The sequence below is a fragment of the Perca fluviatilis genome, chromosome 21 (genome assembly GCF_010015445.1).
Source record: "Perca fluviatilis chromosome 21, GENO_Pfluv_1.0, whole genome shotgun sequence".
Classification (NCBI taxonomy): domain Eukaryota; kingdom Metazoa; phylum Chordata; class Actinopteri; order Perciformes; family Percidae; genus Perca; species Perca fluviatilis.
Window position 1 is genome coordinate 4,652,884 of NC_053132.1, and position 288,358 is coordinate 4,941,241.

The 288,358-nt window shown below is 41.6% G+C and overlaps 9 protein-coding genes and 1 long non-coding RNA gene across 16 annotated transcripts; 6 read left to right on the forward strand and 4 right to left on the reverse strand.

The window, feature by feature from the left end:
- Positions 1 to 3,433: 3,433 nt before the first annotated feature.
- LOC120551185 (BTB/POZ domain-containing protein 17) lies at positions 3,434 to 17,634 on the forward strand. 3 transcript variants are annotated; one of them, XM_039788406.1, is made up of 4 exons: positions 3,434 to 3,472; positions 9,629 to 9,827; positions 12,493 to 12,784; positions 14,795 to 16,256. In XM_039788406.1, the coding sequence occupies exons 2-4, from the start codon at positions 9,638 to 9,640 to the stop codon at positions 15,867 to 15,869; spliced, it is 1,557 nt and encodes a 518-aa protein (XP_039644340.1). In that variant the 5' UTR covers positions 3,434 to 3,472; positions 9,629 to 9,637; the 3' UTR covers positions 15,870 to 16,256. The 3 variants fall into 3 exon arrangements, with proteins under 3 accessions (XP_039644340.1, XP_039644339.1, XP_039644338.1); XM_039788405.1 differs by lacking the exon at positions 3,434 to 3,472 and adding an exon at positions 16,736 to 17,634 and having other exon boundaries at positions 9,602 to 9,827; positions 14,795 to 15,870; XM_039788404.1 differs by lacking the exon at positions 3,434 to 3,472 and having other exon boundaries at positions 9,603 to 9,827.
- Positions 17,635 to 21,353: 3,719 nt separating this feature from the next.
- On the forward strand, positions 21,354 to 56,695 carry map2k6 (mitogen-activated protein kinase kinase 6). The gene is made up of 12 exons (XM_039788409.1): positions 21,354 to 21,741; positions 35,551 to 35,614; positions 37,572 to 37,620; positions 39,621 to 39,734; positions 40,581 to 40,700; positions 41,965 to 42,081; positions 42,842 to 42,893; positions 45,322 to 45,449; positions 47,951 to 48,028; positions 49,787 to 49,926; positions 52,029 to 52,074; positions 56,425 to 56,695. The coding sequence occupies exons 1-12, from the start codon at positions 21,651 to 21,653 to the stop codon at positions 56,500 to 56,502; spliced, it is 1,077 nt and encodes a 358-aa protein (XP_039644343.1). The 5' UTR covers positions 21,354 to 21,650; the 3' UTR covers positions 56,503 to 56,695.
- Positions 56,696 to 90,576: 33,881 nt separating this feature from the next.
- On the forward strand, positions 90,577 to 202,528 carry LOC120551570. The gene is made up of 2 exons (XR_005637894.1): positions 90,577 to 90,848; positions 201,717 to 202,528. It is a non-coding gene; the product is annotated as an uncharacterized LOC120551570 (long non-coding RNA).
- On the reverse strand, positions 138,497 to 142,775 carry kcnj2a (potassium inwardly rectifying channel subfamily J member 2a). Its single transcript, XM_039789055.1, has 2 exons — positions 142,591 to 142,775; positions 138,497 to 140,613 (listed from the first exon to the last, which is right to left on the reverse strand). Exon 2 carries the CDS (start codon positions 140,368 to 140,370, stop codon positions 139,087 to 139,089), a length of 1,284 nt encoding a protein of 427 aa, XP_039644989.1. The 5' UTR covers positions 140,371 to 140,613; positions 142,591 to 142,775; the 3' UTR covers positions 138,497 to 139,086.
- Positions 145,664 to 155,956, reverse strand: kcnj16 (potassium inwardly rectifying channel subfamily J member 16). Of its 2 annotated transcripts, none has more exons than XM_039789057.1 (2): positions 155,893 to 155,956; positions 145,664 to 149,738 (listed from the first exon to the last, which is right to left on the reverse strand). In XM_039789057.1, the coding sequence occupies exon 2, from the start codon at positions 149,726 to 149,728 to the stop codon at positions 148,502 to 148,504; it is 1,227 nt and encodes a 408-aa protein (XP_039644991.1). In that variant the 5' UTR covers positions 149,729 to 149,738; positions 155,893 to 155,956; the 3' UTR covers positions 145,664 to 148,501. The 2 variants fall into 2 exon arrangements, with proteins under 2 accessions (XP_039644991.1, XP_039644990.1); XM_039789056.1 differs by lacking the exon at positions 155,893 to 155,956 and adding an exon at positions 155,273 to 155,393.
- A 33,674-nt stretch (positions 202,529 to 236,202) lies between the features above and the next one.
- LOC120551365 (endonuclease domain-containing 1 protein-like) lies at positions 236,203 to 238,621 on the forward strand. Its single transcript, XM_039788772.1, has 2 exons — positions 236,203 to 236,691; positions 237,635 to 238,621. Exons 1-2 carry the CDS (start codon positions 236,410 to 236,412, stop codon positions 238,253 to 238,255), a joined length of 903 nt encoding a protein of 300 aa, XP_039644706.1. The 5' UTR covers positions 236,203 to 236,409; the 3' UTR covers positions 238,256 to 238,621.
- Positions 238,622 to 240,168: 1,547 nt separating this feature from the next.
- Positions 240,169 to 241,443, reverse strand: LOC120551366 (DELTA-actitoxin-Afr1a-like). The gene is made up of 3 exons (XM_039788773.1): positions 241,349 to 241,443; positions 241,090 to 241,210; positions 240,169 to 240,735 (listed from the first exon to the last, which is right to left on the reverse strand). The coding sequence occupies exons 2-3, from the start codon at positions 241,191 to 241,193 to the stop codon at positions 240,282 to 240,284; spliced, it is 558 nt and encodes a 185-aa protein (XP_039644707.1). The 5' UTR covers positions 241,194 to 241,210; positions 241,349 to 241,443; the 3' UTR covers positions 240,169 to 240,281.
- A 726-nt stretch (positions 241,444 to 242,169) lies between these two features.
- LOC120551367 (bryoporin-like) lies at positions 242,170 to 244,337 on the reverse strand. Of its 2 annotated transcripts, none has more exons than XM_039788774.1 (3): positions 244,236 to 244,337; positions 243,686 to 243,810; positions 242,170 to 242,742 (listed from the first exon to the last, which is right to left on the reverse strand). In XM_039788774.1, exons 2-3 carry the CDS (start codon positions 243,787 to 243,789, stop codon positions 242,313 to 242,315), a joined length of 534 nt encoding a protein of 177 aa, XP_039644708.1. In that variant the 5' UTR covers positions 243,790 to 243,810; positions 244,236 to 244,337; the 3' UTR covers positions 242,170 to 242,312. The 2 variants fall into 2 exon arrangements, with proteins under 2 accessions (XP_039644708.1, XP_039644709.1); XM_039788775.1 differs by having other exon boundaries at positions 243,686 to 243,830; positions 244,236 to 244,313.
- Positions 244,338 to 264,065: 19,728 nt separating this feature from the next.
- On the forward strand, positions 264,066 to 267,084 carry LOC120550670. Its single transcript, XM_039787321.1, has 2 exons — positions 264,066 to 264,368; positions 265,806 to 267,084. The coding sequence occupies exons 1-2, from the start codon at positions 264,182 to 264,184 to the stop codon at positions 266,438 to 266,440; spliced, it is 822 nt and encodes a 273-aa protein (XP_039643255.1). The 5' UTR covers positions 264,066 to 264,181; the 3' UTR covers positions 266,441 to 267,084.
- A 4,715-nt stretch (positions 267,085 to 271,799) lies between these two features.
- plaub (plasminogen activator, urokinase b) lies at positions 271,800 to 286,938 on the forward strand. Of its 3 annotated transcripts, none has more exons than XM_039787318.1 (11): positions 271,800 to 272,043; positions 279,308 to 279,410; positions 279,925 to 280,029; positions 280,111 to 280,264; positions 281,411 to 281,508; positions 281,601 to 281,648; positions 283,530 to 283,728; positions 284,746 to 284,897; positions 285,375 to 285,515; positions 286,358 to 286,506; positions 286,606 to 286,938. In XM_039787318.1, exons 1-11 carry the CDS (start codon positions 271,900 to 271,902, stop codon positions 286,798 to 286,800), a joined length of 1,488 nt encoding a protein of 495 aa, XP_039643252.1. In that variant the 5' UTR covers positions 271,800 to 271,899; the 3' UTR covers positions 286,801 to 286,938. The 3 variants fall into 3 exon arrangements, with proteins under 3 accessions (XP_039643252.1, XP_039643254.1, XP_039643253.1); XM_039787319.1 differs by lacking the exon at positions 271,800 to 272,043 and adding an exon at positions 279,120 to 279,225; XM_039787320.1 differs by lacking the exons at positions 279,308 to 279,410; positions 279,925 to 280,029; positions 280,111 to 280,264; ... (5 more) ...; positions 286,358 to 286,506; positions 286,606 to 286,938 and adding an exon at positions 273,910 to 275,292.
- Positions 286,939 to 288,358: the final 1,420 nt, after the last annotated feature.

Below are 288,358 nucleotides of genomic sequence, written 5' to 3' on the forward strand. Positions count from 1 at the left end.
GTGAAAAAGCACTTGGCAGGACTGTTGGATCAGTTGCAACTTGCTCTTGTGATCATTCAATCTTCTGGTTATCTTTGTTGACTGATATCACAGTTCTGCGTCATTTGTTCAAATCATACCAAAGCAATGACTCCATCTGCTGAATTACTCGCTCAATTAGGATCTGCATTTGACTTTTTTAAGTAAAACAAACAAGCACAAATGGCTACGCAATTACATCTGCTCTGCTGCTGCTGTGTGAAAGATAAAATCCTCCTTTAGCATTCAGTCTCATCAGATAAAAACACAATCAGCACACACTGAGGTTTCAGCTCATCGTACGTAGATAAAGGATGTGGGATGGTCCACAGGGGAGAATGTGCTGGATTTAATCACTCACATTTTAGATTTAGGTTCCTCCTAACTCTTATGACTGTGTAACCTGGGGCGGCATTTCCGTCATGACTTAGGGCTCCTGCACACTGCCTGCGTGGCATGAGCGTGGCGTTTCTGTTGCGTGTCAGTTGCGTGGCGGCTGCGTGGCGTTTTCTATGTCTTTGCACACCAGAAACGTGTCTGACGCGGCGCTGCTGCTGCTGCTAGCCTTGTCTGTACACGTGTATGTTTCCCATTGATTTACTGCACTCAAGCAGTAGTATACTTCATGTTAAACGTAAATATATACTGATTTGCATACAGCAAAGACAACGTTGGCAGTATTGAAATAGGCTACAGAATATTTCGTTCTGTATTGACAGGTGCAATATTTAAAAATCGATAATTATTATTATTTATTGTTTTAAACTACATTTATATCTGCATTTACATCAAAACCTAGAGACTTTCAAACATCAACCGGTCATTTGTGAAATGTATTTGTGTCAAAATTACATTTTACACTACACTATTCTATTTTGCCTGGAAATGCTTCCAACATGTGAAAAATAAGCGTGGGTTCTATTTCTAGCATGCACGCGTTTTCGACTCAGCTCGAGCCTTCCCTGAGACGTGCGTGGCACGCAGGCAGTCACGCTTACCTGTTAAGATGGGAGCCCAAATAAAAACGGACACGCCACGCAGCTGACACGCTCACGCCACGCAGCCAGTGTTCAGGAGGCCTTAGGTGGGAACCGAAGGGTCGCTGGTTCAAGTCCCCATATTTTTATTTTTATTTTTTATTTAACCTTTATTTATTCAGGGGAGGTTCACTGAGAGGCAGCCTCTCTTTTGCAGGAACGCCCTGATCACATTCACACAGTTCCACATTCATACCTGGAAGCTGCCCAGTAGGACCACAGTCTGATCTGCTGGCCACTGAGCAGCTCCACTGGAGCGGTTGGGGTTAAGGGCCTTGCTCAAGGGCACCTCAGTGGTGGTAATGAGGGAGGGACAAGCGCTGTTCTTTCACTTTCCCCACCCAGATTTTATCCTGTCGGTCTGGGGATTGAACCGACAACCTCCCGGTCACAAGCTCGCTTCTCGTGGGCACTTCCGAGGTGCCCTTGAGCAAGGAAATGCCCCCCCTCCTCCAAACTGCATATTGTGTGAAATGACTGATTAAACAGTATACCTTTATGAGGACAAGAAATAAAATATCTTAACTAACTTTCTTGTTGAAGCAAAATGATGAAGATCTTGTTCATGTAAAAAAAAAAAAAAAAAAAGCTAAAGAATGTCCCTGTGGGATAACCTGTCTCAATTATTATTGTTTTAATATAAATTACTACATAAAAATCACATAAAATATGCCACAACTTGGCAAACATTTCTTTGGAAATCTGTCATGGTGAAGCTTTTATTGGCTGACAGCCAAAGTCTGACTCTTTGCTCTTTGACTGCTTTATGTGTGTTTTTATGTTGTGGTTTTTTTCTTGTTCACTCATTTCAACTGGTGAACTTGATTATAATTTACAATAAATAAGCCTTTTTGTGCCTCATCCCTGAATGTCTCGTTGTTGCTGCTCTGAAGTCCCTTGGCCGACTACTCTGATGTAACTTTCCATGCGGATTTATTTAGTTTTTCCTCTTAGGCCCTGTTTTCTCCTCTTTTCTCTACCCTGACAACACTTATGACTATTTTAGTAGTATTCCTCTGCTTCCAATCGCAAATTCAAAGTCCCACCAACACCAACTCCTATATGAACATATGCTCATGTATAAAAATAGAACACCTCATTTTAATCCAACCAAACATGACTTTTCTCTTACATAATCAATGTGTTATTCTTTTTTTTTTTTTTCTATTTCCTTTTATCCTTTGTTTTCTTTTTAATTAAAATTTTTTCACATGCTGTAGTTTGTAGTCTTGTGTCGTCACCATTTCATGTTGTTAGTTTTGTTACTTAACCCTCAAGTTGTCCTCGTTTTTTGTTTATGTCAGAAATATGGGACGTCGAAATTAGTGGCAAAAAGGTACATAAAAGAAGTGACAATAATGTCAAAAAAAGGGACAAAACGTTGAGAAAAGTGTCAAAGATTTTGCAAAAAGTGACAAAAACGACAATAAAAAAAACATAAAAAAACATTAGAAGAAAACGTCAAAAATGTGGGAAAAGTGACAAAACGTCAGAAAAGCTATAAAAATGATGGAAAAAACATTGAAAAATTTAACAAAAACGTTAAGATTGGGACAACCAAAGTGTTTTTTTTCATGGTCGACGGGAAGACAACACAAGGGTTAATGATAAGTTTATTTGATATAGCACGTTTTTACAGACAAAGTCACAAAGTGCTTCACATGATAAACATATTTTTTTTTTAAATACAGTAAGACCCAAACACAAAATGAGCAAGCAAAAAAGAAATAAAATGCCAATGGATATTAAAGTTAACAAATTAAAAACCATGAGACAAGAGTGAGTTACTTTGCCCTTAAAATATTAAAAAAGGGCAATAAACATTTATTTTAAAGACAGAAAAAACTACGATAAGGTATGGTATATGTTTGGATGTGTAGTGAGGTCAATGTGAATGATGTCTTGGCTCCTGACTGCTGCTGAGATGCAGCCAGGCTGCCCTTTAGTGGACATGACGTGTAAATACAACTAGTGTTATCTCAGACAGCTCCGAGACAGCTGCTTTCAGTATTCTGCTAAAATGCATCAAACTGCTTGTTGAATTTAAAACAAATGAAAGGAAATCAATTCTAATATTCTCTTAATCACAAAATCACTCAAATACATTGAATTGAACATAAAACCACTAAAAAAAGAATGACAGCTACAGTGTGTGTCTCTGGCGATACGTCGCAGCCATTCGCGGTGTGTTTGCTGTGCCAGTTGATATCGTGATGACGATAAAAAGAAACATTATATTGTGCAGCCCTAACATAGAGACAAAAGACCACTGTTATATGTGCCTTTGCTGTGGGCATCCTGTTCTCTCTCTTTTACTCTCTCTCTCTTTCTCTCTCTCTGTCCCTCGTTCCAGTGTAATCAGTGCTCAGGTAGAGTGGGGGAGGTGATAAGATGCAGAGACACACGGCAGCAGACTGGTGAGTAGTTTCTTCCCTCACTTTTTCTCCTCAAGCTGATTTGTTTTCCTAACCTCCTTGTATGCTTAGGTGCTGGAGTTTTTTATTTTAGCTTATTGTCTTAGTTGGGGCTGGAGGTAGTCTTGCATTGCCAGACCTTCCTACACAGCGCTGTGGAGGAGGGTCTGGCTAGTCCACACAGGATGCAATATTGTTTTTCCCATTATGGCCACGCCAAGACCTGCTCTTCAATAGCATTCACACACTACTATTGGCCAGGCATCCATGCTTACATGTACAGGTCCTATCCCCTGACCAATCCCCCAACTTTAACCACTCAAGATCAAATGCCTAACCTCAACCAATCGAGCTGCTTCATAGGGTGGGTCTTGGCATGGCCATAGTGGGATTCGTAATTTAGCTTCTGGGATAGGAGAAAAACATGCTCTGGTTTATTGGCATTTCTTTTAACCAATCACAATCGTCTTGGACGGCGCTAAGCGCCAGAGGGAGCAACGGTGCCTCTGCAAAACAGCCTCGGGAAGGAACTGGTTTTGGTGGAACTTGTGTATGTTCAAAAGTTGTTGTAGTCGTGCAAAGAAAGAGGAAGGTGGCGAACATCCGGCCGAAAAGAGGGACATCCAGCGGAATTTCCGGCAGCAACGTACCGATCCCAGAAGTGGAACGTCGTGGATATAGACTAGGCTCGAGGTTACCGGTAGTTTGGTTATTTGTCTCTTTTGTTTGTTTTAGGATTATTTGATCCGTTTTAGGTAGTTTAGGGGGAGACGCGGGGAGACGCGGGGAGACGCGGGGAGCGACGGCCCTTTGGGAGGCTGGTCCAGTGTCTTCCCGTCTTCTGTCTTCTTGGACGGGATCTCCAGTCCCTTTTTGTTTCTCCTTGGTTGCTACTTTTGGGAATATCTTTGAATATTTTAAAGTGCTCATATTATACTCATTTTCAGGTTCATATTTGTATTTAGAGGTTGTACCAGAATAGGTTTACATGGTTTAATTTTCTAAAAACACCATATGTTTGTTGTACTGCACATTGCTGCAGCTCCTCTTTTCACCCTGTGTGTTGAGCTCTCTGTTTTAGCTACAGAGTGAGACATCTCACTTATGTTCCATTTTTGTTGGGAGTCGCGCATGTGCAGTAGCTAGGTAAGGACTACTAGCCAGTCAGAAGCAGAGTATGAGGGCGTGCCCTGACAGTACCTAGGTAAGGACTACTAGCCAGTCAGAAGCAGAGTATGAGGGCGTGCCCTGACAGTACCTAGGTAAGGACTACTAGCCAGTCAGAAGCAGAGTATGAGGGAGTGCCCTGACAGTACCTAGGTAAGGACTACTAGCCAGTCAGAAGCAGAGTATGAGGGCGTGCCCTGACAGTACCTAGGTAAGGACTACTAGCCAGTCAGAAGCAGAGTATGAGGGCATGCCCTGACAGTACCTAGGTAAGGACTACTAGCCAGTCAGAAGCAGAGTATGAGGGCGTGCCCTGACAGTACCTAGGTAAGGACTACTAGCCAGTCAGAAGCAGAGTATGAGGGCGTACCATGCTAGCAGCTAGGCGAGCATTATAACGTGTGTTACAAAGTGACCACGTCTGTCTCTGAAGTAAAGGCTGGACTACAATAGAGCTGTTTGGAGCAGTTGGTGAACAGTGTTTTCTGTTGGAGATGGTAAGTCCCTTTGGAGTGGACTTTGGGCTTTTTCACTTTGTAAACCTATAACGTGCACAAAAAAGATATACAACACAATAAAGGAAAGGGAAAAAGCCAAAAAGCATAATATGAGCAATAAAGTTTGTTGGTTATTTAACCTTGTTCCTGGCATCCTTTTAATATGTTGCATCCTCCAACTCCTTTTGGGCCTTGGTTTGATTCTTTAAATGGAGGCCGTAACATGCACATTGAAGGCTGCTGTATGACTGACTGAGTGGTTGGCTAACATCCAGACAGAGGTCCTTTCTATCCAGAGTCAGGCTGGTACAGACAAACTCATCCTGTGGGATCGCCATCGACTCTTGACACGCATATGATCCATGCGCACAGGCTGAGGTCAACACCCCTGACATCACATCACAAATTTATAACCCGCACAGCTATCTGCCGTACGGTCATTCTCGCTGACTTTTTTTTCTTGAACGTAGCTTGAGTTTAGGAGTTTTTGGTTTGTAATTACACATACGTTCAAAAAAGTGATGAGGATTTTTTTTTTTCATTAGGAGAGGGATATTGATCATATTTCTCCCCCCCAATGAAGCGTGCTGTAGCCTACAGCTGGGATTAAATTGCCTGTGTTGCGTGTCACGCACATTGTCTTAATAGGGTGAACCCACTGGCACACATAACTGCATGTGGAGTCTGTAACGACGGCCTAAATTCATTATCTAGTGTCAGTACTGTAATGAACAAGTCCTCCAAACCACACACCGATATACTGTAGGTCCTTTATACCCTCTAATCCGACCCACAGGAGCGTTTTCCCTCCTCATATTTAAACCAGAGAACGTAACGGCCGTTAATTTAGGAAGCTGGCCAAGTTTAATGTGGACAAGAGCCTGATGACCCTTTTCTATAGGTCCTATTGTTGAATCAGTTGTCACCTTCTCCTTAATCTACTGGCATGGGTCCGTTACTGTAAAACAAAAGAACTCAATTCCAGGTGAATTAAGGCGAGCAGCAGCATCCCTGGTTCTAAGCAGAAAGGCCTGGAGGAACTTTATCAGAAGCAGATGCTAAGAAGGGTTGGCTCTATCCTGTCACATAGTTCTCATCCCTTACAGGCTGAATTTCAGATGTCGCCATCTGGATCACGCTTTAAACTCCCCAAATTAATACACAATGCTTTACAGGTCATATTCCGTGAGGACATTTCTTTGGACTTTAAGATTATATCTTGGAAATATACCTCAAAGTTGGCTCAAAGGGGACAAACTGATGATAAATGCAATGCTGGTGGCCAGTAAAAAGACTATTACCAGAAAATGGCTACTACCAGAGTGTCCAACAATCACTTCATGGAGAGATATTGTAACAGAAATCTACAGAATGGAGCGGATTACAGCTCATGTTAACCGAAAAATGGAAACATTTCTTGAACACTGGCAGAGGTGGTACAACTATGTCTCAGATGAATGGCCTGACTGTATTTCTTCATTATATTGAAAGTGATGTCTCCCTGTTTTTATTTATAGTTTATTATGGTGTTATTTTGTTGGCTCATTTGTATATCTGTTTGTTTATCTCTTAACCTCTACATTTGAATAAGTAAAAGAATAAGTATGTGGTTTGTCATAGAATCTGAAAAATTTAAAAAAGGTGTACGCAAGATTCTGAACACTAATAAAATACACAAAAAAAACCTCCCCAAATTCAGAACCAACAGATATAAACACTCTTTTGTGCCTGCAGCCATTCTATTTCATTCTACTTAATTCTATAAAGAACCATAGATAACTTATTGAAATACTATTTATTGTTTTTAACTATGCCTGCAAGGTAGGCAATCTCTGTATTGTGTGTGTGATTTGTACTATACTATCTGCTACACAACAAATGGCCCCATTGGGGGACAAAGTAACTTGAACTTGAAGCAGTGGCAGTTTGGTTAGGTTTAGGCACCAAAACTACACTCTATGAAAAACATCTGTAAAGTAACAGAAAAAAAAAAGTTCTGGCAGCTCATTTCCTGAACTTTGTCCCATAATTAGTAGCTACAGTAAAAATACAGAACATGTTCGGTTATTGAAAATTCTCTCACACAAAGCTGCTCAGCTAGTAAAGCTCTGACTTTAACTCTGAGGACAAAAGACATCCGGTGAGTCCAAGCAATGTTTTGACTACTCAAAAAGGGATATTACAAAATGTCATTGTAGACATGCATTTACTATTTCATTCATATATTACGCTTTTGTGAACCCAAGACTTTAATAAGCTCATTTCAAGCACCAAAACAATTGAGTGTAGGTATGTTTTCACAAGAGATTTGAGAAATATTTCCACTTTAGGACCAATTTAATCTCTTTAAACGTTCTTGCTCTGGAACAAGCGGAGTTAGTTCTGAACATTTCTGATATGAAACACACAGGGATCAGTTAAATGAAAGTACCCTAAAAAAGGAGGATTCAAGAGGATATCTAAATATGCCCTCAGAGGGTTAAATCTGTTCTTTAATTATCAATGCTTGTTTCGATGATTTTTTTTGAATGCTTTTGACACGGACACTTTTTTGGCACTTGGGCGCTAATCTGGTTAATAACGATGATGGAGTTGTGAATAGCTACGTTCATAACTACACTGAACAAAATTATAAACGCAACACTTTTGTTTCTGCCCCCATTTTTCATGTGTTACGAATGAAACTGGAGTAAACCCAAATGCAGACAGAGACAGAGCCAGAGTGATAGTTTAACACGTTTATTACAATACTTAATTGTCCAGGTTTTCAGAAAGGGGAAGCAAGTCCAGGTTTCTAGAGGGGTACAGGTCCAGGGGTTCCGAGCAGGAGTGTCCGTACTTTCCGGGTGTGCGTGTTCAGTCTGTAGTGAGGTCCAAGAACGGTGGGTGGCAGGAGTGAAGTGGCAGCCGGAGTCAGGTTCCAAAGAACTGTAAAACAAGAGAAAACAGATCAGGACAGGCAAAAAAACAAACAAACACAAAGAGCAATAGCTAGCAGGTTGAGTCAGCAGCGAGCCTAACATGGTCGTCTTGACTATGATCTGACAAAGAGTGGCAGGTTGACCGGGTATTTGAAGCAGAGGTGATTATGGTAAATGAGCTGCAGCTGGAACCCTGACTCCAGCACACCAGACTTCACTCCTGCAATTACAAACAGACAGAGGGGAGGGGGGAGAGGAGAGACAGAAAACTACCTGGCTGTAGCAGGCCTAACATCATGAGCTGAAAAATCTAAGACTTTTGTACACAAAAGGCCTATTTCTCTCAAATATTGTTCACAAATGTGTCTAAATCTGTTAGTGAGCACTTCTCCTTTTCAGAGATAGTCCCTCCACCTCACAGTTGTGGCATATCAAGATGCTGATTAGACAGCAGGATTATTGCACAGGTGTGACTTAGGCTGGCCACAATAAAAGGGCCGCTCTAAAAATGCTCCCTCCGAAACGTTTTCAGTAGCTTATTTGGGGTTCCCCATTTCACACGGCCTACATATGATCATTGTACCTGCTGAAATGGTGTTTTAATGATAGGAAGGTGATGTGTGGATAAAGGGATAAAGAAACTTTGTCAGCTTACTTTTTGCTTTGCTCACGTGACAATTAACCCTCCTGTTGTCCTCGGGTCTAATTTGACCCATTTTCAAAAAGTTTCTAAATCAGAAATTTAGGTTTTCTTTCAACCAAATTGTCAAAAAAATTATAACTTGGATCATTCCCTTCAACGCTCTTCTCAAGTAAAATAAATGATCAGTTCACTACTTTCATTGAATTTGTTTATTTCAATTTTATAGCATTTTAAAAATTGAATTCAAAAGCGTGGGGGAAAAAAAAAAAAAAAATGTCAAAAAGCGCAGAAGACATGGACAAAAACTTTGGAAATAGTGACAAACAAATTGGAAAAAAAGTGGCAAAACTGCGAGAAAAGCTTCAAAAACATTGAAAAAAGTGACAAACGACAAAAAAAGTGATAAAAACAACGGAAATAAAGTGACAAAAACATCCGGAAAAGCGACAAAAGAGTCCAAGACAACCAAAACGTTGTAAAAAAAGTTTGTATTTAAAATTTTGACCCAGAAAAACCGAGTTTCCTGGTCGACGGGAAGACAACACAAGGGTTACTACGTCTACTAGAGGGCGCCGCCACTACAAACCTAAAGATGAGTAGTAATCGCTGCTTGAACAAACGACCTATGGGAGCGTTTTTCTGAAACGTGATGAAGACGGATTAGTTCTCAATCTGCAGATCAAAAAACTCTTTTTAATCAAACCTTTGAACAGCCCAGCTGTGTCTCATCTCCCCCTCCCCTGACTCCCCCGGTCCACAGCAGCCTCCCCATCAAATCAATGCTATGCAGCAATTGTTAATACCCAAGGATAGGAAAGTCAGAATCAAAGTGGTAGTCATGGAAACAACCCAGGCCCGTTTCCACCCACCAATCGATCGTGTGTGTGTGTGTGTGTGTGTGTGTGTGTGTATGTGTGCGTGCGTGCGTGAGGTGGGCCGGATGTGGCGAGGAGAACCCCTGTCCCACATTCAGACACAGACCCCCATCGTCCTCCACAGCAGAGTCGACAGAAATCCAGACAGGACAGACCGAAGGAAGGAGAAAAGAAAGATGGTGAAACAAGTTGTCCGGATCCACGTTGGGATGCTGTTTTTGGCTCTGGGTCTGCACTTGGGGGCAGCTGCTGCAGGTGAGTAAGTGTTCAGCGCTGCTGCAGCTGCACGCTCACTCACAATAACTCCAACATGATTTAACAGGATGGGGTTGTGTTTGGTAATTTGTAGTCTGATCTAGTTATGCTTCTTTTAATGTGCTGCAACGCAAAGAATTTAGTGTGTGTGTGTGTGTGTGTGTGTGTGTGTGTGTGTGTGTGTGTGTGTGTGTGTGTGTGTGTGTGTGTGTGTGTGTGTGTGTAGAATAGTAATTATCGATGGATTCCTCTGTTTCAGTGTTGCATTTGAATTTTGAAGGGTTGATTCACCCAAACCACAGATACTATGAATTCATTGGAACAACTTTCTACTTAAGATGTAAAATAAGGGACTGTATGAAAATTATTAGGGAAGAATAGGGTACTCAGGCTGTTCTTGGGAGAGCAGCAGAACAGTGAAGGGAGTTTTTTGCCACTGTAGATTTATATTTTAATTAATCTTACCCTTGAATATATACAGTATATTCGTTACATCATACATCATGCTGGGCTTTGTCATATGCAGAGGACCCGGTCTCCTAAAAAATTTCAAAACATAAAAAGGCTGGGCTGCTGTATCTGGGTTTTATTATGCCCATTATATCAAGAGCCAACTGAACCAATTTCCAAATATATGAAATATATTATTTGCTGGTGAGGGCAACCATACCATTCATTCCTCCTCCCCACCCAAACAATTTCCACACAGCCCCTAATAATGTACTTATTGGTGGGACCTGTAACTTCAGGTTATGGACATCTCCATCTCCTATTTCGACGGGTAAAAGCTGACAGATCGTTCGTAACTATTTACTACATCAAACCTTATATTACAACTAAATTCTCAAAATATTTCAACTTTATTCTCGTTATTTTTTGGGTGAACTGGCCTTTTAATACCTTCCTTCATCTTAGCTTTAGACCCTAGTGAAATAATTTTGTCTTCACCCAGACAAAGAGGTCTCTGACTGACTTGCTATGACTGAATACCTCCTGCTACGTGATTTAAAGGGAACATCACGGCCAACAGCTGAGTTCGTGTCGTGTTCCGTTTTTATCAGCGGGAAAGGAAGTGCCAAATATTTATTAAGAATCAGAAAGAGGAACCACACTTTGCTAATCAAGGCTCAGATCCTGGCAGTTACAGTAACACAGAGTAGTGTGCAGTGGAGAGGAGGTGGAGGAGGGGTGGTGTGCTAAAACCGCCTCAGCTGATACAAAGCTTTAATTAAACATGACCCACAATCCCTCAGCGGGTGCAGCTGAACTGATCAATGGCATGAAATTGGGTGATACTGCCCTACTGTCTGACCCAATAAATAAATCACATGCCATGAAACCTTTTTAATCTTTGCTTTTGTTTGCTTTTTTACATTTTTGGAGTCTTTCTTTAATCATGTTCAGAAAACACAAACTTTTTTATTTTATGTGAACATAGATCAGACCTGTGTGTTTATTTAGAAAGAAATTCACACCAATCTACATCTACAGTAAAGGTGCAGTAGGTAAGACTTATAAAACTAACTTTCTGTCATATTTGCTGAAACTGACCCTATGTTCCAGAAGCATTAAAAATAATTCTGGCTCCTCTGGCACCACCTACAGCCTGTAGTGCGATTTGCAAAAATCCACCGCTCCCTGTTCAGATGCACCAATCAGGGCCAGGGGGGTGTCTAACTGTTTGTCAATCACTGCTCATGCACACGCATTCATTCTCCCTTGTGGGGGTCAGGGGCTTAGAAGACCGTTTTGGGCTTCAGCAGAAAGGGGGGAGGGACTGAGAAGTTGTCGATGTTCAAATTTTTTGGCTAAGTCCTGGATCTTCACAATCCTACCTACAGCACTTTTAACATTTTTGAACATTTTTTTTTTAAAAAGACACTAATAAACAATGACTTTTAAGACTTTTAACCCTTGTGTTGTCTTCCCATTGACCATGCACTTGTTATGGTTTTTTAAGCATAAAGTAAAAAATGATCACCGAATTCTGTGTTACACCTTCTTTGCCAACGTCATTCCAACTTACTACCACTAGTTATACACTTATTTTGGAATTCATGGTCAATAAACCTAATTTTTGAGTTTAAAACCCTCAGAAATGAATTATTTTGACTAATAGTTAAGATCCGAGGAACGTATATTGATGGATAATCACAGACTGTTTCGTGTATGGAACCATACATGTTATTTTTGGGCAATTTGGTTTAAAGAAACCCATATTTTTGATATAGAAACTTTTGAAAACGAGTGAAATTTGATCCGAGGAAAACACAAAGATTAAGATGATTTGTTTTCTAATAATAGGTGAATAAAATATACTAAAAACAAATAAATAAAGATCCAATGTTGTACAGAGATGTACCGATACCAGTATCGGAAAAGCCTCAGATACCGCCTAAAATGCTGGTATCGGTATGGGCGAGTACTTGAGTTTATGCACCGATCCGATACCACGTAATTTAGCCTGAAGAAAATCTACTTTGAAGTATGTTTCACAAAAAGTTTAACCCGAGCCAGGCCGAACAACAAAGATAGAAATCATATCACATCCATACAGGGATAGTTGTATACAGCTGTTAAAACATAATCAAATATATGACACGCTGGTATCGGACCATCTCTAGTTATAACTCAACATATTCCTCCTTCTTTTCCGCTCCACCAGCCATGCTGAAAGGTGACAAGGCCCAGGATGGAAGTGGCGGCGGCGACACCATCAGCCACTCCCTGACCCTGGTGCAGCGCCTGGAGGCCTTGTTGGCTCAGGGGAACGGCAGTGACGTGTCGCTCAGGGTGGAGACGCCCAGCGCGGACGAGGTGAAGGTGATCCAGTCTCACTCGCTGGTGCTCTCCCTGCAGAGCCCCGTGTTTGAGGAGATCCTGGTGAGCCGCAACGGCAGCACGCTGGTCCTGAAAGAGAGCTCCGACTGCGCTGCCGTGTTTGACAAGTTCATTAGGTGAGAACACATTTTCATCTCGACATTAGGGGACTCTGTGAGAGTTAGATTGAGTTATCATGCCCTCTGGAGGGAAGGACTCTGCAACTGCAGCCCTGCATCTGAGACAAACAATCAATGAGTCCCAACATTAAAACAAATTGGCCGATCAGTGAACTGCTGGGTTGCACAATAGCAGCTGCTGCGGTGGTACAGCAGTAAGACATCGAGAAGCCTGGGATGCAACAGCAATCAATAACAAAATCAATTATTTATTTTAAATGCTAATGACATTGATCAAACCCTGAATTACAGTAGACCTGCCTTCTGCCACACCGATTAAATCTCCTCGATCATATTGTAAACTGGACCTTTTCACAGAAAGGCAAATTAAAAGTAGGCCTAATGACGGAAATCAGTCTGGGAGTAACACAGTTATTGAAAGCTGCACTAATCAGTATTTGCATATTAATGAATGAAATGGCTGTGTGTTTTGAAAAAGAACGTGTCAAACAGAGAATTATCACCTGACTCTGAAGCTGTACGAAATTTTTTCTGCCTCCTTTAGCACTGAGACAGTGGAGAAGTACTACACTACCCACAATCCTAAGCGTAACAGCGACGTCCTTAATTGGCAGAGTTCGCCGTTACCATGGAAATGTTTACCGCACCCATGAAACTAACAACGGCTAGCGAGCTGCTACCACTGAAGTCTATGCTCGTTTATGCACTCAGTTTTGTACTATTGGCTTTTTTTTGCCGTGTTTAAAGTTTTCTTTTGAGCCAAATCAAATGTTTTATGGTCACGAGTCATCTCGTAGCTGGTTGGCTTGGTTCCAGGTGTACAACTCTTTTTATCAACATTTTCTGAAAACTCAATGAAGATATTGAAATGGGAAAAAAAAATCACTTCCGGAACCAGAGCCGTTAAAAACGTGGGAGGCCACTGTTGAGCTCTATAGTGTGTTATTTTGCCCCCAAGTGTCCAAAATAAGTTGTTGTGGCTTTAGAAAATAGTAAGTATTGATTAGGACTGGGTAACTTTTTAGGCACCGACCGAATTGCCTCCTTAGTATCGAGTATCGAGAAAAATGCTTCATCATTCAATAACAAATTTGAATACCTTCGCAAATCTCATCAGAGTCAGTGAGCCAATGCAGCATGCTTCTACCAAGATCTAATAATGTCTGCGATTGGCTGTCTAACGTTACACCTTGTAGAGACACGCAGGTAAAACTCTACGTTACGCACAGAGACGGTAGCCTCGTGAGACCGTCCTGATCTCGCAAGCTCCAGTTTTCCACTCGCAGATCAGTCTGGCATCTTGAGATAGAGAAAATTTGGAGCCGTTCGCCAAATGCCCGACCAATCGGCGTTGGTTTTGAGGCGGGTTTAGGTGTGACACAACGAGAAGCGACTGTTCAGTCTGAACGACATGGCAGCTTCCACAGATGAGATGAGTGTAGCTATCGCGCAAGTTTTATCCGAATTAGAAAGTATCCCTTCATTGAAAGAAGAGCAAAAGGAGGAACATATTTTTTTGCTCTTCTCCCAACTGGTTTCGGCAAGAGTTTGATCTGATTGGTTGATTTGGCCCATCTGTCACCAACTACAGGTGGTGATAGACAGATGGTTTATCCAATCAGCTAACCAGGATTTTCACCCCTTCCCAAAAGTTCTCTAACGGAAAGTTCACAGATGGATATGCCGAGCAAATGCGAAGCGATCCATCTGGCGGAGTCAGGTTACAGTAGAAGTAGAAGCTGAAAAATAAATGAAAAGATTTTTGCCGTTATGTGTAATGTTGCAATTTATTTTTGTTAAAATGGATTTTATAAAATTGGTATTGATATCGAAGTTTTGAAAATGATTCCCTGCCCTAATCTTGATAGGGGGGTTTAAAAAAATTTGTGACAGCGGTTTTAGGCTCAATGGTCACAATCTGCACGCATCATGTCAAATAGGCTCAAAAAGTAAATGTTGTCTTTCAAATGCTCCGACACTCAACCTCTCCTTCCTCTCTCTGAGCAGGTATCTGTACTGTGGAGAGCTCTCTCTGCGTTTGGACCAGGCGATACCTTTACACAAGCTGGCCACTAAGTACCAAGTGATGGGTCTCCAGCAGGGCATCACCCAGTACATGAGCCAGAACGTGGCACGGGAGTCCTCCTCGGGACACGTGGCGGGCTGGTACGAGTACGCGCTGCAGGCCGGCGACGTGACTCTGAGGGACAGCTGTCTTCAGTTCATGGCCTGGAACCTGTCGTCGGTGCTGCGGAGCGGAGAGTGGGTGACCATCAGCAGCCAGCTGCTCATGTCCCTGCTGCAGCGCTCGGACCTGGTCCTGCAGAGTGAGATGGAGCTCTTTGCGGCGCTGGAGGCCTGGATTATTCAGAATGAGCCGGACGGTTTGACAGCGGAGAACGCACTGAGAGCCGTGCGTTACGCCATGATGCCGCCGCGGGAGCTCTTCCGCCTGCAGACCCAGTCATCGGTCCTGGCTCGCTATCAGGAGTCGGTGCGTGATCTGCTGTACATGTCCTACCAGTTTCACTCTGCGTCGCCACTGGCCATGGCCAAATACTTTGACGTGAACTGCAGCCTCTTCATGCCCAGGAACTACCTGTCGTCGGTGTGGGGGTCTGCCTGGATCATCAGCAACCCCTCGCGAGACGACCGCAGCACCAGCTTCCAGACCCAGCTGGGGCCCAGTGGCCATGACTCCAGCAAGCGGGTGACTTGGAACGCCATGTTCTCGCCACGCTGGTTACCCCTCAGCATGAGGCCGATGTACACGGAGACGGGCGCCATGCAGCCGACACGCGTTGATGGAGGGAGCCCTCGCATCATCATCACGCCGGCCACATCCAGCGCCGATTTCGCCGGGGTGAACTTCCAGAAGACGGTGCTTGTGATGGCTCAGCAGCATGGGAAAGTGGTGGTGAAACACGTCTACAACTTCCACCAGAGCACGGAAGAAAACGGCGATTTCTTGGCCGAAGCCGACCTGTACCGCCGGACGTCGGAATACCTCATCGATAGCTCGCTCTTCCTCCATATTGTGGTGAAGCCGCTGTACCAAACCCTTCTAACCAGCAAGAACTAAGCCTCCACCCTCCTCACTCAACACAATCCAACCTTGTGAAGCGACATAGATATATGTATATGTAGATAACGCATTTGCCGCTGCTATTTACTGGAGCGCTACGTCGACCTGACCCAAGCTAGCATCAGCTTAATTCAGTATCAGGACAGTTGCTTAAGCTAACTTTATGTTAGCTTTAAAGAAGGATTAACGTTACCTCTTGTGATATTAAATTGAAGACGTTCGTAACGGTAAAATATTACAAAACAAATTTTTTTCATAATGTTATTCCATAGCACAAAAGTTGCACTAAAGTTAAGTTTTTATGAGTCTCCATGGGCAGAAAAGGTCAGATGTCTGTTCCAAGATGGCGGAAGCAGAGATGCATAGCCAGACAAGCCAGATGCGGCATCTACGTATGTATATATATATATATATATATATATATATATATATATATATATATATATATATATATATATATATATATATATATTCACTGTATATACATCTATGGTGAAGTGACATCTCACTCATATCACATCATGGGGATCAGAATCCTCCTCATGTGTGATGTTTGGATCATTTGTCTCGCCTCATATAACGGCTGTTTTCATTGGGCAACTAACACACCAAAGCTTGACTCATGACTATCTCAGAGCATTTTGTAAATCATGATGTAACATGAGTGTAAAGTCGTGATGAAACGTGTGTGTATATTTTTCTTACGGTCAACATATTCCACGAAAAGACCAAAACAACTAGCTACTACTACCACTAACTAGTCTTGTGTTTGTATCACAGCCTGATATACCGTATATCTTCTTCCTCTGTGCCATAGAGCTCCATTGTTGTTAAAAAACACACCAAAGAGCCACACTTTTGCACTGTATGGTGTATGATGTACACATGTCCCCCAGATGAACACACACACTGTAGTTTATTTTGACTCAATCTCACACACACCGTCCTGCTGCCACAAATACTCACTAGAGCACCAAATGTGGATTAATCCGCCGCTGAAAATAGTCCCCAAAAAATGCGCTATTTACTCCTGTTTGAGTGATGTTTGCTAAAAACTACAGTGACCAGCTGTTTCAAGAAATTACTGAGCATTTTAAAAAAAAAACATTTTTTAAACATTTAAAATTTTTATTTTATTTGTGAACCTTTTTTTTTCTTTTTCTTTTTTTAAGATTTCAGTAGGAACCAATGTTCTTGGGGCTGAGAGCCATAGACGGGCAGTCGGAAAAAACAGCCGAACACATTGTAGGTTTCAGTCTTTTCAGGGGATTTGTTTGACAATAAGAAAACATATAGAATATCGCCAGCCTTATCCTTTATGCTTGAGGTGCTGTTCCTGCTACATTTTCTCTGTATTGTTTTTAAATGTTGGTGCTATTTTACATAATTTACACTTAAAGGTCACAGTTTTAATTCCTCACCCAGTAAGCACTGATTTTGGGATTTGTAGTTCAAACTACATCTAGATGTTGAGGTTTAAACTGTTAACATATAACAGCTGTTTCAACTGCCTACATGTCAACAAGTTGTTCGGACTTGCCGACACAAGTTGTTGAGATGTTCATGATTCCTTAAATCGAAACAGGTGTGATGTTTTGAATATGCAGAAAGTTTTGAACAATACAAGAGAATAATGATTTCCTTCACATAACGAATGACATTTTTCTCCATAAATTGTTGCATACAAATTCGCGAGAATGCAGGAAGTGTTTGATGCTCCAAATGTTCTGGGGGAGGATCCCCAGGCCCCTGGTTATAATGTGCCCCCAATGTTGAAGCAAAACCTACGCCTTTGGCTTAGATCACACATTTCTGACTTGCAAATTGCAAAATCAGAGCTTCCTGGGAACCAAATGTTCATCCTGTTGAACTTCAGGTGCTCCAACAGGCACATCTTTTTTCTTTTTTTTTTTTACTTGAGTCATAATGTATTTACAAAACCACTCTTCTAAGCCTTCACACCATATTACTGTAGATGTCAGATTACCCTGTTATTAGTTCATTACTTAGATTCACTGTTGCATTAATCAATGTTACCTGATAATAAAGATTTTTACTAAAGTTTGAAAAGTAAACTGAAGTTGTCCTGATTGTGCTGTGATTTAATCTTTTCATCACCTCACGTGTCAACAGATGCAAAACCAGTTCATTTTACTTCTATCAAGTCGATTTCATTTATACAGCCCAAAATTACAAACATGCAATATATGTTGACACAAAGAAAAAAAAATCACAATATGTTCAGTTTAGAAGGCAAGGCAAGGTAAGACAAGACAAGACAAGACAAGACAAGACAAGACAAGGCAAGGCAAGGCAAGGCAAGACAAGACAAGACAAGGCAAGGCAAGGTAAGTCAGGCAAGACAAGACAAGACAAGGCAAGGCAAGGCAAGGTAAGACAAGACAAGACAAGACAAGACAAGAGCAAGGAGACAAGGCAGGAGGCAGAGAGTAAGACAAGACAAGGCAAGGCAAGGGCAAGGCAAGGCAAAACAGGCAAGAGGCAAGAGTAAGACAAAGACAAAACAAGAGGCAAGGTAAGACAAGACAAAAACAAGGCCAACAAGGACAAGGACAAGACAAGACAAGACAGGGCAAAGACAAGACAGAAAGGGCAGAGACAGGGCAAGGACAAGACAAGACAAGACAAGACAAGACAAGACAAGACAAGACAGAGACAAGAAAGAGGCAAGGCAAGACAAGACAAGGCAAGGCAAAGGGCAAGGCAGTACAGAAAGCAAGAGACAAGACAAGGACAAGGACAAGGACAAGAGACAAGAGACAGGACAGACAAGGCAAGGCAAAGACAAGACAAGGCAAGGCGAGACAAGAGCAGAGACAAGACAAGAGGCAAGACAAGACAGAGACAAAGGGCAAGGACAGAGACAAGGACAGGACAAGGCAAGAGACAAGAGACAGGCAGAGGCAAGGACAAAGACAAGAAAGAGACAAGACAGAGACAAGACAAAGACAAGACAGAGACAGGGCCAGAGACGAGGACAAAGACAAGTGAGACAAGGACAAGGACAAGACAAGACAGAGACAAGACAAGAGACAAAGACAGGAAGGAGAGACAGAGACAAGACAAGGTAAGAGGGAAGACAAGACAAGACAAGGACAGAGACAAGGGCAGAGACAGAGCAGAGACAGAGACAGAGACAAGACAAAGAGACAAGAAAGGCAAGGCAAAGAGGCAAGGCAGACAAGAAAAAGGGCAAGAGGCAAGGCAAGACAAGACAAGGCGAAGGCAGGAAGAGAAGACAAGAGACAAGAGACAGAAGACAAGAGGCAAAGACAGAAACAAGACAAGACAAGACAAGACAAGACAAGACAAGACAAGGCAAGACAAGACAAGACAAGACAAGACAAGACAAGACAAGACAAGGCAAGGCAAGGCAAGGCAAGGCAAGATACGACAAGGCAAGACACGTCAAGGCAAGGCAAGGCAAGGCAAGGCAAGGCAAGGCAAGGCAAGGCAAGGCAAGGCAAGGCAGCTTCATTTGTATAGCACATTTCAGCAACAGGGCAATTCAAAGTGCTTAACATAAAACATTAAAGAGCAGTTAAAAACAATAAAAAAATATATAAAAACGAGAATAAAAGTTAGTGCAATTCCAACACTGATGCCATCTATAAAAAAGGGTCTGCAGCAACTGTATTTCATGCAGAAGCCGAGCCAGTTCAGAGTAGAAAGAGACATGATGGTCCTTTTCTGTCGCTCTTTTGTTGAGTGTATTTGACCTTTCTGCTCCATTGTCTGGCATTTGTCTTTGTTAGTGACAGACTAAAATAAATTACACAGGATAGTTAACATGGGCCAGCAAGATTGCTGGACGTCAGTTAAATTCTCTGACCACAATCCAGGGTGGTGAGGAAAGGACAAGCAATTTGCGGTGACGGGCTACATCCCCTGGATGAGGCGTATAGGTACTGCCATCAGGCAGAAGATACAGGGTGCCATCCTTACAAACCAACCGGGCTCGCAAATCTTTTATTCCTACCAGCTACAGAGTGAGACCTCTCAACTTCTGTAACATCTTTGTTGTCAGTCGCTAGGTAAGGCTTACATGAGCTAGCTAGCTGTAAACTTGTTCTAAACGAGGGCGGACTTCCAACTTTGCGTGGAATACCTGTAGAACAGGGACATGGAAGTAGTTCTATACAATTTATTTTGTAGATTAGGGTGAATTTGTGTGTGTTGTAGCAGTGTTTTGCCATTGAGAATCAGCTAGCATGCTAGCGCTAGCATGCTAACGGTTAGTCCCCTAGCCCCTTCGTTTCGGCTAGTGACGTAGAAAGCCGTGCAGATTTTGACCAGCTCACCCAGAGACTGAAGGCAGGACACATTCAGAAACCGGATCTCACTCAAAACAGCATGGAGGTTTTTTTTTTCCAAGTTTGTATGCGTATGGAAGCACCAGAGACACAAAATAACACCCCGAATCCTAGAAAAAGGGATATCTTTTTCATAATATGGGCACTTTAACCCTTGATATATTCTTGAGGTGATTGACTTTGTTAATTTTCTTAATGTAGGCATATCAAAATAAATAAAAGGCATTGTTAAGATTAAACTACCAAACAGTAGCTAAATAAGATTATGCAAATCCAAATGAAATGTGTAAGAATTATGAGTTTGGCTATGTGATTCTGCTCCCTCTCTTCAGAAAACACAAACTTTTGATTTATTTATGTGAACATATATCAGACCTGTGTGTTTATGTAGAAATATGAACACTTGACCCAAGACTTGCCCACAACTTTCCAAGTCTTTGAAACAATCTATCGGCATCACACCAATGATCTACTTTTACATCATCATCATTTAAAAAAGAACACTTAGAAAAAGTCACTCATCAACGATGACTTTTAAGATCAAGATTAAGATTAAGATTAGTTTTTTTTTTTTAACAATGTGTAAATACAATAGACTAAAATAAATTAATAAGATAAAACTTTATTGTCTGTTCACACAGAACATTTTCTTGCATCGGTCTGCTCCAACAATCAACAGATAACATTAAAAAAACACAAACAGAAAAAAAAACATCTGACACACCTTTCCGTCCCAAACACACACACACCACACACCCACACACACACACACACACACACACACACACACACACACACACACACACACACACACACACACACACACACACACAAACATGTAATTATTAAAGTAATTAAAACGAGCCACACCTTTACCAGCAACAATATATAAGTGCTGCTTACACGTGAGTACGTCACTAACAATATTCACAATTTTTGAGATAATTACTTTAACTTTTGACATTCAAAGTAAATGTAGCCGATGCTATTTTTACTGAAGCGTATTATACGAGTAAATGTCACATATCGACACTTGCACAACACACACTGTATTTAAAGCGCCAGTAGTTCAACAAACCCAGCTCGGATATGGAACTAAATCAGCTGCCTAAACGCTGCACACTGCATTTCCCAGGATCCCTTGCGTCCCAAGCAGGAAGAACGTTCTCTCGCAGGGGCTCACACTGATCCAAGTTAGGAGCTTTCAGCTGCCAGCCTTGGCCCATCATGTAAGTGCTGCGGAGAATTCTTTGCAGTGCATTTGCAAAAACAATTGCCTCTTTTCCAGTCGTCTGCGGCGGCTGTGCAATTGCGCCGTCGCTCTTTGCACGGACGCGCACGCTTCGGACGCAAAAAGGCTCCAAGTGCATGAAGATCGAGGCTTGTATTTTTTTGCATCTTGGTTGCAAAAAGGCAAAGCCGCCGAAGCTCCAGTGCGAGGGCGATGGAGGGAGGGAGTGAGAAAGAAGGCAAAGTCTTTTGTGCTTCCCCTCCCCCTCATCAAAGCAAAGGGGAAATGTCTCAGCCAAAGGGAGGTAAGAATATGAAAGCGATCTGTGCAACAAAAAAAACAAAAAAACAAGCGATATGCAATCACGGCTGCACGGTTTGCAACATGCACCCGCTGCGGCTCGGCCACGGCCGGTGCATGTGAAAGTTACATGGTTTTTTAAGAAGGGGTCAGTTGTATTTCCTGTTTTTAAGATCTTCCCCTTTACACAGTTCCTGGTAGTAGGACGATGCTGTGTGTGCACTCACTCATATCATCGGCGCTACGTTCGTAACTAGCGTTAACGGGCACAGGGCGCCTTTAAATAGTCACGAGATACAGCCACGGAGGACACTGCAACTCTTTAGAATAATACAAAATAATAAAACTCTTGCACGAGTTGATGCACGGCTCGTGCACGTTGCTCAAGGTAAATAGTATCGCGTGCAGGGGTTTTGGTGCAGGAGGGCAACGTGACGTGACAGCCGCCCTGCAGCTGTCAGCGGGTCAAGTTGGAGTGTTCCTTGGGTGGGGGGGTGGGGTGGGGGCTGTTGATTTGTTTCTGTTTCTGGGACAGAAAACTGGATATCTAATAATAGAATGTGTTGTGAGCAGTGGCGGAGGAAGTATTCAGAGCCTTTACTTAAGTAAAAGTAGTTGTGCTGATACCACACTGTGAAAATACTCCTGCGTAGAAAATGCTACTTAAGTAGGCCTAATAGTATGCAAGTAGCCTGTCATAGATGCACTTAAAGTATTACAAGTAAAAAATACTCAATGCAGTGAAATCCTCATTTTAGAAAGAGTCTAATGGGCGTATCCTTTCAGCTGTACTTGCAGGCCCAATATATTGTGGGGTATTAATTTAGAATAATAAAAACATCAGATTTTACCAGCTACATGTGTTTTTTGTGCAAACATCTTAAAGTGTAAAGTAACTAGAGCTGGGCAATATATTGATATTATATCGATATCGTAATATGAGACTAGATATCGTCTTAGATTTTGAATATCGTAATATAGTGATATGACATAAGTGTTGTGTTTTCCTGGGTTTAAAGGCTGTATTACAGTAAAGTGATGTCATTTTTGGAACTTACCAGACTGTTATAACTGTTCTATTATTCGGCTTTACCCACTTAGTCATTATATCCACATAACTGATGATTATTTATCAAAAATCTCATTGTGTAAATATTTTGTGAAAGCACCGATCGTCAACACTACAATATCGTTGCGGTATCGATATCGAGGCATTTGGTCAAAAAATATTGTGATATTTGATTTTCTCCATATCGCCCAGCCCTAAAAGTAACTAGTAACTAAAGCTGTAACAGATGAATGTAGTGGAGTAAAAAGTACAATATTTCTCTCTGGAATGTAGCGGAGTAGAAGTAGAAAGTGGCCTGAAAATATAATACTACAAGTACCTTAAATGCGTACTTAAGTACAGTACTTAGAGTAAATGTACTTAGTCACATTCCACTGCTGGTTGTGAGCATTGAAGTGGCGGTGAGTTTAAGAACGCGAGGGCTTCTTTCGGCCGTTAAAACACCAAGTCGCCAAGCTGGAAAGTCCCATTCTGTCCGCTGCATGCGTCTGTCCATGCAGGCTACCGGACATGTGTCAGACCCCTGGGTGGCTGCGTGTCCACGGATGTTCAGCTCCCCCTCCTCAGCATGCAAACGAAAGCAACGCATGTCACACTTTGACCCCCAACTCTATCACTGTTCTGCAACTAGCGCCAGCAGCCGAGAGCTTTTTTTAAAAGCCGTGAGTGCAGCTTGCTCGCTTGCAGAGAAAAAACAAACAGCTGCAGTGAAAGCAGCTCAGGCGTTTTCCTCCCCTTGTGTTTTCCAAGAAGTCCAAAGTGAGGCTGGTTCATTGCACAACATGCAGAACGCACACACACACACACACACACACACACACACACACACACACACACACACACACACACACACACACACACACACACACACACACACACACACACACACATACAGGGCTGCAACTGCTGATTAGGTTCATTGTCGATTAATGTGTTGATTATTTTCTCGATCGATCGATTAGTTGTTTGGTCTGTAAAAAAATTGTTAGAAAATGGTCGTAAACGTCGATCGGTGTTAAAATGTGTTGTTTGGTCGACAACTCAAAGATATTCAGTGCGCTGTCACAGAGGAGAGAAGGAACTGGAAAATATTCACATTTAGGAAGCCGGAATCAGGGAACTTTTTTTTTTTTTTTATTAAAAAAATTACTCAAACAGATGAATAGATTGTCAAAATAGTTGATTAATTTAACAGTTGACAAGTAATCGATTAATCTTTGCAGCTCTATACACACACACACACACCGAGATAAACAGAGAGAGAGAGAGCCCCCGATGGTCAGAGCCTCCCAGTGTTTATGTGGAACAGTCAATTGTCCGCCCAGCTACACAGAGGAGCTGTCTTGTTGCAGCCAGTTCATGATGATGAATAACGCACAGCCATTTTTTTGTGTCTCTAGATGAATGAGTCGGTTCGGGACTTTCCTGAGAGCAGACGTAGGTTTCTGTTGCCATTCATTGATGTTTCACGCTGCAGAAAACGACACGCGCCAGGGCCGCACGATATGAGGAAGTATCGCCGTGAGGATATTACTTGCGTTAAATGGAGAGATATCACAGTGTACTCGGATCTGCGTTTCTTCTACTTTCAGGTATTCGGCTTAAATACAACAAACTGCTTGTTGAATTTACAACGAATCCAAAGGAAATCATTTCCGACATTATTTCGTTGAACAAATTGAACATTGAATTGAATATAAAAGACATGATTTGAAAGAATGACAGCTTTGTCTGATATTTTCTTTCAGCTAACGTCAAAAATCTCGGCGTGTCTTTCGCAATGTGTTTTTTGCGCCAGTTGATATCGCGATGACCCTAAAACTAAAAACGATATAATGTGCAGCCTTTACACACGCACAGATCTTGAGGCGAAAGGAATAATCAATTAGTTGATTAATCGATTGGTCCATCGTTCACTACATTACGTTGTTGACTGGACTTTTGTAGTACGACAAAAAAAGGACAAAATGGCGACAAAAGTCACCTCGAGGCCAGATAAATAGTAACCCTGTCAAAGCATGAATCCTTAGTAATTTTAATAGAAGTAGTTATTGAGGGCGCCTGGGTAGCTCAGCTGGTACAGCGCGCGCCCACATAAAGAGGCTCAGTCCTCGAAGCAGCGGGCGCGGGTTTGACTCCAAACTGCGGCCCTTTGCTGCATGTCATTCCCCCCCTAAAATGCCCCCAAAATAATAATCTTTAAAAAATAAATAATTATTGAGTAGAGGTGTTGAAATAAATCAAATAATCGATGCATGGAATCGTGGACATGGACGATGCTGCATCGATAATCTGCCGGGTCATAATCGATTATTTCCGTTTACAGTTTAATGTCGGCCTAACAACATTTCTGTTTACATATTCGGTTATGTTTTGCACATTCAGGAGGTGCCATGTGCTCAGTGCTGTAGTTTTATGTTTTAGTATTAGAGCACTGCAGAATGTTTGTTTGGTTTTTGAAGCTTGAAAAGCTATGAATTAAATATCCTACATGGCTTTAATAGAAACATGGATTTGACCCATCGTGATGCATCGAGATATCGAATTGAATCGCTGACCTGATAATCGTAATCGAATCGGGGGATCAGTGAAGATTCACACCTCTGTTATTGTGAGCTGCAGAAAAATCATTTTGGTACATCTATTTTTTAATAATCAACATTTTTAATTTGTTTATTCTTCAAGTTCCAGCTCGTCTTTTGTGAGCGTTGCTGCTGTTGTGCTGCTTTTTAGCTCATCATAATAAGGACATTACAAAAGGAAATGGAAACATGTTTAAATGATGTCTGAACACAAGCAGCTGGACAATAACTTTGCATGAATAAAATGGCCTAGAATTGGCAACAAACTTGGAACTATCTGAGCACACCGACTGTTCAGACACAGACTGTGCAACATTAAAGCGTTGTATAACTTACAACCTCTCAAGGAAATGAGTACAAATCTGCAACGCTAAAAATAAGCATCATGTCCTTGTGTTTTATGGAAATCGTGTCGGAGTGAGTCCCTTCACCCTGCTGCTGGTTTCCTTCCATTCTCATTTCATGTGGCTCAGATGCATGTGAAGTCTTGCGTCTCTTTCTCAAGCGCTGCCCTGTGTGGCCCGGACACTTTTATTTAAAGCCCTAACCATTGTGCGCTGTGAGTGCTGGTGTGTGCTCGGCTGGCCGATGTGACAGAATGACAGTGTCCCCCCCCCCCTCTGTCGGCCGGCCGCCTCTCCCCTGCACAAATGTCCCGTTTGTCATGCAAATGTGAGGCTGCGTTTTCAGCTGCACGGATACTAAATTTGCTGTTTCGACGGGCCAATTGTTGGTCCAATTCCAGGCCTACAGGGGCTTTTTTTTGCTGCAATAACAGTAGAATTGTTCAGAGCATGGGGGGGGGGGCTTGACAGAGTAAGCATGCATGTATTCAGACTGCAGCAACTTCTCTGATTGCAAAAAGCTATAGCAACAATATTTAGGACATTTTACAACAAATCCTGTTTCTTTTTTAGCTGTGTGTCAGGCGTGCCTGCAGAGGTATATGATGCAATAGTGAGATGTTGCTGTGTTTTATTTTTTTTTTTGTGGTGCAGCTAAGATAAATGTGTGCAGAAAGTGAGAGACCCATAAATCCAGGCCTCCGTTCAACCCGGAGTAACCCTCATGGTCGTAATGGCGGCAGGTTTCCAGATTTCCCTGCTGACATGAGATGAGGGAGGGAGCCGTGTTGCACCTTAGCACAGCTTTGCACTGCAAGATAGCGGATGCAAATAATATCATTAGTTGCAAGTTGAATGCTCCGTTAAATTGCACGATGCATGCTAGGGCTGCAACTAACAATCATTTTCAGTGTTGATTAATCTGTCGTTTTGTTTTCTGGATTAATCGATAAGTTGTTTGGTCTATAAAATGTCAGAAAATGGTGAAAAATGTCGATCGGTGTTTTTGTCCACTCAAAGATATTCAGTTGACTGTCACAGAGGAGAGAAGAAACTAGAAATTATTCACATTTAAGCGATTTGGCGATTCATTTAATAGCTGATGAATGTTTGCAGCTCTAATGCATGTGCACTCCAACTTCAACCTGCAACTCTTCTGTTTAAATCACAGTTCTGAATTGTCTGAGGTAAAAATATAAAGATCAAAGCTGAAATTCCTCTTCCGCTGGACGGGGAAATGTATTTGCGCTACACTGAAGTTGCATGCGTTGTGTCTTCCCAATGGAGATTCAGTTATTGGCAAACATTTCACATGCGGATGGTGCTTAAGCAAAGTGGCCGCACCGCCGGCAGCAGCTGTCTCTGGGCGGAATTGTTTAAAACCGTTGTAATTGTAACTAACCGAGCAACATGAGGACTGCTCTCCATGCTGCCGTTACAGTCGGCAGCTTTTACACCTGTGTGTTGAATAAAACAAGTCAACCACGGCTCCAATTAGCACCTCAGCTGCGATTGGACAGGAAAAGAACTCCAGTAACTTGGCTCGTGTGTCTTTATACATGTGTGAGAAAGAAAAGAGTCCGTGGAATATTTTAAATGTGCTATATGGGCGATATGGAGAAAATTAAATATCACAATATTTTGGACCAAATACCTCTATCTATCACAGGCACCGTTGGAGGTGCGACAGGCCAAAAGCCCAGCAGAAAGAACACCTTGCTGTAATGAATGGTCGATACCGCAACGATATTGTAGTGTTGACTATTGGTGCTTTCACAAAATACACAATGAGATTTTTGATAAATAATCATCTGTAATGTGGATATAATGACTAAGTGGGTAAAGGCAAATAATAGAAGAGCTACAACAGTCTGGTAAGTTCAAAAAATGACATCACTTTACTGTAATGCAGCCTTTAAAACCAGGAAAAGACACTTTACATATTACGATATCCACAATCTAAGACGATATCTAGTCTCATATCACGATATCGATATAGTATCGATATATTTCCCAGCTCTAGGGCTGCAACTAAAAATGATTTGCATAACCGAAATCCCGTGATACATTTTTGTAAGGCTGCAAAGATCGATTAGGTGGCAACTGTTAAATTAATCGGCAATCATTTTGATAATCGATTAATCGGCTTGAGCCATTTTTAAATGTGAACATGTAGTTTCTTCTCTCCTCTGTGACCGTAAACTGAATATCTTTGGGTTGAGGACAAATCAAGAAGTTTGAGGACGTTTATCTTGTCGTGGGAAAACCCTGGGTGCAGCTTTCTTGCTCCGAGGCGACCTGAAGCCGATCCCTCGCCGCTCTCCGTTCAGCGCGAGTATCATTCACTTCGAGCCAGGTACACAGGAAGTGTAGCGTGAGCCGGTGACGACATGATTCCCAAAGGGACATGTCAACAGCTGTAACCTAAAGGAGCTGCCATCTTTGGAAGTGTACAGTGTCTCACAAACTGCCAGAGCGGGTCGGAGGGGGCCAGGCAGCCGAGAGGCTCAGACTGGAGTTATTTTCAAATCTCTGCCCCCCCCCCACACACTTCCCTCCCTTCTGTCCTGTGTTGCTCTCCGTTGCTGCGTTGTTGTCTTTTCCGGTCCTTCCTTGTGTCGCTGCTGCATTGAGCTGTCTTCCTCCGGCTCTGTGGAATCCCATTGAGGAACTCTTGGGATTGTTGGAATTCCAGCCTGAGTGCATGTGTGGGTTAGCAGCTGGCGCCGTGTAACACCCGTGATCCAGGGCTCATTATCACGCAGGCCGGCCATCATCCGCCCTCAGCGCACGCCACACACACACACACACACACACACACACACACACACACACACACACACACACACACACACACACAGTGTTTCTGCGTGCTTGTCTCTGTTTCTGCCCACTCTGACCTGCCCTGCAAACCCTCCTGTCAGCATTATATTTGTTCCTTTTCAGAAAGTGTGAGCGGCGCGCAGGCACCCATCTCCTGTGGCCTCGCTCTGGCATTTCACTGCATGCTCGAGCTCACGTGCTGCGAATCACTGGCACGGACGTTTTTAATGCTTTTAATGAGCCCACACCGACTACCGCGGTGTGCGAGTTTGATGCCGAGCGCCGCAAGAATTAAGGGAGGAATTGTGTATTTTGAGTTATGCAACATAATCTGGAGACGGCCTGAAATGGGATATTTTTAGTTTGCTCACTATCGGCGCGTTTCCATGCACAGCAGTAACCGGGGGTATGGTTTCACCGCGGTTAAGTGAATAACCAGGTTAAGCCAGGCCTCGCAGTATACATGAGTAGGGAAGAGTGGGAAGAATGACGGGAGTAACTCTACCTCCGGTACAGTAGGTGGCGCTCTGCCAATGTTCAACCGGTCGGACCAAGGCTTTTTCTTCCCGTTGACCTTTTGTCAAAAAATCGGAAAGCGGCAGGGTGCGATTTCCCCCTTTTCTGGTCTTACATATCCCTGCCTCTGCTGAATTATTTTTATCCGTAGTGGGGACAAAATGTATCCCCGCCCCCACCCTCCCCCTCAAAGAGATCTTCACCAATACACCATATATATATTATATACCTAAAGTAGAAGTATTTTAAACTAAGTAAAGCGCTGTAACGTGAACAGTCTATAGTGTCATAGAACGATAAAATCTGAGCAGCAGTTGCTGGTTGGATTTACCCGCTACAGAGCTCCGGGACGCTGTGCTACAGACACCGCCAGACGGTCCTTTCAGGGGCCGTGGTGGTGGAGTTAAGCCAGACAAATCGGTGTCATGCAGCGATGACAGTTAAGTTTAGGCACCAAAACGAGTAGTTAAGTATAGGAAAAAGATCGTGGTTTGGATTAAAACAGTCCCGAGGAACAAACGCTGGGGGAAAACATTTTGTTTTCGCTGCGTGTGTTTTGGCTTGGCTAGCGGAGTGGCTCTGTATCCATGGTATTGAAAGGGGGGATTTTATTCTTTTTGTTATGCATGATCAAACCCACACAATTTTTTCACAAATTACACCCTGGAAAGTGGGGAGAACATGGACGAATGGGTCTTCTTCATTGTACTTGCCATGGCGAAGTCCTCAGAGGGTTTAAAGGTTTAAAGCTTGCGTTGCTTCCAACTGCTCTCTTCTATTTCTAGGGGTGTAAGAAAAAATCAATACACTTGAGTATCGCAATATTTTATTTAGCAATACTGTATACATTTTCAAAAATGCAATATTGATTAAAAAAACAACAACGATATACTATAATTAGTATATTATATTATACAACTATATTCATGTAAGACAGTAGTTCAGATGGCTATGCTGAGACGCACCACTAGTGTCCTTGCCTAACAGTACCTAACAGTGCCTGACATTTTGCTAGAAGCTATGGCTGAACTCTGGCCTACTTTAGCATATAAACATTAGCTCACTAAGAACCTGGGAACCACAATCCCAAACTGGCAGTTTGATTTTCTGTGTACTGAATTGTTTACCTAAAGTAAACTTCTTTGACTTTTATGCACATCATGTCTTTTTTTTTTTAATATTAGTTTTTCTAAAATTATACTTATACTTACTGATAAAAATCCCAATATATCGCCTTACGCACAGTATCGAAATATATTGCAATATATTGAATCGTGACCCATGTATCGTGATACGTATCATATCGCCAGATTCTTGCCAATACACAGCCCTATCTATTTCAGGGGGTGTTGAACGTCAAAAAGTAACGTTACCTGAAAGCAGCGGGTAGTTTCTTCTTAGCAACTCCCATCACCTATCACTTATCTCAACCATCTTTGCACATGCGTAGAACAAATCGGGTTTCCGGTACTGACCGGGCAGCGACATTACGAACCGCTGTATGAGGATACGTTGAATACTTTTACTTCACTGCTTTTCAATGGGTAATATTGTACTGTGTATACCAGCAGTAGACTTGTAGTTAAAATATACTGAAACAATTGACGATTATTCTAGTTATCGATGAATCTTGCCGAAAATTGTGAAAAATGGGACCAACACTAATTTCCAAATATAAATAATTTACTATGACAAATGATTAGGCAAACCAGCAAACATTTCCATTAGAGAAGCTGCAAACCAGGTTTTCATTGGGGGCATTTTATTTTACTTAAATGACTAAACTGAAATAGCAGCTGATGAATTTTCTGTCGACGCACTTATCGATTGACTTACTGTTTCAGCTTTAATTGCTTCTTTTACTTCAAGTCAAGAATCTGAATACTCTTTCCATCATTGTGTGATACAAAGCAGAGGAACACATGCTTCTTCCTGCCAGCCACATCGATTACATAATCCGCCGCCCCTCCGACCCCTGCCACCGCCTCTCTCTTTCCTACACCTCTGTTCGCTCTTCTCTTTCTGCCGTTTCTCCTCAGTCAGTAGCAGCAGGTTTACCAGCTCTGAATCCAGCGTTGCTGTCATTTCAGACAAGTACGATTCGGCATAGAGAACCGGTTCTGGGTTATTTACCATATTGGTAGTGAAGATCACCCCACCTGTTGTTTGCTAGCGGACGGAGAATTTCCCCCCCCACCCCTTTCCCCCAGGCAAAATGTCGAATCCCACTATAGCCACGCCAAGACCCGCCCTACGAAGCAGCTCGATTGGTTGGGGTTAGGCATTTGACCTCGAGTGGTTAAGGTTAGGGTTAGGGGATTGGTCAGGGGATAGGATAGATATTTCAGAGTATGAATCGATATGACCCGGAATTGAAAGGACGAATCGGGAGTCGATTCAAAAATTGTTAAAATCACAATGTTGCCCAACCCTAGAGACAAGTCACTGCACATTTGCTGCATGTCACTTTGATTTGCGTGCGTGTCTGCTGGCTCGCCTGCACCACACCACCGCAACATGCAGCCGTATGACTTACTGCACTTCAAGTACCAATCTGTGCCTGCAGCACCACATTATCCACGTTGTGTCTCGCCTGTGTGTACATTAATGTTGACTAAAATGCATTGTGCATGTTAATATGCATCCTGAGGTTTGGAGAATAAATCTGTCTTCTTCCTCAGAGGAGCATGCTGCCTCTTGTCTCATGATCGGAGCGCCTGTAAGGCACAAGAGTTTCCAGTGAGTGAAGAGAAAGAAAAGGGATTCTGTCACTTCATTGTAATCACACAGTGGAGCTTAAACTGTGTTCTGACAATGTTTGAGGTCAATCATCTGACAAAGTCCCACGCCTGGTTGATGCAATGCAAAGTATTTATTGATCCGTTGTCTTTGTGTGGAACCTGTCATCGCTTCGGCCAAAGAGGCTGGCTTTGTTAGTGAACAGGTTATGTCATAAATCAGATTCAAGTGGAATTTGGAGGAATGTTCGACCATGAGCCAAGAGGAAGGGATTAGTTTTGGGTGTGGATCTGGATCCATTAGTGCAGAGCTGAGAAAGTGTCAAAGAAAAAGCCTAATTGGTGCTTTTAAATGTATCATTTGTGCACACCGATTAACAGAACATATAAAAGCAATGTTGAAATTTCAAGATATGTTTAACGTATTAGAAAGTATGTCCAACGGGGATCGACCAATTATCGGCCAGGCCGATTGTCGGGGCTGATATTTGGCAGTTTGCAGATTATTTGTATCATTGTTTTATTTTACCGATAACCGACAAAGTTCATTATTAAAAAGTGCGCTACTTTGGCTCCCCTACAGCTCTGTAAGCAGTCTGCAACACCTGCGAACACACTGTTGGCATGTTTAGACTTCAGGAAGCTATTTTTTGTTTTCATGTATTCATTTTTTTTTTTTTACTGTGTATTATGTTGAGAGTTTCAGTTTTATTACACTTACACAAAGCATTTCATGAAAGCACCAATAGTCAACACTACAATATCGTGGCGGTATCGATATTGAGGTATTTGGTCAAAAATATCGTGATATTTGATTTTCTCCATATTGCCCAGCCCTAGTATCGTAATAAAATGTGTGATATACGCCCCTTATATTTACATGTTGCAGGAGTGTCAACAGGAATCAGTTAATTGATGTCCTAGATGACACATACCCTTCAGGTATTGAAATAACACACTGAGAGGATTGTGCAGGTGCTCTCTCTCTCTCTCTCTCTCTCTCTCTCTCTCTCTCTCTCTCTCTCTCTCTCTCTCTCTCTCTCTCTCTGAGTTTGTTCTGGTTTGTGTGTGTGTTAGCCAAGAGTTGGTTTCCAGTTACTATTGTTGTCTGTGTAAATGCATGTAGGAGGGGCTCAAACTGGCATTTTAGCGCAACAAAGCTGCTTTGGAAAGTTGAGAGCAGGAGGCAGACAGCAAGAGGCCACCGGTGCAAGGCCGCATAGCACGGCAGCGTCACACCCTGCACTGTTTGAACAAGCTAGGACACACTGGACACACCGTGTGTGTGTGTCTGTGTATGATATGCCTTCAGGACAGTTGTTTGACTGACACTTCGGTCCACAGCTACGTGTGTTTGTATTTTCTCACGCACAGGAAGGCAACGTGAAACATTCCAGGTATTCTTCTTCTTCTTCTTCTTCTGGAGCTGTTCCACGTCTTCTTTTTTTTTTTCTTAACCAACCTTTTAATGACATGTTATGATCATCAGTGGGCAGCGCACGGTGCACAGGTCTTAAATGTTACCTGCTTTGGTGCGTCACGCTTGCCCCTCCTCTTCCTGGTGTCACAACACATCTGAATGTTTACCGCAGCGCGCTCTCTGACTGGCTCGTAGCAGTCCAACCCAGTCTGAGGAGGTTTAAACCAGATGCTCTCTGGAGACGAGGCAAACACACACACACACACACACACACACACACAGAGCCACACCCTGTGACGCCCCGTTACCAAGGCGCCCTGCCATTAATCCGTCAGTGCAGCCCCTCCAGATGGAGCGAGCACACCTGAGCTGCCAGACATCCTCTTCTTCTTCTTCTTCTTCGTCTTCTTCTTCTTCTTCTTCTTCTTTTTGCTCTCAGCGCACGTTACATTCAGTTAGGATCTGGAGTCACTTGCTGCATCCAACCGTAAGTGTCAACGACGAGACAGAGCTTTCGGTTGCTGCCTGCAGTTGCTATATCAACAGGAAATGTAGAAATCCGAGCCTGGATGTGATGCATCAGGAGCAATTCTGAGCGTTGGTCTTTGTTAGAGCGACGGCTGCAGGAAGTTTGAGTCATTTTGCATCAGTGGGAGTTCTGAAGTGCCGGATGGCTGCTTTATAAGCTCTGGACAGAAGCAGCGAATCAGCATGAATCTGCATACACGTCGTCAGTTTATTCAGCACAGATTTGCCGTATAGGAAAATTGGCATTGACTCTAAATGTTTTCAGGGTTTGATAGAAGTTTCTAAAGCTGCAAAGATATTTTAGTTATTGATTGATGGGTTTGAGTCATTTTTCATGAAAGAAAGAAAAATAAATTTCTCTGATGTCCGCTTCTTAAAAGTGAATATATTTCTAGTTTCTTCTCTCCTCTGTGACAGTAAACTGAAAATCTTTGAGTTGGGGAAAAAACAAGACTTTTAAGGACGTCATCTTGGGCTTTTTGGGATACACTCATCCACGTTTTTCACCATTATTTCTGACATTTTAGAGCCCAAACAACTAAGCGATTCATTGAGAAAATAATCTACAGATTAATTCACAATGAAAATAAGCGTTAGTTGCAGCTCTGGAAGTTTCCCTTTTTCTTGCATCTCAAGATGGATTTGATTGAGTCATCTCAGATGTAGCAGCCTGTCTGGAAACGGATTGGAAGTTGACATGATGAGATTTCAGCTTTTGCTGGAGGTAAACGAGAGTAAAAGGTTGCCAGGACCAACTCCGATCAACTGATCTCTCGTACCGAAGCTATGTTAAGAAGTTAAGTATGCTTTCATCTCGTGGTATGCTCGGCCGCCAGTGAGACGGACCCTCCTCTCTGGAGTCTCATCAGGCTGCTCGCTTCTGCTTTTACCTCCCTCAGACTCAACTCTCAGGGACGTTTGTGTCGATGACTTACATCAGGGGATTCAACTAGAGCCCAGGCAATTCATCCATGGACAGAAAATCCATTTGCAAGAATTTGGATCAAACTTTTCGTACCGTAGTTCCAGCTAAGGCCTGTAACGGTTATTACATCATTTTCTAATCGCAATATTTAATCGCTAATAGTAATCGCTGTTTCTTAGCTCATGCCAACATGAGCAAAGGTGCCAAGGGGCGTCACGGTTTTGATGGTTTTGTCAATTGTATGTTCATTTAAGAGTTTTTTTTTTTTTGAAGAAATAAGTCGCACATCCAAAAGTTTAAATTCAATGCAGGTGTGTTGGAAGTAGGGCTGTACAATATAAATGTGTGTATATATATATATATATATATATATAGCTTGACTAAAAGTCTTTAGTCAAGCAAAAATAATTAATTGCTTCGAATTTTTTAAACATGAACGTTTCCTGTTTATATCATCCAAGTGAAAGACTTTGTGTTTCGGACAATTGGTTTAAAGATGTCCCCTCGCCTCTCGTGCTCAGCATTTTTTTTTTACTACTGTTTTTTCATATTTTTGAATTGATGAATCATTGACAAAAAAAAACTACGGATTCATTGATAATGAATAGAATCGTTAGTTGCAGTTCTAACTGCTTTGGTGATACTAAACTCAACTTATTTGCTGAAAATCTGTTTGTTTGTTTTTTACACAGGTGCAAATTAGCGCACCACGACCAATCAGTTCATCACATTCATACAAATCCGATATTGATTTGCAGCAGTGCTCACAACCAGAAATTTTAAAAGGACATTTCTTTGAAACAAATATTAAAATCTCCTGGCTCTTATCAGTAACAGTATTCTGCGATGTGTGTTTTTTGTGTTTCAGGTAAGAGGAAGCCGGTGCTCAAGCTCCCCAGGGAGGCTTTTGATCAGCCTCCCCCCGCCGCAGTGTAAGACTCTTTACTACATCATGCTTACTATCTATCTATCTATCTATCTATCTATCTATCTATCTATCTATCTATCTATCTATCTCTATCTAAGCTCTGGTTTATTGGCATTTCTTTAAACCAATCACAATCGTCTTGGGCGGTGCTAAGCTCCGCATGGAGCCTCTGCTAAATAGCCTCGAGAAGGAACTTGTTTTGGTGGAACATGTGTACGTCTAAAAGTAGTTTTAGTCGTGCAACAGAAAACTCAGATTGGAAAGATAGTCTAGCTAGCTGTCTGGATTTACCCTGCAGGTAATGGATGTTACGAACTCCAAAAACTTTGTTTAGATGCTTTAAGCAATTATTTAATAAATGAGAAACTTTCACACAATCCCCCAGACATTAAGTCAGACTCAGTGGTGAGAGAAACCGAAGCAGAGGGACAGACACAGAGCTGTAGCTGAGCCAAAGTAGAACACTTTCACAAATATGTGCTCATTCATGTGGAATTACTTCCACCAACTTATCAAAGTATTCTCGTAAGTGCAGAATCTGCCATTCAGAATCATTCAGAATACATAGGAGCGAGTCACTCAAATGACGACGAGAAATTCTTACACAATATAGCTTTAAAAAATAAAATAAAAACGGACAAAACCCCCTTCAACCATGTTCTGAGTGTTGGCGTTGCATAGTTTGTCCACCAGAGGGCGCTCTACAACATCCCTGTTGACAACACTCGTGTTTAACCCTTTAAGTTACATATCTTAAGTTTGTATTTTTATACATTTTATTTATCAGAACTTTAATATATTTTGATGTTCCTCTGTTCTGTTCTGACAATAAAACAAACAAGTTTATTTTTAAACTACATTATCATATTATTTTAGTGAGGACTCATAAATAACTACAAATAACTAATGTAAAGGAAATCTGTTTATGTTTTGTTACGCGTTTCTGGATTATTTTAAAAAATATACATCGGCCGATATATCGGAATATCGGATTTTTAAATCGCCAAATATTTGTATCGATATCGGCCTTAAAAATCCTTAATCGGTCAGGCTCTAGCACATGCCCTTTGTAGACCTGGTAGACTGAATGCTGGATGTGTTAAATGAAAATCCAAAAAAACAGCAGTGTACAGGAGAAGGAAGTGAAGTGATGCTCATATCATTTTCTCATAACAAGTACATCAGCTCGTCCTGGGTATTGTTACTCAATTATTCATCTCTTAATATCACACCCCTGGCATTTGACACAGTCAGTTTCAACCCAATACGATAAGAAGTATTTGTACTTGTTGTTTCTCCTCCGTGAACATACTAAGAAGCTCAGAACCCAAAATGATTCTGAGCTGCAGAAAATCTAAATGTTCAGGAGGTTTTTAAAGTGAATCGTCTTCATTGAGAAACCTGCTGCAGCGGAGGCGTTTTGGTTCCAGGCCAACTTCAAACGAGATGTAAGACTCAGGCTTTTAGCCGTGTAAATCTGTGCTTTTATTGCATTCACTTTTTAATTTTATTTGTTACAATTTAATTTGATCTATTCTTTCAATTGAATCAAACTTTTGTTTCATTGCCATTTTATTCATGTATGTTTTATTCTATTTTATTTATCAAAAATAATATTCTTTATCTTTTTACATACCGTTTTTTAATGTTTTATTATTTTATCCGTTTGTGACTCCATTCACTCATACTGAGCAAATGCTAACTGCAGAAGAAAAATACATCTTTAACCAAAGTGAAATATAAAAATTCACGCTCAACTCGGTTTGTTGAAAAGTGCAAAGGAATATAATTCAAGTTTTTATTTCTTTATTTTTGTGGGTCCTCAGACTGGCAGAGAACAGAGATATGGACATTTTCATTTTAAAACAGATCTTTAACATAATCCTGAGACTTTTCTGACTCCTCAGAAGTCAAAAATGAACCTGCTAATAAGTAATAAAATGTCTGTCTGTGTGTTCCAGACCTCCCAGAGATTTGGATTCCAAAGCTTGTGTAACAATCGGAGAGAAGGTAATTCTATTTCTTTGGCTCATTTCTTAGGATTTTACTTTCATATTTGCACCGTTCCCTGATCCCATTCAGGTTTATATTTGTTCTCTTACCTTTGACTCTTGCATAACTCCTTACTGTTTACTTTTTCCCTTCTCCCAGTGTATTTTTGGTTGAGTAAGGTCCACAGAGGTTGGCTCACTCGGTAAAGGCTCTGTTGGCTGTAAAGAACGCCCCGGTGAACATTACAGCCACATTGAACACTTCTGATTGTGGGGAGACTGGAATGCCTTTTATTGCCCGACAGGCAGTAAAAATATTTATTTTAAACTCATCAAATAAGTGGAATTTTCCATTGGCAGAGTTGCCTGCTTTTTCTGTGTTTGAGTTGGCCAGAAGTCAAAGTGAATGATTTTGTGTTTGCTTGAATAATGTAAAAGAAATGAAGTTTTGCATTTTGGTGCAGAGTGGAGGAGACTGTTAGTGATCCAGACTTCAAGGCTCTATGTTGTGCAGGTAGCTGTACATGTTCTTTAAAACAGAGATGGGAGATTAATAGGGGTGTCACGATTTTAAATCGAAAATTGATCAAAATGAGCTTTCGATTTCAACTGTCGAAATCAAAAGCAGGATCGACAATTCCCCCAGTATTTTTTTCTCTCTCCACCCTCGCCTGCTTGCGCACGTCCAAAGAAAACGTTAGCTTACCGGCTGGTAGTGTGCAGCTAAAGACACACATTACTAGGGCTGTGCTCGATTGAAGAAATTCTTAGTCGACTAACACTCATTCAATTGTATCGACTAATCGATTAGTTGATTTAATCGACAGATCTGTAAATCTGAGTTTCTCCGCAGAGTCATGCAAAAGCACCACTTTAATTCTTGTGTTTACCAGAGATTTGCTCGTACGTTTCTTGGAAATAAGTCATTCAGCATGAAAAAAGCATAAAACATGACTAATTAACTAAAGAAATCTAAGTTGACTAAGACCAAAATGACCGATTAGTCGACTAATCGACTAAGAGGGAGCAGCCCTACACATTACCATTAGCTTACCGGCTGGTAGCATGCAGCTAAAGACAAAGGGTAACATTAGCTTAATGGCTGGTAGCATGGGGCTAAAGACACAGGGTAATGTTAGCTTAATGGTTGGTAGCATGCAGCTAAAGACACAGTGTAATGTCAACTTTCCGGCTGGTAGCATGCAGCTAAAGACACAGGGTAACGTTAGCTTACTGGCTGGTAGCATGCAGCTAAAGACATAGGGTAACGTTAGCTTACCGGTAGCCCGCAGCTGCACTTTTTCAAACACTATGACCACTGCCAGAGTCGGAGATGAAGGAGAAACAACAGAAAATCCACCGCGTGGCATTAGTTGTCTTCCCCCGTGAGTGAGTTATGGAAACTAACAACAAAGGTAAAGCATGTGGGCTCTGACGGAACTCCATGGTGCCTTCTTTTGCACCTCGTAAAACTTATGGGGCATTCACTTGCATCTCTTGAACTCTGAGAAACTCAAAATGTTGTTGTAAAGAACCCTTCTGCCATCTAGTGGCTCTTATTGTGGCATTGCCCTCACTGTTGTAAAAAAAAATGTTGAAATCGAAAGTCAAATAGAATTGTGGATTTGGAGAATTGTGACACCCATAGAGATTAGTGTTTTAATCCTCTCTTTCTTTTTTAAGTCTCTGTCATCTAGAGCTGCAAAGATGAATCGATGAGTTGTCAAATATTCTACAACTGTTTTTAGTTTGAAACATAAGTAAACAAAAAGTAAAGATTCTCTGATTCCAGCTTCTTAAATGTGTATATTTTCTAGTTTCTTCACTCCTCTGTGACAGTACATTTTCTGACATTTTATAGACCAAAAAATTTATCAATTTATCGATACATCCAGAAGATAATCCACAGATTAATCGACAATGAAAATAATTGTTCGTTGCAGCCCTATCGTTACTCCATTCTATTTTTGACAAGCGTTTGTATCCACCTCTCATGATCTGGCCGTGTTCTCTTCTCAGAACTTCGAGGTGAAGGCAGATGACCTGGAGCAGATCTGCGAGCTCGGTCGCGGAGCGTACGGCGTTGTGGACAAGATGAGGCATGTGCCCAGTGGCCTGATCATGGCTGTGAAGGTGAGTGACCGAAGGACGGCCGACTAAAGGTGTTAGTTATATGACCAAGTATCTTTAAAGGCCGTATTCATATTAACTTTCATCTAGTCTATATCCACGACGTTCCACTTCCAGAATTGCTCCGTTCCCGCTCTTTTCGGACAATTGTCCGTTATCTTCCGCTTTCTATGTGTTGGCGTTCTAACCTCCGGTGGATTTGTGAGGACTATGGTTAACTGCTCCTCAGATCTCTGCAGGGTAAATCCAGACAGCTAGCTAGACTATCTGTCCAATCTGAGTTTTCTGTTGCAAGACTAAAACCACTTTTTAAACGTACACATGTTCCACCAAAACAAGTTCCTTCCCGAGGCTTTTTTGCAGAGGCACCGTAGCTCCAATCGGTGTTTAGCACCGCCCAAGACAACTGTGATTGGTTTAAATAAATGCCAGTAAACCAGGGCACCTCAGAATGCTCTATGGACTAGCCAGACCTTCTTTTCCAGCGCTGTGGAGGAAGGTCTGGCAAATCATCCTTGATCTGTTCAAGTGACGTATGCACGAAGAAACTGCACATATTCTGTTTTTCTGCAAATAAGCAATCAAGAAGAAAAACATGAATACGCCAACATGAATGAAAGAATAAAGAAATGTATTTCAGACATCAACATGAAATAAACAAAGCAAAAACAAAAAAGGATTATTCATTAGTTCGCAAATAAGCATATTACATAGCATAACACACACTTCTTAAGTGCACACATATATATATATATGTACACTTATGCACATGAAATACTTGAATGAGGATTGCGTGTCATCTCCTTCTCTGTTGTTTTGACCGTTAAACTTCCTGCCGTCCTCCCTCAGCGGATCCGCGCCACCGTGAACACTCAGGAGCAGAAGAGGCTGCTCATGGACCTGGACATCTCCATGAGGACGGTGGACTGTTTCTACACCGTCACCTTCTATGGAGCCCTGTTCAGAGAGGTGACACGTACAGATGCAGCACACTAGCACCAAATGCTTGCTCTTGGGGGGAATTGTTGGGTCTCTGTAAATTATAGTGTGGTCTAGATCTACTCTATCTGTAAAGTGTCCTGAGATAACTCCTGTTATGATTTGACACTATAAATAAAATGGAATCAGTAGCAGCTAGTCTAATTAGAGCCTTAACCAACAAACCACAGTACCTTTTTAGCATTGCTGCACTGTCAAGTACCAAAAGTTATAGTGCGTTCCATTTGTCCTCGGAGGTCGAAATTTCCAAATCGGAAACAAGCTGAACTCGGATTTCCGAGTTGGGAAGTTGTACAAACTCGCAGTACCCCGAGCTCAAAATCCAACATGGCTGCGTTCTGTATCAACAGTTGTGAAAGCTGTAGTAACTTACAGTTTTTCTTCTTTCTAGTTCTTCTATCTGTGGATATGTTTTTATGCTGTTTGTATGCACACAAAAAAACATTTTAATGCGTTGTCATTAACTGGTATTGCGTACAATGGCTAACCTGGCTAGAGCTAACCCCACAATGAAAAATAGGACTTGTAAATTGAACAGATTCAACTCGGGTGTGACATCTTTCCCAGCTCTGGCTTCAGCGGTAAATGGAAAGCACTATTAGCTTTGAACGTCTCCTCTGATTCATAATGTTGGTAACGTTTTGGGGCAGAACGTTTCTGATTTAAATCGTTATTTAATGAATTTTAGAACATGTATTTCAACGAGAAGTTTTTATGTTTGTCAACAGAAAAAAATTAGTTTTGTAGGAAGAAATGTTCATATTTCTCAAAGTAACAGTATTGTTTTGGTAATGTACTGAAACTCTGTTTTGTATCTGCGTAAGTATTAAACAGTGTCGACGCTACTGACGAATACTGGATTTTAGTTGCAGATATTGATACGGAGTTTTAAAGATAATCATAAAAATCTGATAGCAATACATCAACCAATGCTATATATATAACATAATATAAATGTTTCAATGGGTCTATGGTCCAAATCTCCATTGTTGACTCCCAGCAACATGAGAACCACCAGAGAGTATTAATGCCAAATCAATAGTAAGAAACACCTGTGAAGATTTCCGGATGCCGACAACTTCCTGCAGCAGCGAGCGTATGTCTGGCATTTCCTCGCCGTGACAATAAACACCGGAAAATCTGTCGCTTACCGTGCATCTGGAATGCGACCTGGTGCTTTGTTGCCAGTTTTTTGTCTGGATCTCTTTCCAACATTTGACTTGTGTGTTGCCAGGGTGACGTTTGGATCTGCATGGAGCTGATGGACACATCGCTCGACAAGTTCTACAAGCAGGTGATCGAGAAAGGCATGACCATCCCCGAGGACATCCTGGGAAAGATCGCTGTCTCGGTGGGTTCACTTAATACACTTTGAACACAATGGAAGGATGGATGAATGATAGATAGATAGATAGATAGATAGATAGATAGATAGATAGATAGATAGATAGATAGATAGATAGATGGATAGATAGATGGATAGATAGATAGGTAGATAGATGGTAGATGTATAGATGATGGATGGATGAATGGTAGGTAGATGATGGATGGAAGATGGATGGATGGATGGATAGATGGATGGATGGATGCTAGATAGATTATGGATGGATGCTAGATAGATAGATGATGGTAGATTGATGGATGAGTGGATGGTAGATGGATGGTAGGTAGGTAGGTAGGTAGATAGATAGATAGATAGATAGATAGATAGATAGATAGATAGATAGATAGATAGATAGATGGTAGCTTAAATGATGGTAGATAGAGGATGGATGGATGGTAGATAGAGGATGGATGGATGGTAGATAGAGGATGGATGGATGGTAGATAGATGATGGATGGTAGATGGATAGATGATGGATGGATGAATGGTAGATAGATGATGGATGGATGATAGATAGATAGATAGATAGATGGTAGCTAAAATTATGGTAGATAGATGGTAGATGGATGGATGGATGCTAGATAGATAGATGATGGATGGATGGTAGATTGATGGATGAGTGGATGGTTGGTAGATAGATGGATGGATGGATGGATGGATGGATGGTAGGTAGATAGATATTTGTTATGTAACTCTCATTTGCTTATTAACGGCTTTGTTATTACAGATAGTAAAAGCTTTGGAGCATCTGCACAGCAATCTGCAAGTCATACACAGAGGTAAGAGCCCGAGTGGAAACCCATTAAACCTCTCAGAGACAGTGTCAATATCCATTTCTGTGTGATGCATCCTCACTGCGCTGAGCTGCTTTCTTTGTTTTCTTTCTTTCTCTTTACTCCACCCAGCTCTCATTTTTAAAGGGCTGTCGCTGTGTTTGGCATGTTTTAGCCCATTAGCTAAAAGTCTTGTATGCTGCTGTGTTACATAAATTGAATGTCTTTTTTTTTTCAGACCTTCCAGGCAGCCACTGGTTTCCATTCATTTCCGTACGATATCAAAATCTATCAGCAGACTCTTGAAACGAGCATGAGTCATTTAATCCATTACAGTGAACATCCAGTCTGCTTTTACTTTTGTCAAGGTTACATTATCATTTTTGACGTTGAGCACTACAGACTTCAAATTCATCTCCATTAAAAGCTGCATTTATCAATTTATTCGTAAGGACAAACGTTTAAATGCCTCACTGGGATTAACTCACGGATAAGTATCTATCAGCTCACTCTTTTAGTTTTCGGGCCCGCAGCTTTAGCCTGCATTCCCACTGGAGATGGTCTGATACCATTTTTTCCTTCCTGATACCGATTCCGATACCTGAAGATGCGTATCGGCCAATACCAGTGTGTCATATATCTTATGTTTTAACAGCTGTATACTGCTATCCCTCTATGGATGGGATATGAGTTCTATCTTTGCTGTTCTGCCTGGCTCGGGTTAAAGTTTTTGTGAAACATGAACAAACCCAAACAATGAACGCCATAGAACTTTCTTTTATTATCCAGTTTGACAGTCAGTCATAACGGAAAAAAGAACATAAACTACTTTGAGGAAGATTTTTTCTTCGTGGACTAAATTACGTGGTATCGGAGCGGTGCATAGACTCCGGTACTTTCCGATACCGATACCAACATTTTGTGTGTGGCAGAATCGGAGGTATCTTTTCCGATACTGGTATCGGTATCGGAACATCTCTAATTTACACTGCCTGCGTCTGCTAGAGTCCCGGACAGTACACAGGAAACATCACTGCCTCTATCGCTGCCACAAGAAAGTTTTAAAACACTATTCGTCCTGTCGCAAACATCTGCAAAGATCTACAGATGATCTATAAACAATCTGACGTAAAACGGTAAATGTGAAATATAAAGTCTACTTGTGCCATGTTGGGGGTGTTAAAGAACACAACAGGACGACACACAAATGGGCCATTTCATCGACACTCCCACCGCCGCAATGCCCTGCGGAAAATCATCGGATCGCTGGTTCCTGGTCTCATTGCGCCCTTAACGTTTCGGTTCCCTGTTAGTGCTTTCATCAGTGTCATATCCAGCAGGGAGCTGTATACTACATGATCAGTTTAAATTTTGTTCTGCTGCCTCCAAGCGGCCACAAAAAAAAGCTCTTAAAGGTCCCATAATCAAAGAAGTCAGATTTCCATGTCTTTTTTTTATCATAAAGCAGGTCGAGATGCTATATAAATATTGCAAAAGTATCAAAACGCTCAATTTACAGAGAAATGCACACAGCCCGTATTCAAACAAGTCTTTAGGACTTCAGTACTATACTATATGGTAGAAAGTGCAGCTACAGTGTTGTTACAGTCATTCCCCGGCTGCAATGACTGTGCAGAGACCTGGAAATGCTGACCAATCAGAACAAACCAGGCTTTTTCAGTAGGGGGGCTTAAAGAGACAGGCACTAAAACGGAGCGTTTCAGACAGAGGGTGAATACAGGTAACAGACCGTATGAGTATGTGTTTTGAACATTAACACATGTAAATATGTTCTAGTAGAAACCCCAAATACAAGTATGAACCTGAAAATGAGCATGATATGGGACCTTCATATTTTAGTCACTGTAACCGTGCGTCCAGATCTCAACAGTTATAGTATTATATAGTATAATTATCAGAAGTGCTAGAAATGATGGATACAACCAACAAGATAAAATTTGTAATTGCTTTTCCTTTAAACTAATATGCATAATCCTGCAGCGATCAGGTAATAGATTTTATTCATACTGTATTTAATTGAAATGCAAGCAAGAGCCTGCCTTTTGATTTCCGTACCGAAGAGAAATAAATGTCCAACTGGAACGATCCAAAAATCTGTACAGCATTATTTGAACATGGTCAGCAAAGATAAGGTACACATTATTTGTAGCCAAGTAGCTTTGACTTGAAAGCACACTGTAACAGTTGTAGTTCTACTGATATGCTCCTTTAAGGGTTAATGCTTCCTGTGTCAACCCTCTGTGGCCCCGGTGGCAACCACTGTGTGGCTCAGGTTGCATCACAGCTTCATGTAATCGTTCAGAAAGCGACAGAAATAAAGTCACACAGTCAGTGTTGAGCAGCGACCGCAGCGTGTCAGAGTGTTATTTAAAAAAAAAACATAAAAGCGTCGTCTTTGTCTCTCTGGTTGCAGATGTGAAGCCCTCCAACGTGCTGATCAACACCCAGGGCCAGGTGAAGATGTGCGACTTTGGTATCAGCGGCTACCTGGTCGACTCGGTGGCTAAAACCATGGACGCTGGCTGCAAACCCTACATGGCGGTAAGCAGGACGAGACCAAACGGACACATTCAGGGTCCTATTTTAACCATCTAAGCACACGGCGTGAAGTGCAGGTGCGTTTAGGGCGTGTCCAAATCCACTTTTGCTAGTTTGACGGCGGAAAAAAGGATCCGTGCGCCGGGCGCACAGTTCTAAAGGGTTGTAATTAGTGTCTTCATTAATCAGAGGTGTGTTTTGGGCGTAACATGCAATCAACCAATCAGAGATCATCTCCCATTCCCTTTAAAAGCCAGGCGCGTTTGGACCTCGGAGCATTGCTGTTATGATGGCGGATTTGCACCTTCATATTTTTATTCGTAATTTTCTGCATGTGTGTGTGCTGCTGTGCGTCCCTGTGTGTGTAACAAGCATAGTGTGCGCACGCTGTGCACGAGCCTAGGAGCATTTTACTAATTTGCTGTTAAAATAACAATGAAATGCTGCGCTATTGACTTTAGACCAGGTTTTTGTTAGTCAATGGTGCGATCACTTCCGCTGCCTCAAGGTAGCAATATGCACAGAATGCACCTGAACACACCTCCCTGTAAGACCAGCACGCCCATGGGCGCACAGATGGGCGCAGGTCCATTTGCTATTTAAACGGACGGACGGGAAACTGATAGGGCCCTCAGTGTGCTGTCATTGAACTGTTACAACCGACAAATCTGCTTCATATTAATATTATAATAATATTCCACTATCATTCCGAATATAGTCTCGTTAGTCATGCCATCTACTATGGAGCAGTAGCTCCTACACACTTCAAAAGATCCAAACTATCCCTCTGTAGCAGAGCTCTCCAACGACCCCTAGGGGGTCCTCGCAGTTACTGCAGGGGGGGCCGCCAAATTTTCAAAACTTAAAATGTCTTCACATGAATCCAACATATTACTAGAAAATATAAATCAGCCTATTTGTGAAATACCATTGATGATATGCCTACTAGCCTATAGGTAAGAACATCTCTATGGTATCCATCCACAGATCCAGTTCATCCTAAAGATTCACTCTGCCAAATGTATGTTTTAAAGGTCCCATGGCATGAAAATTTCACTTTATGAGGTTTTTTAACATTAATATGCGTTCCCCCAGCCTGCCTATGGTCCCCCAGTGGCTAGAAATGGTGATAGGTGTAAACCGAGCCCTGGGTATCCTGCTCTGCCTTTGAGAAAATGAAAGCTCAGATGGGCCGATCAGGAATCTTCTCCTTATGAGGTCATAAGGAGCAAGGTTACCTCCCCTTTCTCTGCTTTGCCCTCCCAGAGAATTTGGCCCCCCCATGAGAGAGAGAGAGAGACATCATGGCTTTCAAACGAGCAAAGTGGCAGTTGGTCAAGGCCACACCCCCACCCTCTCCTCCTCAATAGCTAGAGACACAGAAATGGCACATCCTAAGGAAAGCTCATTGTGGGACTGGCTCTAGTGGCTGTAATTCTGCACCAAGGCTGAATTTCGGGAAAGAGACTTCAGATACAGTATTAGGGGACCACTAAGGTCTATATAAAAGCATCCAAAGAGCACCATGTCATGGGACCTTTAACATTAAAACATGATTTATAAAATGATGCCTGCAACATCTCTCTCAGTTGAGGCGTCCTTGGCTTAAAAAACATTGAACACCCCTGACTTAGCATAAAAAGGTATGTATAAAGGCTTTAGGCCGCCCACACAATATTGTAGGCCCAGTTCATTATGCGACTCAATTCTGTACAATATGTGTAGTAGGTCTCTAGTGGTCTCTCTTTCAGGTTAGGGGTCCTTAAGGGCCTAAAAAAAACATTGAAATCCCTAAAGCAAGGGAAGACATGTAGTCTTCAGGGGGAAAAATGAGAGTGCTCGTTGTGAGTCAGAGATCCAGTTTGCATATCAAAACTTTGGTCAGATTTGACCATGAGGACAAACTGTCTGCATGAAAAGCCTTATTTATATCTGCGGCCCAACAGACTGTGTGTGTGTGTGTGTGTGTGTGTGTGTGTGTGTGTGTGTGTGTGTGTGTGTGTGTGTGTGTGTGTGTGTGTGTGTGTGTGTGTGTGTGTGTGTGTGTGTGTGTGTGTGTGTGTGTGTGTGTGTGTGTGTGTGTGTGTGTGTGTGTGTGTGTGTGTGTGTGTGTGTGTGTGTGTGTGTGTGTGTGTGTGTGTGTGTGTGTGTGTGTGTGGGAGTTCTTGTTTAACTGTATTTGTGGGGTCCAAAAACCGGGAATACAGTATACTTGTGGGGTCCAGACAGCTTTGTGGGGCCAAAATGCTGGACCCCACAAGGTTAAAGGGCTGTTTGAGGGTTAAGACTTGGTTTTAGGATTAGGGATAGAATTAGGTTATGGTTAGGGTGAGGGTAAGAGTTAAGGTTAGGCATTTAGTTGTGATGGTTAAGGTTAGGGTAAGGGGCTAGGGAATGCATTATGTCACAAAGGTGTGTGTCTGTGTGTGTCTGTGTGTGTCTGTGTGTGTGTCTGTGACGTTTAAGATGACATCCTGACATCTTTCTTGGTTGTTTTCCCGCAGCCGGAGAGGATCAACCCCGAGACGAACCAGAAAGGCTACAGCGTCAAATCTGACATCTGGAGTTTAGGAATCACGATGGTAAATCGTCTTTTCATTTCTTTTTTTTAATTCTTTATTTCAGTGTGAAACCCCTTAATCTCTCTAACATGTGTAGTTGTCCCGAATTTGTTCACCTCAGTTTTCTTTAAAGTCTTTAAGTGAGTATGTGCAGGGTTATAATTGATCCATAATTTAAAAACAGAAATCTGGTTCTGTGAGGCCTGGCTCGAGACGAACGAGAGTGTCTAGACGTTTCATTATGAGTTGTTAAATATTCATAGCTTTCTCATTTGCACATTTCCAACTCAGACCAGAGAATATTTTGGCGTCAAGGATTCAGCTGCAATATGTGACAATTTCCCATCAAGTGTTCCAGCACAAGTCTAATTTAAATGGCAATAGGAGCGCTAAGTGTTTGGTGAGAGAAGTGAAAAAGGGAAGAAAAAAAAAAAAGAAACTATTTCATTATGAATTCTGCAGGATGAGAGTTGATATCTTAACTCCAAGATGTCATCAGAACTGGATGAGCAATCAGTGTGTTTTTGGGTGATTTTAGAGCATCTGGTGCTTCTTGAGAACTTAAGAGCCACCTGTGTGCTGTATACGGAAAGAACTACTACAAAGTGAAGCAGATGATGAGTTTTTGTCTGAAGTAGGGCTGGGTATCGCCTAGGGCTGCACGATACGAGGAAAATATGGGATATGCCAAAATGTTAAGTCAAGTCAACTTTATTTGTCAATTCTGCAATACGTACCAGACATGCAGAGCCGTTGAAAATATGTTTCTCTCCGACCCACAGTGCAATAAGGACACGTGCAACAAGTATAATATCAATAATCTCACCTGTAGGCGCCGATTTATGTTTTCCTCCGTGGGTGCTCACGGGCGCACGCCCTTTTAAAAAAGTAGTCAAAAAATGTTTGCATTTCAGAACCTTAGGAAATGTACAGCGGCCGACACGAACACACGCGATAGTTAAATTAATAATATTAACTCGTTAATAAAGCCGTAAAGTAGGCTTTTAACTCAGGACAGCGCCACTTCTCACAAATACAGACAGGATTGGAGATGAGAAGTTTAACTGACACGTAACCGCGATCAGCTTCGTGGGAAATTAACAATCAATGCCACCTGTCTAGTAGCCACTCGTATCGTTAGGTTTTGCTCTTTTAATAACAAATCTGTCCATATTAGACTCACTCTGATTACCTAATGCACATGCACGCACTGTATAGTGGGGGGGGGGGGTCACGCTGTGATTGGTTGATAGGATATGGAGCAGGGGACTGACAGCGACATCACCAATCGCACTATGACAGACGCTCCACTTAGCACCAACTGCAATGTTACATTTTAAATGAATGGAGCCAACTGGCAGTCTGGCACACATGGGTGCTCAGTATTTCCCGTGGGTGCTCGAGCTCGGTATTGGACAGGGAGCCAGTGCAGTTGTTTGAGGGGTGGAGTAATGTTTTCATTGGCTGGGGTTCTGGTGATAATACGGGCAGGGGTAAACCAGAGAGGAGAGAGTTACAGTAATCAATACGGGAAGTGACAAGAGCGGTGTAGACAAAGGCACAAAAAAGCTATACAACCACACAACTATACAACTATACCATGGTGAAAAAGGCATATATTAATTTGCGATATTTTTCGATTTTGTTAATCGATATCAGATCACTCAAACAAAGATGGATTTTGTTAATCAGAGAACCGATTGAGAATCTAGCTGGAGATTGGATGCTAATGTTGCGGTGCGGTTCGTGTTCTCAGTGTTTGTGCGGCCTCTCTTTCAGATCGAGCTGGCCATCCTGCGCTTCCCGTACGACTCGTGGGGCACGCCCTTCCAGCAGCTGAAGCAGGTGGTGGAAGAACCTTCTCCCCAGCTCCCTGCCGACCACTTCTCCCCCGACTTTGTGGACTTCAGCTCTCTGTGGTGCGTCCTTTTCTGTTGTTCAGTGCCATTTTCTTTTTTTTCTTTTTTATCAGCCAGAAAAACATCCAGGTTCCAACATTTTTGATTGTGTTCTTCTCTTTTTTTTTTTTTTTAAACCACTCAAGGCCACAAAACAATCTGATAGAAATGTGTGTTGATAACAGCTGAGTGGGCTTCAGTTAATTTCTCCTTTTATCACTTCATTATGACGCTTGTTGTTGTTGTTGTTATTGTGAGGCCAAGGGCCTGTTCTGACAGGATGGTAAGGGTTCTCACCAGCAACACTGTGACATCTTATGTAAGGGATAACTTGTAAATGACGACCAAAAAACGCTTGTCTTTTACTGTAAACATTTACTTTTCAATATGATGCAGTTTTACACAGAAGAAAGAGAACAACTTAAGCTTGACGGACATGTTTTGCATCTAGCGTCTCGGGTTCATCTCCGTACAGGCCAAGGGGTTAAGCGAGCATCCGGAAAGCGTAGCATCCCATTGACTGCTATTCACTTTGACAGCGAATAACTTCTGAAGCGTTTAAAGACTCTATTTGTCCGTTGTTTATTTCTAAAGAAACACGACAATGTATAAAAGGCTCCATTACCTTGTACCTCACGTTATGGCTCCGTAGCAGACGCTTTTATAAAAATAGGCTAACGATTGGGTCATAACCACGAGACTTACTGTCACACAGTAGAGGAATTACCGTATAGTACAGGAGAAGCTCACAGGCAGTTTCAACTTACATTAGCTGTTTAAGTTTAATGACTAATGTTAACTAGCATGTTAGTGATCAGTAATTAGCCTGTGCCTATGTTATCTCCTTACATATACCTACGCTCTCTCCGTCTCTGTAAGATTGGGAATGATTGAGATTTCTCTCGGCACAGCTACCAGAAGACTTCACACTTTCAGACAGGTTGCTCACGTCACATCTACGTCTTCAAGCTCAGTTGGAGGCTGCTCAATAACGCTCAGCCAGCACCGGGAAAGAGACTTCACTGGTCTCACTCGAAGTATATGGCGTCGCTGTGTCCGTTATTTAACTGTCTATGGTACAAGCTTGCAAAAGTACACAACAGACAACTTCTGTGTAGGCTACTTCAAAATAAAAGCACTTCCTGTGACGGTTGGCAGTAAAACTAAATTACTGTTAAACAATTAAGTTTGTGTACCTTTTCACATATCGGCTGTAAATCAAGTACTGTGAATAATGTAAATAGTGAGTTTTAATCACACTATAATTTAGACTGTTTTAAACTAAACAACATGAATTTCTTATTCACGTGCTTTAAAGGAATACGCCACCATTTGTTGAAATAGTTCTTATCACGGTCTCCCCTGGCTGTAGATAGGTGGGTCAATGCATTTTTTGTCTCAGTGCAAGTAATTAGGTTGTTTTTTTTTTGTCTTTTGTTGGCTCACTTTTACTCACAAAATGCTAACCGGCAACATAGGATTCCATTCACTACGCTAAGCTAACTAGCGGCGGCGCTGCCGGTCTAAAACGATGCATGTACAAAAAATGCGTTGGCCCACCTATCTACCGCTAGGGGAGACCGTGATGAGCCCTATTTCAACAAACAGTGGCGTATCCCTTTAAACAAACATTACACAACAGTTGTGTACGGGATGTTGTATGTACACTCAAATTAGCTGGTCATTGGGGGTATCTTAAAGTGGACTATATAATGAATGAAATTAACCGCGGAGACTTCGAACACCGCTACAAAATGGCGAACACACTATATAGTGCAGCATTTCAGTGTTAGGGAACAGTTTCCAACACAGCTGAAGTCTTTTTGTCCTGTCGGCACGCTTAAAGGCACCCCGAAATGTGTGAGTGTGTGCAGAGAGAAAGGATGTGAGGAATGCCTCACATCCTTTCTCTCTCCACACATTCTGTTGTCGAGGAAATGATGAAAAAAAAATGAAAGTGTAAAAAAAAAAAAAAAAGGAACTCCATACTGCTGTGGGATTCAGACTTGGAATAAAAAGCGGAGCTCTGAGACTGAAGGCTGGAGAAGGAGCCGAGTGCATGTTCTGAGGCGTCGGTGATGAATGTTGTGAATTCATGCTGATGATGCTTTCTGCTTCCGCAGCTTAAAGAAAGTCTCCAAAGATCGGCCGACTTACACAGAACTCATGGTGAGTGTTCAAAAATATGTTATGTTGTCATCATTCTGCTGCTTCCAGCGGTGGAAGAACCGCTTTAGTTACACACTAGTTACACACTAGAGCTTTACTTAAAGCTCTAGTGTGTAACTTTTTGATATTAATGAGTTGCTACAAAGCTAATTAAGACTATCAGCTCCACACAACTCTCTCTGGATTTCTCAGTATGGCTATGTTCAGAAATCTTAACGTGTAAAGTAACTAGTAACTAAAGCTGTAACAGATGAATGTAGTGGAGTAAAAAGTACAATATTTCTCTCTGAGATGTAGCAGAGTAGAAGTAGAAACTGGCATGAAAAGAAAAGACTCAAGTACTTAAAATTTGTACTTAAGTACAGTACTTGAGTAATGTACTTAGTTACATTCCACCCCTGGCTGTTTCAACAGATCAGATGTGTAACCTGCATGCATGTTGTAATACTGTTAACCAGCCACTGGAGGGTGCACTAACACCATTATTTCCATGTGGCTGAAAGTCCTCTCCTTTAGATAAGCTGCTGTACATGCGTCATTACATTAATCAGTTGTCATTTTACATAACACTGTGCAACTAATCGAATATTAACCCTTTTGTTGTCTTCCATTCGACCATGTACTTGTCGTCCTGAAAACCAACACTTTTTCTGACATTTTCATCTCTTTTATCAACACTTTTGTCTCTTTTTTTTCAACGTTTTTGTCTCTTTTTTTTATGTTTAAACGCTTCTTTTCACCACCATGTACAAACACCACTAACACCAACTTATTACCAGGGTTACACTCATTTTTGGAATTCATGGTCACATTTATAGGAAATTATACCTAATACCGAAATTATTAATTATTTAGCCTCCTATTAAATAAAGGATAATTACAGAAGGGTATGTGTCAACGTTCAGTCTGGTTTTAAAATTAAAATTTTTTTCAAATGTAAAATTTCTTTTTATAAAACACCCAAAATTCATTGAAGGTAGAGATCCTATCTTTTGTTGTACTTGCGAAGCGCATTGAGTGGAATCATCCGTGCTATTTTGGGGTAATTTAAATTAGGTAGTTAAAAAGAAACCCATATTTCTGATACAGACATTTAATAAAAAAAAAAAACTTGACCCGAAGACAACACAAGGGTTAATCGCGATCTCGATTTCAGCTTCTAACGATCACAAAAACAGTGTAATCCAGAAAGACGCAATTATTTTGCACGTGACGTTTTGCGAGTAAACTCTTCTTTTGTCTCGTGTTCTGACCGGGAATTTAAAGGGTTCAACGGGAAAAGCGTTGAGGGAAATTTCGCTCGATGGTGTTTTAAGCGCCCAACATCCCCATCCAGGCAGCGCTGCGACCGTTGACTTCAAGGCACCTAACCCTAAGCTTAACCATAACCATAACCATAACCATTGCCTAATCCTAGAGACGTTGGGGGCTTAAAACACCAATAAACGGAAATGTCACAGTTCAAGGGGTCTTCACTGTCTATTTGTTTCACTGTTATATTTTTAAAGTGCAACACCTTTCCAAAAGTCCACGACTCATCGTGTAAAATAATCGGGATTTCCATAATCAAGCAGCCCTAATATTACACAGATCTGATTTTTTTTTTAAGGACTTCTCAGGGTCCCCCTCCCCAGTGTATTGCAAGACATTATTATTTTTTATTGTTTAATGTATTTTTAAGACGTTTTTTTAAAACTACAGTTAAGTTGGGGCGGCTCGGTTTGAAACTTAGACATCGTTAGCGTTAGTCATATTTTCAAATCTCCAGTTAGCTTTTAGAACTGACTTAATGTAACGTAATGCACTAAGGAGTCTGTCTTAAAGCTTTTTTTAAATCCTCAATTTTGCGATTCTACCTCTGTTGCTGTTATCCCAGAAACTACTGGGCTCTACATTAAAGCTGCAGTAGGTAGGATTTTGAAGAGCCAGGACTTTGCCAACAAATTTGAACATCAACAACTTCTCAGTCCCTCCCCCCTTTCTGCTGCAGCCCAAACCGTCTCCTAAGCCCCTCCCACACAACGGAGTCTGACAGAACTGCCGGCATGTCAGACAACATGTTCAATAACTAAACACCAACACAACGTTAACTCACCAACAGTAAAACGATGCTAACTAGCAGGCTAGCGTTAGCCATTTCAGCATCATATCAGACCGACCACTGTGCTAACGTTACTATCATCATCACCAACGTAGCTTTGTGGACTTTTGACTACTAATAACCAAGTGAAAGATAAATCAATCATGGTAATTATGTTACCTGTTGAGAAGAAATGTGGCTACGTCTGCATCATTCTTCAGATCTTTAAAATCCTGGAGCTCACGCCACCTCTGAAAAGCCACTCCAATATTCACCGGAGTTTTGGAAAACCTTTCTGCAGCTCGTGCGCGGGGAGGGGGGAGGGGAGAACCCTATTATATGCGTGTGCGTGCCTGAGCAGTGATTGACAGGCAGATAGACCCCCCCCTGTGGCCCTGATTGGAGAAAATCAACCGGGAGCGGTGGAATTTTGCCAACAGGCTGTAGGTGGTGCCAGAGGAGCTGGATTTTTTTTATATTACATAATTCATTTAGTTCTACTGGAACATAGGGTCAGTTTCAGCAAATATGACAGAAAGTTAGTTTTATAAGACTTACCTACTGCACCTTTAAAGGTCCCATGCCATGAAAATTTCCCTTTTATGAGGTTTTTTTAACATTAATATGAGTTCCCCCAGCCTGCCTATGGTCCCCCAGTGGCTAGAAATGGTGATAGGTGTAAACCGAGCCCTGGGTATCCTGCTCTGCCTTTGAGAAAATGAAAGCTCAGATGAGCCGTTTTGGAATCTGCTTGTTATGATGTCATAACAAGCAAGGTTACCTCCCCTTTCTCTGCTTTGCCCACCCAGAGAATTTGGCCCACCCATGAGAGAGAGAGAGAGACATCATGTCTTTCAAACGAGAAAAGTGGCAGTTGGTCAAGGCCACACCCCCACCCTCCACCTTGCCCCCCCCCTCTCTCCTCCTCAATAGCTACAGACACAGAAATGGCACATCCTAAGGAAAGCTTATTGTAGGACTGGCTCTAGTGGCTGTAATTCTGCACCAAGGCTGAATTTCGGGAAAGAGACTTCAGATACAGTATTAGGGGACCACTAAGGTCTATATAAAAGAGACTTCAGATACAGTATTAGGGGACCACTAAGGTCTATATAAAAGAGACTTCAGATACAGTATTAGAGGACCACTAAGGTCTATATAAAAGAGACTTCAGATACAGTATTAGGGGACCACTAAGGTCTATATAAAAGAGACTTCAGATACAGTATTAGGGGACCACTAAGGTCTATATAAAAGAGACTTCAGATACAGTATTAGGGGACCACTAAGGTCTATATAAAAGAGACTTCAGATACAGTGTTAGGGGACCACTAAGGTCTATATAAAAGAGACTTCAGATACAGTATTAGAGGACCACTAAGGTCTATATAAAAGAGACTTCAGATACAGTATTAGAGGACCACTAAGGCCTATATAAAAGAGACTTCAGATACAGTATTAGGGGACCACTAAGGTCTATATAAAAGATACTTCAGATACAGTATTAGGGGACCACTAAGGCCTATATAAAAGAGACTTCAGATACAGTATTAGGGGACCACTAAGGTCTATATAAAAGAGACTTCAGATACAGTATTAGGGGACCACTAAGGCCTATATAAAAGACTTCAGATACAGTATTAGGGGACCACTAAGGCCTATATAAAAGAGACTTCAGATACAGTATTAGAGGACCACTAAGGTCTATATAAAAGAGACTTCAGATACAGTATTAGGGGACCACTAAGGTCTATATAAAAGAGACTTCAGATACAGTATTAGGGGACCACTAAGGCCTACATAAAAGAGACTTCAGATACAGTATTAGGGGACCACTAAGGCCTATATAAAAGAGACTTCAGATACAGTATTAGGGGACCACTAAGGTCTATATAAAAGAGACTTCAGATACAGTATTAGGGGACCACTAAGGTCTATATAAAAGAGACTTCAGATACAGTATTAGGGGACCACTAAGGTCTATATAAAAGAGACTTCAGATACAGTATTAGGGGACCACTAAGGTCTATATAAAAGCATCCAAAGAGCACCATCTCATGGGCCCTTTAATAGCGAATGCTATTAAAGGGCGTGGCTTGCCTAGAAGTTGCGTGGGTTCCATAATAACACGTCTGGGACTGGCCCCAGCCGGGCCCTCGTCGGGGGAAAAAAAGACACACGCCACCGGGCTAAACAACATTTCTGGGGGAAACCCTGCTTCTAATGGACTAAATAAATGTCATTTTTTTTTTTTTTTTATTCCTCCTCAGCAACATCCCTTCTTCACCTCCCATGAGGCCAAAGAAACCGACGTGGCCAGCTTTGTGAAAGTCATCTTGGGGGACTGAGTCGCCGCACATGCACAGGAGGAAGGGAAGATCTGTTATAAAGAAAAAAGAAAATGCAACAAACAAAAAGCCTCCAGCCCCCAGTTACCTGCAGGACCCCACCCACCCTCACCCCACCCTCACCCCACCCTCCAGAAACAGACGGACGGAGCCCAGAGGAGAAGCTGATCAAGCAGAACCAGGAGTTTGTCAACCCCCCAACCCCTGCCTGGCCTCTGTGTCCTCTGTACATTACCTGGCATGGGAGGGATGTTGGGGAGGGACGGGTGTGCCTCACACATAATCTGGAATTATTTAAGATGTCCGTATGCAACAACCACACAAAAGTCCCTCTTTGGTAAGATGTGTCCCACCGCCTGCCACGCCAAACATTAGACAGCGAGTTCTACCGCGCCGAGTCCAGCCTGTCGTCACGGTCAAACTCCCCTTTCCTTTTTTTGTGTGCTGAATAACAGAAGTGAAAAGAGGTGCGGATTATAAAAAAAAAAAGAAAAAAAAAAAGAATGATATAATGCTATCTATGTATAATCTAAATGTGTGTATACTCAAAGCAAGTGTTGCATCGGTTTATTAATTGACTGCATGTACAGAATATATCGCTGGGTGAAAACAGGCTCCGATGAGGAGCAGTTGTTGGCTGTGTGTGTGTGTGTGTGTGTGTGTGTGTGTGTGTGTGTGTGTGTGTGTGTGTGTGTGTGTGTGTGTGTGTGTGTGTGTGTGTGTGTGTGTGTGTGTGTGTGTGTGTGTGTGTGAACCTTGCTGAGGTTTCTTCAACACTTTTATTTTGTGTGTTTGTGTGTGAGAGAGAGAGAGCTTGTGTGTGTGTGTGTGGGGCTGCCCGATTTTGGATAAAATTGTGATTTTTTTAATTTTTTTTTGTGGAGATGATTTTCTCTCGCGATTCCTGTGGTAATGAAATGTTTCCTCTGCAGTCTCATCATGCCTGCGAGAGTAGTCACGCTTCTGTTATTTTTAAATTCTATTATTTTTATTATGTTTTTTTGTGTCCACGCGGCAGAATTATCGGGTAGTTTTCGTTGCCGTGGTACCTTCATATTGTACTTATTGTACATATTGTAGCGTTTGGATGCAGTAGGCGGTTTGTCCAAACACAGCGTGCACAGCACATGCATTTGCTCGTTGCGTTAACATCGGAAAAAGAATGTGAGGCTATTTTTTTTTTTCCAATGTTCAAAAAAGTTTAGTCAGAACTTTGGTTGGATTTATTTCCTTGATTCTGACCCATTTCATCATCGACGGCGTTAATCCCCCCGACAAACAAGTGTTCAAAGCACAATTTTGGACCAAAATTGTTTCTTTTCAATGGACTCACAACGGCGCCTGCTTCCCAGAGGTTTGTGGCGTACAGGCGGGGGTTTCTTCCAGTCGTTTTTGTAGCTTTGGTACCTTCATGTTGTGTTCTGTCGTGGTTCAGATGGCTAACTTCGGTTTGATACATTTATTATTCTCGATTCTAACGATGACAAAGGTCACACCGGCTTTTTTAAAGAGTGACATTTCTGTCTGGAATTTTCAGTCCAATCTCAGCAATCGGTAGATTTGCCTTTGGGTTACATAACGGTAGTCCCACACGCTGCGGAGCGGAGGAGGGTCTGGCTAGTCCACACGGCATTCTGGGATGGGAGAAAAACGTGCTTTGGTTCATTGGCATTTCTTTAAACCAATCACAATCGTCTTGGGCGGCACTAAGCTCCGCATGGAGTCGCTGTAAAAAAATAGTCATGTGAGAGAAAACTCAGAGTGGACAGATAGTCTAGCTAGCTGTCTGGATTTACCCTGCAGAGATCTGAGGAGCAGTTAACCATAGTCCTCAGAAATCCACTGGAGTTTAAAATTACAACACAAAGAAAGAGGAAGGAAACTGACATCGGCGAAAAGATCTGGTGGAATTTCCTGCGGCACCGGAGCAATCCCGGAAGTGGAACGTTGAGGATATAGGCTACATAACGGTAACCCAGTGAGCCGCAAATAGTAACTATGTCGCCACCTATTTTGCAAGGATGCGCAAATGAATTGTGCTGTGCCACTCTTCCGGCGAGTGTTTTAAAGCTGTTCCAAGCGGCCACACTTCAAGGCAAGACGAAAACCCTATCGCCATAGACGGGGAAGAGACGTGATGAATTGTACTTACTAGGGCTTATGGGGCACGCCTTCAGACAGGGTCTCCTAGAAGGCTTTCACAGTGTTACTCTCGGTGGTAAGTATTTCTGATGATTGGAAAGAGAAGGTTGAATCAATTGAAATTGCCGGGGAGTCTCCCAATCACGATGTCCCAAAAAAAAAGTGAGGGGAACAGTCCACCACGTGTTCATTAGGGCTGCAACTTAACGATTATTTTCATCGTTTATTATTTTCTCTCGAGTAATCAGTTAGTCGTTTGGTCTATAAAATGTCAGAAAAGGTGGATCAGTTTTCCCCAGAGTTTACTGTCACAGAGGAGAGAAGAAACTAGAAAATATTCCCATTTAAAGCAACACTGTGTATTTTTTCCCGCTTCGGTCCCCCTACAGGCTGGAAGCGGAATTGTCCATTACATTACATAGTGCAAGTTTGCCAGATCGGGTCGCCTCGGATCTGTAGTTCGAATGAACTGTACAATGTAATGTAATGGACAATTCCACTTCCAACCTGTAGGGGGACCGAAGAGGGAAAAGGTACATAGTGTTGCTTTAACAAGCTACAATCAGATACGTTTTTCATAAAAAAAAAGACTTAAACCGATTAATCGACTATCAAAATAGTTGCCGATGAATTTAATATTTGACAACTACTAGATTTTATCGATTCATCTATGCAGCTCTAGTGTTCATCGTCAGATGTGACGCTGTCACTCCTGGATGCCCTGCTCATGCAAACACACGGGGTGTAGCCAGATTACACAGGTACTACGAGGCCAAATTGGGATCGAAATCGGATGAATCATGCAGCCCTACATGACACACACATTTTGAAGTGAGGTGTGTGTGTGTGTGTGTGTGTGTGTGTGTGTGTGTGTGTGTGTGTGTGTGTGTGTGTGTGTGTGTGTGTGTGTGTGTGTGTGTGTGTGTGTGTGTGTGTGTGTGTGTGTGTGTGTGTGTGTGTGTGTGTGTGTGTGTGTGTGTGTTGACATTGTGGTCAGTTGTGGGAGAGGATTGACCCTCTTCTCCCTGTTGTCTGTACTGAGCCAATCTCAACCCTCTCCACTCCATGTTCAACATGAAAAGAACTGGACATTATTGCTATTATTATTATTAATATTCTATGAATTATTGTTGTGTCTTATGTAGATCCAGTTTTTATCCCACCCCCCACCCTCCCTCCCCAGACATATTTACTGCAGTTTCTCTTATTTATTACAACTGCTGTTTCCCTCTGAAAACTTGAGCGATCCATCAGAGACTTCGTGTGTGTGTGTGTGTGTGTGTGTGTGTGTGTGTGTGTTTTTTGGTTCTTCTTGGCTCAAACACGTAAATGCTTTTAAACTGTAACTCGCAAGCCTTCTATGTGCCTCTGTATAGAAAACGACTACGAAAAGTAATTGTAACAAGGATGCTGCAGTGATCTCTGCCTCTCCCATCATATCAGCGTCCTCTCGCTTCACACTCACGTGATCAGAATTCCACTTCCTGTTTGCTTTCATCACTTTGGGTTTCTCTGTGGACATTGACAGTATTTTTTTTTTCCTCAACTCATTTGTACTCATCTCTGTTGTTGCCTTTGGCTCTTGGCTTTTTTCTTTTTCCGCATGTTGGTTTCTGATGGCAGGAAGCTTCGGGCTGAATCCGTAGAGCTCAGCTGACGACTTTAGCTGTTATGTACTACTCTTATGACGAAATGGGAAACTTGAAAATGCTGTTAAGTGGCAGGACGGCAGGGTATTGTCACAGTTGGAAAAATTGGCATCCTCTTCTTGCCTATAAATGTTTTGTTTCTGGGTTATCACTTGACGTTTTGATGCATTTGTGTCCGTCTTCAGTCCATTTCCGCTGAGCATTGTTCGACTGTGTCGAAGGGGTTTCATTGTTGCTTTGAGGCTCAATCTGTCATTTGAAAAATACTTGTAACATTGCAGGACACTACCACAGATTTTGAACATGAAAAATACATGTATGAATATATTAGATTTGTATTTAAGTCATGTGGTCGTTTACAGAAACAACGGCCTATTCTAAAAAAAAAAAAAAAAAACTTCAGGTACCTTCAAAACAGTCCAACAGTGTGTAAAATAACAGAGATTATTATTGTTTTTTTAATTATTGTTTTGTGGGGGCATTGGACCATTTTCCACCCTCTGCATATTTTTTACCTTATAAAATAGTTTGGGCATAAATTCCCTTTCTCTTTTAGCTCTGTTTTGGTCTCCACCAGCTCCTTAGGGGAATATCTGATTCTTCAGTTGCTTAATGCTCGGCTATGTTCACCAGCTAGTCTCTAACTTTGTTTCTCTGCCGTTCAGTGCTGAGCAGGTAGCGTACAGTTGGTTTTTGAAAATTTTTTAGAACTAAAAATAGCTGCCTGCTGCGGGAACTTTGTTAACCCTCTGAGGACAAAAGAGTCCAAGCGATGTTTGACAACAATCCTACTCAAAAGCGATATTACAACATTTCATTTTAGAGATTTATTTACTATTTCATTCATATATTACGCTACCTTTGTGAACCCAAGACTTTTGTAAACTCATTTCAAGCACTAAAACAATTGAGTGTAGGTATGTTTTCACAAGAGATTTGAGAAATTTCATAAATCGAACATCAGCTTTTCAGCTTTAGGGCCAAATTATCTCTTTAAACAGTGCTCTGGAACAAATGTGGGCCTCACTGTACAGAAAGCTGAGTTTGTTCATTTTCATTTTTATATGAAACACATGGGGATCTTAAAATGTGAATTTTAAAAGGAATGTAAAAATGTCCTTAGACCTCAGAGGGTTAACATAATAGTGCAGCTTTCAGTAATGTTTTCTCACGCTGTTAATGGGTTTACTTTATAAATATATAAACAGCAGGAAAACAGACCGGGAATTTCACCTTCCTCCACAGCACTGCGGAGGAAGGTCTGGCTAGTCCACACAGCATTCTGGGATAGGAGAAAAACGTGCTCTGGTTTATTGGCATTTCTTTAAACCAATCACAATCGTCTTGGGCGGGGCTATGTGGCGGACGGAGCCACGGTGCCTCTGCAAAATAGCCTCGGGAAGGAACTTGTTTTGGTGGAACGTGTGTACGTTCAAAAGTAGTTTTAGTCGCGCAACAGAAAACTCAGATAGGACAGATAGTCTAGCTAGCTGTCTGGATTTACCCTGCAGAGATCTGAGGAGCAGTTAACCATAGTCCTCACAAATCCACCGGAGGTTAGAACGCCAACACAAAGGAAGAGGAAGGTGACGGACATCTGGCTGAATTTCCGACAGCACCTGAACAATCCTTGAAATGTAACGTCGTCGATATAGACTACTGTAGTCGTAAAACACAAAAGGATTACAGATCGGGCCTTTAAAAAACTACACCATGTTGTACTGTCTGAGGTTCAGTATCATCATTAGCTATTTTATTTCTTGACATAATATTCTGTTTTGGTCACCATTCAAAACAATCCTTTTTGTCCTTTGTCCAGCTGCTTTAAACACGTGGAGCAGGGAGTTTCCTGTTTAAAGCAGACTAACTTTCCTTTCACCCTTCACACCATAATCTGCTCCCGGCGGGGCTTTTAGCTCACTGCCCACCAGGTAATTCCTGAAAGTGTCACCAACAAAACAAATGGCTCGTAAAGCTTGCCTTTGCTTTACTAAAGTGTCACCCTCCTCCATTAGTTCCTCTCTTCATGGTTTCCAACCTTTTCACGGCAGCCGTCTCTGCTGAAAGCAGCGTTTTCACCCCTACGTGCATCTCATTTTGCCACTTTCCCTTGTAATGAAGCTGAGTCAGAGGGTAGGTGGCAATCTGTCAGAGAAACTTCACTGCCAGCCACCATAATGAGAACCTTAAGGGCTTCCTCATTAGTAAGTTCTTGTGCCAAAGATGGAAATATACCCTTGAGAAACTAATTGCTCTTAGTGCTTTATTGCATGATGAAATTAGACAAATTCAAGTCACACTTCATTCAGCTGAGTTAAATGTTGTTTAGGTGCAGCGAGGCCCCTCACAGGTTCGTCGTGTCTGTCCTGCATGCTGTTGTACCTTCTCTGGACCGTGTTAAAGCTTTAGTGCGTCATTTTTTTTATATTAATGAGCCTCCGTTTGATTCAAGCCATCGCCAAATGAGTTGCTACAAAGCTAATTAAGACAATCGGCTCAACACAACTCTCTCTGGATTTCTCAGTATGGCTACGTCCAGAAGATTGTGAATCGAGTGAACATAATGACCTCTTCTGAAGAGTCCATATGTTTTTTAATCCTCCGTGTCCTCCTTGGCTACTAGCAACTGCATGGAGGAGGGGGAGGGGGGTGGTGCGCGATCACGGAAGGCTTGTATCATGTGGCTGCAACGACAGTTTTGTTGTCATTACTTAGAATACCTCATCGAGGTGACAAAAACTACGCACTATAGCTTTAATCACCTGAGGATCTCATTATGAGCGCTCTACCAGAGTCCTCTTTGTTCGTGAGATAATCTGCATCATTTTTTTAGTTAGTTATCAAGAATGACCAAAGGGAGAGAGAGCAGAAACGCAAGCTTGAGATGATCCTCCGCTGAAAGACGCTCCTATAGGTCGTTTGTCCGAGCAGCAATTACGACTCATCTGTAGGTTTATAGTGGCGGCGCCCTCTAGTGGCCGTAGTAGTTATGACAGGAGCAGAGCAGGAAGTAAGGTGACACAGTATAAGAGGCAGGTTGGGGTGTCGGATGGGTCAAACAAACACAGGACATTCACCCAGGAGACCGTGGGGTTTGTGTCTCGTTTAAAAAATGTAAGTAAACGGCGAGTTTTTTTGACACGTTCCGCGTCCATGCCATGCTTAACTGGAAGTAAGTAACGTCTGACTTGAACCCAGACCGTGATTTCTTTTCAAAACATAACCAAGGAGGTTTTGTGCGTGAACATAACCAAACTGCTACCGTTTCACAACGTTAACGGGTTTAAAACGGCGACCGTTGCGTTTTAAAAGCGCGACCGACGGTCTCTGGTTTAGATAGGAGGACGGAAAACACTTCTGTGGGTCGTATTAGAGGGTAGAAATAAACTATAAAAAATATATTCTTTTGAGGGGGGACAGTTTGTGTCACCCTCTGTCATTATAATGTAACCCTGCTACATTCATCATCACCTAGCATGATTAGCATGGTAGAGTATTGTGGATCTTGGAATCTAGGCGTGCTTTTTTTTTTTCTCCCTTTTTTTTTTGACATCTCTGGTAAACACTTCCTTTTACCCCCCCCCCCCCCCCCCCCTTAGAAAACACGCTTTTGTTTTTGTCCTTCGGTTCCTCTGCTGTGATGTTTTGCGCTGTACTGAGGATCACATAGTCACATAGTCACATAGTACGTGTGAACTATGAACATTGAACATTAAAGGTTGCGGTCTAGGTGGACATTGTGTCGGTTCTAAAGTGTTTGGGTTTTTTTGTGAGAGAGATTGGAATTAAAAGGTTCTGATGTTGATTCTTTTAATGAAATTGCAATATTGAAATTTTTCAAATAGTAGCTGTGTTTTCCAGGTTATTGTTTTTTTTTAAGTGTCGGCCAACCATTTACTAGCTGGTCTTCTTCACTGTCTTTGCTGGCACGTTGCGTGGCTTTTAGGCACGTTCTCAACGCTAACTAGGGTTGGGTGTCATTTGGATTTTTACGATTCCGATGCCGGACCGGTACTTTTAAAACGATTCCGATTCCTGAACCGATTCATGTAAGTGTAATATGTTTACTAGCGATCCCGTCTGTTTTGGTGAGCCCAGAGGGAAAATATGACATTTTAAAAGTAGCCTTCATTTACGGTAGCTAGCTAAGAAGGAGAAAGTGTGATATTTTTTACGTCAGTTTCGGAGCGACGGAGGGAATATATTTCAGTCGACACATTAAGTGGAACCGAAATGAGGAAACGAAATTTGCGTTCTAATCCGGTCCGATTCCTACCGGTTGCGTGGGTTTCGGTACCCAACCCTACCGCTAACTGTTGATCAGTAGGATAGAAACGTTCCTCTGCGCATGCGTACTCTTGCACGTGCAGAACATACAAACAAAATGGGGACCTGCTTGTAAAATCGTTGCTCTGTAGCGCCACTAGTGGACAACAACTCCACTGGGTGACTTTAACGTGAAGCTGGGATGAATACGCGCCGGGTAGCGCCGCCCAGGACACTTGTGATTGGTTTAAAAAAATACAAACAACCCAGAGTGTTTTTTCCCCCTATCCCAGAATAGATAAGTGGCATGGCCAGACCATACTACAGCACTGCGCTGTGGAGAGGTCTGGCAAATGCGAGACTGATGTTTAATTAACATCTGATAATTTGGATTTTTTTCCTGTTAGTACAAAATGATAAAGTACATTATAATTAATATATAATTATTATATAATGTATTTTACATTAGTATGAGGTATGGACAATTTACAGAGCTCTAGTTTGTTTGTTTTTTTTAGTTTTTTCTGGCTTTACCAACTAACAGGCCACATTCTGGCTATTATTCGAGAATTTACAGTAACCACCTATTATTGTATGAAATGAATGTATGGTTGTCTAAAGGTATATACTTTTAAAGGGGGTGGGGTGTTTACTTTTGTTAAATAATTTCCGAAAGTAATTCACGGAGCTGTTTTTGTTAGATCGTCACTCAAATATTTAAGGCTCAGTATCCCAAAAGCTGCACTCAGAACCTTCTGGCTCCACACTGGCTGTTCATTTCTTCTGCTCAGTAAAAACTGCTCCGACACTTCTGGTCATAGTTGACTTCTATTAGATTTTTAGTGTAATGTAATTAGAAAAGATTTGAGTCCAATCAGCCTTCACATGGCATTTTCGTGTGTGTGTGTGTGTGTGTGTGTGTGTGTGTGTGTGTGTGTGTGTGTGTGTGTGTGTGTGTGTGTGTGTGTGTGTGTGTGTGTGTGTGTGTGTGTGTGTGTGTGTGTGTGTGTGTGTGTGTGTGTGTGTGTGTGTGTGTGTGTGTGTGTGTGTGTGTGTGTGTGTGTGTGTGTGTGTGTCCCATGATCAGTGTGCTGGCCAGCACTGCCCTTTTCCTGCTGTTCCTCTCAGGGGAAATAATGAAGCAAGTCACAGATAAAAGTCTTTCAGCTTTCTCAAAACCTGCATCAAGAAACTTTTTTGTTTTTTGTTGTCACAGCTTCTCTACCATGTCAGGCTTTGTGTGCGCATTCATATATATCTGCTTGCATATGGGAAATCCCGTCTGCGAGTGGCTCGTGTTCACCTGCTGAGTAAACCTCTGCCACCGGGGGGTTGACGGGGGCAGGACGTCCGAGTGGAAACTGTCTTTCTCGGGCGATTATTGTCACATCCCATCATGAATCCCCCCCCCCCTCTTAACCTCTGAGTTAATTTAAGTGCCCAACAACAGGCATGTATTTCAGGATGATGCGTTGGGAATATCCAGTAGGCGAGCGGCTTTTCCTGGAACAAGAGGCCGCTTTTTTTCAAGTGTTTGAAGGTCTGATAGAGATTGAAAGCTTGGATAGAATCGGAGGAAATTTTGCTCACCTTCTTCCTCATCCTCAAAATGTGTCAGCGGATGCATCAACAAAAAAAAAATCATGTGTGTGTGTGTGTGTGTGTGTGTGTGTGTGTGTGTGTGTGTGTGTGTGTGTGTGTGTGTGTGTGCTTGTTTAACTATATTTGTGGGGTCCAAAAACCGGGAGTCCAGTATATTTGTGGGGTCCCAACAGCTTTGTGGGGCTAAAATGCTGGACCCCACAAGTTTAAAGGGCTGTTTGAGGGTTACGACTTGGTTGTAGGATTAGGGATAGAATTGACCATTCGCAAAAGCCACGCCCCCTAGTTATTGTTACTACGCCCGTCAAACAATTGAGAACCAGACACATAGCCATGGCTGGGTTGAGCTCCATACCTATTGGTATAAGTGATTGGTTTTGGAGTAATGCAGCAGACGTATCCTCCAGGGCACGACAGAAAGGGCTGCAATATGCAGTGGAGGGATATGTTCAATGACCGTCAACCTCTTGCTAAATTATCTGTGTCAATAGCAACATGTGCTTGACAGGCTAACAGCTATCAGGCTGCCTGAATTTCCTACGGAATAATAAAGTATCTAATGTTCTAACTTTACTACTTTCGATAATAATGCTATATAGAACTATAATATATAACTGAAGTCCAGTTTTACAGATTGTAACTGTTATGTACTTAGCTACTTAAACTACTTACTGATAATTGATATAAGTTAGCTCACTAGCTTTACTTACCTTGGAGCAGACATATGTAGCTATGCTTATTAATCTTCGAGGCATTTAGCTGTGTGAGGTCTCCCACACTGCTTAATCCATTGTCGGCATCGTTCCGCTTGGGTCTTGGGCTTTGGAAAGGCGAAAAAAACGACCCCTCCCTCTAGACTTTTGGGGTACCTGGTGTCAGACTTGCAGGTGCCATAGGTGCATCGTTTCACCATCTTGCTGAAATCGCAATGTTTGACGGGGCTCCTTCTCCTTAGTTACAGTTGCTGAGCTAGGATTGGATGAGGACCGTTCGAGGGCGGGGTTTTGTGAACGGTCAATTAGGTTATGGTTAGGGTGAGGGTAAGGGTTAAGGTTAAGGTTAGGCATTTAGTTGTGATGGTTAAGGTTAAGGTAAGTGGCTAGGGAATGCATTATGTCAATGACAGGTCCCTACAAAGATAGTGCCACAAACGTGTGTGTGTGTGTGTGTGTGTGTGTGTGTGTGTGTGTGTGTGTGTGTGTGTGTGTGTGTGTGTGTGTGTGTGTGTGTGTGTGTGTGTGTGTGTGTGTGTGTGTGTGTGTGTGTGTGTGTGTGTGTGTGTGTGTGTGTGTGTGTGTGTGTGTGTGTGTGTGTGTGTGTGTGTGTGTGTGTGTGTGTGTGTGTGTGTGTGTGTGTGTGTGAGTGAACCGTGCTGAGGTTTTCGTGAACGCTTTGTTTTACTCATCTATTGCACAACACTTTGAGGGTTCTCCAGGTCGAGTACTACGCCATGACTTGTGACCCGTGGAGCTTTCTGTCTCTCTGTTGCAGGTGGTAAACTGCTGGTACACGTAGCTGTATGTGACTTCTGATGTTGCGGTGTTGTGTTCTTTTATCCGGGGTGAGGGTTTTTCAGATCAAGACGTATCCAGAGATGCTACTGTATGTGGAAGAGGGTCTTTCGTTGCTGTTGGGGTGGGTTTCGGGGGAGGGTTACCGTGGCTACTGCTCTTTGCCCCAATGGAAAGTGAAGTTCTCAGTATATGTACACATCTCTAAAAGCCTCTGACTGATGACTGTTCATTTAGAGCTCAATGAATTTCTATACATATTTTAGATTGCTCAAACTGATTGTGTGCAATTGTAATGATGGAAATTCAATAAAAAAAAGAGGTATTTTTACACAATAAGGTCCGTGTCTGCTCTGTTGTTTCAGCTTGTCTTTTATTTTGGGAGGCCGACGGGTAAAAAGACTAATGGTTTGACTTAAAGGTCCAGTGTGTAACGTGTTTAGTTGTTCATTATCTAAATCTGTGTTGCCCGTTCACAAACTTGTCCTTTTTCATGAATATTTACCTCCACCATCAATTCCAAGTATTCCTATTGGCTTGAAATTTTACATTTGCGTTCTCATGACCTGGGGTAGACGCTCCATATTCATGCGCCATCTTGAAATACGTTAGCCGGTAAGGGACATACAGGACATACTGCTCCACCTTTTGCGTTTTCGCTGTCACATAATAGGCTCACAGGTGCTGCTAATGATGCTAACGGGTATCGTAGCTTCCCCGGCCCCGGTGAGTTTGAAGAAGGAAACCTGGAGGACCACACGTATTCAAAATCCAAATTTCAGGAACAGGAGTCTTCTTCTTCTTCGACAAGAAAAAAGAGATTGAAAAGAGCAAGAGACCGGCGTCATCAGAAAAAAAGCATGAAGGCTACCATAGCGGAGTTGATTGCGATATATGATCTCAACGCTAGATGGGAGAAAAACTCACACATTGGACCTTTTAAAACCGAGATCTTCAACAGGGGGTCTGGGGCCCCTAGGGCGTCCTCAGAGTTACTGCAGGGGTGCAACCAAATTATTGTTAATATAAGTTTTTTCAGTACAGAAAAGACGCAGGTGCGTCTGAGGGGGATAAGTTAATCAAAAGTTGCAAAGACGTAAGTAAGTAAGTAAAGTTTATTTGTATAGCACCTTTCACAGATAAAAATCACAAAGTGCTTCACAATAAAATGCAATACAACACAAGAAGTCACAATACAAGCAAATTGAAATACAAATAGAAAACATAAACAACCACTGCCGCATAGTGCCTAAAATTTACTTTACTAGTAGGTGACTTTTCGATACTAAGACCATGATCTGGCCAAATGAATGAAGGGAGTTCCTTTGCAACTTTGGAAAGTTTTTTTTCAAAAATTAAAATGTCTTAACAAGAATCAAACAAATTATTAGCAAATATAAATCAGTCAATTTATGAAAAAAAGACATCGATAATAGGCTTACTAGCCCATAGGTAAGGTAGTCACTAAGATCCACAGATAGTTATTCCAAAGGATTCACTGTGCTAAATGTATGTTTAACATTAAAACATGATTTATAAAATCATGCCAACAATTATTTGAATAGCTTAGTATTCTATGCGCCAAGAAGGTATGTATGAAGTCCACCCTACACCTTGTTGTAGGCTCAATTTAATAGGCAACTTAATTTTATACACTATGTAGTAGGGGGTCTAAATATGACAGCTCTCTGAACTAGAACTAGAACAGAAGTCACCAAGATGTCTGCATTTAACCAAATCGTTGTCTGTGTTCTTTCTTTTTCTTTGTCTCTGTCCTGTCTTTTTATTGCCCTCGTTGCCTGGCTGGGACGGATGTTTTTGGGTAGTAAAATCTCCTTTGGAAGCCCGGAGAAAAGTCACGTAGCGGCAGCAGCTCTGTGTGGCGGTGTGCTTCAGGGCTGGGAACTAGACCCGTTGAACTTCCGTACAGTATGAGGATATTGCGTGCAGAAAAAAAAAAACGAAAATAAAAACGCAGCATCTCCCGCACACCCTGACAAACAAAAAAGCAAGATGAGAGAGAGATGAAAAGCCAAACAAAGCCGAGAAAGCCTAAACAACATGCCGGGAGGTGATTGGACCCCCAGGGCAAAGCAAACTACCTGTTACTCCTCGGTTTTCTCACACACCACCTGCTCTGACATACAGTGTGTTTTGACGCACATCCCTCCTCCCCTGAAGTCACTTCTTAGGCTCAGACTTTTAAGTCTGGAGAGGGATATTTTTGTCTCCGTGCTGCGCTCACACAACGCCTTCCTTCCTTTTACGACCATCTCTCATTCTTCGGGGGAGCAAAGTTCATCCTACAGTTAGGAAAGCCCCCATCCTGCATTCTTAAAAAGTAAAATAAAACACATTTATGTTTATTGTTTTACTAGGACTGGAGGATTGTCAGTCAGCCTACTTCACACTAGGCATGGGACCATTTACCAGTTTCAAGGTATACCGCAGTTTGAAGAAGTCACGGTCTTAACGGGACAGAAAGTGCAGTTTAGAAATCCCTCTTCCTACCAGTGTGCAGTTTTTTACCCAGACATGGGGTGGCAGGTTAGCTCAGTTGGTAGAGCAGGCGCACATATATAGAGGTGTAGGCCCCTATGCTTGGACGCAGAAGGTCCAGGATTCGAGTCCGACTTGTGACGATTTCCTACATGTCTTCCCCCTCTCTCACCCCTGTCATATCTAGCTGTCCTATCCATTGAAGGCTGAAATCCCCCCAAAAGATTTTTTGGGGGGAGTCTTAAAAAGTGGCCGGGCTGGCTCAGCGGGTAGAGTAGGCGCACATACACTGAGAGGTTTACACTTCGACGTCTCCCCTTTCTCACCTAGCTGTCCTGTCAAATTAAAGGCGGAAAAGCCCAAAAAGTAATCTTAAAAAAAAAAATATATATATATATATAAGATCCAAAGCACTTTTCTAGAAAATGTTTTTTAAAACCCTTTATTTAAATATCTATTACTAAATAGTTGGGCGGCAGGGTGTAGCCGCCCAACTCAAGACACAGTGTCCCCTTTAGTAGACACCATGATTTGAATACCTTGCAATAGTAGAAGAGTGCCTTGGACCTTTTTTTTCTTCTCTTTTGATACAACATTTGTTCATGGTTTACTAAGACTTCAGCCTACTTCACACACCCTCTGAACCCGGACCCTCCTCTCGCTCTCAAAGCTACGGTCAGAGTCTGGGGGATGCCAAGCTTTTTTCCAAATGCCCAACACTATCCGGTGTCACTGGAATGCTGTTCTGCTTATTTTTAACAACACTAGGCTACAACTGCATGGCTGCTTTTTTCATGGTCCAACTTATCTGTTTACTCCTTGATCCTCCGACGTCATTTGAGCTTCCTCTCTCACTCCACAGCGCTCTGTGGCAGACCTTTATCTTACTGGGAGCAGGGGTAGGCTTTGTTTACCGTCTCACTCGGTGCTTTTACATGCACAGCAGTAACCGGGTGAATAACAGGGTTATGCCAGTTCTCCCTGTACACGTTAGCAGGGAAGAATAACGGCCGTAACTCCACCTCCGGTACAGTAGGTGACGCTCTGCTACGTATAACGTATATTTTCTCCCGGTTGACCTATGTCGAAATGACACCGACCACCACTAAATAAGTAAAATGTAACAACTTCCTTCTCGTCACAGCGTAGGAAAGCACAGTGCTCTCGACAGATGGCTGACAACTTGTTTGGCTCCTTATATCTATCCAGTTTCCAACCCGGTCTAACCTCGCCAGGTCGTGAAATAGTCACGTTATTTAGATTTTTTGATACGTTTACAGGTCACGATTTTGACGTTTATTTCGTGTACACATCAAGAATTTTGAACGTGTACAGGTCACGATTTTCGAAACCTGCTCTGGGGGACGCAACAACGGGGAAATGAGGCGCCACACGCCAGCCACAACAACGGGACGGGCTGCCGCTCGCGGGACGCGATCCCCAGGGGCACACAACAACGGGGAAATGAAACGCCACAACAACGGGACGGTTGTGGTTAGGAAGAGAATAACGAGGAAAGGAACTGCAACACGCGGGACGCAATCCTGGTCTGTTGTTTGAACCATCCACCCCTCCCCACACCCCCCCCCCCACCGCGCCCTGACCAACCTCCCTGCCCGGACTTTCGCCTTATCAATACTACTCGCTACCGTCATCGTTCTGTGATCACGAAATATGCTTCCCATTGAAATACAATTCTTTAAAATTCTTAATCACCACACGAAAAAAACGACATTTACGTGTCCTGTCCACGACTCGATAGATTCAATAACGTGACCATATCACGAACTGCCATGAGACCGGGCTGCCAGTTTCAGGTGTTATTAGTAAGCTAACTGCGTTAGCGTTAGCTAACTGACATTAGCCAGTGGCCGCGGCGGGGGCTGTTCGTTCCCTCCACCTTTTTCCACTTTTTTTTAATTTTTAACTCCACCTCAGCGGGGAGTAAAACAGACAGACCGCAGACTCTTTAGGCTATGTTCACACTTGGCGTCTTTTTATAAGCTGCCAGCATCTATTTTACATTATAATCCCATCGTGTAAACCGTGTTTTCAAAAAAGTCCTGAGTGCTCTTTTAAACACCACCACCAACTTCTTTTTAGCAGCAAAAGTTCAACTTTTTTGAAAAAAATACGCCCTACGTCAAGAGCTTTTTGGACAGCCAACCAATGACAAGCGTAGTTGCCACACCTGTCATTTTCATAAGAAAAAAAAATGGAGTCGGAGCACAGCGAGTTCTATGATATGACCGGCTGCTCTCTGTACAGGGGAGTCGCTTTGTTTTATGTAACATTAGTAGCACCACTCTCTCTCTCTGTTCTTTCTTTAGCTCGCTCCACTGCTTAGTTTTATCTAACGTTAGCACTGCTCCACATATCTCTCTAGCTAGCATACTGTAGCAGTAGCTGTTATAGCAACAAAAGACCCTCTCGGCTGCTTTTTGGAATATATAATTTTTTACTACAAAAGCGCCCTAGTCAACTTTTTCTCGTCAAAAAAAGACGCCAAGTGTGAACATGGCCTTGCTGCCAATGGACCGCTGATTCAGGCAACGCTGTTTTGTTCGATGGTGTCATAGCAACGACTACGACTCACAGGGCTGACGGATTATGTCCAGTTCAAAAACCACTTCAGCTGGGTGGGGAGGGGCAGATGCTTAACCCTAACCCGATCATACCCCGGTTAAGGTGTATACATGCAGGAATCCCCCGGTTACTGAAGGAGTTCTCTACCTCGGTTAACCGGGTTATGAGAACTCCGATTTGAACCGGGGTAAGGTGTTTACATGTCGTTTGAGAAATCGGGTATTGCCTCAAAGGTGCTCTAAGCGATGTCACCGTTTTTTAGGCTACATCATTTTTTGTCACAGACAGCAAACATCTCACTATCTGCTATCTGCCTGTCCCCTGAACACACTGTAAAAAAAACACGGTCCCTGTAGACAGCCCAGGCTCCACAAACGGCAACAATAACAAACTGTGCCAACCTGCACCACCAAACATAACAAACAGTGTTCCAGCGTTCCAGCCAATAACCAACGAGAAGGATTTGGGGATGGGGGTTGGGGGGGGGTTAGTGCACGGAAGCACAGAAGGGAGGGGACGGGATGAGGAGGGGGGAGGGGCGAGCTAGCCTCCGTTTTGTTTGAAAATACTTCGAACATCAATAAGAAGTGCCGTCACCCAACATCGCTCAGAGCACCTTTAACCCAAATGTAATTGTTTTTTTAAACTGCATGTAAACGCACTGTGTTACAACACTTTGAGTTGCATATCATCGCTGTTGAGCAGAAACCTTGTGCGTCCGTATTTTGTCATTTTCATTTTTTTTCTCCATAAACCAACGCCGTTGGTCACCCTTTACGTCTGGCTGACGAGGCGATTTCATAGGACTTTGTCGAAGGTAAATAGCTCAATGTAATGTTTCAAATTAGCTTTTTTCATTTTCCTAAAAAGCAACGGTTTTGGACACACAAGGTTTTCGCCCGACAGTGATGATATTAAAGGCCAAATCAGTCATTTTTCTGATCATATAAATTGCAGGAATATTTACAGACACTCCCTAATCCAAGGCATAGATGTAAAACCTTATCTTGTGTTTCTAAAACTATTTCTACGACAGGTCATCTTATTCACAGCTGATCAGAGTGCAAACATACATGCAAACATTTGGACAGAGTTTGCATACAGGTGCTGTGTTATCAATCCAATGCGAGTGAGTGGGCCTTTAGTAACTCATAATAACTCACAAACCGGGTACGTCATAATGATTTTATTCACAGCTGATAATTGTGCAATACTGTGAATTATTTCCAGGTTGAAAAAAAAAGGTAGTTACCCTTTAAGACTGAATTTAGTTCTTAATGAAAACACATTTCTAATCTAACAAATCATGTAAAAAGTCAAAATCCTGAAGTGGACATTTTAAATCACAGGTAAAGCAAAAAGCATATTTTCAGATACCTATTTAGGTATTGATTTATTTTTGTATTTATTAAATTAATTTATTTTATTATTTATTAATATTATTTTTGTTCCTTTTTAATACTCAGAAAACGTATTGGTTCTGATGTAAAATCTGTTTGTTTTTAGTAAATTTACTAAATATTTAAGGACCATACCCGATTTTAGCAAGTTTTAGCTCACCTACATCATATCCATATATATTTTACTTTTTTGCTGACCATTTTCAACTGCATGGTCTACAGTTTTTGAGTTTTAAATGTGTTTTTCTGACTTTCCAGGCAACCGCTATCTTCCACTCATTTCAGCGCAACATAAATATCAATTAGCAGACTTTAAAAAAATAAAAAAATAAACAGGTTTTGCTTTCATACCTTTTGTAAAATTGATAAAAAAAAATTAACCTCACGCTCAGCGTTTGATGTTTGGATTACCGATTGTGCCTTTATAAACAAACAGCAGCCCCACCTGTTATTTCAATAAACATTTACTGCGGGATGTGTTGCTTTCCTGCTAATGTGACTTCCTTTTTAAGCCCCCCCCCCCCCCAAGGTAAAAAACCTCTTGACTCCATCCCGACACACTTTATATTTTTTTTCCAGGGAGCCTCTTTGGCTGTTCACATTCATACACAGTATTCATGTTGCAGGTTTTGTGCCACCATATCTCCATCTTTTCCCAGCGGGAGATACCTCGCTGCACGGCTGCCATGTTGCCGCTCCGTGCCCTGGTTTGAATTTCCGAATATAAGCGACTGGCTTCCCCATACTGACAGCTGATGATCTCATGGAAACTCTTCTGAGCAGTGCACTTAAAAACTGGAGAATGATTTATAATGAAATGCAGCCCCAGAGTTTTGTTTCAGGGGGTTGGGTGGGGGGTGGGGGAGGGGGGTGATGTGAGATTTGGGTTCGGCGTTGGACTCGGGGCATGAGCGGGGAGTTTTTTTTTTCGTGTTCATTAAACCTTTGACATTTATGTTTAACCAAAAGCAGCCATTACATCCTGTCATGTCCAGCAACAGACTATCTTTCATGTTGTTATACTTATATAAAAAAGAGCGCCTGCAGACATGTGGGGCCTTTAATGCGTGTCTTACCTCCGGAGCCCCACAGCTTCTAAATCTCATTCAACAGATCCTAACTTGACCCGCTCTTTCTTCTCTGAGAGTGCAGCAGAAGAAAAGACTCTGGAGCACTACAGCAAGCCATTCAGGTCCCAAACTGGATGCCCTGACGGACAAGTGGATATTTTCAACCCCCGTGCATCACCAGGGACATGCTTTAGCTTTTAACCCTCGTGTTGTCCTCCCACCCACTATGCAACCTTTTATTATTCTCGGTCCAAATAAAAAAAAAAACTTTTTCTGTCGCTTTTTGCGACGTTTTTGTCCCTTTTTTCGTCGTTTTTGTTACTTTTTTCCACTTTTTTTTTTTTTCATTTTCCCGATGTTTTTGCCACTTTTCTTCTGCGCTTTTTTTTGACATTTTTGTTGTTTTTTTTGTCTGCACTTTTTGGACGTTTTTGATGTTTTTTTCCCCCCAAAGTTTTATAAGCTTTTTCTGTAATTTTTGTCACTTTTTTCAACGTTCTTTCATCAATTTTTTTCCAATGCTATAACATTTTATAAAATACCCAAATTCAAAGAAAGTAGTGAACTGATCTTTTTTTTTTTACTTGTAAAGAGCGTCGTATGGAACCATCCACGTTATTATTTATTTTGGGACATTTTAGTTTATAGAAACCCAAATTTCTGATAAAAAAACTTTTTAGAAAATAGGTCAAATTTGACATGTTGTGATCATTTTGGCTGTGTTTATGCATAAGGCATACATTTTGGCAAGGGTGTGAGTTTTTTACCGGATTTTGGAAGTTCAACCTCAGCACCTATATTCAGTTTTTATTACACTGTATTCAAAATACAGACATTCAGACCCTGAGGAGGTCCTCAGAGTTACTGCAGGGGGGCCACCGAATTCTTGTTCATTTTTGTTAAGGTATCCAAGAAAATTTAAATATGTTAATATGAAGCCAACATATTATTTGCAATATTGTTAGCCAATTTAAATCAGCTTCATAATTTGTGAACCCCCCCCACTGATGATAGGCTTGCTGGCCCATAGGTAAGGTAGTTCAGATCCACAGATACAGTTAATCCTAAGGATTCGGATCAAGTCCAGACCAAACTTCCCGACCTCAAATGTTGTGGGCGGGGGCTAAGTTCGGCTGGCATCCAGGCTAATGAATCATGCCTTCTATGAGGCTTTCAGTCCACAGCCCTGGCTTCAAAATTGTAGTTTTGACTATTTTTCACCATATTCAGCCATTTTCTCTTGTTTACCCTTTGGGGTAGAGCTGCAAAGTTCTTTTCTGGATTGGTTGCTTTGAGTTGTGGACAAAACAAGACATTTGAGGACGTCATCTTGGGCTACATTTTACACCATTTACAGTATAGACCAAACAAGCTAATCCATTAATTGAGAAAATGATTGACAGGTTAATCGACAGTGAAAATAATCGTTAGTCGCAGCCCCACTATGGGGTAAATACATGATATTTTCCTGGTTTCCAACTCGGGTCATTGCTGTTGTATTATGGAGCACTGCAGTGTTGCAGTGCAATGCATCAAAATCATCATCATGCTCATCATTGACATATCCAAGTTTGTGATAAAAACATTCCCCCCTGAGTAGAGATGGTCCCATACCATTTTTTGCTTCCCCGATACCAATTCCGATACCTGAACTTGCGTATCGGCTGAAAGAAACACTGGCATTATGTAGAAAAAAAAAAAAACTCGGGTTATGGTCGGGTTAAGGTCACTATTCGGTTTTCTGAAACATTCGGAATAACCCGTTTACATGCATGAGCAGAGAGAGTTACTCCTGTATACATGGTATTTGTAATCAATTGGCGATATCCCGATGTAAACGGCGACGCACGGTTAGCGTCTGGACGTATGGACAAACCCTGCTTCGCGTAACTTTTCGGTCCCCTTCTTATAAATCTCACTATCTCGGTACTTTCTGGCGTCAACAAAAGACATTATATTCATGGTTTTCACCACACTGATGAAGAAATTGGTTTCCTGCTCGCTCCAAAAGTGTGGTGCTGTGCTGCGTCTCGCCATGTTTACCTCTACTTCCTGTTTACTTCCGGTATACTGCGTGCAGGTTTTCTGGCGCATACAAGAAGTTCCTCTACTCAAAAGACCAAGACTCCTTGAGAATAGAACATGCACAGAACACAAATCAATGTTCCTTTTGATGCCGATATGCCGATACTAGTGTTCAGTCTTAGTCTTAGTCTTGTGCCAAACATTTTTGTTAGTCAAGTTTTAGTCGACTAAAAGTCTCGTCATTTTAGTCAAGTTTTAGTCAAAACATTTTAGTCTTTTTTAAAATAAATTATTAAATAAAAATAAATAAATGCTATAAAGTTATATAAATATTGAGCCTCTTCCTTATTTCACCAGTAAACGACAAAAACAACCACTGCATGGGGAAAGGATATTTTACAATAAAATAAATGCAGCACGAAACTGGCGAGGCGTATTTCAAGTGAACGCAACATGTGTTGTTTTTCAGACAACGGCAGCTGCAGACTGTCGTACGTCTCGTGTTGGAAATAGAGACAAACCTTTACACCGTTTAGCTGTCAGCATTTTAACTGTGTTAAATCCAACTGCTAGCTAACGGTAGGCTAACGTTACCTGCTGCCAAGTGTAGTGTTAACTAGCTAACGGTAGGCTAACGTTACCTGCTGCCAAGTGTAGTGTTAACTAGCTAACGGTAGGCTAACGTTACCTGCTGCCAAGTGTAGTGTTAACTAGCTAACGGTAGGCTAACGTTACCTGCTGCCAAGTGTAGTGTTAACTAGCGCCCCGTGCAGCGATGTTTCGGTTGACTCTAAAGTCCGTTTAGGAGCATCAGAGAGAAGCGCAGGCTATTCGGTCCGGTAGATAACGGTCGTAGCACCGGGTCTCAGTAACAGCTGAATATTCTATCTCATGATGAAAAAGTAGAGACGATTTTATCTTAGTTTTTATTTTATGCAAAACATTTTAGTCTCGTCTTTTTTCGTCAACAATAATGCATGTTAATTTAGTCTTAGTCAGCGTTTTTGGACATTGGCGCAGTCTCGTCATCGTCTCGTCTTAGTCATGGAAAAAAAGGTCGTTGACGAACATATTTAGTCTCGTCTCGTCTGACGAAATTAACACTAGCCGATACGCGTTTACATGACCAAAATTTCGGGTTAGAAAAGGGGTAACCCAGGGATCATTTTCGGGTTTTTGCCGGTGTTTACATGGCCGTGCGCGACTGGGTTATTGCTAATATTCCGGTTTTGAACGGGTTATTGGCTGCTTGTAAACGTAGTGACTGTTTGGTGGTTGGTCGTCATGATCCGGGCTGATGTTGGTCAGAGGTCACCAGAGCAACTTTTCTTAAACGGATGAATAAGGGTTAAGAGAAGGAAAAACAAAGTGTTACATAAAACGAAAAGTCCTCGTGAAACTCTCTGATCCCTCTGTCCTCCTTCATCTCCTCAGGCGGCTAATACATCAGCGCTGCCAAAAAGCTCCGTACAACAATAAAAGGCTTTGTGAGGAGAAGAGCAGATTCATTCCCCAGGCTGTCAGGAAGCCCCCTCCCCCCCCCGCCACGAAGAGCTCTGGACTCTTAACCCCCCAGCCCCATCAGGATCAGCAGCGGCCACTTTATAAAAAGAAGACATTCAGGAACTCTTCCTTTTTTGATATTTCAAAATCTTTATCTTTAGTTTTGTGTACTGTTTGGTTTTGCCTTACATTTGCACTATTTAGAATGTATTACTGTATTGTACATATTACTTGTCTTTTTTAATTTTAAAATTGATATATTACTGATCTTTTCTATCTTTAGCTCAGATAGCTGAAGAGGGCGGGGCTTGGCAGCAGGAGGGTGGGCGGGTGGGCTGAAGAGGGGAAGGGGGGGGCCGCTGGTGCACCTGCGTTTCGAGTCCCTCCTTGGGAAAAGGGATGAAAACAGGATCTTAAACTCAAACAACATCCTGCAAATACCCCCCTCCCCACACACACACACACACACACACACACACACACACCCTTACCCCTCCCCCCCCTATCCCAGAAGTATTTATGCAGTTTGTTCCTGCTCCTCTCTGTAGAAAGTGGGAAAGAGATGAATCAATCATCAATCAGAGCGAGGCCTGTGTGAGGATGGGACCGGGGAGAGTGTGTGTGTGTGTGGGGGGGGGGGGGGAGGGAGGACTTCCTTCTCACCGACCTCTCCTCATCAACATGCAAGTCATCTCCCGCTGACACACACACACACACACACACACAGATTTCCCATTCATTCATCTTTTTTTATTCATATCAAGCACTCTGGGAACGATATCAGATCCTGTGTTGATGAATGAAAAATGTGATAACAGTAACATGACTTATTCCTTTCTTAATTAAAATAAACGTGACTAAGATTTATGTAGCAATATCGCTGTCTTTTGGGAAGTTTGAAGGAGAGGGAATTCCCAGAATATTGTGTTGGAATTGCGTAGCTGACTTCCTGGTTCGGTTATTCCTTCCTTTATGAATTATTTTTGTCCACACGGTGTAAGTGTTCTGAGCACAAGAAGTGGAAATTAAAGAAAAACTGCTGATGAACGTTTTGTAGCTCATTCAAAAACAATGCTTACGTGCAGGAAGGCATGTCTTACTCTGTGTTAACTTTTCCTACACATAATGACCATAATGCAACGCAAGACAACATCTTAGAAACAAACAAATACAATACTAATAAAATAAGACTAATGAACATAAATTACAAATGAAATACAACATAAAACCAAAGAAGACGCAGCAGAATTTCACTGATAAATAAAGTATGTTACGCTTCCTTTTTTTTACATACATTTAAAATAAGAGAAGTGACTTTAGGCCATAGAAACCCTTTGATAATTATTAGTGATTGCAATCACAGATTCTATGAAGGTAATCTCCCTCATTAGGGATTGTATGAAATAGGGCTGCAACTAACAATTATTTTCATTGTCGATTATTTTCTCGATTAATGGATTAGTTGTTTGGTCTATAAAATGTCGATAATTCTTCCCAAAGCCCAAGACGACGTCCTCAAATGTCTTATTTAGTCCACAACTCAAAGATATACAGTTCACTGTCACAGAGGAGAGAAGAAAGACTTCAGATATACAGTAGTAGGGGACCACTAAGGTCTATATAAAAGAGACTTCAGATACAGTATTAGAGGACCACTAAGGTCTATATAAAAGAGACTTCAGATACAGTATTAGGGGACCACTAAGGTCTATATAAAAGAGACTTCAGATACAGTATTAGGGGACCACTAAGGTCTATATAAAAGAGACTTCAGATACAGTATTAGGGGACCACTAAGGTCTATATAAAAGAGACTTCAGATACAGTATTAGGGGACCACTAAGGTCTATATAAAAGAGACTTCAGATACAGTATTAGAGGACCACTAAGGTCTATATAAAAGAGACTTCAGATACAGTATTAGGAGACCACTAAGGTCTATATAAAAGAGACTTCAGATACAGTATTAGGGGACCACTAAGGTCTATATAAAAGAGACTTCAGATACAGTATTAGAGGACCACTAAGGCCTATATAAAAGAGACTTCAGATACAGTATTAGAGGACCACTAAGGTCTATATAAAAGAGACTTCAGATACAGTATTAGAGGACCACTAAGGTCTATATAAAAGAGACTTCAGATACAGTATTAGGAGACCACTAAGGTCTATATAAAAGAGACTTCAGATACAGTATTAGGGGACCACTAAGGTCTATATAAAAGAGACTTCAGATACAGTATTAGAGGACCACTAAGGCCTATATAAAAGAGACTTCAGATACAGTATTAGAGGACCACTAAGGTCTATATAAAAGAGACTTCAGATACAGTATTAGAGGACCACTAAGGTCTATATAAAAGAGACTTCAGATACAGTATTAGAGGACCACTAAGGTCTATATAAAAGAGACTTCAGATACAGTATTAGAGGACCACTAAGGTCTATATAAAAGAGACTTCAGATACAGTATTAGAGGACCACTAAGGTCTATATAAAAGAGACTTCAGATACAGTATTAGAGGACCACTAAGGCCTATATAAAAGAGACTTCAGATACAGTATTAGAGGACCACTAAGGTCTATATAAAAGAGACTTCAGATACAGTATTAGAGGACCACTAAGGTCTATATAAAAGAGACTTCAGATACAGTATTAGGAGACCACTAAGGTCTATATAAAAGAGACTTCAGATACAGTATTAGGGGACCACTAAGGTCTATATAAAAGAGACTTCAGATACAGTATTAGAGGACCACTAAAGTCTATATAAAAGAGACTTCAGATACAGTATTAGAGGACCACTAAGGCCTATATAAAAGAGACTTCAGATACAGTATTAGGGGACCACTAAGCTCTATATAAAAGAGACTTCAGATACAGTATTAGGGGACCACTAAGGTCTATATAAAAGCATCCAAAGAGCACCATGTCATGGGACCTTTAAAGGTGCTCTAAGCGATGTTGGGTGATGTCACTCCTTGTTGACGTTCAGAGTATTGTCAAACAAAACAGCTTGCTCCTCCCTCCTCCTCATCCCGTCCCCTCCCCCTCCCTTCCGCTCACATACCCCCTCCAGCTCTTTCTTGTCAGTTATTGGCTGGAACACTGTTTGTTATGTTTGGTGGTACAGGTTGGTGCAGTTTGTTTTTGTTGCCGTTTGTGGAGCCTGGGCTGTCTACAGAGACCGTTTTTTTTACAGTGTGTTCAGGGGACAGACAGCTAGCAGATAGGGAGGAGATGTTTTTTACAGTGTGTTCAGGGGACAGACAGCTAGCAGATAGTGAGGAGTTTGCTGTATGTGACAAAAACATTTGTAGCTTAAAAAACGCGTGACATCGTTTAGAGCACCTTTAAATAGTTAACAACTAATCGATTAATTGACTTTGCAGCTGTAGTGCGAAAGTAATCGGGGTGTGGGGAGGGAATCAAGACTTAAAATATGCTTTGGACCAACTGGATCAAATGAAAAAAAAAAAAAAAAGGCAAATAAAATCAGAACCCAGTTGGAAAATGCATAACTTTCTTGTCCCTGGAGAGAAACAGCTTGCGTAAAATAGCATTGCTTCACTCGACTAGTCTGACCACACACACACACACACACACACAAACACACACACACACACAGTGAACGCCGTGCCTGCTGACCACAGAGGAAGTGACTGCCAAAGAGGAAGTGAACACGTCCCGTTTGTGTGCACGGCCAAGAGGGAAGACGAAGTGTTAAAGTTATTAGCCGAGTGGGAGCGGTGCATTTAAGAGGGCATCCTGTGCACAACAAATGCTTCCTGCTCCTGCCACCCAACGCCACAAAACAACCACAGAGGGGGGGAAACTGAGAAACCTCCTGACATGTGAACCTGCCCGCCACTAAACACAGGTGGAAACTATACGGTGCCCTCAGGAAAGTACAGTTTCTCCCCCCAGAAGGCTGCCTCTCTATCTATACAGCGGGCTCCTATAGGCGTCCTCCAACTCCGCAATGGAAAATTCATGTTTTTCATTTTGGCAGGCACATTCCTGCACACACACACGATGGGGCCCCTGCTGACGTGCAGCGTGGATAGCTCCCCTAACTCACGAGAACATCAGATTACAGCACATTATGAAATTATTGAATCAAATCTGTGTGCAGCAGCATTGACAAAGCCTGTTCCTGGCTCGTCGCCACGCCGTACCTGAGCCTCCACATCCAAGCTCGACAGTGATCTGACGAGGCTCATCAAAATCGGATTAATCAGTGTTTGGTTGTTTTCATCCCTCCCGTGATCAGGACAAGTACTGCTCTGTGAACGCAGCCGTGTGTCCTAAAAACAGTTACGTTCCCATACAATGAAACTGCATTCTCACTTACGAAGTCAAGCGTATGTCAAATGCATTATGCCAAAAATACCAGGATGTCTGACCGCATCCGGTCCGATTTTGCAGTATACAAGCCACCCTGCCTTTCTGGTTATTCTGACCAACAATCCTTTGTGCAGCAAGAGGGTCAACGTTTAAGAAGTTGTTATGAAGAAGTATTATGTCCCAATTGTATACATACTACTTGCAGCAGTACGTACTTTGTAAGGGCAGCTGCAGAACATACTAAAAGTAAAAAGAAAAGTATGTGATTTGGAAAATAAGTATCTTTGTATGTTATTTAAGCAGGCTGTTCTCATGAACCATTCGTACATATAGCCACGAAAAGTTGTGCACTGTAATTTGCATGTATTTCACGTATTGATTGCTGCATTCACTACGTTGACTGCTGCTGTGTAAGAGTGCTGTGGTCCACGTATGAAGGAGGTCGGGTGGATGGGTGGGTCCTCTAACACAGGGCTTTCAACCAGGAGATGGGGTTTTGTGTCCCGGAAGAAGTTAAAGTGCTCATATTATGCTTTTTGGCTTTTTCCCTTTACTTTATTGTGTTATATATCTTTTTTGTGCATGTTATAGGTTTACAAAGTGAAAAAGCCCAAAGTCCCCCCCAAAGGGACTTACCATCTCCAACAGAAAACACTGTTCACCAACTGCTCCAAACAGCTCTATTGTAGTCCAGCCTTTACTTCAGAGACAAACATGGTCACTTTGTAACACACGTTATAATGCTCGCCTAGCTGCTAGCGGGGCGCGCCCTCATACTCTGCTTCTGACTGGCTAGTAGTCCTTACCTAGGTACTGTCAGGGCACGCCCTCATACTCTGCTTCTGACTGGCTAGTAGTCCTTACCTAGCTACTGTCAGGGCACGCCCTCATACTCTGCTTCTGACTGGCTAGTAGTCCTTACCTAGGTACTACGCATGTGCGACTCCCAACAAAGATGGAACAGAAGTGAGATCTCTCACTCTGTAGCTAAAACAGAGAGCTCAACACACTGCAGCAATGTGCAGTAGCCTACAACAAAAATATTAAATATATAAAAATATATTTTAAAAATTAAACCATGTGTCAAACTCAAAGCCTGCGGGCCAAATCCAGATCGTTGCAGATTTAGATCCGGCCCTTATATCAATTTGGGTTCACAATAAATTTTGGCCCGCCTAGTTGTGCGCCAAAGCAAAATCACAGGAAAGTGTTTTTTAAACTGCAATTACCTGACATTCAAAACAGAATTTGGCAGATTTACAGAATCTGAGACTCAGAAATTCCCCCAGAAGCAGAGAGTTTTCATATTCAGGCTGAGAAACATGTTGTTGTTAAAGGTCCCATGACATGGTCCTGTTTGGATGCTTTTATATAGACCTTAGTGGTCCCCTAATACTGTATCTGAAGTGTCTTTTATATAGACCTTAGTGGTCCCCTAATACTGTATCTGAAGTCTCTTTTATATAGACCTTAGTGGTCCCCTAATACTGTATCTGAAGTCTCTTTTATATAGACCTTAGTGGTCCCCTAATACTGTATCTGAAGTCTCTTTTATATAGACCTTAGTGGTCCCCTAATACTGTATCTGAAGTCTCTTTTATATAGGCCTTAGTGGTCCCCTAATACTGTATCTGAAGTCTTTTATATAGACCTTAGTGGTCCCCTAATACTGTATCTGAAGTCTCTTTTATATAGACCTAAGTGGTCCCCTAATACTGTATCTGAAGTGTCTTTTATATAGACCTTAGTGGTCCCCTAATACTGTATCTGAAGTCTCTTTTATATAGACCTTAGTGGTCCTCTAATACTGTATCTGAAGTCTCTTTTATATAGACCTTAGTGGTCCCCTAATACTGTATCTGAAGTCTCTTTCCCGAAATTCAGCCTTGGTGCAGAATTACAGCCACTAGAGCCAGTCCCACAATGAGCTTTCCTTAGGATGTGCCATTTCTGTGTATGTGAGGAGGAGAGGGTGGGGGTGTGGCCTTGACCAACTGCCACTTTTCTCGTTTGAAAGCCATGATGTGTCTCTCTCATGGGTGGGTTAAATTCTCTGGCTGGGCAAAGCAGAGAAAGAAGATTCCTGATCGGCCCATCTGAGCTTTCATTTTCTCAAAGGCAGAGCAGGATACCCAGGGCTCGGTTTACACCTATCACCATTTCTAGCCACTGGGGGACCATAGGCAGGCTGGGAGAACGCATATTAATGTTAAAAAACCTCATAAAGTAAAATTTTCATGCCATGGGACCTTTAAAGCAACATTATGTAACTATTAGCGCGAGCTGTAGTTCCAATGAGACAACCTGTAGGGGGACCGAAGCGGGGAAAGTTACATAGAGTTTCTTTAAAAAAAAGGTATCATTGTTTTGCTTGATTTGCTAATTTGAAAATGACAAAATTACTTTTGACTTCATGTCAACAAAAATGCGACAAAAAGCAAACAAAAATGTTGGAAAAAGCAACAAATTTACAAAAAGGTGAGAAATGTCTGAGAAATCCACAAAACAGTCGGAACAAAAAAAAAATGAGTAAAAAAGCTACCAAAATGTTTTAAAAAAGTGACATGCAGTAACAAAAGCAATAAAGTCTCCATGTCTGGCCCTTGGTGTGATTCAATCCTAGTGAAAATGAGTTTGACACCCCTGATGTAAACCTATTCTGGTACAACCTCTAAATACAATTATGAATCTGAAAATGAGCATAATATGAGCATTTAAACATAAGACTTTCACCCAGGAAACACATGTTTGTGTCCCGGGAACACTACTTAAGGGGACCAGTGTTTAAACCCAAACCATGATCTTTTTTTTCTAATTTGAACTAGTTGTTTTGATTTCTAAACTTAACTGCCGCCACCGCATGACACTTTTTGTCAGCTAAAGTTATCTGCAACAGCCCCTGAAAGGACTGTAACCTCACGGTGCTCTGTACCCGGCTCACGGTGACATTTTCTCGGCTAAATACAACCAGAGACGGTTTAGAACCGAGACGCCCCAACTCAGAGTAGTTTCCTGTATCTGTGTCACGTGGGTTCCGTGACGACCACGCCTCTTTAGGAGAGCGGCAGGTCCCGAGTGTATTTATTCCAACTGGAGAAGTGAACATGAACACAGATTATGAGCGATTCTTTCGCCCTGTGACCCATTGGACCCATTTTTTACAAGCCACATATCTCCAGAACATTCTGACACTAACATGGCATTTTTCAGACTGACACATCAGGAGAAAATGAACTTTGTTTGAGACAGAAACAGGTCTCACACAAAGTTCATTTTCTCCTGACATGTTTCTGTCTCAGGACCGAACTCTCGCGAGATCTGGCAACACAGAGAAGCTAACGTTAGCTAACGTTTGTGAACTCCATAACAAAACTAATCTCTGTGATGCTAAATATGTCTTTTCAGCTGTGTAAATATCTAACGTTAGCAAAAGAACATATTAAAGTGATGGTTTGGACAACAACAGCAGAGAGCAGAAGCCAGCAGGCAAGTGTTATTTACATAAACTTCTGGTGTACTTACAAACTTTCCAATCCATCGTTTTATGAGAGCATAACCTATATGTACTAGTGTAGACGTTTGGTATCATTTCGGGCATTATTAGTGGGGTCATTTACGAGATACAAATGTGGGTCCATTAGCCCCTGCGCTAAGCTATTCAGCTGTTGACACTACTCTACGCTAACGCTCCCAATGTTAGACCCAGGTGAGAAAAGCTTCTGGGGGGCTGTTATCATGGTGTAAAGGACCCTAGGGTGAAATTATTCCGAACCATCACTTTAATAAATTACTTGAATATAACTTATCCATCCATCCACACGGCGTTCACTACACGTTCAAGCGAGGCCACGCCCTTTTAGGAGACAGGAAGTGTGTACTGTTTCATACCATTGCCGCTGCTTGAAATGCGCTATTTAGTATGGAGGATCTTTGATATAACTGTAAAGACCGCTACATGTAACTGTCATGTGACGGGTCGTCATGTGACGGGTCGTCAAGTGACCGTTTGGTGGTCGCCGTAGTTTCGTAGGATATCATACAAATTGTTGTGCATAAGTTTTCATACGATATCATCCCAGTGAACGAGTCACTTCATGAAAATGTGTTTAAGTTACGCACGTACGTAAGTAAAGTTTTTTTTTTTTAAGGTTAGTTTTTGGGCATTTTAGGCCTTTATTTGGATAGGACAGCTTAGACTTCAAGGGGAGAGAGAAGGGGAATGACATGGCGTCGAGGAGTAAACCCCTCTATATATGGGCGCCCGCTCTACCAGGTGAGCTAACCAGGCGCCCGGGAACGTAATTTTTAGAAGACAGCTGCACCTCTCGGGGGCTGTGAATTGAATCGGTTTGGCCCGATGGTCCAGTTTGTGGCTAAGGAGCTGGTTTCATCAAGGTTTTAAGGATTAAACTTGAAGAATGAAATGCAAAAAAGTTCTGTGCTACTCAACAACTCACACCGTAACAATAAGACCAATTGAAAGGCAAGGCAAGTTTATACAGCAACTTTCAACCACAGAGACAATTAATAGGACTTTTAAAGTGCCCATATTATGAAAAAAAACACTTTTTCTGGGATTTGGGGTGTTATTTTGTGTCTCTGGTGCTTCCATACGCAAACAAACTTTGAAAAAAAAAACATCCAGTGAGATCCGGTTTCTGAATGTGTCCTGCCTTCAGGCTCCGGGTGAGCTGTTCAAAATCTATCGGCTTTCTACGTCACTAGCCAAAACGAGGGGGATAGGGGGCTAACCGTTAGCATGCTACTCACATGTTATTTACTAATAAATTGTCTTGTTTGTTTTTCTTTCATTTTGTTTTTCCCTGTTTTATATAGCAAATGTAATTATTGTATATATTTTGTCTTAGAGCTAACCAAGCATGGGTTACCACTACTTGTATGCTGTATCGTATTAGCTCAGTATAGCATATGTATGTTGTGTCTCTGTTTTAACATTTACTAATGAATTGTCCTGTTTTTCTTTTCTTTTGTCCTGTTTTACATAGAAAATGTTACTAGTGTATATCTTTTGTCCTTTTTATTGTAATTCCTACCTGCCAAACGGACTACAGATGGAAATTAGCCTTTGGGCTACAATCTGGCACTTTTACGTGTACTGCTGTACATGTTCATTAAATGTGCATTGTCCTGAAATAATAAATAAATAAAATAAAAAAGCTCGTTCTCAATAGCAAAACACTGCTACAACACACACAAATTCACCCTAATCTACAAAATAAATTGTATAGAACTACTTCCATGTCCCTGTTCTGCAGGTATTCCACGCAAAGTTGGAAGTGCGCCCTCGTTTAGAAGAAGTCTCCCGGCTAATCCTGCCTTGTACAGGCCGAAGTTGGAGAAATAGCTAGCTGATGTAATCCTTACCTAGCTACTGAGCATGTGCGACTGACAACAAAGATGTAACAGAAGTTGAGATGCCTCTAGCTAAAACAGAGACCTGAACAGGGTGAAAAGAGGAGCTGCAGCAATGGGCAGTACAAAAATATGGTGTTTTTTGAAAATTAAACCATATAAACCTATTCTAATACAATCTCAAATTACAATTATGAACCTGAAAATTAGCTTAATATGGCCACTTTAATTAAAATAATATAAAATGGGATGAAGATAAAACATTTACAAGTAGCCACAAACCACATTGAAATATTGGAAATGGATTGAAATGGAAACAGAAGCTAATCTAATCTGGATATTCTGCTGTTTTTTTGACAAACAACAGAGAAAAAAAGATTATAAGGGGAATTCAGAACCACGCAGATTGCAGAAAAAAAATCAACTTCGTTTTCACTCTTATCCCAAAGACAGTAATACAACATCCAACCCAACCTCACAAGAAAGCAGCAGCTGCAAAACACTACCTGTTTCTGTGGAACAAGGAAATGAATTAAGATTAATTAAAAATAATTGGATTACTGGAGAGCATCAGTAAACAAGAACAGACAGACAAGATTAAATTATTAAAATGTATTAATGTCACTCCTCTCTCTCGCTCTTTCTCTCTCTCTCTCGCTCTCTCTCTCGCTCTCTCTCTCTCTCTCTCTCGCTCTCTCATTATCAATCAATTCTTCTGGTGTAAAAAAATGTGGTTTAATCTTGTACATACTGGCCCAGGTCTGAGATACCACAGCTATTTGATTCCTAAACTTGTCCTCTAAGCTCCTGTGGGTCTGCTCAGACGTGTTCAGGCCGGTCTGTCCGGTCCAGAGTGGCCATAGGTGACCCTGTTGTGCCTACGTGATGTGCCTTGTTGCCAAAGCACCCCCCACCACCCCCCTGCAAAAGACCACATCCCTCGGATCCACCCCTCTGGCTTTTGTTTGGGCAATTGGCACTGACAGGTTCAGCTGTTATTAACCATCGCGTGGCAATCTTACCTCTGGCGCAACCCACCTCACATATAGAGAGTAGGGCACGCAAACACACACACACACACACACACACACACACACACACACACACACACACACACACACACACACACACACACACAACACATACCAGGTTCACCCTCTGTTACCCCCCCCCTCTCTCTCCCTCTCTGTTGATCAGTTGTTCATGCATGGCAAATAGCATTCAGTGTGTAGCAGGATGCTGCAGCTGTCTGAAAGTGCAGTGGGGGCAACGCATAAACTCCCTTAACTTTCCTTGTACTGGTTTCCAATGACTAAAGAATGTGTGTTTCAATTTGTGATACAATAGGCCAATTAAAGCAGTGCAGATTATTCAGAATTTCTTTTAAAGATTTTTTTGAGGGCATTTCAGCCTTTAATGGAAAGAACAGACAGATATGAAAGGGGAGAGAGAGAGAGGGGGATGACATGCAGGAAATCTTCTCAGGTCGGACTCGAACTGTGGACCTTCTGTGTTGAGGTACACACCTCCATATACGTGCGCCTGCTCTACCGACTGAGCTAACCCGGCCACTACATGGATGAATTTAATGTCAAATTCAAATCTTATTTCAGTACTATAAGCTCTGTTATCATTGTTGTTAGCAGGGAGTGACTCAGATGAAGAATAAGAATAGGCCTACATATAGCCTACCAATTTTATGAGGCAGTTTTTATATATTATAGCCTATTAACAATGTTTTATTACAGGCTATTTTCTATCTCATAGCTGTAAGAGAACACTTAGTCTCCACTTGACAAGCAGATTGATTGATGAGTTGATTGAGAGAAAATGAATCAGCAACTATGTATGTCACCTTTCACTGCGGACAGTTTGTATTTTACAGGCTATATTTCTTCATATTTCATAGCTTGAATACTAAACTAATCGATTAATAGAGAAAAAAAATTACATTAGGTGTAATCTCCAAAAACATGAAGTGAAACCGGGAGGCTAATTCATGCAGATATCTTAAATTGGCTTTTAATTTCACATGGTGACATCTTGCTGTAGCCTAGCCTAGCCTACTCCCGCGGGATATTTGAACTGCTCGTGCCCCGCCCACCTGTGTGAGACGCCAGCGTCATGCTGCTGCAGTTGTTGCTGGCATTTAATAAACAAGCTAATAAACTCGTTATCAGTTTGACGACTTTATGTGGGTATTAATGGAGTTTGGAGCCCCTTGCCGCCGCCAGTCAACGACTCTGCCCGTTTGCCGCTACTCTTCACCGGCCATTGGTCGCAACACCTGTCGGCCTAGGATGGGGACGTTTACCTGATGGAGCTGCGGATGCTAGCTAGTAGCTACGACTTTTCACTCTCACTTCAACCAAGTAAGGATTTGCTGCTTATCCTGATATAACTGTGCTGAAGTATGTGAGGTATGTGTGTGAGGCTGACTAATGTTCTGAGTGTCTGCAGGTGTGTTTAACACCTATACTGGCTCATTAATGCTGCTGCTGCTGTTTAGTCTAAGTTTGGTGTTTGCAATATGAACTGATTGTATTGCTGTGGCTGAGCTGGTGTAATGTGTGTCTGCTGTTTGACACATTTTATTAGGATTTATGCTTATATTACAATGCTTTTGCAATCCTAGTGCTGAAATTTAAAATGCTCATATTTTGTATATTGTTGGCTGAAATGGTTTTGGTTTTCTGTTGATTCACCTCCAACTTTCATCAGTGAATGTTGCTTATTGGCTGTATGGATGTCAAAATGACCGCTGTCTTGCAGAGATCATTATTATTAGTTTTTTGTAATATTGACTTCATGGTGGAACTCACCATGTTTTTGTGTGAACACAGGATAAGTTCTCATATTCCATCTTAAAAAAAGTAGGGTTTATATTACAGATTGGTTTACTTTTCTTTATGCTGAACTTCTGATTTAGATGAAAACTCACATCCATGTATGCCTACTCATTTATTTTTATATATATTAAAATCCCAATAATGCAGGTTTATAGTTATACCTGGCATGTTTTTACCTGCTGCGTATCAGATCAGTTTCTGGGTTTTAATTTGTGGTCTTCTGATTGTAGTTTTTGTGGGAAAATCTCTGCTGTGCTTTGCTTATCATATCTTTTTTTGCAGTACGTGATGGCAAAAAATAAATAAATAAATAAATAAATATATATATATATATATATATATATTATTATTTATTTTTTTTGCCATCATGCACATATTTTTTTGTTATAAAGCTGACAAAAATTTGTGTACTTTTTTGACTGATGTTGCACTGCTCATTAGCAAACTCTAATGTGATACTGCTGCAAACTACTGCTGCTCAAGTAGCATTTCTTATCAGATATCAAAACACTGCATAGTGGTTTATAATATTTAAAAGGATTTTACAACTCTCACTAGTTCTCACTGCGGCATTCATTTGATCATTTTATCCTCACAATGGTTGGCAGGTAAACTGTAAAAATATGACGTATAAAGTTGCACATACAGGTTTGCCAATGTAGTGTCTTACCAGATGATGTATAGGGGTTTTCCTGTCTCAGAATGGGCCTTTGTGGGGGGGGGGACTATGCACGACCCAGCACTAAGCATGATCATTTTGCGTACCGTAAATGCAATGAATCTATGCATTTTCCTGTTATTTCTGACTAGGGCTGCACAATTAATCGCAATTTCATCAAAATTGCAATATGGACTAGTGCAATATCCAAATTGTAGGTGGGGGTTAAAGGCTAAATATGCATCAAAACATTCAGAATTAAGTATTGTGGTGCTGCAGAGACATCCTAGCCTACAAATCCTATCCTACAGAAAAAAATCTTTCTTTGGTACAGATCCTTGCAAAAATCACACTATAATCATTTAAATTTTTTTGATTTTAATATTTTTCAATGAAAATGAGAATAATGATACAAAAACGATCATTTCCTCCAATATTGTGAATCATATCGCAATATCAGTCAAAATAATCGCAATTAGATAATTTCCTCATATCGTGCAGCCCTATTTCTGACAATTTGATAAACAAAAATGTATATTATGCTTGAGTAAATAAAACCCCCAATTAACAAAACTGCTTAAAATCAATATTAATCATTAATATTTAAATACATCGCCAGGAGAATCTGGTACAGCCTCATATTCAAGTCTATGTTCTGCTTATTCAGCATTGTTTGGTAAATTGCTCTTAAACACATTTTAGGGAGGATTTTAATAGAATTTTTATTCTCAATACTTGTCATTTAGTCCTGGTGTTTTTACTTTGGGGCTGGCTAAAACCACTTTGGGGGGGTTACCAAAAATTCCTCTATGCAGGAAAAGCCCCGATATTGCATTGCGTTGCAGCAAAAGTTTAAACTCTTTGTTGGTGTTATTTTGGCCGAGTTCTCTGCGTTGGCTCCCCAGTGGTTTAAACTTTAACTTTTAACAACCAACCTGCTTTTGTTTATGGTGTTTTGTGGTGCATTCTAATGTTTGGTCCCAAAATATATGGTTAATTTTTCAGTTTGTGTAGGCTACGTTTTGAGGCAAAACTAGTGTGAGCTGTAGCTGTATGTCGGCTCCAAAAGTCGTATCCCAGACGGTTTGATTAATATTGTGATCCTAACATTTACCATCATTTTTCTGACACCCCCAATAATTGTAGCGTGAAAATTTGATAGCGGCACCAGGGTTTTCCTACCACTATAAGGCTTAGGCGTAGCACCCAAGACGTTCTGGGCACCACCTGGGCTGAATGAATGTAAAATCAATGCGAGCATCAAAACTATCTAAATGACTTTTCTCACATCTAATGATTCTTGTTTGTCCCCAGTGGACTTCTTTAGCAAGTTTAGTCTTTAAGCTTTTTCAGTGTTTATTTTTTATTATCTGTTCTAGCTTTTCCAAAAGCTTTAGACACAGAACATTTTCTTAAATGAAGGATCCCTGAACTCCCCCCGCCAGAAACGTGCACCTAAGTCTTTCACAAACCTAGAGGTAAACACCGGGCACATCCCTAGCTGCGAGTGACGAAGTCGAAGCGTAGCTGCTCCATATCATCTCTGCACATACTCTCGTTCCACACGAGTTTCCTGTCTGTACTGCATTAGAATATAACAGAAATGTTAATGCTCCTTTTAATCCGGGATTGCGCTGGTCTCCACCGGTGTTGACCTTCACGCAGGCGATTTACAGAGCAAGTGTGACCAACCCGATACTGGCTGACTCGCAAAGAAGCCGTCCAGAATCCTCAGCTCTCCGAGGTGTTAAAGGCTCAGGGCTGCTGTCGGAGGAACTGAGGATTAACTTCTCTGCAGAACTATTCATCACAATGCTGCCGTGGCCTTGTGATAAACAAGACAGTCCACCCGGTAACAACAAGGTATCTCGGTGCTTAAAGCAGCACAGACTGGGAGGGGGTCACACCGAATGACCTGCTGGAAGCTCCATGGTGTTATTGCATGTAGAGGGTGAACGGCCTCAATAAATCTCCTCAGGCTTTAAAAAATGTAAACAGCATGTGGAGCGACAGACTTAAAGACTTTTTGCGTGCACACTTCCCATACACGGGTGGATATGCGTGCAGTTTAGTGTCCCAAATTCCACTATGGCCACACCAAGACCCGCCCTACGAAGCAGCTCAATTGGTTGAGGTTAGCCATTTGACCTCAAGCGGTTAAGTTTAGGATAGCCGATTGGTCAGGGGATGGGACCTGTACACATGGGGTTACGTTATGGGGAATTTGGCACACTAAACTGCACGTATACCACACGGGTTATCCTACATAGGCTGCTGCTCGATATAGAAGCATGACGGCATGGGTCAACCGACCCAAACGCCAGTGGGTTACCAGCCTGTGTTTATGCTGTGAGTTTGGTTTTGCACAATTTTTTTTTTACGATCAATTCTAATGAAATATCACATTAGACTTGAAAAAAGGAAAATCCTCGTTGAAAATACTCTTGATGTACAGTAGGTCCACGGGCACCGAAATGTTAGTTTCTTCAATACATTTTGATGCTTAGCGAGAGAAGGGAGCTGCGGGATCTTCCTTTCTTCAAGGGTTGCACAATTTGAAATCAACTGTCATAATAATTAAAGATATATTGTATTAAACACAGTATTCAGAAATTCAAAGATATATGTAAATAATTAAAGCTATAGTGCGTAGTTTCTTCCGCCCCCATGAGGAATTCTAAGTAATAACAACAAAACTGTTGGCGCGTCCACATGACGCAAGCCTTCCGTGATGATTATTGTGATATTATTTTTATTTATTTATTTTTTTTTTTTGCAATCTGTACAACTAACATCAGCAGATACCGAGGTGATTGCCGATATATATCGTGCATCCCTAGCCAAAAAAAGGCATCTTTTTTAAATTTAAAAAAAATAAATAATTGAGAGGTGAGGGGACTTCTGAGGAGAGCTCAAACTGAAATCTTAACTTAACTTCTGCTGTTTTAGAGCAGGAATGTTTTGAGCGAATTAGGAGTGGGGAAATGGAGCAGATATGTTGGAAGCCTCACTCAATTTCTCCCCTTGTGGTTCCATTGTATCGTATGTCTGTCTTTCTTTCTTTCTTTCTTTCTTTCTTTCCACTCGCTCTTCCTTTGTGTAATTGAAGACCACACAACAAAATTGGCTGTGGCTCGGGGTAAAATTAAAACCTCAAAGGGGGAGTTGCTGACTGGATAAAAAGAGACTGGAGATCCAGTATTTTCCCCCCCTTCTGCTACTTTGACTCGTCACGTTTTTTCCATCCAAAAGCCCGGGCCGATCATGTTCCTTGATTGCAGTTTGTTTCCCCTTGTTAAAGAGAAAATAGAAGCGCAGGGGTTAAATTTAGATTTCGGGACTATTTGCCTGGAAACCGTACCCTTGTGCATCTGCTGGGGGTCAGTGCATGTGTCCCTTCGTCTTTATTTGTGTCCCTGCAAATAGCAGCGACCAGGGATGGGTTCACCTTGATTGATGGATTTAATCCGCCGATAAGACCGGCGGTTTAACCACGATCTCATTGTCTGGTGTTAAATTAAATGCTTCAAAATATATATATTAGAGCATGGGTTTTCAACATTTCTTTTTAAAATATGATTATATTTATTATGATTATTAGGGCTGCACAATTAATCACAATTTTATCGAAGTCACAATATGGACTAGTGCAATATCCAAATAGCAATATTTTTTAAAGGCAAAATGTGTCACACCATTGTTTTTTTTGTTTTTTTTTAAGATTATTTAAAAAAAATATGTAATACATATATTTATTTTCATGACTATTTACATTGTAGATTCTCACTGAAGAATGAACACATGTGGAATTATTTACTTAACAAAAAAGTGTGAAATAACTGAAAACATTAGTCACATATCTAAATTTATTTTAGATTCCTCAAAGTAGCCACCCTTTGCTCTGATTACTGTTTTGCACACTCTTGGCATTCGCTTGATGAGCTTCAAGAGGTAGGCTAGTCACCTGAAATGGTTTTCCAACAGTCTTGAAGGAGTTCCCAGAGATGCTTAGCACTTGTTGGCCCGTTTGCCGTCACCCTGCGGTCCAGCTCACCCCAAACCATCTTGATTGGGTTCAGGTCCGGTGACTGTGGAGGCCAGGTCATCTGGCGCAGCACTCCATCACTCTCCTTCTTGGTCAAATAGCCCTTACACAGCCTGGAGGTGTGTTTGGGGTCATTGTCCTGTTGAAAAATAAATGATGGTCCAACTAAATGCAAACCGGATGGGATGGCATGTCACTGCAGGATGCTGTGGTAGCCATGTTGGTTCAGTATGCCTTCAGTTTTGAATAAATCCCCAACAGTGTCACCAGCAAAGCACCCCCACACCATCAGACCTCCTCCTCCATGCTTCACGGTGGGAACCAGGCATGTAGAATCCATCCGTTCACCTTTTCTGCGTCGCACAAAGACACGGCGGTTGGAACCAAAGATCTCAAATTTGGACTCATCAGACCAAAGCACAGATTTCCACTGGTCTAATGTCCATTCATTGTGTTTCTGGGCCCAAACAAATCTCTTCTGCTTGTTGCCTCTCCTTAGCAGTGGTTTCCTAGCAGCTACTTGACCATGAAGGCCTGATTCGCGCAGTCTCCTCTTAACAGTAGAGATGTGTCTGCTGCTAGAACTCTGTGTGGCATTCATCTGGTCTCTAATCTGAGCTGCTGTTAGCTTGCGATTTCTGAGGCTGGTGACTTGGATGAACTTATCCTCAGCAGCAGAGGTGACTCTTGGTCTTCCTTTCCTGGGGCGGTCCTCATGTGAGCCATTTAGCTTTGATTTATCTGCACTTTGGGAAAACCAAATTTTTGCCCATTGACTGACCTTAACTTCATTTGTTAAAAAAACCCCCTCTTTTTCTTTTCCTTTTTTTTTACAAAAAAAAAAAAAACTTTAATAACATTCAAAAACCCCTCCAACAAAACAACCCAACACAAAAAAAAAAAAAAAATATAATAAACCAAAAAAAACACAAAAAAAAAAATTTTTTTTTGATAATAGTTTTTTTTTTTTTTTTAAACCATTTCAGGTGACTACCTCATGAAGCTCATTGAGAGAACACCAAGGGTTTGCAGCGCTATCAAAAAAGCAATGGTGGCTACTTTGAAGAATCTAAAATATAAGACATGTTTTCAGTTATTTCACACTTTTTTGTTAAGTACATAATTCCATATGTGTTCATTCATAGTTTTGATGCCTTCAGTGAGAATCTACAATGTAAATAGTCATGAAAATAAAGAAACGCATTGAATGAGAAGGTGTGTCCAAACTTTTGGCCTGTACTGTAGAATATTTTATGGGACGACGTAGCGCTGGGCAATATATCTGTTATATCGATATCGTGATATGAGACTAGATATCTTCTTAAGTTTTGGATATCGTAATATCATAATATGACATAAGTGTCTTTTCCTGGTTTTAAAGGCTGCATTACAGTAAAGTGATGTCATTTTCTGAACTTACCAGACTGTTCTAGCTGTTCTATTATTTGTCTTTTCCCCACTTAGTCATTATATCCACATTACTGATGATTATTTATCAATCTCATTGTGTAAATATTTTGTGAAAGCACAAATAGTCAACACTACAATATCGTTGCGGTATCGATATCGAGGTATTTGGTCAAAAATATCGTGATATTTGATTTTCTCCATATCGCCCAGCCCTAGGACAACGTGCAGTCTGAGTTGATGAATTTTCAGTCTGATGGAAGATTTTTTTTATTATTCAAAGGCATTTTATTAATTGTAAAAAGAAAAGGATATGATTTTGCTTTATTTTAGCAGATAAAATAAGCCCTGAGCGGCCGTAAGATCAGATACTCGGGGTCCGCTCGGGACATCTGTAGTCGCTGCCTTCCACGGTGGGGGACTCCCATGATCCTCCTGTGACTCGGCATCTTTTGTTTTGTGCCTGGATACAGCACGCGGGTTAAGCTTGTGGTCATAATCACTTCTGGGTGATTGACATGACATCTACACATTTACTGACAGATCTGACCTTCCCCTAATAATCACCAATGAGTGAGGTGCAAAGAATACGACCCCTGCTGATTCACCGGGAGTGTGTACGTTATTACAGACGTGGAAAATATTTCGTTATTCCCATCAGAGATTTCTAATGGGCACCAGTCCTTTTAATAGGTGAGGTGGGAAACACGAAACGGAGTAACCCGACCCGGGGCATCTGGGGCACGCGTTGTTGACTCGTAGCTCAAGACGGAGCCGGTTAAAAGAAACTAATTTTGGAGTCTACCCTTTGAGTGGATGGTGGAACACAATATTTACCTGTCATGAAACGGGGACAGCTGCCGCCTCCACAAGCTGTACACAAAGCAGTGGTCTGAAGTTAACGGCGAGATGCGTCTGGTTTCTTGGAAGTTGCAGAGAAATGCCACTTCTGCTGTCGCAATCTTGGTTAATTCCTTCAAACCGAGATTGCGTAAGAAAGGAGTTTCAAAAGAGTTTACCATAACTTCTCTGTTGAAAAATGACGACAGAGGAAGTCCATTTATGTGTCCTGAAGAGTGCACTGCAGCCCACCAGAAGCGTTCTTTAATCGAACATTTAAAAGATTTTAGATCAGGGCTAAAATTGTATGTCATGCACAACGAACTAACTAATATAAAAAATATTAATGCCAATTAAAAATGAAAGTACATACATTTCAAGGGCATACTATGTCTCAATATGCACGGAAAAGTCCATACATCCATTTACAACACATGAAACTACTGTAAACAAGTCTGCAACATCTTCTAATCAAATTAGTTTAATATAGCCTAATTACAATGTTGGATTTTCCAAACTCTTAAACATTAATGTAAGAGCAAAAACCGCATGAGCCACTTTATTTTGGTCCGTTAAAGTCAGTTTTAGTTATTTTATTGATAGAATTACTTATATCAACAAAACATAGAATTTCTTTATCAATTCAGTTTTTCCAACCTTTATCAGTTACAGTCATTCAGTCACAGATTGTCGCAGACTCCTGGTCTCATCTGACCTTACATAAAAAATGATTGCAATAAGTTCCACGCAGTGAGGTAAACAGATTTTGAATTTAGGAAATAGACAGCCTTGCTATCAAATCTGTACTCTAAACTAGCAGATACCCTGTTGCAATGATTCAGACTTGTTGGGAGAGGAAAAGTTAAATATTGTATGCACATTCTAGCTTTTAATATACCGGTTAATAACGATTAAGCGGATGCTAAAGGTCCCATATTCTGCTCATTTTTAGGTTCATTCATTTTTCTCACATTATCTGTGTCTGAATACCTGTATGCACCCTCTGTTTGAATGCCCTGTTTTAGCGCCTGTCTCTTTAAGCCCCCCTCCCGGTAAAGCCCTCTCAGAGTCTCTGCACCGCCATTGCAGCCGGGGAATGCCTGTAGTGGCACTTTCTACCTGTAGGCTATATACCATAGTTGTGACATCACAACGTACTGAAGTCCAGACAGTTAAGGTCACGTTTTCTAAATACGGACTGTGCATTTCTCTGTGGCTTGAGTGTTTTGATACCTTCACAGTATTTATATAGCACCTTGACCTGCTTTATAATCAAGAAAGACATAGAAATCACTTTTTTTTTTTTTTACAATGAGGGGCCGTTAAGGTATCACATAAGTTTCGTTTTTTTCCTAGTCAATGTTAGACAAAAGCTAAAAAAAATGCCCTGAGTTTAACCATCTTGGTGCACTTTAAAGCTGTTTTCTTCTTTTTTTTTTAAAATAATATTCGAATATTTAATGCTCATATGCAGCCGGTTATAAATATGTACTACACTACTCAGGCATATCAGTTGTCAATGCCACTATAAGCATGTGGTTTTTGTTACATCTTTTGTCCACTAGAGGGACTTGTAACACCAGCCTGGCCTTGAAGGGGACCTACGTCACGGCTCAATGCATTTCTGGCACGCCACTCTCTGTTTACATTATATTCCACCACACACACAGCGACAAACGCACATCAACAGAGAACTCTGTAATGAAACCTTATCTAACAAGTGAAGCGGCTCTGTTGTAAAGGCTAACGGTGCTCGGTTAGCACAATGACATCATGTTAGAAAGCACTGCTGAAACCATTTGTCATAAACTATGTAACAATAGTGTTAGCCAATACTTTTTTTTTTTTTTTTTGTGATTTAAAAGCAACCTGTTTCTTGCAGATTGTCACGTTACTGAGAATCCAGCTGTTAGAAAGTAATATATGAAGTTGAAGCTAACTCTGACAGCTGTAGGACAGCTAACATTAACTTTAGCTTTCTCCATGAAGCTCCCAGCTAAGCTCCGATAACTCGCGACGCAGCTAGGAAACCAGAACGAGCTAACTATTGATAACATAAGCATTTTGGCTCGGTGGATGTTGATTTTAAAGTCATGTTAAAACTATTTCCCATCCTTCTTCCGATTTCCAGCCGCAGCCTGCCACTCCCCCTACTAACATTACTCGGTATGTAACGTTGGCTCACAACGCCTTGTGTTTCTCACTCCTGTAACTTATTGTTCATCAGACGTGCCATGAGAAGAGAGAGATTAGCAAACATTAGCCAACCTATTCACAATCGAATAGTGTATATATATATATATATATATATATATATATATATATATATATATATATATATATATATATATATATATATATATATATATATATATTTTTTTTTTTTAACTGTTCGAATTATATTCGACTTTCGGAATTTGATCCAACAGCCCTAGTGCACTTTGAGCCTTGAGATTCAGTCCTAAAATGTTCTGCAACTTGCATAATCCTATCCTATCCGTCAAACAGACACTGTAGATAAACCTCATTGTATTCAGAGTGTCCTATGGAGACCTTGCATCAGCCGAGACCTTGTGATGAAGGCTGACCCTTTCCCTGTGAACACACAGGTCGGCAGCTCTGCAGGGCCGCGCTGCGATAAACTGCGGCAGAGCTGACGTAGGCCGGTGTCCGGCCTGAGCCGAGCGGCCCGTTGCCTGTAAACAGCTCCTCCACTGAGTCACACCGACTCCCACAGCAGCTGGTTCCCCCTATTGTTCGCCGCTCCCGGAGAGAGCGTCACAGGCCCCACAGCGACACCTCTCAAGGGTGTCCCCAGAGCGACCCAGAGCACCTCTTTCACACAATTCATCTCACTCTGTCACGAAAATGCACCCTGAGTGTGAAGGGAGTGCAAAGACGGCAGTTTCACGAAGCTGAGGGACTCGAAGACAGATTTCTTTGACCTGAAAGATGGAGGGAAAGTTCACTTAAATGCTTAGTTTGTTCACCAACGGTGATCGTGACTGCACATGTACTGTGAGCCATAATTTTTATAGCTAAATCTGATTCTGAGTAGGTTTTCTCTTCCACAGGCTTTTAGTGGGATACTCACACACACTTCTGATTGCAGCCACATTGTGGGTGTCTGTCTGTGTGTGTCTACTGCAAGACCTGAGAACACTAGTGTGGCTGTGGGTGAAAGGCTGTGAGCTAATCCCTGAACTCTCTCTGCCCCGTTTGACCTCCGCAGTCTGCGTGTTGCCTCGGTTTTTACTGTGTGTTTTTCTTTAGTCGCCGACGGATGCTTCTTACAGGAAACCTGCTGAATCCGGCCCTTCCTTCTATCTTTTTTTTTTTCCTGAAGTTCGGAAGCCCTTCTGTATATTTAGATCACAGCTGTCCACCATGGAAATATTCAAGGCCCCGAACGGCTCATGGAAGGTGACCGCGACCAAGCTAAAACATAACCTCACGCAGGGCCAAATAGGGCTGGGCGGTGATTGATTGAAACGTTGATTGGATTTATTTACGCATATAGAAGACAAAAAAAAAAAAGAATCCAAGTTTTGCGTTTGAACACATGAGTGTTTGGACTGTTTATGCTAGTTAAACAGCAGCATTATTTTAAATACGGATAGATAACAACAATAAAACTGTATTTATGCCACAGTTTTAGGGCTGCTCCCTCTTAGTCGATTAGTCGACTAATCGGTTGTTTTGGTCTTAGTCAATTTATGCTTTTTTCATGCTGAATGACTTATTTCCAAGAAACGTACGAGCACATCTCTGGTAAACAAAAATAATTAAAGTGGTGCTTTTGCATGAGTCTTTGCGGAGAAACTCAGATTTACAGATCTGTCGATTAAATCAACTAATCGATTAGTCGATACAATTGAATGAGTGTTAGTCGACTGAGAATTTCTTCAATCAAGCACAGTTTCAACGGTGCTTTACAAATAAAAGATGAATAAGACCGAGAATGAACAAATGCAGGGCGACAGTGGTTAACAGTGGTTAAAACGATACATTAAAATGGTCCACAGTTTAGGGGCTGTGACGCAAATGCTCGGTTTTCTTATGAGAGATAAGAAATAAAAAGCGAAACCAAAAGAGTGATCACTTATCTTAACCGTTTCAATAGCTGACAGATACTTTTAAGCATCCAGTGGCCCTTATCACTTCCAGAGCCTCCCGTCCTGGGATTTCCCACAGTTCTATGTGCCTCCACGCTACCCTGACCTCCGTAACGTGCACGTTCCCCGCAACCAGCTGTCATGTTCCTCGTGTGAAACAGCTGTGTGAGGGGAAAAAAGGGTGTGACGGACGGGAGACAATAGCTGTTGGGGAGGGCCGACGTCCGTTTTTAGACTCCACTGACCTGTTTCCAGTGTCATCCAAAGATTCCAGAGACGCTGCTGCAGGAAGGGCAGAACAACTGCGCCGCAACTTAAAACTCCATCAAAGAGCCTCTGAAAATAAAGTTTTCATCCTCTCGTTACAGAGGTGTTTTTATGTAAAGGTTAGCGAGGCTGGATGCCCCCTGTCTTCCTGTAATTGTCCCAGTCGTGCTCCAGTTTCCATGACTGAGCAGAAATACAGCAACACTGGGAGTGTGATTTACAACCGGGGCACCCAAGTGAACTAAGGCGTATGGCGATAGAAGCCAAGAACATGCTGTAGGAATTGAAGAAACATATTACAGTGCTAATAACTAAAAGCAGATTGTGTTTACATTCGGCCCCATGCAGGAAAACTGCTGGGCTGTGTGCCGATTATTTTTGATGGACTGGTCACCGTTAAAAGTCCAGCTCATCTGAAATGCTCTGGCTCTAAAACTTTTGACATTATTACAAAAGAAACAGCTGTTTGTTTCTAAAAAGAAAAAAAAGATTCTAAACATTCAAAGATTCTACTTTATATTGGCTCCAATGTTAGTTTAAAAGCCACCAAGAAATGTATTGCTATATTAATTTTGCAACCCTGCTGCCTGACAAGAATGTCCAGATCTGCAAATCCCCAGAATATCGCCCAGTGAAAAGTCAACAAGAAACTTATTTTTTTTATTTATTTTGGGGCATTCTAGCCTTTAATAGACAGGAGAGCTGTAGACAGGAAAGGGGGGGGAGGGGCAAGACATGCAGCAAATGGCCACAGGTCGCAATTGAACCCTGAGCCACTGCGTCGAGGACTGAGCCTCTGCATATGGGCGCCCGTTCAACCAGGTGAGCTACCCAGGTGCCAAAGAAACTTTTATTTATTTAAAAAAAAAATAAAAATGAATTCTCACCTTCTACAAAATCTTTGCATGCCATATTAAAGTATAATTATGGAAAGGTGTTACACTATAATAATCTATGGTTAAGGTATGCTGAGGCTTAGCCAACCAAAACAGATAGATAGATAGAACTATTTTGTGTGTGTGTCTACCGCGGTCTAAAGACCTGTGGAGATTAGGCAAATGATGGCGCTTACCCACTGCTAGTACCAGCTCGGCTCGGCTCAACGCCAAAACATATGCTGACTAAACTCAACATCCTCTGATCTCAACCATTAGTCAAAACAATTCATCATTTCTGTTTGTGTTTTTTTTTTAAACTCAAAAGTGAGGCATAATGTCATATAAATTCGGTTTATTGACCATGAATTTAAAAATGTGTTGAGAAAAGTGACAAAAACCTTTTCAAATTTTGACCCGGAAGGACGACCATTTCCTGGTGTACAGGAAGACAACACAAGGGTTAAAAATGGCAGGTTTGTTCAGGACACCCCCCTCCCACCCCCCGTCTGTCTCTAGCAATGATTAGTGCCGATTCTCTCGGACCAATCGGTAGTCTGCAGGTTATCGCGTCACCTTTTGGTATCGTCCCAGCTCGCTTGGAACCTTGTCGGAGGTGTTACTAAAAAAAAAAAAAAAAGTACCTGTTGGCTAGTACCAGGTACTTTTTGGGGGTTTTGGAATTTATAGAGTGTGGTCTAGACCTACTCTATCTGTAAAGTGTCTCGAGATAACTCTGTTATGATTTGATACTATAAATAAAATTGAATTGAATGGAAAACCAAAAAAAGGTGAGCAGAGGCGGGTCGAGCAGGTACCGTGTAATGGAAAAACGCCATCAGTCTGCTGACGTATGAAGCAACATGACACGATGAGGGCTGCTGGTGAAACACTCTGCAGCCCGCAGTGAAGTGTGCCGCTCCGGTTCATCTGAAAAAAAACCCCACAACAAAATAGCTTTTGTCTCTGTAACCGCTAAAAAACCATCAGCAAATACGTATGTTTTATTATGTCAGGCTCTCGCTCTCTCTCGCTCTCTCTCTCGCTCTCTCTCGCTCTCTAGCTCACCCGCTAAGCAAACCTCACAAACAAGGTTCCTGTTCAGACAGTACTACACCCCAATCAGGGGAAATAAAGCCCCCAGAATTTAATTTAGACACTGGTCCCCGTGGTCGAAACGCAATGAGTTCCTCAGTAGGGCTGGGCAATACGGAGAAAATCAGATGTCACGATGTTCCAAATACCTCGATATCGATATTGCAGCAATATTCTAGGGTTGACAATTGGTGCTTTCACAAAATATCTCCACGCTTAGATTTAAGATAAATAATCAGTAATGTGGACATAATGTCGAAGTGGGGAAAAGGCAAATAATAGAACAGCTAGAACAGTTTGGTAAGTTCAGAAAAGTACATCACTTTACTGTAATGTAGCCTTTATTTTAGTTATTTGAGTCCCATACCGTTTTTTATCTGGTTTCCATGGGCAGGTTTGACCAGCAGCTTTGTGAGGAAGAAACGGTACGTATTTGTCATAAAGATCAAAAAGAGTAAATTGAGAAACATCTGGGGGCAAGGCCGACAAAGCTCTTTGACGAAGTTCAGGAGAACGATCACAGAAAACAAATCGGATCACGGAGGCCGAAACGGGTGAAGCACCACAAGGTCAAAGGTCAGCTGTCCCGCGCAAGTTCAAAATTACTTAAGTCTTTGTTTGACAACACCACCGGGAGTCCCTGTTTCTGCTGTTTGGATGGCACCCAACTCTTGTCTCCATCTCGCACCTGATCGTAGGAAAACCACTGAAGCATTCGACAGCCTGAGCTGGTTTACATCCAATCCACTTTAATGTAACAGAATAGCAGCCTCGCCGCCAACTAAAGCATGTGCTTTCTGTAGAAAGGTAAGCAGGGATGTCTACAAAGTAATGCTGAATTACTGAAAATAGAATTAACGCTATCAGAGCTCTATGCTGTTAATTATTCTGCCTTTATTGGGACCAAGATGAGGACCGTGAAGAGAACGAATGGAATTAAGTGCTTAGTTTAAGCTTGAGGCAGTGTCACCGTGTCACCGAGTAACTATCACATGTCCGATAAGTGGAAGCCACAAAAGAAGTTGTCAGATAGGATTTCCCATTTAAAAAAAGGAAAGGGGTGGACCTTTTATGTTAAAAGCTTGACCTGCTGCTGATCACATGTAGACATGCTTCAGGAGGTTTGTGGGACAGAGCTAGCCAACAACAACAACTCAAACTCTGACACCGCACACGGTGTATGTATGTATGTTTCTCTAAGGCTAAGAAGAGAACATTAGTATTACTGTTAATTTGAGATTGTGATTTCATTATTCAAAAAGACAGCTGAGACAAAAGCAGACCTATTATGCATTATTGTTTTCCAGTGATATTCTGTTCTAACACACAGATGTTATATAAAATACTTTAGGATGGTCAACAAAATATTATAGAAACGAGCAAAGGAAACTGTAAAAAAACTCTCTAAAAACAGAGTTATTCTGCTATTGAGTGCATTTTAGTTTGCCATCTAGTCTTTTGGACGAACTCTGACAATCGCTCCAGACAACTGCGGACTTGTGTTGGTCAAATGGGCCCACAAGCGGTTCCGGTAAAGCATAGGCACAATGTTGAGGCAATTCCCTTCAAACATTTCTATTTTATTTATTCTACGATATTTCATTGTACTTTGTAATTTGAGTAAAAGATGAGAATAGTTCACTTGCGCCACTGACTCTTATGAACCTGTCAGTCAAAGCACTCCCTCTGCTTCTGAGTGACTCGGCAACATTTAAAATGACCCCCCAGCTACAGAACTCCTGCCAAACAGAGTGATTGTTTTTGGCTGTGGCGCACCAGGACTGACTCCTCGCGGGGTAATTCCTCATTCACTTCCTAACAGCTTTGTGTCAGTCTGTAGAGCACATGGCGAGCTGTAACGCTGACCCCATTAGCTCCGCTCTGCTGTCAGACTAAAAGAGGTAATTTGTACAAATGGTGTTGTCAAAGGTCCACAACTTAAGCCGAGTCTACGTGGTTTCGAATCCCAGTTTACCTGCTGGTCTTGGGTATGACTGGAAAAGTACAACCAAAGTACAACCGGTCCATGTCGAACTGAATCAAAGTTCTGACTGGCCAGTGGAGGCCTGCTCGTTAATTTCCATAAACATGGTAAAATAGCTGCCTGACCCCAAAGGAACAATGACAGATCTCTCCAAAAATACCAAGGGAAAGAATTTCCATTAAAATATCTCGACGCATATCACAGAGAAGAGAAACCACTTTCAGTGAAAGCTGTCGGGGATCGAACTTCCAGCCAACAGACTAAATGGTTGGCACAAGTTTTACGAGGTTAGGTGCATGAGATAGAGGAATTGTTAGTTCCCAGGCAGCAGCAAACTACCAGTAATTCTACATATTCATCCTCAATTCAGAGTGGCATATTGGATACAAAATTCTAATTCTACAGTTATGATGTGGTTAGCTACCCTGGTGACATGGTTTTATTAGCCGACAGCGGCAAAGGCCCTTTTGAAACTGAAGGAATTATTACGGCAAATAAAACTCACCAAAATTGGCGGTCACATCAAGCATGGTGAAAATGTACGTATTTTAAGGGTTTCGGGAATAGGCGCACAATAATGGCTCGCTGGCGCCCCCTACAGAACTTAACAAATTGATCCCCTGCGGTACGTTTAACGTAGACTAACGAAACGTGGTACACATATGTAGCATGTCAAGATGTACAAAAAAGCTCATTGGAGCCATACCCTTAACGCAACAGGAAGTCTGCCATTTTGAATTGAAAGTTCCAAATTAGTGCGATTTTGGTCATTTCCACGTCGTAATTTAACGTACTCCTCCTCGAGATTTTATGCAATTGACTTCAAATTTGGTCCGTGCCATCTTAAGACCTTAAAGATGAAAAGTTGTTAAAATAATTGTTATAATAAAATAAACAATTATAAAAGTTATAGAGGACCAACTTCCTGTAGGGGGCCATCAAAACAGGAAGTGGGTGTAGTGGGTGAGTGTACATTGACCAATTGGCTCGAAACTTTTCAGGATTCATAAGAGTCCAACCCTGAGGATATCTACAGGCCGATATTGACTCAAAGTTATAGTGCCCCCTAGTGGCAACAGGAAGTAGGCCTAAAAGTCAAGGTGCTATACTTTAACGATCTTCTCCTAGAAATTTCATCCGATGGACTTCAAACTTTGTGTGTGCCATCTCAACACCTTAAAGATGAAAAGCTATTAAAAGCAAAACTTTTTGTGAAATGGTGTGGGCGTGGCAGCCATTTTGAGCATTTATTGACAAGTTGTTGTAACTTTATGGTACATTGTCATATCCGCCCGAAATGTCTCACGATTGACAAGGGTCCAGGCCTAAGGACATCTATAGGCCAAAATGGTGACGATTTGCAGTGTCTGAGTGCCGCGCAAATGCATGGTCGCAAGGAGTGGCGTCCGCCAGTAACCCCGACATGCAATGAGGTGCGAGGGCCCGTCCATTACTGCTTGCAGCTTTAATTTACATTTGACATTTCTAACCAGAAACCTCCTGTATTCTTTTTGTTGAATAGTTGTTTCACGAAGCTGAGAGACTCAGACAGATTTCTTTGACCTGAAAGATGGAGGGAAAGTTCACTTAAATGCTTAGTTTGTTTACCAACGGTGATTGTGACTGCACATGTACTGTGAGCCATACTGAGTGGATTTCCTCTATAGGTTCCACAGGCTTTTAGTGTGATACTCACACACACTTTTGATTGCAGCCGTGTGTGTGTGTGTGTGTGTGTGTGTGTGTGTGTGTGTGTGTGTGTGTGTGTGTGTGTGTGTGTGTGTGTGTGTGTGTGTGTGTTTGAGTGACTTGGGAGGGGACTCGGCTGAAGAAACAAACAGCTCTATTGATGATAGAATAAGAGGAGCTTCTCTTTCCTCTCCTCCTTATCTCAGGATGCATCTCAGGCCTCTCCTAATACCTGCCATCCTGATTAGATGTGGAAAAGGAGCCTCTGCCATCCTTCCTACTCTAATTGCATCACCTTGATTGATCATCTTGAGATTGAATCAGATACTTTGAATAGAGTGATGTTCAGACTTCAACAGTCAGTGGAATTTTAGGAACACTGAGGCAGAAAACTGTGGTTTAAAGTGCAGGTGTGCTCATCTGTTAGCAAGTCCCCCCTCCCCCAGAATTTATGATTTGTGATCCTACTGCTGAACGCAAGCAGAGAATACAAATACTTTGTGTGCTGCTGATGCTAATAGATGTCGAGCTGAGCCTGACAAGCGTGAGGTTTTCTAAACGGTTATCGATACATCTTGATGCATTAACATATTTGATTTTTTTGGGGGTAGTGGGATGGCCCAGGTGGGGTGCTGGAAAATTCACCTTATTTTCAAATCCTAAAGTTAACCGGTATGATATAACAGTGCATCAATCTTAAAAAAAAAAAAAAAAGAAAGTACAGGAAAATAGAGATAATGTTAAAATCTACTCAACTCAAGAATGCCTAAGATGTGTTTACCTGACTCCACACACACCTCTGGTTGCTATGGAGAGGCGAGAGCTGCAGAACGACGAGTCTGTGACTAAGGACTCAGGGGGCAGCGGCAACAGCAGGGGCATCAGGCCAGGTGACAGCGGCAAACACACACATTTACACACACACTGCACCATTAGCATCCATAAAAAGCCAGGGCTTGTCAGCATTAATCACCCATGGCCTGTTATTGTGAACTCTTTAGCGGAGGTGTACAAGGACATCGGACAGCAGGTTTGTCCCCATCATCTTGTGTGCACAGCCCATCGGCATCAAACGGGCAGCAAGGTTTCTCAAATTCATCTTGTCCTCGGCCAGGAAATTGTCACAGGGTGTGAAAACTTTTTCTAGCTTTCCCTGCCCCAAACACTTGAGGGCAATTTTATTTAACAACAGGTGGTGGGACACTTATTTTAAAATGTAGAGCAGCAGTTTATTCCTTTTTACGCTGTAAAGGTGCCACATAATCACACAGCACTTACATCTTGAAATGGGTGCGATTAGCCTCAATTATTCCCAAAATACTTTGATTATACAAAAGTGATGACCTTTGCAGCATTTCATTTTCACCTGCTTCAGGCCGGTTTAAGCTTGGGGTATGCTTCAAATTAATGTGTTGGTACCACATGTTGTCTGAATGCATATTTACCTTTTTTATATTGTCACTTTACCTTTTTATATACTTTACCATTTTACATCTGTTTACCTCTCTCTCTCTCTCTCTCTCTCTCTCTCTCTCTCTCTCTCTCTCTCTCTATATATATATATATATATATATATATATATATATATATATATATATATATATATATATATATATATTAGAGCCCAATCAATGTGGTACTTTTAAGACGCTACTGATTTTAGAGGGGAAAAGTGAAAAAAAGCTGGAATGAAAGTATACCTGTTCTATGTGGATTGGGCACCGACATGACAGTGAAGGCAGCTATCTTAAACAAATAACTTTATTTAGGAAGATGTAATAATATTATACATTACGTACAATGTATTACATTGTCAATAAATTCTAGATATGAACACTGACAATAAATAAGCATCAGTACTGTATGTTCGGTATCACTCAATTGCTGACCATTTAACTAAATATAATATAATAATATAATACAAGTTTTCTGTCTTATATGTTCTGTACACTGTAAGAAATGATTCTGTGGTCATGTAGATTTGAATTAATGTATTAGGTAAAATATATTCAATATTGTTTTTTTGATTTTGAGGCAAATATTTAATTAAATTTCAAATAAAAATGTTTGGAATAAAATCCACCCATTGTAGTTAAATTAAACATAAGCATTATATTTTTATAATCCCAAATAGAGAGAATATTGAGTTAATTCAAATTAATGTAATCAGGCAAATTTTAATTGAAAAGCACTTCCTGTCAACCTAGCTAGCTAGCAGCTATAATGTTACCCAGCATGCCGTTCGGCTGTGTAAATTTGTAAATGTAAAATTTAGGGCTGTGAAAATAACGCAGATTAATCCATTCCATATTGACGTTTGACCCGTTCTAGCCACTATTCGACTGTAAAATGAAGGAGGGAGACGAGAATGTGCTGCCTGGATCATTGATTGGAACATTTAGCTACTTGTTACTTCTTCCTGCCAACCCTGGCTACCGAAATCTGGTGCCACTGATATGTCTGCTCTTCTCTCTGATGCTCTGAAACGGACGATACAGGCAACACAAACACCGCGCACGCGTGACGCTAGTTAACACTATACTCGACAGCAGCTAATGTTAGCCTACCGCTAGCTAGTAGCTGGATTAAACACTGTTAAAATGCTGACAGCTAACGCTAAACGGTGTAAAGTTTGACTGTGTTTTTACTGTAGAGGATTCAACACCGGTATGTAACAATCTGCTAGCCTGACAAGCCAGCTGCCACTAGGGTGCGTCTAGATTTCTAGGCTAACAATCTGCAGCTCGCCGTCGGAAAAACAACACAGACGGTGCGTTCAATGAAACTGGTAAACTACAGCCTCGTGGTGCATTTGAAGTTATTGTAAATGTCCTTTTCCCATCTGGTGGTTGTTTTTGTCGTTCAACAGCAATTTACTAGTGAAATAAGTTATTGTTATTGTTATAGATTATTATCAAATCATTTAATTTTGACCATATGGCCTTAGCAATAAACAAGCCCTCCTTTAATGTCACCGACTGTTGTTTACTACCCTTCTTTAAAAAGTATCGGTTCAGGCACCGTTAATTATGTATGCGATTAATTTCGATTAATTAATCACAGAGTATGTAATTAATTCGATTACATTTTTTAATCGATTCACAGCCCTAGTAAAATTATTAGTGTTGGTCACAAATAGTTGTGGGCTATGGTGTTTTATCCTGTTAAAGATAGTTAGTTAGTTGTGGGTTATTTAATTATTATTTAATAATTAAGTTAACAGGGCTCCCGTTCTGAAGTCACTCGCAGATTAATTCGGCCGTAGTGTTCTCTGCGGCAATGAACTGGTATTACGGTATATGAAAAATTCATATCCTATGGGAAATTAACACCCGTATACCGCCCAGCACTACTACAATGGGTCGAAAGCACAAAAGTGAATTGTTAATAAAATAGACTAGTTATTCCTAGGAAAGAATATTTAGACTTAATTCATTGCATTGATTGAATTCAAATCGATGTGCAGATTAATGTAGATGATTATTACTCAATTATATATCATGGATATGTAAAATTAAAAAAAATTGTATTAGTACTATTTACACATTAGGGGGTTTGTTTTTCAAATCAACTCAATATTTTTGTTTAGGTTATAATTAATTCTGTACTGTTTTCTATTTGAATCTACTCATTAAATGGATAACTATTAAGGGTCTCATTTAATATATACTCAATACCAAACCATGTGAAATTTAATTAATAATATTGCTTGTAATCTGTTGCCTCATTTTTATTTTATTTATTTTTATTACTCATATTATTTGATTATGGTGTATTTTTTCTTACAGTGTAGATGGACATCAAGGCTAAATCTACACTACTATGTTTTGGTTTAAAGGTCCCATGACATGGTGCTCTTTGTATGCTTTTATATAGGCCTTAGTGGTCCTCTAATACTGTATCTGAAGTCTCTTTTATATAGACCTTAGTGGTCCTCTAATACTGTATCTGAAGTCTCTTTTATATAGACCTTAGTGGTCCCCTAATACTGTATCTGAAGTCTCTTTTATATAGGCCTTAGTGGTCCCCTAATACTGTATCTGAAGTCTCTTTTATATAGACCTTAGTGGTCCTCTAATACTGTATCTGAAGTCTCTTTTATATAGGCCTTAGTGGTCCCCTAATACTGTATCTGAAGTCTCTTTTATATAGGCCTTAGTGGTCCTCTAATACTGTATCTGAAGTCTCTTTTATATAGGCCTTAGTGGTCCCCTAATACTGTATCTGAAGTCTCTTTTATATAGACCTTAGTGGTCCTCTAATACTGTATCTGAAGTCTCTTTTATATAGGCCTTAGTGGTCCCCTAATACTGTATCTGAAGTCTCTTTTATATAGACCTTAGTGGTCCCCTAATACTGTATCTGGAGTCTCTTTCCCGAAATTCAGCCTTGGTGCAGAATTACAGCCACTAGAGCCAGTCCCACAATGAGCTTTCCTTAGGATGTGCCATTTCTGTGTCTGTAGCTATTGAGGAGGAGAGGGGGGTGGGCAAGGTGGAGGGTGGGAGTGTGGCCTTGATCAACTGCCACTTTGCTCGTTTGAAAGCCATGATGTCTCTCTCTCTCTCTCATGGGTGGGCCAAATTCTCTGGGCGGGCAAAGCAGAGAAAGGGGAGGTAACCTTGCTCCTTATGACCTCATAAGGAGAAGATTCCAGATCGGCCCGTCTGAGCTTTCATTTTCTCAAAGGCAGAGCAGGATACCCAGGGCTCGGTTTACACCTATCACCATTTCTAGCCACTGGGGGACCATAGGCAGGCTGGGGGGACTCATATTAATGTTAAAAAACCTCCAAGTGAAATCTTCATGCCATGGGACTATAAAAAAAAAGAAAAAAAAGGCTGGTCATTGATTTAATTATCAAATACAAATAAATGCACATTGTGGATGTCACCCCATATGGCTTCCTGTTTCATAAAGGATCCTAACTAAGTATTCACCAAATGCTGAGTGCTAATTACTGCGGTGATTGAGAAGCCGTGTATTAAAATCGCCCATAAGGCTTTTAAGGAGTCTTCTCTGTAACCGGGAACTCCGTAAATGAAGGCCTTTTGTTGGTTGCCCTGGTGTTGTCATGACTAAATTAAGCCTCTAACTGAAGAGAGCATCTGATCCTTCAGCCCAACACAAGTGGCTATTGGCTATTAATAAGACTGTTGGAAAGTACTGCGCCTCAGAGCCCCACAGAGAGCCCTCCAAACTACCTGGTATAAATGAGCAGGCAGTTGTTTGGTTTAGAAAGAGGTCATATAAAAGCAAAGGGGCATTCATCTTTGATGGAAGGATTACTTTAACAACTAAACTATTTTTGGCCAATATTTTGCATTTCTGCATAAAACAATTTAATGATTTTTCTATTACCAAAACGATTATTTGTTTTGACCGATTAGTCAATTAATTGGCTAATTGGTTCAGCTCTAATTCCTAAAAAAAGTCATTTAAAAATCCCAAAACAACTCATGCTGGATTTGACCTTTTTAAATTCAATGATAGGCAAAGTAAAGAGACATCACCACCAAAATTTGGTGTTAAATGTAGAAAAGAAAATCAAAGAAAACCCGGAAAGTCATATAATAGCCGTCTCATTAATGTATTATATGTGATGTGTTGTAGGGACTCATGCATGAAACTGAATGTGTGTTGCGTACAAAGCATCTCTATTCAGACTTCAGGAACAAGTATGTGACTATCTGATATCACATGGGCAAATGCCGATATATCGTGCATCCCTAGCTGCAACATTGAAGAAATGAATGCATCAATTATTAAAATCCAAGAATTTATATATCTTCTGCATAACTATCTCTTTTGGTAATCAATTATGGTAGTGTTTTTCAAATAAAACTATACAATTTTATATACTAATATTGCATTTTAATATACAGTATGTCAGCGACTGCCTCACTTTAATTACCCCCCGCTGCAATGTGCAATTCGGGGTGGTGCTCAATGTGTGCAGAGTCAAATATTTGCCTTCGCTCACGTTGAGCAATGCTCTTCTTGTTTCCTTCCGGTTCACCTGAGATTCACGTATCAGCAAGGTAAATGAAAATCACACGATAAAGAAGACCTACATCGACAAAGATAATATGGAAGTAAGTGAGACTGTCACTGTGCATAATTTACTCTGTAATATTCATCTTAGACCAGTGCAGTGTAATGTTATTACCATCATATACAGTTATCTTATCGATTTGACTTTTGGTTTTCTGTGTTGCTTGCTTGCCCTTGTTTCTATAGACTGCATATAAAGAGCTCACTGTATTAATTCTAGTTGTGAATGTGTAACTGTATCGTTAATGCTGAAGGCCATTTCCTACCGGTTTGTTGGTTTTTTTTATTTGAGCAGGATGTCCCTCTTCTCTCTGACCAATCAGTGGTCTGCAGTGTTTTAACTCCACCTTCTAGTGTCTGCTCAGCTCAGTTGAAACCTCGACAGAGGTGGTACCAAAAAACGGTACCAGGTCACTATCTGCAACTTTTGCTAAAGGAAAGTCTAGTTGAGCTATACAGTGGAAAACTGCATTAGGTCACAAACCAGACAGGTATTTTTGTAGATTCTACAAACCGATTCTTCTGTTCCCTTTAATGTACTCTCATATGCTACTTGTTTCTTCTTTATATGGCTCTGTCAGGGCAGTGTGTGGACCTAGAGCTGACGTGGTTGGTTGTTAGCGTCCTCCCACTCCAGGCTTTGTGCCCATAGCAACAACTGTGCACAGTGGGAGGGGGTGTCACATCTCTGGTGTATGGAGAGATAAAGAAAATGCATGATGTTCTCCTGTGCACAGTGCACAGTGTGCTGCTAGGATCCCTCTATGAGAAATGTGTCACATGTTGTGCTTTTACTTCTTGTTTGGATGTTCAAACAGTGACTATTCTTTCAGTTAAACGCCCTTTTTAAGAGGACAAGTCCCGGCTGAAAGAGTCCGTTCATCCACATTACACGGACACATTTTCGCTCTTAACCTCAGCGGTATCTGGACTGATAGTTTCTGTGTCATGGGCCAAGATTTTGTCCTAGAACATGTCTTTACATTACCAATGTCCTGGTTAGTGCACTTAATGAAGTGGCACAAATCAAAATTCAGTCACACATCCTCACAAAATGGTTGATGCTGGAAGGTTGGTGACATAGTGACTACTTGCGGAAGTAGTTGGCTTGCCTTTGTGGTGGTGAGCTACCGGCTAACATGCTTGTGCTAGCCAGTCAAAATGGCTTGCCAGACTAGGGGGCTTGCTACCTGATAGCAAACTAGGTGGCATTGAGCTGGTTAAAGGTCCCATATCATGCTCATTTTCAGGTTCATACTTGTGTTTCGGGTTTCTACTAGAACATGTTTCTATGCTTTTATGTAAAAAAATAAACCCAAACATAATTGATCTCATACTGTCTGTCTGAATATACGGTACCTGTATTCACCCTCTGTCTGAAATGTTCTGTTGGAGCGCCGGTCTCTTTAAGCCCCCCCTCCCGAAGAAGCTCAGTCTGCTCTGATTGGACAAGGTTTCTAGATCTTTTGCATCTGTGTACTCTGGTCTCTGCACAGTCATTGCAGCCTGGGAATGACTGTAACGGCACTGTAGCCACACTCTCTACCTATAGTGTAGTTGTGACATCACAACCATACAGAAGTCCTCAGAGTTTCTGAATACGGGCTGTGGGCATTTCTCTGTGGATTGAGCGTTTTGATACTTTCACAGTATTTATGTAGCACCTCAACCTTCTTTATAATCAAAAAAGACATGGAAGTCTCCAATGATTGTAAACCATGCCTCTTTTGCAAAGCAGTTCATATGCCAGCTAAACCAGATTATATACAATTGGATGGTGCCATACAGCTAATATGATAGCTTCCTTTTCTTTGTACTCTTCTGCTCTCTGTTCTCTCAAAGGCCTGCACTGTCAAGATTTGAAATTTGTGTGTCAAAGTTGATCAGTACACAAAAATGTATTTCGAAATGCTGGTCTGCCCAGGCCCTTATTCTGGAAAGTCCACACTTTTCATAGGGAGTATTTCTTAGATATTCCAAAAAAACAACAGTTGACGGCAAGACCTGAATATTACCCTCCGTAACTGGAGCACTTTTTCTGGAAAGATGCGTTACTAATTTCAGTTTTGAATCCTTTGAGCACCACATATTATCTATCTATCTATCTATCTATCTATATCACTCACGTTTTCTGGTAATGAAATAGTCTGTATGGAATAACCGCCTGGTAAAGCTTATTTTTGTATACTCCAGTGTTATTTAAATTCTTGAAAAATGAAAATTACTCAGTGTATTCTCATTTATTAAGAACTTGTGCAAAAGGAACATAACATGCAAGGAATAGGACGTAAAGCATCATCCGTTTCTAGATAGATAGATAGATAGATAGATAGATAGATAGATAGATAGATAGATAGATAGATAGATATCATAGTGTAGATCATATCATCCAGCCCTAGTCCATTGTATTGGGACTGATATCTCAAAACCTCAGCCCAAATATCTATATTTTTGTAATTTGGGTGAACTATCCCTTTTTTTTAAAGCACTATTTAAACCCTTTGATTGGATAGTATGTCCTAACTGTCATGTTTTGAGGTCAGGCTGAAGATGGAGTAATGTATCCAGGATGCGGCTGCTCTCAGAAAAGGTGAGAGAAGTGAAGTGCTTGCCAAACTTCTAAGGCTCACTCTCTGAAACAATCCCATCCTGTCCACAGCTGTTGTTTTCTCTCCTCTCTGCCCCAGTACTGCGATTAACCATACTGACCAGTGAATAACCCCCCCCCCCCTCCCCGTTTACTCCTCCCTCACTCTGAATAGTTAATCCCTCTCACTGTTTGTCTGTAGATATCTGGCACACACAGCAATGCAGCCTTATCCCGAGCTTCTGTGTTGTCCATTTAATCATTGACAATGTCTTTGTATATCTTGCATCCTGTGCGATAAAATCACCATGCTAACAAAGCCATGAGCCCTCCTGACAAAATGAAAATGAATGGCACTGTACATGGAGCTGTGGGTTTACAGTTTTCAATGCTAATTGTTGACTTTGTGTGCTCGCTGTTGGGGAGATTGTACTCCAAACACGTCATCCATGAAGTGTTTGTTACAGTAAAGCTTGTTTTTAATTATTCTTGCAGGGGTTTATCATTTGCTCGACACACTGTACTACATCATGACATGTTCTGATCGAGGGCTTTTGATTTTCACTACTGATTAATAAAAAATAAAAAAAAATATATATATATATATATATTAGGGCTGCCACCTCTTAGTCGATTAGTCGACTAATCGGTCGTTTTGGTCTTAGTTGACTAAGATTTCTTTAGTTGATAAGTCATTTTTTATGCTTATTCATGCTTAATTACTCATTTCCAAGAAACTTATGAGCACATTTATGGTAAGCACAAGATTTAAAGTGGTGCTTTTGCAGGATTAATTGTGGAGAAACTCAGTTTTACAGATGGTTAATTAACTACATTTATATTGTGCTTTTCTAGTCTTAACCACCTCTCTAAGCGCACAGCTCTGTCAATTAAATCAACTAATCGATTAGTTGACAAAATTGTATAAGTGTTAGTCGACTAAGAATTTCTTTAGTCGAGGACAGCCCATATATATATATATATATATATATATATATATATATATATATATATATATATATATATATATATATATAAATTAAAATAGTGTCACAACAAAACCCTTATTATGAACAATAGCTGTGTAAAAAACAAAAGTTAGGACAGTTTGACTTATAAACTATATGATGACAAATAAGTTCATTTTTATTGGCACATGTATAATGAATTCTCCGTTGTGACAGTTAAGCTCCAGTGAATTAACCCCAAAGTATCAGCACGTGCCCTCGTAAAGTTAAAGAATGCCACTGTAGGCTTTCTTTGAGACATCCCAACCTTTTTCAGTAAGGTGCCTACAGCAACATAAGCCCTCTGAAAAGCTCTGGGATGAAGAGACCTGGGGCCTCATGTATAAACGTTGCGTACGCACGAAACGCTTGCATACGCTGGTTTTCCCGCACACGGTGTGATTTATAAAAATTTACTTGACGTGAGAATGTGCGGGCCTTCACGCAAACTATTGAGCAGATGTGAGAATGTGGGGGCCCTCCGCAAAGTCTTTTCTGGCTCTTTAACGTGGAGAATTCGAAGTGAAAAGTGCCGAAACTCACCAAATATTACGCAATAAAGTTTCCACTTTGCTTACTAGCATACATCTGTGACATTGTCTATGAACAACCATAATTATATCCGCTGATGCTCCATAAAAGTTTGATAATTTATGTGGATAATGTTTCACATCTTTAACACTAACTGTTTAATTTGCAGGCTACTTAATCTCTGTTACACATGAGGATGGGAAATGAATGAAAAATGTCATCCTCTGTATTTCCCATAGATGACTCACTGTGCAACAAAAAGATTGGCACGGAAAAATGCAATAGTGTCTGTGAGTCTGTGCTTGCTGAGGCTCAGACATTCATGGCGCACAGGAGGTGGAACGCAAGGATCCATCTCCCCAGGAACAAACGCTGTGTCGGGTGGGCGAACTCATGTGATGCGTAGTAGGGGTGGTACGGTTCACAAAACCCACGTTTGGGTTCGTATCACGGTTTTTGGGTCACGGTTTTCGGTTCTGTACGGTTCTTGTTATTTTTTCTTTTAATCTTTAACACTCCAGAATATACTTCAGCATATGATATATAGCTAAAATTAGCATATTGAATGCATGTTGCACAAAACATGCACACAGTGGCAGTTCTATATATTGTTTTATTTCATCATAGGTACCATGAAATCCAAAATGTTCCCACACACCAGACTATAAACAACGCTGGCGCATCCTCCAGCTCTGGGCAGCCTCTCTCCCACTTGACATTACTGCAGGTGACGTGACCTGCAGCGGCACCCCACTCCACCTGAGGAGCGGTCGGCTCGGTGTCTCTCAAAATCTGATGAAAATCTTTTAAACTGACCTTTGTCGATCTGAAATGAAGACAGATTCAGCAACTGCACGGCCTATTTCTCGCTTAAAATGTTTTCAGAAACACGTTTCGGTGAAATATTTTAGTACAATATGAGATCGTACTCTGAACGAGCCGCCATGACAGTCTGTTTTGAAATTAGGGACCAGCCAGACCCATGTGACGCGATCGTCCAATCAGCTGCCATGGGTTGCGTTTGTCACGCCCATCCCACTCGTCATTTCCAGTTAGTTCGGATAGCAGGATCCGTTCGCACGGTCACCTTCCGTGGAGACGCTGGCCTCACTAACCTCTCCTCCTCCTGAGTTTCCCTTAGCCTACTAACACTAAAATAAATGCCATTACATCACAGAGTGCTTAATGTGGGTAATTTGGACTGACACGGCGATGCATGTTGTTTGGTAAATGGTGTGGCGCTGCCACTATTATCTTGATTTCTATGTAATAGCACTTTAAATCTTGTTCAAAACGGACCTTTTTGACTTTCAAGGGTAAACCCATAAAAAAAATAGTGTGAGCTGACCCTGCAATTGTGCAAAGACATTTTGACCCAGATCTCGAAAACACATTTTATGCTCACCAAAGGATTAAAGTAAGTTAGTCACTGTAACATTATACACAGCAAGAGGCACATGTTAATGTCAGAAAGCCCTTTGAGTATAGCTAGAGCCTCTGGTCAAAGTGAAACCACTCGCTCTGCGCTTGACCCCCCTGCAGAGGAAGTGTCACGTAGCTGTAACACAGCTGGTAAAACCTTGAGCAAACAGTCGGTAGATACTGCGAGGATATCGGAGTAATCCCACTTGTTACTGAAATGGGAATTGCTGACCCCTCTGTGGTGAAGGAGCTGGTGTATAAGTGTGAAACATGACGATAGTGGTCAAACAAAATGGTGACCCGTGCATGAGCCAGCAGGTTGGTATGTGGCGGACTGAACCGCAATTTCCACCAACTGCGGAACGGCTGCAGATCCGCTCCGAAACGGTGGCAGTGTCAATTTGTTTCCATTAAAGTCAATGCTTGCTTTTCCACTGACTGCAGAACGGCTGCGTTCCGACTGCGTCCCACCTCCGGTGATCTGCAGCCCTTCGGAGCAGATACGCAGAGCTTCTATTTTTGCCGGATGCCAGAGAGCTCTGCGGCAGTTCAGCACAGGGCAGATAGTGCGGGACAGGAAGTCGAGCACAGAAACAAAATAAAACATCCGGTTAATTTTCAAAATAAAATACAACATGCTCACGGAGGATCATATTTCCCTGCACTACACCTTGAAAAAGTCATAATGGGCGGAGACGGGCCTGAAGTCAACAGGCCAAACTGTTGTTGGTTTTGTGGTTCTGTTTATAGAAAGTACATTCTGTTATATCGCATGATCATACGTGAATTTGCGAGATCTCGTGGGTCCTCGTGAATTCAGCGGTCAGTCATGGCCGCAGCCGTTCCGCAACAAATCCGGACCTGGTGGGTATTGAAGGATGGCGGAGCACGGAGCCGACACGCAGCGGAGCCGGTCCGCAGCCGTTCCGCAGTTGGTGGAAATTGCGGGTGACTCGTGAGCCACGTGGAAACTCTGATAGGCCAAAGCTGCTCTCTTCTGGTCAAGTATGTTGGACACTAATGGAGAGTTCTAATGTTCATTGTACACCAGAAAACAAGATTGTTAGATGGATTGAAAATGTTTGTGTTCTTACTTGTGTTAACCCTCAAGTGGTAAGAAACCGAGGTTGTACTTGTGCAGAGCAGCGCTTCAAGCTAAATGCTAACGACAGCATGCAAATGTTTACAATGACAAAGCAACATGCTGCTGCTTTACGATCTTCACGATCTTAATTTAGCCTGTTAGCATGCTAATATACGCTTAATTGCCCCAAACCCAAATCACTGTGGAGGCTGATGGGAATATTAGTTTTGAAGGTACTTGGTAATAACAATTTTGACGATTATGCTGCTAGAGGAAGGGCCAGGGGATCATCAAAGTGATTACAATTCATCCTGAGGGCAGCGTGAAGGTCTGTACAAAATTTCATGGCAATCAATTGTTTTTGAGATGTTTGTGCCTAGATCTAGTGGTGGACCAACTGACAGTGCTAGAACCACTTTGTTGGTAAGGCTTAAAAAAAAAAGTAAGTATTTTGTCCTGAGAATGGTGCCAGAGGAAAGGCTTTATCCCAAAGCGGCACACCTCAAACTCAGCTCTTCAGACTCAGGTCTTCATTGTCCGACTGGGCTTAACTTTCTCCGTCTAAGATCAGCTTGGTCAGGATGAGCTCAACGCTAAAGTTTAATGCTAAATTGCATTTATTTTTATTTTTTAAAACATCCCTACATTCTTCATGATGTGGGTCTATAAACTGTAATGGATGTCTCTGTACATTTTGGGTGATTGTTTTACTGTTCAAACTCCTTTTGTCTTCCAAATAGGTTTGACTAAGCTGGCGGCTTGTTAACAACCTGGTTAATTGTCCGACTGTTCATACTTCTGTCCCCATTGGACCTATTTTTAGCATGTTGCCGCATTTAATTGACAGCAGAAAACCATGATTTAAACCTTCTTGAAAGACCCAGCCCTGTCTGTGCAGCCTCCGTGTTTGACGTCACCAGTCAAAATATGATCAACGGCTAAGTTCCATTGGGTGCCACTGGCAGTGCAGTTATGGCGAGCGGAGTCTGTGCCAGGGCCTCTTCTGACTCCCCAAGTAGATCTCCAGCTATCAAACAATATGATTTAGTTGCCCAGCAGCTGCCATACAGGATACAGCCTGAGTCCAAATTTAGGAGGAGTAAAGAGCATAGACAATGACCACTCTTTTACATGCGGGCCGATGACTGTACAGACTGTACTGTATATAAATACTGTACGAGTCGGCCATTGATAAACGCTTATAAATGTAGTTGATGTTTTTTTTTTTCATTGCCTGATAATTAGACTGATTTGCCATTTTTTTGTTTTACTTCATCATTCAGTCCCACATCATGTTAGCCATCATCGGTTTGGTAGAGGGGTTATTTTGCCCAAACCAATCATCAGTGACCGATGATCCATCATCTTTATGCCATTTTCAGTCAATAAAAAAGCTGTGACAGTGGCTGCTTTGAACAGTTAACCTAAATGTTGATTTTTAACGGTAAAGTACTTTGTCACATACACTTACATTTAACCCATCCCTGAAGGGAGCAGTGGGCAGCCATTTACAGCGCCCGGGGTGAGTTATTTTTTCCAATAAGTCGACTTGGAGAACTCATCCACGCTTGTTGCCATTTTTGTGGAAATTTTTCTGTTGCTGTTTTTCTGGCTCCTGCACAAGAAGATTATCAGGCTTATAAATCAGACCAAATACCAAAAGTCTACAGGAGACTCTGATTATTCAGTGCATGAGCTCCTGATGTCAAAGTGCATGCACTGATGTTGTGGCCTGCTCTCCTCCCCCACAGCAGCCCTGTGAGGGGAAAGTCTGCTCTCTGATTTGATTTGTCCCACGTGTCGTGCTCTATAAAAAGACCAAGTGAGGCCAGATTGAATTGAAAAAATGATTCGGCCTTGTAATGGTGATGGGAGCGCTTCCTAATTGGCCGTGTGTGTGTGTGTGTGTGTGTGTGTGTGTGTGTGTGTGTGTGTGTGTGTGTGTGTGTGTGTGTGTGTGTGTGCGTGTGTGCGTGTGTGTGTGTGTGTGTGTGTGCGTGTGTGCGTGTGTGCGTGTGTGCGTGTGTGCGTGTGGTTATCAGCGGGATGAGACAGCAGAGATCTCTGTTCGTTCCACAAGGTGTATTAACCCCGTAGTGTGTACCTGGCACCCTCTCTGAAGCATTGTCACCCTGTTGTGGTCCGCCACAAAAGACCAAATGACCCTGCCGTTACGCAGCTACATCGCACCGCCTCTCACATCCCTCACATTCTTTGGCTTTTTTGCCAACCTGACATTCTCGCAGGCGTTTGATGGGCGGATAATAGGAGGATCAGAACTGGAATTTGTTGAACAAACTGTGGTGCTTTGGCTCGGAAACCTTTTATTGTGGGTCCACAGAGTCCCTAATGCTGCATTCTTTACTCAGGTGAAGCAAATGGATAATCGTTTTTTAACATGTGTATTACTCATTTTTATGTGGTGTGAAATCATTAAAGAAGAAAAAGGAAAAAAATACACGTCTATTAAAAAAACAATCTAAGCTTTCTACACAGGATTAGAAATATGAGCTGTGTCACCATTCACTAGCTCACAATATGTACAACTGCTTTTATGTTACTTCAGAAGGTTTCATAAGTTGCATTTTGTGTGTAAAATATTCCTTGGCCAAGCAAAACAAAATATATTAATAGAAGACCATGGGGGATTTACTCCCGAGCTGTGCTCACTGGTAGGGACACCTTAAACAGTGCAGACGCACAGTGTAGCGTAGGTTACCGTCACCAAGGTTTGCAGGTACGCATGGGTTAATAAAAAATACAAACGTCTTCCCTGATTCCGAGTCTGGCTGGGGAGGTTTGTTGCATGTCATTCCTAATCTCTCTCTCTCTCTCTCCCCCCCCTTCACTATGTCATCTGTACTTAAAATAAAGACCTAAAAAAAAGGTGTCAAATCTTGAGTGCACCACCCACAGTAGTGACCTTCAGCATCTTCACTCTTTCCCCAGGAAAACAACGGATCCCACTGACGTGAAGCGATTCTGTGGCTGATCGTGTGCAGAGAGCTAGGGCTGCGACTCACTATTATTTCCATCGTTGATTATTTTCTCTATTAATCGATTAGTTGTTTGGAAAATCTCGTTTTGTCCGCAACTCAAAAGATATTCAGTTTACTGTCACAGAGGAGAGAATAAGCATATGAAATGACTTAAAGGTCCAATGTGTGGGAATTTCTCCCATCTAGCGTTGAGATCATATATCTCAATCGACTCTCTCTCGCCACGCAGTTCAAAGTACTTATTACAGCTACGGTAGCCTTCACGCTTTTTTCTGATGACGCCGGTCTCTTGCTCTTTTCAAAATCCCTTTTCTGGGCAAAAAAGAAGACTCCTGTTCCTGAAATTTTGGATTTTGAATAAGTGTGGTCCTTCATGTTTTCTTCTTCAAACTTGCCGGGGCCCGGGAAGCCACGATACCCATTAGCAGCATTAGCAGCAGCTGTGAGTTTATCATGTGACAGCGAAAACGCAAAAGGCGGCGCAGCATGTCCTGTATGTCCCTTACCAGCTAACTTATTTCAAGATGGCGCATGAATATGGAGCGTCTACCACAGTTCATCCAAATGCAAATGTAAAAATTTCAAGCCAGAAGGAATACTTGGAGTTGATGGTGGAGGTAAATATTCATGAAAAAGGACAAGATTGTGAACAGGAAACACAGATTTTGATAATGAACAACTAAACACGTTACACACAGGACCTTTTAAACTGATCAATTGATTATTAAAATAGGTGGCCATCACCTTAATAGTTGACAACTGATGGATTCATCGATTAATCTTTGCAGCTCTATAGAGAGCCAAAAGCAACTTAAAGCCAAGAAAGTAGAGGTTAGATAGAATACACTCATAATTGGTTTTAAAGAGAGATCTTTGTCAGCATAGATTCTGTAACGTGCAGGTCAAATTTCGAAAAAATGTCTTAAATGTGATTACATATGATAAATGTTTCAGTGTTGATATACTGTAATGGTTATATTTTAATATACATTCAGCCTGATTTAAGTCTTAATGTGTTTTGACCTTCAAATCACTAAATCATAACTAACTAGGACATGTCTTTTCACACACGTGTCACGTTTCCCTTCTTGTTGTCTCAGGGGGCTCATAACAAATCACAGTTGACCTACAGCTTTGCATCGCAACGTGTTTCTTAAATTCTCCTCGTCTGTCAGCGTGCATGAAGAGGCTAATCCCTGCCACACAACACTAAATGCTAAATGTGAGGACAACCCCATCTGTCAAACAGTAAAGCCCCGCTGCCGGGCTCAGGTTGCTGCGATAGCAACCTGAGCCCCCACACCCTCCACACCCCCACTGGGAAGGTCAAGGTTAAGGCTCTGACACACCAACCCGATTATCGTCCGTCGGACAGTCTGGCGAGGTTGGTGACTCGAGTCTGTTCGGTGTGTTCCGTGCCGTCGTCAGTTGGAGGAGCCGTCGGCCTTCATTTTGGCCGATTTGACTTGTTGAATCGGCCAGTGGGCAGTCGGACTCCATGACCAATCTGATTGGTGGAGTGCTAGCCCTTGACTAGCGAATCAGTGCTTCGTCCACAAGAAGAAGCCCGAGAGCTGACAACGCCACTATCTTCTTATTGCTAGCCATCGTATTTTCTTCCGTTCAGCGAGTAATGACAACAACGATCCTTCTTGACTACTATCAACGCTCTCTGATGAAAACAATGACTGACGACAGCGTGCTCTGTGTTTACGAGGTCTAGAGAGATGTTCCGTCATTTCCGGTTTTCATTTTTTTTGGGCTACAATACAGATTAGCGCCCCCTGGTGTTATGGAGACGTATTACGTCTCGCGCAGAACGTATGCTCAAGTCGGCATCGCTTCGGTGTGTTCCGAGGCACTTTTTTGAGCTGACTGATCAGTCCAACTGCCTTTTCTGCCGAAGGTCGGCCGTCGAGTTGGTGTGTCAGAGCCTTTAGGCCGCATGTGCCGGGTAACTGTATGCAAAACAGTCTCAACCTCCAGGGCAGGGCCTCTGACCAAAATTATCTCTAATCTATGCTCGGCATGCCTTCGAGTTATTAGAAAGTATTTTGTTCATTAGCTGATCCCAGAGTGATTATGCTGATTGAAAAATCCTCCCTAAAGTGAACCAAACAACCTGATAAAAATTAAAGTGCCATTAGTACGTTATTTCATTGCTGATTTTCTGATCTACTGATCTTTCGAGGACGTTGTTACAAGGGGTTTCAATGTGTATTCAACACAGAAGCATGAACCAGAGAGGAAAAGAAATGGCAAAGACAATGTAAAGGGAGTCAACAGTGAACGCCAAGCTTCTTAAGACACGGTGGCGTCATCGTTTGTTAACGCTTGAGTAAAGTGAAGGATGTCACCGCGTGGAGACGGCTCCCCTTTTTGTTTACTTAAATCACACAATTTATGCGGCTATGTAATCGCACAGAGTGACCTCGCAATTAGATGAATTGTGCAGCCCTAATTTACTACATTCTTTGTCTTAGCTCCGCTCTTAAAGGTCCCATGGCATGAAAATTTCACTTTGAGTTTTTTTTAACATTAATATGCGTGCCTATGGTCCCCCAGTGGCTAGAAATGGTGATAGGTGTAAACCGAGCCCTGGGTATCCTGCTCTGCCTTTGAGAAAATGAAAGCTCAGATGGGCCGATCTGGAATCTTCTCCTTATGAGGTCATAAGGAGCAAGGTTACCTCCCCTTTCTCTGCTTTGCCCACCTAGAGAATTTGGCCCACCCATGAGAGAGAGACATCATGGCCTCTCCCCGTTCTCTAAATATAGTGTGAAATACTCTATCTCAGTGTATGGGGGGTCACTGCCAGTGAGCTGATGCCAGAAGTGGAGAAGACCTTTGTTTTGGTGATATGATATATCTGGTCAGAAGCACTTGAGATCTAATTAGGCCTTCTAAAAGGACAACACAAGACAAAGAAGAGTGTCAGGAAGGCTGATGAATTATTCAGGCGGTGACTTAATAGCAACATGTTGTTACCAACCTTCTGTTTAACCTGCTACAACCTGCTGCCAAAGTCTCTATCAATCTGCAAACGCTTTTATTTTGTTATCAGGGAAGAAGTTAGTAGCCCCTGTAGTAAGTAACTAAATAAAGCTTTATTTATATATTTTTCAAAACACGGTTAGTGCTTCACACACATTTGTGCAATACATATGACCATATAAGAATAAACATGATTTACAGTATAAAAATACAGCATAAAGGGGGTGTAGCCATTTACAGGAAGGCTAGTGTATGAAGGTGGGTTTCTAAAAGAGACTTTAAACAGTCCAAAGATTTAGCAGACCTGACAGAATAAGGGAAACGATTCCAAAGGGTCAGGGCCAAAATGGCAAAGGCCCGATCATCTTTGGTGTTATAGTTCGAGCGAGGAATGGATAAAAGACCAAGGTTTGAGGATCTGAGGGTGTGTGAAGTGGAGTGACGAATAAGCCCCGAAATGTAGCTGGGGTAAAGGTCATGTAGTGCTTTGTGGGTAAGCAACAGAATCTTATACTGTATTCTGAATTTCACTGGCAGGAACTGGAGGGATGCATTTTTTGGTGTTATATGGGACGGACAACTTGTTTGGGTTAATAGTGTTTGGTCAAATGCTACTCAAAATGCCACTAAAGCGCAAGGACTCTGTTTAATTACATTACATAACATGTCATTTAGCTGACGCTTTTATCCAAAGCGACTTCCGATGAAGTGCTTTCAACCCTGAAGGTACAAACTCCAACAACAAGTAGTGCAAATACATTAGCTTTAAATAAGTAAAACTACAAAGAGCCAAATTAAAGTGCAACTGTAAGGTTTTTTTATTTTATTCACCAAGGTCTGAAGAGATGTTTTTAGCCTGCGGCGGAAGATGTGTAGGCTTTGGTCCGTCCTGATGTCAATGGGGAACTCATTCCACCATTTAGACAGGACAACAAACAGTCAGGATTTCGTTGAGTGATTAGTTGTCCCTCGCTGTGAGGGGGCAGCAAGCAGGTTGGCTGGTGCAGAGCGGAGTGGACGTCCGGGCTGGGCATTGTTCAAAACTTTTCGATATCTCTACCAATTCTTGGATACCGATTCCTAAATTATACTTTTTTTTTTTTTTTTTCGATACCAGTTTATAAACAAAAGAAATGACAACATTACGTCACAAATCTTATTCATGTTTCAGCTACTACTACGTTACTGTGCGTAACGTAGAGTTTTTTTTCTTTTTCCTGCGTGTCTATACGACGTGTAATGTTAGACAGCCATTCACCAAAATTATTAGATCTTGGTAGAATCATGCTGCGTGCTGATTGGCTCACTCACGCTGATGATGTTTACTCCTTAGGTATTGAAATTGGGTATTGAATGACGAGGGATTTTTCGATACGCGATACTATGTAGGCAATTCGGTCGGTGCCTGAAAAGTATTGAATTCGGTACCCAGCCCTAGTGGACGGGCTGGGGTGTAGGATCATTCTCTCTATACACTCTCGCTTGACATTGGCTGTGACATGTTAGTCGACAACACAAACCAGAGATCTAACAAATCACCCATTGGCCAACCCCACTGCTCTGGATTTAGCCAAATAATGCCAGCAATGCAGGCAGACCCCTACAGCACGCCCGTTACCCACAATTCATGCAGAAGGATCGCAGAAAGACTGGTTTGCTAATAAGAATTTGAATAATGTGAAGAAAGTTTCAATTGATGCAAAAGAGGTTACAGTTCAGGAGAAAACAACCAGATGTGCCATCTGATGACAGTGGTTTTGTCTTAGTCAGTGACAGTATTTGGCGTCACATCAAATACGGGTCAACAGCAATTGGCAGAGCTTCAAAGTGCAGCTCCAGTGAGGGGCAGCGAAGCGTTGAGAGTCCACTGGATGGTCAGCCCCTTGGAAAATTCCACAGTCTCTCTGCAGGCCTGCGTGGCTGAGACACACAGAAACCTGCTGCTTTATTGGTGTGAGTGCTGCAAGGTTCTTCCACCTACAAAAATTCTTTATTATTCCCACGTCGCGTTTTTGTAAGGCACTTAACTACTTCCAAATGTTTTAACGTAGAAACTTAATTCAAACATCAACACGTTAAGCTCGATTAGGACATGGCCGCTATTACTTTTCTCATTCATACCTTTTCATACTTTCAAAAATATTTAACGTTTTACCGGACATTTTCCCATTCAAATGATTGGAGGCAATGTTCAAAACTGAAACCTTTGCTCACTTTTCTACTCAGTCATTCTTTCAACTACAAATTCAGTTCATCACTACAAACAATCGCTTTTCCATTGTCACATTGACACTAATCCACATATGATTTACACAGCAGCTGCACATTTGTGGCTCTAAAAAGTGGTAATCCTGAATGTTTTTGTTGATGATTGGTCCACCTATCTATACCAGAGCCCCGTTAGCCAGCATGTTTCCGCGTGGCTGAACCACCAAACATACTTCGCCCTGCCTGGCAATTAGGGCTGGGCGATATGGACCAAAAGTCATATCCCGATATATTTTGGCTGAATATCGATATACGATATATATCCCGATATTTTTTCCGCGAAGTGAGAGCAAATGTTCAGTCAAAGCCCAAATCAAATATGACATGTCACAAGTAGTTTCATAGAAACAGTTGCAAAATCAAATAAATAATAAACCGGTTTCTTCACCTGGTTCATGATTAAATGCTCAGCTGTTCAAATAACAATAAAATGGAAACCTAAATACTGTATAACAGGAGTATCTTTTTTGAAATCAAAGCTCCATAGGCCATTTGTGATTCATTCCAAAGGTCAATTAAGCTTTTGATATTAATATAATCTACTTTGTTCAAAATGTAATGCCTCATGCCTGTAAGCCTAGGTTATAGTCCCATTCTTCCACTTGATACTGCTTCCACTTAAGTAAACTAAAAGATGAACTATCGACTACAAAACAAAGAAATTTATTATGATCGGTTCACAGATCTGAGTCCAAACGGAAACTTCACCCTTCTGAACTAAGAGTTTCTGCTTCAAGGTGAAGTTTAAACAGACTGAAATGTCCAGGCTCATTCCTCCACTATTTATTTCTGTATGTATTTATGCGTTACATGTAATTTTAACGGGCACTGAGCTCCAGATCCTGCCGCGACGTGCGCTGCCCCCGGCTGTAGCTTCTTTGTCCGCCTGCGCCGGGCAAACTTAGTGGAACTTTCCACCGATATCGACACTACAGTTCGTGCTGGACTACGTTAAGATCCTACCGGTCACAACTCTGTCTTTGGCTGGTCCGATCTGGATCAGCGGGGACCGACGCCGCGAGCGAAGCGGTGTTTTTGCCGGGGGAAGAGACGCTACGCGCGGCCACGGGGCTCTCCGCCTCCGCTGCCGCCGCCGGGCTCAGATTGCTGGTCGGCGGCGGCATATATAATCATAAAACACATTGTCACCTGTTAAATGTTATCCATGCTGTTTGTTCTTTTCATTTCCTCTATCGAACATAATTAAGCAGTACAAAAGTCCGGCATCTTTAGCGTTGATCTGAATGCTTCGGACCCCTGTTCCAAGATGGCGGCGGGTTTTGACGTATGTTTAGAACCTCACGGTGACATATCTATGGGAGCAAGGATCACATTTGAACTATATCGATATATGCGATATGGTCTAATTCCATATCTCATTTAAAAATATATCGATATATTTGTTTATATCGATATATCGCCCAGCCCTACTGGCAATGCCATACTGTACATACTTTCTCCTCTTGGACCAGGGGTTGGGTTTTGAGAGGCAAGGAAAGTGGTAATAGTGAGTAGCAAGTCAGTTGGATACCAACATACTGGGGAGTTCTGGTTTCTGGCTTCTTTTGTTCTCAGAATATAGCTGATGATATCAGTGTTCCTGTTATTATGGTCTAATTGTTGTTGAAAGTATTGCGTGAATTTTCAAACTGACTATTTGAAAACGTTGTCATGAATAGTATGACATTGCATTGGGAAGTCAGAATGTCCACTTGGTCCAGATGGGTAATAACTTGGTAAACCGGTATAGCCAAGGCATCTTAATTAGTTTGATACTGTATTCATTAGTGTACAGAAGCCTCTGAGCAGCTTCGGGGCTGTGACGATGGTTTTGTCTGGCTAAGCGGGGGTCCGTGTGAAGCAGGAAGACTCGGCTTCAGCTCGGGACAAAGCACGCGGAGGATCACAGGTCTGGCTGAGAGCTACCATTAGGGCTGGGTTAAAATAATTGATTCTCCAATTAGAATTCGATCTTTTGCGGGGGGTCATCAGATATTGATTTATAAAATCCTGAAATCGATCTTTTAATGTATGCCTTTTCACCATGGATGTATAAGTGAAAAGTACTTTTAAACTATCTTTTTGGTGGTCAATTCTTAATTAACCTGGTGCATTATAAAAAAAAAAAGATTTGACAGTTGCTTCCTGCTTGTACAAATCACAGCAGAAGCTCTCTGGGAATCTCTTTTTATAGCCAAACTAAATTGATTTGATTTGTAACTTAACCTAATTGATAGCAATTAAAAAATATAATCAAATTGGGACCCTGTGAATCAAATTGATTCGGGAAATCATTGGCGATACCCAGCCCTAGTTATCATGGTCTGATAGTTGTGGAAAGTATCGTGTACACAAATGTAAATGGACTTTATTTATAGAGCGCTTTTCTAGTCTTAACGACTACTCAAATCGCTTTAACATAGTACAGGAACCACTCACCATTCACACACATTCATACACTGGTGGCCCAGGCTGCCGTACAAGGCGCCACCTGCTCATCAGATAAACATTCACACTAGAGGATGGATACCCGACCCGAGCCCGACGGTACCAGATGGGCCGTGCCGGGTTCGGACAGATATTTAGAAATTATGTTCAGGTTGGGCTCGGTCATATCAGCGCGAAAAGGCATTGAACTTTTTTAATTTAAAAAAGCTTATTATGTAGGTGCGCGCCGTGTGTTAACGTGCACTTGCTGCCCCGTGTGCGCTGATGCGCTCATCTGTTGTTCGAATGTCTTCCTACAGCTGCTTAAACAGTCCCTCCAGAAAAACGCGATTATGCGATCGCATAATTCAATGCATAATCAGCCAAAGTCTGCATATTTATGCAGGGTCATATTTTTTCAAATACGCCGCACTTTCGCCGCATAAATTGCCGATTTCCGCGCAAAATATGCGGGGCTTGCATGATTTGATATTCCCCGCAATTTTTGCAAGTTCCCGCAATTTCATCGCATAAAATTGCATAAGTATCCCACATATTCCATCGCATTTTTTAAGAAAACGTGCTGCATAATCAAGGATTTTTGCCTGCAACAATCACAAAAAAACTCCGCATTTTTCTGGAAGGACTGAATAAAAGCTTTCCATACAAACAAACGTACATGTGTCATTAGTATAAGGGGAAAAAAAGAGATTTGAACTGCGTTGGGCTCGGACAGAAATATCTCAAAGCCTGTTGGGCTCGGGCCGGGTCCGGTTACTGCTCTGTCGGACGCGGGCCGGGCTCGGACAGAAAAATGCAGCCCGATCCGCACTCTAATTCAGACATTTTTACTCTGATGGCGCAGCATCGTAACCTGGCTCCGCCCTCCTACGTACTTCCGCTCAATTTTCCTTCAGTACGTCATCTGGGTTTGCGGTATATTCACGGGTTTTCTCCGTTCAAATCTTTACCGGTCCAATCAGCGAACAGAGGGAGTGGCTGAGAATGATGGCGTTGAGGTTGTGTGCTAGTTTGAGTTGTAGTTCCGTAATGGCGGCGGAGAAAGATGCGAGCGAAGCCATTCGGTCCGTTGTGGCAATGCTGCCGAATATCCAGAAGTTAAATCCTGAGCAAGAACAATCTTTGCTGAGTTGTGTTGGGGGCCGTGATGTTGTGGCCCTCCTCCCCACGGGGTTCGGGAAAAGTTTGATTTTCCAGCTCGCTCCGTTATTGGTGAAGGAGTTCGCCAAGGCGAACGCTAGCGATGCTAAGCCGACGGCACGACCAAACGTTAGCGATTGGTTATGGCAGATCCAGAATGGCTCTGGGCAGATCCAATAGTTTTAAACTTCAACAGAGTACCCGCCTTCAAGGAAGTTAACACTTGTCAATGGAGAGAGGCCAGACTCTCTGTACAAATGAAATGGACCAGAGTCTGGTAGGACCAGGCTAGTGTACCAGAGTCTGGTAGGACCAGGCTAGTGTACCAGAGTCTGGTAGGACCAGGCTAGTGTACCAGAGTCTGGTAGGACCAGGCTAGTGTACCAGAGTCTGGTAGGACCAGGCTAGTGTACCAGAGTCTGGTAGGACCAGGCTAGTGTACCAGAGTCTGGTAGGACCAGGCTAATGGACCAGAGTCTGGTAGGACCAGGCTAGCAGCATCGGGAGCAATTCGGGGTTCAGTGTCTTACCCAAGGACACTTCGACATGGGACTGTGGGGCCAGGGATCGAACCACCAACCTTCCATTGCAGACCGCTCTACACCTGAGCCACAGCCGCTCCAAGTGAATTTTCAAACTGACTATGAAAAATGTCATGGATGTCACATTGCATTGGAAAGTCAGAATGTCCACTTGGTCCAGATCAAATCAATGGGTAATAACTTGGTTATGGCCAAGGCATCTAAAATAGTTTGATACTGTATTCATTAGTGTACAGAAGCCTCTGAGCAGCTTCGGGGCTGTGACGATGGTTTTGTCTGGCTAAGCGGGGGTCCGTGTGAAGCAGGAAGACTCGGCTTCAGCTCGGGACAAAGCACGCGGAGGATCACAGGTCTGGCTGAGAGCTCAGCCCGTTTGAACGTCAGGTTCCCAGAAGCTTTCCATAAAAGCCAGGGGTTCCGGTTATAGTTCAGGAGCACAGATTGTGTTTGTGTTTGTGTTGCGGGTCTTTACTCCTTACATTGTTGTTTTCCAGATTACATTTGTAGCTCTGAAAGTCTGAACAAGGCTCAATCAGCTGTGGAGCACGATGTATAAAACATAAATAAATAGAGATAAAAAAACAATTTGGATACTTGATATCTCAGGGGTTTACACGGTGAATAGTGGAAGTTGGCCTAACATTTACCTTTGGATGTTTACTCCGCTGATATACAGTGTTATTGTTTTCATAAACAGGGAGTGAGCAGAGCTGCACAATAGAAGCCCGCACGTTCACCTACAGAGCTGCAGCGCTGTAACACTGCACAGCGACTAACAATGTGCCACTATTCTTCCTTTCCGACAGGAAGTAACTTCAATGTGCCTTTCCTGGTCACAACTTTAAATTGATAATTCAATAAATAAATGCAATATGAAATGGTGTGACCGGAAAGTAACTCCTTACTTTCCCACCAGTGTCGCCCTTCAGGGACTAACTGGTGCCACACAAAACGCTTTTGTTTGCAGAGAAATAAATAAAAGAGGTGAATATCTTCCACGCCACCGTCTTGTATTTGTGTTTTTCTAGATGCTCGACTTGGGTATTTTCTATTTAATCCCCTACTAAAGTGTGTGTGTTGTGGTTCCAAACATGAAATGCGTTTTTGAATTATGTCTCATAGAGGAAATATGGAACACAGATCCTGATTATAATCAACTGCAAACAACCCTGACTCATTTTCGTTCTCTTCCCGTTTTGAGATGAATGATCGAGATGAATCGGATACCGTAACTGCTTTATGTCAGATGAATGACCACACACACACACACACACACACACACACACACACACACACACACACACACACACACACACACACACACACACACACACACACACACACACACACACGTTCAAAGCTCAACTTCTGACTCCAGAAGTTGACATTAGCGTCAGTCTTCCTTAATGTTAAACAAAGGAATTTTCCATTGAGTTGGGTTGACGTCCAGTGTTTTTTTTTTTTGTTTTTTTTTGTCTCTGCAGTTGAAGGAAAGGGGTCGAGCTGTTGAAGGCAAAATGTTTCCTCTGTCTCTGCTTTCTAAGAACTCATCAGTAAGAGCACATTGCAATAAAATCTTAATGTTGATCATTGATTTTGATTACATTGATCACAAACATCGATCCAAAAAAGGGGCACTTTTGACCATTTCAGTGCTTTTATGTCAATAGATCAGTGTTTTACCAGGAACTGTCCCTCCCAGAGTACATATCTCATTTTTAAGCAACATTCAGACTATCAAAGGATGGTGAAGATGGTAGTTGTTGGATTTCATTGTTGTTGGTGATTGTTCAATCCAATTTGCATCCCACTTGTGACTCAATTTCTCTGCTATGAATGGATTCAAACCTAGGAAATGAACAATTCAGTGGACATTATAAAGACCAGAGAGAGAGAGAGAGAGAGAAAGAGAGGATGGAAGACAGGATGAGCGATGGATGAGAGCAATGTATGTTCATAGCTGGAGAGAAAAGAGAAGGTGTAAATCCCTCTTGCGCGATTGAAGGACGCAGGACGAGGCAGCTGGTTAGTGTCACAGCAGTCCCACGCTGCTGCTGCTGGAGATGTCCACGCCTCCCACGGGTCCACATGGCTGCTAGAAGTCATGTCACTGAAGAAAGTAATACTAAAGAAAAACCTTCTAAATAATTCTGCACCAAGGCTGAATTTCGGGAAAGAGACTTCAGATACAGTATTAGGGGACCACTAAGGCCTATATAAAAGAGACTTCAGATACAGTATTAGGGGACCACTAAGGTCTATATAAAAGAGACTTCAGATAAAGTATTAGGGGACCACTAAGGCCTATATAAAAGAGACTTCAGATACAGTATTAGGGGACCACTAAGGTCTATATAAAAGAGACTTCAGATACAGTATTAGGGGACCACTAAGGCCTATATAAAAGAGACTTCAGATACAGTATTAGGGGACCACTAAGGTCTATATAAAAGAGACTTCAGATACAGTATAAGGGGACCACTAAGGTCTATATAAAAGAGACTTCAGATACAGTATTAGGGGACCACTAAGGTCTATATAAAAGAGACTTCAGATACAGTATTAGGGGACCACTAAGGTCTATATAAAAGAGACTTCAGATACAGTATTAGGGGACCACTAAGGTCTATATAAAACAGACTTCAGATACAATATTAGGGGACCACTAAGGTTTATATAAAAGAGACTTCAGATACAGTATTAGGGGACCACTAAGGTCTATATAAAAGCATCCAAAGAGCACATTGTCATGGGACCTTTTTAAGGGCTTGATTTAATCCTTTTCATATACAAATAGTGGTGGAAGAAAATATTGTTGTCTTTTCATATAGAAATAGCAATACCACATTATCATTTTTTGAGTACAACTCCTGCATTCATAATTTGATTTATAAATACAATATTTACAGAAAAATGTATTTAAAGTATCAAGGGTAGACATATACATGTGGTGGAAGAATGGCTCCTGTCAGTGAGTTATGTTGTTGATATTGCTGATGCATTAATGTGTAAGCAGCATTTTAATGTCGTAGCTGGTCGATGTGCAGCTCTTTTGGGTAGTTCATCTATATATGAAGTGAACATCTGTCAGACAAACGTTTGTTTTCATTTTTTCTCTATTTTAACTTTTTTATTGCTTATTCTAGCTTTATTGTAGTGTTGTTACTTTATTTTTTTATTTTATGCAGGGAAGCAAAATAAGCTTTTCACTGCATGGTGTGAGCTGTCTTTACTGTGCATATGACGATAAACCTCTTGAATCTCGAGTACAAAGTGGATTATTTCCCTGTGATCTGAATAAAGATTGAAGTATAAAGTAGCATACTTTTGAAATACTCAAGTAAAATATCTCAAAATTGTACTTAAAGCTTTAGTACGTAACTTTTTGATATTAATAAACATCCGTTACATTCAAGCGGTTGCCAGATGAGTTGCTACAAAGCTAATGAAGACTATCGGCTCCACACAACTCTCTCTGGATCTCTCAGTAAGACTATGGTCAGAAGATTGTGGTGTCCGGCGACTTTCCCGCGCAGAAACTCGAGTGAAGATAATGACCTCATTATCATTGTTTTTTTAAATCCTCCGTGTCCTCCTTGGCTACTAGCAGCTGCGTGGAGGAGGGGGCGGTGCGAGATCACGGGAGGCTTGTATCATGTGGACGTGGCAACAGTTTTGTTGTCATTACTTAGAATTCCCCATGGGGGAGACAGAAACTACGCACTATAGCTTTAAGCATTTTTTAACTACATACATTTACTAAATGTGCGTTGCTTTTCCATATTATAGTGCTACAGTAATATATTCTCTTTATGCTCTGCTGCCACTTTGCACATTGAACGTGTTTTTTCAAAAGCAAGAAACATGAACCCAATCAATCTCAAAGTCTAATTTTTTTGTGTGGAGTTTAATATAAAATTATAATACATAAAATCTGATGTTATTGTTAAACTTCCTCAAATGTATGAAAATTATGTATGTACGTCTGATCACAAGCCACACAGCGTGATTCTGATTGTCCACTGACATTTTATTGAAAAAAGAACAATATAATAGCATGTACAATAATAATAATATTAATACAAAAATCTGTACATTCCGTGGTTTTGCAGTACATTTGGAAGACTGATACAAAATAACTGCAGGAGGGAGGGAGGTATTTACACATGTAGGATGTATGGAGCCCAGTGGCCTTCAGTCACTGTTTTTCTTTTTCTTTGAAGATATAAATTTGTATTGATGCCAACTCTTGTGCAGAACACTTCATATGCCGGGGTCACACACAGTGTTCATAGTGAAGTGTCTCTCGGAGTACAGCAAAAAGGGAACGTGGCATTGAAAATGTTTTACTTGGAGATTTGATATTTTTGCAAGAAAACCTTTTTTTACAATCTCCAGTCATAACACTGTATCATATTCAGACATTAGACAGGAGATGTAGTTTCCATCACATTCCACTTCATATTTTATAACCTTTTTAAAGCAAGTTTGGCTTTTAAAAAAAAAAAAAAAGATACAAAAATAAATCAAGTTCAAGTTGATGCCTAAAAATCCTCCAAACATCAGAAAGTTATTGTTTTATTCACCCAACGCTGCGGAACTTGTGATTCCTGTTCACTGTCCGCTGCAGTAAAGCCTTTGCCACTTTGATTTATACATCTACCCCTTCATGACTTTCCAGATTAAGGCTTGATGAAGTGGCTCACGATAAAAAAAAAAAAAAAAAAAAAAAAACATAAAACTGTACACACATTCTTGAAAAACAAACCTTAGTAAAACTTCCTAAACTTTCTACTTCTCTGTACCAAATCTAAGCAGGTGTTGTTTTTAAGAAAACACATAACTATGATAATAATACTCTTTGGTATTGTTTTATCAACCGTAACAAAAATAAAAAGAAGCAACATTATAGCAGCACTTTTTAAGAACATTCAGATTCTCATATCGCCCCGGTCTCAGTTTTAAATTAATGATTTTTCTGTCAGTTTGATGTCATGAATGCTACCCTGCTCCATCTCTTGACATAAGCAGGCATGTTTCTATCAGTCTGACCAGCAATGAACAGCTCAATAACTGCAAAAGGACAAAGCAGAAAATCAGTGCTGTCAAGTCAGAGGAAATCCCTAAAGTTTTCTACTTTATTGCATACAGAGAGTTTTTTTTGGTGCAGTTTATTTAGACTTCTGTGATGTCTGCAATGAGACCAGCTCGGGAACAAATACTCTACCTTGTACCTTCTTTGTTCCAGACATCTATATTTTATGTACTCTTTGGTTCTACAAGAAGGCACAAAGTTGAACTATTTTCTAGCAGCACTTGAGGACATATTCTAACTATAAAAACCACCTTTCTGAAAGCGTCTTGTTCATGCCGGACAGAGAAATTGAGACATGCCTGCAATTTTCAAGTCAAGTCGACAACCTGCCTCCTCTCCGTCATCTTGCAGTCACCAGACACTTCATGGGGACCTCATGGAGAATTCTTCCTGCAATATGCACATGGTTCATAGTGCTGTGTTTTGTCATACTGTATGTAGTCCAAGTTTAAGCAGACTCTTGCATACAAAGTCCTAAACCTTGCCGCTTTCCTCAGCAGTACCGTTCGGCTTGTCCTCTACCCAAGGCCCAGCTCGGCTCATTGTGCCTTTCGGAGCGGAGAGGTGATTTTAAAAAAAAAAACATCCCTCATGTGAGGTCTGATGTCTGAACAGTCATATTTCGGACTCTCGTCTCAGAGGCCGGGGCTCCAGCGGCACCGTGGCTTGGCTGTGTTCGGTCTCCGAGATGTTGTCTGTCTGGGTGCCGTCGGGCCCAACGCTGCCCCCGTTCCCCTCGTCCGTGTCCTCTTTGTTCTCCAGCGCCATCTCGTTTTCATAGCAGAAGGAGTTGGAGTTTGAGAGGATGTATTTTTTCTCTGCGAGGTCTCTGGCGCTGCACAGAGGGGTGCTCGGCACCTCGTATGTCTTATGGAAGCGAGAATAGTCCACCTTGTAGTAGTTCTTCTCCTCAAAAAGCACCGGCTCGAACCGATGGCCCCAGAGGATCTCGCCGGCGACGTAGGAGCTGCGGCACTGCGTGGTCATAGCGGTCGCCTCGACCATGCCCTCCAGGATGACCACGATTTCAAACTCTGAGTTCTCCAGGTCCTGTTTGCTCATGTCATAGAAGGGGCTGTCGTCGTTGATTTCGTGGACGATGGTGATGGGGGAGACCAGGAAGATGCGGTCGACTCCGCTGTCGAAGCCCACGTCTATGTCCATCTGGTCGAGGGGGATGTACTCCCCCTCTGCTGTCGTCCGGGATTTCAGAAGTTGCGCCCGCACGTGCGCCTCTACCAGGTGGCTCTTCCTTAAGTTGCCCACACGCCACATGAGGCAGAGCTTGTTGTCCCTCATGGCCACTGTGGCGTTATGGCTAAAAATCAAAGTTTCATTCCTCTTCTTAGGTTTCGCCATCTTTGCCATGACCGCACCAATGATGAAGGCGTCGATAATGCAGCCCACAATGCTTTGGAAAACCACCATGAAGACGGCGACGGGGCACTCGTCTGTCACGTATCTGTAGCCGTAGCCGATAGTGGTTTGAGTCTCAATGGAGAACAGGAAGGCGGCGGTGAAGCTGCTCACGTTGGAGACGCACTTCTGGCCGTTATTTTCCAAGTCCCCGTGGAAGATGGCCACCAGCCAGAAGATGCAGCCGAAGAACAGCCACGACAGGAGAAAGGCGAGGCAGAAGATGATGAACATCCACCTCCAGCGGATGTCCACGCACGTCGTGAAGATGTCAGCCAAGTACCGCTGACCTTTCTCGCTCACGTTGATGAACTGCACGTTGCAGTGACCGTCTTTCTTTACAAATCGGCTCTGCGGCTGGTGCCTCGTGTGCACCTTGCTCTTGCCGTTCCCGTAGCCGTTGGGCACTGCCATAGTGGCCAGCTTCATGCCGTCCTCCTCTGATGACACAATGCTGTAGCGGCTGGCTCGCACACTTCCCATCACCACAGTCTGGGAGGGCTGTGCTGCTTCTGCTTTGGAAAACAGTCTGAGTTTTTGGAAAAAGTGTTGGAGAAACAGTTTCGAAACACTCGGGGACCAACTCGGAGAGGAAATGGTGAAGAAGTGAGGCGGGCTGAAGGGACACCTCTTCAGCCTCACTGGCCCCTAGATGGAGTCTACAAGAGGAGGATGACGTGATCACTCCTCTTTCATCAGCTGACTGCACCTCATCAAGTTCATCCGCTAAAAGAAAACGGAGACAGAGGACATCTTGTTAGTCAAACCAGTTACAGATAGATCAGATCGACTTTTAGGAAATCATCTTCAAGGCATTTATTGACAACACTGTTAAAATAAAAATACTTTTAACGGTTCAACTTTTGAGCAATTACTTGTTGAACGTGACATGTCAGAACTGATAACTTCACTCTCAAGTCGGACGTGCCTGCAGCCTGAGAAAAAAACAACAACTTTTATAACCCGGGTCAGCGAAGCTCGTCTCTTTGTGCCAACAATATTTCACCCAGTTATGACAAACGACAGTGATATTTCAACTTTCAATGAGAGAGGCCACCCTGTAATTGCACTCAGGTCCCGTTATTGGTCATTTAGAAAGTCGACATGTTTTTCTTGGCTGCACCGCGCTGACTCATTTCTTGCTGGATTGTGAGTTACAGCGTTTCTACAGGATCCCATGAACTGACGGTTTTGCCTAACTGATGGCTCGCATAAAAAGAAAACTTAAACTGAGAAATTTTAGATATGCAGATAAGATTCCTTATTGTCATCTCTTGAATAACATACTGCAGGAAACTGAAAATGCACCGCAAGTTCTAGAAGTTTAACCAAATTAAAGCAACATCCAAGTCTGATTTTTAAGACCCACTATGTACCACAACACTTGCAAACTTTGGACCTATTGCTCAGAGGTGCATCTCAATGCACACTTTTTGACATCCTTCCACGAAATCAAGACCTACTGAAAAGGTTTTGCATGTGCAGCTTCATTTTGACATGGTCATGTTGTCATCCGCATCCACCCTCTTAACTTTAACTTTCATTCTTACAACAACAACGGAAACGTTGAGCTTTGCTCAACATGTGCAGATTCTAGAGGACACTGGGTCAGCGTCCCAGGTTTAGTTACGTGGTCTGGTATTTGAAGAAGCCTTTTGGGAAAAGTGAGCTCTGGGTTTGGCTGTGCAGAAGAGCTGAGGGCTTGTTGACTCTCAGAGAGCCCTCAGGGATTTCTTCTCTCTGCTGTCCTGTGAGGATTCACTCATTAGTTATGGCTGTCCTAATCGACCTGCTGCGGTCGCTCTGTGTTTTCTTTTATTTATTTATTTTGTTGGGATGGATTTGTCTGCGAGGCACGAGAGTTAAATATGAGACGTATTAACGTTCCGAAACAAGAATACACGCATGTCCAACTGGCATATAATTTACATGGAAAATGATCCCAATTACTGAGGATGCTGTGTTGCTTAGCAATGTGTAATCTTTTTCTTTTCTTTTTTTTTTAAACATTGCTGATGTGTAAACATTTCAGTAAACGGTGCAGCAGGTTCTTATGGGTAAATATGGAGCCAAATCTATACTTTTTTCAAAACGAGCAGAAAAACTGAAAGAGGTACACGGAATTCCCTAAATAAAGAACACAATAATAATTGAAATTGCCATTATTATATTATTATTGTTATTATTATTGTTATTATGCCTATAGTTTTTTTAACGTTTTTTTTTAAAGAGTAGTTGGGAGACGGGCAGAGCTGAGAGAATGCACCAAATGCCAGCGACAAATGTTAACAGGTGCGGGGGTGAAAAAAGGAACTGACTTCTGATGCAATCATCCACTCAGACTGAGAAACAGTACATGCACGTCTCACTTCCAACTCCTTTCAGCAAATAAGACTTATGTTAAAGATGCTAGGCTATACAAATGAGAAGCGAAACGAAATATGAGCGGACAGAGTGAAACTTGTTGCGGGTCATCTGACTGTTTTGGCAGCAGAAGAACTCGTGCGTAAAAGCCAGTTAGTCCGCGCGTCATGACGAATAAAGTCAACCATAACAACTTAATACGGGCGGTCGTTTGCCAAAAGATAACTGTTCTGACATGCGCAAAGCACTTGTTAAGCACAGCACATCTCACATTGAAGCACAACAGGACTTGTATGAAAGAAATGTCTCAAGATTGTGTTGTCTCAAAAAAATGTTTACCTGTTTGCTCATTTGTGGACCGGTTAGATTCAGCTTGGTGAAATAGATATAATCCAGACGTTTTGTGCCTCCGCTATCCTCGGCGTCTTTTCCGCGCGCTTAGTGTTTTTAATTTTGGCCGAGCCAGATCAAGTGTGAAACTTGCCTCACATCTCTGGAGGACCGGTCTCGATATTGTGCTTCGCGTTGAGGTCCCCCAAAGCGTTTTAAACAGCACGCACCGGCACGGCCCGCCCCCAGCTCCGCGCTCCCGCCAATGGAGAAGGGATAGGGGCGCGCACGCACGCACACACACACACACACACACACACACACACACACACACACACACACACACACACACACACACACACACACACACACTGTGAAACGGTCGCAATTATACTGTGTATTTGTGTCATTTCATGTGTTTGACTGATGTGTTCAGAGCACAACATGGAAGTAATGGAAAGCAATTTGGCACTAATTGAGCGATACCACTTCAATCCAAATCGGCAGTCAAATAAAAAGGAGAGGAGGGAAGGTCAAGGAGTCAAAAAAAATATATATATAAACAAAAAATTATATCAGAAGTATCCGATTTCATTTAGTACTTAAATCTGCTTAAAGTTGCTCCTACTTGATACATTCATATCAAACACACAGGTTACACATTTAGGTGGTTCAGCCTAAATTACCAGAAAGCAAACCGATATTCTGTAACATTTTAACATGAGAGACAAAATAAAAGATGGAAAGAAAAACAAAATAACCTATTTCCAGAGATCTTTTCTCAGCAGAGGCATTAAAACTGTCCAATGATTGTGGACCTGTGTCCTTGTTACCACCTGAGCTGTTGACAGTGCAAACCAACTTCCCATCACCCTAATTTTTGTGATACTCGTTGTGTTTATAGATAACATTTTGTAACGTGGGTATGGAAAATGTGTTCTGTCGGAAAGAGTGACTCACTCAATTAAGGCCTGTATTATGATATGACTGTCTTTCTCCACTAAGCTATCATGTTGCTTCGGATGTTTAGACTATGCATCTGTTGCCCTATAATTTTAGGTCAGGCTGTAGCAGTGTTGTCTTAAAGCCATTGACTAAACCATACCTCCTGCTTACTAATTCATGATAAACATTAACCCACAACTACATGCTTTTCAAAAAGGCTTTTGACTTTTATTTTTTGAGTCTGAGTGTTATTTTTAGTTCTTGTTATTTATAGCAGCACATATATTTAGCCCAAACCACCTGTGTCAGTGCACTGTGCACGTTGTGTGTGTTTGCTTTCCATGCCCAATTTCCAGCAATAAAGAGAGCGAAGCATGCAGTAGCCAGTGCTGCGTGTGGACCACAAGGTGGAGAGCTGGAGACTGGAATTAACCGGTGATAGACAGACACACACACACACACACACACACACACACACACACACACACACCCCGCTCTGTAATGTGAGCAGACAGCAGCACAATACAGAGGAGGAGGGGGACACTGAATCTAAACTTGTCATGCAACTTATGTCACTGCAGCAACAGCGTGGAGATGATTAAGATGAAATATTACGTGTCATTTAGCTTACAATGCTATATAGCTTAAATATGTATACTGTTATGGCATAAATGCAAATATATGATCATTTTAAGATGCATTGTGCTCTCATTAGGCTGACTTTTATTAGGCTGTTATACTAATGAATGTCTTTATTTTCCCCTCCACAAAACACTATTTTGGACCGTAAATCCTCCGACCTAAACAATCCATTTTTGCCGTTATCTCCTAAAAAGACCTATAAGATCTTTGCAGAAGCTTGACAAGCTTGAGGCTTGACAAACGTGTACAGAAGGCTGGTATTGGCAGTGCAGTGGACAGAATGAATGTGACGGTACTGAATAAACTGTGCGTTACCTCATCTCTTCCTACAGTTCCTGCGGTGGAGCTGTGTGAAGTTGCTGTAGATGCAAACTTGTCATGATGCTGCTTCACATTAAAAGTTGTCCTCCGGTGAAGTCCCTTGGTAGGCGAGTGGTTACGGCACATGCCATGTAACCATAAGGTCTCAGGTTTGATTCTGGCCTTGGGACGTTTTTGTTGCATGTCATTTGCCTTTCTCTTCCCTATTTCTACACTTTCCTCTGTCAGATAAAGACGAAAATACCAAAAAAGGAAAAGTTGTCCAGCAGTATTGGTGCTACTGTTCAATACCATACCTTAGCTTTATACCTTATGTACAGTACACACATCGTGACTGCCGAAGTTACGCTGCTGGACTTCTGGAATGTTTTTTTGCACAAAATTTGGGAATTGACTCACCTAATTTAACGTATTGTAATGCATAAAATGTAAATACTGTTGCTTTTTACGGTTGCATTCATATAATTCTTTATCCGTTGTTTTACTTCCTAGCCGAGCTCTGTGCTTCTGTGACCTGTTAATTCCCCCTTCCTGGTAATCAGTGAAGAGATCTTATCTCATAAAAAAACTATTCTACACAACACAATTTGGACTGATAGAAGTAAGGGCATCGCAGTACGTCATCACTGTCGTGGACTAATGACTGCTGCCTGAATAACATGAGCTTTGGATTGATCTATTTTGGATAGATGATAAAAAAAATAATACATGTTTTTAACTGGATTACACAGTGTTGCAAATCAAAGCAGCACGTTGTAAAGCAGCATCTGGTTACTTTTGTCTGTCTGGTTACTTGACATCAAAGTGACCTTCCCGATCAGAGCTTTTGTTCTTCAACAAGGACCATGACCCACTTCAAACAGATACACGATTATTAGACAAAGTCAAGACGCAAAACAGACACGTGAACATCACTTCATTGCAATCGTCGACACGTTGGAATTGTCTTATAAGAAATATTGTCTCATAAAATAGGCTTGATGATGCGGACGCAACAAATTTTTAGAAAGGCATTTGGTCAGTCCGTTACAACATATCCTCAAATGCTGGAACATAAAATGTTGAAATATATTGGTGGATATAAAACACATTTGTCATTTACAAAAATATAAACAGGATTTCTTAACAAATAACTTCACTTATTTTAGTGTGAGAAGGTTCGATGAAACGGTTTTTAATTGTTTGACTTTGTGTTTACTACTAAACAAATGGGATTCCACCACCACAAACATAAAGAAAACTTAACATTTTACATGCTTTCATATAAACACTTATGACCTTACTCAAGAAGGGACATAGCCACATCGCCCCTATGACTTCTGTTTATTTACAATTGGCAGCGACTAGACATTAAACTTAGTGATAGTCAGTCAAAGTCATGCAACATGATGGAGAAAATGTAGCAGGTAACAATCTGAAGTTTTGACCTTTCATTTCCACGTCATTTCTTTTTACACTTTTAAAAAAAAAATAAACAGTTGACAAAACAATCTGACTACAAGGTCTACATAGAAGCTGTTCTGGAGCTTTCTGATTCTATTACATGGTCTTCTTTAGTAGATTTCCTAGTAGTCATTTTAAGGACTTTTTATCCATGTTGGCTAGAAGGTTGAGATTTACAGTGAATTTCATTTTTGACATTGGAAACAGCAGTTAATGAAATATGGTCCGTAAAAAGTATAAAAACTAATTTTCTACCATACGGTTTGTCTTTTATCGTTTGCCCTAATGTCTACACTAACCTTAATCTGAATATTACAACAGCCCCATAAATATTTAATTTATTAAAATATATCTATTTCAAATAACGAGCCTCTGTGCATTACAGGTTTCATATTTTGATGTCGTGGTGTCACTCCACCAAGTATTTATATTTTCTGTGTATCAAATACCGACTATCTGTATCTTAAAAGGTGGCTGGAAGAGTTTGTAGTTTCATCATGAATTCCAGTAGGAATTACAATCTTACAACTTCCGTTGTTGTTGTAAGAATGAAAGTTAAAGTTAAGAGGGTGGATGCGGATGACAACATGACCATGTCAAAATGAAGCTGCACATGCAAAACCTTTTCAGTAGGTCTTGATTTTGTGGAAGGATTTCAAAAAGTGTGCATTGAGATGCACCTCTGAGCAATAGGTCCAAAGTTTGCAAGTGTTGTGGTACATAATGGGTCTTAAAAAATCAGACTTGGATGTTGCTTTAATTTGGTTAAACTTCTAGAACTTGCGGTGCATTTTCAGTTTCCTGCAGTATGTTATTCAAGAGATGACAATAAGGAAAATTATCTGCATATCTAAAATTTCTCAGCGACCCACCTTCATTCTTTGGCCTTTGAAAACTGAAATTGACAATTCATGTTGGTTATATTGATCGTATTGGTTCATTGTTTGGTTTGTTATTGTTTTTATTTGTATTATATGGGTCGTGTGAGTTTTGTATTTAGGGCTTTTATGTATTATTGTTTTACTGTACAGCACTTTGTGTCCTCTTTGGATTTTAAAGTGCGCTATAAATACATTTTTGATTGATTGAACAAGTAAAAATGTGTCAAAACATCCATATAAACTTCTCAAACCACTCACCCCTTCACCAAACTAAAAGCACTTGTTTTATCACGTCTCATACACAACCCTGCCTCCCGTTCATTAATCTGTGTAAATTCCTGTTGAAGTTGACAATTTGGGTCGTATGCTTGTCACTCGCTAGCTACTCCTGACCAATGACACAGTAGCAGGTGGGCGCCCTCATGGGCCCAATCATGGATGTATTAATAGAGATTGTGAAACAGTAGTATTATTGCAGCTCAAAATTTTTTTTTCGATTTCCACAGATTGGCGTTTTGGAAGGCAGGTGTGTTAAAATGTCTCTGTAAGGACAACTCAAAGCTGTGAACACTGCCAACTGTAAGTCTTTGTATTATAAATTGTGTGAATTTTGTTGTTTGCTCAGCCACTTCTGTCCAGACTGAAATAGCTCAACTATTGGATGGATTGGATGTTTTTACAGACATTCATGGTCCCCAGAGGATGATTTCAACTGGCTTTGGTGATCACCTGACTATTCTTTTAGCACCGTGAGGTTTAGCCATTCATGGTTGTGATTAAAATTTCTCTGTTGTGAGACCTAAATATATGCCCCCCCCACACACACACTTTTCAGATCATACTATCATCGTGCAATAATTTAAATTCTTCCAATACTTTGGTTTCTGACTAAATACCTTACAAAACTAATGACATTCCCATCAGCCTCAACTGGCCTTTTGTTTTTAGTGTTAATTACCGAAGGTTAGCATGCTAACAAGCTAAACTAAGATGGTTAACATGGTAAACATTATACTTGCCACACATCAACATGCTAACATTGTCATTGTGTTACATCCTCATGGAGTCACTAGTGCGGCTGTGGACTCTTAGTCTTGTTAAACTATGGAGGTTTAATCTCTGTAAAACCTTCCTAAAGCCCACAAAAACATTTTTTTTTGTCTGTGATGTCCTCTCAATATAAAGTCAAGGGCGGTGCCAGAGGCGGACCTATTCTGTTTTAAGGATGAGAAGGTGGGGATTTTGAATGTAGCCTGGTGAGACGATCTGCAAGGCAATGATCACGGACAGATGGAGGCAGCATACGTCATTACTAGTATTTGGTAGCGCTCTGTAAAGCATTCTGAAGCCTGTACCGCACTGTACCACTGCTAAGGATCCATTCAATAGCCTGTAGCTTGTGTGCTGAATAATCAGCTCTCATTGAAATTAATGGGTGCCATCATTCAAGGTTTCAATGGTTGAGTCTTTGATACTTAAAAGACAGATTTTGGCTGGAGTGTCACTTAACCACAAATTAAATTAAATACCACATGCTAAAACACAGAGAAGCCAGAACTTACAACATTTTTACAGTAATTGAGATTCAATAGCATCCTCAACATTCCTCTTTAGCAGTGACTTCTCTAAAGAAATGGACAATCAACACAATTTCTTAATGAATGGCCGCCTCAAACGTGGCTCTGCTTTTACATTTCTGTATTTGCATTGGGCAGAGTCGACGTGTCTTGATATTGATAGTCTTCTTGATATGTTGAAACAGTTAGTTCAGGACAACTATCTTTTACAAGTTCTACAGTTACTGTTGGGGGTTTCATAAGTTTTTCATGATGATTTGGCTGTGGGGAAGGTCCGGGTGAAGGTTGCGGGGAATATCTGGGACAGAGCAGCCGCTGCTTCTTGTATTCGTACTCCTCAGCACTGACTTCGGGCACCAGCACCTTAGCGGTTGTATTAAACAAGGAGTAATCCACCCTGTAGTGCTTCCTGCTGACCCTGATCATCTCCTGGAACATCAGACCCCAGTAGATTTCTGCTGGAGTGTACGAGGTTCGGGTCTGATGCAGCATACCACTGCGGTCGTCCGTGTAGGTAAAGGACACCACCAGCTCAAAGTCTTCTTTCCTGAGATCTACCAAACTCATCTTGTACAGAGGGCTGCCGCGTTCGATCCTGTGGAAGACGGTGGTAGGCGTGACAAGGACGATGTCCTTCTGCTGGATGACCAGATCTTCAAATGTCACGTCCATTTTCCCTGTGTTATGCACGGTGGAACGGACAATCTGAGCGCATGCCGTCCCCTCCACTAGGTGGTTCCTGCGGAAGTCCCCGATTCTAAAGGAAAGACACAAGCAACCATCACGAAGATTGATGACGGCGTTGTTGCTGAAGCCCACTGTCTGTGCCCTCTTTCTGGCCGAGGCCATTTTGGCGACAACAATTCCGATGACAAACGTATCGATGAAGCAGCTGATGACGTCTTGTATAGTGACGACGATAATGGCAATCGTGCAGTTCTCGGACATTCCTCTGTAACCGTAGCCAATGGTTGTTTGAGTTTCAAGCGAGAACAGGAAAGCAGCGGTGAAACTGTGCACTTCGTACATGCAGGGCTCATTTGTCATGTTACTGGTATCGCCGTTAGCGAGAGCGATGACCCAGTAGAGGATGCCGAAGAAAAGCCAGGACAGGATGTAAGACAAGGCAAAGATCAGGAACATTACCCTCCATCTGATCTCCACCAAGGTGGTGAAGATGTCGGTCACAAACAGGAGACACTCCTCGGGAACGTGGCGAAATGCGACGTTACAGCTGCCCTCTTTGCGTACGTAGCGGTGTTTCTTTGGTTGAGGTCCATTCTCGGTCTTCAGAGTGATGTCATCGATGGGGCTCACAGATATGTATTGGTTATGCATCTTCCAGAGGCTGTATGGAATAGAAAAGGACGTTTAGCAATTTTATTCATCCGCATGACTTGGCAAATATCAGGCAATTATTAACACTTTGAGCTTTTAGGTTAAAGTCACTGTGCAGGATTTTGTTTCCACAGTGTCTTTTCCAAAAACATTGAATTGAAATAGTTTTGTTTAGTAATAGTTTTGTTTAGTAAGAGGCACTTTCTTTTCAGAAATTCACGTTTGTTATTAGAGGTTTGGAAGGCCTGACGTGATCATTCTGTGTAATTAGTTGCAATTAAGGGCATTAACCTTGCAACCCAGGTGTAAATCAATCCCTAAACAGAGTCCCAAATCGGCAACTTTCTCACATGTGTCAATTTGGACTGAGAGCTTTGGAGTTAGTTGTTTCGTAGTTCAACTGACCCATAACATTGAGAGAAGGTCATTAGAGTAATGCAGGTCATGAATGCAAGAGCAGACAGACAACTCTGCAAACGTGACCAAACAGCTGCTGAAAGCTGTCAGATCTCTGACCCACATGAGGATGTAGGAGTCCACATACAACAAACATCTGACACAGAATCCCAGATTTTGTCATGGCTATAAGTAAGCTTCCGCACCAATTTAGAGGAGCATTACATTTATTTTCTTCTTCTTTTTTTATAAATATCCTTTAAAAGCAAATATGAAGCTATGTTTCCCCTGTTGACAAAGGAAATGTTTCAAACAAGCCGTAGAACTCATACTAGACTTGAAATATATATATATATAATAAAAATATAAATACAGTGAACAGAAATGTGTTTAATTGCTGAATGTTTTGATGCTGCAACTTCTACACATATCATTCAGAATACTACCAAAGTAGTATTCTGATATACTACCAAAGTAGTATTCTGATAGCCTGGCCTGTTGCTCTGATACAGCAAACAGCCATTCACGTAAACCTGTCTTGCCCTTTTTCCAACTTTTTTTCCCTGCTGCCATTGTTGGAGGAAACCATTACCAGCGGAGTCTTCAAAGTATCAAATACATTGGCTGATCACTGGAAATCTCCAACTTCTTCTATCTAATAATATAAATACATAATGAGCAGCACTTTGTTGACAACAAAAACTGTAAGACAGGACAAACAAAACAATGATGAGAAAAAAAATTAAAAAAATCTGTTGTATGGCCGGTTTTGTAGTTTTTCTTTCCATCATGGGTTATACTTATTATTTCATTCACGTGTTTTCATTCATATTTTGTCTCTAGTTTTTCGGCTGTGCTTTGGTTGTCAATACATTTAATCACAATGGGTCAGTTGCCTGGAGATACAAAACTCATTGCAACAGTCCTTGCTTGGGCTGCTAATTTCTTCTGCTGCTGATATGCCATTTTATGCCACAGATTTTTTTTTCTTCTTGTACAATAAACAAAGGATGCCAAGATGCAGCCCATATCTGTACTCCATAGATACTTAGCAGTTTTAGAAATATATCAGCTCGGTATTTAATGCAACTCTACTAATGGACTTTACAAAATCCCATTTGGGCAAAGGCCATAAAGGAAAGAGCACATTAAAAGACAATTTTCTACTGTTTATCAGTGTAGGACTGAAGCATTAGTTCAGCTAAAACTCTGTAAAGATGACTTTTCACACTTTAATACTACGTGTAATCTGTTTAGTGGTGAGTGGTCTGTTGCTGTGCCACAGTAGGATGTATTTTGCCCCAGTAACGTTACACGCTCTGTAAACCTACAATCATTTTTCCATGCAACGGTATGCTCTTGTCCAAAGCAATGGCCCAAGACCGTTTTTTTTTTTTTCTGGGTGGAGGTCAAAGAACTGTCAGAGGGCCAATAAAAGAAGCACCACAGGTCTGAACTGGTCTAAGTTAGCAGGGGAAAAAGGGATGTGGAAACTGGAATAGTGTCATGGTGCGATCACGGGCAGAGGAAGAATCAATCACAGCCAAACCACTGAGAGCATCCTCTACGCCCAAAACAAATGGGGTTTGAATCACCGCTATCTGACTGAGTGAACTGGGCTCCAGTCACAGACTCCACTTTCTCCTGGCTACAGCGAACGTCCCCACTGCCAGACTATGGAGCTCACTCCATGAGGTCATAGAAATAACGTCCTATTAGCTTCCCATAATCCCTTCCTAACTACCCTGATATGGACGAAAGGAGAAAAACGCAGCATCCTACTGGAAAACCAAGAGACTGTGGCATTCATAGGTTATCAGTCTGAAATGAAACCTCTTTCTGACCTGCAGATCATTTTGTAGAAGAATAAAAAGTGCAAAGACATGCAGTTATCTTGACTTCCTCAGTAGCACTACAGGTGTGTCAAAACGTTGCTGCTTTATCCTGATGCTTTTTTCTGCTTTCACAACTTTGAATAGTTGTTTAAATGTTCGTCTCAGTTAGGTAGCGGAGCTGCAATGATTAATCTTTCGACAGAAAATTATGTAGAAACTATTTTTTTATTATCGATCAATCGTCATTTTTGGTTCAAGGGAATGCACACTGTCTTGTCGGTGCAACACTGGAGTCCGGACTGAAATATCTCAACAGCTACCGGATTGATTGCCGTAACATTTTGTACACGCATTCATAGTCCTCCGAGGACTTTTCCTCTGGCGCCACCATGAGTTTGGCTTTTGTGGTTGGGAGTAAAATATCTTGAGAATCTATCATTGAATTTGGTACAAATATATATGTTGTCCTCTGGATGAATTGTAATAACTTTTATCACCGTAATCATGTCAAAAATGTAAATTATGTTCAATACTTTATAACCAAATACCTGAAAAACTAATGATATTCAGCCTCAGCTGTACTTTGGGTGTAGTGCAAATTAGAAAATATTAGCATGCTTACACGCTTAGGTAAGAGGGTGAACATGCTAAATATTACTTGCTATACATCAGACTGTTAGCATCGTCATTGTGATCATGTTAGCACTCCGGCATTAGCATTAGTCTGGCTGTGGACCCGTTGTTTTGACCGACATGCTTCTTTGTTAAATGTTATTGTGAACTTAATATCTTTTGGAATTTGGATTGTTGGTCACCTCGGACGTTAGCGAATTGTGTGGAGCATTTTTCAAAATATTACAAACTTTTTATAAACCAACAAGGACTTGGTTAATTGAAAAAAAATATCAGCAGTTTAATTGATAATGAAAATAAACATTAGTTGCAGCCCTCCTATTTACTAATTGCGAATATTTTTATTTATAATTTTTATTATATTAATAAAATAAAATGTAAAATTCAGTAAATATTTTCAAAATTCAGTGATGGAGCTACTGTTCATACAGTAGTTCTGCTGAACTTTTATCTTCCTGCGCTGTAGAGTCGGGACTAACGAGGCATAATGAAGATGAATGCTCAGGCAGTCCGTGTAGACTTTGTCACTCTCACAAAAAAATAAATGAATGCATAAATAAAGTCTGAAGCATTCTGAAAGTATGAAAATTGTGAAATTGGGTTACTCCCATCGTGTTGCATGTGGTCAGCTAATAAACTCAACCTCAAAAGACACAATTAATCAGCCATTCTACATTTTTTGACGTGATGTAACTGTTGTTGAAGTGATTTTGACCATAATAGCATCTGGAGTATCGGGCCATGAAAAGACTTTTTAATCAACCCTGAATGTTTTTTAAATGGTTCAAGATACTGAGAAGGAATTTCCACCACTTGCAGTCAACTTAATGTACTTTCTTCTACTGTAATATGTGGGATTCTTTTAATTATTCAAGTAAAATGATGGACAACCATCATGCTGAGCATTAAAAAGCTTGGCTAATTAAGTCATTTATATTTTTACTGTATTGTGGTTTTACCCACCGAGCAGCACATCAGTCCCGATAAGTTCTCTGTGTTGACCCACTAGGTTGAGCTGTTTTCTCCACATTCCCTCTGCCAAAATTACGGAGCTTATGACCTGAAACAAGCAGCTCTGTGTACAAAACAAGACATTACACAGAGCAACCTCATACAACCCAAACACATCCTGACCTTTCGGCATAAAGTTTCCACTGCACTTTCCATGAACAAAGCTTTGATACTTGATATTTCTGAGGTTTGAATCATTGCTTTTCACAATAAGAGCGTTCTTTTGTATTCTAAAGTTAGACTAAAGGGCCGTCACCCACTGCTGACAATCAAGGGATGAACTCTGGAAACAACTTGGCCAATTGGCTTGTTTCCTCTTCTGCTCGGGGCACTTACAACTCCATTACATGCTCACTTTCTGCAAATGACATTGTGCCACCCATCTGCGGTTCACTGGAACAGAACCGTGTACACGGGTGGCTAGTTTTAGTTCTGCCCAGAGGCTTTCTGCCACCTCTAATGACCTCCATGCTGCAAAATATTTTACCAATTTAAAAAAAAAAAATGCCACCAATCCTCTCCCTCGCTTGCCAAAGGAACCGTTTGGTAGCGGCGGGGATCGTTTCAGGAATATTTCTAGAAACAAGTGTCAAATCTGTTGATATTGATCTGCACTGGAGGTTCTCCTCATGTCCGGGAGAGTTTGTTTTAAAATGCAGTTAAACGGTCACAGTGCTGAGACCTCATGAGACGTTTCTACATGATCGAGTCAGGATTTGTGTCTGAAGGTTAATGGTTTATCCAAGCTTCAAAGTGCCAAGTGGAGCAGAGCACCAGAGTGTTTTGCGTTTAGCTTGCTTCATCTTAAACGTTGCTTTTTAAAGAGAAGGAACTTGAAACCAGACGCAGGATTTAACCTCTTAGATGTCGATTTTTACTACGAGTGTCGATCAGATCAATGTCTTCACGTCTCTCTCTTTCTCTCTCTGTACAGGGTTTGATTTTGGGCCTGTGCCATGGAATTTAAATGAGCCATTTGTTGGTCTAACACAGTTTCATGTCCTTTTTGAGTACTGCTGTGCGATTTTTCTTGGAGACCAACATGACCTTTAGGATTACCAGTCTTGCACAATTCACTGATTAGTAGATGAATAGTGTCATATTTATGAAACAGAGTCAGTGCTGTTGTGTCAGCAGTGATGGCACCTCACACATCCACATCTTCTTTTTTACAACTGTCCTTGGACATCTTCCTATGCATTATTCTCCCAATAAGAAAAGAACAATCTGCCAGTGGTTGTTTTCTATACTGTCAATATTAAAACAATGTCTCTCTCATGACTCTGACTTGGATCAGATTTCTTTGTGAAACATGATCGCAAACATCGCTTATCCCCCTGACCACATCTTGTTTTCTTTCTTAACCATTCAGGAGTTGGATTACGGCTCTTAATACCGAGGCTCAGATTACTGATTGTTCTACTGTCCGCGCCCTTTCTGTTGCCTCAGATTTGCCTCACTCATCCAGTATTTTTAGAACCATGCAATTAACATTTTCCCAGAGCATTTATTCTGAGTAAAAAGTAAAATAATCATATTTTTAGTATCTAAATAGTTGTATAAGACCTTGTAAGGTTATCTCCAGATTTGTCATTGAATTAAACAGGTCTATTGTTGCGATTTCTGCAAAGTTTAACAGAAAAAATAGATTTCACAGATTGATTCCTACCTTTTTCGGAAAAAATTAATGCCGAAACCAGTCGCAGGAATGTCTGTACCTGAGTGGAAAAGCTCTCAGAGGGACTGTACAGTAGCAGTCACCTGCTGCAATGAGCCAGCCCACTTGTCACTGCAAAAACTAAAGAATAACACCTCCCTTCAGCATCCCATGGTGTTATACAGAGCGGTGAGTGTGTGGTTGTTGTTCTGAATGTAAATATGCATGAATGTGTGTTACGGAGTTGTATGCATATGTGCAGGTGTTTGGGCGGTGGTGCATGAATGCACTCAGTACTTTGCGACAGGAAACTTTTGTTTTACAATTCAGTTATACAGAAGCAAACTATTCACACTAACTCCGATCTAATACTTGTATATACCTAAATATTGAAATAACAACAAAAAATGAGTTGCAGTTTACATTTGGAGCCCCTTTATTTGTCACATGTGTATACATCTTGATCCAAATACTGGAGATCCTGGTTCACAACTACTAAGTTGTTAAGCTTGAATGGTGATGAGATTTCAATGACAGTTAGTGACAGAATAAGACTCCTGTTGAAGTGATGTAATCAACTAAATCTTTTTACCTTACATTAAATAGAGAACAAAACCTATGTTCTGACTCACCTTTAGTAGAATAACCATGCAGATAATTTTGGTTTCATCTGTTACGTCTCAGCTACAGAAGAATTGTGGTGAGAGTTTTTCTGACATTTTATAGACCAACACATTCTCACTCCCATACGGACGCTTGGTCAGGTGCCTTTGGTGTTGTTATTGACTCTAAAAGTCTCCTTTAGCGTCATCTCTAAACGCGCTTTAGCTAAACGTGCTTTATCTAAACGTGCTGGGTTGAGACTATTGGTGTCACTTTTGACTCAGTTAGGTTAAGGAAAAGATGGTGGGTGGGATTATAAAAGGTACGTTTCTGTGACACGCGGGACAGTTGGGTTTAGGTAAAGAAGAACGGGACAGTTGGGTTTAGGAAAAGAAGAACAGGACAGTTGGGTTTAGGAAAAGAAGAATGGGACAGTTGGGTTTAGGAAAAGAAGAACGGGACAGTTGGGTTTAGGAAAAGAAGAATGGGACAGTTGGGTTTAGGAAAAGAAGAATGGGACAGTTGGGTTTAGGAAAAGAAGAACGGGACGGTTGGGTTTAGGAAAAGAAGAACGGGACAGTTGGGTTTAGGAAAAGAAGAACGGGACAGTTGGGTTTAGATAAAGAACGGGACAGTTGGGTTTAGGAAAAGAAGAACGGGACAGTTGGGTTTAGGTAAAGAACGGGACAGTTGGGTTTAGGAAAAGAAGAACGGGACAGTTGGGTTTAGGTAAAGAACGGGACAGTTGGGTTTAGGAAAAGAAGAACGGGACAGTTGGGTTTAGGAAAAGAAGAATGGGACAGTTGGGTTTAGGAAAAGAAGAACGGGACAGTTGGGTTTAGGAAAAGAAGAATGGGACAGTTGGGTTTAGGAAAAGAAGAACGGGACGGTTGGGTTTAGGAAAAGAAGAACGGGACAGTTGGGTTTAGGAAAAGAAGAATGGGACAGTTGGGTTTAGGAAAAGAAGAATGGGACAGTTGGGTTTAGGAAAAGAAGAATGGGACAGTTGGGTTTAGGAAAAGAAGAATGGGACAGTTGGGTTTAGGAAAAGAAGAACGGGACAGTTGGGTTTAGGAAAAGAAGAACGGGACAGTTGGGTTTAGGAAAATAAGAAAGCAACAGTTAGTTTTAGGAAACGTGATGAGCGGGACACGAACCCCGGCCTCCGGGTTGAAGGTCCTGTGTTGTTTGACCCATCCACCCCACCAACCAACCTCCCTACGCGGAATTTCGTACTTTCATACAACTCGCCAATGTTGTTGCTCTTAAAACATATTGTCATATTCAAGCGCCGCGTAGCTGCTGCTCTGCCCGGTGCGTTCTACACACGCTGAAGGGGGATTTTTGCGTCCTATTTGAGAGCCACTGCCCAAGCGTCCGTATTTTACGAGTTTGGAGTAAGAACGAGTTGTATAAACCAAACCAATCCTCATTTAATCAAGCAAATAACTAACAGATTAATCAACAATGAAAAATAGTACTAGTAACAGCCTTATGTTACTGTTCACGTAATCTCATTGGTTGTATACAGGAGGTTTCAGACATAAAGAGACCGAGCATTAGAATTGATTCTTTATCGCCAACTACCCCGAGATATCGGTTTCTTTACTTGCAAATGAAAATTGGTTACTACTGAAAAGTTTTGAAGATAAGTGGTATGGTTTCTACTCTTTGCTTCACCTGTGCATGACACATTAAAACAACGTTAAAATATGTGTTGGTCTATATGAATTTAATCTCCTCTTTACAGCTTTGGCTCAGACATCTTCATTCACAAAAAACAGTCCCTCCTTTGTGCCTCTTTTTGAAAGAGTTGACCAAAAACCCCTAACTCCCAGCCTGAAACTCCTTAGAGAGCTTAGAGAACTCAAACACCTCTCTTTCTTAATAACCCCTTTACCCCCCCTCTTTTTTTTTTTTCCAAAAAAAAACTTTTAAAAAAAAAAGCGCAAAATTTTATTGTGTTTTTTTTTTTTTTTTTAACAAAAAAAAAGAAAAGAGAGTGTTTTTTTTGTTTTTTTTTTTTTTTTTTTTTTTGTTTTTTTTTTTTTGTTTTTGGTTTGTAAAAAAAGTAATTTGTTTTGTTTTTTGTTTTGTTTGTTTTTTTTTTGTTTTTTTTTTTTTTTTTTTTTTTTTTTTGTTGGGTTTTTTTTTTCTCAGTTCACACTGTAAGAGAATGGCGAGTGGATCAATTAAAGCTGGAGTACTTTTCACAAATATATAAAAAAAAAAATTATTATTATAGTATAGTAATGCTACAGAGGTTGTTGAAAATGCAATGGTTTAATTAGAGGAAGAGTTCAGTATGGGTGCTGCGTTCAGATGAAAACCCTGTGTCTTAGTCTGATTCTAAGAATTAAGGAAAGAAGCCAACAGCCACACAAGACTAAGAGGTCGTGCACCACTCTATTTTTTTCAGCGGCGCACGACAAAGCGGAAACGGGAAGCATGGACGAGTTCGAGGGCAACCGGATGCCAGGACTCTCAGAGTGACTGCAAGTCTCTCTTGTAAACTTACTGGGTTAAGATGAGTTCTTTTATGGTGAACGAAAGGCTTGGTCTGACGAAGTAGCTCATCAAATCGTTGTGCAGACATTCTGAAATATTCAAAGTGCTTCTCTTCGCCATTGTTTACCTTTTTCTTCTTCTTCTAGTCCGTAGAAATAGCAAAGTTAGTAGCCTTTACTCATTAGCGCCACCTCTGTTCAGGAGAAGACTGCAACCACCATGCGCGGGTATAAATAGTTACGGCACTCCCATGACGTCACACTGGCGTGCGACAGGTCGGGAATGGCGAGTATACTGGATGTTTAAGGGCTCCTCTCATTTCTCTGTATTGTTCCTCCTCGTTTCTTCTCCCCTCCGTCCTCCTGCCTGTGACATGGAAATTGATCTCTGCGTGATGTCTCACATCCTAAAATGCATCTCACGGTGAGCGGATGCTGGCCACGAGCAGGGATGCACAGGTAAATCCTTTGCGCAAGTCTTTTCTGTGACTGTGTATTAAAGAGGCGTGACAATATACAAACCATGGCAGCTGGGCCACGCTTCATATTTAAATGACGTCACTTTAAAATGACGGCTCCGAAGGAAGGATGCCACATTTTCGTAAAGGCCTGTTGCCTAGACTCCTCTCTCCTCGAGTCTCTTCCTCTCCATTTAACTCTGAACCAAATATTTAAACCTTCTGGTGGTATTATAGGAAAAGTCATGAGATCACCAATGTCATTTGGATTCATATCCACTGGGGACCATATATATCTGTACAAAACCTCATGGCAATCCATCCAGCTGAGATATTTTAGTCTTGACCGAAGCGATGGACCAACCACCGTTGCCAAAATTGGCTAGCATGGCTAAAAGTAGAGTAACAACTCTCAGATCTTTGTAGCTAGTGGGGCTATCGTTAGAGAAAAAAACTTAGATCAAAAGTGTTTAACTTCTGTACAGTGGCCATTCTAAGACATTTGAGACTCACATTTTAGCATGTTAGCTGACGGGAGTTCTGAGAGGTATAGAGAGCCGAAGTCACGCCCCTTCCGGTGGACCTTATGGGACCTTAATTCGGAAAAAATATGAACGGTAGTGAACGGGGTAGTGAAATTCGTCAATTTAAAAGAAAAATTTTCAGCCGAAGAAAGTCTCAGGTTTGTCATATGACCACTTAGTTTAGTGTGAAGTGTTTTCAGCAGATAAGCTCATTTGAGTAACGTTACATCCCCGGTACGATACACACAGACATCGTAGCTTCAGCGAGACGACATCCATGCGACTTTGAAGTGTGCAGTCTTTCTAATTAGGTATTTTCACAGTCTTATCTTTTAAATTGACGAACATCATATTTGTAATCCATGGCTGAGTTCAAACAGGATCAAAAAATAATTATTATCTCCCCATTGACTCTCGTTCATATTTTTTCGAAAGATAGGTCCCATTGGCCGGAAGTAGAAGGGCGTGACTTCGCCTCTCTATACTGTCAGGAACTGAAGTGTTGATACACGGTGGTAACCATGTGCGTTTGAATGTAACCACGAGTCATTGAGGTTTAACGTATGGAGAAACATAAATGTCCAAGTTTCATGGCGATAGTTGTAGAGATCACCACGATCACAATCCCCTGCACTCACAGCGTGAGTGTAGCTAAAATCAGCCATATTCAACCAGCTTTAACCACCAGATATGTTTGAGAGATTCTGCGGGTCATTCGGTCATCCAACTTCTCCCTCCACTGTTTTGCTGTGACTGCACTAAATGGTCATTGGCTCTTGCAGCAGGAAAAGTAATGCAAGCTATTTGACACCTTTGTAAAATCTGCAGACTAAGAAGGCAAGGCATATGAAATGACTCAATGGTTTTATTTTTCTAGTTGGAGCACATTGGGGGGGGGGGGTCTTCACAGTAAATTCCTCTGGGTGTCTAAGAGTGTCTGTGAAAGAACGCCAGTTTTTATGTTCATGAACCTGACTGCATATTATAAAAGTGAACAAATGTGTGCGTGTATGTGTGTGTCCATGTGTCCGTTTGTGTCTGTGTACATTTAAAGTGGGCCGTGTGCACACAGTTGGTGGGTTAACGGGGGGGGCTCAGCAAAAAGTGGACCCATAACAAATCACCTCGTTTCCAGGAAAAAGAAATAATTTGTTCCCAATAAAAATGATCCACAAAAAAAAATACATGAGCACAATGTTGTGTTCCAACACAAAGCCAAGGCACACGATTTAAGAGGCCAGAAAGATTTCAGGGTGTGAAACGCAGACACTTGCAAAAAGAAAAAAAGGAAGTTATTTCTAGAAGAAAAAAAAGATCAGACAGGATCAGTTGCATCACAGGAAAGGTAAACTGGGGTAGCGATCATTTTCAGTTTCAATGTATTTTGGGTAAATCTTTTTTCTTTTTTTTTGTCAAATGAGGCCCAGCACTGACAAAAAAATACACATAACATGCTTAAATATTATGCATGAACAGAGTCTGAACAGTCTCTCCCAGAAAGTGGCACAGAGATGCATCCTGGTGAAATAGGCGGAATAGTGACTACTTGCACTCTGAAAATAGAATATAAAGCAATATATCATATGAAAATAATCAATAGTTACAGGGATTATAGGTGATGCACTTTGAATGTGAGGGGATCTGGAGTCCTGGATTGCCATTTGTACCAACACCTGTCAGTAGCAACACTTTCTCAATATATTTATATATATTAATATATTTAGCCCAGTGCCATGCTGGGCCCCTGGGCGTCCACTCAGGAAACCCTGGTGGTAAATCCGGCCATGTCCCTATGCCACATTTGTTTCCTGGGTGTGCGTGAGCATGTTTGTGTTTGCGTGTGTCTCTCTGGGCCATCTGTGCCTCGTGTGTGTGTATATGTGTGTGTGCGAGTGATTGCATGCATGTAGTGTGTATTCCTGCGTTAGGAGGTTTGTGTGGTCGACATGGAATGATTGTATATATACAGACTAATGCTGTATATGAGTGTATCTTCCCTTTAAAAAAGGCAGAACAAGCAAACAAACAGCTTTGCAGTAGGAACCTTGTCGGCTGTTTAACAGCTGCTGGGGTTCGGTTCACTGCAGTTCAGCTGCCTGATAATGACTCCGATCAACAGAGCAAAGAACACAGTACTGTACACCCTGCCTCTGGTTTGGTTTCACCTGGTATAGACCGGCCTGCCTTTCATGTTCATTACACAGTCCACGGGATACAGATTCCCCTCTCTGTACACAAAGATGGGAAGCAACTGAATCATTTGTGAAGGTGCTGGGAGAGTTTTCTCAACAGGTAGAGAAGCGTTAGCGTTTTATGCCTTTAATGGTTAATAGACCGCAGAGTCGGACACAGATTTACCTAAATAAGATATGGAGCACAGAGTAGTCTTTCCATATGTTTACTTAAAGGTCCCATGGCATGAAAAGTTCCCTTTATGAAGTTTTTTAACATTAATATGCATTCCACCAGCCTGCCTATGGTCCCCCAGTGGCTAGAAATGGTGATAGGTGTAAACCGAGCCCTGGGTATCCTGCTCTGACTTTGAGAAAATGAAAGCTCAGATGGACCAATCAGGAATCTTCTCCTTATGATGTCATAAGGAGCAAGGTTGCCTCCCCTTTCTCTGCTTTGCCCGCCCAGAGAATTTGGCCCACCCATGAGAGAGAGAGAGAGACATCATGGCTTTCAAACAAGCAAAGTGGCAGTTGATCAAGACCACACCCCCACCCTCCACCTTGCCCCCCCCCCTCTCCTCCTCAATAGCTACAGACACAGAAATGGCACATCCTAAGGAAAGCTCATTGTGGGACTGGCTCTAGTGGCTGTAATTCTGCACCAAGGCTGAATTTCGGGAAAGAGACTTCAGATACAGTATTAGGGGACCACTAAGGTCTATATAAAAGAGACTTCAGATACAGTATTAGGGGACCACTAAGGTCTATATAAAAGAGACTTCAGATACAGTATTAGGGGACCACTAAGGTCTATATAAAAGCATCCAAAGAGCACCATGTCATGGGACCTTTTAAATAAAGCAGTGTTTCCCCTACAATTGCAAAAGCCTGGCAGGCCGCTAGGCCAACGTGAATCCCCGACAGTCCAGAAAAATTCAGAGAATATTTGGTTAGCAGATAAATAGTCTATTTCCACGACCTTCCACTTCAAGGATTGCCGTCAGAAATTTTTGGCCAGATGTCCGTCCCCTTCCTCTTCCTTTTGTGTTGGCGTTCTAACCGCCGGTGGATTTCTGAGGACTATGGTTAACTGCTCCTCAGATCTCTGCAGGGTAAATCCAGACAGCTAGCTAGACTATCTAATCTGAGTTTTCTGTTGTAGGACTAAAAACAACTTTTAAACGTCCACGTTCCACCAAAACAAGTTCCTTCCCGAGGCTATTTTGCAGTGACACGGGGGCTCCGTGCAGTAGCGTAGACAATTGTGTTTTTTTTAAAGACATGCCAATAAACCAGTAATTATTATTGGTTAATGGCACATTACCAACAACTGCTTAAGAGACTTTTTGGGAAATGTTGAAGTGTCCTCTCATCTGCATGCCAGATGACCTTTTTCTCAGACATTGATTGGCAGGAGCACAATCTCATATTCACGTAGTTTGATTGACTTTGCCCCCATCCACATTCCCCAAGACCCGTCCTACTCCTAGACCTGTTTTTGATTGGTTAGTACTGGACTTTCAATTCAATTTTATTTATAGTATCGAATCATAACAAGAGTTATCTCAGGACACTTTACAGATAGAGTAGGTCTAGACCACACTCTATAATTTACAAAGACCCAACAATTCCAGTAATTTGCCCCAAGAGAAAGATTTTAGTGTGACAGTGGCGAGGAAAAACTCCTTTTTTAGGGAGAAACCTGGGACAGACCCAGACTCTTGGTGGGCGGTGTCTGACGGTGCCGGTTGGGGGTGTGATGAACAATGGCAATAATAGTCACAATAAAGATACTGGAACAATGACCAGAAATAGTAGTTGTAGTAGTTTGTGGCACAGCAGGGCAATGGCACTTTCATGTTAAAAAGGTTGCCGAACCCCTGACCTAGAGAAAACCCTGCAATGTTCTTTCACCTCTGGTGTGGCATCCCATCCTCATTCTCTGTAGCTGGTTATTCTTGGGGCCAGATCTATAATTGTCACCCTGCTTATCTTTGTTTTCTTTATTCGGCCTTCTTTGGATTACAGAAGATATAGGTTTACCCCTTTGTTACTCGGTTGTATGGGAAACGGCTGAAATTTAAAACTGCTGTGGTTTAAATCTCAATTGTCTTAACACGCACACACACACACACACACACACACACACACACACACACACACACACACACACACACACACACACACACACACACACTCATAGACCAAAAAAAGTGATAAATCGGTCAGGAGGGAATTTCGTGCTCGCTGCACTGGCTGGGGATCTCTAAAGTTCCAGTAATTTCACTGTCTCTTGTTCTATTCAGAAGTAACTGCTACGTTGTGTGTGTGTGTGTGTGTGTGTGTGTGTGTGTGTGTGTGTGTGTGTGTGTGTGTGTGTGTGTGTGTGTGTGTGTGTGTGTGTGTGTGTGTGCGTGTGAGAGAGAGAGTTTCATACGCATTCTTATGTCACGGCTCATGATGCTGTGATGTGACGCTAATCTAGCCGAGCACCTCCAGGGGAAACGGCTACTTTATACTGGCTCTCTACCACACCGGACCATTTGGCGAACTTTGCAGGTTTCCATCCCCACTTGTTCCTTCATGTCTCTCTAATTTCCCCTATTTTCAATATTGCTTCCTGATAAAAGACAAAATAAAACAAGATAATCGCTGGGTTGGAGGCAGAGTGCTCCATTGCAACAGTGAACATAAAATGTCCCATGACTGCAACCTCTCTGCTCCCAATTGTCCCCCTTTATAATAAAGGGCAGATCTGCCGATAGCAATCCTGGCTCAAACACTGTAATTATCATAGAATGTGCAGTCTAAGCCTCATTATGCAGCTAGTATTGCTTGAAGACATTAATTTGATCAGACAGGCTCATAAAAGATTAAAATCTCTTAACCCATTTGGTTTTAAGCACAGATTAAATGGTTTATAAATCGTGTTTATGGTGCCATGCTTAGAGTTTGGATCTATAAAATCAAGGTGTCACACACAAACAATTTCCTTCGTCCATTTTCTGCTGTTTACTGGCTATTATACAGGCAGCGTAAACAGCCCGTTAGGTACCTCAATAAAACCAGGCCAGTGTTTACTCGGCTCATAGTATATTGTCAAAGAGGGCTACGTTTGGAAGCAGGAGCTACCACTACATTGTGCTGTGTCTTTACGGCTGACTCTGTTCTGATTCAGTGTTTCTTTTGTAACCTATCTGCTCCCTCTCTTGCACAATTATGTCATTTCTTTTTAAGTTCAAGAAACGGGATCAGTGATCAAACGTCCAGACTTTGATCTGCCAAACTTCGTGTCTTTGACTGCGCTGGGGCGAAATGATTCAACCTCTGAGGATCTCTTGGAAATACGTTTGTTTAAACAATCTCATTCCAGCTGCACTAAAAATATCATCATCGACTTCAAGCGCTGTCTTGCGGTCTACGCGGGTTCGGGTTCAAACATCAACTACCAAGTTTCCAATCAGATTGACAGCATTCTGCAGGGGCGAGTGTTCAGATCTTAGTATGAGGTGGAAATTCAATGATTTTTGACTACAGCTTTCGTATTTAGCCCCAAATTCATCCACAATCTGCATCAAGAAAGTCTTTGGCTTCATTTGACTTTCTGTGCTGAGAGTAAAATAGTCTTCAACACCGCCAAAGAGTTTACGGTCAGGAAAACGGCATTGTTCAGAGAGCTTAACGAGACCTGAAGCTCATTCACAAACTGCTGCTCAAAGAAAATCAGTCGACAACAAATGCATTTCTTTATCTTTATGAGGCACAGGTACATTGTACAATAATCTTTCACTTACTTTTGTGAGGTGTTCAACTCGGAAAACTGTGAAAACGGGCACTGAGGCGAACATTTCTGATGCTTCTTTTCCAAGGTTTGTCCTAAAGTTTTACAACTAAACACTAATGCCAACAATTAGATCCCACCACAAAAAGCTGTACTCCTCGCCTGGAGTCCATGGTGGCTCTAAGTGTTGTATTGCTTCTAAAACCATACAGAATGAGCCTGGAGACTCTCATTGTACATTAAACACCACTTCAGAAAAGACTGACCTGATGCCATGTGGGGACAAAGTCCTATCTGAATGAAGCAGTATTTTTTGTGTGGAAAAAATGCCTTGGTTACCTTGTTTCAAGCCATTCTAGCGTGGTATAGAAAGCCTGCAGGAAGACTCAGCTCGATTTGTGCCAGTTCTCATTAATATTCAACGAGCTAAGCTGCTTGACTCTGATTGGCTAACAGCTAGCCAATGTGAGCCTGGCTATCAGAATCCTTTACCCAGCGCAACCGGGCGAGCTCATGAATAATAATGAGCTCAGGCAACGCCACATCAGACTGACCAGATTTTGTAATTGGCCTGATTTCTCTGTTTATTTCTGTTCAGTGGCTAGAGCTGACAGAGGAGGTAGCAGTTCATTTTCACATTCACCACATAACACAAACACATATGGACCGAACATATTTCAAAAAATGCAAGTAAAAATGGTTTTGTATGGCAGGGCACCTTTTTTAAAGCTAATGTGAGTGAAGCACAAAGATCTCATAGAAACGTCCCTGTGAAAACATACAGGAGATGTTTGTTCATGAAATCATCTGTCCGTTGAGTTTTGTACCAGGTACTATGGCTGAACAGACAGATCTCAGAAATTGGCGAATGTATGACACGCCAATTTGTATGCCATTTTGGCGTGTTATCAAGACTCATAATCATTTTTTAGCGTGTTTTTCTACACCGTTCGGGCGCCATCGACCTACATTTCATGTGAATTTTCGCTGTAGCGAGTAGTATGAAGGGACGTAAGTCCGCAGATGGGTAAAACGCAGGACTTTCACCCAGGAGAGCGGGGTTTGCGTCCAGCGTGTTTTTTGTGTGTTTTTGTCGTTTTTTTGTGTTACTAAAGCCTTTCCCAATGTTCTCTTCCTAAACCCAACCTTTTAATTATTTATTTTCAAGCGTGTGACGTTCTCGCGGTAGTATGGCACATTCTCGCTATAACACACAACGTGGCGACGCCACGTGGTGTGTATGTTTACATCCGCTGTATACAGCGTAGACATACACGTGGATAGCTCAAAATGCGTACAGATAACACGCCATTTGGCTTTAGGAAAGTGGCGTGTATGTTTACGCAAAGTCATGATGCCATGTTGGGCTGAATGATATGAGGAACATTCTACATCATCATGTAATTGGAGCTTTTTCTAAACAATATTGCAATTGACATTGAGGACATTTTCTATAAATTTAACGGCCCGTGTTTGTAGTCTATAGATTTGATTGCATCCCACAAACATAACTTTGTACATAAATAGAATCAGACCACCGCCAAGGCCATGCCAACACGTTCTCATCCCAACTCGTCACATACTGACGCTTTGTCGTTGGCGTCACTTATATACGCACTGGGTAGCCCGGCGCTTCAATCTGTGACGCTCCACTACGGTGGCTGTAGGCACTAGGAACATGTGGTTAACGTTGTGAATTCAAACAAAGGTACTTGGTTAGGAAAAGATCGTGGGTAGGGTTAAAGTAAGTAAGTAAAGTTTATTTTTATAGCACATTTAAACACAGCTCGCACTGACCAAAGTGCTGTACATAGCGCAGTAGCCACAGAATAATAAAATAAACGTCTCTTCAACATTGCGTGGAAGTCTGGAACAGTGCCAAAGGAGTGGCAGACTGGGGTGGTGGTTCCCCTTTTTAAAAAGGGGGACCAGAGGGTGTGTGCCAATTACAGGGGTATCACACTTCTCAGCCTCCCTGGTAAAGTCTACTCCAAGGTGCTGGAAAGGAGGGTTCGGCCGATAGTCGAACCTCAGGTTGAGGAGGAACAATGCGGATTCTGTCCTGGTCGTGGAACAACGGACCAGCTCTTCACTCGCAAGGATCCTGGAGGGGCCTGGGAGTATGCCCAACCGGTCTACATGTGTTTTGTGGATTTGGAGAAGGCGTGCGACCGGGTCCCCCGGAGATACTGTGGGAGGTGCTGCGGGAGTATGGGGTGAGGGGGTCTCTACTCAGGGCCATCCAATCTCTGTACGACCAAAGTGAGAGCTGTGTCCGGGTTCTCGGCAGTAAGTCGGACTCGTTTCAGGTGAGGGTTGGCCTCCGCCAGGGCTGCGCTTTGTCACCAATCCTGTTTGTAATATTTATGGACAGGATATCGAGGCGTAGTCGGGGTGGGGAGGGGTTGCAGTTCGGTGGGCTGGGGATCTCATTGCTGCTTTTTGCAGATGATGTGGCCCTGATGGCATCATCGGCCTGCGACCTTCAGCACTCACTGGATCGGTTCGCAGCCGAGTGTGAAGCGGTTGGGATGAGGATCAGCACCTCTAAATCGGAGGCCATGGTTCTCAGCAGGAAACCGATGGAATGCCTTCTCCAGGTAGGGAATGAGTCCTTACCCCAAGTGAAGGAGTTCAAGTACCTTGGGGTTTTGTTCGCGAGTGAGGGGACAATGGAGCGGGAGGTGGTCGGAGAATCGGCGCAGCGGGTGCGGTATTACATTCCATCTATCGCACCGTTGTGACGAAAAGAGAGCTGAGCCAGAAGGCAAAGCTCTCGATCTACCGGTCAGTTTTCGTTCCTACCCTCACCTATGGTCATGAAGGCTGGGTCATGACTGAAAGAACGAGATCCAGGGTACAAGCGGCCGAAATGGGTTTCCTCAGGAGGGTGGCTGGCGTCTCCCTTAGAGATAGGGTGAGAAGCTCAGTCATCCGTGAGGAGCTCGGAGTAGAGCCGCTGCTCCTTTGCGTCGAAAGGAGCCAGTTGAGGTGGTTCGGGCATCTGGTAAGGATGCCCCCTGGGCGCCTCCCTAGGGAGGTGTTCCAGGCACGTCCAGCTGGGAGGAGGCCTCGGGGAAGACCCAGGACTAGGTGGAGGGATTATATCTCCAACCTGGCCTGGGAACGCCTCGGGATCCCCCAGTCGGAGCTGGTTAATGTTGCTCGGGAAAGGGAAGTTTGGGGTCCCCTGCTGGAGCTGCTCCCCCCGCGACCCGACACCGGATAAGCGGACGAAGATGGATGGATGGATGGATAATAAAATAAATATACTTACAGATCAGTGATTTAAGCTAAGACATCAAGAGACAAACACTTAATTACAGACATAACAGGGTAAGACAATTAGAACACAGGGAAGGCCAGTGTAAATAGGTGAGTTTGGAGGCTGGTTTTGAATATTGTAATTGTATGGGCATTTCTGATGTCAGGTGGCAGTTGGTTCCACAGATGAGGGCCAGCAACAGAAAAAACTCTGTCCCCTTTTTGCTTAAGCCGGGACCGTGGGACATGGAGGAGACCTTGGCTGGAGGATCTGAGGGACCTGGGGGCTACATGGGGATGAATGATACCAGCTATGTAGCAGGGCGTGAAGAGCTTTAAAAATCATCATCAGTATTTTAAATTGTATCCTAGACTGGATTGAATCCAAAATACTTCCAAACCACCGAATGCGAGCCTTATTTCGGAACGAGTTCGGTTTGAGACTGAGTGGTTGGCTGATTCTCGTCACTAGTACTTGGGTTTTCATCTATATCCATTTGGCTTATTTCCGAACTTCCGCGCTCCCTCGACGAGTGAAACACGTGACTAAAAGACACTTTGTCATTGCAATGTCAATTAAAAATTAAATCGTGAATCGAGATTGCGATTTTATAACGATTTATCGTGCAGGTCTAGTCCTGAGTGAAAGACCTGTGTTTGACCACCCCGACCTCCTCACTACGTAGACTTTGTCGTTGTTATTTCAGAATCAGGAAAGGGTTTATTGCCAAGTAAGGTACACTCACAAGGAATTTGCCTTGGTGGTGTGTGCATACATAAACAAACAAACATATTGAACATTGATATGAAATAAGCAATACATACAGAAACAAATATATACAAAATAGCATAAGAACATAAGAAAAAAGAGGCTGAATGGATTGAGTGCATAATTCTATTATATGTATATGACGCCCTGGGAATTAGAACGGGCTGGCCACGCCCTATCTTTGCAGAGTTAGCGAAAGCGTGAAATGTTTTGTGTATCCGCCCCGTGATTTGGATCCGCTCCAAAATGTAATGGGTTCTTCCTTGGCCCGTGCTACATCCACCCTTCCACCTAGTTTCATGAAAATGAGGCCAGTATTTATTTATTTTTTTCTGTAATCCTGCTGACAGACAGACAGACAAACAATCTTAATAATGAAAACAAGCTCTGTGACGGAGGTTTACATTACATGAGGTATATTTGACATTGTAGTGTAATCTTCTAAAATAATCACGGCATTCAAAAGTGGTATATTTATTGATGACTGCTGCATAATTGCCCAATTATGGTAATAATGATAAATTGCTGTTGAGTCCCATCCGAAGACTTCCCATGAGGCTACCGTTAGCCATTAGCGTCTGCATCACTTCTCAGATGTGATACAGTGCCTTTAAGCTAAATGCTGGCAGAGGAAGAAAGCGCAGCACTGGATAACTCACTTCACCCTGCGCTATTTCCAGACAGTCTTGAATATTATGCAACAGTTTGACCACAGGCTGGAAGCAAGGTTTTCCTAATAGAGATGACATTTTGAATTATTGTTTTTTTTCTGTCCCCACATGTCCTTTTTGGTCCTCTTTGCTGTCACAGTCCTTAGAATTAGTCCTGCCCCTCTGCCGCGACCACACATCACAGGGTAGGTTGTACATCAGGCGGATGTAAATGCACATAGCATGAGAACGCCAAATTAAAGGTCAGATTTTCTTTCCCCCCCAATCTCATTCCCTTTCTCTTTTCACTTCTACACAGCTTTGGAAAATTCTCTGGAGTTTATTTGTAGATTGAAACAGTGGAGGAGAATGGCTTGTAAGTGTTTCCAGCCACGTGTTTTTCCACGGTTTCCACTCACTTTTTGGTCTAGTCAGCACCTTTTTAAAACATGGACCTTTTTTTTTTTTTTGCTTGTCGACCGATTATGCGCTCATTCCCATCACGCAGTCCTATTATTATCAGATTGTTGAATTGCAGATAATGTCCGCTACAAGAGATTGTTGTCTCTCTCAGACGGACACAGTGATGACAAATAGGAGGAACCGGCATGAGAAACAGCAGCGCGACATCAACAGCAGGATTTGGGTTTTGCGTCGGAGAGGATCTGACAAGAAGCACTGTAAGATGAGAGCAACTGCGGGACTCGACGCATTAGGCAGCTGGATAACAAGCAAGAGAAACTCTGTGAACCCAGACACTTGAGAGTCCAACTCAAGTTAGAAACAGAATTAAAGGGAGTATATATCTCTATCCACTCTGGAACCGCTGAAGTGGGTGTTGAGTCATTCCACTGAAAAAAAGGATGAGGAAATGTCGAGAGAAACGGTGCCTGTGTGAATACACATACCTTGAGGGAATAGTAATAAAGACTTTGCTGAAAGGCCTCAAGATTTATGAGCCATGGACAACTGATCTTTACCGAGATGCTCAGCTGTAGGAAGGAGGAGACGGAGAAGTGGAAACTAGCCTGTTGCAGCCACTGTCCCAGTGGATAAAAACCACTGCAGCGCCGTCACCGAGTCCCTCGCCAGTGTGTGGTGGTCTGGCAGGAGTCGGCGGGGCTTGACCCGGGACAAACCGCAAATGGGAAAAGCAGGGGCAGCTGCCAGGCCAGCACAGCACAGGAAAGACGAGCTGTTTTACAGTCGCTTCCTCCTTGTGTCGCTCTTGACAGGCCCCAGCGTTCTTCTTCGTCTTTAGAGCTGCAACTAATAATTATTTTCAGTATCGGTGAATCTATTGATCTGGTTCTTAGCTATGCTAGCGGCATGGCTCTAATAATAATAATAATAATAATAATAATAATAATACATTTTATTTATAGTGCACTTTTCATCAAAAGATCTCAAAGTGCTACAGGTTAGAAACAAGAAAGATAAGCAGTTTAAAAAAAAAAAAAAAAAAAAACTACGGGGACCAAAATCTTTGCTAAAAAGAAATGTCTTAAGGCCTTTTTTAAAACGATCAGTGGATTGAGGTGCCCTCAAGGTGTCAGGGAGGGCATTCCACAGATGTGGGGCAGCAGCACAAAAGGCCCTATCTCCCATTGTCCTGAGTCTGGTTCTGGGTATGTGGAGGAGGTTTGAGTGAGTGGAGCGGAGGGAACGGGTTGTGTTTTGTGGGTTGATAAGTTCTTTGAGGTGGGGGGGGGGGAGCATGTCCATGGATGCATTGATGTGTGAGGGGGAAACCTTGTACTCAATCCTGGTGGAGACGGGAAGCCAGTGGAGTGAGTGGAGAAAGGGGGTAATGTGCTAATGTTTCTGCCTCTCATCAGGATCCTAGCTGCAGAGTTTTGGATGTACTGAAGCCTCTGCAGACTCTTTCTAGGAATCCCAATGAGAAGTGTGTTGCAGTAGTCCAGTCTGGAGGAGACAAAGGCATGAACTAGCTTTTCGGCATCTGAGAGGGAGAGAATGGGGCAAAGTTTGGAGAGGTTACGGAGGTGGTAGAAAGAGGTCTTGCATAGGTGATTTATATGGGCTTCAAAAGTGAGTTGGGAGTCCATTTTAACACCTAGATTTGTGACTGTTGATGAGAGGGGGATGTTGGAGCCAGAAAAGGTGATGCTGGTAATGGATGATGATTTGGTCTGGTGAGGAGTGCCAACCAGGATGGCTTCGGTTTTGGAGCAGTTGTCAGCTGTGGCATTTACATAGAGCTGTGTGTCATCGGCATAGAAGTGGAATCAAATTTTGTGACTGCTGATGATTTGGCCAAGGGGGGTGAGGTAGAGGATGAAGAGGATGGGGCTGAGGACTGACCCCTGGGGAACACCGCAAGTAACTGTGTGTGGATTTGATTTGGAGTGGCCCATGGAGATGTATTCTGTCCGGTTTGTGAGGTATGATTTGAACCAACTGAGGGCAGTGTCATTTAGTCCAGTGGTGAGGTGGAGCTGATTTAAAAGAATGCCATGGTCGACAGTATCAAATGCAGCAGAAAGGTCCAGGAGGATGAGGAGGGAAGGATAGCCAGCATCGGATGATATGAGGAGGTCGTTTGTGACTATGATGAGGGCAGTCTCTGTGCTGTGGGCAGAGCGGTAACCTGACTGGAATTTTTCAAATTATGTTTGAGGTGTTCCTGAAAGTGGGTGGCATCTGCTTTCTCTAGTACTTTTGATATGAATGGGAGATTGGAGATGGGCCTATAGTTGGATAGGACTTCCGGATCAAGAGTGTTTTTTTTGAGCAATGGTCTGATAATGGCATTTTTTAAGACAGGGGGAACGTGACCAGTTTGGAGGGAATGATTTATAGCAGCTGTGATCAGGGGACTTAGGATAGTGATATGGATTTTTACCAGGGAGGTTGGGAGAGGGTCCAGGGGACAGGTGGAGGATTTCATCTTCCTGATGTTCTGCACCTCTTCTGATGAAACCTCAGGAAAGCAGTTTAGGGGTTGGGAGACTGTATATGTTGGGGGAGCAGTTTGGGTGGGAGGACCAGAAAGGGCAGAGCGAATATGTGCAATTGTTTTATGTGAAGAAATCCATGAATTTATTGCACTGCTCTTCTGTAGTGGCAGTAAGTGGGGGGGTTGTGGTTTGAGAAGGTGGTTTAGGGTGGAGAAAAGCTGTTTGGAATTTCCTGGGCTGTTTCTGATGGCATGGAAGTAAAACTGTGACTTTGCCTCTTTGAGGGACTGTGCATATCTTTGTTGTTGCTCCCAGTAAATTTGTTAGTGGACAGTGAGGCCAGAGGCTCTGAAATGCTGCTCAAGGACTTGCCCTGCTCCCTTAATCTTACGAAGCCCATCTGTGAATCAGGGTGCTTAGCGGGTGAAGATGACTGCATGGAGGTCCAAGAGGCTGCTCAGATAGCTGGGGTAGTAGTCCACTGCTTCGTCGGCTGATGAAGTGTGTGGAAAGATGCTGAAAGTCTGCTGCCAAGAGTTCTGGGTTTATGTTTTTTAGGTTTCTGAAAAAGATATTCCGCTTTGGCTTGGAGAGGCTGGATGGGGATAGCAAATCCATAGAAATGGACTTGTGATCAGACACACCTAGGTCATACACCTGCAGGTTGGATAGAGGGGCAGAGTTTGTAATGACCAGGTCCAAGCAATGCCCCCTGGTGTGTGTAGGGACATCAACAAGTTGTTTTAAATTAAAGCAGTCCAGTAGTTGAAGAAATTCAGCTGCAAAGCGGCAGGAGGGGGTGTCAACGTGGATGTTCATATCACCTAAAATTATAACATCGGCAGAGGATGTGCAGAAAGTTGTGAGAAGATTTGACATCTCAGTGATAAATGATGGGTTTGGTTTTGGTGGTCGGTAGACGATGGCAATGTCGGCCCACCACTTTGGTCGAGACTGAAATTTCTCCAGAACTGTTAGATGGATTCTAATTAAATTTTTGTACAGACATTCATGGTCCAAAGAGGATAAATTGTAATAACTTTGATCCTCTGACTTTGCATTCCACCACCATCATCAGGTCAATATTTTAATTTGTCCAATAGTTTGGTTTATGACCAAATATCTGCAAAACTGACATTAGTTTTTCATTATTACACATACTTTGGACATTTTCAGCCTTTATTTTGATAGGACAGCAGAAGACATGAAAGGGGAGAGAGAGGGGGAATGACATGCAGCAAAGGGCCGCAGGTCGGAGTCAAACCCGGGCCCGCTGCATTGAGGGGTAATCCTCTGTATATGGGTGCCCGCTCTACAAACTGAGCTATCCGGGCACCCTCCTTACTATCCATTTAATTCATTGTTTAGTTGAGAGCAGACACATTTATGCTCTAATGTACCCAAGTGTGTCTGACCTGGTGCTTCAGCTCTGTCATTTTTGTATACAGTATAGTTGAAACCGTAGATATATTTGTATGTAGCACTCAGAAAGTCGAGCGATATGTTACTTTTAAAATGACAAATAATAGTTCAGTTTGAGACCTTGCTTTTGTCAGTCAGGAGTCACTGTGCTGGAGTCACTGTGCTGTAGCCACATGTAAACATGTCCACTTGATCATGGAGAAGGCCCTCAGGCATGGCCCGGATCGTGCTTCATTCTGAACACTGCTGGTTCCTCCAGCTGGGCCTACAACCTCAACAGCATCACACACTCTGCCCCACCTGTGACAATAAACAGCTTTATTACCTCCTCCCGTCCAGTGACGCCATTTAATGCTTTCACTGGGATCATCCTGGGGACACATCCAACCACAATTGTACTACTCTCCCATGCATTTACACAAATCCCATAAAGCTGGCTTGGTAAAGAGAGTGTCATACATTTTAGTTTAAATGGAATGGTAGCAATGGTGTTTGTTTTTTATCAGAGCTTTTTCATTTGATTTTTACATAATTTAGTGCCAATTTTTTCAAGCACCCTTTTGAGCCGAGTGTGAGAACTGTAACCAAAGTCAAGTTACTACTGCTGAGTTAGGTCATGTAGCGTTTTCATTGATGGTAGTCTCGCATTGCGCTGCAGAGGATGGACTGGCTAGTCCACACAGCATTCCTCGATGGGAGAAAAACGGGCTCTGGTTTATTGGCATTTCTTTAAACCAATCACAATCGTCTCGGGCGGTGCTAAGTGGCGGACGGAGCCACGGTGCCGCTGCAAAATAGCCTCGGGAAGGAACTTGTTTTGGTGGAACATGTGTACGTTCAAAAGTAGTTTTAGTCGTGCAACAGAAAACTCCGATTGGACAGATAGTCTAGCTAGCTGTCTGGATTTACCCTGCAGAGATCTGAGGAGCAGTTAACCATAGTCCTCAAAAATCCACCGGAGGTTAGAACGCCAACACAAAGAAAGAGAAAGGTGACGGACATCCTGCCGAAAAGAGGGACATCTGGAGCAAGCAATCCCGTTAGTGGAACGCCGTGGATGTAGACTAAATTGATGGTAACAGCCGCAGGTGGAGATGGCTTAACACCACTTCCCACAAGATGTTGTAAGACTGTGGTGGGTGTCAGACCCTCGAGGGAGATCCGGGGGAGAAAGTTTTGTACATTTTTAAAGTTAACTGACTGGGAGTGAGAGATGCTTTGCTGAAGTAATGGCGCAAAACACAACATTAGAGATGTAATTATGAGATTGTCAGTTCATTCGGGATTATTTTTCATTGTCCAATTATCTGTCTATTATTTTCTTGATGAATGTATTAGTGGCCTATAAAATATCAACAAATGGGGGGAAATGATCAGTTTTCCCCAAAGCCCAAGATGACGTCCTCAAATGTCTTGTTTTGTCCACAACTCAAAGATGTTCAGTTTACTGTCACAGAGGAGAGAAGAAACTAGAACATATTCACACACAATCACACACAGACAGACCGACAGCCTCTCATGTACAGTTCAGTAGTACTTTTGAGTTCATTGAGAAGTAAATTAATGGTCAGACAGATTAATTGATCTCAGATGTGTGAATGGTTCCAGTCCTGGTGAGAAAGTTAGTTCTTGCTCTCTCTTTTACAGCCTCTGGCTTATTCGTACATTTATATATTTGTGTTTTTTTTTTTTTTTTTGTAGGACCATATTCTGCCCAGTCCTCATAACTCCTTTAAGTCACACGCACTCATTAAAGTGATTGATTGGCTGCTCAGGGCTTTGCTTTTTCCATCAGTTTATTTACCTGTTTTGGAGCGCATTTGAGTAGCGCTAGCGGTTGGTAACATGATCTGTTGTTTTTCTTCCCGTTGAAGAATTTAACGACATATGTCACCGTGTACTATAGTTGGAGTTACATGGTCTGACTGCCCACCGGCTCTTTTCCGGGGCAGCGGAAAAGACGGCTCTGTAGGTTAGGGATTGTTAAAGAGCCACACACATGGTTTTCCTAAGCTGTAAATTTTATGGATAATTTCTGATGTGGTTACAGATTTATATTCCCCCAAACTAAGCGCAGCAGCTGCAGGTAATTACTCACTTACCCGTCTTACTCCACCTCTACTTGTTCACTCTCTGTCTCTCTTCGTCTGACTCCACTGTGGCCTTTGATTCGTTCAGAAGTGAAGAGATGAGAAGGTGATGCACTTTTATCTACCGAAACTCCTGAGACACGCTTCAGAACAGTAAGCAAATGGGCTGCAACTAACGATTATTTTCATTGTCGATTCATCTGTTGATTATTTTCTCGATTGATGGATTAGTTGTTTGGTCTCTAAAATGTCAGAAAAATGTGGATCAATGTTTCCCAAAGCCCAAGATGATGTCCTCAGATGCCTTGTTTTGTCCACAACTCAAAGATTCAGTTTAGAAAAAAATAAAAATCACATTTAACGAGCTGGAATCAGAGAGTTTTGACTTTTTTCATGGCAAAACGACGCAGAATGATTAATCAATTATTAAAATAGTTGGTGATGAATTTAATAGTTGACAACTAATCGATTAATCTTTGCAGCTCTAGAATTGTGTGTCCCTAAAATGTTAACTTTGGTAAATTTTGTTAAAGGTGCCCTGCCATTTTTACTTGCATTTTTTGAAATATGTTAGGTCCATATGTGTTTGTGTTATGTTGTGAATGTGAAAATGAACTGCTACCTCCTCTAGCCACTGAAAATAAATAATTATCTCATTGGCCAATCAGAGTCAAGCAGCTTAGCTCATTGAATATTAATGAGAACTGGCAGAAATCGAGCTGAGTCTTCCTGCAGGCTTTCTATACCACGCTAGAATGGCTTGAAACAAGGTAACCAAGGCATTTTTTCCACAAGAAATGTTACAGAGTCTATGGTAGAACTTCAGACATTACCACAAGACACATGCTCACACACACACACAGGTTTGTGGCACTGTCTTTGTGGGGACCCGTCATTGACGTGAAATACGTGTGGCAGGGCACCTGTAACTATAGCATCCAAAACTTCAACTGATGTAAAAGTAGAACACTTACCACAACTGGAGATTCGTCATTTTATTTATTTATTATTATTTTATGTGTTTAATATGGACATTGTTATGAATTCATTTTCTGGTAATACAAGAAAAGTGGTTTCTGCACACCTGTTTATAGACAGAAATGTTTGAGAAAAGAGCTGAGCCAAAAATAATACACCTTAACAATCGGTGGCATCCCAGGGTTTCCCCAGTGTATTCTAAGCCTGGTGGCCCACTTGGCCTAAGTTGCCCCCCCCACCAGGCCTAAACCACTGGGAATTCTTTTAAAATGTATTTTGAAGACATTTTTTTAAAACTACAGTTACAGTGGGGCGGCTTGGTCGGTAAATTAGATGTATGTTTTCAGATCTTCAGTTAGCTTTTAGCCCTGACTTAATGTGGAGCCCTATGGAATTTGTCTTATGTTTTTTAATTTCTCAAGTTTGTGATTCCATCCACGATTCTGTTATCACAGAAACTATTGGGCTCTTCATTAACGCTCCCATCAGTCTGTGACTGGCCCCGGCCGGGCCCTCGTTGAAAAAAAGACACTTGCCACCGGGCTAAAATACTTTTCTGGGGGAAACCCTGCATCCCATTCATATATATATATATATATATATATATATATATATATATATATATATATATATATATATATATATATATATATGATATGATATGATATGATATGATAATTTTACTTTACATTTCTTCACAAAAATTGAACAGAATTCAAATTGCAGTCTGACTTGAAGTAAAGGATGTGACTATCGGCAAACTGGTTGCGGTCAGGTCACGGCACCCATCTACAAACCTCCGTCTCATCAGTCAACAATTCCAGGTTGATAAATCATTTAAAACAGGACCTTGGCAGCCCGTAGCGTTAGGTGCACTCAGTACACTCTCCCAGGCTGCACTGGGGTGAGGTCCCACCATGCGCTCATGCCCATAACTCAACTGCAGCCAAACCAACTCATTAGTGAAACAATCCTCACCACGTGTGTGTGTGTGTGTGTGTGTGTGTGTGTGTGTGTGTGTGTGTGTGTGTGTGTGTGTGTGTGTGTGTACAAATGAGAGTTAAGGTTGAGATTTCATGTTGTTCTGGAAGATTTGTCATCACAAGCTCAGAATGCATTATATTGTTACAATATCTCCCGTATTCCAACTACCTGTAACATTTTCCGATTTGCTAATATTTTCCATGATATTTTCCCACATTCGCACAATCACTCCCAACACATTATCCAGTCTTTGCTTGCACAATATTTATTCATGTTACACAATATTCCAAATAAGTGCCCGTAATTTAATGTGCTTATTAACCTTTATAAAAACAGACATGTTATGAATGTGTGTATTTAAACAACACCTCAAAGCTGACCGTGAAGATTTTAATGAGGAAAGTTAGCCGCTCACTGAGCTCTTTGGCAAACGCAGTTTAGTAATCCATTTATACACACTTTTGCTTTCTGTCAGACCTCGTCGTTAAATCATTAAAACGTGTGGATGTTACAACGCTAGAACTGTGTGACAAAGTGCTCATTAGCGTCCACAGGTTTTCGCCCTTAACGCCCACTGATTTAATGTACTGAATCGATATATATATATATATATATATATATATATATATATATATATATATATTTCCCTTTTATTCTAAGGGAAACAGAGCTAGGGAATGAATGCGGCTTTACAATAAAGTGGCGGTTCACACGGTGCTCGACCCTTTAGAAACTTCTTTGCATTAAAAGCCTACAGAAATATTAATATTTGTGTATTCTCGAAAAACTCAGTCATAAAGCTTCAGATAAGTTGGGAAAATGTTTTCAGGTATTCACAGAAAGTTATTTAAATTTGAGTCAGAGCTATTAGGCCCCGTTCACAACTGGCAATAGAATGCGTCTTGGGTAACCACTTGTGATTGCATGTCACTTCGGATCTCACTTCCCCGCTCTATATGTAAATAAACACGTACATTATTTCTGTAGCATTTTTTTAACCGGCGTGAGGCAGCAATCACGTTTGTGTGCTTATGCGGAGGACGTCCATTGAGTAGGCGGTCCTTCAAAGTGGCCAGACCACCTCCGAATGTGGTCTGAGCAATCGGATCTCAATGTGTCCTCAATACATTGTATAGGCATACTTAGAGCTGTCCACTTGTGATAGGATGACCCTAGATGAATGTCAATGCCGTGTCTGAACAGGGCCTGAGATATCCTTTGGCTTGAATGTCTGAGACATACAGTAGATGTGAGTGCATCAAGGTCAACAAGCTTAGCTTTACACACCATTGGCTCTATTACTTTGGTACCTAATGCTTCACCTGATATGCAGGTAGTGTGGTTCCATGAAAGGATTACAGTTATCCAGATTTTATTCATATACCATTAACTGATTAAACTTCCAACCTCTTGTTCCCACGAGCGTCAATTAGAGGGCTTATCATTAGACGCCAGTGTCCAACATGCCCTCTGAGGCCTACCTCCTGAAAAACCCAATTTATCATCTCTATTTCTTATTTTAGCTTTATGGGATGTGAGGTGCAGAACAGTCAGGACCTCGCTTTGAGCGTGTTCCAGTTCTTCTCTTATTAATCTGCAGCTATAAAGGCAATAGCAGTGGAAAATCAAGTCATAACAAGGGTACAGTTCACTTTTCCTGTCCTGTCTACAGGAAGAATTTACTGCTATGACTTTGAACTAACACCCAAATAGTAAATCTTTCCCACTAGAACAAAGCACAGAAATGCTGCAGGCAAGAAGTAAGTGTTCATCTCATTATAAAGAGCTTATTTGGTTGTGTTTCTTGTTAGGCCGCAGACACATTGTGTGGAATAATATTTAGTAAGGGTGCATTTTAATTGAATCCTTGCCTTCTGTTGTAGCTTTATAGCGACTATTCGATGATTATCGATGTTTCAGTGTATAAATCAATTCAGCTTTCTCTCTCTCACTCACACACTCAGGGCTGGATTCAATTATTTGGCCCAGTTGGGTTGATTTTGATTGTTGGACAAGCAAATGAGACATGACATGGAAAAACATATCCCTTTTTATATTAACCTGAAACTGCTTTAAGTGTGAGCTCTGTCTGCCCATTTGACTTGATGTGTTCATTGGGAAATTGATACAACCTTTTTATTCTTTTAAAAGTCATTTGAGCTTCCTCTCTCTCCCCCCCTCTTTATTCATTGTTATGTATTTCTTGGCATGAGCAGCGCTGAACAGCAAATACCTTGTTGATGTCGTCACCAGGCAAATAAAAGCACACCAACAGAATAATGAAATGATTTCTGCTGATGGTTACGGTCTGCAGAGGCTGGTTTCATTGATCTGTTGGGATACTGTGAGAGTCAAATGCCTTGTAACACATTTAAAATAATTTGCAGCTGTCTGTGTGCACACATTTTACTATTTCATATTTTATATGTGTGTATGTATAATAGAGAGAGAGTTCAGAGAAGAGTACCAGGTGCGTTGGAGGGAAATTGGTGGTGAACAGCGCACCCTGTGATTGTTCTGGGTCTCCTCATCAGCCAATCCAAACACCAATCAGATGCTAGGACACTTTTAGATTTGCTTTATAGACACAAGATGACATGACAGCTGACAGCTCAGTTCGGTCAAACAATAGAGCAAAACACCAAGCTACCATAGCATTAGCAGGACTTAAGCTTTATTCACACCTTTGTGATGACGGTAGCCAACAGATTTTTATGGCTACAACTCGCAGGCATGACTTATTATCTGCTGTTGCCTTACAGCGAAAACAGACCGCGCACTGCGGCGCGAATAGCCGCGATTTTGCCATGTGCTTTATTTTTGTAAAACATCCGGCTGCTCTATGGCCTTCCTGTATGTGATTACCTGCCTGGCTTGACACATTCGCTCGCAGCTCGAAGAAATAGAGGAGACGCCGAAACTGCGCTCGGTGTGTTTTGGCTGTTAGAGTTGTATGATAAAAAATTTGGTTTGTGTGTGGCTAAAAATGGCAGAACATTTACCAAATTAGCATTAAATTAGGGTGTAGTATCCTTGAATAGTCAACTTGACAAGAGGCATCCGTGTTCTTGGTATTCTGTGTTCATTTAGGATGGGATGGATGGTGGAAATGTTATTGGATTACTACTGCAGAGTTAGTCATGTGATAGTGGAGTACGTCTTAGGCTTTGATGTGAATGATAAATTGGAAACTGGTAAATTTGGTACATTCTATATGCAGATGATGATCTGATGTTAGTGGGCCTACGAGCAAGCTTAAAAACACGTATTATAAACCATATCTAGTGTTTAACTTGATACAAAATGACTTGCTGTTCATCAAGTAGGTTATAGCAAAATATCAATCTTAACCTGCGGAAGTGCAATCTCATATGACTAAAGAAACAATGGTAGTCAGAGCTGGTGTGTGTGTGCGTGTTTAAGGGAAGTTTGGGGTCCCCTGCTGGAGCTGCTGCCCCCGGGCCCCAACCCCAAATAGGAAGATGACGATGGAAGAATGGTAGTAGCCTTTTGCCCAAAACCCAGCCAGTTTCCTGTCAAACCGGCTGCATGCTGCCAGTCTTTTTCCATTTCAGTCTTTTTGATACTCTTGACCATGGCTGTCAGACTCAGCTTTGGTCACTACTGTGTTTGGACTTCTTGGCTGTAAATGTTGCCGAAAAGCTCATAATGAGATGGAAATGTGGCGGCAATCCTGATAGAGCTGACATGGAGAGAAATAAAGTAGTTAGTGAACGTTTAGATTTTAACTCACTCAACCTCTCGGAGTCCTTTAGTCTCACTCAGTTAATGGGATACATTGTGAAAAATGGATTTAAAATGATTTATGTTCTAATTTATGATTTCTGGATTAAAAAAAGTCATCATCTCCTGCTTTCTCTGTCTACCCTTGGATTAATATGTTGATCTTATCCAAAAAGTAGAGATTGCTGGTGAACGGACTGAAACAGCTCTTGAGCCTGGGTGCTGTCCAGGCAGAACAAAACTTGTGGTTTTTCTATTCGCATGAAGTGGAGCTGGTCCACATTCTGGTGGGTAAAAATAATGAGAGGCTGACCGGGACAGACTGTTCGGTGAAGATGCTGAGGTGAGGAAGGGAGGAGCGAGGGAAGCAGGAAAGGAGACAGGGAGAGTGGAAAAGGGAGTGGCAGAAAGGAAAAAGGTCACTGGGTGATAGACGGGCCACACACTCACCATGATGTAAGGAGGGAAAAAAAGATACAGAAGCAACTAAAGGCATCATTTTATTACCTGCCACTTTATTTCTGTTTTATAAGATTTTTAAACGGAGTATCTTTTGGACTGTTGGTCGGGCTCTTTTAAATTGTAAAGCGCATTTCTCACTGTTTTAAGAAATACAGTCCTAACGCTTAAAGGTCTTACCAGAGGGGTTGCGATGGATGCGCCTAGTTATTCATTTTCAATGAAAGCAAGCAGGCAGGAAGGGGGGCGCAGGCAATCAGACAGGTGGAGCGACAAGCGGGCACAATCCTGCGAAACGTGCAAATCATTCGATGAGAGACTGATTCTTGCTGTTTTGAGAGTTCCCTTAAATATATAACTGTTTTCTAAAGAGTTACAGGGACATAAGCTTTTGCCTGTCAACATGTCTATTCTCATGAGGAGCGCAGTGAGACTTGGATCCAAGCGGGTACGCAGGCAAAGTGTTGCTTACCGTCTGTAAAAGACCTTAATTGATGAACCAGAAAAAAAATAATCAACAGAATACATAACAATGGAAATACTTGTCAGCTGTAGACGCACACGGCAGTTACTTTGTCAGCTGCTGAGAATTCCACCTTCCAGAAATTCTTGGCTCATGTTCTGTTTTGGAACAAAATCTCTCTTCCCGCTGACATTTCAAGATGCTCCGAAGCTCCTCTGCCTCCTCCCCACTCCTTCTCAAAAACTATAAACAAATGACAAACCATTATTATTGTATTTGCATGGCGATGCAGCATCTCTCATCGGGTATCTTTTGACTTTGCTGTTTGTATTCGGCGATGCGAGGGTCGTGCTGTGTTAGCTGTGCTTGGCGTTCGGCCAATAAAGTTTGATGACGTGCCACAATTGTCCCTTCAAGAGACTATGTAACACAAAATGAATGATGAATACATTTATAGAGGACCTAGATAGCAGGGTGGACAAGCAGAGTGTAATGAGACATTTACACATCGGAGGTTTAGGTGTTAATTGGCCTGGACCATCCAGGTGTCCAGGCCAATTAACGCCTAAACCTCTGATGTGTAAATGCGCCATAGCCCACAAGCTAACAGCCCTGCTCCCCCGCAGAGGGAGGCTGGACTCTGCATAGTTTCCACTCACTTGCTCACTTAGACTTACACAAATAATTAAAGGGCATGTTTTTAAGGGGCTCAGGTGTGGTCCTGATCTCTCTTGCCGGAGCCTGCTGTCTGAGCTCAGCTGGACTCTAATCAGAGGGACCACAGAGTCCGGTCAGTAACCGTTAAAGACCCAAACAGTGCTGACCCTGTTGCGATAGAGGCCACTAGTTTGGATCAGACCCTTTTTCGAGGGAAAAGGCATTAAAGGGTAATTTTTACAACCTGGACCCTATTTTCCCATGCATTTGTGTTGAGCGAGAACCGGGCAGCCGGGAACTGGCCGTTATCCTGCCATGCTTTTGTGTGTAACTAACTGATGCCAGGTCAACAAATTTACTTGAGCTAATAGCATTAGCTTAGCTCTGCTCTGTCTGCAGCTCTCCACTCTTGGAACAGTTTTTTTTTCCTTTAGGAAAAGCTACTTTTTTGAAGGATTTCTTCTCTTTGGCTGGCAGTATAGACATCCCGATCCAAAAGGTCACTGCCGATCTGATGGTTTGCAGGGCGCGGCGTATGGACCCCGAGTGTCAGGATCCATTTGTAGCTGTAGCACAACTAACCTTAACTGTCCGTAGCCAAAGTCTATGAAATAAAATCTATCAAAGCTGCATGAAATGTAGCTTGGCATTTCGTTGGCACAATTTGGAAATGCGCAATTGAAAATCATTTAGATAACACAAAGCTACGCTTTCTGTACTCCAAAACAACTTCTCGCTCCGCACTCGCGTTCCTGCATCTGTGGTTCCACACCGCAGTCTTCCGGCAAGCCACGTCGAAACATTATAGAGTGAGACTTCGCCATCTGCCCATAATGTAGTCAGACACTTATAAAAAGCATTTTGAGTGAACGGACATTCACGATGCACCTTTGCCCCATAGGGTTACATTGCAGCCCAGTTCGCAGCTGCTGGCTACAGTTCTCGCTCAATACTGGACTCATTTTAAAGATTTTATTTTTTTTTAAATTTTTTGACAAATGCATAGAAATTCCAGGTTGAAAAATACTGAAATTACCCTTTACATTCCAAGCTGTTATGAGCAGGATGACGCGTCAGATACTGTTTCAAGACGATGGGCAAGTCATTTTCTTTGTTCTCATTCAGAATTTCTTTTCATTAGTTTGGAATTGTGATCACAGGGCCAACTGTTTACAAACTGCAGCGGTGTCTCTGCTGTATAACGTGCACATGTCACAGCAGAGGGAGGGTTTGTCTGCAGAGCATCATGGCCTAGTTAAAGAACCAATTATGCTGCAGATCATGGACTACCTCACAAATACCTGCACCCATTGGGAACACATTAGGAAGCAATGTGTTCATTCTTTCCGAACAGGGGTGATGCACTCGTCTGGTATGGGCGGTTGTGTTGGGTGGGCGGCCTCGGCCAAACCCTTTTTTTTTTTTTTTTTATAGAGGGGAGAGAAAGAGAGCTCTGCTACTAGTTAGCATACATCTGTAGCTCCGGTGGACAAGAGCCGGACCTCAGAGGCCACAGCGCGGGCACGTAAATGTTGAAAAATGAAATACAGCAGCCACTTAAAGAAACACACACACACACGCGCACACATGTCCAGGCATGCAGACGCACATCGCAAGAGAAGGCCAGCGAGTCAGTCGGCATCCGTTTGCGTGTCTGGTTTCTTCTACTTTTCATAAACTTGTGCGAGCGAGCCAAGGCGCGTTGCTGCCATGTGTTCTCCCTCCATGCCACACATTAATGAGTGAAGATATCAGCGGCTGGGAGGCCACGCAACTGCGTGAGTCACAGAAATGTTTAACCCAGCTAACGTGGCCCCGGCTGGCGCTCCTGCGTCTGTTTACATGTGCTCCGACTGACAGCAGTGAACTCGGTAATTGAATTTTATTCTCCGGTTCAACACATGGGGGGGGGGGGGAAGAGGGCTACTTTACCCACAAATATTTCTCTGTCCCTCCCGACTGTCTTGTTTTGCTGGAGGAAAGTTTTTAATTTGAGTTTGTTTTCACTTCTCTCACGTCTTCCAATTTGCCGTCTAGAACAAACATCGGAGTCATCGCTTCCGGACAGCGTTGTGTTGTTCTTTGTCATCTTCTCACCTCGGGTTTCTCTGACGAGGCATGACTTTATACGAGCGGAGCTTTGATCTATAGAGCTCACTTTAGGATCCTTATTGAGGGCCATACAGATGGACAACTTACAGATGTCCTTGTGTCACAGCACTTCCATGAACCGTACAAACACATTAGGCTCCTCCGCTGTGCTCTACCACACACTGTATGACCACACAACCAGGCAGTACAGGGAGTAATGCTGATCAAATCCAGATGCCTCTCTCTCTCTCTCTCTCTCTCTCTCTCTCTCTCTCTCTCCCTCTCCCGTACACACATACATACATGCTGTCACACACATCTGTGATAATGTCCCGTTATACACTTCCATTTTCCCCGATATTTAGATTTCTTTAGTGCAGCCAGACGTTTCTAAAAAAAAAAAAAAAGAAAAAATCTGTTTTTCTATCTGGCTGCATCCTTTCCAGGGTCAGCTTAGATCCCGTATTTCTTTTGAAAGCCACATGTTATCAAATATTTTATCAGTCTTATTGGAATTCCACTCGAGTAGCATGAGAATGTTTCAAGCACGAGATATTGAAGCGGCTTTATTTTTTCCACCTGTGATGTGCACTTCAAATTAAACCGTGAGACTCGCAGCAGCTCAGATTCTGTACATTGATATTGGTGCACTTTGTTTTCTTTTTTTCATACATGTTGGCTCACCAAAGCATTGCTTAACCAGTGTTTTTCTTTATTTATTTTCTTTTCCCCCCTGCTAGTGCTTCTTGGCCTGTGATGTGTGCAGCCATGGGAAGTGTTTAAAACTGCCTGCTGGGAGCTAGTTAGCCATAGACACTGATTACATGGCAGACGGCATGTTAAAAGCCCTTATAACTCTTGTTAAAACGCACACACACACACACACACACACACACACACACACACACACACACACACACACACACACACACACACACACACACAGTCGAATGCTCTGAAATAAAGAGACCGCACTCTAGTGAAGCCAAACTGTGTCCCAGCGGCTTGTGTCTTGTTCAACATCCATCCGATGACGAGAGTGGTTTTTAAAAATGTATGTAAAGGCCGACCTCGCCGCTGATGGCAGGATGTTAGACTCCTGACTGCGATCTATTTCAGCAGCTGGAGCTCCGTTTTGATTGGCAAGCGGATGGTTTTCCCTATTATTGTGAACAGGCTTAATTTTAGTGCCGAGAATTTCGCATGAAAGAAAATGAGCCGCTAACTTGCTCAGGTTTCTTTTTAAATGAATCAAATTTGTGGAATAAATTTGAAAAGTACAAGTGGAACCAGGGGATGTTGGGAGAGGCAACGAATGCAGAATTTACATCCCTGGCTCTAAAACATGCCGTTCATCCTGCAGTAGTTGCGTGTCAGTGACGACACAACAAGTACCCAAACGGAGAGTAAAAGTAGAATATCATCTTCCACCGGTGGTGGACCGGTCTCTCTGCAGCTTTCGGTCCCAGATGTCTCACCTGTGCTCGTCTTCGCCCGGCTGGACCACACGTGCGGCATCTCGGGCGTCGCTCTGCAGCGGCCAGCGCGGAGGCGGTGTTTTCACAGCTGTTCGGGGCTGCGTGCACTTGCAACCCCACACACGCAGACAAAACACGCACACATGCTCTCTCACACACAGTCTGAGCTTCCTGCCAAAGTTTCCCAGTATATACACAGCAGAGAGCAGAACTCCAGGAGGGTTTTGCACAAAAGTAGAATTTATAAATCCAGGGTAACCAATAAAGCGAGGCTTGACCTAGTCCAATCTGTGCAGCCTGGCTTGGTGCGCTTCACCAAGGCCGAGCCAGGCTGAGGAGGAGCGACTAGGTCGAGCCAGGATGAAGTCATTTGGACGGCTGCGCGTTCGCGGCTTTCTTTAATAGACCGCGAGGTCGATCACGGATTTACTGATCCTAAAATGGAGAATACGTACTGTGCATATACTTTACACAGAGTGAGCAGCAGCTTCTTATGGAAGTGTGATGACGTGAAACGCATTATATGTAAAAAGGAACCCGGCCGCTGTAATGAAACAGCGAGAGAAAGCGTGGCGGACAATCACGGACCGACTGAATGCGTAAGCAGCCTAAAAATATCCATTTACTGACCACTGCTCTGAGTTGAAACCGTCATAATCCTACCATTCAAGGAGTTCAAGGCTAATTATTTGCACAAATGAGCAGTAGTCCTCTTTGTGAGTGAGCAGAAGACAGCCTAATGTTACGCAGGAAATGTACCATGAAGATCAATTACAACCACTAATCTACAATGCTAGAATATGATGCTGGAATATCGCTCTCTCTCTCTCACTCTTCGTCTTTCCTTTCTCTCTCGTATGGGCTAAAATATAAATTACCTAAGTAACATTAACTTCCACTGCTCGCTTTTTTGTGGAAATAATTAGCCTTCTTGAATGGTTTCAGGTAAGAGCAGTAGTTCGTAAATGTGTATATTTAGATATATCATTCAGTCGGTCCGCTATTATCTGCCATGCTTTTTCTCAGTTTTTTTCTTCTTCTTTTTCTCACTCAGGCAGAGTTTCCTTCTTTTCATACTATATGCTTTGCTTCCCCTTACGCCTATATATGGATATAGAAAAGATACTGCAGAATTTAGACTCTGAAATCTAGAAACTATGAAGATAATTAAGTGATAAATGTAATGCACACTGTAAACATGACTGTAACACAGTGTATTCATCAGTTATTTTCAGTCAAAAACCATTGAGGTGTCCTCTCCCTGTTGTTACATGAATGTACAGTAGTCTAAACTATATAGTTACTGGTCCACTGACTAAAATTAAGGAGGATTGTACAATAAGGATAGGTTTTTATAATTGTTCAATCCTCCCCAATTGCAGTTCACTGGAGAGAACACACATTGTGTGCTAAGAATGCCAAATTAAATGCACATGGAAGAGGAACATACATGGTCCTTTGTTAAAGAATACTAATGAATCAACTAAAATAATTAAAGGCGTAGCGGTCCCTGACCAGTCTGCCATTGTTAGAACCACTAACACGTGTACAGTGTAGGACTTCATACGTTATCCTTCATTACTGACTTCATTGAAAACACATTTGCAACTGTATCAGCCTTTTCTAATTATCTCAACAACTGCCATAAAATATTTATAAAACTTCTAACAACAATATGAACAGCAGTTTTCATACTGAAATATGAATAATTATAAACATAATGGTCACAACTTTAAATAGTAACAGTGCTTAACTGAACAGCAATATGTACCTGTTGTATTTTAATGCAAGCTAATAAAAATAAGGTAAAACCACTGCTGAGTGAACAGAAAAGGCCCCAGGATTAATATATCCTGGCTGTTAGACTGGTCAGCCAAGTCGAGGCTTAATTAATCCAGGATCACTGGAATATCCCGGCTTAATCCCTTATCCTGGTTTTGTGCAATACCCCTCAGGGATGACGGAAAGTAGATCACAAACCTCCACCTGTAGGAGTGGAAACAACAAAGCGACTTCGTTCTCAGTGTTGGAGCTAAAACCATCACAAGGTAACATGTTACTGTAATTACATACATTTTCAGTAATTACATAACAGCTGCAGGTGTGCTTATACACAAACTCTCAACAGATGCAGCAAATTAAAACTGTTGTGGCAAACGTTCCACCTATTCTGAACGCACACACTTGAAGGCGTGGCGTCGGGAGAGGCGCACACATGGGAATAAGGGCGCACACCTTGGGACAGTCTCTCCTTATAAGCACTCATGATTTTGCATTTGGTTGTAGACTAGTCTATATCCTTGACGTTCCGCTTCCGGGATTGCTCCGTTGCTGACGGAAATGTCGCCGGATTTCACTCATTTAGGCCGGATATCCGTTGCCTTGGGCTTCCTTTTGTGTTTGCGTTTTAAATTCCGGTGGATTTGTGAGGACTATGGTTAACTGCTCCTCAGATCTCTGCAGGGTAAATCCAGACAGCTAGCTAGACTATCTGTCCAATCGGATTTTTCTGTTGCACGACTAAAACTACTTTTCAACGTACACATGTTCCTTCCCGAGGCTATTTTGTAGAGGCACCATGGCTCCGCTTGGCGCTTAGCACCGCCCGAGATGATTGTGATTGGTTTAAAGAAATGCCAATAAACCATTCCGGAATGCTGTGTGGACTAGCCAGACCCTCCTCTGCAGCGCTGTGGAGGAAGGTCTGGCAATGAGAAACTAGGCTAGTTGTAGACCAATCCTTCATACTTTAACACCTTCAGTCGCTGATGCTACATTTACAATACTACATTTTGGTCTCAAAACAAATATCTTTTGCTAGTTTTAAGCTCTGGTGCCCCTAAAACGGAGACATTTGGAAACACTGCTGCTCCCGTTTTGGTTTGAAGACTCCGGGGTTTCTTTTTAGTCTGGACCATCCCAAACGGAGACCTTTGGAAACGACGACGCACGTCAGTCAGTCTCATCGGTTAGGTAGCTTACAGACCTTTCAGTAACAGTTCCACCTCGTCCTCGCTCCAAGATAATACATCCCTGCTCTTACTGTTCACCGTTGTTGTAATTTCTCCAAAGTATTTTTTGTATTTTCAACTTACACATCCATGATTTACAACCACGGAGTAACGTCAAACAATCTGCTTCCTGTTTACACCGGCACGCACATGCCCAGTGCAAGCGACTGGTCATGTGATACGTGTTGTAAGACATGTTAATATGGACGGGTATTAGTTCTGCTACTGGAGCTAAAACTGAGACAAAGTTTTATTTATTTTTTCAAAACGCCGCTTAAAAATAAAAATAAAAACGTAGTAGTGTAGATGTAGTCTCTTTACTTTCGTAAAAAGTTGATCGTTTGCAGCCACTCGGACATCGGAAAGACGCAAGTTCAAAGCATACTGAGCCCTTAGAGGAGCTCTGACATCACCTTGTGAAATGTATTGACAATGTCTGGTATAGGATACAAAATGCTCGATTCCAGACAAAAATGATATGAACAAATTTGAAAGCACACTAAGTTTCATGATTAAAATGAATTACATTTCATAAATTTAAATTACAAACCAGCTTTATAATTGTGCCTCATTGTGCTTTTTATTTAGCTTTGCAACTTGAACCATTACATAACCACAGTCTTTATCCTTCACATTCTACACACTCTAAATTGATTTAGCGAACGAGATGCAAATAGCACCTGCCCTACTGAAGACGGGAAAGTGTTTTCATTCAAGTGTTGACCTGTTTGTGTTAAGCTCCAGTACAACCATCAAGCCACATTCCGGGGAGCGGCCTGGTTTAATTTTGGACATTTATAAGCAATCTGATTGAGAACAGAATGCGGGACTTTGCATCCTGCCATGCGAGTTGTATTTGTCACAGTGTTATTTCATGCTCCTGACTGGAATGATCTTGGGAAAAAAGTTCTTTGATGTCTTGACCCAGCATTTTCATGGACTGTTATGGCTGGGTGGCCAAAGCCACTCTGTGGGGAAAGTCTCTATGTAAACACAGCGAATCACAACCACACATTGAACTGTGAAAACGCTCACAAGCACATCCTGCAAAAAATTTTGGAAAGAGATAAGGAATTCCACCTTGTGGCATTTACAGCCTCTGCTTCCACACAAACTGAAATCAAGATTGTTTTAACTCAGCCTGTCATCACCAACGCTCGTAGGTGTGTTTTATATGCGTGTGTGTGTGTGTGTGTGTGTGTGTGTGTGTGTGTGTGCGTGGGTGTGTGGTGTCCCCTGTGTACCGTATGCAGGAATAGCTCTGGAATTCAAGCCTCACTCGTAGGAATGTGGCTTCAATTAGGTCCGTCTGATTTCGTCCACAACGCTGAATGAGTCAGGAGAGTTTGGGCCTTCTGATCAACTGTTGTTTTGACCCAAAATTCTTTCCGTTGTGTTCAGTGTTAAATGTGGCAGTCAGTGAATCTGCCAAGTTACATTTCACGATTAGGTCTTTTCCCACCAGTGGAACTCTTCACCTGCAGTTCAGGTGCGGGGAACTACATCCAAGTGTGGTTTCTGAGGTTCCAAAAGTGTTCCAGAGGTACTTTCCTACCAGGAAACCTCTGAGAGGAGTTTACAGTTAGCTGACTGGTCAACCACAGGCGTTGAGACTGCAAAACTGGTTTGTGGAATTCATACAGACTGCAAACAAATACTGTTGTCACTAGGATCAACATTTATTTTTTTTTTTTTATGTTTTTGACATTTAAACAGAAGTCATGTTGCCAACGACAGACATGCCTCAAAACACTTGTGGTTATTGTTAGAAATGCCTCCGATGCCGCCTAAAAAAGCTGGTATCGGTATCGGGAAGTACTGGAGTTTATGCACCGATCCGATACCACGTAATAAAGCCCTGAAGAAAATCTACGTTAAAGCAGTTTATTTATGTTCTTTTTTTCGTTATAACTGACTGTCCAACTGGATAATAAAAGAAAGTTCTTTGGCATTCATTGTTTGTGTTTGTTCACGTTTCACAAACATAAGAGTTTAACCCGAGCCAGACCGACAACAAAGATAGAAATCATATCACATCCATGCAGGGATAGTAGTATACACCTGTTATATCATATAACATCCATACAGAGATAGTAGTATACAGCTTTTAAAACATATCACATCCATACAGGGATAGTAGTATACAGCTGTTAAATCATATCACATCCATACAGGGATAGTAGTATACAGCTGTTAAGACATAACAAAATATATGACACACTGGTATCGGATTGGTACTCTGTGCGCGCGCGTGCGTAAAACGTCGCGTTCGGTGTAGAGGTAAAAAGGATACACTCTAATGTTATTACTTTTTGTTGATGAACGCACCCATCGGAGGTTGACGTCGCGTGGCGCTGCCGCACATCATCGCGGTCATATTGCCCTGGTGTCAACGTGTGTTGGCGCTGCAGGAAAGCAACAGTTTTTCTTACGTTTGTTTTCTGGATTGGCACATCCTAGCCACCATACCTTGATTATTTACTCTACATTTACGGTGCTGGCTGCAAAAGGCGTTGATTAATGCAATGCATTCAAGTGAGAAACAACTGCGGACCAAATATGAAACTTAACTGTATTTTTAAAACTACAACTTTTTATAACTTTTTCAAACTTGCCTTGCCGCCTCCTATAGTTAGAATTTAAAAACCCTTTGTAAAAACCTTTTGTAAATTATGTCTTATTAGGAAGTATTACCATATTGGCCTGGTTTCAAACCTCTGATTCACCTCCCAAATCCAATTTTGTCCAAATTCCAGATCCAGATTGCTCAGGTCTGGTGTTGTCCCCTTTTTTTCTCTCGAAAAAAACATGAGCAATCGGAGCTATGCAAGCAGGATTAAGAAACGGAGAATAATTACTTATCGCTAGCTAGCTAGCCTGCGTTCACGAAAAAGACGCTTAACGCAGGTCGACAAGTTGTGAGTCCTGCCTGCAATGCATTCTCATGAACGGATTTGTATGATATCGTAAGAAATTACGGTGACTGCCAGCCGGTTAGGTGACGACTGGTCACATGACAGTTAACTTTAGCAACATTACAGTTATATTTAGCTGAGAAAAGATTACATAGGGCACCGTGAGGTGCCGGTCGTTTCAGCGGATGATGCAGTTGAGTTTAGTCAGGCGACGACAGTTACGTTTAGGCACCAAAACGACTAGTTAAGATTTGGAAAAATGATTGTGGTTTGGGTTGAATCAGCAGTCCCCTTAAGTAGTACTCCTGGGACATGAACGCCCGTTTCCTGGGTGAAAGTTAGTTGTGTTTTCCCCTTAACTTATTCTGGGACACAAACTCCGTTCCCCCAATTGAAAGCCCTGTGTTTAGATTAGGGATGCAAATTATCGATTAATTCATTAATCATTAGTTGACTGACTTTATCGATCGATTAACGATTAACTGATAAGCGGCTTTTTTCATGAGAATGTAAATTTCTCATGGTATCAATAGTGTCTTTAACATAAAAAGCAAAATATTGCTTATATACTGAATAAAAATGCATGTTATATTGCTCAGTTGATGTTTTATTGTACCAGTTGGGATACGGTACAGATAATGGCATTTATGTAGTTTAACAAAATAAATTATGCACAGCCTGGTTGAGTTTGTCAGCTAAATTATCAGCTGTATGTCTCTCTAATGTGAGAAGCACTGCTGACTTTACCTGCCAGTCGTTTCCAATGTAGTGGCAAGTGATTGTTATGTAGCTCTCTGTAGTCAGTGCCGTCCAACAATCCGTCGTCAGAGCCACATTAGCCGCGGTTAACTGTTAACTGTGTTTTTAGCTCAGCCTTCTTGTTTTTGTAGCGTGCTTCCAATTGGGTAGTAATGGTCGCTCGAGAAGGGATATTATATCCTTGCTCCATGTAGTGTAATAACTCCCGAAATCCCTCACCGTCAGTGGTGCTAATTGGCATCTAACTTTTTCGATCATGCCGCAAATCCTCTGAGTAATGCCCTCCGCTTTCCTGTGGTCACATACTCGCCTTTCCCACCACAGCAGCAATTGTAGGGTCTGAAGGCGACAGACTTCCTCCGTGCAACACGGCTGCAAGTTATGAAGGTGGTATCTTAGCGAACTCGTAGAGCTGCTGAACTTAAACGTAGTACCGCAGAGTTTACATTGGGCGTCTTTGTCATCATTCATTAATTTGGAAAGCTCCCACACTCCGCTCCGTTTTGACCGCCTCAAGTTTGTGTCGGGTCTCTCGCCGCCCGCAAGAATCTCGTGTTACGTTCAATTAGGCCTACGTCCTGTGGAAAACTGTCTTAGATTGCAATGTTCAATTAGCCGACAATTAATTTAATTTAATCGAGTAAATTCTTAACGGCAATTAATCGATAGTCGATTAACTGTTTACATCCCTAGTTTAGATCTTCGCGCTCTTATCGTAGACTGTTAATGGACAGAGCATGTGTGATGTCACCCATTGGTTTGTGGCGATCTGCTATGAGTCATCGAGTTTGCCGTCACAGGTGCAGCCATCCTGGTTGCGGATGTGACGATTTTAGACGAGAGGGAGGAGTGAGGTAGGAGCCACGTTACGTTACACACTTTCACTGGCAATCACATCATAGCCACGCCCTAAAACACCCCCTGCTTTATCGCCGATTTTAAAATCAACGAGACCATAATTCAATAAATGAACATCATTCTGTGTTGCAGAAGACTTAAAACTAGCGATTGAGACCATAAGCTCATTATGAAAATGTTTACTCAGGTCATAAATCAAGTGAGAAGTGGGTCACTTTCTCATAGACTACTACAGAAACCAAACTCCTTTTGCAACCACATGTGTCACCCCCTGCTGGAATTCAGACAGAATGCAGGTTTAAGGCACTTCCGCATTTGCAGCACTTCGCCGAACCGGATGCATTGTCCATTAATATTTACAGTCAATGGCTCTTATACAGCAGCAGTCAATGTGGTGCATACAGTAAGAAATACGAGGAATACATACAAATTACAGTGAATTACTTTTCGTAACAGCCTGTGCGAGTTGACTAACAGAATGCTAAATCAACATATTTCTGCGATTGTCGAGAAACACTACTGCTCTTAGCAACTGCTACTGCAGCTTCCGTGTCTACTGAAAATGAAAATAACATCGGTGGGAGAGAGCCCCAGCTTCCAACAGTGTGCTGCCAAGCTGACAGGCCTGGCGGTTGAGATACTCTGTTTCACCTCCATCATCCTCCTAGTATTGTTTCCTATGGCAACCCGACAACTAAACCTGAAAAAAAGAGAAAAGATTCGATTAATTTGCCTCTCACCAAAGCAACGACTGGTCAAGCGCACCGAGACATGACGCATCGCTCTGAAAGGAACATGATCTAATCCATTTCCCTCGGTAATGCCTCACAAGACAATATTCACTCATTTGCAGAATCGATACCGCTGGCAGAAGATGACAAAAAGGAGGGAGAAAGCGGAGAGATTTGTCATCCAAAAATTACACTCCATTTACATTTTCTCCATCCAAACATCAACACCGTATGACAGGCCAACGACACGAGGCAGCCTCTGATGGCAGCAGCCCCAGTGTGGATGCAGAGACCTCTGCGTGACCGCGCTCTGGGCCCGTCTGCATGCAAAGACCTCTGTCTCTCACCTCAGCATAATCCCACACAGCTGACTCCAGTCACCGGCGAGACCTCTGATAACACCGGTGCACCGGGCTAAAAATAATTCCAGAGGATCAAATCTGGCCCGTTACAAAATCGAGATGCGTCTGTGACTTCAGACGGGTCTTCAGCTGTCCACTTGTAATCACGGCAATCAAAACAAGCAGCGGCGTGAAGCCGACGTCAAGGCTGAACTTTTCTGACCCTGCTTTCGCGTCTCCCCTTGCCTTGTTTTCCGTCATCCAATCTCAATTAATCGGAATATTTTCGGCACTTTTTCCTGTTTCCTGTTTGGATATCTGGCCCTGCTGCTGTTAACCACTACAATTACTCAGAGTGTTGTTGAGACTGTATTGGAAAAGCTTTGGAGAGGATGAGAGCAGGAGGAGGGGGGGGGGATGGCTGATAGCATGACAGAGGTGCGTAAACGGATGATTCTGTTGTTGCCTGGGAAAGTACAACAAACAAACCCGTGGAAAAAGATGTTGTTCACACTCAAGGACCAAAAGCTTTTTTTTCTTGCCTTTTGTTCAAAATAGCGATTCGATAGCAAAAGGTGTTAAAACTTGGATTTTCCCGGTGGAGGAAATATTTGGAAAGTGGACATGGAAAATGGGCCGTTTTTGTTTTTTCCACTCGGCTATCACACCTGATTTATTTGAGATATTCCTGGAAGGTCCTGCCACTGCTGCTGTCTCTGCCTACCCACGCGAAGGCCGGACTCCAGGCTCGCCAGGCGCCCTTAATCACACACCACGCAAACACTTCTGAGTGATCTGAGGCCGCCGGAGCGTATTTCCAGATATTAACATCACCGCAAGAGGAAACAGTTATGATTTAAAATAATAATAAAATTTACAGAAGGAGGGGCGGGGGGGGGGACAGCCAAATTAGACCCAGCTGGAATGTCAGTGGTGAAGTCCACAGTCGGCTGCTGCTGTGCAGGCAGTGTGGCCAGGGAGGTGGGGGTGTATAGTGCCTGAATCTTTTGGCAAGCCTAGCCCTGTTACTCTGATCTGCAGTTTTACCAACACATTACATTTCTAGTCCTGTTTGTTTTAGCATGCATCTCAAAAACTCAAACAGAGTCATCGTGTTGGCCAACCAGACAGTCACTCACAGCCCTGACAAGTTATCAGCTCGGAAGGTTTTTACTTTTCTGACACATCCGGCAGACGAAGAGCAGCACTTTTACTTTGGCGTCTAGTTTGTGTCCACTGGATGAATTTGATTCCAATATTCCCATATGCCCCTTTTAGCTTTGTTTTGGTCTCCACCATCTACTGAGAGAAAGATCTGGCTCTTAAAAGGCTAGATCAGGGGTGTCAAACTCACTTTCACTAAGGGCCACTCTGGAAAATGAAAATCACATCAAGGGCCAGGCAAGAATAGTTTATTGACATGTTTTTATTAAGAAAAGTCAAATATCTTTGACAGTATTACGTTTTTTTTAATCAACATTTTTGTTGACATAAAGCCCTACAAAAGTCAGCAAAAAAAGTTCCGTAGCCATCATAGAGTTTAGCAAATCAAGCAAAACAGAGATACATTTTCAAAAGTAGGCTACCACACTTCCGACTCGCAGCCATCTGTTTCTCAGCCTGAATATGAAAACTCTCTGGAGATTGTCAAAGTCAGAAAATCTACCAAATTCTGCTCGGAGTGTCGCGTAATTGCAGTTTGAAAATCACTTCCCTGTCTTTTTGGATTTGGCGCACAACTAGATTACATTTATTGTGAACCTAAATTGATGCCCCGTCCTTGAGTTTGACACGTGAGCTAGATCTACTTTCTTCACCAGCTAGTAGATGCTCACTTGTCTGCTGTTTGGTTCTGGACGGTTAGGTAGGGCTGCCACTTATTATTTCCAGTATTGAATATTCTACGATTATTTTCTTGATTCGTTGTTTTGTCTATAAAATGTCAGAAAAGAGTGAAAAAAATAGTTAAAAACCAACATTTTAATATCATATGAGAAATAAAAGCATGAAATCCGAACATTTGAAAAGCTAGAACCGGCAAAGTGTTTGACATTTCTGCTTGAGAATTGACTAAAACCATTAATCAATTATCAAAATAGTTGCAGATTAAATTTGAGAAAATGTGGATGGACTAATTACTTCATTAATCTTTGGAGCTCTACAGGTGGCTGGGTGGCGTATGTATGACACGCCAATCCATTTAGGCATGTTATCAAGATGCATAATCGCTTTTTAGCGTGTTTATCAACGCCGTTTGGCCTCCATTGACCTACATTACGTGTGAATTATCGCGTAGCGAGTAGTATATTAGGACGGAAGTCCGCTGATGGGTAAAACACAGGACATTCACCCAGGAGAGCCGGGATCGCGTCCCGCGTTTGGCATTTATTATTATTATTTCCTAAACCTATCCTGCCATCTTCGTCCGCTTATCCGGTGTCGGGTCATGGGGGGAGCAGCTCCAGCAGGGGACCCCAAACTTCCCTTTCCTGAGCCACATTAACCAGCTCTGACTGGGGGATCCCGAAGCGTTCGCAGGCCAGGTTGGAGATATAATCCCTCCACCTAGTCCTGGGTCTTCCCCGAGGCTTCCTCCCAGCTGGACGTGCCTGGAACACCTCCCTAGGGAGGCGCCCAGGGGGCATCCTTACCAGATGCCCGAACCACCTCAAATGGCTCCTTTCGACACGAAGGAGCAGCGGCTCTACTCCGAGCTCCTCACAGATGACTGAACTTCTCACCCTATCTCTGAGGGAGACGCCAGCCACCCTGAGGAAACCCATTTCGGCCGCTTGTACCCTGGATCTCGTTCTTTCGGTCATGACTATTTCCTAAACCCAATTTTTGTTTTTGTTTTTTTTTTACACACGTGTGATGTTCTCACAATAGCACGGCACATTCTCGCTCTATACAGCGTAGACATACACGTGGATAGCTCAAAATGCGTACAGATAACACGCCACTTGGATTTAGGAAAGTGGCGTGTATGTTTACGCAAAGTCATGATGCCATGTTGGTTTTGGGGGGTTTACAGTGGGTTTGTCAGAGTAAGAAAAAAAACAGGTTGATGAGATGAGAAAGTTGTGGGTTTGTAGAACCAAAACAAAGAGCTGGAAGATGCTTAAAAGCTCTGTAGAGCTGACGGGGATAATAGTCTTTACCTAACACATAGACTACGTTTACAAGCTGTCAATTTTCGGGTTATGGTCGGGTTAAGGTCACTTTTCGGGTTTCTGAAACATTCGGAATAACCCGTTTACATGCGTGAGCAGAGAGAGTTACTCCTGTATACATGGCATTTGTAATCAAATGGCAATATCCCGGCGACGTGGCCCCGCGGTTAAGCGTCTGGGCCGTAGCCCTACGGACAACCTTAAAGGCCTAATAACTTTTCGGTCCCCTTCTTATAAATCTCACTATCTCGGTACTTTCTGCCGTAAACAAAAGACATTATATTCATGGTTTTCACCACACTAATAAAGAAATTGGTTTCCTCCTCGCTCCAAAAGTGTGGTGCTGTGCTGCGTCTCGCCATGTTTACCTCTACTTCTTGTTTACTTCCGGTATACTGCGCGCAGGTTTTCTGCATTGACACACATATATATATATATATATATATTATTATAGTATATAATTATTATTATAACTATGTTTTCTGGCGCATACAAGAAGTTCCTCTACTCAAAAGACCAAGATTCCTTGTGAATAGAACATGCGCAGAACACAAATCAATGTTCCTTTTGATGGAGATATGCCGATACGCGTTTACATGACCAAAATTTCGGGTTAGAAAAGGGGTAACCCAGGTAGCATATTCGGGTTTTTAAAAACCGGAATATGAGCATATTCGGGTTTTTGCATGTTTACATGGCCGTGCGCGACCGGGTTATTGCTAATATTCCGGTTTTGAACGGATTATTGGCTGCATGTAAACGTAGTCATAGTCATTTGACCATTGTTCATACACAAATAGTTATTAGTGCAGCTTTAATCAAAATCTCGCCACCTATGAGCTTTGTCTAGAGCAGGGATCTTCAACAGGGGGTCCGGGGTCCTCAGAGTCACTGCAGGGGGGCCTCCAAATTATTGTTAATTTTGAAAGTTGTTTGAAAATTTAAACGTCTTAACATGATTCCAACATATTATTAGCAAATATAAATCCCCACTGATGATAGGCTTACTGGCCAATAATGTAGTCACTAATTAAAACATGATTTATAAAATCATTCCAACAGTTTTAAGGCTATTTGAATAGCTTAGTATTCTATGCAAAAAAGGTATCTATAAATGCTTTAGGCTGCCCTAAAAGTTATTGTAGGACCAGATTAATATGCAACTTCATTTTATACAATATATGTAGTAGGGGGTCCCTGATCCGTCTCTATTTCAGTTAAGGGGTCCTTGGCTTAAAAAATGTTGAAGACCCCTGGTCTAGAGCTTTCAAACATGTCACATCTTCATCAGGAGGATGGCGCAGAATGATGATTTGTCTTATTTTCTTTTTTTCATTTGCTTGAATGAAAAAAACATGTTTCCACTGGTCATCCATCACCTTTTTTGATGGAGATAAAAAATATCTTAACATTTTCTGTTATCAACAACAAAATTTAGGAATGTGTTGGAGGTTCAGTATGTGCTCTTCGTTTGCTTTCTTTTTAATATACTGTATACTGTTTCCCTTTTATACAGGGGTTTTCTCAGGGTTTAAACGTGCAGCTTCCTGTAATTCCCCAAAGAGAGTGCACAAAGCAATAAACCTTATTTTAACAATATATTTTGAATCTGGATCCAAATCTACATCAAAATACTCACTGGTAGATTAGGGCTAAACGATATGAGGAAAATGTCAAATTGGCATTATTTTTGACTGATATTGCGATATGATTCACGATATTGGAGGGAATGATCAATTTTTTTAGATCATCATTCTCATTTTCGTTGAAACACAAATAAAAATGTACTATAGTCATGTAGTGTGATTTTTGCAAGAATCTGTACCAAACAAAGATGTTTTCTTTTAGTCTGTAGGATAGGATTTGTAGGCCCACAGTACTTCATTCAGAATGGTTAGACACATATTTTGCCTTTAACAAATATTGCGCCACCCCCTGCGATTTGGATATTGCACTAGTCCATATTGCGGTTTCGATAAAATTGCGATTAATCGTGCAGCCCTATGGTAGATAACCATTGTCACATTTTTTTTTTTCCCATTCAAGTGAACTTGAATGACGGCCTTCCTTAGAGAGCGTTTAGAGAGCGCAGTGTGTCAGGTCAGCGAGAGGCCACACTCAACACATCTAGAAACTTTGGGAAGACTTGAGTAATGTGTCATCCCTGCTAATCCACCTCAGGCGTTACCAATCTTCTCAGTCACACCAACGGAGGTTTCGGAGGAAGAAAACCTTCCTTTGATGAGCGTCCAGATTTGACAAAAGACTTTTGTATCTTCCCTTACCAACCGTGTATTATAGTAACCAAACACAAACTGGAAGATGTACCAATGATGTGAGTTTGGCCTGGATTTTAAATGATGCATGGACAACATTATTGGGCTTAAACCCTGACATTGTTAGGGATGAGTTGCCCACACCCAGTTCACGAAAAGGTTTCATGTGCTGTATAGTTTTCTAATACTCCAACTTCTTAAAATAGCAACCAGTCAGAAACTTGGAGGCAATTTCTTCCTCCATTGGAAGTGAGTTTTTTTTTTATCATCGGTGTCAATGTTATAAATGCATAATTAGCTGCACACTTTATTGTTACAGTAGGGAGGAACTGGGGACTTTTGGGTGTTAACTTTTCTTTGTTGGTTTCCCTTCAGCACTCGCCAAGGAAGGAAGCAGTTTCGTGGTATCAGATGGTTAGTTATACCCTTTTGATTCCCAGGGATCTGATTGGTGCAACTCTGCCCTGCACCCTGGGAAGTGGCGAGTGGTCCATTGTCCTTATAGATGAGTTGGTTCCTGAACAGCATGACCTCATTCCCTCTCTGGGGAGAGGTCCCGAAGCACAACGGCGGGGTGTTGAAAACACACCCTACTAAGCTTGATGTGTAATAATGGGTGGAGAGATCGTAAATGACATAATTTAACATATCCTTCAAAGGGCTGTTTGGTGTTTCAGCTTCCTGTCGCTGCCTGTAGACAATGTGAAGACTGACAGATGAGGACTGTAGCAGGAGGACACACAGATGATTCTGCTGCCGGATTTTTAAAGCACATCGATTGCGCCAGCGTTAAAGATCGCAGCCAATGAGGTGTCGAGCAGGCCGACATGCAGCTTCACTGAGTGGAAAGGGAGGCGAGTGCAGAACATTATCAACTCTGGCCCCAGGGACTGGGTCATTGACCTGCTGTGCCATCTCCCAGGGGTTAAACCTGTTCAGGAGCTCCCAGGACGACGAGCAGTATGCGCTGCTGTGGGCACGTGCTGGCAACGTAAGCAACTTTCAGACACGCACTGGACAAGTTACATGCTGGCTTCATGTTTAAAGAAGCCAACAAGTCACTTTTCAATATTCTGAAATAGGATTTAACAGTCCATCCAGGATTTCGAGGCCTTTTGTTGAGATTGTTGTAGCCCAAAATGCCTAATTTTGCGGGAGGTTTTGTAAATAAATTGCAATAAAAGTTGCGATGTCTTTTGTAATTTTTTTGCAATGAAATTGCAAGAGACAGTGAAAGATTTCCTTACCAAAAGGGCTCAGGATGCTGCAAATGTTGGTATAATATGAAAATGGCTGGTGGATTTAAGACAAAAAAATTATAATTTATTGAATGAATGAATGAATGAATCAAATTTGAACATATGTGTCAGTGGCTTGTTGATCTTTACATTGCTAGTTAATTTCCTATCCTGGCCTGGGACACACATTCATAAAAAGTATTATATTTTGGTACCCAGCCCTATGCGCCCCTAAAAACCTGCGTCTTTCATATAGAACTTTTAGCGAAACTGGAGTTTTTAGATTTTTGATTTGTTTTTAGCTAACTTAACCAGCAGGACTTTGCATTCGGTTTCACATGGAGCCCTGTGAGCTCCAGTATACTGATAAATGCAGCAGTCCCCCCTCGCCTTACCCAAGGTGCTGTTTTCAATAAGTTGCAAAGGAAAAGAGTTGACTTCACTGAAGCAGCTCCCCGGTATCAAAAACATGATTCATGTTGTCCATGCGCACAGTTAACTACACACAGCAGTGGCCAAGCGGAAAAAGCTGCCCTTGTTTTCCAGATAGAAATAGGAAATCAACTATGGACCTTTTTAACAGCGGAGGGAAAGAAAATAAAGACGAGGAGGAGAGGAACAACACAAATAAACAAAGCAACAACTGTAGTAACAGTGACATGTGTGGGGATGTTACAAAATCATGATACATTTGTTATACTTAGCTAGTATATCTGACAACACTGTAGGTTGATGACGATGATTGATTGATTAGGGCAGCAAATGATTAATTTTTTTATTTCATGCTAACTGGGAGACAAAGAAAAGCACAAGCTATTTTGTGTGTTTGCGTGTCTTTGTCTTCATTTGTCATCCTAATAACGAGTAATATTTATATATTTAGTGTTTATACTGTGAGAGTAAGATCTTTGTCTGCAAATATTGGCAGAATTTTAATTCTCTGTTTACCCATTGAACAGCAAGCTTTTTAAAATCTGAGAAAAAAATTGACATTTTCTTGCAAGTTTTGTCTAGTCTGCAGTCTCTGTGAGGCTGTACTTACGTAGACACAGTGGTCTTATAAGCACCGCTGGCTTTTTGTCAAGCTTGCCATTTATTGTATTTAGAAATTCTGGTCAATTCCATTATTGTCTTCTGTCGATCTACTCAGTCATCCCTTCCATTGGGATTCTTGTTTCAAGTCCAACAACAGAGCATGTCACTTTTAGAAAGTATCCTCACTGTAATTGTGTTAAATTCTTCAGTATAACAGCGGGCATGTGCTTGGACTCTGATCTGATTTAAACTGATTTATTGGAAGTGAGCAATGACTCAGATTTTCCTTCATGTGTGAGAGATCTACAGTACTTCCTCCGCAGAAGGGTGGTCTTGTGTGTTGTGCAAATCCATTTGATTGGTGAGAAGGTTCCGTGGCATCCGCCCAGAAATAGTTGGATTGATTCCTCTGTTTTCAACATAATTATTATGATGTAAAGTCTGCTCAGCAGGAGCAAAGCAAAAACGTCAAGGCTCCTCAGATATAGGTGATAGTCCTCGCCACTGATGTCATCTGATTTTGTCACGTGTGGGGCGCTCCCAGGAAGATGTTTTAGGGGCGACATCAGATTAAACAGGCGCCCGCGCAGTACCTGCTGCACGGGCGCCTGTTTAATAATCAATGTCCGTTTGGAGAATACAGGCCAGTAGGATATGGCCAGCAGGACTGCAACTGGACTCTGAGCTCAGCTGTGAGGGCCTCGAACTCTTCACTTTGGGGGAAGGTCAGTGCCAGGGGCCTAATCTATTTCTGTGGCCCCTCTCTTCGGGGGCTGTTGTCAAGCCTCAGGGTAGGCAACTGTATCAACACGATCTGGTGCTCCGTGCGGTCTCGTTCACCCAGACCCCTCTGAACAGTCACCAAAGCCAACTGTGCACATCGAGCAAACACAGGGACAAACAGCAGACGCTGAATACCTACGCCTTTGGAGGGGGGGGGGTAGCTTTTTGGGGTTGGGAATGGAGTACAGAATATGCTAGAAAGAATGCTTCAAATGTAGACAGCACAGAACTGCACATATGGCAAATGTGCAAATACAGTCAAAAGCACTATTCGCACAGGACTAGTGTTACATGGGCAACTCTTGTAATTTGGAATAATTGCGGAGCTCGTCTGTTATTTTAATCCCCTTCGAAACTGCAATGTCTGTAATTTATTTCAATAAAAAATTCCACGGCAAATTAACTACCATATTTCGCCAAACGCAAAGGTTGTGTGACAGTATTAGTTCCGTGCGAATAGGCATGTTGGTGATTTTTGGGATTGTATTGGCTGCCTTGGCAATTATAAATGAACGTTTTTGACAGAGCCTTGCCATCATATGTGGGAGATAATGCCAGTAAATTCAAGTTAAATACAGACTTCCACCCTATTTGCACGGGACTAGTATTACCAAGGGGGCCTCATGTGATTTAGAAGTCACCCCTACCCCAAGTCTGCGTTTCGTGCGGCGCATTCACACGGTATAGGTGAAGTTTGTATTTAGTATGGAGAGCAACAACGGTAGCTTGTTGGTTAAGGTAGTGGATGAGTCAAACAACACAGGATTTTCACCCAGGAGACCAGGGTTTGTGTCCCGTGTGTCACTGAAAAGTACATTTTGTAACCGCACCCACCGTCTTTTCCTAAACCTAACTGTCCCGTTCTTGTGCCGCACGTCAGTTAAATGTACGTTCCCGACCCAGAGCGTCAAAAAGTGACTCCAAGAGTCCCAACCAAGCACATCTACATATGACGCCAAAGGGCTAGGCGCTAAAGGAGTTAAAGCCACCTGACCATAGGGCTGGGCAATATATCAATATTATATTGATATCGTGATATGAGACTAGATATCGTCTTAGATTTTGGATATCGTAATATGGTATAAGTATGTCTCTCCTGGTTTTAAAGGCTGCATTACAGTAAAACGATGTCAGTTTGTGAACTTACCAGACTGTTCTAGCTGTTCTATTATTTGCCTTTACCCACTTAATCATTAAATCCACGTTACTGATGATTATATATCAAAAATCTAATTGTAAAAAATGCAAAAAAAAAAAGCACCAAATGTCAACCCTAGAATATTGCCTCGATATCGAGGTACTGGGTCAACAATATCGTGATATTTGCCCTACCTAACCCTGTGTCACTTTTTGATGCGCTTGGAGTGAGAATGTGTTGCAAAAGTCCCGTGCGAATAGGGCTAAAGATGATAATATTGAGAGGGAGAGCAACGGGACTTTACAATTACAGTTATAAACCTGTGAAGAGGTGGCTAAGAAAGTAATTACATAAGGTTTTGATTTCTAAAAAGACGAAATGTCTGTTGAACTGCGATGGATGAGGGTGATTTTCAAGGGACTACAAAAGTCCCCGCCCCAGCATGGCTGACATGCTTTCTGACCGTGGTCCTTTGTTATAATCCCATTCAAACATCTGATGTCTGTAGTTGACACAGCACCAGCGGGAGGTGGTGTTTCTATTGTTAGCCTTGCCCTTTGTAGTTCCATATGTTCAAAAGAAAGTCTGTCATCATGGACCGTATGGAGACAATAGAAATGACATGTTGGCCTTTACTGGTAAACACACAATGACGTGACCAGTGCCGCAACGTGTTATGGCAACAACACACAGATTAATGTGCAGCACTGGTCACTTGTGTATTTTGGTAACCCTCATATGATGATTCAGAGTGTGTGTAATGCAGTGCATCTTCACAGCACAGTGGAATCATTTGTGCGGAAGCTAAATTGAGAGATTTCTTCTAAGTTTTTAATGGCGTTCTAGGATCACATAAAACGAGCTATTAGATAAATATTAGCCTCCTTTATCTGCATTATATCATCATAAATCTTCTGTCAGATCAGGCTGCTAGGGTGACTTTTTGCGTCATTGGGCAGGTTGTGAGTGGCTTTAGAAAAGGAAACTAAACTGTTGAAACTGCTGTGAGGCTGCAGTACTCTCATGTTACGGGTCAAACCACCAAAATATGGACATGACGTTGTATACCACAGTAGCAAAATGACATAAAATGTGGTTTGGTGTAAATACTGGAACATTTACATTAGGAATGTGTCGTGGAAATGACCTGAAAGCACCCAAACAAACAACACTGGTGGAATGATAGTTGAAGTTATTATTATTGTAGAATAATAAGAGAACGACAAACCTCATCACAACCCCAGAGGCCAGGAAGAGAGTGTCTTTCTGACCAGGGAGACAGAAAGTGCATCACATATAGTTTCCTCAGAACAAGACCATGATTGTCTTAAGAAAGTAGATGATTGTCATGTGTACATCATCTGACTCAATATAGAATATACATCCGCCAAAGACATCCGCATGCACTATGTAATTGCATACACTCCGTTTACAGAGGAGCTAAGTGAGCAGAGTATCAGTTGATCAAAACTTGAATAAATGATAAGTTTCATGCAAGTTTACTTTTACAGATGCACCAATCTGATACTGATATTGGATATACAGTAGGGCTCATACTAAAGAGCCCCTATTATACTCCTTTTCAGCTTCATATTTGTACTCTTTGGGGGTCTACTAGAATAGGTCTATCTATCTATCTATCTATCTATCTATCTATCTAGATAGACTGATATGATATGAACTACTACGACTACCATTTGAAGCCACTGTTCCATTATTAATGTGACTATTACTGCCACTGTTCATCACACCCCAACCGGCCCCGTCAGACACCGCCTACCAAGAGCCTGGGTATGTCCCAGGTTTCTTCCCAAGAGGGAGTTTTTCCTCGCCACTGTCACACTGCTTGCTCTTGAGGGAATTACTGTAATTGTTGGGGCTTTGTAAATTATAGAGTGTGGTCTAGACCTACTCTATCTGTAAAGTGTCTCAAGATAACTAGTGTTATGATTTGATATAAATAAAATTGATATAAATAAAATGGAATATATATGTATGTATGTATGTATGTATGTATGTATGTATGTATGTATATATATATATATATATGTGTTATATGTGTGATATATGTGATATATATATATATATATATATAATATATATAGTGTATATGTATATATATGTGATAAATATATATATTTTTATAAATATAGTGAGAATATATATATATATATATAATATAGAATATTTTATAATATATAGTTTTATATTATATATATATATGTATGTGTGTTGTGTGTGATAAATATAATAGAGAGAAAATATAATGATGTATAATATATATATAATAATATATAATATATATATATAGTATATATATTTATATATAGACATGGACTAGGGGTTCAGAAGGAGGAATGGAGTGATGTGGAAATGGTTTAAGTAATAGTGGAAATGATCCAAAGGCAAACAAGGATAATGGAGGATGAACGATTTGGAAATAACCAAACAATGGAAATATGCAAGACAGATGAATAGTGAAGAGGGAAAGAAGATAGTGGTGGAGGAAGAGAGAATGCGTAGGTAATTTTATTACTGTCTGGGACAAAGAATGAAGTAATGAATTGAAGGAAGTGAGTGACACTTTTTGTGAATCTGCATACGGTAGGGCTTAGCCTACTATTAGCCTACAGTATGATCCGCTACACTGTTGTTAAGAAAACTGCGGTTTGCAAAAAACGTAATGCGATACAAAGAATCTGCTGGGATGTTAAAGCCTGTCCACGATGGTGGATGTTAGTGATATGAGGACGGATAAGGTATCTACATATCTAATGGACTGTGATAAAAAATACCTCTCAAATCGGTTATGTGGAAATGAAAATACATCTATAGTCGGGACTCAATACCGACGTAAACTCTCTGTGAATTAATACAGCTTTTTCATCAATGGGATCGTCAACAAAAGGACGTGACATGTTTGAGAAAAAAACGTTTTATAATCTGCCAAATATAAACCAATACGTTTTTTTTATTCATGCAGATAAAACTGCATTAAAATGCGCCTGATACAGACTGAATGAATGAATGAGGAAATGAGTTTCTCCTCCCTCTCAGTGGGAGGAGACTGAGAGAAACTCGAGGTTTCTTGAAGAAAACCTGCTCCCGACCAGGTTAGGTTCACAGACTCAGTTACCATAGTAACTGACTCCGAGGTTAAGTTACCTCTCTTTCTGGAACGGAAAACCCAGAGTTTCCCTCATCTCAGGGTTAACCAACTCAGAGTTTTCACTAAACCTGCTTTCTGGAACGGGCCTCTGAGTCCAAGCCTCGAAGCTGCAGCTCTACCTCACACCCTTCAGCTCCCCAGGCTGCTCTTGGCCCAGTGCCACTGCGTGCTATTGACTTCAATGGCGGTTCTACATAATTGCAAATGGAGGGACCAGGCTGGGACCGCATTCCATTTTACGGGTAACAAATATATTAATACATAAGTGTTACATACCATCAACCCTCCATAGATTTTGTTCTACAAAAGACTAACGATATGCATATAACAATAAACCCACAAATACTCATTCAGTGTTAATCTACATTTTATTTATCAATGCACATGAATAATATCCCTTCTTTGGGGATAAAGGTGGGGTTAATAATGTATGAAAATATTTGCCACAGTTAGGGGGGCCAGAGGGGGGGTTGAGGCTTAATATGACAAGGGCACTGGCCAGACCCCACCAGAACCCCGCTTGATTGACTTCCCACTGTTCAGGTCTTAGGTCACAGATCAGCAGCTACGATCCGGTCTAGGCTCGGGGATCTGTCATTACCAGTAGCTCTTATGTTTGAGAGGGTCTCATTTAAGTCTCAGACCGCGGATGGATCGGGGCCCGGCGGCCTTCCGTGACCCCAGGATGTACAGCAGGAGTTGCAGCCGAGGCTTTTGGCAGGGCCTGCAGTTCCCGTGCAACTGTTTGCTAATGACCTGCACAGCTGTGAGATGGGGAGGAAATGTGTTGAATAACGTAACATGGCAGGCCAGACTTTCTCTCCCTGATCCAAAACATTTATTCTAAGTATTTTTTTTTTATTGTTTCATTGTCAGTGTCTTTCAAAGCTCTTCTACATGTAATAGATCATATTCTGTGCTTATTTTACGACTTCCCATAGCCTGTCTTGGACATGACAAACACCTGGCCAAAAATCAGGCCCTTTTTTTTTTTGGCAGCTGTGCACAGACATAACATTTACATGGACTGTAATATTTCCACTATTAACTTGATTAAGACAACACCCTGAATAAAATACTCATGCAAACAGCATGTTCTGATTATACTGACCCTGGCAAAGGTTCTAACTGAATGAAGACTTGGGAGTATTTGAACTTTCACATCAATGAAAGGGCAGTTTAGAAACACAAACACTCTTAATCAAACAATAAATCAATAAATGTAAGTTCTTAATGGCGTTCTGGATCACATACAGCAGACCACCTGTTGCCAGCTCTGTCTGTTCAGGCACCTTTTGATCGAGAATAGTTATTACATGAATATTAGGGCTCTTTTGGGAAGGTGACTTTGGAAATGTAATAGGTTACCGATTACAAGTTACCCTATTAAAAATGTAATAGTGTAAATATTTCAAATACTTTATCAAAGTATTATTACGTTTAACCACTTTTTGATTAATTTTCAAAATGTCTAATGCTAGCATACAGTAGCTAACTTCGTATGAATGGTGATTAAATATAAACTACTGGATATGCACCAGGCAAAATATGGTGCTAAACGATACACGTGGGAAGGGGGTGTGTCACACCGAAGATAGGCATGTCTTCCCTACTTTATTTAATATGGCTGCTTGCGGTCACTGTAAGCTTAACCTACATACCTGCAGATGTTTCCTGAGGTTGGACATCGACATTTTTGATTGGACCGCTGGTTGCGTTGCACGGTTATGTTCCAACCCTTCTCAGGTTTTTGTATGACATGTTTTTTTTTTTTATATATTTCCAGCACTGGAACACGTTTTTATCTGTAGCCGTAGCGGCAACTCTCAGACAGCTTGAGAGGCAATTTAACAGTCAGACAAATTCAAACAGGAGAACCAATCCAAAGCATCAGAATAGCATCACGCTTTACTAAACAGCTGTGGCTGCAAATGGCGAAGGAAGACTTGTGCACATGAAAAACCTGACAAAATGAATATCCTTCAACATATAGCCAGCTTTTTACAGAAAAAATATATGCCACCCCCCCCCCAAAGTACTCATGAACATTTTCATAGTTAACTGTAATTTAATTCTAAATTTTTCCCAAGGGGCTGTTACAGATTACAGTTATTACCCTTTTATTTTGTAATAAAATTACTTAATGCTGTTGCATGTAAACAACAACACTGTATACTGTAAAAGCCTTTAAAAAGGAGTTCCACAGTATTGCAGGTGAATGATGTAAACCCATTGAAATAAAAGATTATGGATTATAATTCTGTTAATGATGGTGCTGCAGCCTCAGAATGGGATATAGTAGGCCTAGGACTTTTTCGCCCGCAGGTTTGCACCTAAATGAAATAGATTATAGGTTCAATACCATTTCACCTGTAATATTATTATACTTAGGATTAAATATGATATTAAAACACTATATTGGAACTTATGCATTTACTCTAGCAGCAATTTTCTCCCACGCAAATTCTCTCTCTTTTGCAGCAGCAGCTGTGTTGCTTTTTTAACGAGATACATGTTCAAACTCGCTGTGTGTGTATTTCCACCGATCAGTTGGTTTGTGGTTGTTACCATGGTGACAGGTAGTATCGTGGTTCCATTCATGCTGCCTTTTTATAGTGGTGGTGCACACGCTTAACTCTGAGTGAACCTACTCTGAGTTGATTGAACCAACTCAAATCGGCTGTTCTGGAACCGAAAACTCAGAGTTCAGGGTTAGACTCAGTTTGTTAAACCTCCGTCCTGAAACGGGACCCTGGTTGCAGTTTGTGTCTTTCTTTGAGCCTTATTACCGATGCAAAGAGACGTGTCTATTAGATACAGAATAAGACTTAACACGCTCAGCTCACATTGAAACTTAGAAGACTCATTATCCATGATATACACTGCTGTGTGATAGCGTTAATGAGACTATTGCACTTGCCCTATTTCAGTGTAGAGTGGAGATGAACAGAAAACAGAGAATGATATGCAACATGACCCAGATTCACCGTCACTCAGATTCTTGGTGAATCACTGAAGGGCAGGTCGCCTGTATTTCAGTTGTCACCGCTGCTGCTTGGGTGACTTTTTGCGTCATACTTGTGAGCGGCTTCAGGATAGGTTACCAAACTGTCAAAACTTCTGTGAGTCTACAGTACTCTCATATAACGGGTCAAACCACAGTGAAAAATAGACACAAGGTGGTATACCACAGTAGCAAAAATGATACAAAATGGGGTTTGGGGTGATTACTGGAACATTTTAATGACCTTTAATGGTGGCAACAGTTGTGTAAGCAACCCGTAGAACCAGCTATACCAAAATACTGTATGGAAACTCACCGTACGATCAATTAGGTCAATAGTCAGATCATAACATAAAGTGGTATGGCTTATTCCCTTAGCTGTGTGGACTGTTTGATGCTCGCTGCCCCGAAGAAATGCGTGAGCTCTGAGGTAACCTTTGGGCAAGGAAACTCTTATTACATTATATCATGGTTGACCTGAACTGATCCATCTCAATGGGATCATTCAGGGAATAAAACACAGATCTGAAAGGAGCCAAAAGGAGAAAACTAATTCTATCAGCACTACAGTAATATCAATATCTCTACTCCGCACTGTTGTCTTGCCACGAAAACACTTTTTGTCATTCCTTTGACATTTATTTATTGATATAAATGCACCCAGCCTGAAAGATGCCTATCAATCCACCTGCAGTGCTTCACAAAAAAGAGAACTTTTAGTGATGAAAAACATTTCATGACAACTCGTTTGTCTGGGATCACAACTTGGAATAAATTTTTTAATTGAGCTCGTAACCTACCAAACTCAGCATCAGATTGACATAATAGCCCGGATATGGTTGGGTTTATTTTTAACCTGTGTTGCTGCTTCACCTCTTGGCTTCCTGTTTTCTTTAAACTGTAACTTATTCAGTTTTTTTCCCCTATGTTTTTGTGTCTAAGTGATTGATGGGAACAACAATCTCTGACATTGGTCCAGTATTACACAAGATCACTGCAGTCGACAGACAGCGAAACAAGCTACAATGTAAGTTAATGGGGCAATTGCGCACCTTCAATTTACGGCCTCAAAAGTGCTTGTTTTGCCACTGACATACTCAGATTATTATTCTAAGTGTCTGACAACATTTTTAGGATTTATTTTAATCACCATTTCTGTAAACGTGCAAGTTAGCCAGACGGCTAATTTTTAACTGTAGTTCTAGTTACCTAACATGGTGGGAGTAAACCGGAGCAAACCCACGCAAACGGGGGGGGCGGGACATGCAAACTCCACACAGAAAGGCCCTGCCCGTACCGGTGATCGCACTCTGCTCAGACCGAGGATCGAACTCTGCAGTGCCAACTTGCTGTGAGGCAGAAGTGCTAACCCCTGAGCCACCGTGCCGGCTAATGGAAAGGATTTCTAAAGCGTGATTTATGGTCCTGCGGAGGCTCCACACAGAGCTTTCTCCGTAGCCTACGTAAGTGGCCTGGTGTTTATACTTGTGCGTTGGCGTGTGCGTCGAGCCGGCATGTGTGTGGGGGGAGTGGGTGATAGAGCGAGGGAGAAAGAGAGAGAGTGACGGCGATTAGCTTCGGAGCGAGTAGCGACTCTAGGGAATCGTAGTGAGAGAAACAAAGCGTCTCCCCTGTTCTTTCTGACCACGGTGGGAGATCTGGAGCAGGAGAAGTTAACCCTCTCCTTGATTTCATGTTGATTATGGAGAAGGAGAACCAGGAAATGAGTCGGGGGGATGCAACGCTACCACGCCACGGCCGTACGTCGCCACGACGTGTAGTTACATTTTTCGAGAGGTGCACGTCAGCCTACCGCGTAGGGCCCGGCGTTGGATGGTGTCTCCACATACCTCCATACGTAGCAACGGCGTAGATTTTACGCAGAAGCATAACTCAAGCTTGAAAAGGTCGACCAAATCACTTAAGCAGCCAGACTCCATGTTAATAAACAGTAATTTTATCATCGTAAAATACACTTCATTCAAAGTCGACAGACACAAAATCAGACTATAAAAAGCCATCCCAACCCTGAAATAAACACAGTTTAACCGATTTACATGTGAAAATAAAACAAGTCTGGCGGGTTTAGCGATAGCTATTTGGAAGCTGTTTCTGGTTAAAGAAAGAGGATTGTACTCTTTTTAAAAAAGGTTCGTCTCTGTAGGGATCCTTTCTATAATGTTGTCAGACACATAATGTAACATCTGAGCCTGTCAAATGGTGGAAAAAAAAAACCAAAGTTACCCTTTCATCCTCTGAGAGGCCCACGGAGACTGAGAAATAAAAACATAATTTGAAAGAAATGATGAGAATTCTACAGTAGAAAGTAAAGCTCTGGGTTTGATTATGCTGATGAAAAATAACACAAACCATCAAAGCAGAGAGCTGTGATGACTAACTAATATCTCGAGAGAGACTAAAAGGTGCGTGAGCTACTTATGTCATGTTTGTATTTGGTCTTCTGTTTTGGGCTTTTATATCCAGCCAACGCTCGACACGGCAGCACCAGACATCATTCTTTTTACGTCAGCAGAAACACGCTGCCCTGAAACGGTTCGGATCAGTCATCGACAGCCTACGCGCTCACAGCTGGGCCGGTACGAGCTCTACTTTCATGTGCCCTCAAGTATCTCCCTGCTCGCTTATGTATCTTTTTTACTGCAATGATTACATCTTTAAGGAGAGAGAACTGACCACCTCTGGGGGGAAAAAAAAGGAAATTAGGAATGGCATTCGACACAACAGGAAGACAAAAAGGACAGCAAGGGGTCAGGCGAAGATTAAGGGCAAAAACAGGTGTATTACTGCCGTGTTTAGTAAATAGTGAGATCCAATCTCTCGGCCTGTCTGTTTGAGGGTAAATACCACCATGTGGCCCTGCAGAATAAATAAAGAAATGACAGAGCACTTTTGCCCGGGGAGCAGGACTACAGTAATAACAATCTCAGAATTAGAGCTCCCATTGGTCGATATGAAATATCCTGTAGTCCTCACTCGCTCCCATCTATCATCATACCTCATTATGGAGAAATCCAAACAGTCAAGCACCCGATGTTTGGGTGTTTTTACACCACCAATCTTGGACTCGCAGATGTGTACGCTTTGAGCGCCTGGTTGCATGCAAAATGACATAACGTTGACAGCACATGCTCATGCTTTACGCTCGTGTGTTTGGGAGTGTTTTTCACTGAAGTAGATTACACTTATTTTCCATGCTGCTCATCCCTGTGATGTATTATCCACCTAATTCAACTGATTATGAAGCCTTGTTTAATGTATTTAATCACCGACTTAAGATAAGTCTGATTCCACTTTGCGTCCCTCGCTGGGTAGCTTTTTGCTAGGAATCCACTTTGAAGTGGAAAGCCTCTTTCCTGAGTGCACCTTGCCGAACAGCGGCGGTTGGAGGGGGACAGTGTTTTAGTGACAACAAAGGACAAACATGACATAAACACACAGTCGCGCTGCAATTGATTTACTGCACCTAGGAAAGAGTGTGCGTTTCATTAAGGTCCATTCGCTCATCGCATTCGCTTCTTAGATTTTCCTAAAGTCAGAAAGAAAGGGGTCGGGCGCGGGCTAGGATGCTGAATTAATCTCCATCGGGAGTTTGCCTTGAGGTTAACCCTCACAGCTTCCAGAGGTTGAGCTTTGTGCGGACATGTTCAATGTACAATAAAATGCCTGTGTGAATAAAAAGCAGCCCGAAGCTTTTCCCCACCCTAATGGCGGGCTTGGATTGGAAAAGAAGGCTGTTTTACCTGACCTCCACGTGATTATGTGAATGATTACCTCCTGGGAGGAAAAGAAGGAAACATGGAAAACTCTCGCAGTGGAAATAAAAATATATGTTCTCATGAAGTCATCCACTGAATTAACATGTTTGGATTTAACTTAAAGGACCTTTTTGGATGGAGTTGCCATTCGCTACGGATGCAACTGGTTTGTTTGTTGTCTTCGGTCGAAAAGCTCGTCTCTTAATTCAATTTAGCCGCCGTAGCTAGGCTTTATGAGTTGGCATTTATGTGAATTCAGCAAAAGAAATCCCCATGTAAGAGTTTGAGCACCTTACATTAGTAAGGAAATGTCATCGCTAACCAACTAACTGCTTTCAGAGGAGAGCGTCTGATTAATTGAGGTCAGCTTCACAGATGAGCTCCAGGGGTGGATGGTGAAGGGACAGGAAGTGCATCAGTCTTTCTGTTTTCCTCCAAACGTAACCACAACAAGTAGTTGTCACAGTCCTGTGACTCCTTCGCTTCTCTTGTCAGTGATGAGGCGAAACGCTGATGATTGATGAGTGTCTGTACTCTGTTTACTGCTCACTAAGGAAGGGCTTTTGTAGGGAATAATGAACAAATGAGTGAGGGAGTGATTTCAGGCCGATGGGCCGCCAGAGAAACAACAACATTAGGTCCCCATAAGGGCTGCACAATATTAAAAAAAATGTTTTGTCATCATCGTGATATCAACTGTCGCAATAAAGACATCACAAAAGGCTGCGACATATCGTCAAAGACGCTCTTTTTTGTGTTGGTTGAATGAAAATATCAGCAGAACTCAGTAGCACTTTAAAGCGCCCATATTATGCTCATTTTCAGGTTCATAACTGTATTTTAAGGTTGTACCAGAATAGGTTTACATGGTTTAATTTTCAAAAAACACCATATTTTTGTTGTACTGCACAGCTCTCTCTCACTGCTGTAGATCCTCTTTCCACCTGGTTTCTGTTTTAGCTACAGAGTGAGACCTCTTTTCATCTTCTTCTTCTGTACTATCTTTGATTGCACTCGCACATGCTCAGTAGCTCAGATGTAGAGCATGTCAGCTAGCTAACTCCATAGAAGTAAAAGAAAGCCTGTTTCTCCAACTTTGGTCAGTTACAAGGCAGGATTAGCTGGGAGGGCGCACATGGAAGTAGTTCTTTTGGAGATTATGGTGAACTTGTGTGTGTTGTAGCAGTGCTTTGCTATTGAGAACGACGTAGCATGCTAGCGTTAGCATTAGCGTTAGCATGCTAATGCTAACGGTTAGCATGCTAACGAGCTAACGGTTGTGGTTAGCCAGCCGATTTTGAACAGCTCACTAGGAGACTGAAGGCAGGACACATTCAGAAACCATATCTCACTCAAAACAGCATGGATGGATTTTTTTCAAAGTTTGTATGTGTGTGGAAGCACCAGAGACACAAAAGAACACCCCAAATACCAGAAAAAGTGATTTTTTCATAATATGGGCACTTTAAAAATGTAACTGTTATCCTTTTTTTAAAGCGCTCATATTATGCTCATTTTCAGGTTCATAATTGTATTTAGAGGTTATATCAGAATAGGATTTTGTGGTTTAATTTTCAAAAAACACCATATTTTTGTTGTACTACACATTGCTGCTGCACAGCTCTTCTTTTCACCCTGTGTGTTGAGCTTTCTGTTGTAGCTACAGGGTGAGACCTCTCACTTCTGTTCCATCTTTGATGGGAGTTGCACATGTGCAGTACCTAGGTAAGGACTACTAGCCAGTCAGAAGCAGAGTATGAGGTCGTGCCCTGACAGTAACTAGGTGAGGACTACTAGCCAGTCGGAAGCAGAATAATGTAAACCTATAACGTGCACAAAAAAGATATATAACACTATAAAGGAAAGGGAAAAAGCCAAAAAGCATAATATGAGCAGTTTAAGTGGTGCCTTTATTTTTAATTCAATGTTCAATGTGTTCAATAATAGAATGTTGGGAATGATTTCCTTTCATTTGTTTTAAATTCAACAAGCAGTTTGTTGTATTTTAGCAGAATACTGAAAGCAGCAGAACTGAGTACACTTTAATATCTTTTTATTATTTAAGTAATATCGTTATCGTGATAGTCAACAATGTTATCGCATATTTTCCTTATCCTGGAACCCTAGACCCCATAAGAAGTCAAATGCAGTGATTCATCTAGTAGGCCGAAACCTTAGAGTTGGGTCGATTTCCAGTTTCACCGTTCCAGTCCGGTAGACAAAGTTAAACCGGTTTGATATGAAGTAGATCACATTTCACAACTACTATTTCCAGTCATAGTTCCATTATCTTTATTGTGACTGTTATTGCCACTGTTCATCGTATCCCCATCCGGCACCACCCACCAAGAGCCTGGGTCTGTCCCAGGTTTCTCCCTAAAAGGGAGTTTTTCCTCGCCGCTGTCGCACTAAATGCTCGCTCTTGGGGGAATAAATGGAATCGTTGTGTCTTTGTAAATTATAGAGTGTGGTCTAGACCTACTCCATCTGTAAAGTGTCTTCAGATAACTCTTGTTATGATTTGATACTATAAATACAATAGAATTGAATTTCAGTCGCGGTGGGAGGGGGAAGGGCGCATGTTGTGTTCGTTTACTAGAAAAGTTCATGTGTTTTTTGGGGTGATGAGATGAAATATGGCAGAGTTAGACTCAAAGAAAACTAAAACTGCGCTGCCGATATGGAAACATTTCAGATTTCAAGCCGTCCAAAGAGGTGAGCTGAAAAAGAAGAGGCAAAGTGTAAACGGCTAAACCAAAGAGGTTATAATAAGCTCACTGCACAGTGCCTCCAGGATTTCACGATGTCGCGATTGCAACATTTCACACGAATTCAACCAATCGGTGTGAATTTTGCGCGACTCGCAATTTTGACCAATCACCCCGCAACTTTTCCGCAAATTTGACCAATAACCGGAGTTTCCCGCAACTATAACCAATCCCAGCAGTCCCACGTGCCAGACTTTGTATCAGTATGTGACGTCGGCAAATTCATTTCCTTGCTTCTGCTATGAAGACGAGACGTGTGTGTGACTCCAACATCTCACATTTACCATCAAAACGTACAGCGAAAGACCGTGCAAAACATTTCAGACCATCCTGGTAGCCTGTATACATTTCGACATCAATGTAAGCTGTAATGATTTTTCACTCTAAAGACACTAAAAGCTGATGCTGTTTCCATCCTGTCGGCTCTCTGCAGTGGGCAGGGCTGCTGCTCAGTTCCCCCCACGACTGGCGCGTAGCTTAACACACACACACACACACACACACACACACACACACACACACACACACACACACACACGGTGGATGCAGGAAAAACCCGAGATGAGACGTAGGCTACAGGATGACCTAAACTGAGGACAGCTACGCTCGTTATTGTAAGTGCAATGATAAGTTAAAGTCCAATATGTACTTGATCAAACCGTATGAATGTGTGTCCCAGGATAGGAAATTAACAAACAATGTAAAGATCAATAAGACCCTGACAAATATGTTCAAATTTGATTCATTAAATAAATTATTTTTTGCCTTAAATCCACCAGGCATTAATATTATACCAACATCTGCAGCATCCTGAGCCTTTTTGGTAAGGTTCCTAGGAAAACTCAGCCCAGAGTAATTTTTTTCTCCCCCAGTTTCCTTTTTTATTGAAACTATACAACTTTCACTGTCTCCCGCAACTTCATTGCAACAAAAATACAAAAGACATCGCAACTTTTATCGCAATTTTTTACGAAACCCCCGCCCAAAATCAGGCATTTTGGGCCAAAACATCTAAATCTCGAAATCCTGGAGGGACTGACTGCAGAAACTACAAAGTCTTTGCTTAGAGGTGCATTTACGCCACCATGTGGACTGGAGTAGCTACACTCTCATTATGGGCTTAAAACTACAAATGTGAACCTCAGGATGGCGCTAGTCGTTAGCATTCATTCTCTGTTGACCATAAATGTCTGTACAAATTTGTTTACAATCCAGCCAACTTGTTGCAGTCTGGAACAAAGTAGTGACGTGAACCTGGGCTGGCCGATATGACAATACATGTCGTCAAAACGATATAAAAATGTCTAGCGTATGTATTTTTCAATATCGTTTCTAACACGTCAAAAAACCAGCGGCTGAACTGCATCACGGCAATATTTACGCCATTTGGACGCCGCTTTACATCCTGATCCTTGCACGTCATGTTCATTTTGCACTAAAGTTCTAAAATACTTAGTTGTTTTCATTTGTCAAGTTTTTAATCCACACAGGAGTAGTTAAAAAAAATAGGCTTTACCATGTGGTTATTTCATATAGACTTTTTTTGAATTACCAGAAAACATACTATATAAATATCATTTTTTTCAAAAAAAAAAAAAAAAAAAAAATCACATATAAAAACCCCCCAAAAAAAAAAAGTAGGGCTTTATGCAAAAACCAGAGCCTCTCCCGCAACCCCATTTCACACAATATCCTTACGACTTACACAGAGAAGACGAGCTGAAAGTGTTTTTCAAATACATTCGTCTGGTGTGGAAAGCAGTTTTTGAAAGATCACTTTTATCTTTCCTTTACTGTCCTATGTTTCCTTTCTCTTCCCTCCACATGCTGTGAGTCCATGTAGAAAGTCGGGGCGAGCAGGTCCTGCAGGAGAGAGATAGACTAAGCTCAATTAGGGGGCTTGCATTCCTCTCGTTTTTCTATAAATACCCTGCACATTTCCTCTCTTCTGTCTGTGATTCTCATTAAACCAGTGGAAAATCTGCCTGCCTCGCGTGGTAGAGAGAGCCCCTTTATTTCTCTCGGCCTCTTGAGAGGGGACATACTGGGTGGCAGTTCTGGTGGGGAGGATAATGGAGCCCTTATAGGCAGCATTAGAGGTAGTGGGGTAAAAAGGAAAATATAGCCATGTTAATTCACCTGCTACGTGTGGGGTTTGCTAACTTTCCCTGATCTAATAATGGCTTTGCATGGTGAGGCTTTGACTTCGGAGTTCACTGAGTTCATGTGAACTTACAGAGCTGTGAGGCACTGTCCTCTAAATGCAGGGGTACGTGCCAAAAAGACATCAATCGTTTGAGTATGCCCCAAAAATAAAAATAAATCCTATTCATATTCCAGTGACCAAAGCCCTCTAGCGGACGTAGTAATTGTGATGGGAGCAAATGAGGAAGTTATGCGAGGTTGTTAAAGAGCGTCGACATCTGCAGAGAGAGTGGATAGGTGGGTCAACAAAATGTCTGACTTCAACAAAGCAATTGTAAAAATCAATTCACACTTTTGTTTCTTTGCATGTCTGCCATGTTTCCCCCCCCATTTTAACATTACTAATATTTTGTGAAATGTGCACAAAATGCAAACATTTGAGGTACTACAGACACAGCACCTGGACTCTTGTGACTCGTGTGTAGCTGGCAACACAGTCAAGATATGTTCTATGAACGATGAAATAAATCCTGTATTGGCAAAAGCACAATAGATTCCTTTGTTGTTCTCCTTTATCAGTGTAAAACATAACATCTGTAGTAAAATCAAAGTACACAGGCCAAGGGAGGAGGTCTGTGTGTGTGTGTGTGTGTGTGTGTGTGTGTGTGTGTGTGTGTGTGTGCGTGTGCGTGTGCGCTCTTATGAAAACACAATGTTCCCTGTCACTTTGAAACCAAAAGGTATTCATAGGCTGGAAATATTTTTATAATTCAAGCAGCGGAAATGTTTGACTCAGGTCAGTCTTTTCCCTGAAACAAATCGGAACCCATATGGACACAATAATAAATGCATACAAGCAAACACTTGATAGCACATCATCAAGCCCAAGTGTATCATAAAGCCTTGGACATGAGACGGTAATAATGAGATGAGGAGAGAATGATCGATCCGCCCCGGTAATATGAGGTTCAGTGCATGCTGCTTGGACGTCAAGAGGAAACCGAGCTGGTTCTCTACAGGTCCTGTGGTTTCAGTACTTGAAAGGGACGTTCAAAGTCCACACGAAATCCCCTCTGAGACACTCCTTCGGTTCTGGCTGTCCTCTGTGTAGCTGTGCTGAACTTTCTCAGACCTGATCACACACCCATGGGAAAAGCTTTGTTTCAATAACAGATACTAAGAAATGTGACAAACTACTCTGCTGAACAGATGGAAGAAAAACCCAAAGGTGGAGTTCAGATGGATGGATGGATTGTATATAGACATAAAAAAAACCCATAAATAATAGACTAAAGAAATGGAAAATAACAGAACCATACATTTACATATATTCTGACATACTGTGCAGTGATGGTGCAAGTATTAGTTGATGTAGAACAAATTGATTTATCCAAGTCATTAACGTTCTCTTGTTCTGGCCTCTCAAATGTGAGGATTTGCATTATTATTATTATTATTATTATTATTATTATTATTATTCAGTTCAATTTTATTTATAGTATCAACTCATAACAATAGTTATCTCAAGACACTTTACAGATAGAGTAGGTCTAGACCACACTCTATAATTTACAATGACCAAAAAATTCCAGTAATTTCCCATTTACAGCAACAGTGGTGAGGAAAACTTCCTTTTAGGGAGAAACCTGGGACAGACCCAGGCTCTTGGTGGGCGGTGTCTGACGGTGCCGGTTGGGGGTGTGATGAACATTTGCAATTATAGTCACAATAAAGATAATGGAACTATGACTAGAAATAGTAGTTGTAGTAGTTCATGGCGTAGCAGGGCACTGCAGGGCATAGCAGGGCGATAAGTTGAATATTGTTGGGTTTTCCTACAAAACGAGATATTTAAAGATGTTACCTTGGAGTTTGAGAGACTGATTGGCATTGTTGTATTATCTGGCATTTTATAGACTGCTAATCGTAAAAACACAGTCAACAATTATCAGTCTGTGCTGGAGATAAGACCTTCTAAAGTCACGTCTATGTCACGGCATAACCACAACTCTGGGGAAACGTGATATTATAGTTACGTCTAGGGCTTCCAGAGTTTAGTTTGCCCATGCATTTGAAACTACAGAAACTACACGCTAGCACGCCAGGCTGAAAATAGGGATGAAATGGCCTACCTTCGTCTTCTGGCTCCGCTGCCTTTCGCCTTGGTGCAGCGTCAATCAGCCTCGACATCCAGTAGTTGATAGTTCATTTGTAGACATTTTAAGATGCAGAAAAAACATGCACACAACTTGACGTCACAAAAATCCAACACACAAGTCCTTTCTCTCTGAACGTCCCTCAGTCTGCTTCACTTCCGCTTTGTATGATCTGTGATGTATGTAAGCCACACCCCCCCAGCCTGGCGGCCATTGGCCAATAAGAAAAACGATTGTGTCGTGACATCTTGCTTAAATAAGTCAGTTGTTTCAATGATTTTATTGAAACTGTAATAAAGATATTAAAATATAGCCCCTAAAATGCTGTTGAAACAAGAGTTTAGACATCTGAAAAATGTCTTTTGACCTCATCTAAACTCTGCTCAATGTGTTCACTTACCCAAGGTGATATGGCAGCTGTGTGTAACCGTTGTCTTAAGAGGTTCCCATCTCATCTGCCACAGCTGCACACTCTGTGGACCAGAGGCCATTTTCTCCCCAGTCGAGGTCATTAGGCCTCAATTTTCCAAAATCTGTCCTTTGAACTCAAGTTGCCACAGCCTGAGGGCTTCAGTCCAATCACTACGTATCCCTTTGCCTCCCGAAACCCATCACCAGCTGACGAAGCCACACACACCGTCTCATCTAATTTCTGTTGCTCTCGTGATGTGAGAGCACACCTGCGTTCACGTCATCAAGACCTGGCTCACTCGCACGAGTTCATTACCCGCCGTCTTTCTACTTCCTGAAAGACCCCATTTGCCACACGTAGGCTACAGCGCAGACTTTCCTCGATCCTCCGAGGGGACTGGGCAAAAAAAAGGTGCTCTAATTGCACTAAAATGAAGTCAACGTAATTCCAGGCTGTCCGAATATCACCCGGAGGTCAGTGGATGTAGCTGGGGGTAAAGAAAAGCAATGACATAATGTGAGCGGATGTGGCTCTCTTTTCTTAGTTCTGCAGGGGAAACTGGTGATGAGAAGCCATGTGAAAAATTAAGAGGTGGACCCCGGCTTTGTTGATATAAGCTGCAATCTTACGCTATGTCCTGTGTGTATTTCTGTACATTCACACGGATGTTTCTAGTGCTGCAAAGATTAATCGATTAGTTTTCAACGATAAAATTTATCGCCAACTATTTTGATCATCGATAAAAGGAAAAATTTTCAGATTCCAGTTTCTTAAATGTGAATATGTTCTAGTTTCTTCTCTCCTCTGTGACAGTAAACTGAATATCTTTGAGTTGTGGACAAAACGAGACATTTGAGGACGTCATCTTGGGCTTTTGGAAACACTCATCGACATTTTTCACCATTTTATTGACCAAACAAGTAAATTAATTAAATATATTAATGTTTAAAAGTGCTAACCTGCACCCGTGCTAGCAGCTCTGTGAGGCTGTACTTTCAAACACCAATGCATTAAACTATGAATCCCAATTCCAATGAAGTTGAGACCTTGTGTAAAACGTAAATAAAAACAGAATACAATGATTTTGCAAATCCTTTCCAACCTATATTCAATTGAATACACTACAAAGGCAATATATTTAATGTTCAAACTGATAAACTTTATTGTTTTTTTTTGCAAATATTCGCTCATTTTGAAATTGATGCCGCAACATGTTCCAAAAAAGCTGGGACAGGGGAAACAAGAGACTGGGAAAGTTAAGAAATGCTCAAAAAACACCTGTTTGGAACAGTCCACAGGTGAACAGATTAATTGGAAACAGGGGAGTGTCATGATTGGGTATTTAAAGGAGCATCCCCAAAAGGCTCAGGCAAGGATGGGGTGAGGTTCACCACTTTGTGAACAACTGCGTAAGCAACAGTTTAAGAAAATCGTTTCTCAGCATACAATTGCAAGGAATTTAAGGATTCCATCATCTACAGTTCATAATATCATCAAAAGATCCAGAGAAAACCAACATTGAATGCCCGTGACCTTCGATCCCTCAGGCGGAACTCAAAACGCATTCAAAACCGACATCATTATGTAAAGGATATTACCACGGGAGCTCAGGAACCCTTCGGAAAACCATTGTCAGTTAACACAGTTCGTCGCTACATCTACAAGTGTAAGTTAAAACTCTACCATGCAAAGCGAAAGCCATATATCAACAACACCCAGAAACGCCACAGGCTTCTCTGGGCCCAAGCTCATCTGAGATGGACTGACACAAAGTCGAAAAGTGTGCTGTGGTCTGACGAGTCCACATTTCAAATTGTTTTTGGAAATCATGGACGTCATGTCCTCCGGGCCAAAAAAGAAAAGGACCATCCAGATTGTTATGAGCGCAAAGTTCAAAAGCCAGCATCTGTGATGGTATGGGGTGTGTTAGTGCCCATGGCATGGGTAACTTTCACATCTGTGAAGGCACCATTAATGCTGACCATATTAACCCTTAGTTCAAGGGTAACTTTGGGCTTTTTCAACCTGGCCTCTTTTTCCCTACGACTTTGTGTCTAAGTGACAGATGGGAACAACATTTTTTGAAATTGGTGCTGCAGTTGGCAGCGGTGAAACAAGCTGCAATGAGATCATTTTTGTTTAACATGAAACAGCCCCCAAATCACCAGACTCCATTAAATAATAACTGCAATTTTATCATTGTAAAACACACTTCATTCAAAGTCAACAGAAACAAAAATAAAATGACCAAATACCGTCTTGGTTCGTCTTACCACTATTCCAACAATCGCCACTCTGGTTTAGTTGAAATAAACCCTTAATTCACCCATTTATATGTGACAATATGCTAGCTCTATACACGCTAAAAGTACTGTTTATTTACATTGCGTCTGGTGGGTTTGGTGATGGTGATTTCACAGCTGTTTCATGTTAAACAAAAAGGATCTTACTCTTTAACAAAAAGGTCTACCTCTGTAGGGAAAGACCTTTCCATAATAATATAAGAATAATAATCTGAGCCTGTCAGTGGCAAAAACGGCACATTTGCCCTATACGGTTACATTGCAGCCCTGTTCTCGGCGGCTGGTTACAGCGTTCTCGCTTAATACTTGACCAATTTCAATGATCTTTGTTCACATCAGTCAGTCACTTAGACACCAATGCATGGGGAAATAGGGTCCAGGTCAAAAAGAAAAACGAGCATTCTAACATTAGCTAATTAGCAGTGAACACAAAGTACATCAGTTTCGCATGTATTTTAGTCATGAAACAAAGTCTTGGATAGTTTATTTATTAATTAATTGACAAATCATTTCAGCACAAGACGGATTGAAAAACTGCATCGGAAATGCAGACTCTTCCTAGTTTCAGAGTGGCTGTATTCCCCCGGTGCTGACTCTAGCCTCTGAGCACTGACACCAGACTGCCCGGCCAGACGGAGTCCGCTGGCAGAATGCAGCAGCTACCGCTCCTTTTTATGAGTCTCCACTGCTGTTTAGCTCGAGTCTGGTAGAATCATTTTGGTGTATTATTACTAAGTGTGTGCATGTGCAGTAAATGTGTGTGCTGTAATATTTAAGTAGCTAAAAGAAAAAGGTCTCCATGGCCTTACAAATTACAACTTTAAACGGGATGGAAGAGGTTTGACAGTTGGCTGACTTTTAAACGCTGTCGGAATCGGAAGTCGAGACATTTAAGTCGCATTTAAATGAGAGAGTAGTAGGTTGTGATCACTTCAGAGCAGCACATCGCCGCAGCCCCTGTTTGTGAACCTGGAGACGATCAAAATGAGAGGAAAATGTGACATCATGAGGCATACCATAAGTCAAGACAGAACGTTTGCGGTTGGACATGTTTTTCAGTAGTTAACAGAAGCCTGAGTCGCGTGTGCCTGCCTCCTTTGTGAATCATCTCTGTGTGACAATATTCATTTTCTGTTTTACGGTTTTTGTTTTGGTGGAGGATTTTAGCTGATTTTGTTGAGGCAATTTTTTATTTAGTTTTTAGGGGTGGGGGGGGGTTTGTTTTGTTTTTCCACTTGCGCCAGATCTTGTGGTTTTCGCGTGACGAAAGTCCGCGAGCACCGCTTTTTCCGGAACGGGGTGAACAGACTCGGCCAATAGGTCCTTGAGTTTCCACCGCATAACAACAATGTTTCAATTTGTCTAATCGGGGGTATTTAGGCTAAGTAAACTATCACTCTTCAGGATTTCATCTGCAGCCACAGCCCAGTCATGCAGACTTCTTATGCAAACCATTTGTGTGCGGTCGAGAGTGGGTGTGGGCAGGCCAGCCAGTGGACATGACAGGGGGATTGGATAACTCCGAGGGAAAAGTCTGGGATGCAGAGAGTGAGAGGTCTTGGCAAGAAGCTGGAAACCACACGCAGCTTGCGTGATTGTGGTTCTCTCACAGACTTCTCTGCTGTTCCCTCTTTACTTCCTCTCGCAGCTCTCTGAAACACCTGCATGCCTCGCCGCTTGCTCTTTGTGACCTTTGAACTCGGCCAGAGAGACGGTTCATATGTTCCGTTTGGCTCTACTCCAGCATATTAGATTTCAGATGGAAGACTGTGAATGTTGAAGTGACGTCTTTCAGTTTAGGACTCATTTTGACAGGGTAGTGTTGTCTCAAATCCAAATCGAGTGGTGCACAGCAGTTAAGCACTGACTGGAAAATACCGTCTTCTATTGTTACCCGACAAAATATATACCGGCTTGTTTTCTCACTATCCAACTACAGTATAGTAGCACTTATTAAAGAAAAAAACATGTTTAAGTTACATTTGTACAGCTCTGTGTTCGCGGTTTCAATTGCAACAGCTGCATCTTCCTCAGCCATTTTCACAAGTTTAAAAATGTTAGTGGTCCTGTAGTTTCCACTTCGTAGCAAAGATGGCGACCATTGCGGGTGAGTAGTGTCCAGCGGAGACTTAAGGCTCTGACACAGCAACCCGACGGCCGACCTTCGGACTGACAGCCTCCTCGAGTTGGTCAAAAAAGTGCCTCGGAACACACCGAAGCGACGCCGACTTGAGCGCACGTTCTGCACGTGCGCGAGACCTAATACGTCTCCATTTCCAACAGCAGGCGGCAGTAATCTGTATTGTCGCCCAAAAAAATGAAAACCGGCAGCTGATTGGCCATAATGGCGGCTCGTTCGGAATACGATCTCATATTTTATGAAAATAGTTAACCGAAACGTTTTTCTGAAAACATTTTAAAGGAATACGCCACCGTTTGTTGAAATAGGGCTTATCACATTCTACCCTGGCTGTAGATAGGTGGGCCAACGCATTTTTTGTCTCAGTGCAAGTAATTAGGTTGGTTTTTTGTTTTGTTGGCTCACTTTTACTCACAAAATGCTAAGTGGCAACATTGGATTCCATTCACTACGCTACGCTAAGCTAACTAGCGGCGCTGCTGGTGTTGCACCGGACTAAAACAATGCATGCACAAAAAATGCGTTGGCCCACAAATCTACAGCTAGGGGAGACCGTGATAAGCCCTATTTCAACAAACGGTGGCGTATCCCTTTAAGCGAGAAATAGGCCGTGCAGTTGCTGAATCTGTCTTCATTTCAGATCGACAAAGGTCAGTTTAAAAGATTTTCGTCAGATTTTGAGAGCCGTTAGTCACGCTCATTCTGCTCGTCATTTCCAGGTTAGCACTCCACCAATCAGATTGGTCATTGAGTCCGACTGCCCGCCTTCCGATTCAACATGTCAAATCGGCCCAAATGAAGGCCGACGGCACCGAACACACCGAACAGAGTCGAGTCTCCGACCTCGCCAGACTGTCTGGCGGACGATAATCGGGTCGGTGTGTCAGCGCCTTAAGCCTCTGAGGGCGTCTGGAGTGTCTGTTACACCTGCAGTCATAGGGATAGGTGCTTCTCACTTATGAACAAGATGCTTTAGAGGAAATACTCTGCAAACTACAAAATTAGGAAAACACTTGACAAGTATAAACTGGGCTAGCTGCTAAGCTAACAAGGAAGCAACAACAATCTACCACCAAAAAGTCCTAGTAGATTGTCAACACTCTAACTTTATGGGAATTCTATGTTTTTTGGAATGTAAACAAAGTACATTTACTCGATGAAGTATGGATTTGTGGTACTTTAATTTCAATCCGCTTTTTAGCCTACTTATGCATCGCTATAATTCAAAGGTTAATATTGTACTTTTTTGTACTACATTCTGTACAATTAATATTTACTTTACCGGACTAAGATTTTACTGCCCAAGTGTTAATAGAGAATACTTTCTCCACCAACAACAGTAAAATGCTACTTACTAATTAATGCATAATAGTTTGATATAATTGTATAACTCTCAAAGGCAATTTTTCTCTCTGAATAAGTAACTTTTACTTTAAGTACATTTTGGTAAAAAAACTTGCATACTTTTACTCACAGTGTGACATTGCTACTTATACTGACGTAAAGGGTCTGAATACTTGCAGCATTTTGAAAATCCAACGTGCTGGAGCCAACGCAAAAAAATGTGTATGTCATGTGTCAATGTCCTTATACTTACTGCACTATAGATGCAGGTTCATGCAGTACCGGGCCTTAAAGTTGAACAATAAAATCTGCTCTGGTGCAAATAGGCACACAAATACCAACACTACCTTTTATTCGTGAGGTCCTGTTAGTGCTTACCTTACCCAACTCCTCCATCTCAGTTTCCTGCATCGATTTAGGATCATAACTGGCCTCATAAAAGTTAGAGAGGGGGACATGAGAGCCAAAATCCAGACCCAGCCAGCAAGTTTTAATGGTACAGGTTTATAATGAAACACTCCTTGAGCCTTTCTCCCAAAGCGCTGACGTTATCCACTGGACACACGCGCATATTAAAAGCGCACGCTATTTATAAAGTGTGGGACAATCAGCTGAGTTCAGGAGTTGAGAGGATGTGGAAGGCTGTGTGTGTGTTTGTGTGTGTGTGTGTGTGTGTTTGTGTGTGTGTGTGTGTGTGTGTGAGAGAGAGAGAGAGAGAGAGAGAGAAAGTGCTCCAAAATGAGCGCTACCCGGAGGTTCATCTGCCTCGGTTACACTGTGGAGGTTTGTCATGAGGGGTTTTGGTCGTTTGAGCGGATGAGCGGAGCGCTGTGTTGTTGTAAAGAGCAGATGTTTTGAGGTCACTGCTTCTCGATCCGCCTCCCTGCAAGTGTTGACACTTGTGGGTAGGAGCCATACTTAATGAGGGAATCATGATGTGTGGGTTGTGGCCCATAGGAAACACACAACGAGCGCCATTGCCGTTTATATCCTCGAGCTCCGATGATTAGCTACAACAGCACCCTGCAGCGTCTGATCAATCCCAACTCTTGTTTTGAGGTTTGGGCAGGGACATTTAATCGAATTTTCCTCGCGATTTCAGCTCCTAACGATCACAAAAACAATTATTTTGCACATTACGTTTTGCCACTAAACTCTTGTTTTGCATTGTGTTCTGAAGGGGAATTCAAAAAGTTCAACGGGAAAAGTATGAAGGTAAATTTCACAGTTCAAGGTGTTTTCACTGTTAATTTGTTTTACTGTTTTTAAGTTCAATAAATGCAACATCTTTCCAAAAGTTGACAAGTAATCGTCTTAAATACTCGTGATTTCAATACTGACCAAAAATAATTACGATTATGATTTTATTTTTTTTCATAATCGAGCAGCCCTATTTCAGGGGCATCCATGTTGTTCATCCCTGGTCAGCATTGCCTCCACCTGCTACACTCTAATGATTTAATTTTTTTCTGATTGAATTTCAATGTGTGGTCACCACCGCCGGTCTGTGGCATCTGGTTACCACTCTCACCCAGAAGGCTACTTTCAACATTCCTGCACTGTCCAGCCAATGAGCACACACAAATGATGTCATTTCCTGCTCTAGGGGCTCCTGCTAGTAGATCCTGGATCGCACACAAAACACGTGTCGGCGTCAATACGGGCATACTGAGCAGGCGGCAACGCTTAGGCTTTAACACCAGTCAACAGATGTACATACACTCTCGGTTGCCAGGGATGTTCATCGTTTCTTACCAATTTTGGATCACATTCCTGTTGGAACAAGTTTGATTGTGTAGTTTTTGGTTAAGAAGCCTTTATTGGTGATTCTGCTGGTGGAATGTTTCTAAGTGCATTTACCCCAGTACTGTACTTAAGTACAAATTTGAGGTACTTGTACTTTACTTGAGTCTTTTCTTTTCATGCCGCTTTCTACTTCTACTCATTACATTTCAGAGAGAAATATTGGACTTTTTACTCCACTACATTCATCTGTTACAGCTTTAGTTACTTTACACATTTAAGATTTCTGCACACAAAACACATTACGATTAGCCGATTAAACACTTAGTTGATTTACATAACAGTTTTGATCGTTTCTAAAAGGATTTTTCTGCATTGAGTACTTTTAATACTTAAGTACATTTTCCTGATGATGCTTACATAGTAAAAAGTTCAATGACTTCTACTTGTAACAGAGTATTTGTACAGTGTGGTGTTGGTACTTTTATTTAAGTAAAGGATCTGAACACTTCTTCCACCACTGCTCGTTAACGGTCATTCCACTGCTACGTCACGGGTAGCTACATGCTAACGTCGGGGAAACCTGTTGCGTTGGTTGCGATGTTGTTAATTTCTTCCCAATTTTGAAACACGTTGCTTCTGGAACAGGTCCAGTTGTGTAGTTTTTGGTTTAGAAGCATTTATTTGTGATTTATACCGGGAGAGAGTGCCGCTATACTCCGTTACAGTCAGTCTTCGACTGCAACGATGGACAGGAAGCCTGAAGTGTTGACGCCTGCGCGGTATGCTCGCGGGTTGACGTTGGCGTGTCTATCAGGTGCGATCTAGGATTTGCCCTCCTGCTCTTTCCTTTGTGGCTAACAGGATGTTTTTTAGTGCAGCAGACGGTATCTCAAACATGACTCAGGTTAGTCTTGATCTGATACCTCTGAGTGTTCCCTCCTGAAGCGATGGTGCACTAGTCAGGAGCGTTACAGACTATCTCCCAAATGGACTTTCAGTGTTTCTCATAGTCTAAAAATACACGCTGATGAATTATGGTTGATGCACAAGATGGCTTCGACAGCTGCGAACCGGCCCCTCAACTTTAATCTTGTCTCATTTCTTACGCCTCATCTGCTTGGACAAAACGCTCTGAGGAGCGTCGTGCAGAGATGAAGTCGTCATTTGTCAGTTGTAACTGTTATCTGGACCCAGCAGCACTAACACATGGAAAAGCCAATGACTTAATGCATCACAGAGGCTTAAAGGGCCTTTGTTTCTGCCAACGTGATTGGTGGATGCTGAGACAGCAGTAAACATGAACCAGCATCTGTAACTCTTCTGATGGCTGATGAACTCTCTGTGTGTGAAATGAGCCACAGCAGGAACTCGGGGAATACAGTCCGGTTTTCATTTCTTGTGCCTCTGCTGCCATCTGCTGCTGAACAGGAGAAATGTTCTCCTGTAACAGACATTCAGTTTGTTTAGCAGACTTGAGAAATAACAAATATCCATTGGGCTAGAGTGCTGTCACTTGGCTGCCTGTTCTGCCAATCTTCCAAGCCCTTGTCACATGAGCAATTAATGTTTCAGTGACGACTATCCAAAATTCTGACACTGGAATTGTTTTTGGTTTTTTTAAAGTGGCAGTGAGCCTTTAAGGTCCTATGACATGGTGCTCCTTGGATGCTTTTATATAAAATTAGTGGTTAAAAAAAAAAATAAAATTTTTTTTATAAAAAAAATTAATTAAATAAAAAAAAATTTTAAAAAATTTTTTTATAAAAAAAAATTAATAATAAAAAAAAAAAAAAAAAAAATTTTTTTTAAAAAATTTAATATTAAAATAAAAATAATATATTTTTAATAATACTGATATCTGAAGTCTCTTTTATATAGACCTTAGTGGTCCCCTAATACTGTATCTGAAGTCTCTTTTATATAGGCCTTAGTGGTCCCCTAATACTGTATCTGAAGTCTCTTTTATATAGACCTTAGTGGTCCCCTAATACTGTATCTGAAGTCTCTTTCCCGAAATTCAGTCTTGGTGCAGAATTACAGCCACTAGAGCCAGTCCCACAATGACCTTTCCTTAGGATGTGCCATTTCTGTGTCTGAAGCTATTGAGGAGGAGAGAGGGGGGGGCAAGGTGGAGGGTGGGGGTGTGGCCTTGACCAAATGCCACTTTGCTCGTTTGAAAGCCATGATGTCTCTCTCTCTCTCTCATTGGTGGGCCAAATTCTCTGGGCGGGCAAAGCAGAGAAAGGGGAGGTAACCTTGCTCCTTATGACCTCATAAGGAGAAGATTCCTGATTGGCCCATCTGAGCTTTCATTTTCTCAAAGGCAGAGCAGGATACCCAGGGCTCGGTTTACACCTATCACCATTTCTAGCCACTGAGGGACCATAGGCAGGCTGGGGGAACGCATATTAATGTTAAAAAAACTCATAAAGTGAAATTTTTGTGTGTTTTGTATTCAGATATACAATTTGTTTAAAATTAATGTAATGTTTTATTTAGAAGAATTACATTATGTTGTTATATCCTATCCAATATTTCCTATATTTCTAAGCCTATTTTCTGTGCTGTACTCTGATAAAATGACGAAATGTCTGAAAACATTACATCAACACATTAAAACGATGATTCATCAGTTAACATTTGAGCACGTTGTAATCTGGGAACTGTTTGGATGAGTGCGAGATTACTGACATGTATAATAGTAAGATCATGTGCACTCTATAGACTTGTTGAACTTCCTCCGACTTCCAGGATGTGTGTTCGTGGAGTAATTCAGACTCTGAGGAGGAAACAAAAGGGCCAAAGCAGCCACTTCCTCCTAGATAAAAAAAGCAACCTTTTAAATGTAGTGCAGCGAGGGTGGTTGTATTTCTACAGCTGTTGGAGGAGTTAGTGTGTTGTGTGTGTCTGTGTGTGTGTGTGTGTGTGTGTGTGTGTGTGTGTGTGTGTGTGTGTGTGTGTGTGTGTGTGTGTTATATTGTGTTAACATTAATTTGCTCAGAGGTTCTTGAATAAGCCACGTTTGAAGGCTTTTTGTGTTTTTGCTCATCTGTAATGCCTTTATAAGCAGCCGTCTGATACACATTGTATAATCATGCATGCGACAATAACTATATCTGTTCCTCAAACTCTCTTTTATACGGAAGCCAAGAACGGACAATTATTTTTTAAATGCCGTTATCACGGGTTAATTTCATTTTCACAAGAAAACTAAAGGTTGTTTTCCTCTTATTCCTCTTGGGCGCAGGGACAAAAATAGAACGTGACGGGACATCGCTGGAAATGCATCTTGCACTGTGACACACATTTAAGCTTTGCTCAAGAACACATATTACTGGGACTATAGGGCTGCAACAGTCAATTATTTTCATAGTTGATTAATCTGTCACTTATTTTCTCGATTAATTGGTAGTTGTTTGGTCTCTAAAATGTCAGAAAATGGTGAAAAATGTAGATCAGTGTTTCCCAAAAAGCCCAAGATGACTTCCTCAAATGTCTTGTTTTGTCCACAACTCAAAGATATTCAGTTTACTGTCACAGAACATATTCACATTTAAGAAGCTGGAAACGGATGGATCAATTATCAAAATAGTTGATGAATAATTTAATAGTTGACTAACTGGGACCATTAGAGAAAATTGCAGATGGACATTTAATATCCTGGAATTGACATTATAGACATGACTACGGTCTGTATCCCTGAAGCAATGTGGCCACAATTTGTCCCGATACAGTCCGTCCATATACAGGTCATAACCTTGTTCAATGAGTAATTGATTTTAGTTTACAGTAAGAAGAAAGGCTGGTTTTTTTTTTGTTGCGTCTGAACTCAACTCTTTGGATGTAAGAGGAAAGCTTTACGGAAGTTGCTTTAAGTGAAATTTACTGAAGTAAACAAAGTGAGATATTTGGGTCACATCATCAGAAATGATTTATGTCATGATGACGATGATGATGTGCAGCGCCAGTGTTGCAAACTGTATGCACGAGCCAATATGCTGGCATGCAAATTTCACATGTGCACAGAAGATGTTAAAACTGCCCTTTTTAGAGCCCCCCCCCCCCCCCCCCCCCCCCCCCGGGTGCAGCTAGTAAGGCAAAAATGAAAAAGCTTCAGGTGGCATTTAGTCATATGTATGTATAATGTAATTATCATGGCTTTAATTGAGCCCACACAGAGTGACACAAGGTCAGTAGCGTTTTTTTGGCATGGGTGAAGCGGGCATTTTTTCATGACACATGGGGGAGGTGGCAAGAGCAGTTAAAAAAAATCCTCAAAGCGGTTTTCTACTGTATTATCTATCATTTCACCGTGTGGGGAATTGGCAAATTGCCGCCCCTGCTTGCTGAGAAGGTACCGTGCACAGAGAAGCTGTGTGAGAAGGGGAAAGGGGAGGTGGGGACCTGGGGACAGTTCACCTCTGGGTCGAACGGCTTGCTGGGCATAGGCGCCGATCCCGTGGGTGCTCCGCTAATACTGAGCACCCACGAAGATGATTGCGGTTATATGTCAGTTAAACGACAGTTTTCTGTCGGCTGTCTGAAAAGCAAACATTTTCCAACTACTTTTTTTTTAAAGGGCATGCGCTCGTGAGCACCCACGGAGAAAAACATAAATCGGCGCCTATGGGGAACGGGGGACCACGAGCCTCCTTGAGCTCATCACTTTTATGCATGATAAGGATCTATTGGAGATCTACCCCAACTTTTGGACTGCTCTCAGAATTGCACTTACTCTGCCAGTCCCTGTGTCTCAATCAGAGAGGAGAAATTAAAGTTGATCAAGTCATACCTGAGGTCAACCATGTCCCATGTCACTGGCCTTTCCATCAGTTTCAGTCATTCAGTAGGGGAGCAGATTTCATACAATGACATCATTGATGATTTTGCATCAAGGAAGGCCAGAAAGGTCAGGTTTTAGTTTGTGTTTTCTGTTCTTAGTGCTATAGTGTAATAATTAGATTCTCTTTAGTGTGTTTTCACATTTGTGTGATGAAGGATTTGTGGTATTTAGAATATTTATTCTATATTTTATTTGCATATTATTCTTAATATTTTATAAGATTGTTGCTCTCTGCTCTTGTGACATTTTTTTTAATATATCTGATTGTATATATTTTTGGCAAATTTATATATGTGTGTGTGTGTGTGTATATATATTATATATATATATGTATATGTGTGTGTGTGTGTGTGTGTGTGTGTGTTTATAATGACATAAGTGAAAGAGAAAATTATATTTCTCAATTGCACAAATCCTTCATTAGAACATTTGAAAAACACACTTACACAATCTCCACCTCCAACATTTTCAAAAGACAATGAACACAATTCTGCACAAAATATGACTGTATAAGTTATCAGAACTTCAAATAAATATACACTATAATATAGTAATTCTGCAAAATTCTGCAATTTTTTTTTTTTTTTTTGGGGGGGGGGCGCTCTAAGGGGGTCTTGCCCGGGTGTAATTCAATGTAGAACCGCCACTGCACAAGGTACACTTTTTTGCTTTTGTAAACATTGGAACAAATGTCTGAATGTGTTTTAATCACTTTGATCTTATGATATTCAATATAATAATGAATTTTTTTTGTCTGTGTAGTTGTGTTTTACATATTGTTGTACTGATGTGGACCTGTGTGTCTCAAATGAAAATGAAAATGTACTGAAGGGCAACAGTCGCAGCGACCAGGGTCAGTGGCTTTATTATCCCTGCAAGAAACACATGACTGGAACTCATGTTGAAAGTGCGTTTCTGCTTTCGCTTTCGCCACGAGGTCGCATGAAAAAGGAGAACAACTCTGAGGTAATTCAAGCCTCGCTGGATTTCACCGAGACTGTGTGAAGGTCATGACGTACCTTTGGTTATTTGACTGCTGGATTTCACCACCGGCTGTCTACTGACAAAATGTCCCGTTCCTACGCCCTGGCTGCGGCCGTCCTGGTCTTCTCTGGATGCTGGTGCATATGTGCAGCTGATGTCGGGGATTTTGCTCCGTGCCTGCAGTTCTTCTACAAGTCTTGGCCTCCCAAAGGTCTGGCGGGGACCCCGATCTGCCAACGTTATTTCAACCAGTACCGCTTCGCCACACTGTACAGTCGGCCGCGGCGCTCTCCGTGGTTCTCGGCCTATGTGTACTCGGCCCCAGCAGGAAAGAGACCCACCGCGTGTTGGAAGTTTGAGCCCCAGGTGAGGCTATTTCAACATTTTGTTGAATGATTTATAGATTAGAAACGTTTCACTGTTATGCTTCCCATTAAAGAAGGTAAAATGTGTCTGTTTAAGCTTTATATTTAAAGTCGAAACAGTCCTAAGAAGATCTAATTAAGTTTGCAGGTTTTGATTTAATGCACTAGTCACATTATTATTTAGTTCACTTGCTGGTTTATTCACGTTTTTTTAATTTATTTTTTATTTTATGACCGTTTCACATGTTATATATGTTCAAAAAGACATTCTCTTCAAGAAGAAGAAGAAGTTATATAATATGTATTATGTAATATAATGCTATTACAGTAAGTAACTAGAAAATGAGGAAACGAGCCCCAGTAAAAGGAGAACTGTCTCATTTGTGTGTTCATGGTCGGTCAACTCTCCAAAGAACACTTTATTGTTCATATATTTAGATTTAAGAAGCCATGATGAACACTAATCTGGTACACTGCATGGCCAAAAGTATTTGGACAGCATTCTTTTTTATTTGAGTTGATTTATTTTGGATTTGACAAACAACATAATCCAATGGATAGCATGTTAAAGTGTAAACACTTGTTTCCAACATGGTCCTTGGTGTTAAAACATGCAACACATAACGAAGACCTATATCAGGTCAAAGACAATAACATATAATACAGATCATCCAAGGTTTAAAAGCATTCTAAAATCAGAGAATCCTAAATCACATCAAATAATCATTCTACTCTAATTAAAAAATATTGGCTACTCTATTACATAAAAAAGCCTTAACCTGATGTCTAAGATCCCCTCTGGTATAGCATATTGTGTGAAAGCAGCTTCATTCTTTGAGCCAGTCTTCCTCTGACTTACACAGTGAATCATAAGGTCTGTATGACATGCTGTCCACTTTAAAACTTTATACTATCACTTGTTCCTCCCACCCTCCAATGAACAGCTAGCCTACCCAGGAGCCGAGGGCAGCATGATCCCCTTCCCTCCGGGCCCTGTGGACCAGAACGTGGTGGACAGCCAGGCGGTGGAGCTGGACTACATCAACTCCACCTATTCCCGTGGCCACATGAACCCCAGCCTCCACCACCAGAGCCACGAGGACCGCGCCGCCACCTTCACCCTCACCAACGTGGTTCCTCAGAAGGCAGGCTCTAACGACGGGCCCTGGGAAGTCCTGGAGTGGACCATCAACAAAACCTTAGAGGCCTACTGTCTCGGAGAGGCTTACGTAGTGACCGGCGTCATCCCTTACCGGATCGACGAGCGCTGGCTCAAGGATCATCGCGTGGCCGTGCCGGAGTACATTTGGTCCGCCTACTGCTGCCCAAACTACAACAACAGTCTTCCAGAAGAACTGAAGGATGCTTTCCCCACGTACGCGGCCATCGGCCGCAACGACTGCAACAGCAGCGAGGAGATTGTGCCCGTCAGCCAGACGGCTAAGAAACAGTTCAGAGGATATGATGTGAGACAAATGCCGCTGGAGACACTCGAGGTGTATCTGAAGGACCGGTTCAACACTGTTGTCAGTGTTTTCTACGAGCAGTGCTCTGGATCAGACTGATCCTGCAGACACAAGTACACACGGATAACATCTATACAATAATTAGATCTTTGAAGTGTTAATGCTTATTTCATTTACTTAAGCCTGAATCTAGACCTTTTCACAGTTGTAAACATAACCATTCTAAATTGCCCAAAGCTGATTTCCTGTCCAGTGTATGGCTACGTTCACACCGCAAGTCATAATGCTTAATTCTGATTTTTTTTTTGTTTGGCTATTCACATGACCTTTTCAAAATGTGGCCTGTATCAGATTCCAGTGTGAACTGTGTGCGGTTTTGAACTGACCCGCATGCACAAAAGAACAATAACAATGACATCAGACGCAGCACGCTGTTGCACTAAAGTTAGGGAGGTTATGGAGGAAGTGAGCATTTTCGTTTTTATTTCAAAATGTTTGTGTAATGGCAGCCATAACATTAATGATCAGGTGCTGAGGAGGAGGAGAAGAATGAAGAGAAAGAGAGACAAATTGGCTATTTTGGCCTTTTGCGGGGTTATGGCTGCAAATTCACGCCATTGACTATCTGTTCTCCATTTTATAGGCCTAGTCAAGTTTTTAATTGTACTGTCTTTGTCTCGGGCTAACCTCCCGACCGCGCATAATTGTGACAAATGTCGACGTAGATTGACGTAAAAGTCGCATCAAATCCGCCTTGGTTATGAAAAAAATCTGACCTGGGTCTGATTCAGGACCACATGTGGAAGTGGTCTAAATCTGATTTGAAAAAATCAGATCTGGTTTAAGATTTGAGTGTTCACACTACTTCTGAAGAAGTCTGACCTGGTCACTTGACCCCAAAAGCATCCGATTTGGGCCACTTTTGCCTGCAGTCTGAACGTAGCCCATGTGAATGACATCAGCTTACAGGAAGTTAACAAAGGGCCAAACTGTTGCCTAGTAATGGAATTCCATTGAAAAGGTCTATAAAAATGTTATAAATGACAATTACAAAAGCGATTTATAGAATCTGCCATCACTAGGATTAAGGTGTGGTTAGGTTGGGGAAATATTGTGATCATGGTGAAAAGAAACCAAAACTGACTTTCAATGTGAGCATCCAAACTAACAAAATGACTTTTCTTAGATCTCATGGTTGCCGTTATCCCCCATCGGGCCTCTTTAGCAAATTTTGTCTTTAAGCTTTTTTAATATGTTATTTATTTATCATCTGCTCTAGCTTTTCCAACGTTTTAGACACAAATATGATAATAATAATAATGGTACATGATGTGAAATTGCAAAAAACAATGTATTAACATTAATATAATAAGATTTTCTTTTAGGGAGGATCCCTAAATCCCCCCCCAAAATACATGCACCTAAATCTTCAACAAACCTAGGTAAAACACTGATTGTACAGTATATATATATATATTTGTATTCTGAGTACATACAGAGTGTAATTCTTGCACTGCAGGTTTGCAGCCGTGCGTGCACCAAATACATTTGACCACTAGGTGGTGACTTTGTGCAATACATGTGGATGAGAAGCAGCTTCTGCCGACTGTATACAGCTACTGGAGGGATTCAAAAGTTTCATCTTTACTGATTTCGTTGGTAATTCAGAGCAACACCGACCTAATGTATTGGAAATCAATTTCTTTCTTCATCTTATTATTAACTACATAATGTCAGTGATCTTGTGTTTTTAAATTTAAAATATTTGAAACCACACTTTAATCTATGTTGTATCACGTTAATCTTCCCGAAGCGCTGCTGCTGGTTGAAGCTTTCTGAACATGTATAAAATAAATAATATGTGTGCTTTAAATAAAATACAGACAGAAACACAGTTAATAAACCCCAGGTACGACTCATTTTAGACAAACAGCGACTTGTTCCACCAGTTGGACTCGACTGTTCTGGAGCTTTGCCAAGACTTGTTTTTGTAATAATCACTAAGACGCAAGTTTTCTCATACCAGACTGGGTTTATTGCATGATGATGGATGGTACAGTAGCACAAGTGCACAAAAAACTAGACACTTAAACCGGATTATTTAGTCAAGAAATGAATCCCTGGCTTAGTGTGATTGCTGTTGCATCATTGGGGTGAAGAGTTTGTCCCACACCTCTAACTTCAACATGGCCTTGCCCATCGGGGACATGGTCGCCTTGATGTCCAAGGTCTTTCCCTCAAACGTGAGGCCCGAGCCCCGGGCCTCCTGCCTCACGAAGCCTGTCTGCTCTTTGCTGTAATACATCTCTTTGTACAGAGCCTCGTTGCACTCTTTGTCGACGTTGTAGATTCCCAAGGCCATCCAGTTCTTGTACACGTTGTAGTCGTAGGGCACGGAGAACATTATGGCTATTTTCTCTTTGGCGCTGTTGCTGTTCCTCTCAAACAGGTCGTAGGTCAGGACCCCCACAGCCCCGGTGGCTTTGGCGCTGGTCTTGCTGAAGTTGCACACCTCGGTTTTCAGCGGGCGCACGGTGGGCTGGGGCGGGCTCACGCAGCAGCCACTTTCCAGGAAAACTCTGTTTTTTTTTTTTTTTTTTTAAAGAAAAGGAATAGAAATAAGAGCAGAAACTAAGTAATGTATCGCTAACTTATTTTATCCATACAAAGGAAATGGACATGCAAATATACTCTGCTTTGCAACAGAGCTTTTTTCAGAAAGTTTTTTTATGATATCAACTTGCGCAATAAACACAATGCAAAAGGCTTTGACATATTTTTTGTGTTTTAGCAGAATACCGACAGCAGTGGAAAGGCAGAGTACACTACAATATCTGTTTATTTATCACAAGTAATATCGCGGTATTCAGCAACATTATTGCATATTTTCCTCATATCGTGCAGCAATGTTATCTTTCAAGTCTCGCGCTTACCTGGGTTCAATTAGGCAGTAGTTATTGGTGAGGTTTGTGATCTCAATGGTGACATTTCTTCGGCTTTTGAGGTTGGCAGCCACCTCCTCCGCTGATTCACTCATGTTGTTGCTGGTAGAGGCTGCGACAGAGCACGATCACATTGTGTCACAAATCAGTGGAGCCATTTTACTGCTGTTATAATAAAAGATGCACAGTGCTAAAAAACAATATATGTCGGTACACCTCCAAATACAGCGCAGGAATAAAGCTGGCTTACCTGTCCGGATCACAGGTGTGTTGCTCGCTCGGGTGATGCCAGATTGGAAACGCTGAGTTCACTATTTGGATCATTCTTGTTGGGGAATGTGTGAAACCCCACCCCAAAAACTGTCTCCACCCACAGCACACACCTACTCTCCGTTGCCCTGTCCAGAGGCATGCATACGAAGGCATGCAGACAGGGTGTAGCCAACATAGTACCTTTACTGTGACTTTTTTTTGTTTTCATAAAGCTGTTTTTTTTTTGCCAAGCTACAAGCCGGTTTGTTCAGCTTTTCCATGACAAAGCCTCATTGCTCAGTGTCTCCTTATGCACCACACCTTTTACCTCTGGGGCTGTGAGGTCGTTTTTACTGTCTGCATGGGAAGACAAACATGCAGTACCTCTGCATTTTATCTTGCACGGCACCTGGATTCTCGCATTATCATATATCACACTGCTACCAGCTGACCGAACCAATCAGCGTCCGGTAAAGAGCTATACGGGCAGCTACGGGCGTGGTTTAGGTGGACATGATAGGCACGTGGTTCATCCAGAATCCCTCCAGTTTAAAAGTGCCTGCCCTTTCGTAAGCGGTCTCCAATGCCAGCTTCTCCGATGGTTCTGTGTTAACAAACCACCTGGCTCGTCAGGTTACCTTTACAGCTGCACAGTCTGACGGTGTTCGGTGAAACATTTTTACTCTAAGTGAAGTCTGATTCATGGTACATCGACTGACGAGATGTAAAACCCTTCATTTACTTTACCCCTTTGTTGCTGCTTGGGACCGTGTGTGATGATTCAAATTAAAGACACAAAAAAACATCAAAGACAAGAAATCCTTTACAGTATATTGCTTTTTATTCATTTAAATCACCCAAATGTGACAAGAATGACAAATTGTATGTAGGTTTTCAGGAACATCTGTGTCAACTGTGTTCGTACAATTTATTCCACACCAATGCACTCTATACTAACAGACTCATCTGCCCATCTTGTCATACAGCTCCAGTTTGATCATGGCCTTGCCCTCGTTGGACATGCAGGCCCTCACGTCCACCATGTGCCCCTTGAACGTCACCCCGGAGCCGTTGGCCTCCTGGCGCACAAAGTTGGTGAAATCCTTTCCCTTGTACATGTGATCGAACAGCTTGTCGTCGCAGGCTCGCGTGTGCTCGAACGTGCCCACGCCCAGCCAGTTCTTGTAGAAGTTGTAGTCAAACGGCACCGAGAACATGATGGCGACTACCTGGTTGCAGTTGCGGTTGCGCATGTCGAACATCTCGTAGGTCAGGACGCCGACGGAGCCCGACGCCGTGTTGTCGTCCTTGGTGAAAGAGCACACCTCGGTCTTGGTGGTGCGCACGGTCGGCTGTGGAGGGTCAAAGACGAAGCCACTTTCCATGTGCACCCTGGGGGGTAGAAGAGGGAACATGCAGTTATGAGTGGGGGAAGATTTAGATTCTTTATTCAAGTTATAATATGATTAGGGCTGTAAATCCATTTAAGAGCCCCTATTATGCTTTTTTGGGGGGATTTTTCCTGCCTGAAAGTGTATTATATAGTTTTTTGTGTATGTAATTGATGTAATGGAAGTACAGAAAAAACACATTTCGCCCAGACAGAGCGTTTCAGACACAGGAGCTGCAGCAATGGGCAGTATGAGAAACATCATGTGTTTTGTGAACATTGTAACCTATTTGAGTAGAGACCCAGGAGTACAAATATGATCCTGAAAAGGAGCACAATAGGGGATCTTTAAAATCTTTAATCGCGATTAATTGCACCATCGTCCATGTGAGTAATCGCAACTGGATTGCACGTTTTTTTTAATCAGTTTTTCAATAGGAAATACTCTGCTCAAGCAGGTTGGTTTCTGCTATCCACAATATTACTGCTGCATCGCTTTCTGATTTCCCAAACTTTAACACTGCGTTACTTTTGACAGCCCTAAATATTATATATACATTGTGCTATAAAATGTGCAAATACTCCATTACAAGTAAAAGTCCTGCATTAATGTCCTACTACACTAAAAGTCAGAAGTGGATAATGTGCTTTAAGTATCGAGTATTATTGTTTTCATCCCTGTGTAGTTTTTAATCCAGTTGTTCCCAACGTAGGGGTCGAGCCCCTCCAAAGGGTCTCCCGATATATCTGAGGGGACGTGAAATGACATCAATGATAGAGGATAGACGGAAAACTGAGCTTCTGCTGCGCATATCTCTCTTCATTTTGGGGATTTTTCTCCTGTCTTTATTGGTTCACACACAAAAGAGGAAACCGTTTCATCATCAAGCAAAGCAGCTCTGCCTTTTCACTCAGAGGACACACGCTTCTCACAGCAAGTCTTACTTTGGGTTGACGAGACAGAAGACGGAGCTGACATTGGTGATCTCTACGGTGCAGTTGCGGTTGGTGGGGATGGTGACGGAGTGGGACTCTGCGGTCTTGGGCATGGTGACGGCTGCTGGAGGCGGCTGAATGACATGAAAAAGATCTGTGAACAACGGACACTGATGAGGATGATTTAATGTTTGCTAAAATAGATTCTGTAGTTTATTTAGCAACTTCTATGAAGGTTTTTCAACTAAAATCAGGTAGAACAATTTGTCCGGGCCTGATGTGTTTTATTTTACTTTCTGAAATTCTTTATTGGGAATAACGTTTTCAGGGGGTCCCCAACAACATATGATATTAGTACAATACAAACATATTTAAAACGGCTAAGAGGCGTGCAATCAATCATTTTAAACACACAGTAGGAAGTACGATGCCTCCAAGGCACCAAACATTACATCACATCCACATTTCATTTCATCTCGACACAAAAGGTCTCTCTCCCTAGCAGTATTACAGATTATCTAGAATATTTGCATCATTATGTCAAAGGAAATGTACTCACTTTACTTTATGTCACACACACAGGATGGCAGAGAGTCCTCTGAAAACAGGTCGGAGTTTGGTTTGGAGACGAGTACGGAGTCCCGCCCTCCCAGGTGCAGTCCCACCTCACACACACTGAGGGTGTGTCTGTGCTCTCATGCAATGTCAGTTATGTGTGGTAGTTTCAACTTTTCAGTGTGTATGGAGTTTTATTCCTATCTTTATTCAAGAGCACGTTCTTTCAATGTGAGAGCATTTTTCATTGATTTGACATTTAGGTGTCATAATAATTTCCCTCAAAATCCTTGCTTTCAATCTGAATGTCAAATCAACGAGAAATGCTCTCAAATTGAAATAATGCGCTCTTGAATAAATATTGGAATAAAACTCCATAAGCGTGTAGCCACAGGGAAATATGGAGTATAGAAACATGAGATGATGCGTCTAATGTAGAGCTGCAAATATTTGTGTGTGTGTGTGTGTTTGTGTGTGTGCGCGCCACAACACTGCTGACAATAGCTGCAAAGATTAATTGATTAGTTGTGCACTATTATATTAATCGCCAACTATTTTGATAATTGATGAATCGGTTTGAGTCATTTTTTATTAAAAAAAAGGAAAGATTCTCTGATTCCAGCTTGTTAAATGGGAATATTGTTCTAGTTTCTTCTCCTCTGTGACAGTAAACTGAATATCTTTGAATTGTGGACAAAACAAGACATTTGAGAATGTCATCTTGGGAAACACTGATCCACATTTTTCACAATTTTTTGACATTTTAGAGACAAAATGACTAACCCATTAATCCAGAAAATAATCTACAAAAATAATGGCCAATGAAAATGATCGTTAGTTGCAGCCCTACTCTTATGGGAGTTAAAAGTACTGTCGATCACTTTGGCGCAAGATGGAAAAGTTCTTCTCACACAGGCGTACGATAGATGAGCTCTCAGGGGCTGACTGTTGCCGGGTGACATACCTGAATGTCTGGAAAGATTTAAAAGTAAAGAGTAGCAGCCACGCCCAGTGATGGACTGGCTATCTGGAATTTGGGCAGATGCCAGAAAGGCCGCCCCCGTATGCACCCCTATAGGCCACTACTGATAATGTCTTTGGTTAATTTTGATACGTTATTTTATGCATGCAGCCACAAATATTCAAGATTGTACTGCAGCGAGGTGTGTGGAAATATTCACTCGGAAAGCAGAGTTACTAATTTCCAAACTAGTTTATGACAAAAATAGGGCCACAATAGTGTGTTGCAAATGCCAAGGCCGTTTTTTGATCCCAGTCACCTGTCAAAAAGTTGATCCATCTGATGACTCATTTTAGATTAAGCCTCCCAAACTGGTTGATATAAAAGACCACATTTAGTCAGTTGGCAATGAGCTATGGTTTGTAATTGGTTCCCTAAATGTTGGGTTGTCTTATTACAAAAGGTGTGAACGAGCACCTGCAGCAACAGACGTCTCATTGTCTTTCCGTGCGTTATGTTGGAGGAACCTGTTCCCCGTGCACTGAGAGATAGTATTAGAGCAAGTCCCCCGTCCATCGAAGGGAACAGCAAACAGTCACATGGATTTATTTTAATTTTATTTAACTTTTTCCAGGAATATTCCCATTGAGGTTTACAATCTCTTTTTAGTCCTGGAGCCCGGACAGCAGCACAAAAGCTATCTTTTCACACGAAAGAACAAAGAACAGACTTTATTACATCAAACAATGAATCAGCAGTGTTCATTTTCAGGATACATAGTGTGGTCAAATAGCCCTAAATCCTGTTTTTAAAATCTAATGCTAATTAAATAATCTATCCTAAGGTGACTGTGTAGCAGTAAAATGAGGGTGTGCTGTAAAAACTTACACCAAACACAGTACGGGTTTGAGGAATGACGTGCATAATTTGTGCGTGTGTCTGAAAGTTGAAACTACAGACTACAGAGTTTTAGGCGAATAAGAAAGGCAGTTATCGATTTTAGACGTGATAAACCTGTATCCAAAGAGTTATCCCAGGATACTTTACAGATAGAGATATAGTAGATCTAGACCACACTCTATAATTTACAAAGACCCAACAATTCCCCCAAGAGTAAGCATTTGATACAACAGTAGTCTGGCATTTTATTTTTGGGCATTTTACAGTAGGCCTTTATTTTTATAGGACAGCTGAAGACATGAAAGGGGAGAGAGGGGGGGAATGACATGCAAGAACGTTGAAAAAAATTATTAAAACAAACGGCAAAAGTGACAAAAAACAGACAAAAAAAGTGTGGAAAAAAATAAGTTTTGATTTCAAATCTTGACCCAGAAAAACTAAAAGTTGCTTGGTCAACGGGAAGACAACACAAGGGTTAACCATAGTCCTCATAAATCCACCGGAGTATTGGGGATTTCTCACACATCTTCTGGGACTGCCCAAAATTACAAACATACTGGAAGGAAGTGATGAGGGTAATTGGGGAGATATTAGGGTTGAACATATTAGTTGAACCACAGAGATTCATTTTAGGGAACATGCATTTAAGAGGGTTGGGAGAAAACAAATTGTATATGCTCAGAGCTCTGGTGTTAGTAGCACACAAAATTATTACGAGAAACTGGCTTAAGCCCCACCCACCCACCCTAGACCAGTGGTACCAAAGAGTTAAAGCTGTCAATTGTATGGAAAGTATAACCGCAAAACTACAATTCAGGATGGTTATTTATTTAGAGAGATGGTCGCCTGTCATACAGTATTTGACAGGAGATTAGTGTGTTGAATTGGGACCGGGTTCCTGCAATTAGGAAGGCATACTCTCAAATTCCTGTGTGTTCGTAGTAGCATGCCGATTATTGGGTATAAATGCATGTCAAAACTACCTGTTTCTGTACCACGTTGTGTGAGATGTCTTGTCAAGGATATTGTTTTAATAAATGTTCAAAAAAATAAATCCACCGGAGTTTACAACGCCAACACAAAGGAAGCGGAAGGAAATGAATTTCCTGCGGCACCGGAGCAATCCCGGAAGTGGAACGTCGTGGATATAGACTAGTGCAACAGTGGCGAGGAAAAACTTCCTTTTATGCAGAAACCTGAGACAGACCCTGACTCTTGGTGGGGGAATGCCAGTAGGGACACAGAGACGCTGATGATACAGATATGGAGGAATATGATTCATAATAATTATAGCCGTTGGTATGATGAACCTTTGTTGCATGTCAGCTACTTCTCTGTCCCCCTGGTGAACTCCACCCTTTGCCACAGTTCAGTTACGCTCCACTGCAACAGCAGAGTGGAACCTTTGTGCCCACTCGTTTACTCGTCCAGCTGGTAGAACACCATGTCGTCGCCGCTCCCTTATTTATTCTAACCTTCCTGTGCTGTTTGGTTTTTATCACGTCTGCAGATCGAAACAAAAGTAACACTATCTCATTTATCTTTTTTGTCAAAAGTCAAAAAAGAAAAAAAAGAAGACAAAAACATGTTTGAAATGCAACATCACATCCGAACTCTATCAACCTCCAACGCCCACCCACGTCTTCTATGTTTATACGTTACTACGTTTTTGTGAGAAATATATATATATTTTGTCATCTGGAGTTAGTTTTCTATCATCACGAGGGAGTGTTGCTAACTTCGGGTCAAATTGACCCATTTTCAATTTTTGTTTTATATCAGAAAATATGGGACGTAGAAATAAGCGCTGAACATGTGTAGAAGAAAAATTTAACAATTTAAAACGTTGGAAAAAGCAAAAACAAACTGACAAAAAGGCGTCAAAAACGTCGAAAAAATAAGTGTTTTTTTCAAGGTTGATGGGAAGGCAACACAAGGGTTAAGGTGCCCTCTAAATTACATTAAATGCATATTTATCACATCTTATTACACGGTTTGGTTGAATTCTAAGGCATTCTGCGGTCTGTTATTTCTACTATAACTACTATAGCTACAGGCTGATTCAAGACCCCTTTCACTCTCCTGAACTGAAGATAAGAGGAGTCATCACTCACCCACTTCTACACACATTACATACTTATTCCAATATGCATCTTGCACATTACTTTGCACCATTACTTTTTGCACTTTACATCTTTTTGCACTTTACATCCCACTCCATGTGTACTTGTCTCAGTAGTGATATTATGTCTTCTTTGTATATTTGTATTTTACGTTATGTGCCTGTATGTATATTTTTGTCTCTACTGTACAGTATGTGTCTATATTACTAGTTGTCTACTGAATGTTTACTACTACATGTCTATTTGTTGAATGTATAGAGAGTTAACACCTATCAAAGTCAAATTCCTTGTGTATGTAAGTATACTTGGCCAATAAAACTGATTCTGATTGGGGGCATCACCTAAGGCAAATGAATATGACTAGAAGACTTTTCTCAGATCTAATGATTGAAGTCGGTCCCCAGTGGACTTAGTATTTAGTATCTGCTCTAATAATGTTTATTTTTTTTATTGAAAGACATAACGTTTTCTTGAGGGATGACCCCTAAACCCCCTGTCAAATATGTGTGGGAAAACCCTGTAAATGTATCATATGAACGTGCAGTATTTCTTCACAAGGAAGTGAAATAAATGAAATGTCAGTGGACAGAGCTTCACCAAAGTTGCTCTAGATTCATTAAACAGACAGAAAGGAAATCAAACAACTTGATGGGTTGTTCTACTCACATGAAAAATGGTGAAGACCTGAAGACCGAGGTCTGGGGAGGACTCCCAATAATCCCTGTAGGGTTATTTTAATAACCCTTGTGTTGTCTTCCCGTCGACCATGCAACTTTGTGTTTTTCTGGGTCAAAATTTCAACATTTTGTTCTTTTTCTACACCTTTCCTCGCTGTTTTTGTCAATTTTTTAACTCACTTTTTCTTTCAAGTTTTTGTCACCTTTGATGATTTGTTTTTTTTGTCACTTGTTTTTTTTGTCGATTTTTTTCCTGCGTTTTTGTAGCCTTTTCCAACATTTGTCATTTTTTTCAACGTTCATTTGTCAAAGTTCTGATATAGAAAGTTTTTGTTAAATATGGAAGTCAATTTAGAAGCACTCAACTACATGACGTTAAAATGGGAAGACTACACAAACAGTTTAGTTTCTGCCTCCATCAGGGTTAACTTGTCAGAAACCACTTTGTAGACATTTTCAATCAACGTACACAGAACATCCTGTAGGATAATAGAGTCATCATCTGTGTTGCTACCCTTCTTTCATCTTCACCACATTAGCTCCATCTTGTGGTCAAATCCAAACAGCCAGGGAGACAAAGACAGACATTAATATGCTGTCATTTACATCAAACATGGAGCTGTTTCCATGACAACAAGAACTCGTCTTAGTCTGTTTTGGGACATAAATTAAAATGCAGCTGATACTTATAGATGGTGGGCCGAGGTTCCGTATCTGCTTTACTTTTCGAAATGGATGATCCCCATGGAGGGAGAACCTGGATTTGTAAAGTTGGGACGATTGTTTTATTCTCAACGATATGACAACTGTTGCCACTCCGTTTGTTGCACATTTTCCCCGAAAATCATAGTGCACGACCGTAATTATACAGGCAAACGCGGTTGCCTACTATATTAGTCGAGCCAATAGCGCGGCAAGATACTGATTTAGAATTATTTTTAACCAATCAGATGTAGCGTATTTAGACGGGGTATTATACCAGCATACCTGTCAAGTATCCCGTTTTGGCCGGGAAATTCCGGATTTTACCCTTCTTTCCCGCCGTCCTCCCGTATTAGTATTTTCCCGTAAATCTCCCGTATTTTAACCTGCGTTATTAAAAAATAATAATACCCCGGGCCCGAGCGGAGTAAAAAAAAAAAAAACATTCCCAATCTGAGCTCTGTCACTAGCCTCGCGATAACTGCCACCTGCAGTAGCCTACTACAGGTACTGTAGGTGTCAGTTGTCGCGAGTTTAGTGTGTGAGGTCAGATGATGAGTGACAATGCGGGGGAAAAAAAGAAGAAAAAAAAACAGAGACGGATGATGGACGCTACGACAGAGACGGTGCGCTGCCAAAACTTATGAAGGCTTTACTATGCATTCCCCATAGCAATGCACGTTGAGAAAGGATGTTTAGAATGGTACGAAAGATTGTTACAGAGAATAGGATGACGTTAGACAACAGAACTGTTTGCGCTCTACTCTCATGTAAACCACTCTGTAAACCACTCTGGCCCAGCCCACAAATACACTCCTTCCGAAACGTCTTAAAGAATGCAAAGTCTGCAACAAATTTGTACAATAACTCACTAAAGAAAAGTTACGTGAAATTAAAAGAAAAACTGTAAAAGAAAAGCAATATGAAATGAAAAGAATGTGTGGAATGAAAATAAAATGTAGGCTAAATGTAAAGACAAGCAATGTTATAAATTGTAAATGTTTTCAGCATTCTGCATCAAGTGGTGATTTTAGCTTTCTTGTACACCTGTCTTAAAATGTAAGGGATACTGGAGCTTGGTTGGGGTGGTGGGACTGCTCGAGGTGGGCACCGGAAAATTTCCCTTATTTTCAAATCCAAAACTTGACAGGTATGTACCAGCGTCAGACACGTTTATATCAAGGGGGTAAGCTTCGCTTCTGAACGCGAACCTCCGATGGCGCCATTTTGTTGCTACAAAGGTATCACCTCTTGTTAGCATTCCACTGACCGCCATTTTTTTTTTACGTCACTTGACTGCGAATAACTTTACATCTGAAGAGTTTAAAGACTCTATTTGTCCATTGTTTAATTCTAAAGAAACACGACAATGTATAAAAGGCTCCATTACCTTGTACCTCACGTTATGGCTCCGTAGCAGACGTTTTTGTAAAAATACGCTAACGATTGTGTCATAACTAAGTGACTTACTGTCGCACAGTAGAGGAATTACCGTATAGTACAGGAGAAGCTCGCAGGCAGTTTCGACTTACATTAGCTGTTTAGGTTTAATTACGAATGTTAACTAGCATGTTAGTTAACAATAATTAGCCTGTGCCTATGTTATCTCCTTACATATACCTACACTCTCCGTCTCTGTAAGATTGGGAATGATTGAGATTTCTCTCGGCACAGCTACCAGAAGACTTACAACTTTCAGACACGTTGCTCACGTCACATTTACGTTGTCTCTGTCAGTTGGAGGCTGCGCAGTAAAGGAAGAGATCACCGGAAAAGTGCTTCTAATAGCCTTCACTGGTCTCCGTCCAGAGCAACGGGGTCTATTGGTCCATTAATATATATGTCAATGGTTTATATACACAAGCAGCAGCTATACTACGGCGGCAGCGCATTTACCATCGCCTTGGACATTCTTTGAGTGGTTGACTGTAAGTATTCATTTAATTATAGTATGATATCTATATAAAACGTTTGTTTTGTACACTGCGTTGTTCAAACGTATGTAAGCGTCTCGTTAGTGTCGTTTTAAGTAAGGTACTTTCAGCTAACTAGCTAGCTAGCTAACTAGCAGTAGCTAGCATCATGCACTGTATCTAACGTTAGCATCTTTGACTCTCATCTAACGTTATTTAACGTAAGCTGAGGTGCGTTAAAATTTGGCAAACAGTGGCGAACCTTCATGGCGAAGATGATTTCTCTGAACACTTAAATTTGAACGATTTAGTGTCAACATTTAATTGTAATGGTAACACTTCATCCAACTAACATAGGCTACAGCTCCACTGTATGTTCGCGGATAATTACCTCAGACTGTTTGCAAACGTTCGCCAAAAACTCAAGGTAAACATGAACCTGTTGATGTTGAAGACATATTTAATTATCAGATACATCTGATGTAACGTGTAAGGGTCAGTAAGCAGACAATATTCTAAACAGAGAGCTAAGAGCTCAAATAAACTACAATCAACCAAACAAGTTAGAACTGCATGTAATAGAAAGATTATAAGTTTAACTATCAAATAACATAGGCTATCAAAACAGAGCAGAGTTATAATGTACATAAACATGTTATACAGATTTACTTCTGCAGGAGTAGCCAACATACACAGACATACACGTGGTGGTATGTCAAAACCAGTAAGGGGTCATTATTTACAGGCTACCATACATCCTTCAGGTCTGCTTCAGCAGTTGTGGTGAGAGAGAGTGCATGCATGTGTGCGAGGATGAGACCAGACACCACCAGACTAAATTCAGAACATTACAATCAGAGCGTCCTAGTCAATCTTAAAGGTCCCACGGCATGAAAATTTCACTTTGAGTTTCCCTTTTTCACTTTTGAGTTTCCCCCCGATAGTTGTAAACCGAGCCCTAGGTATCCTGCACACACACGCACCAATCCCCAAAGAGCCAGGATCAAGCCATGTGCCCTAGTCATCTTCAAGTGGCTTATTGTCACAGTTTACACACTGACAGAGGTTTGTACATGGCAGCTCGTGCAGTTTACATGTGCATCTACCCTTAACACAATTTGTTTTTTTACACGAGCAGTGCACAAGTTCCAGTATGGCCTCTGGAGCTGGCGGAAGTGTCATCCAGTCCACTCCATAGAAATCTCCTACCATCTTCCAGCCATGATTTACAGGAGGAGGAATGTCTGGCATACACTCAAGACTCCTCCTGTGTACCGCAGCCTGATAGCTTGCCCGCTGGATGTGTTTATGCAAGGAGTCTTTGTTTGGAGGTAAGTCTCTCTCAGAACATTTACCTGATTTGAACAGTTTAGCCCTCGCAATATTGACATCTTGGCAGTCCTTCTGATCATATAGGTCACACGTGTAAGCTTCCAGAGCCTCACATAGTTGTGGTGATGGGGTGAAACTTGTTCCTAGTTCTCTAAACATAGCGATGTATTCTGTTTTTGAACTTAGTTTTTTGTATGCTTTTGCTTTCCCAACCTTATGCAGAGCGCTCACTGTGTCACATCCAGAAAAGGCATGCAGACCCACAAGGGCATCACATTTGTCTTCGCCAAGATGGGCATGTAGCTTGGTAATGTCAGTAATGTGTGTGTTTCTCCCCTTGGCAGTATGGAAATGGAGGTGGCCATCAATGTGGCTACAGAAAGCTAGAGCCAGCACAAAGACATCCGTGTCTGGGCTCTTGATTACCAGGTCATGGCTGTATTTGGCTGAATGGGCTGCATGCAGCATCATTCTGGTGTCTGCCTCCTCTTGACTTGTCTCTAGGTCTTTGAGTTCCAGTATCTCAAGGCCAGTATAGCTCATATTCACCTTAATTGCATGACACTTGCTTCCATGTGCAACAATGATGGTTATATTGCCAATTATATTCTTTGCAGATGAGCTCCAATTTTGGAAGAAATACTCCAGTAAGTTTTCTTTATTTTGGCCACATGCCAGGAATTTTTTCCACTGCTTTGGGGTTTTTTGGTCATCTCCATAGATTTTGATTTTTTGGTAGCCCTGTTCTGCACGCCGTCATTACCGCTCAGCATTTTTGATGCTCGGGTCGCTGTATGTGTCGCCACAAAATGAATCTCTGTTGACTTAGTTGCCTTAGCTGATTGAACCAATGTCCTCAGTACATGATCAGCATACAACCCAAATGTTGGCTGTGGCATTAGTTGTTGCACCAGAGCCATTGCATCCCAAATCCAAACTGAGCCATCAGGAATGTCACTCACTGTATCAGGTGGGTTGATCTCATCGAGCAAGATGTGCATCAGCTTAGCTTTGTTGGTTTAGAGCCATCAAAGTTGGAAATTGACTGTGGAAAAGGACCCAAACTGTAAGTGAGCATTTCATCAATGTTAATTTGCCTAACGCTGCCCACAACAATTAGCCTTGCAAACAAGTTGCGATGTGATGTTAGGGTGATTTCTTTTCCTCTAATTTGTGACTGTACTTTGGCCAGTGTCTTTGAATGTTTTGATTTTCATTTTCTTTATAGGGTCATGGAATGATGCTTCGCCATTGATGATCCTTTTTTCACAGAATTCAGTGAGTGCCTTTACACCTCTTTGTTTAGCCCCTAGTAAGTCTGTGGCAACATTGTCTGATGCATGTTGGCCAGAAGAGATGTGACAAAGAGATTCTCCATCCAGCAATGGGTCAAAAGGATTAACCATATTTTGGATAGTGGTCAAAATGTTCATCACATCAGCCTGATCTCTCTGCATTCTGGTGTTGTCTAGCTCAGAGTTAAGATGTCCTACCGGGCACTTTCCTGCCATTGTTTTGCATTCAAAAGTGATTGCTGCCCGCTCATGTTGTGTTAGGGTCCAGCGGTGAACTGCACCTTTGTTCAGAGAGAACCCACTGATGCCTCCCTTTGTCTTTGAGTCACGATTGGCTGTTTGCTCAATGACTTGATCACATGCGGTGCCGGCAAAACCATGACTTTGATGTCTTTGTGCCACAAAGTCCCCTGAAAGAAGCTGCTGGTGTGCTGAAGGGTGTGTGTCTTCCAGGTTGGTCATTTCAGCCCAATATGCCGTCAAATACCTGGCATAATTTACTTTGTCACAGGCAAAAAACCAGGGCAGCATACTTCGTACTGTGGACAAATGGAGAGCCCAGTTCCCCTCTCTTGTTGCCCTGATGAAAAGAAGCAAATCTTCCATCATGTCAAGGTATGTGCTCCAAAATGCGAATGTGTGGTTGCAGTTGTTTTTCACCACAAATTCTTCATAACCTTGCAGTAACTGCTGAAATGTGTCTGATGTTAGCATGACCTTGAACTCTTCACAGGGAAAACACTCCTGCAGATCTGTTGCCACTTTTAAAGCAGCTGCATTTTGTTCTTGTGTGAGTGTGTCCAAGTATGCCCACCAGCGCAGTTTCTGGAGTGCTTCCATCAGGAGCTTGTGAGCCCGTATGCTCCTGTTGTAGTGATGGCCGGAGATCACTCCATCGATTGAGCCTGCGGCCACCAGGTCAGACTCAATCAAGATGTCCTGAAAGCCAGCATCACCATACAACTTTCCTATGCATGACAGATATGCCATTGCTGTGTGGAACTCTCCCATCCTCACTACAATTCTCTCGGAGTAAGAATTTGTTTGCCAACGGATCTCTTTGGGCTTTGGCCATATGGCTTGATCCATAACCAAAACAACTTCTCGTTGTTCCAAAGTGTCAGCAATGGCAATGGAGCGGCTCAGGATAGTGTGGACAGTGTTGAGATCAGTCGGGCTGGCGTCAATCACTGGTAGGTAGCCAACGTGTGTAGATGGTAGGACAGTCTCTTCCTTCAACATGACATTAAACCCTGTCCATCCAGGAAGGACTTTGCCCTGGGCCTCAGGTACTTTCAGTAAAAGGAATACAGCATCAATTCTTCTACTGGTAGTGTGAGCATATCTGTATTGGTCCTGCTGGAGATCTATTTTCAAGGCAAAGTTCTGTGGACCAGAACGCTTTCCTCTTGTGTAGGTTGCCAGATTCAGTGGAGGAGGATGAACAGACCGCTCTTGTGTTCTCTGTCTGGGTAATGTGTCTGGTAAGGATGCTCTATAACTGTTTATAGCCCTCTGAATTATTATACCATTGGTGTTATGTGTTGTCCCTTTACCTGAAAGAGTCTCCTCTCCAAAGTCATTATTATCCCAGACAAGAGTCACAGGCACTTCAGCACTGATTTTTTCAGGGATGTATGTTTCTCCTCTCTCCATTTGTAGGTGAGCAAGGGCAGTATCATGCTCAAGGACCTGGGTATTGGATGAGCAGTGACCCAGACCATTTAACAACCCTATAAGCTGTGCCGAGCCAGTCATATGCCGTACTGCCATTGCAAGTGAGCACTGTTTTGGCATGAGCCACCGTCCTCTGGTTGCCAGGGTAATAATGTCCTGACAAGTGGACACTATCTTTCTGCTGTCCTCTGAAGTGACATCAACACGTTCATCTGATGGTTGTGATGACATTCCTGATGTCCATGCAATGAAATTAAAAAGTTGGTGAGGCACTACACTCAGGGCATTTTCCAGTGTTAGGTCACCTGCTGTGGGAGGCCATGAAAGCTTTGGTGATCTTTTTGATGTGTTTTGAATGATTTCTTTAAGTGTCATTGCTGCATGATATAACACCCGAGAATCATCAGTGTTGATGGTGGCATTTTCAATATCTCCTTGACTTGTCATTTCTCCTTCACTTTCTTCAGATGAGCAGGAAGCAGAGGAGACAGCAACTTCATGCACAATCTCATCAGCTGACAGATTGTCCACATATACAAGGTAGGTTGTGGATGCCTTCTGGAATTTCAAGAAGGGATGAGACTTGTGAAGTCTTGCTTTTAGTGAGTTTGCCTTATAAGCTGCAATGTTCACTCCCTCTGTTTCTTCCACAGTTTTTTTGAAAAGCAAATTCAGCTTTGACAGTCGAAGCACTTCACGGTGTTTTAACAGCCTCTCCTCAATGTTTTGCAGAAGTGCTTGTATCCATTTTCATATATGTTCGTTTCTTTTCTCTCAATTTTGTGTGTGGTCAGGTACCGGGTATAATCTCAATAGCAGGTGAAGTGATACCGTGCTTCACTAGCCACCAAGTCCCTGTCTTGGATATGGAGAAGGAGAGACTCATCCCTTCTGCCTTCAGCAGCGAGAAGCAATTTCCCGGCATGGAGTGTTTCACACTGTGTTAGTTTTTCTTTTATCCTTTTCCTGCTGTGTGTCTGAACCTTGTACTTCTCATGTTTGCAAATAATGCATTGTACTGGAAGCAGGTGTGGGGCACGCTTGGATGTGTAGAGGTCACTGGTGTAAGACCTCAGAGCCCGTGTTTTCACTGGAGTTGCCTGACCATCCTCTGCCTCTACCACTAAAAAAGTGCAAAACAATAGATTTAGATTCTGCACCCTTCTCTCACATCACTGATTAAAGAAAAATGGTTTGTAACATTCAGCAGGGGAAACCTCATGCTCCATATATTGGTTCCACCTGTTCCCTTAACATGGGGACCATTTTGCTATAATTGGAAGGGTACATTTTGGCAGGGTGTTTTTATTATATTGCTGTTTATACACTACATATATCTATATTATTTGTACTATTCTTATGTTACTGCTACTACATTGCACATATCTGTACATGTTCATACATTGTTCATATTGCTTATCCATGGTGTTTATATCTATACGGCTACTGCTAATATACTAATACACACATTTATATGTAATTTATATTACTGTAAACCATACTACTTTCCTAACTGTATACTACTATCTACACATCTTTATCAATACTAGTCAAAAAGCTGTACTTGTATTCCCAACTTGTATTCTATTATGTCATGTATATTGTATCCTTTTATTTAATGTATATTCTGTATGTGTGCTGTGTCTGATATTTTGCTGCTGCAACACTAATTTTTTTTTGGGGGATCAATAAAAAACTATCACTGCACTGTATGTCAAACTATTTATACTGCACCACCTGTCTATACAATATTATAATAATACAAACCTTCCTTTGCAGTTTCTTCAACTAATACTGCCTTCTCTTTTCTCCGCTGTGCTCGTTTTATCTTGGTGATATTTGTGAAATGGCTGTAGCACTCCCTGTGGTAGCCAGTGTTAGCTGGTTTGACTAACTGGTTTGTAGGTTCCTGGCTTTGTAACTGGTATGCCTGTATTGCCTCTTCTGCTATAATACTTTCTCTACACTTGAGGTCTTTCCACAGAAACACTGATTTAATGAATTTCTCCCAACTTATGTCTGTGAAGGGAATGGTGGGTCCACTTCCCTCAAATATATGCATGCAGCACTTCATTGTTCATTGCACTTCATGTTTTGCCATTTCTTTCCAGTATATAGAGCTCAACAGTGACCGCCCACTTTTTATCGGCTCTGGTTCAGGAAGTATGTTTCCCCATTCATTAGCCTAGAAATCTAGACGCACCCTAGCGGCAGCAAATTTAATTTGAAGAGGTAGCTAAGTCTGGAACCGAGTTCACAGTTTTACGGGTACGCTAAACGTTTCTATGGTAACAGCCAGTTGTTGACAAACGCGTCACCAACACCGACGCTTTCCTACCCACGCTATTGGATGAAGGCAACAAGTACGTCATGAATGTCGGACCACAGACGTAGCTGCCTGCTTCATTCGCCGGGAAAATAACCTGGAGGAAGTTACCGATATTATAGTTATAGACAAAGTATGTGAGTGGCAACAATTTTTATTTGCTTTGTTGAAAAGCGTAGCGGTTACATATAAAAAACTGGGTTATCCATCACCACAGATCGTCTGAAAACACGAAATCTCTCCTCGGCCCACCGCCTATTAAAACTCAACAACTCTTTATTTCCATTTGAAAGGCATTTATTGATAAATTAATTCCTAGCATTTAATCTCTTTTATGATGGAGTATAATAACCTAGTGACCTGTAGTGTGAAAGGATTATTTGCACTCTAAAATGCCCACGGGGCTAAATACATATGTGGTGAAAACAAACGGAAGGTTTGGATTTCAGAACACAGAAGTGCCGCTAGGAGACCCAGTTAAACTTCACAAAACTGGATTCACTGCTTTTTAAAGGTGCAGAAAAACCGTTTTTACTTGCATTTTTTGAAATATGTTAGGTCCATATGTGTTTGTGTTATTTTGTTAATGTGAAAATGAACTGCTACCTCCTCTGTCAGCTCTAGCCACTTAACAGAAATAAGAAGAGAAATCAGACCAATTACAAAAGCTGGTCAGTCTGACATCATGTTGCCTGAGCTCATTACTATTCATGAGCTCGCCCAGTTGCGCTGGGTAAAGGATGTTGATCGCCAGGCTCTCATTGGCTAGCTGTTAGCCAATCAGAGTCAAGCATCTTAGCTCGTTGAATATTAATGAGAACTGGCACAAATCGAGCCGAGTCTTCCTGCAGGCTTTCTATACCACGCTAGAATGGCTTGAAACAAGGTAACCAAGGCATTTTTCCCACAAAAAATGTTACAGAGTCCACGGTAGAAGTTCAGACATTACCACAAAGTAATGAAATACCTGTTGCAGGTCACCTTTAAACCATGAAGCATTAAACCGGGAAGCATTTTGGACAAAAATGAAACTCATATCAGACTCATCTTTATCTGAATCTTGTTTTGATGGACTACAAGTCAGTGGTGGGAGGTGACTCAGTACATTTACTCGAAAGTAAAATTTTGACATACTTTGTTTGAGTATTTCAATTTTCTTCCACTTTATATTTCGTAGTGATGGCCAAATGAAGCTTCGTGAACCAGTGTCTTTATTTTCTGAGCCCACTAGATGGGGCGCTTGGTTTTAATAGAAAGGCCTAAGGCATTGCAATTCAGTGTATTCTCAACCCTTTGTTGAACAGAGAGCGCCATCTAGTGGGCTCAGAAAATAAAGACACTGGTTCACGAAGCTTCATTTGGCCATCACTAATATTTCGACTCCACTACATTATATATTATTATATATTTAACACTAGTTACTTTTTACATAGCCTAAAAAAACATGTGATAACTACGATGCAGTTGTAATCTATCCAGTATTTTAAATTGGCTCCACATTGACAAATTGCATTACTTACTTACTTGTTAGTGATAAAATCTGAATAATATAATATTCTATGATACTGTAAAAGGAGCTATTCTGCATAACGAGTAATTTTACTTTTGATACTAAAAGTACATGTCGCTGATGATACATCTGTACTTTTACTGAAGTAACATTTTGAATTCAAGACTTTTACTTGTAATGGAGTATTTTTAGACTGTGGTATTTATTTTATTTGAGTGAAGGAGAGCTTCTGGTAAAACTGATCTGTTGTAAATTCCCCGGATGTTTTTTATTCCACCATAAGATGGTGCTGACATGGTAAGAAATGTAAGAACAACACAGGTGGTGACTTGATAAACCCTCCTGTTGTTCTCAGATCAAATTTGACCCAATTACAAAAACTTTCTATATCAGAACTATGACAAAAGAAAAAGAGACAAATGTTGGAAAAAGCTACAAAAACGCAGGAAAAATCGACAAAAATATGTTTGTTTTTTAAACGCTGAAAAAAGTGACAAAAACTTGTTAAAAAAACTGACCGAAAAAAGTAAAAAAAGAAAAAAAACCACAAAATCTAATTTAAAAAAAATGCCAAAAAAGTGACCAAAAAAAAGGAAAATAATCGCCAAAAGTATAGAAAAAGAACACCAAAAGGTTGAAATTTCATCCCAGAAAAACACAAAGTTGCATGGTTGACGGGAAGCTAACACAAGGGTTATTCATTTATATCTATATTGACAACGTTTCATTTCCAGGATTGCTCCGGTGCCGCAGGAAATTTCGCCAGATGCATGTCTTCGCCGATGTCCAACCCCTTCCTCTGTCTTTGTGTTGGCGTTCTAACCTCCGGTGGATTTCTGAGGACTATGGTTAACTGCTCCTCAGATCTCTGCAGGGTAAATCCAGACAGCTAGCTAGACTATCTGTCCAATCTGAGTTTTCTGTTGCACAACTAAAACTACTTTTGAACGTACACATGTTCCACCAAAACAAGTTCCTTCCCAACAGTGGTGGAATGTAACTAAGTACATTTACTCCAGTACTGTACTGTATGTATAAATATTGAGGTACTTGTACTTGAGTCTTTTCTTTTCATGCCACTTCACACAGAGTGAAAAGAGGAGCTGCAGCAATGTGCAGTACAACAAATATAGCTTTTTTTATGGAAATTAAACCACATAAACCTATTCAGGTACAAACTCTAAGTACAATTATGAACCTGAAAATGAGCGTAATATGGGCACTTTAAAGTGCCGCAGTGGTGGAATGTAACTCAGTACATTTACTCTAGTACTGTCCAAATGTTGAGGTACATGTACTTTACTTGAAGGGGTGATAGAATGATTATATAGGCTATTTCACACTGTTCCTTAAGGTCTCCTAATGGGGTATGTAACATTGGTTGGGCTGAAAATGGCCTGGTTGATATTTAATGGGCCCTTATGCATCCCTGTGTTTTCGCCCTATTTGTAATAAAAGCTTTTCTTCCAAATATGGTATGCTCATGAATATTTAGATGAGCTGCGCGCTGATTGGTTGAGCAAATCCCCATACACACACATTAGAGATGTGCACTGATTGGTTGAGCGAATCCCCATACACACACATTAGAGACGACAGAATCTCATATTCCAGACACTGGAATAGATTTCAAATTAAGGCATTTTTGTGAACGCCGGGGGTCTTGTTAGGAGAAGCAGCTAGCTAGCTATGTGTCCCATTGAATACAATGGGAAATTATTGCGTCTAGCTAGCTACACTTTCGGCATAACTATAGTATATTTACTTATGTATATTACAGGTTCCCCAAGGTCTTATTAAGCTTAGCTAACACTTGTCCGATTTCGGATTTCAATTGAATGCATTTTTGTGAATGTCAGAGGTCTCGTTAGATGGAGGCTAGCTAGCTCTCATTGATGGACTTCAGCTCACCACGGGCTCTATCAATGAGACTCGCGGACAAGAGGCGTTTAATTCCCCAATTGTTTGTTTAAATAACTCAACACCCATATCCGTTATAAGATTAACTGGAACCTGCGGTAAGAGATTGCAGGCCCTGGAGCTCTGTCAGGGCAGCGGCGTTTGGTAGTCCAATCACCCAGAAAAGGGTGAGTTTGCGCGGGTATTGAGCACCGGGCTGCCGGCCGAGCTCAATCTAGCTCACAGCAGGCCGGGGTCTGTGACGGAGGACAGGCAGGGCGGTGTTGTAGCAACACAGGCAGCACCGGCCGCTGAACTCTGACACACAGTCGGACAAAATTTGCAATTAGCCATCCATTTTCGTAAAGCGCCCCATATTTGAGCTTTACATAGTTGATTTCTCGCATAAAAAAGTTTCAGAAGTGAATTTGTAATGGAATAGCAGAGATCTGCGTGACCTAGATTCAGAAGACTACCTGATCTCAGGTCAGTTGTGTAGCCTATGTAAATGTTGGGGCGTGACCGTTCTCTTAATACACCCATGGGCTGACAAAGGTACAGGTCTTGAGATGCTTACGTCAACTTCCAGCTTTGTTTTGATTGGCCCGTTTTCAGCGGCAGTTTCAAAATAGGAGATTTTCATAGTAAAGGGGTGTCAATGGGATTTTGAGCTTCTATGTATGTCCTAATAACTGTCGTTATTCAACTATGACAGGGTAAAATCGGTTTTGCATTCTATCACCCCTTTGAGTCTTTTCTTTCATGCCGCTTTCTACTTCTACTCCGCCACATCTCAGAGAGAAATATTGTACTCTTTACTCCACTACATTCATCTGTTACAGCTTTCGTTACTAGTTACTTTACACATTCAGATTTTTTTAACACAAAACACGTGTTGTTTATAATACATAGGGTTTGATTTCAACCCTTTTTTTAAGCTTTTAATGCTCTTTCTGACACTTTTGTTGACACTTGTTTGATAAAAAAACTACAGTGTCCAACTGTTTTAGGGAATTACTGACCCTTTTTCCAAAATGAAATATTTAATATCTGTGAAATGTCTTTTAGGGGTGTGCAAAAAAATCGATTCGTATTGCAATTCAAACTCTACAGATTCAAAATTGATTCACATGTATTTATTTTTAATTCTAGGTCTACTGCAATCACATGGGAAAAGTAGCTACATTTACATACTGTGAATTGTTTTTGAATCAAATCGTGACATTTTCTGAATCGTGCACCCCTACTGTTTTTTTAATATTTACATTTTCAGTTTTCAGGGAAGCTGAAAATGAAAATTTTGGATTTGTTGGCAATATAAACATCCTTAAGATGAGAGCAGGGGTGGGCTAGAAGGGGGATACGTAGCAGAAGATATTCGTTTTCAAACCAAAACGCAGCGATGTAAACGTAGACCAAGTTGACTTCCTGTTACAGTGTATGTGAATGACATCATATCACAGGAAGGGGCCAGGCTGTTGCCTAGCAATGGAATTCGTTTTGAAAGGTCATACTACAGTGTAGAAATCAGAGCTATAAAACAATTGTATAAATATATACGACAATTGTTTCGTATCTATGGTAGAAATCCTCTGTTTACAGTTAAAGTGATGGTTCAGAGTAATTTCACCCTAGGGTCCTTTGCACCATGACCTCGAGGCAAACACCCCCCCAGAAGCTTTTTTCACCTGGGTCGAACATTGGGAGAGTTAGCGTAGCGTAGCATTATCAGCTGAATAGCTAAGCGCAGGGGCTAATGGACCCACGTTTGTATCTCGTAAATGACCCTACTAATAATGCCCGAAATGATACCAAATGTCTACACTAGTACAAATAGGTTATGCACTCATAAAACGATGGATTGGAAAGTTTGTAAGTACACCAGAAGTTTATGTAAATAACACTTGCCTGCTGGCTTCTGCTCTCTGCTGTTGTTGTTGCTGCTGCGAAGAAGAAATTGAATGTACAAAGAGATGCAACAAAAATATTTTTTTAAAGTAAGTGCTGGAGACTAGCAGGAGACAAGTAATAATTGAGGTAAGTTTGGAGACATTACCTTATTTAATCATTAAATTAATAAATTTTTTTGTTGTATCTCTTTTCGGTGTAGTAATTTGTAGACAGCCCTAAGCACTCGTCTAACTGCAGGTACCAGCAGCAACAGAGAGCTTAAGAGAAAAGGCAAGTGTTCATAAACTTCTGGTGTACTGACAAACTTTCCAATCCATCGTTTTATGAGTACATAACCTATTTGTACTAGTGTAGAAGTTTGGTATAAATTCGGGCATTATTAGTGGGGTCATTTACGAGATACAACGTACGATGAGTCCTAACTATTCAGCTGATAACGCTACTCTACGCTAACTCTCCCAATGTTCGACCCAGGTGAAAAAAGCTTCTGGGGGGGGTGTTTGGCTCGAGGTCATGATGCAAAGGACCCTAGGGTGAAACTACTCCGAACCATCACTTTAAAGTTGCATTCAAAACATTAGAATGGAATGACATGGTCGTAACCTAGCAACAGCATCAATTATTGTTTAAGAGACCTAATTGTTTTTATTTCAGTTTTTACTGATGAAGACATTTTAAAGCACATTTTTCTGGATAAAGAGGTTTCTGGATTGTGTTTGGCTCCATGTCTGAACTGGAGGGGCTGAGACTGGTGGTGAAACAGAGAATTGATGCGGCTGCTGAGGAGATTTTTGGGCTGCTGAAAACTAGAGCAGATTACGAGGAGCAACTTTCTCGTTTTAAAGAATCTGAACGACGACACAAACTACTGGACGATGTTTTCAACCCTAAAGTTCAGCTACACAGATCAGGTTTGTACATTGGCAATTTTATTCTTCTCAGTCGTATTAACTTCACAGGGCTTTTTTGGGAAGTTGGTTAGTGTTCATGTTTATTTAGGCTACTCTTGTTGGTGTTACCATGACAGAGAACTGAGTTCAGTTCAAAAGGTAGCTAGCTAGCCTATAGCCAACATTTGATCTAAATGTGATTTTAGTGAGGCATTTTTTCCTTGTTTGTTTTGTGCGTTTTCTTTTGTAAAATTGTGACACTTAACATCGGATGCTAGCTTACAGCAGAAATCAACATGTTTACAGCCTGGTACGAAAACGGGTTGGGTCTCTATAGCTGAACTCCCCCTTTATGACATTTTATCAGAGTACAGCATAGAAAATCTGCATAGAAATATAGGAACTATTGGATAGGATACAACAACATCATGTAATTCTTCTAAAGAAAACATGACATAAATGATCACATTCATTATTAAATTTTTTTGGCTGGGAAGATTGGCAGAACAGGCAGCCTAGTGATAGTACTCTGAACCATTGGAAAATGCAATAATATTTATCCTAGTTTATCCTATCTTAGTTTAGCTTAGCTTAGCTTACTGAGAGGATGACAGGGTTGTAACCTAGCAACAGCAGCAGTGGTTGTGTGATAGAGGCCTAGCTGCTTTAGACTCGGTTTTAATTGCTAAGTAACTATATACATATATATATTAGCCTACATATTTATCTGCAACATAAAATACGTATGGCTAAATAAGCTACAATAAAAACTAAAGTTCAGAAATAAATATCCACAGATGTTATCAGTGAAGGATTGGGATAAAACAAAAAACGGCCCTGGCATTTGCAACACACCAGCCCTATTGTCAAAGCTACTGGAGCTACTGCAACGGAGTATATATAGCAGAACTTTGTAGCATTAAAAATCACCAATAAAGGCTTCTAAACCAAATACTATACAACTGGTCCCAGAAGTAAAGTGACCGGAATTTGGGGAGAAATGACCAGCACTGGCCGCCAAGATTACAGCTATGTCGCATTAGCATGCAGCTACTTACTGGTTAGCAGTATGCTAACGTTAGATTGTAGTGGAAAGAAGCAGCACTTTCTATCATCAAAAATCACAGATAAAGGCTTCTGAACCAAACACCACCCAATCAGACATGTTTCAGCAGTAATGCGACCAGGAATTGGGGAGAATTTAACGACATTGGCAGCCCAGATGACATTTTGTACTGCCGTTAGCCATGCAGCTAATGTTACTATAGTTAGCAGTTCTAGTTAGTTACTTGGCTTGGAAACAAGTAACTGTGGCTCCGAGTGAATCTTTCCATGCAGCTCTCTGCAGTGCATTTGGGCTAATCTCAAACGTCTGTGGCTGCATACATAAAATAACTTATTGACAAATTATTATAATTGTATTATTGTATGCCTTTCTGGCATTTGCCCAAATTCCAGATTGTTGGATTAAAGGCGATTTCCCCCCTGAGTGGATCCCCGGACTGGACAAGGAGGACACAGACCCCCTCCACATAAAAGAGGAGCAGGAGAAAGTCTGGATCGGTCTGGAGGGAGAGCAGCTCAATGGGCTGGAGGAGGCCGACATCGCCCGCTTCTCTTTCACTCCTGTTCCTGTGAAGATTAAAGATGAAGATCGGTCTTCACAGCTCCATCAAAGCCCAAAGCAGGACAACAGAGAGGCAGAGCCTCCAGCCGGCTGCTCAGCTACGCAGATAAAAACAGAAACCGATGGAGAGGACCGTGGAGGATCAGAACCAGCCAGGAACCCAGAACCAGATACTGAATCACAACCAAATACTGACGATGAAAGGGATACTGACGATGAAAGGGCTTCAGACTCCTCTGACACTGAATTCAGTTATGATGATTGGCAAAAATCTTTGTCAGATTCCGGATCTGAAACTGAAGACAGTGATTGGATGGAGACCAGGGCACCTGAGCCGGCTGCAAATGCTCTGAAATCTAAGGAAGTCCCTTTAAGTGATGAGGGATGTAACACTGGCAAAAATCCTTTAGCTTCTTTAAGTGTAGTAGAAGATTTTACTACAAGGAATGGCTTCAGAGTCACATGACATGTCATTTTGGAAAGAGGTCTTCCAGATGTTTGGTTCGTAAGAAATGTTTGAGAGCGAAGCAAAAGGTGGATTCACAGACCAGAGTCAACGCAGGAGAGAAACTATCGGGTTGTGATGTTTGTGGGAAAAGATTTAACCATCGGTCAAATCTTAAGTCACACATGAGAATCCACACAGCACAGAAACCATTTGGTTGTGATGTCTGTGGGAAAAAATTTAACCATCGGTCAACTCTTAAGATACACATGAGAGTCCACACAGGAGAGAAACCGTTTGGTTGTGATGTTTGTGGGAAAAGATTTAACCAGTTACCACATCTTAAGACACACATCAGAATTCACATAGGAAAAAAACCGTTTGGTTGTGATGTTTGTGGGAAGAAATTTATAGGGAAGGGAAATTTTAAGCGACACACGAGAGTCCACACAGGAGAGAAGCCATTTGGTTGTGATGTTTGTGGAAAGAAATTTACACGGAAGGGAAGTTTGAAGACACACATGAGAGTCCACACAGGAGAAAAACCGTTTGGTTGTATTGTTTGTAGGAAGAAATTTACCATGAAGGCAACTGTGAAGTCACACATGAGAATCCACACAGGAGAGAAACCGTTTGGTTGTGATGTTTGTAGGAAGAAATTTACACGGAAGGGAAGTTTGAAGTCACACTTTAGAGTCCATACTGAAGAGAAATAGTTCTTTTCAGTCTGTTGTGAAAGATTCAATGTGTAAACGTTTTTATCGTCTTTTATTGTTTTGATGTATTTCATTTTTTGTCTTTCTTTTGTGTTCTGGGTTTAAAAATAAAAAATTGTTTTAAATGTTCCCTTTGTCAAAGTTGTGTTTAGAGCTGCAAAGATAAATCGATTAATCATCTAGTTGTCAACTATTAAATTAATCGCCACATTTTGATAATCGATTAATTGGTTTGAGTCATTTTTTATGAAAAAAAGTTTAAAAAAATACTTTCTTCTCTCCTCTGTGACAGTAAACTGAATATCTTTGAGTTGTGGACAAAACAAGACATTTGAGGACGTCATCTTGGGAAAACACTGAGCAACATTTAGTTTTTACCATTTTCTGACATTGTAGATACCAAACAGCTAATCCATTCATCCAGGAAATAATCGACCGATCAATCGACTATGAAAATGATTGTTAGATGCAGCCCTAGTTGTTTGTAAATGGGAAGACTATGCATAAAGGTCAGTCCTTTCCCTTGTACATGTGATCGAACAGCTTGTTGTCGCAGGCTCGCAATTGTACTGTGGCGAGGTGTGTGGAAATATTCACTCGGAAGGCAGAGGTACTAATTTCCAAACTAAGTTATTGACAAAAATAGGGCGGGTGTGTTGCAAATGCCAAGGCCGTTTTTTTGATCCCAGTCCGTTACTGGCCCCACCCGTCAGACGGTTGATCCATCTGATAATGATGACTCATTTTAGATTAACCTTCCCGAACTGTTTTATATAAAAGACCACATTTAGTCAGTTGGCAATGAGCTATGGTTTGTAATTGGTTACCTAAATGTTGGGTTGTCTTATTACAAAAGGTGGGAACGAGCACCTGCAGCAACAGACGTCTCATTGTCTTTCCGTGCGTTATGTTGGAGGAACCTGTTCCCCGTGCACTGAGAGATAGTATTAGAGCAAGTCCCTCGTCCATCGAAGGGAACAGCAAAGAGTCACATGGATTTATTTTAATTTTATTTAACTTTAATTTTTCCAGGAATATTCCCATTGAGATTTACAATCTCTTTTAGAACGGAGTCCTGAATCAGCAGTCTTCATTTACAGGATACATTGTGTGGTGAAATAGCCCTAAATCCTGTTTTTAGTTTAAGGTGACTGTGTAGCAGTAAAATGAGGGTGTGCTGTAAAATCTTTAAAAGCACTTTCACCAAACACAGTACGGGTTTGAGGAATGACGTGCATAATTTGTGCGTGTGTCTGAAAGTTGAAACTACAGACTACAGAGTTTTAAGCGTCAGTAGAGAACATGAATAAGGAAGGCAGTTTCCAATCAAGACGTGTTAAACCTGTATCCAAAGAGTTATCCCAGGATACTTTACAGATAGAGATAGAGTTGATCTAGACCACACTCTATAATTTACAAAGACCCAACAATTCCCCCAAGAGTAAGCATTTGGTGCAACAGTAGTCTCGCATTGCCAGAACTTCCTCCATAGCGCTGTGGAGGAGGGTCTGGCTAGTAAACACATTCTCAGTCCCATCGTGTAAAATACGGATGCTTTGACAGGTGCCTTTGGCGTTGTTATAGACACTAAAAGTGTCCTTTAGTGTCATCTCTAAATGCGCTTTATCTAAACGCGCTGGGTTGGGACTATTGGTGTCACTTTTGACACAGGTTAAGGAAAAGATGGTGGGTGGGCTTATGTTTCCATGACACGCAGGACAAGAATGGGACAGTTGGGTTTAGGAAAAGAAGAACGGGACAGTTGGGTTTAGTGAAAGAATAACGGGACAGTTGGGATTAGGAAAAGAATAACGGGATGGTTGTAAGTTTAGTAGTTTAGTAAAAAAAGAATGGACGGTTGGTGTAGCCTAAGGCTAACTCTGGTACAATGCATCAAATGGCAAAATTTATGTTAAAGGAACACGCCGACTTATTGGGACTTTATCTTATTCCCCGTATCCCCCAGAGTTGGATAAGTCCATACATACCCTTCTCATCTCCGTGCGTGTTGTAACTCTGTCTGACGCCCCCACCGCTAGCCTAGCTTAGCACAGATCCTGGAGGTAACCTGCTCCATCTAGCCTAGCTTAGCACAGATCCTGGAGGTAACCTGCTCCATCTAGCCTAGCTTAGCACAGATCCTGGAGGTAATCGGCTCCATCTAGCCTACTGCTCCGAATAAGTGACAAAATAACGCCAACATGTTCCTATTTACATGTTGTGATTTGTATAGTCACAGCGTGTACAAATAACAAGGTCACATGACACTTGCAGCACCTGAGAAGCCCCGAGCAGAGAGTAGCAATTTCCTGCGGCACCGGAGCAATCCCGGGAGTGGAACGTCATGGATATAGACTAGTGCAACAGTGGCGAGGAAAAACTTCCTTTTATGCAGAAAAATATAAAAAGATAAAAACATCCAAACTCTATCAACCTCCAACGCCCAAGCACATCTTCTATGTTTATACATTACTAAGTTTTTATGAGAAATATGTCATCTGGAGTTAGTTTTCTATCAACACCAGTAAGTGTTGCTAATTAACGTACCCTCTAAATTAAATGCATATTTATCGAAACATATTTCATTTATTTTCCTTTCAATATCAATAATATATCATAATATCTGCAAAGCCTCAAACAGCCTGAAGCCTTTGTTTTAACTTCTTCGTTATGGTCCATGGACCTCTGGTACATCATCATTGTTCCTATACATGACATATTTCTGCAATAAAAGATATTTATCTGAGCTTTTTTGTCCCGGGAGTGTGCATCAGAACTCACACATTATTTCACCATTTCACTCAGATGTTGACAAGATTAAATGCAGGGTTTTCCCTGCTTTTATAAGGTTTGGGGGCACCACCTAAGGCAAATTAATGTAACTAGAAGACTTTCTCAGATCTAATGATTGAAGTCGGTCCCCAGTGGACTGCTTTAGCCACTTTAAGGGTCCTTGCTAGATTAATGGCTGAAAAAAGGGTCTGTGCGCCAGGCACATGGTTCAAAAGGGTTGTACTTAGTGTCTTCATTAATTCATAGGTGTGTTTTGGGCGTAACATGCAATCAACCAATCAGAGATCAGCTCCCATTCCCTTTAAAAGCCAGGTGCGTTTGGACCTTGGAGCATTGCTGTTATGATGGAGGATTTGCACCATAATATTTTTATTTGTAATCTTTTGCATGTCTGTGTGCTGCTGCGCGTCCCTGTGTGTGTAACAAGCATAGTGTGCGTGCGCTGTGCACGAGCCTAGGCGCACAATGAAATGCTACGTTATTGGCTTTAGAGCAGGTTTTTGTGAGTCAATGGCGCAATCACTTCCCGCTGCCTTAAGGTAGCAATACACCTGAACACACCTCCCTGTAATTCCTTTTTCAGGGTTAATTAGTGGATTTTTTCCCTTATTAATAAAAAAAGCAAAGGGTGGCTACTTTGAAGAATCTAAATATATAAGACATGTTTTCAGTTATTTCACACTTTTTTGTTAAGTACATAATTCCATATGTGTTCATTCATAGTTTTGATGCCTTCAGTGAGAAGCTACAATGTAAATAGTCATGAAAATAAAAAGGAAACGCATTGAATAAGAAGGTGTGTCCAAACTTTTGGCCTGTACTGTATGTGAATGACATCATATCACAGGAAGGGGCCAGGCTGTTGCCTAGCAATGGAATTCCATTGGAAAGGTCATACTACAGTAGCCTGGATGCCAGCCGAACTTAGCCCCGCCCACAAAATTCGAGGTCGGGAAGTTCGGTCTGGAGTCGCTCCGTTGAGAAGAAATTATTGCCCGAACAGGATCTGTTCGGACCAATCAGATTGTCGGACAGATGATCAACAGTAACAGAATCAACCACGTCACCAAAGAACGCTTGGGTTGAATTTGTTGAGATGTGTAGATTCCACCATCGCGTCTGTTACAGAAGATATCGACAGGCATTCATTTTAAAATCCTCAGCTGAGGAGCCTCAACAACCCGAAAAGCATGGTAGCGTTATATGGTGGAGCGAGATAGAGAGAGACTGAAGAGAGAGAGCGTTATATGGTGGAGCGAGATAGAGAGAGACTGAAGAGAGGGAGCGCCCAGCGGCGCTAGAACAAAGCCGTGAATCAGAGAAATAAAACGTGTTTTCGCCGATCCATCTCTAGAAATGCGACTGTAGTGAGCATGTCACTATCACTAACGTTATCCACATTTATATTTACACGCAACAAATGATATATCCAGCTTCAAAAAGGTCTAAAAGTCGGAAGTTAGAACGAATGCATTGTGCAAAGAGTGGTTGCTACGGAGACGATACACAGTGTTGAGTTCTGTTGACAGCTGAGTTGAGTTCCGTTGCTCTGATTGGATGTAGGTCTATCCAATGAATGCAGAGGTTGGAACACACCCCATAATGGACAGCCCAATGGAGCGGTTTCAGACTCATATTCTGACTAGAATCTGAGTATGACCACGTCAGGCTAATACTACAGTGTAGAAATCAGAGATTTAAAACAATTTTATAAATATATACAACAATTTTTTCATATCTATGGTAGAAATCCTCTGTTTACAGTTAAAGTTGCATTCAAAGCATTAGAATGGAAGGACAGGGTCATAACCTAGCAACAGCATCAATTATTGTTAAAGAGACCTAATTGTTTTTATTTTTACTGATGAAGACATTTTAAAGCACATTTTTCTGGATAAAGAGGTTTCTGGATTGTGTTTGGCTCCATGTCTGAACTGGAGGGGCTGAGACTGGTGGTGAAACAGAGACTCGATGCGGCTGCTGAGGAGATTTTTGGGCTGTTTGAGAAAACTAGAGCAGATTACGAGGAGCAACTTTCTCGTTTTAAAGAAGCTGAACAACGACACAAACTACTGGACGATGTTTTCAACCCTAAAGTTCAGCTACACAGATCAGGTTTGTACATTGGCAATTTTATTCTTCTCAGTCGTATTAACTTCACAGGGCTTTTTTGGGAAGTTGGTTAGTGTTCATGTTTATTTAGGCTACTCTTGTTGGTGTTACCATGACAGAGAACTGAGTTCAGTTCAAAAGGTAGCTAGCTAGCCTATAGCCAACATTTGATCTAAATGTGATTTTAGTGAGGCATTTTTTCCTTGTTTGTTTTGTGCGTTAAGTTTTCTTTTGTAAAATTGTGACACTTAACATCAGATGCTAGCTTACAGCAGAAATCAACATGTTTACAGCCTGGTACGACGACGGGTTGGGTCTCTATAGCTGAACTCCCCCTTTATGACATTTTATCAGAGTACAGCATAGAAAATCTGCATAGAAATATAGGAACTATTGGATAGGATAGAACAACATCATGTAATTCTTCTAAAGAAAACATGACATAAATGATCACATTCATTATTAAACTGTTTTCATTTTAAATAAACTGTATATCTGATACAAAACACATTTTATAAAGGCTCAGTCTGCCACTTTTTAAAAAACAAAACAATTCCAGTGCTGTTTCCATGGTATCAGAATTTGGATAGTCGTCATGGAAACATTAATTGGTCATGTGACAAGGGCTGGGAAGATTGGCAGAACAGGCAGCCAAGTGATAGTACTCTGATCCAATGGAAAATGCAATAATATTTATCCTAGTTTATCCTATCTTAGTTTAGCTTAGCTTAGCTTACTGAGAGGATGACAGGGTTGTAACCTAGCAACAGCAGCAATAGTGGCTGTGTGATACAGGCCAAGCTGCTTTAGACTCGGTTTTCATTGCTAAGTAACTATATATATATATATATATATATATATATATATATATATATATATATATATATATATATATATATCTGCAACATCAAATATTTATGGCTAAATAAGCTACACTAAAAACTAAAGTTCAGAAATAAATATCCGCAGATGTTATCAGTGAATGATTGGGATAAAAAAAAAAAATAACTGCCCTGGTATTTGCAACACACTGGCCCTATTTTCAAACCCACCACCCCCACCCAAACATTGGAGGATAATACTTGTATTTGTGTTTGTACTAAATAGAACATGTTTATATGCTTTAATGTTAAAAAAACACATTATTGTTCTGTAATGCCCATGGCTGCTGCACCCTATATTCACCCTCTGTATGAGACGCTCTGTAGGAGGGCCTGTCTCTTTAAGCCCTCCTCCTGAAAAAGCCCAGTTGGCTCTGATTGGTCAGCGTCTTTCCTGGAATCTCCGCTGTGCTCCAGTTTTGTTTCACTAGTTTAAACTGGAGCTACTGCAACGGAGTATATAGCAGTACTTAGTAGCATGAAAAATCACCAATAAAGGTTTCTAAACCAAATACTACACAACTGGACATGTCCCAGCAGTAAAGTGACCGGAATTTGGGGAGAAATGACCAGCATTGGCCGCCAAGATTACAGTTTGTTATATGGTTGTTATTTATTCAGATTTAGTTTTTTTAAAGATTATCTTTATTAGATAGTGACAGTGGATAGACAGGAAAGGTTTTAGAGAGATGGAGGGTGATACGCAGAAAAGGGCTGCAGTTCGGACTCGAACCCGGGCCGCTGCAAAGGACTCAGTCTACATGGGGCGCCTGCTCTTACTGGATGAGCTAGAGGTCGCCCCTTATTCAGATTTTAACAATAAAATGTTTCTAGCTTCCTCAAAATTGGGAACCAATATTTCCTTTTTGCAGAATATAAGATGAAATGAAGACTGCAGATCAGGAATCATCCCTGATCTCATACATACAGTAATGTTACCAGAGATACCAGTGTGAAGTCGCAGTTGTCCATAATGTGCTCCCTGCAGATGTCCAGCAGCTGTTGGTGATTAAAGGCGATTTCCTCCCTGAGTGGAGCCCTGGACTGGACCACGAGGACACAGACCCCCTCCACATAAAAGAGGAGCAGGAGAAAGTCTGGATCGGTCCGGAGGGAGAGCATCTCAATGGGCTGGAGGAGGCCGACATCGCCCGCTTCTCTTTCACTCCTGTTCCTGTGAAGATTAAAGATGAAGATCGGTCTTCGCAGCTCCATCAAAGCCCAACGCAGGACAACAGAGAGGCAGAGCCTCCAGCCGGCTGCTCAGCTACGCAGATAAAAACAGAAACCGATGGAGAGGACCGTGGAGGATCAGAACCAGCATGGAACCCAGAACCAGATACTGAATCACAACCAAATACTGACGATGAAAGGGCTTCAGACTCCTCTGACACTGAACTCAGTTATGATGATTGGCAAAAACCTTTGTCAGATTCTGGATCTGAAACCGAAGACAGTGATGATGACTGGCAAAAATCTTTGTCCGATTCTGGATCTGAAACTGAAGACAGTGATTGGATGGAGACCAGGGCACCTGAGCCGGCTGCAAATGCTCTGAAATCTAAGGAAGTCCCTTTAAGTGATGAGGGATGTAACGCTGGCAAAAAATCCCTTGGCTTCTTTAAGTGTAGTAGAAGATTTTACTACAAGGAATGGCTTCAGAGTCACATGACATGTCATTTTGGAAAGAGGTCTTCCAGATATTTGGTTCGTGAGAAATGTTTGAGAGCGAATCAAAAGGTGGATTCACAGACCAGAGTCCACGCAGGAGAGAAACTATCGGGTTGTGATGTTTGTGGGAAAGTGTTAAACAGGAAGACAGATCTTCAGCGACACATGAGAATCCACACAGGAGAGAAACCATTTGGTTGTGATGTCTGTGGGAAAAGATTTAACCGGCGGTCAAGTCTTAATAGACACATCAGAATCCACACAGGAGAGAAACCGTTTGGTTGTGATGTCTGTGGGAAAAGATTTAACCAGCAGTCAAATCGTAAGATACACATGAGAATCCACACAGGAGAGAAACCGTTTGTTTGTGATGTTTGTGGTAAAGGATGTAACCAGTTAGCACATCTTAAGTCACACATGGGAATCCACACAGGAGAGAAACCATTTGTTTGTGATATTTGTGGGAAGAAATTTACCTGGAAGGCAAATTTTAAGTCACACATGAGAGCCCATACAGGAGAGAAATAGATCTTTTCAGTCTGTTGTGAACGATTCATTGTGTAAATGTGTTGGTAAGAACCACAACAGTTTTTATCGTCTTTTATTGTTTTGATGGATTTTAGTTTTTGTCTTTCTTTTGTGTTCTGGGTTTAAAATCTGTAAATTGTTTTAAATGTTCCCTTTGTCAAAGTTGTGTTTAGAGCTGCAAAGATAAATCGATTAATCATCTAGTTGTCAACTATTAAATTAATCGCCACATTTTGATCGGTTTGAGTCATTTTATATGAGAAAAATAGCAAATATTCTCTGATGTCAGCTTGTTAAATGTGAATATTGTTCTAGTTTCTTCTCTCCTCTGTGACAGTAAACTGAATATCTTTGAGTTGGGGACAAAACAAGACATTTGAGGACATCATCTTGGGCTTTGGGGAAACACTGATCCACATTTTGTTTTTATCATTTTCTGACATTGTAGAGACCAAACAACTAATCCATCCATCCAGGAAATAATCGACAGATCAATCGACTATTAAAATGATTGTTAGATGCAGCCCTAGTTGTTTGTAAATGAGAGTGAAGTGAATGTCTGATAAACCTTTATTTTATTATGAGAAATGACAACATACATACAGTAGGTCTGAGATGGAGGAAACAGAAAAGAAACCAATAACGCTGCAATAAGGGAATATATGACATTTCCTGTAATGTCTAATCAATAGATATTCAAACTGTGTGATCCAGTCATCTGACATACTGGATTGTACTTTTAAAATTAAATAGAGGGAAGGGGAGACCTTTAAAGTGTAATTTCTGACTTTGAGTCTGACCTTTTAAAAAAAAAAAGTGGATTAACATAAACTAGGGATGTAACGGTATGAAAATGTAACCTCACGGTTATTGTGACCAAAATGATCACAGTTTTCAGTATTATTGCGGTATTTTTAAAAGTGTGTTCAATATGTTCAGAAAGCACTGATAGGCCTACACAAGCTGAAATAGTTTCAAAAAGTGTAACGGTGTTTATTATATTACAAAAATATAGGCAAAACGTATCAAAAGTGCAACTTTTAACATCAAAGGAAAAAGGATTCAGCATGTAAACAGTTTATTTGTCAGGAACATTTCCTTCGGCATTCTTATAATAACCAAAATATGCCCATGTTTCAGACTTAGTCCTCTTAGAGGACAGAGATGTCCTGAGTGCTGTCATCTCCTCCTTCTGCCATGATTCCAACTTTAAGAAACGCACGTTGTAGTCTACGCAGTGCGCCTGCGCGGCAGCTTCAGGAGACTCGGATGAAGCTGGGAAGGGTTAAACACAGGGTTTCCACGCCATGGTAATCCACCGTGATAGTAATGATATTTTAAATGAAAACGGTAATTGTTATCGTCAAAATTTTTATCATGGTTTACAGTTAAACCGGTAATCGTTACATCCCTAACATAAACTCTATGTCTTCATCTCAGTGGGTTTGTGATTCTGTCTTGGTTTGTTAAGGCGTACTCACACTTGGCCCAGTTGCCTTTAAACCGTGGCCGAGCACGATTGTCCGATAGTCTAGCTAGCTGTCTGGATTTACCCTGCAGAGATCTGAGGAGCAGTTAACCATAGTCCTCACAAATCCACCAGAGTTTAGAACGCTAACAGAAAGGAAGCCCAAGGCGACGGATATCCGGCAACGGAGCAATCTTGGAAGTGGAACGTCAAGGATATAGACTACGCCCACTGGCATTCCCGTTCATCTGTAAGGTGAGAACCAGACCCGAGCACATTTAGCCATTTAGCCATCACACTGATGTGACGAAACCCTGCCCTGGCCCACCACTTTAAACCCTGCCTGGGCACGGCACACTAAAAGCCGTGCCCAGGCACGGAGTGATCACGCTAGTCAAACGAGCCGCACTTAGGGGTCAAACTAGTTGCGGGGCTAGAAAGGGCATGGGGTGGCACCGCCAAACATGGTTGCCCCCTCCCCGCCCTCCATTGGGCTAGAGTGCTGTCATTCTGACAGTTGTGATTTCTATTGGATCAGAGTACTATCACTTGGCTGCCTGTTCTGATAATCTTCCCAGCCCTTGTCACATGAAAACTCAGGGAGGCACGGAGGGACACAGAAATCAGGAACTTAATGAAGCTGCATCTTCAATTTTGGCTTTTTTGCGCTCTCTCTAATAAAAGGTTTGCACTATCTTTATAGTCTATATCGACGACGTTTCATTTCCGGGATTGTTCCGGTGCCACCAGATATCCCTCATTCTCGGCCAGACGTCCGTTACCTTCCTCTGTCTCTGTGTTGGCGTTCTAACCTCCGGTGGATTTGTGAGGACTATGGTTATCTGCTCCTCAGATCTCTGCAGGGTAAATCCAGACAGCTAGCTAGACTATCTGTCCAATCGGAGTTTTCTGTTGCATGACTAAAACAACTTTTGAACATACACTTGTTCCAGTTTACTTCCCCAGGCTATTTTGCAGTGCCACCGTGGCTCCGTCCGGCACTTAGCGTCGCCCAAGGTGATTGTGATTGGTTTAAAGAAATGACAATAAACCAAAGCACGTTTTTCTCCCACTTTGGAATGTTGTGTGGACTAGCCAGACCTTCCTCTACAGCGCTGTGGAGGATGGTCTGGCAATGCTAGACTAATTACTAAATTATGCAATTATTATCCTGCAATCCTGCAGGATGCCTTGTATGGGTTGACTGCAAATGTATGTAAAGTGGTTTCTAACATGTTACTTTTCCCCGATGAAGGCAGAAGCGGTTTGACTAAAGAAGTTAACACAAAGAGTAGGTCTCCTTCTCGTTCCAGCTTTGTGATGAAGCATTTTCCAGCTGTTCTAAGAGACTTTATTTAGCTTGAAGTGCTCATATTATGCTTTTTAGCTTTTCCATTTCCTTTATTGTGTTATGTATTTTTTGTGTGCATGTAATAGGTTAACAAAGTGAAAAAGCCCAAAGTCCCCCCCAAAGGGACTTACCATCTCCAACAGAAAACACTGTTCACCAACTGCTCCAAACAGCTCTATTGTAGTCCAGCCTTTACTTCAGAGACAGACATGGGTCACTTTGTAACACGTTATAATGCTCGCCTAGCTGCTAGCGTGGCATGCCCTCATACTCTGCTTCTGACTGGCTAGTAGTCCTTACCTAGGTACTGTCAGGGCACGCCCTCATACTCTGCTTCTGACTGGCTAGTAGTCCTTACCTAGGTACTGAGCATGTGCGACTCCCAACAAAGATGGAACAGAAGTGAGATGTCTCACTCTGTAGCTAAAACAGAGAGCTCAACTCACAGGGTGAAAAGAGGAGCTGCAGCAATGTGCAGTACAACACAAATATGGTGTTTTTTGAAAATTAAATCATGTAAACCTATTCTGGTACAACCTCTAAATACAATTATGAACCTGAAAATGAGCATAATATGAGCACTTTAAGAAGTAGGAGACTTTTCTCAACACACAAAGGAACACTTAATCTGAAAAGTAACTAAAGCTGTCAAAAGTAGTGGAGTAAAAAGTAGAACATGTTCCTCTGAGATGTAGTGGAGTACACGTATAAAGTAGGATAAATGATGATGGAAAGACTCAAGAAAGTAACTGAAATGTACCTAAGTATGAATGTAAAGTGAAAAGAGCCTGACATTAATGAGTTGTTGGAGGTGCCGGGGGCCAACGTCTACTTCTGTTATTGTTGTGCACATGACAAATAAAGAACTTTGACTCAGATTCATTTGAATCCACAATCGGATAAATCCACCGTATTAAACAGCTGCATGTCCGATCTGACACCACGTAGGCTCCATAACATACCGGAGTTATTGTTATTCTTTCTGGGAATTACTGAAGTCCATCAGCAGCACTTAGTCATCCACCTCGCCCAGCAAGCAGCTATTTCTTCACACCCAATGAAGTGGGCCAGCCTGTCGAAGAGCTCCTCAGCCAATCAGGCCTCTCCCTCCTCCCTGCACACTGCAGAGAAAACAGAGAAACCCCAGAGGGGGCTTCTCATACAGCTCTCTGCAGGCACACTCCCTCTGTTTGGACTTGAGCCTGTGCAGCGATGCAATGACGATAACGATGAACAACGTTGGTGTTTTAATTTGCACCCTGGCAGCTCTGACAACAACCGAAGCAGTACAGACATTTGTATTTGACTTTTATTGAAATATTGCATTTGTTTTCATGAGAACTTATCAGATTTTTGTTGTACTTTTAGGGTTTATTGAAAGAGAAAAGAAGGCAGAGATTCCCCGCTCTCTCTTTCTACCACTCCTCTTCGTCCTCTTCGTCTTCGTACTCCTCCTCCTTTGAAAGTTCAGGTGAGAGACTCTACGTTCATCTGGTCCTGTGCATGAACACAAGGCTGTATTGAAGTGTATCATTCCATTGGTTGTACACTTAGGAGTAATTTACTGACTGGGCTTTTTCCGAAGTCTTAGTTCCTTTTCAATGTTTTTGCCTCTTTTTCGGTATTTTTTGAGTTTTTGTTGCCTTTTTCATGGATATTTTGGACATATTTTGACGTTTTAGTCACTTATTCCGAGTATTTTGGCAATTATTGTGGAGTTTTTGACTCCTTTTTCGAGTTTTTTTTAAACAATTGTTTTCTATGTTTTTGTCGCCTTTTTCAAGGATTTTTTAGCAATTTTCTTTCCAAGTCTTTAGCGTTTTTTTCTAAGTTTTTGTCGCTTTTTCCAACATTTGTCGCCTTTTGACGTTTTTGTCACTTTTTTGTAAATGCATCCATACATGTCCCGGGACCTCCCTAGATAGTTGGAGATATCAACCCCCCCCCCCCATGTTGAAACTAAAGTTACGCCCTTGATTGTACAGGAGGGATCTGTGGTAACGGAGGCCGCTCCGTCCCATCCTTGACTTCTGGTGAACACATGTTCTGTTTGTGTGCTGATGGTTTCGAGGGGAGACACTGTGAAACAGGTAAGAGACCCAACAAACAAACCAAATTGCATTCGTCTTTTTTTCACATTTTTTATTCAAATCCGTCTGCTGTTCCTCCAGTGAAAGGATCTCACTGCTACCGGAGCACGGGACGGTACTACAGAGGTACAGAGTCAAAGTCAGAGAGTGGACGAACATGTGAGGAGTGGGATTCGGACACTAGGGAGCGGTTCATGTCTTCTGATGTCCTTTCAGGGAGACACAACTACTGCAGGTATGCTGCCATGGGCCATTTATTTATTTTTTTATGAAAAAGGGTGTCAAAATTCTCTGATCTCAGCTTGTTAAATGTGAATATTGTTTTAGTGTCTTCTCTCCTCTGTGACAGTAAACTGAATATCTTTGAGTTGGGGACAAAACAAGAAATTTGAGGACGTCTTCTTGGGCTTTGGGAAAACACTGATCCACATTTTTCACCATTTTCTGACATTTTAGAGACCAAACAACCAATACATTAATCCATTAAATAAAAAATAACAGATTAATCAACAATGTTAAAGGTGCAATAGGTAAAACTTATAAAACTAACTTTCTGTCATATTTGCTGAAACTGACCTTTTTTTTCCAGTAGAACTACATCCGGCTCCTCTGGCACCATACAGCCTGTAGTGCGATGTGCAAAAATCCACAGCTTCCTGTTCAGATGCACCAATCAGGGCCAGGGGTGTCTAACTGCGTGTCAATCACTGCTCATGGACACGCATTCATTCTCCCTTGTGGGGGGAGGGGCCTAGTAGACCGTTTTGGGCTTTAGCGGAAAGGGGGGAAGGACTGAGAAGTTGTCGATGTTCAAATTTTTTGTCTAAGTCCTGGATCTTCACAATCCTTCCTACGGCACCTTTAATAATCATTTTAGTTGCAGACCTAACTTGAAGTGAAACAGTTACTATGTGGGTCAAGTGATGGAAACTGAAGCAAAAGAGCTTACAGATACTAACTGAAGTTAAAGTTTTGCTTCTGAGCTTTAACTTAAAGGTGTTTACATCCACTTCAGATGAACGGTACAGGACTTTTAGCCAAAATAAAACACCAAAGCCTTCCACTAAATATGGATATAAACAGCCCAAAACACTTTTAAAAGCGCCTAAAAAATGTGGGTTCATATCCTACTTATTTCTCTTAACATTATATTAATTACAAAATGTGCAACCATTAAAGTTTATGTTTGGAAACTGTTCCAAATTTGGGAAATCCAGATGTGTTCGTGTAGGACTCCATGGCTCATATTAAGAAGCAGATTGAGAAACTTCCAGCCTCCTGCTTACTGTTTCTCTTCAAATCCAGTGCTGTGCTGGAGTACAGAATTAACATCTTGAATGTCACATGTTTTGTAGTTTTATGGATTTGATGTGTTTTTCAGAAATCCTAACTACAAACGGCGTCCGTGGTGTTATGTGTGGAAGAACCATCAGCTGGTGTGGGAGTATTGTAATATTCCTCGTTGTGTCTTGGAGTCGTGTAAGTGCATTTTCACTGTTTTTTTAAGTCTTCTAATAAAAACTCAGCCGAGCTGCGTTTTTCATCATTGCCTAACACTTTTGCTCGTGTAGTTCCAGCACTGCCCTCGCCCTCGCCTGCACCCACTGAGCCACAGCCAGGTAACTTCCCCCCTTACTGAACTCACTGGATTCATTTTGTTTTGTTTAGTCGCTTCGTTAATTTATTTACACATTTAAAAAGTTGGGAAGTAAGGAAAGAGGAGGCCCAGTGTGTAACGTGTTTAGTTGTTCATTATCAAAATCTGTGTTGCCCGTTCACAAACTTGTCCTTTTTCATGAATATTTACCTCCACCATCAATTCCAAGTATTACTATTGGCTTGGAATTTTACATTTCCATTCGCATGACCTGGGGTAGACGCTCCATATTCATGCGCCTTTTTGAAATACATTAGCCGGTAAGGGACATACAGGTCATTCCGCCTTTCGTGTTTTCGCTGTCACATAATAAGCTCACAGGTGCTGCTAATGCTGCTAACGGGTATCGTAGCTTCCCGGCCCCGGCAAGTTTGAAGAAGGAAACATGAAGGACCGCATGTATTCAAAATCCAAATTTCAGGAACAGGAGTCTTCTTCTTCTTCGCTCAGAAAAAGCAGAAGGACAGTGAAAAGAGCGTTTTGAATCGTGAAGGCTACCGTAGCTGTAATACGTACTTTGAACTGCGTGACGCGAGTGCGTTGATTGCGATATATGATCTCAACGCTAGATGGGAGAAATTCCTACACATTGGACCTTTAAAGGGTAACTACCGTTTTTTTTTCCCGACATATTTTCCTATGTTTTTGTGTCTAAGTGACTGATGGGAACAACAATCTTTGACATTGGTCCAGCATTAAGTGAGATCGCTATCGGTATTTTACGATGCTTTTATGATTTACATAGAGTCTGGTGGGTTTAGTGAACACAATTTCGGAATTTTTGATGTTTTTATGTTTAAAAAAAGGATCTTACTTTTTAACAGAAAGCTCGACCTCCTTAGAAATCCTTTCCATAATGGTCTCAGAAACTTAGAATATTAATCTGAGCCTGTCAGCGGCAAAACGAGCACTTTTGTGAAGGTAAATACAAGCTGGACAATCGCCCTATTAACTTACATTGTAGCTTGTTTCTCCGCTGCCGACTGCAGCGATCTCGCTTAATACTGGACCAATGTCAAAGACTGTTGTTCCCAACAGTCACTTAGGCACAAAAACTGAAAAAAAAAAGAAAATAGGGTCCAGGTTGAAAAAAACGGTAGTTACCCTTTAAGGAGACAAGAGCCACGTGTGGAATAAGGATGAAATTGATGATTGTATGCAAATATGTTATGAAAAGAAAGGCACTATGAACAAATAAACCAATCTGGAGATGGTTCACTTGATAAACACTAAAAAGAAGAAATAAAAGGTACAAAGGAATGTGTTTGATGTACAAAACGTATTATTCTAAGTGTTCATTTCTGAAGACGTTATATGGGCTCAAACTGTATCAGAGCGGCAACTAACATTTATTTTATTGTTGATTAATCTGCCGATTATTTTCTCGATTAATGGATTAGTTTGGTCTCTAAAATGTCAGAAAATGGTGAAAACTGTGGATCAGTGTTTCCCAAAAGTCCAAGATGATGTCTTCAGATGTCTTCTTTTGTCCACAACTCAAAGATATTCAGTTTACTGTCACAGAGGAGAGAAGACACTAGAAATATATTCACATTTAACAAGCTGACATCAGAGTTTCAAGTTTGACCTTTTTTCATATAAAATGACTCAGATTAACTGTAACTGCAGCTGTTTTCTAATTTTTTGGTGGCCTTAAAGGATAAAGCTGCAATATTTTATATTTCTCTTAACATATCCCATAAAAAGATTGAAACCCCAAATTACTCCTACTGACAAGCATTATCTGTGTATCTAAATTGTTTGATTCTTTGCAGCTCTAAACTGTGTCACATTTTCATGTTTTTCACCCTCGACTGTTTTGAACTTTGTTCCCCCTCCCCAGCTGCAGAGTCGACGTGTGGCCAGCGCTCCAGGAGAAAACAGATGAAGATCGTGGGTGGAACAGTTGCCACTGTGGAATCCCACCCGTGGGTTGCTGCCATATTTTGGCACGGCAAATCAAAGGAGAAGGTTTTCCGCTGCGGAGGAAGTCTGATCTCAGCCTGCTGGGTCCTCACCGCTGCCCACTGCTTCCCTGACGGGTAGGAAGTGACATCACTTACTGTAACCACAGCAGGTGCTGAGAAAGGGTTTCATTTATTTAGCACATGTTAAAAAAACATGTTAACAGTTATAAATTTAAGAGACATTGAATAAGAAAAACCCTTGAGGGGCTTGGCATGTTGGGTTCCCTACAATTATTCAACAATACATAACATGAAGAGAAAAAAAAAAAAAAAACATATAGTTTATGAAAAAGGGACAGAAGAAAGGAACAATCAAACGAGGAGACAAAATAACGTGTGAAGAAAGATAGAAAAGGAAAAGTAATCATAAAAACAAAACAAGAAACATGTTAGGCTATTGATACAGTAAAATATTTTTTATGTTTTAAATGATAAAGAGAAAGTTTCTGTAGACTGGGAGGGAAAGAGTTCCATATCTTAGGACCTCTGTAAATGATGCTTGGATAGGATGGAGCCAAGCTGGGCTGCATTTAGGGTGGGATCATTGTGAAATTGATTGTTAGGAGTTAAGAGAAAGTAGTCTCATGCCAGACCTTCCTCTACAGCGCTGCGGTGGAAGGTCTGTCTAGTCCCCACAGCATTCCTAGGATGGGAGAAAAACGTGCTCTGGTTTATTGGCATTTCTTTAAACCAATCACAATCGTCTTGGGCGGCGCTAAGCATTGGACGGAGCCACGGTGCCTCTGCTAAATAGCCTCTGGAAGGAACCTGTTTTGGTGGAACGTGTGTACGTTCAAAAGTAGTTTTAGTCGTGCAACAGAAAACTCAGGTTGGACAGATAGTCTAGCTAGCTGTCTGGATTTACCCTGCAGAGATCTGAGGAGCAGTTAACCATAGTCCTCACAAATCAGCCGGAGGTTAGAACGCCAACACAGAGGAAGCCCAAGGCAACGGATATCCGGCCTAAATGAGTGAAATCCTGCAGAATTTCCGTCGGCAACGGAGCAATCCCGGAAGTGGAACGTCGAAGATGTAGACTAAGAGAAAGTGACAGCAGGTTGACTGGACTTTGTTTGTGAATTTGTGTTTCAGCTCCCGCGCCAAACACCATCGCTTCTCCGTCAGCCTGGGGAAAAATGTGAGGAACGAGACCGACCTCGCTGTGGAGCAAACCTTCAGTGTGGAGGAAATCGTCCTCCATGACGGCTTCGACAACCGGGAAGGGGACTTCAACAACGACATCGGTATGAACACATCTTCAGATGCTCCGGTGTAAATGATGTGATGTAATCAAAGCAGAATTCTTTGTGGAGATGTTCCGATACCGCCTGAAATGCTGGTATCGGCATCTGGAAGTACTGGAGTCTATGCACCGATCCGATACCACGTGATTTAGCCCTGAAGAAAATCTACTTTAAAAGTAGTTTATTTATGTTCTTTTCCATTACGACTGACTGACAAACTGGATAATAAAAGAAAGTTTGTGTTTGTTCATATTTCACAAAGAGTTTAACCTGAGCCAGGCTGAACAACAAAGATAGAAATCATATCACATCCATACAGGGATAGCAGTATACAGCTGTTAAAACATAACCAAATATATGACACACTGGTATCAGATCAGTACTCGGTATCGGGCCGATACGCATGTTCAGGTATCGGAATCAGGAAGCAAAAAATAGTATCGAACCACCTTTAATTCTGTGATAATTGTTTCACAGCTCTGCTGAAGCTGAAGGCCAAACATGGGAAGTGTGCCGAGGAGAGCGACTCGGTGAGGAGTGTCTGTCTGCCGCCGCCTCGGCAGAACCTCCAACCTGGAGTCAGCTGTGAGATCGCTGGCTACGGGAAAGAGCAACAGGGTGAGGATGTTCCCATGCACACTACGAAATATCTGTGTATTGTCTATTTACTTTAACAGAAATTGTCCTTGATTTACAGCTGTACTTTTGTTTTTTTACATTTCCAGTTGCACAATTTGTGCTCCGACAACTTTTGTCTGCCACGGAGGCTGGTTTAGTTACTTAAAAACATCAGAACTATCTCCTTAAAGCGCTCATATTATGCTTTTTGGCTTTTTCCCTTTCCTTTATTTTGTTATATATCTTATTTTTGTGCATGTAATAGGTTAACAAAGTGAAAAAGCCCAAAGTCCCCCCCAAAGGGACTTACCATCTCCAACAGAAAACACTGTTCACCAACTGCTCCAAACAGCTCTATTGTAGTCCAGCCTTTACTTCAGAGACAAACATGGTCACTTTGTAACACACGTTATAATGCTCGCCTAGCTGCTAGCATGGCATGCTCTCATCCTCTGCTTCTGACTGGCTCGTAGTCCTTACCTAGGTACTGTCAGGGAACGCCCTCATACTCTGCTTCTGACTGGCTAGTAGTCCTTCCCTAGCTACTGCGCATGTGCGACTCCCAACAAAGATGGAACAGAAGTGAGATTCCTCACTCTGTAGCTAAAACAGAGAGGGCTCAACACACAGGGTGAAAAGAGGAGCTGCAGCAATGTGCAGTACAACAAAAATATGGTGTTTTTTGAAAATGATATCATGTAAACCTATTCTGATATAACCTCTAAATACAATTATGAACCTGGAAATGAGCATAATATAAGCACTTTAAGTGAATGTAAATCATTTGTACCTCTGATTATATGTATTTGACAGACTATAATAACCTTATTTCTTCTCTCCAGGTTTGTGGTACAAGTCTCAGTTCCTCCGAGAGGCTCGGGTGAACCTGCTCGCTGATGATGTGTGTCGACATGAGGACTATTATGGAAACATGATCAGCGATAACATGTTTTGTGCCGGTCGTCCCGACTGGAGCCAGGATGCCTGCGAGGTATTCACGACAAGTCCAAACTCGCTGGGGCTTCCCGAATCGGTTTGTTGATTTGCTTTAATGCAGCTGGTCTCTGGTCTGTCTCTCTCTCTCCCACAGGGAGACTCCGGAGGGCCTCTGGTTTGCCAGGGCGGCAGCAGGCTCTTCCTGTTTGGAGTCATCAGCTGGGGCGACGGCTGCGCCAAGGAGAACAAACCGGGCGTTTACACCAAAGTGACCAATTATAACGGATGGATAGAAGAGAAGACGGGGCTGTCGTCCATCACTGCCGGCTCCATGTTTCCTCAGAAGTGAAGCTGAGAACGTGAACCCTAACTGCAGCTGTTTTCTTAAAGGATAAAGCTGCAATATGTTATAGTTCTCTTAACAAATCCCATGAAAAGATCAAAACCAAAAATGAATCCTACTAACAACCATTATCTGTGTATCTAAAGCTTGATATATATATATATATATATATATATATATATATATATATATATATATATATATATATGTGTGTGTGCAGAGAGAGAGAAGAAACTAGAAAATATTAACATTTAACCACCTGACATAAGAGAATTCTTTTTAACCTTTTTTCATATAAAATAACTCAGACCGATAAATTGATTATCAAAATAGTTGGTGATAGATTTAATAGTTGGCAACTAATCGATTCTTCGATCTTTGCAGCTCTAAACTGTGTCACATTGTCATGTTTTTCCCCCTCGACTGTTTTGAACTATGCCCCCCCTCCCCAACATGAAGATCGTGGGTGGAACAGCTGCCACTGTGGAATCCCAGCCGTGGGTTGCTGCCATATTTTGGCCTGGCAAATCCAAGGAGAAGGTTTTCCGCTGCGGAGGAAGTCTGATCTCAGCGCTTACCTCACCGCTGCCCACTGCTTCTCCGACGGCTAGGAAGTGGCATCACTTACTGTAACCACAGCAGGTGCTGAGAAAGGGTTTCATTTATTTAGCACATTCACAGTCGTGTAGTCTAAATGATACGCAGGTATTCGGAGTATACCAACTAGGAAAGGTCAAGGATTTCCGGGTACCCACATACAAAAACGCAAGGATAACGTTACGTAACGATGATTGTTTTGTGAGAGAACTCTCACGCTTGCGTTCATAAATTCACCCCGTCTGTGTTGCGAGTCGCCTAGGAACAACAACGCAGTTGCTTGGCGGTCATTCTCTGCGCAAATTTGAAATGAACTAACGTGAATCACTAAAGTAGATACATGAAACGAAAGCAAATGTAAACTACACTCTCTCAGTGTTTTCGTATGTCTGCCCCTGAAGCTACTGCCGCTTCCAGACACTTCAGCAGACGTTAACGTTAGCCTACAGAAACTACAGAAAATGAGCCAGATGAGGTTGATGCTTTACGCGGTAACATTACAAAAAAACCTAGGGGGTTGTTGCTCTGGGACCTCGTCGCTCTGGGACGGGCGAGTCTAATGCTGGGAGGGAAAAAATGACAGTATACTCACTACAAAAAACTAGACTACACCACTGCTTGGGACTTCCCAAACTGAAAAACTACTGCACATATAAACACAAAACTGCTTTGCTAGTTCAATGTTGTTGTAACTGAGATAGCTGCTGAAAATTAGTTTTTTCCCCATCGACAGATATAGCTCCTGTACATCCGCAAAAATCACATTTAGCAGCTACTTTCAAGATAGCGCCGTCACCGGTACGCAAAATTACGAATCCCACTATTGGTTGGGGTTATGCATTTGACCTCGAGTGGCTAAGGTTAGGATAGCCGATTGGTCAGGGGATAGGACCTGAACAAATTCTCTGCGCAGCTGTGGGCGGCGGGCAAAGCAGAGAAAGGGGAGGTAACATTTCCCCTTATGATG

Excerpts from the sequence above, each read along its gene's own strand:
- LOC120551185 (XM_039788405.1), top strand. The coding sequence starts at position 9,608 with ATGTGTGCGTGCGTGCGTGAGGTGGGCCGGATGTGGCGAGGAGAACCC. Across the intron at positions 9,828-12,492 it reads CTTGGGGGCAGCTGCTGCAG|CCATGCTGAAAGGTGACAAG; the intron begins GTGAGTAAGTGT and ends CCGCTCCACCAG. Across the intron at positions 12,785-14,794 it reads GTGTTTGACAAGTTCATTAG|GTATCTGTACTGTGGAGAGC; the intron begins GTGAGAACACAT and ends CTCTCTGAGCAG.
- map2k6 (XM_039788409.1), top strand. The coding sequence starts at position 21,651 with ATGGAGGGAGGGAGTGAGAAAGAAGGCAAAGTCTTTTGTGCTTCCCCT. Across the intron at positions 37,621-39,620 it reads GTGTAACAATCGGAGAGAAG|AACTTCGAGGTGAAGGCAGA; the intron begins GTAATTCTATTT and ends TTCTCTTCTCAG. Across the intron at positions 52,075-56,424 it reads CGACTTACACAGAACTCATG|CAACATCCCTTCTTCACCTC; the intron begins GTGAGTGTTCAA and ends ATTCCTCCTCAG.
- kcnj2a (XM_039789055.1), bottom strand. The coding sequence starts at position 140,370 with ATGGGAAGTGTGCGAGCCAGCCGCTACAGCATTGTGTCATCAGAGGAG.
- kcnj16 (XM_039789057.1), bottom strand. The coding sequence starts at position 149,728 with ATGCATAACCAATACATATCTGTGAGCCCCATCGATGACATCACTCTG.
- LOC120551365 (XM_039788772.1), top strand. The coding sequence starts at position 236,410 with ATGTCCCGTTCCTACGCCCTGGCTGCGGCCGTCCTGGTCTTCTCTGGA. Across the intron at positions 236,692-237,634 it reads GTTGGAAGTTTGAGCCCCAG|CTAGCCTACCCAGGAGCCGA; the intron begins GTGAGGCTATTT and ends TCCAATGAACAG.
- LOC120551366 (XM_039788773.1), bottom strand. The coding sequence starts at position 241,193 with ATGAGTGAATCAGCGGAGGAGGTGGCTGCCAACCTCAAAAGCCGAAGA. Across the intron at positions 240,736-241,089 it reads TACTGCCTAATTGAACCCAG|AGTTTTCCTGGAAAGTGGCT; the intron begins GTAAGCGCGAGA and ends AAAAAAAAACAG.
- LOC120551367 (XM_039788774.1), bottom strand. The coding sequence starts at position 243,789 with ATGCCCAAGACCGCAGAGTCCCACTCCGTCACCATCCCCACCAACCGC. Across the intron at positions 242,743-243,685 it reads TTCTGTCTCGTCAACCCAAA|GGTGCACATGGAAAGTGGCT; the intron begins GTAAGACTTGCT and ends TCTACCCCCCAG.
- LOC120550670 (XM_039787321.1), top strand. The coding sequence starts at position 264,182 with ATGTCTGAACTGGAGGGGCTGAGACTGGTGGTGAAACAGAGAATTGAT. Across the intron at positions 264,369-265,805 it reads AGTTCAGCTACACAGATCAG|ATTGTTGGATTAAAGGCGAT; the intron begins GTTTGTACATTG and ends CCCAAATTCCAG.
- plaub (XM_039787318.1), top strand. The coding sequence starts at position 271,900 with ATGCGGCTGCTGAGGAGATTTTTGGGCTGTTTGAGAAAACTAGAGCAG. Across the intron at positions 281,509-281,600 it reads TCGTTGTGTCTTGGAGTCGT|TTCCAGCACTGCCCTCGCCC; the intron begins GTAAGTGCATTT and ends TTGCTCGTGTAG. Across the intron at positions 285,516-286,357 it reads CTACGGGAAAGAGCAACAGG|GTTTGTGGTACAAGTCTCAG; the intron begins GTGAGGATGTTC and ends TCTTCTCTCCAG.